This window comes from Orcinus orca, chromosome 18 (assembly GCF_937001465.1).
Source record: "Orcinus orca chromosome 18, mOrcOrc1.1, whole genome shotgun sequence".
Classification (NCBI taxonomy): Eukaryota; Metazoa; Chordata; class Mammalia; order Artiodactyla; family Delphinidae; genus Orcinus; species Orcinus orca.
The window spans coordinates 23,452,106-23,740,463 of NC_064576.1; the positions used below are offsets into that span (position 1 = coordinate 23,452,106).

Sequence of the window (288,358 nt, forward strand, 5' to 3'; positions counted from 1 at the left end):
GAAACTCCAGAAGGAATGCAGTCCTGCCAATGCCTTGATTTTAGGAATCTTACTTCCAGAAGATAAGACAGAACTAAGAAAATAGATTTGTGCTGTTTTAATCCACTAAGTTTATGTAATTTATTACAGCAACAAAAAGAAATTAATGCGATTACTATTTTTAACAAACCAACCCCCAAGTGATTCTCATGCATGTGGTCTACAGAAAATACTAAAAATCACCAGAACAAACAAAAATTCTCATAAGAAAGGAAATCAGAGAAGCAAGAAGAACTATAATCCTGCAGCCTGGGGAACAAAGACTACATTCACAGAAAGACAGACAAGATGAAAAGGCAGACAGCTATGTACCAGATGACGGAACAAGATAAAAGCCCAGAAAAACAACTAAATGAAGTGGAGATAGGCAACCTTCCAGAAAATGAATTCAGAATAATGATAGTGAAGATGATCCAGGACCTCGGGAAAAGACTGGAGGCAAAGATCGAGAAGATGCAAGAAATGTTTAACAAAGACCTAGAAGAATTAAAGAACAAACAACCAGAGATGAACAATACAATAACTGAAAAGAAATCTACACTAGAAGGAATCAATAGCAGAATAACTGAGGCAGAAGAACGGATAAGTGACCTGGAAAACAGAATGTTGGAATTCACTACTGCAGAACACAATAAACAAAAAAGAATGGAAAGAAATGAAGACAGTCTAAGAGGCCTCTGGGACAACATTAAACGCAACAACATTCACATTATAGGGGTCCCAGAAGGAAAAGAGAGAGAGAAAGGACCAGAGAAAATATTTGAAGAGCTTAGAGTCGAAAACTTGCCTAGCATGGAAAAGGAAATAGCCACCCAAGTCCAGGAAGTGCAGAGAGTCCCAAACAGGATAAACCCAAGGAGAAACACACCGAGACATATGGTAATCAAATTGGCAAAGATTAAAGACAAAGAAAAATTATTAAAAGCAGCAAGGAAAAATGACAAGTAACATACAGGGGAACTCCCATAAGGTTAAAGGCTGATTCCTCAGCAGAAATTCTACAAGCCAGAAGGGACTGGCATGATATACTTAAAGTGATGAAACGGAAGAGCCTACAACCAAGATTACTCTACCCGGCAAGGATCTCATTCAGATTCAATGGAGAAATCAAAAGCCTTACAGACAAGCAAAAGCTAAGAGAATTCAGCACCACCAGACCAGCTCTACAACAAATGCTAAAGGAATTTCTCTAAGTGAGAAACACAAGAGAATAAAAGTACCTACAAAAACAAACCCAAAACAATTAAGAAAATGATTAGAGGAACATACATATCGATAATTACCTTAAACGTGAATGGATTAAATGCTCCAACCAAAAGACACAGGCTTGCTGAATGGATACAAAAACAAGACCCATATATGTGCTGTCTACAACAGACCCACTTCAGACCTAGGGACACTTACAGACTGAAAGTGAGGGGATGGAAAAAAATATTCCATGCAAATGGAAATCAAAAGAAAGCTGCAGTAGTAATACTCATAACAGATAAAATAGACTTTAAACTAAAGAATGTTACAAGAGACAAGGAAGGACACTGCATAATGATCAAAGCGTCAATCCAAGAAGAAGATATAACAATTATAAATAAATATGCACCCAACATAGAAGCACCTCAATACATAAGGCAACTGCTAACAGCTATAAAAGAGGAAATCGACAGTAACACAATAATAGTGGGGGACTTTAACACCTCACTTACACCAATGGACAGATCATCCAAAATGAAAATAAATAAAGAAACAGAAGCTTTAAATGACACAACAAACCAGATAGATTTAATTGATATCTATAGGACATTCCATCCAAAAACAGCAGATTACACTTTCTTCTCAAGTGTGCATGGAACATTCTCCAGGATAGATCACATCTTGGATCACAACTGAATTTAAGAAAATTGAAATCATATCAAGTATCTTTTCTGACCACAACACTATGGGATTAGAAATGAATTACAGGTAAAAAGACATAAAAAACACAAACACGTGGAGGCTAAACAATACATTACTAAATAAGCAAGAGATCACTGAAGAAATCAAAGACGAAATCAAAAAATACCTAGAAACAAATGACAATGAAAACACGACGATCCAAAACCTATGGGATGCAGCAAAAGCAGTTTTAAGAAGGAATTTTATAGCTATACAAGCCAACCTCAAGAAACAAGAAAAATGTCAATAAACAACCTAACATTACACCTAAAGGAACTAGAGAAAGAAGAACAAACAAAACCCAAAGTTAGCAGAAGGAAAGAAATCATAAAGATCAGAGCAGAAATAAATGAAATAGAAACAAAGAAAACAATAGCAAAGATCAATAAAACTAAAAGGTGGTTCTTTGAGAACATAAACAAAATTAGTAAATCATTAGCCAGACTCATCAAGAAAAAGAGGGAGAGGACCCAAATCAATAAAATTAGAAATGAAAAAGGAGAAGTTACAACAGACACCACAGAAATACAAAGCATCATAAAAGACTACTACAAGCAAGTCTATGCCAGTAAAATGGACAACCTGGAATAAATGGACAAATTCTTAGAAAGTTATAACCTTCCAAGACTGAACCAGGAAGAAATAGAAAATATGAACAGACCAATCACAAGTAATGAAATGGAAACTGTGATTTAAAATCTTCCAACAAACAGAAGTCCAGGAGCTGATGGCTTCACAGGTGAATTCTATCAAACATTTAGAGAAGAGCTAACACCAATCCTTCTCAAACTCTTCCAAAAAATTGCACAGGAAAGAACACTCCCAAACTCATTCTATGAGGTCACCATCACCCTGATACGAAAACCAGACAAAGATACTACAAAAAAAGAAAATTACAGATCAATATCACTGATGAATATAGATGCAAAAATCCTCAACAAAATACTAGCAAACAGAATCCAACACATTAGAAGGATCATACACCATGATCAAGTGTGATTTATCCCAGGGATGCAAGGATTGTTCAATATACGCAAATCAATGTGATACACCATAGTAACATACTGAAGAATGGAAACCATAGGATCATCTCAATAGATGCAGTAAAAGCTTTTCACAAAATTCAACACCTATTTATGATAAAACCTCTCCAGAAAGTGGGCACAGAGGGAACCTACCTCATGACATGATACTATACATAGAGAATCCTAAAGATGCCTCCAGAAAACTATTAGAGCTAATCAATGAATTTGGTAAAGTTGCAGAATACAAAATTAATGCACAGAAATCTCTTGCATTCCTATACACTAATGATGAAAAATCTGAAAGAGAAATTATGGAAACACTCTCATTTACCATTGCAACAAAAAGAATGAAATACCTAGGAATAAACCTACCTAGGGAGAAAAAATACCTGTATGCAGAACACTATAAGACACTGATGAAAGAAATTAAAGATGATACCAACAGTTGGAGAGATATACCATGTTCTTGGATTGGAAGAATCAATATTGTGAAAATGACTATACTACCCAAAGCAATCTACACATTCAATGCAATCCCTATCAAATTACCAATGGCATTTTTCACAAAGTTAGAACAAAAAATCTTAAAATTTGTACGGAGACACAAAAGACCCCGAATAGAAAAAGCAGTCTTCAGGGAAAGAAACGGAGCTGGAGGAATCAGACTCCCTGACTTCAGACTATACTACAAAGCTACAGTAATCAAGACAATATGGTACTGGCACAAAAACAAAAACATAGATTAATGGAACAAAATAGAAAGCCCAGAGATAAACCCACGCACCTATGGTCAACTAACCTTTGACAAAGGAGGCAAGGATATACAATGGAGAAAAGACAGCCTCTTCAATAAGTGGTGCTGGGGAAACTGGAAAGCTACATGTAAAAGAATGAAATTAGAACACTCCCTAACACCATACACAAAAAATAAACTCAAAATGGATTAGAGATGTAAATGTAAGATAAGACAATATAAAACTGTTAGAGGAAAACATAGGCAGAACACTCTTTGACATAAGTCACAGCAAGATCTTTTTTGATCCACCTCCTAGAGTAATGGAAATAAAAACAAAACTAAACAAATGGGACCTAATGAAACTTCAAAGCTTTTGCACAACAAAGGAAACCATAAACAAGATGAAAAGACAACCCTCAGAATGGGAGAAAATATTTGCAAATGAATCAATGGGCAAAGGATTAATCTCCAATATATATAAACAGCTCATGCAGCTCAATATTAAGAAAAACAAAGAACCCAATCCAAAAATGGGCAGAAGACCTAAATAGACACTTGTCTAAAGAAGATATACAGATGACAGGCAGCACATGAAAAGCTGCTCAACATGACTAATTATTAGAGAAATTCAAATCAAAACTACAATGAGGTGTCACTTCACACTGGTTAGAATGGGCATCATCAGAATATCTACAAACAACAAATGCTGGAGAGGGTGTGGAGAAAAGGGAACCCTCTTGCACTGCTGGTGGGAATGTAAATTGATACAGCCACTATGGAGAACAGTATGGAAGTTCCTTAAAAAACTAAAAATAGAATTACCATATGATCCAGCAATCCCACTATTGGGCATATACCCAGAGAAAACCATAATTCAAAAAGACACATGCACCCCATTTAGCTAATGAGAGCTTTGGCAGAAAAAGGATATACAGAAGAGAAATCAGGATTTTAAAATATGTTTTGTATTTTGGGGGTAAAGGGGTAATTTAATCAGACTGCATAAATGACAAATTTGAAGTGCCTCTTGATATAAACATTTTGGTGTCCAAGTGAAAACTGTAAGTACTAAACCAGAGAAGAAAATTCTGGTGTTAAAGATTTTGGACTTTGGCAAAAGACTGATTGCCTTTTAGTGAGTTTAAAATATGTTTTTATTTCTTATACCTTCATAGTTTCAGATAAACAGACGGTGAGCAGAAATCTGGCAACAGGAAAAATAATGTTGGGAGAAGATTATGTGGGGCATAATTAGTTGGGAATGTGTATACTGTGTAGGTCCATTTCCAAGATTTTTGACTATTTAAATAATTTAATAAAATGCATAGTGGAAGCCAAACCTGTAATGATGGATTGAAATACAAGTATCACCATCTTTACTGCACACTAATTAATTCAACAGTTTAATTAGGAGGCCTTAGGAGGTGCTGGCTAACAATTTATTATTGATCCAGCCGAGGATAAACAGTCACACATCGTTGCCCCAAGCATTTGACATTTATTATCCCTTTACCTTAGTTGACAAAGAGTACTGCTGAATTTTGTAAGGAGTATTTCAGAATCAATCCTATACATTTATCTATATGTTAATTTAATCTTTATTAGCATGACACATACAGACATTGAGGATTAAAGAAAACGCAACATGTTTATACATATTTTAATAGGTCTGAGTGAAGGAACTGAATATAAATAATTGTGTATAACAGCAAGCAGCTGCATTAATTCAAGATAATGTTTATGATTTGCTCTACATTATCAGTGTCTATGCTTGTCAACAGAGCAAATTACTGGCCTGAGGCCAATTCATGCTTATGCATTACTCTCCAAGCTGTTATTAATGCAAAATTCCAGAGTGCACACACTAAAGATTTTGTTATTAATGGAAGAGAACAAAATAAAGATATTTATTATTGTTTATGTGATTATGATTTATTGGATAAATTTATAAATTTATGTTGATGGGATCTACTGAAACTCATAGTAGTCCTGGCTGTGCTCTCACTCAAGCATGAACTACCTGTGGCAGGGATCACATGAGTTTACTCTTCATATTCCTAGTGCCTTGTTCTTATTCTCATAGGTGGTAAGAGCTTAATAAATGCTTGTTTAATGTGTGAATTAATCCTAATTAGTGATTGGACAATATACAACTTTTTATGTCCCAGTGCATTTTCTGAAAAACGGATCCAAATTTGCTTTACTCTTCCTTTCTCCATAACTGATCTCTTTATTTCCCTCTTCCTCAGAAGACTGTTTCCTATATGACTGGGAATAAGAGCTTACTATATTAAGTTCTGACCTTTAAATCCCTGATCTCTACCTCAGAAACACTGCTGCATCAGATAATTAAATGTCCCTCATATATTTTAGGTAATGGGTTAGTCTGATCCAATCTCCACGTGACTTGCCCAGTATTTTTTCTCATCAATTATTTCCACCTTTGCAGACATCTCCTCTTTAATAGTTCAATCAGTGCTACACCAATCTTCTACCAAATTCTCTTGTACTTAATATGATCCGGTGCACTGGCTTTCATTCTCTTTCTCAAAAAAAACAAGCTCAGGGTCATTGTATGTGCAGATTCTCCTCCTACACTTCTGCACAGCTAGTTCCTTTCCCAGCTGAAGTCTCCAGGCAGTGTCACAATTCCAGAGGAATATTTTTTAAACACCTATATAAAAGTAGGATTCTATTCATCCGAGTCTCTTTTTGTCATATTGTTCTTTTCATATGCTTCATATTACATATTAATACCCAAACTATGTTCTTAATTTGTAATTTTAGTACTTTATTTTCTGGCACTCCCTCCTAACTGTGATATAAATTCCATTAAGTCGCGTGTACTCTTCATATTGTTTGCCACTGTATCCAGTTTCTTGAATAGGGTCTGACTCAAAGTAGTTCTATAGTAAGTATTTCTGGAATGAACACATCTCAGGATAATGTTACTGCCTTTGAACTTGCTTCATAGTCACACTTCTACCTTATTTCCTATTGCATAGAATTATACAGTATTAAGGTAAAAATGTCTTGAAGGCCATGTAGTTTAAAAGCCCACCTATGTTTGGATCTCTATTACCTCTATTACTTCCTCATGAGTGGTCATGCAGGGTCAGTGTGGTTAAATCATGTGACTTGGAACTCACACCTCTGTGGAACTGTTGCCTTTATCTCCACCAAACTTCTTTAAATAATAGTGACAATCTACTGTTCACTTCTTAATTATCTTAACTTACAGGAATCTGGTTTCACACCACCCCATAATAGTGGAAAAAATCCAGTGACATGTCCCTCAATATACACATTTTCCTAAGCATTCTTTTTATTTTATATTATTTTTTATTTATTTATTTTTGGCTGTGTTGGGTCTTCGTTTCTATGCGAGGGCTTTCTCTAGTTGCGACGAGCGGGGGCCACTCTTCATCACGGTGTGTGGGCCTCTCACTATCACAGCCTCTCTTGTTGCAGAGCACAGGCTCCAGACGCGCAGGCTCAGTAGTTGTGGCTCACGGGCCACAACAGTTGCTCCACGGCATGTGGGATCTTCCCAGACCAGGGCTCAAACCTGTGTCCCCTGCACTGGCAGGCAGATTCTCAACCACTGCGTCACCAGGGAAGCCCCCTAAGCATTCTTTATGTCATATGTCATAACCACTTTTTACTCCAGGTGCTTCAATCATCATGCTTTTCTGTCTTTCCTTTGATCATAATACTCCTTCTCATTTGCATCCTTTTAAAATTTTCTCCTCAAAACCAGATATTTTCAAAGATTCACTCTTCTCTCCACTTCTCATTTTTCATTCTCTCTCTCTCTCCTTTGTGCATGTGTGAGTGCGCACTCGCATGTGTGTGTGCTTGTGCAGGCCTGCCTATAGCTGTACTTTCCCTGGCAATCTCGTCCACCTCTGCCACTGTCTGTGAAAATGCTTTCATAGCCAATACCGCTTTTGAGTTTTCCTAATGTAACTCTCCTGAGTTTTCTCTTATATAATTGATCTATGGACATTTCAATATGAATATTTTAAGAATACTGTTTAAAATTCTTAGCAAAATAGCTCCAGGATTATTAGACCCAATAAATTGAAGAAGAGCATAGAGTTAACTACTTTCATATTTGGAAAAACCTAGTCAAGAGGATTGACTCTAACACAGCAGATAGAATTCAGTTACATTGGCCAATAATTATTAAGTACTTAGTATGTGCTCTGAACTCTGTCAGTAACTTTATATGAATCATAAAATATAACTCATTAGAAACCCTAACATCAAATTTAATAATCTTTGTAGCTCATACATTAGATATTGAAGTGGAGTAACATAAACAATCAAATGATTTTACCTGTCACAGATTTTCCTTTATATATCTATCAATCTTGAGTTGCCCCTATGTAATTTTAATACAGAAATTAATTCACCAAAATTCCAGGGCCAGGGATTGGAGGTGGAAGTTTCTTCTCATCAGACAAAAAGGTGAGAATTATAAAAGCACTATACTTTCCAAAAGTTACATAGCTTTAAAAGGTTTTTTTCTGTTGTTGTTGTTGTTTTTGGATAAAAGTGATCTGATAACAGTGAAGAAAGAAGGAAGAGCGATCAGAAAAATATGTGCTATCAAACACAGGAGAGAAGATAGGATGCTTAAAGAGGATTTTAAACTATTTTCTTTTGATTTTGATTTCTTCTCTTTTGTTAACTCAAAAACTATTCAAGATTTTTGATGTTGCATGAATGTTTAGAGTTGTTGGTAGAGGAATACACACCCCAAGGGGCCCAGTATTATTCCAGGTACAAAACTGAACTTCTGTGGCCTGTCTATTGCTCCCAGAGACTCAACCTTAGTTCAAGTCCTCATTATCATTGCCTTAATCTCTTGCAGTGAGGCTCCCTGCACCCAGTACCTTTTTTCCCCAATTTATCTTACACACACACACACACACACACACACAATCTTCTTGAAGTGCTACTAATATATTTTATATCCTTGTTTAAACTATTGATTCATTACCTCCATTCTTTTCTTATCTGATTATATACAAATCCTAAGCCACATGCTAAGAACAATGTATAATATGACCTCAGGTTCTTTGCATATTATTTCCTACTATTCCCTTACCTATATGCAATGCACCGGTTAGGTTTCTAATTTCTTCAGCATACAAGAGACTCCCAATATTTTCTATGCATTATTTTTCTTATGCATTCTTTAATTCTATTGAAAACACTACTTCCTTATTACCGCAAGTATATTTTATTTCATATCTTTTGAACATGTAATAGAAAGCTTTTCTGATTTTGTTAATAACTTTCAAAAGGTGCTGTGTCAATTTTATGTATGTATTTCCTTGAATCAGTTGTAAGCTATTTGAGAGCAGTTATTAACTGATGTGCATTCATTCAAAAATATTTATCTAGAATTCAATGGATTCAAAAAACTATGTCATGTTTCAGTAATAATTTCACACAAAAAGCTCCTCCCATCACAGCGTGTATGGACTGGTTCAAGGGCATACAATAAGTGTTTGAATCAGTTGTAGCATCAGACACAATGTCACGAGCACAGTATGTCTCATAGATATATGAATATTTTTGGCTTGAATATATACATCTTAACTAAAAAAATTTTGGATTGCAGGCTTTTTCATGTACATACTTTTTTTTTTTTTTTTTTTTGCGGTACGCAGGCCTCTCACTGTTGTGGCCTCTCCCGCCGTGGAGCACAGGCTCCGGACACGCAGGCCCAGTGGCCATGGCTCACGGGCCCAGCCGCTCCGCGGCATGTGGGATCTTCCAGGACCGGGGCACGAACCAGTGTCCCCTGCATCGGCAGGCGGACTCTCAACCACTGCGCCACCAGGGAAGCCCATGTACATACTTTTATATTCTTCCTTATCTCCGTGTTTATCTGGCTTTTTCCCTCTTTTGTTCACTTTTTCCATATACAATATCGATATTATAGAACACTAGAAAATTATCCAATAAAGCAAAGTTGTATAATTAGTCCCTCCCATTCAGTACTCATATTCATTAAAATTGTTGAATTCAGAATATTTAAAATTTCTTTTTTCTGATTTAGGCTTTAAACCTATTCTTTCTCATGCATGAATTTTATTCATGGCAATTCAGAAGATAACGTTTTTGTCAAACCACAGTATAGGATTTAGGTAGATGTATAAAGTTTAGCAAATGGATTATAACTAGAAGTATCCAGATAGCAAATATTTCTTCTAAAATGGAGATTTACTGAATTTTGTACCATCCTCATATTTTCAATTGGCCCACTACTCTCCTGCCAAGTCACCTGTAATGCAATCTCACGGAGAGTTAAAAGGTAGGAAAAATGGCACTGAGGTGCATGCTAAAAGAAGCTATTTCTCCTTTGGCATTCACTCTATAACACACATGCCAAGCACAGATGGTAAAGATGTTCCTGGCTTCTACCACTATGTCAACAGTCCAAATGCAGTCAGAGACCACTGGAAAAGGGTAAATGCCACACCTCCCAGCTGAGGCAGCAAAACTTCTAGTCTCTCTCTTTTTTTTTTTATTACAGCAGTTTTTCTTTTTCTTTTATTTTTAACTGAAGTATAGTTGATTTACAATCTTATGTTAGTTTCAGATGTACAGCAAAGTGAATCACTTGTGTGTGTATATATATATATATATATATATATTTAGATTCTTTTTTTTTTTTAACCATCTTATTGGAGTATAATTGCTTTACAATGTTGTATTAGTCTCTCATATGAAACAAAGTGAATCAGCTCTCTGTATACATATATCTCCATATCCCCACCCTCCTTACCCCACCACTCTAGGTGGTCACAAAGCACCCAGCTGATCTCCCTATGCTATGCAGCTGCTTCCCACTAGCTATCAATTTTACATTTGGTAGTGTATGTATGTCAATGTCACTCTCTCACTTCATCCCAGCTTACCCTTCCCCCTCCCTGTGTACACAAGTCTATTCTCTACGTCTACGTCTTTATTCCTGTCCTGCCCCTAGGTTCTTCAGAACCTTTTTTTTTTTTTTAGATTCCATACATATGTGTTAGCATACGGTATTTGTTTTTCTCTTTCTGACTTACTTCACTCTGTATGACAGACTCTAGGTCCATCCACCTCACTACAAATAACTCAATTTCGTTTCTTTTTATGGCTGAGTAATATTCCATTGTATATATGTGCCACATCTTTTTTATCCATTCGTCTGTCAATGGACACTTAGGTTGCTTCCATTTCCTGGCTACTGTAAAGAGTGCTGCAATGAACATTGTGGTACATGTCTCTTTTTGAATCATGGTTTTCTCAGGATATATGCCCAGTAGTGGGATTGCTGGGTCATATGGTACTTCTATTTTTAGTTTTTAAGGAACCTCCATACTGTTCTCCATAGTGGCTGTATCAATTTACATTCCCACCAGCAGTGCAAGAGGGTTCCCTTTTCTCCACACCCTCTCCAGCATTTGTTTGTAGATTTTTTGATGATGGCCATTCTGACCGGTGTGAGGTGATACCTCATTGCAGTTTTGATTTGCATTTCTCTAATGATTAGTGATGTTGAGCATCCTTTCATGTGTTTGTTGGTAATCTGTATGTCTTCTTTGGAGAAATGTCTGTTTAGGTCTTCTGCCCATGTTTGTATTAGGTTGTTTGTTTTTCTGATATTGAGCTGCATGAGCTGCTTGTATATTTTGGAGATCAATCCTTTGTCAGTTGCTTCATTTGAAATATTTTCTCCCATTCTGAGGGTTGTCTTTTCATCTTGTTTATGGTTTCCTTTGCTGTGCAAAACCTTTTAAGTTTCACTAGGTCCCATTTTTAATTTTTGATTTTATTTCCATTTCTCTAGGAAGTGGGTCAAAAAGTATCTTTCTGTGATTTATGTCATAGAGTGTTCTGCCTATGTTTTCCTCTAAGAGTTTTAAAGTGTCTGGCCTTACATTTAGGTCTTTAATTCATTTTGAGTTTACTTTTGTGTATGGTGTCAGGAAGTGTTTTAATTTCATTCTTTTACATGTAGCTGTCCAGTTTTCCCAGTCTCTTTTTAAATGCTTTCTTCAGAACATCAGGTTCTTGTTCATTTGATTTTTGTTAACTTGCTGACAGAATAAATTGAAAAGAACTACATGAGTAGGATGAAAAGAAGGTGGAAGAATCATCTCAACACCCTTAGCAGCAATTATTTTATAAAAATCACCATGGTTATCTTGGCACATTTATATAGCTGATGGAATTATTTATTTTGAGTGTATGTTTTATTCATTTCTCTGTCCAGTCTTCAGCAAGGTAGATTGAAAAATAAGTTTCATAAATTAAAGTGCTCTCTTCATACTAAGGAAGCTTAGCTCCTTACAATGGTGAATTATATCCAAATGAAAGGATCCTTCATTGAAGTACTAATGCCACACTAAAAAGGAAACATAAAATGTAACCTCTAATTTACTCACTGCAGGAATTTGTAAGAAAAATATAATTGGTTCTTTTCCCTTAGTTTCAAAATAATAGACCAAAATTTAATCTAAAGTGATTAAATAGGGGAACGGACTTATTGCCTATGAAGAAGTTCTGAAGAAGTAGGGTTAAATTAATTCCTAAACCATAATTTTTTTTAATCAAATAAGAAATCAAAGTATAGCAAATGAAATGAATAGTCTCAATATATTATAGCATATTTGTTGGAAAAAAATGTTTCCCCAAAATCTATACTTGTGTCTCAGTGAAACTTTATTGACTTGGTTCTTGACATAGAAGTCTTAATGCCCACAATATTCTATTCGAATACAACTTTTTCACCTGAATAGGCAATAATATACTTTCTCTGATGTTCCAACTGAGGAAATTTGAAGTAATTTTTGACTCAGTAATTTTTGTTACCTTATGTATTCAAATTGAGTGGTTAATACTTTTGAATCTGGTACCTCTTCATCCCTTTGTACATACTTACAAGTTTTTCTTGTATAAACATACATCTTATTTGCATACTAAAATCCTTTCTGCAAAAATCTCTCTATATAAGCTGGTGAACAAATTGTAAACATACATAATTATCTTCAGAATCCGTTAATTTCATAGCCAGTGACACCACCATTGAATATATGAGCCTAAAAAGGCTCTTCCATGGTACAGAGTTTGTGGAGACAGTGCATTTATTTGTCTTATTCTGATTTGAGAGTCCAAACTATTTTTAATAGGGAAATCTTCTGGGATAGATTATCTTTAGATTAATTAACATTTGGATTTTTACTTTATGGACAAAGTTCAATGTTACTTTTCATAAATCACATTAGAAAGGAAATCTGAAATGCAGCGCTTTATGTGTTCTCAACCCTACACCACAGATCTCTTTTCAATAATTTACATGAACCCAAGAATTATCTCAAATTAATGGTAATAAGTGATGTTTATGGAAATTACATAGAGTACTTATTGCATCAATAAATCAATTACAACAATGTAATTCTTACTGAATCAATCATAAGTTCTCCTCTCAAACCAGTTATTAAAAGTCACATTGCTAATACATGAACATCAAAATCCATTGCTGCTGGGATTTCTAACACGTCTTTGCCCCTGAGGGAGTACTTCTTTAATTCAGACTTATGGAGTGGAGGGAAAAATTAATTCCTGAAGGGTTTAGACTATGGAAATGTGGAGCTGGGGTAAATAAACGGTTGAAGAGGGGGGAAAGATCTTGGCAATATCAATTTCCTCTGACATAGGTTTTCTCACAGCACTGAGAAAGACTGATTACTGAAGAACACAATCTAATTATCTAAATTCTTAGAAGTATTGCTCTTATAGCTTCTTTTCACATGAACTGGGAGACTCCTGACAATTTTTTCAACCTATATCACTCTAGTCTCTTGTTAACATTTGGCACAAAGGATGAATAATAATTCCTTTGAATGAATTATAATGTTTTGGGGAAATAAGTTTATTCCTAAATAGTGCTGAATAAAATGCAGAAGATAATAATATCAACAATATTTTCTCTACACTTCAAGTGCCTTTTTCTCTACATTTATCATTAACATGGCCAATTAACATAATCCAAGATCTATATTAGATCTTGTAATTGTAAACTTCAAGATAAATCTTTATAATGTACAACACTATAATATATTTACAGTACAAAATATTAGATATCTTTTCAATAATTGAGAAGTACATGCAGTCATATGTATAGATTATTAGGCATATTTTGGAAATAAATCAATTTACCAAGTTATGATACCACTCCGTAAAATGATGTTTCCTTTTCTCTTGGAAGATTCAATAAAAACAGGCAAACATATAGATACATACATATAAATACATATAAATAAGTATGGGTAAATATATATAGAGAGAGTAAATATATATGTGTGTGTATATATATATATATAGAGAGAGAGAGAGAGAGAGAGAGAGAGAGAGAAGTACACACACACCTTTATTTTATACACACAAAAGAGATAAAGACTAGTAGTTAAAAGGAGATTAAAATCTTAATTGTAATGTTTTGATATTCTAAAAAGAAAAATGTATTTGTTAATTATTAATGTATGGATGTAACAATTAACTAAATTATTAATTAAAATTATATACAGAATGAAAACAATCGGTGGTTAAGGACTTACAAAATTATATAGAGAATGAAAACAATCGATGGTACCAACCCACTGGGAGGCATATTTGAGAGAAGGGTATGACACAGTCCTTTAAAATATTAAAACCACCTTAAATTTTGTTTCAAATATTTTTCCTTCTAAACACTAAAAATATTAGTTGCACTATATTTTGCATCAGTGGAGTTATTAGAGTAGTATTTTTAATTGAGGCTTCTGTAATTTCAAAAGGCCATTAATACACTAAAGTGCATCCAGATATAAACAGTATTGAAAACACATCATGAAATAATCTGATGAATATTAATATTCACTACTAAACTGGACTGTACCATAGAGAGAGACGAAGAGAAGTGAAGAGAAATATGAAAGAGAAATAAGGTGTAGTCAGCATATTTACAAAATAGTACCTAAGACCAAGTAGGTGTTGCTGAGGTAAACAAACAAAAACTTGAGTGTTTTCTATGATTCTGATGATCCTGTCTCTCTCACATCCAAATAATCAGGTCCTTGGGCAAGTCTCCTAAACATTTCTCAAGAAACTGTGCAATTACTTATTCTTTCTTCCAATACACTCATTCCAGACACTACAGTCTCCCTTCTTAACCATTTTACCAGATTCCAATCTTTCCTCTCTCTTGTTGATTTTCCACACTGCAGTTAAAATGATGTTCTAAACAGTAATTTTCATTATGTCACTGTGTTGCTCAGTGCCCCTTAAAGGTTTAATAGTTCACCTAGAATAAAAGCCAAATTCTTTAACACTGCCCACAAGACCACTCTGAAACACAAATGTTTAATGGTGATCTCTAAAAGGTAAACACTCTGGCTGTTCTGAATATCTTTTACTTCTCATTTAGTTTCATGAGTTGTGTGACCTCTGGCCCTTTGTGGATGTTGTTCCTTTACACAATCCTCACCTGGATAGCTCATATTCATTGCTCACAGATCTGCTTCCCTGAAGCCCACTTTGAAGATTTCTTGGTGAGCTTATGTAACTGAGTGTCCCTGTGTCACCATATATTTCTCTTATCGTGTATATTAAATTGTTTGACATATATTCTTCTTTATTCCCTATTAGGCAAAATTTATACCTATCATGCTCACCATTATATTTCAGACATAAGACAGCTATAGCACGGTGCAAAATAAGGGCTCAGTAATACAGCCTGGTAAAATAAGAACTTAAAAATAAATAACCAATCAATCAAATTAGAAAAACAATTAGGCACAATTTATGAGGAAAAACTTTCCAACAATTATAGATGCAAAATTATTGTCTGTGAAGCAGCAAGTTTTGTGTTATGGTATTCTACTAGAGAGTAGCTTCTGGGCAGTAATTTGGATTAAAAGATCACAAAGAAGTTTCCAGCTCTAAAACTATAAGCTTCTATTATTATAATTTTATATACTGCAAAGGGTTCCTGGACCCAATTCCAATACTTGTATGGAAGCTTCCCCACACAAACAAGCAATTCTCAGACGCCAGCAAACTGTCTGAAAATTCAACTCAATTCTTATACTGTCTACCTGGAGACAGAACCAGATTCCACAGGTAAAGCCTCAATTCCACAAGATTGCTCTCCACTCCAGATGCCAGACGTAAGCCCAAGTACCTGTACTCCTTCCTGATTGACTAGCTATAAATCAGAGGTTTCCACAACCCCCTCTTCAGGTTCCATTAATTTGCTAGAACTGCTCACAGAACTCAGGAGAACTCATTTACTCACTAGATTACCGATTTATTATAAAAGGGTATTAAAGGATATGAATCAACAGCCAGATGAAGAGATTCATCGGGCGAGGTCCTGAACAAAGAAGTTTCTGTCCTCTTTGAGCGTGGGGGTCCAGCAAGGTGGCATGAGAAAGTATGCTGTTTGCTCAATGTGGAAGATCTCTGAAAAAGGGACCAAAGAACTTTCTTCTCTTTTGGGAAATCAGGGGGTGGGGCTGTAAGTTCCAACCCTCTAATCACAAGGTTGGTTCCCCTGGCAACCAGCCCCCACTCCAGGGTGGGATCAAAAAGACAACTTTATTAACATCTTATGCATCAGAAAATTGAAAGGGTTTTGGGAACTGTGAGCCAGAACAGTATGAAGACCAAATATATCTGAGAAATATACTTCAGTCACCTGAATGGCCATATGCATATACCAAGAAATTACTCTTGGTTAACATACTTATATTTTGTGAACTATTTCCAACAGTTTTCAAACTACGTGATCTTTCTTGCCTATGTCGGTTTACTTAGTGTTATACTATCATTTATTATCAAACAAACTGATTCTTTTTTTTAAACATCTTTATTGAGGTATAATTGCCTTACATTGTTGTGTTAGTTGCTGCTGTATAACATAATGAATCAGCTCTATGTATACACATATCCCTATATCCTCACCCTCCCTATCCCACCCCTCTAGGTGGCCACAAAGCACCAAGAGCTGATCTCCCTGTGCTATGCAGCTGCTTCCCACTAGCTATTTTACATTTGGTAGTGTATATATGTCAATGCTACTTTCTCACTTCGTCCCAGCTTACCTTCCCCTTCCCCGTGTCCTCAAGTCCGTTCTCTACGTCTGCATCTTTATTCCTATCCTGTCCCTATGTTCTTCAGAACCTTTTTTTGTTTTTTAGATTCTATATATATGTGTTAGCATACGGTATTTGTTTTTCTCTTTCTGACTTACTTCACTCTGTATGACAGACTCTAGGTCCATCCACCTCACTACAAATAACTCAATTTCATTTCTTTTTATGGTGGAGTAATATTCCATTGTATATATGTGCCACATCTTCTTTATCCATTCATCTGTCGATGGACACTTAGGTTGCTTCCAGGTCCTGGCTATTGTAAATAGTGCTGCAATGAACATTGTGGTATATAACTCTTTTTGAATTATGGTTTTCTCAGTGTATATGCCCAGTAGTGGGATTGCTGGCTCATATGGTAATTCTATTTTTTGATTCTTTTTAATAGTGAGTGCCAACTAGTTTTAAAAATGTTATACACTTAGTTGAGTATGATTATTTTCTATTTAAACCTATAACTCTAATTATTTCATTTGAATATTTTGCCTTATAGTTGTGTCTAGTCATTTGGGATTTGGAATAAGCCCTACATTCTAACATTTTAATAAAAAATACTTGGTCAAAATTAGGTTATTGTTTGGATAAAGAAGGAAGAAGATGCAACAAACAAAAAGTAGGTGTACAGATAATGCACAAATGAGGAAAAGTTTTTGTTACAAGGTGAAAATAGAGAATTAAAAGTAGTATTTGTTATTTTAATGTATTTTAATAAATATATTCTATGCATACTTCACCACAGTCCATGAAAAGTTGTACGGTTTTACAAAACTCTATCTTTAGATGGAGAATATCTATTTGATAAGATTATTTCAAGAGTAATAAATGAATTAGAAGTAACATTCTCCTAATAAGTTTTCAGTAATTTTTAACTATTATTATTTAAAACATGGTGCAAATGATATAGAAAGTGATAATACAGTGGGGTTGCAGCTCATCTGATTGTGCATTGCTGCTACAATTTTGGCTTTTAGTCTAGTGCTGTTATCATTCAAGTAGTATAATTGGAAGTGAGATTTGAGTGAAGGGTGGAATTCTTTTCATTTTTTTTTCTTTTCCTTTGGACGAATTTTCAACCACCCTGCCATCACCTTCATATACCCAAGTCCAACATTTTCCACCTCACAATCTTTTATATGTCCCTAAGAATGTCCTCTATTGGCCTACATTGGCTTTACTGCTTAGAATATTATACTGCCCAACGCATTCGTTTCCTACTGCTGCAACAACAAATTGCCCCAAACATGGCACCAAAAGTAACACAAATTTATTATCTTTACAGTTCTGGAGTTCAGAAGTCTCACATGGATCCCAACAGGCTAAAATCAAGGGATCAGCAGTGTTGTGTTATTTTCTGGAGGCTCTAGAAGAAAGACAAATTCCAGGCTCATTCATGTGTTGGCAAAATTCCTTTATATGTGGTATAGGACTGAGGTCTCTGTTTCCTTGCTGGCTGTCAGTTGGCGACCACCCTTATCCCCTATAGACCTCTCTGCATTCCTTTTACAAAACACCTATATTTCAGAATCGACAACAAAGTATCAAATTCTTTTCATACTGCCACATCTCTGACCCCTTTCCCATTGTTATATCTCTGTGGACGAGAACTAGGGAAAGATTCTCTACTTTTAAGTACTCATGTGATTATATTGGACCCCTTCCCCCATACAATCCATGCTAATCTCCTCATCTCGAAGTCCATAAACTTGATTACACTTTCAGAGTCCTTTGGCCATGTAAAGTAACATATTCACTGGTTCCAGATTATTAGCACATGAACTTCTTTGGTGGCTATGGGGGTGAGAGGAGGATGCATTATTCTACCTACCATGCATGCCCTCTTATGAATTGACTAATGATTTTGCCATGTTGTTTTTATTATTCTGTCAAAAATAATGGAAAATGTTTATCTATTATAGGTATCTAACTTTCCAAACAAATCCTTAAACACTTCCCATCCCCTTTACCTTATCTAATGCTGGCAAAAGCAACTAGAGGGCTTGGAATTTGGTTTAAAATTTGGATTTACATAAGCCATTCAAATGAAATTAGGCTGTCTTCATATTACCATGTGTATGACTGATTTTATGTATACTACTTTGTCTTGCATTGGTTATTCCTTTCAATAAAATATTTAAGAGCAGAAAATATTATTTGAAAATTATTCTTTTAAGAATAGTGTTGTGCATCTCAGCATCTTCCACATATCTAGAAAAACAGGATATGAAGAATATATAATCAGTAATGTTTATCAGCTAAGGAAGTTGCAGAATGATTAAGATCACTGGTTTAGCATCAGAGAGCCTGAGTTCAAAGAACAGTTCTATTCCCAACTGCGTAACTTGGGGCAAGTTATTTAATTCCTCTAAGCCTTAGTTTCTATATCTAATGTAGATATTAATAGTAACATCTAATTCATAGTGTTGTTATGAGGATTAATTAACTCAGTGTATATAAAATATGTGGTAAAAAATTCAATGCGTGTTAGTTTTGAAACTAAATGGCAAAATACATTAACCAAGTTTTCCATTTGTTTTTCTGAATTTATGAACAAGCAAATAATTATAAATTCATATAAATTTTAATTTAAAACTGACATTAAAAGTAATGCATATTATTACCACCTCTTTGAAGTTGTGGCTCTAGTTATAAAAAGACATTTTCAAATTCCCACTGAAAATTTTCTGTTAAAAATCCCATGGGAAAAACTTTTAAAATATTGGAATTGGAGGAGCTTCAAGATGGCGGAAGAGTAAGACACGGAGATCACCTTCCTCTCCACAAATACATCAGAAATACATCTACATGTGGAACAACTCCTACAGAACACCTACTGACGCTGGCAGAAAACGTCAGACCTCCCAAAAGGCAAGAAATCTCCCACGTACCTGGGTAGGGCAAAAGAAACAAGAATAAACAGAGACAAAAGAACAGGGACGGGACCTGCACCAGTGGGAGGGAGCTGTGAAGGAGGAAAGGTTTCCACACACTAGGAGCTCCTTTGCGGGCGGAGACTGCGGGTGGTGAGGGGGAAAGCTTCGAAGCCGCGGAGGAGAGAACAGCAACAGGGGTGCGGCGGGCAAAGCGGAGAGATTCCCGCACAGAGGATCAGGGCCGACCGGCACTCACCGGCCCGAGAGGCTTGTCTGCTCACTCGCCGGGGCGGGCGGGGCTGGGAGCTGAGGCTTGGGCTTCGGTCAGAGCGCCGGGAGAGGACTGGGGTTGGCGGCGTGAACACAGCCTGAAGGGGCTAGTGCGCCACGGCTATCCGGGAGGGAGTCCGGGAAAAAGTCTGGAGCTGCCGAAGAGGCAAGAGACTTTTTCTTGCCTGTTTGTTTGCTGGTGCGCGAGGAGAGGACATTAACAGCACCACTTAAAGGAGTTCCAGAGACGGGCGCGAGCCACGGCTATCAGCGCGGACCCCAGAGACGGGCATGAGATGCTAAGGCTGCTGCTGCCGCCACCAAGAAGCCTGTGTGCAAGCACAGGTCACTATCCACACCTCCCTTCCGGGAGCCTGTGCAGCCCACCACTGCCAGGGTGCCGGGATCCAGGAACAACTTCCCCGGGAGAACGCACGGCGTGCCTCAGGCTGGTGCAACGACACGCCGGCCTTTGCCTCCACAGAGCCCCGCATCCATACCCCTCCCTCCCCCTGGCCTGAGTGAGCCAGAGCCCTCGAAGCAGCTGCTCCTTTAACCCCGTCCTGTCTGAGCAAAGAACAGACGCCCTCAGGAGACCTACATGCAGATGCGGGTCCAAATCCAAAGACAAACCCCGGGAGCTGTGCGAACAAAGAAGAGAAAGGGAAATCTCTCCCAACATCCCCAGGAGCAGCAGATTAAATCTCCACAGTCAACTTGATGTACCCTGCATCTGTGGAATACATGAATAGACAACGAATCATCCCAAATTGAGGAGGTGGACTTTGGCAGCAAAGATATATATTTTTCTTTCCCTTTTTCTCTTTGTGTGAGTGTGTATGTGTATGCTTCTGTGTGTGGTTTTGTCTGTATAGCTTTGCTTTTACCATTTCTCCTAGGGTTCTGCCTGATCGTTTTTTTTGTTTTTTTACTTTTTAAAAAAATTTTTCTTAATAATTATATTTTTTAATAACTTTATTTTATTTTACTTATTTCATTTTATTTTACTTTATCTTCTTTCTTTCTTTTCTCCCTTTTATTCTGAGCCATGTGGATGAAAGGATCTTGGTGCTCCAGCCAGGCGTCAGGGCTGTGCCTCTGAGGTAGGAGAGCCAAGTTCAGGACACTGGTCCACAAGAGACCTCCCAGCTCCACGAAATATGAAACAGCAAAAATCTCCCAGAGATCTCCATCTCAACGCCAAGACCCAGCTTCATTCAATGACCAGAAAGCTACAGTGCTGGACACCCTATGCCAAACAACCAGCAAGACAGGAACACAACCCCATCCATTAGTAGAGAGGCTCTAAAATCATAATAAGGCCAGACACCCCAAAACACACCACCAGACATGGACCTGCCCACCAGAAAAACAAGATCCAGCCTCATCCACCAGAACACAGGGATGAGTCCTCTGCACCAGGAAGCCTACACAACCCACTGAACCAACCTTAGCCACTGGAGACAGACACCAAAAACAATGGGAACTATGAACCTGGAGCCTGGGAAAAGGAGACCCCAAACACAGTAAGTTAAGCAAAATGAGAAGACACAGAAATACACAGCAGATGAAGGAGCAAGGTAAAAACACACCAGACCAAACAAATGAAGAAGAAATAGGCAGTCTACCTGAAAAAGAATTCAGAATAATGACAGTAAAGATGATCCAAAGTCTTGGAAATAGAATAGAGAAAATACAAGAAACGTTTAACAAGGACCTAGAAGAGCTAAAGAGCAAACAAACAGTGATGAAGAACACAATAAACGAAATTAAACATTCTCTAGAAAGGGTCAATAGTAGAATAACTGAGGCAGAAAAAAGGATAAGTGACCTACCTGGAAGATAAAATAGTGGAAATAACTACTGCAGAGCAGAATAAAGAAAAGAGAATGAAAAGAATTGAGGACAGTCTCAGAGACCTCTGGGACAACATTAAATGCACCAACATTCAAATTATAGGGGTCCTAGAAGAAGAAGAGAAAAAGAAAGGGACTGAGAAAATATTTGAAGAGATTATAGTTGAAAATTTCCCTAATATGGGAAAGGAAAGAGTTAAGTCCAGGAAGCACAGAGAGTCCCATACAGGATAAATCCAAGGAGAAGCATGCCAAGACACATATTAATTAAACTATCAAAAATTAAATACAAAGAAAAAATATTAAAAGCAGCAAGGGAAAAACAACAAATAACACACAAGGGAATCCCCATAAGGTTAACAGCTGATCTTTAACCAGAAACTCTGCAAGCCAGAGGGAGTGGCAAGACATATTAAAAGTGATGAAGGAGAAAAACCTACAACCAAGATTACTCTACCCAGCAAGGATCTCATTCAGATTTGATGGAGAAAATAAAACCTTACAGAGAAGCAAAAGCTAAGAGAGTTCAGCACCACCAAACCAGCCATACAACAAATACTAAAGGAACTTCTCTAGGCAGGAAACACAAGAGAAGGAAAAGACTACAATAACAAAACCCAAAACCAATTAAGAAAATGGTAATAGGAACATATATATCAATAATTACCTTGAATGTAAATGGATTAAATGCTCCAACCAAAAGACATAGACTGGCTGAATGGATACGAAAACAGGACCCGTATATATGCTGTCTACAAGAGACCCACATCAGACCTAGGGACACATACAGACTGAAAGTGAGGGGATGGAAAAAGATATTCCATGCAAATGGAAATTAAAAGAAAGCTGGAGTAGCAATTCTCATATCAGACAAAATAGACTTTAAAATAAAGACTATTACAAGAGACAAAGAAGGACAGTACAGAATAATCAAGGGATCAATCCAAGATGAAGATAGAACAATTGTAAATATTTATGCACTCAACATAGGAGCACCTCAATATATAAGGCAAATACTAACAGCCATAAAAGAGGAAATCAACAGTAACACAATCATAGTAGGGGACTTTAACAGCCCACTTTCACCAATGGACAGATGATCCAAAATGAAAATAAATAAGGAAGCACAAGCTTTAAATGATACATTAAACAAGATGGACTTAATTGATATTTATAGAACATTCCATCCAAAAACAATAGAATACACATTCTTCTCAAGTGCACATGGAACATTCTCCAGGATAGATCATATCCTGGGTCACAAATCAAGCCTTGGTAAATTTAAGGAAATTGAAATCGTATCAAGTATCTTTTCCAACAACAACACTATGAGACTAGGTATCAATTACAGGAAAAAGTCTGTAAAACATACAAATACACTGAGGCTAAACAATACACTATTTAATAACCAAGAGATCACTGAAGAAATCGAAGAGGAAATCAAAAAATACCTAGAAAGAAATGACAATGAAAACACAACGACCCAAAACCTATGGGATGCAGCAAAAGCAGTTGTAAGAGGGAAGTTTATAGCAAGACAATCTTACCTTAAGAAACAACTCAAATAAACAACCAAACCTTACACCTAAAGCAATGAGAGAAAGAACAAAAAAACCCCAAAGTTAGCAGAAGGAAAGAAATCATAAAGATCAGATCAGAAATAAATGAAAAAGAAATGAAGGAAATGATAGCAAAGATCAATATAACTAAGAGCTGGTTCTTTGAGAAGAAAAACAAAATTGATAAACCATTAGCCAGACTCATCAAGAAAAAAAGGGAGAAGACTCAAATCGATAGAATCAGAAATGAAAAAGGAGAAGTAACAACTGACACTGCAGAAATACAAAGGATCATGAGAGATTACTACAAGCAACTCTCTGCCAATAAAATGGACAATCTGGAAGAAATGGACAAATTCTTAGAAATGCACAACCTTCTGAGATTGAACCAGGAAGAAACAGAAAATATGAACAGGCCAATTACAAGCACTCACACTGAAACAGTGATTAAAAATCTTCCAACAAGGGCTTTGCTGGTGGCGCAGTGGTTGGGAGTCCGCCTGCCGATGCAGGGGACACAGGTTTGTGCCCCGGTCTGGGAGGATCCCACATGCTGCGGAGCGGCTAGGCCCGTGAGCCATGGCCACTGAGCCTGCGTGTCTGGAGCCAGTGCTCCGCAGTGGGAGAGGCCACAACAGTGAGAGGCCCGCATACCGCAAAAAAAAAAAAAAAAAAAAAATCTTCCAACAAACAAAAGCCCAGGACCAGATGGCTTCACAGGCGAATTCTATCAAACATTTACAGAAGAGCTAACACCTATCCTTCTCAAACTCTTCAAAAATATAGCAGAGGAAGGAACACTCCCAAACTCATTCTACAGGGCCACCATCACCCTGATACCAAAACAAGACAAAGATGTCACAAAGAAAGAAAACTACAGGCCAATATCACTGATGAACATAGATGCAAAAATCCTCAACAAAATACTAGCAAACAGAATCCAGTAGCACATTAAAAGGATCATACACCATGATCAAGTGGGGTTTATCCCAGGAATGCAAGCATTCTTCAATATACACAAATCAATCAATGTGATACACCATATTAACAAAATGAAGGAGAAAAACCATATTACCATCTCAATAGATGGAGAGAAAGCTTTTGACAAAATTCAACACCCATTTATGATAGAAACCCTCCAGAAAGTAGGCATAGAGGGAAATTTCCTCAACATAATAAAGGCCGTATATGACAAACCCACACCCAACATCGTCCTCAATGGTGAAAAACTGAAAGCATTTCCTCTAAGATCAGGATGAAGACAAGGTTGCCCACTCTCACCATTATTATTCAATATAGTTTTGGAAGTTTTAGCCACAGCAACCCGAGAAGACAAAGAAATAAAAGGAATCCAAATTGGAAAAGAAGTAAAGCTGTCACTGTTTACAGATGACATGGTACTATACATAGAGAATCCTAAAGGTGCTACCAGAAAACTACTAGAGCTAATCAATGAATTTGGTAAAGAAGCAGAATACAAAATTAATGCACAGAAATCTCTAGCATTCCTATACACTCATGATGAAAAACCTGAACGTGAAATTAAGGAAACACTCCCATTTACCACTGCAACAAAAAGAATAAAATACCTAGGAATTAACCTACCTAAGGAGACAAAAGACCTCTATGCAGAAAATTATAAGACACTGATGAAAGAAATTAAAGAGGATACAAATAGATGGAGAGATACACCATGCTCTTGGATTGGAAGAATCAACATTGTGAAAATGACTCTACTACCCAAAGCAATCTACAGATTCAATGCAGTCCTTATCAAACTACCACTGGCATTTTTCACAGAAGTAGAACAAAAAATTTCACAATTTGTATGGAAACACAAAAGACCCCGAATAGCCAAAGCAATCTTGAGAAAGAAAAATGGAGCTGGAGGAATCAGGCTCCCAGACTTAGACTATACTAGAAAGCTACAGTAATCAAGACAGTATGGTACTGGCACACAAGAAAAATATAGATCAATGGAACAGGATAGAAAGCCCAGAGATAAACCCACGCACATACGGTCACCTTATCTTTGATAAAGGAGGCAAGAATATACAGTGGAGAAAAGACAGCCTCTTCAATAAGTGGTGCTGGGAAAACTGGACAGGTACATGTAAAAGTATGCAATTAGAACACTCCCTAATACCATACACAAAAATAAAATCAAAATGGATTAAAGACCTAAATATAAGGCCAGACACTATCAAACTGTTAGAGGAAAACATAGGCAGAACACTCCATGACATAAATCACAGAAAGATCCTTTTTGACCCACCTGCTTGAGAAATGGAAATAAAAACAAAAATAAACAAATGGCACCTAATGAAATTTAAAAGCTTTTGCACAGCAAAGGAAACCATAAACTAGACGAAAAGACAACACTCAGAATAGGAGAAAATATTTCAAATGAAGCAACTGACAAAGGATTAATCTCCAAAATTTACAAGCAGCTCATGGAGCTCAATAACAAAAAAACAAACAACCCAATCCAAAAATGGGCAGAAGACCTAAATAGACATTTCTCCAAAGAAGATATACAGACTGCCAACAAACACATGAAAGAATGCTCAACATCCTTAATCATTAGAGAAATGCAAATCAAAACTACAATGAGATATTATCTCACACCGGTCAGAATGGCCATCATCAGAAAATCTAGAAGCAAAAAATGCTGGAAAGGGTGTGGAGAAAAGGGAACCCTCTTGCACTGTTGGTGGGAATGTAAATTGATACAGCCACTATGGAGAACAGTATGGACGTTCCTTAAAAAACTAAAAATAGAAGTACCATACCACCCAGCAATCACACTACTGGGCAAATACCCTGAGAAAACCATAATTCAAAAAGAGTCATGTACCACAATGTTCACTACAGCATTATTTACAATAGCCAGGACATGGAAGCAACCTAAGTGTCCATTGACAGATAAATGGATAAAGAAGATGTGGCACATATATACAATGGAATATTACTCAGCCATAAAAAGAAATGAAATTGAGTTATTTGTAGTGAGGTGGAGATCTTAGAAACTGTCATACAGAGTGAAGTAAGTCAGAAAGAGAAAAACAAATACTGCATGCTAACACATATATATGGAATCTAAAAAAAAAAAAAAAGGTCAGAAGAACCTAGGGGCAAGATGGGAATAAAGACACAGACCTACTAGAGAATGGACTTGAGGATATGGGGAGGGGAAGGGTAAGCTGTGACAAAGTGAGAGAGTGGCATGGACATATATACACTACCAAATGTAAAATAGATAGGTAGTGGGAAGCAGCCACATAGCACAGGGAGATCAGCTCAGTGCTTTGTGACAACCTAGAGGGGTGGGATAAGGAGGGTGGGAAGGAGGAGGACACAAGAGGGAAGAGAGATGGGAACATATGTATACGTATGACTGATTCACTTTGTTATAAAGCAGACTGATTCACTTTGTTATAAAGCAGAAACTAACACACCATTGTAAAGCAATTATACTCCAATAAAAATGTTAAAAAAATACATATATATATATAGGAATTGTCAACTTTATGGCTATTAATTTTTAAAATAACTATTAAGTTTAATTTCTGAAGCAAATTAAATTACACATATTTATTTGTTTTATGTCAGTTCCAGGAACTTTCACTTCTAACTTTCTTTTGCTACAAAAATTATTTTAATTGTACTTTTGTCATCAGGTACGTCCTTTAAGTATAAATTATTTACCTAAAATGGCATGTTTAAGGTAGTAGCATTTGCTTCTTAGAAAAAAAATGAATATGGGTAGCTTTTACGTAGTGGTATAGTTAAAACTGCTTTTGAAAAGACACCAATGTACTTTGTAAATTAACTCTGGGTCTATTTACCCAAAATAATATAAATTTTATTTCTATAAATTAAACAAATGTTCCCTTCATTAACGCATTTAAAATGTCAACAACTAAATCATTAGATCCCTGGAATTTTTTTAAAAGTACACTTTAGGGATAAAAGTATAAACAATATTTAATAACTTGAAGAGCATAACCCTGAATGAGAGTTACTTTTAAAAATCTTTTTAAGTATGACAAACATATAGAAGGATGTACAAATCTTATGTGAAAAGCTCAATGAATTACCAAAAAGTTAATAAAACTATGTACCAACACAAAAATTAATAAAAATATTAATTCCAAGACTATAGAAGCCTATCTTCTCCAAATTAATTAATGTTTAATTGTGCTTCCATGGATTCATTTTCATCCTTTTGAACTTTATGTGCATGGATTAATCTAGTGTTCCTTTTTCTTACTTCTAGCATGTTTTAGTCAATGTTATACTGTTGTATGTAGCAATATTCTACTTATTTCCAATGTTATTTAAAATTATATTTTACAAATATAATGCAGTGCATTTATCCAAATTACTCTTGAAGTATATTTGACTATGTAGTTTGCAGTCATATGGGACCATAATATGACTAATGCATATCTACATATGACTTTTAATATATTTATATACAAATTACTGTTAGGTATATACCTATCAGTGGAGGCTCTTGTGATTAATTATGTGGATTAAAAGTAGTTATACACATTCTTATTCCCATCATCAGAGTTTGTGTATTCTAATTATTTCATATCCTTGCAATTATATTTTTAGCCATTCTAGGTTTTATATAGTGAATTTTTAATGCGATTTTATTTTCACTTCCTTAATAAGTGATACGTTGAGTACTTTTCATATATGTATATTTCATTTTCCCTTTTGTGATGGCTCTGTTAAATTCTTAGGACTCTGTCTTTTTGTCATGTATTTATAGGTATTCTTTGTTTCCTAGATATAAATACCTTGTCAATGATAATAAATGCATATTTCACTTATTCTCTAGAGTCTGCACTTTCATTTCCTAAGCTTTGCAATGAACTGATTCTAAGGTGACTGTCAATGATTATGCTACTTCCTGGTGTCCATGGCTTTGTATGATCCTGCCCATTTGTATATGGGGGCTGTAACTTGCTTTTCACTAACAAATATAGCAAAGCAGAAGGGATATTACTCCTGTGATTAGTTTGCATCACACAGCAATGGAGTTGAGATGTTACTCCCACGATTACGTTGCATTACATAAGACACCATCTTAGTAGTGTGGATAAGTCATTCTTCCTGGCTTCATGAAGTAAGTAGGCATATTGAAGAAGCCCACATTGCAAGAAACTTCAGAAGGCTTTTAGGACTAGATGAAAGCCTTTAGGATGCAGCCGGCAAAGAGTCAGAACCCCAGTCATGCAGCTGCCAAGAAAAATATTTTGACAACAACCAGAATGAGCTTGGGCGCAAATTCTTCAAACTGTGGTAGCCCAACTGCAATCAATGTGTACGTGTGTGTGTGTGTGTGTGTGTGTGTATACATACATACATATATATATATAGTTGTGTCTATATGAGCATGGAAATTGACAAAATGATATTAAAATTTATATAGGCATAAAAACTAAAGAAATAACCAATTTTAGAGAACAGAGTTCACTGTACATTAATTTATAATTACTATAAAGCTACTGCAATTATTCAGGGGGTTATAGGCAGAAGGATAGATAACTAAACCCATGGAATAGATTCAGGATGCTAAAGAGACACAGATATAAATGTATCTTCATACATTGGAAAGGTAGCCCTGCAAAGCAGTGAAAAATGTACAGTCTTTTAAAATCATGGCATTGGATCAATTAAATAGTTACATGAAGAACAGTAAACCATGAATGCTACCATCTACCATACACCAAGCCCACTCTAAATAGATTGCAGAAGGTAAAAGATCACATCTTCTAGAAAATAGCATAGGAAAAAATATCTAGGATCTTGGAACAGCCAGTAATTTCTTAAATAGGACATAGAACATGAACAATAAAAAAATATATAGACATCCTTACCACGAACCTAGTGGCTTAAAACAATGCATATTTATTTTTTCTATTGGTCAGAAGTCCAGGCATGGTTTCGCTAAGTGCTCTGCACAGGGCTTGGGTCAAAAGTCTGGTTTATTCTCAGAATTCTATTGCTAACATTATAGGTAATTAAAAAAAAAGAAAGATATTTCTTCTCTAATATCCAGTTTTTCTTCACAGGCATTGATTTTTCTCTTATGTCTCTTATGTCTCGATCTCCCTGCTTTAATGTATCTTAAAAGTGCTCTAAGGCTCACCAAAGGGGAAAAAAGGAAAAGTTTTATCAAGGGCATTGCCAGTCACTGATGTCAATGAACCAATTTAAAGAGAGTGTTGCAAGGTAGGCATGTTCAATATTTTTTCTGCTGATCATTCTAATATTCTTATACCTGGCAGCACAGCTTTTTTGTTTGAAGTCAGACTGATGCGACAATTAATTTGGTTCTCATGCATGTACAGTCTGTATGACAGTGGGCAGATTACTAACATTCTTTCCATTCATTGTAGGGTCTGTGTACCTCCTCCTTTGAATCTGAGTGGGTTCTAAGACTACTCTGACCAGTAAAACATGAAAGAAGTTATTCTATTGCCCGTTTTCAGGGCCAGGACTTAAGAGAATGGCAACTTATACTTCCTGTGTGTTGAAAACCAGCCTCCATTCTCTGAGAAAGTTTATGCATTTCAGTGATGAGGTCCTTGAATTTCTCAGCTGAGCTCTGAGCTGACAGCCAATTCAAATTTGCTAACCATGTGAGTAAGCCATCTCCAAAGTCAATCCTGCAGCTTTAGTCAACCACCCTAGGTGATGCCACATAGGACAGAAATAAAGTGTCAAATGAAGTCCTTTTTAAGTTTCTGACCCATAATGTGATAAGCAAAATAAAATTGTTGCTTTAAGCCACAGAGTTTTGGTGTAGTTTTCAATACAGCAATAAATAACCAAAACAATCAATGATCTAGAATTTTCTAAATTAGGTAGAGGACATTTATTCTTGCAAAGGAAGGGACTGTTGAGAAAAGAAAAAAATTAAGGTAGAAAACTATATTCTGGGCTGAAGACCATTTGCTACTCTCAGAAACAGCTGAAAATGTTTTCTAGTACATGCTATAAAATATTGATGATATGTATTAATAATTGATAAAAGTAAGCAATAATGATTGTAAATTTATCATATAATGCAACCTTTATAATAGTGGAAGTAATAATTTTAGAATATTTAAGCCTAGATTATAAGAAAAGAATACAAATAATTTGTCTCATTCTTATAAATCTATTAAAAATAAAAATGAATAAATAATAAATGAAAGCAATAAACTACTACTTTTGCATTTCAAGATGATTTTTTTTTTTTTTTTTTTTTGCGGTACGTGGGCCTCTCACTGTTGTGGCCTCTCCCGTTGTGGAGCACAGGCTCCGGACGCGCAGGCCCAGCGGCCATGGCTCACGGGCCCAGCCGCTCCGCGGCATGTGGGATCTTCCCGGACCGGGGCACGAACCCGTGTCCCCTGCATCGGCAGGCGGACTCTCAACCACTGCGCCACCAGGGAAGCCCCCCCAAGATGATTTTTAATAGAATGGCAGAATAATAAATATTATCTTTGGGGAAATGTGGGAAGTTAATTCCAGCAAATCCTCCTATTTTACCACAGGAAAACATTTTAGAAAATAGTCTTTTGTTATTAAAAAGAAACGTACTACTTGAATGGGAGATACATGTAAGGTCAGTTATTACTTAGTTACATTGGTCCTTTAATTTTGAGAACAACAGGTATTAGAAGAAGCCCATCCTTTCCCCTTTTTCTGAAGAGCACATTTAATTTCTTAGATACCTCTTTCCTTAATGGCAATTTTCCTCTCTCTGCCTCTGGAGGAGTGACACTCAGGTTCTTCCATTTTTCTCAAATATGCTTTTTATAGCAAACCCCTGCTTCAAAAGTATTTCTATTCTTCCATAGCTGCATTAACACTAATTGTCATATATTTGTACATCTCATTGTATGTCTTATTGCAAGACCAGGTTCAATGAATATAGAAATTCCTATTAATGCTGCAGTGTATCCTTTACCCCACCCCCAAGCTGTGTCTCTAATAAAACCAAATGTTAATTTGTATACAGTTTCTGCTTTGGTTACACATTTGGGTTTCCTGATATACAGATTATTTTTCTTTGGAAGTTGGTATCTTTGCCAAACCTACAAAATATATAGCACAAACAACTAACTTTATAAAACAACTCTCAAAATTTCCTTGAATCACTCTGAAGACAGTACCTATTCCTTGCAATGATAACAGCATTGGTCCAAATATTTTAGAACTGTCATTTTAGAACATTTTTATTGCACAAAACAAAGAATTTTAAAATATTTTTGCAGTTTAGAGGCCAAACTGGATATTAAAATAATGGCCAAACATGCAGAGTGGATTTTGTTGGTGATTCTGAACACAATATCAAAGGATGGAATTTCATTTATAATCTCTAGAAAAAAATGTTTACTTCATATTGAATATAAGAAAAGAAAAAGAAGATAAATCAATGGATATATAAAGGAGAATGATACAAGATGATCATTTTAAGTATTTGCAATAATAGCAAAATTATATATGCTCAAACCGATGCTTGCTGAAAATTAACTAGAATAGAATACTTATACTCTCCAAGAGAATCAAAGTGAATTTCTGTAATTTTTCTCACCAGATATTTTCTATTAAAATTTGTAGTTTTTAAACTGAATTCAGATGAACACAAGGCACATAGAAACCTGATATTCCTGAGGATTATCAAACCCCAAACGTGATATAAAAAGGCATTTTGAATAGTAGCTTTAACGTTAAGTGTTAGACTCAGATCTCTGATTTGGAAATCCCTTTGGCTCAATCAGAAGGTAGCTGCTGTCATAAGAAATGAGATATTTGAAATGAGATATTTGAAAAGTATATTACAATTCTCCTATATCCATAAGTTCACAAGAAATGTCCCATTGCCTCATGAATATTTTAGAAATGAGTAATATTTTTTGTTTAACTCTCTGTTTATTTTGGGATATAGGGTATGTAATTTTTTAAAATCAAATCTGGCAATATTTGAATGTAATTAAACTTGCTTCTGGTCAGGTTTTAAGTAAAAATAAAAATGACAGTTAAGGAGATGACCTTAAAATATTTTTAGATACATACATCCCATACTTGATATGAAAAATTTAGATACTATAAAATTCAATAGAGTATTTATGATTTTCATATCACTTTCAAAATTAAATCAGAGGTATAATCCAGTGAACAAAATACTCCATAATTTAAACATTCAAGAAGCAAATTTATTATCACACTAATCAAAAAGGTATATGAGATGCTGCGACCAAAACTAAATAATATGCCTTTTATTGTTTGATTCTACACTGAATAAATGAATGCTCAATAAATTCTTGTCCCATGATCAATCCACCAAATTAAATTAACTTTCAGTCACGATTCAAGTATTTAAGAATGGAATTATTATTCTAACTGAGCATATAACCAATGAAAATTATTATGGGTTTAAGAAGAAAACATTAGATTCTAGAGGTAAATGATAACATTTTAACATCAAATATGGTGACATACACAGTTTTCAAATCACTGTTTCTAAATTCTCAATTAATATAATTGAGTGGCTCTCTCCACGAGCCACCCATTCATTTTTTCATTAGATCTATCAGTGAAATGCTGTGAATCATTAGATGAATAATATACTGAACACATAAGATGACTGATATATTGGTCGGCACTTTTGTATGAATTAATAGGCAAGTTTAAGTATTTTTGTGTTTACTTTGGACATAGTTTTGAACCAGAAGCTGCTAGTTATGTAGAACATGGAATATGAGCAATAATGCATGGAACAAAGACCATGGCTGTAAAGAAAATAATCACAAAAGAAATGACATTGAAACATTCTCTGATCAAAGAATATGAACTTTCCAGCCCCCGCATTCTCCCCAAATTAAGAAGTATATACAGGGAAGATGGGACAACATGAGCAATGACACAGGGAAATTAAAAACATTATCTACTCAGTGTCCTGAATGCATCCTGATATGGCAAGAAATATGAACAAGTTGAAGAAATGTCAGGAGCTAATTGCATATTTTAAGAGCCTATTATGAATTAGAATATTTAGGCCTTTCACATAAGTCATTTAATTTAATCCTTATAAAACTTTATTCTGAGATAGGTAGACATAAAAATCTTACACAAAGTAGAACAAACAAAATCACAGACATTGATGACCTGATAATTTCTCAAATATTCCATACGTCTCAAAAGAACACTCATTATTTCTATAATTCAATGCTGCCTCCAAGGAGATGGGCCCGCAAATCCTAGGGCTGAACATAAAATATCTTGCTTGCCAGGCTAAGGAACTAACTTTTTCTTTTACTGTAAGAAGGAAAACAATAAAAATGACAACACTATGATAGTGCTATGAACAAATTGCATTTTAAAAGGGAAGTCTATATTCCTGTCCTACCACTAGGTTTTTCAGAACCATTTTTTTTAGATTCCATATGTATGTGTTAGCATACGGTATTTGTTTTTCTCTTTCTGACTAGAGGGGTGGGATAGGGAGGATGGGAGGGAGACACAAGAGGGAGGAGATATGGGGATATATGTATATGTATAGCTGATTCACTTTGTTATAAAGCAGAAACTAACAAAAAAAAATAAAAGTCAAAAAAAAGGGAAGTCTAGAAGACAAGTTGGGAGTTGAATTCAAAGTGAAAAAATAGACATGTACTGAAAGAAACGAGATAAGAGACAACAAACATTGAATAATGGCAAAGGCAGCAATGTTGGCAAGAAAAATATAGTTTTAGATAATTAAGAGGGAAAAAACCCTTTTCTACTTGTATTTTGAAGATGTAAAAGAATAAAACTAAAGATAATAATCAGATGTTTAGGTTATTCAACAAATAATATAAAAAAACAAGAGAAAACCTAAAGAGATGATTTCTTATAATTTTGAGAAATTTCACATAAGTTGAATGATTCAGGAGGCATTTGGATATCAATCTTGGGTTTTCAAAAGTGATCTAGGTCAGAAATACATATTTATACCTTAGAATTTATATTACAGTTGAACCTGTATTAATTCAAACACATGTAGCATGAGAAGGAAAATAAACCACAGAAGAAAGGCTTGAGAAAACCATTTAAGGGCCAGGAAAGGAAGCTAAAAATGAAAATGTCAAGGGTTTGCCAGTAATGTGGACCTACCAGAACTCTCATACATGGCCAGTGGGCATGTAAAATTGGTACCATCACCTTGGGAAATTATTTAGGGGTAGATACTAACACTGAATGTATGAGTTCTCTATAACCCACCCAATAATTGTTGTCCTAAGCAGACAACCTAGAGAAGAGCATTTAAATATTTAATGAAAGTGTGTACAAGAATGCACACAGCAATTCTAATAAAATAATCAAAAATCAGAAAATATCCAAATACCTATCAACATTAAAATGGATAAATAAACTGACATATTCACACAAAATACTATATAGCAGTGAGAGTGAATGGCTTAATCTACATGCAACAATATGGATAAATCTCCCAAAAATAATGTTGAGTGAAAGAAGCCAAATGTAAATGATTACTAATATACGATTTTCTTTATGTAAAATGTAATAACAGGTAAGACTATTTTGTGACGTTATAAGGTAGTATCGATAGTCTTGAAGGAGTGTTCAGTGGCTGAGATGGAGCAGCAGGACTACAACGTGTTGCTAGTAGAGATCTGTTTATTGATCTGGGTGCTGCTTACACTCGGGTGTTCAGTTTGTGTCAATTTAGTGAACTGAACACTGATTGTTGTAGAATTTACTGTATGCTTGTTAGATGTCAGTACAAAGGTTTAATCAATTCCATGATTAATCATAAAACTATGACGCTATCTAAAGAAAGGAACAAAAAAGAAAAACAAAGACTGTACACTGAAGTAGAAGATGGTATCTATTACCTTTTGCTAAATTCACATCTGTATTTTGGATGTCAGCATTTGACAGAATCTTGTTTAAATAAGAAAACTTGTCACATACTGTATGGTGCTGTGTATCTGAGATATGTACTAAATGTAAACTTGAATTAGACTTCAGTCAAAGAAGTTTATGTCATAACATATCCTTCTGTACAAGACTAGAAGTATATAAAAATGAAAAATTATAATACTTTCTTGAAGATGGTACATAATAAAAATGCTTTTTACTTTACTCAGTCTATTAAAAAAGCTACTTCACAGTGTCAAAAAAAATATTTTTGGTATGAAATGTTAGTAAGATAATACCTTAGGTCCCAGCCATATTTACTTAACTAAGACTGAGTATTATCAGATAATAAAAAGCTGATTTTGTCATCTATGCAATTGATAATAACTTTGCTATTGAATTGATTGTGTAGATATTTAAATAAAATAGAAAATTACAAGGAAAAGCATTTTTTTGTTATATAAAAGGATGTTGCAGAAGCTAGATATAGCATGCAATCTTGGTGTACTCTTTTGAAAACCCTTATTCTTGACCTGCTCTACAAATCATCAGAAAGTTTTTTCCAAACATGTGCTGCTGTAAACTATCTGAAGAAATTAGTTTACAGATCAAATGGAATAAATATAGAAACAGGCAGGAATAATCTGTAAATATGAGCTCTTTCCTGTACCTCATCCTTTCTCTAAATGCTGCCAAGAGAGAAAATAACATGGCTGACTTAATTTTAATGAACCATAAAAATTATCGATGATGCGTCCACCTCTCCCCCCACCCAAATACCCCAAATCAAGAGGTGTCCTCCACTTAACTCTTACTAGAATTGTAAATAAAATCTCTCTTTTTCTTTATGAAAAATTTCTTTCTTGTAAACCGGCATGTCTCTCTCTTATTGATATCCTAATTTCTGCTAGCCTATCTTAAAACAATGTATCTACTTCCATTTTTGCTATTATTCAAAAAGGGGAAAAAATAAGGAAATTTAATCAAGTGACTTTATGTAATTCAATATTGTGTGCATTCAAGCCAGTATTTGCATCTTCTATATTTTCAAATTAGATTTTTACATAGAATTGTCCAATGATTTACTTTTCTAAATTAAAAAAAAATTATTGAAGTATAGTTGATTTACAATGTTGTGTTAGTTTCAGGTGTACAGCAAAGTGATTCAGTTATATATACATATATATGTATATATAACTAAATACATATTTTCTTTTTCAGATTCTTTTCCCATATAGGTTATTACAAAATACTGAGTATAGTTCTCTGTGTTACACAGTAGGTCCTTGTTGGTTATCTATTTTATATATAGTAGTGTGTGTATGTTAATCCCAAGCTCCTAATTTATCCCTCCCCACCTTTCCCCTTTGGTAACCATAAATTTGTTTTCTATGTCTGTGGGTCTATTTCTGTTTCGTATATAAGTTCATTTGTACTTTTTTTTTTTTTTTTTTAGGTTCCATATATAAGCAATATCATATGATATTTGTCTTTCTCTATCTGGCTTACTTCACCTAGCATGATAATCTCTAGGTCCCTCCATGCTACTACAAATGGCATTATTTCATTCTTATATAAAACCAGATACAATGATTTACATTTAATTAGAGGACTATATTCCAAAACTATTGATTGTGAATGATCTAAGAAAGAATTATAAATTCTAAGCCTATCATGTCTTAGACAACGTTAATCTTGAAAAACTAGGTAAAAGAGAGGGGGTAATAAAGTGGTCTGCACCTATATCTTTTTAAATGTTAACTTTCAAACAGCCCTGTTCTACTAACATGGGATTGCCACACCATATATTTATTTTATAAGGATGAGCATTCTTTCAAATATAAGTCTATGGAAGTCAGGGAACAACTCTATGAGAATGCCTTTGTACTTTTATGTTAGTCTGCATGTACACAACTAAAAGATATTTCTTTAATTTGGACTCATGTCTTTAACCTGAATTTGGTTTTAGCAACTATTAGAGAATCAGGCTTCAATCTGAATTGGCCCATATAGCCTGCTATAGATGCCCAACCATCCCAGAGTTACAGAAAAAAAAAAAAAAAAAAAAAAAAAAAAAAAACTAAAAAAGAATCAAAGGTTTGAAATTTATGTAACTCAAGTAATCCAATAGTTTCAAAAGAAATTATATACATATTTTTTTCTATCCCTATACTAGAATACTCATATAGCTAAAGCTTTATAGCTTTATAACTTATCTGGATATTTCCAAAGAGAATCCAATCTTATATTATTAGTCTTCTATACATGGTCCTTACATATCAACATAGATGTTGGAGGACGCTTGCTGATTTCCACAAAAACTTTTAGTTCTTGGCTTAGATTTAATGCCTCTATTAAATAATTGATAGCAATTGATATCTTTACAATATTTAGTGTTAAAACCATGAATATGCTATAACAAATACATTAATTATATCTTCTTTGATACATCTAATAGAATTTTATATTTTCCATAGAACTGCTGTACATCACTGTTTAAATTTATATATAGATATTTTATATTTTATGTTATTCGAAATTGAATCAATCTAAGATATTGTTTATTTCTATTTCTAGAATATCAAAATACAAGTAAATTTTGTATAATAATTTCATATGACTGTCATACTTTTATTAATTTTAATCACTTATATGTTGACATTTATGAATTTTCTAGGTAACAACCACATCTGAAAATAAAGTTTAAAAATATATACATTAAAAATATATTTAATTATTTAATTTAATAACTTATGAATTACTTATAATTTTTAAATGCTTATAATTTATAGGTTCAAATATGTACATTATTAGAATAAAAATATTAATAAAGTTATAAAATAGTTATAATAAATCTACATTATATATAAATATAAAATGATGTATAATTTAATTTTAAAAAGTAACATATTTCAGATTTTTAATTTCTTCTTGAGGTAGTTTGGTGAATTTTATTTTTCTAGAATTTTTTCTACCTCATTTAAGCTTCCAAATTTATCAGATATACTATTTATCATAATATAATCTTATTATTTGTTGCCTTAAGCATCTATAATCCTGTCCCATTTTTATTAATCATGTGTGTTATATGTTTCTTTTCTGTATTTTTTAATCTTGCCACATAATTGCCTGTTACTATGCCTTAAGTTCACTGATACTTTCTGACATTATTCAAATTTCTCCTATGTCTATCAATGAATTTTTCATTTCAGAGAGTCTATTGTTCAGCTTCCACTCATTATAATCATGCTTTTCCTTAAAGGTTGATCTTATTTATAGTGGCTGTTTTATAGCAGTTGTCTGTTAATCTAACATGTTTTTCATTTTTGGACCTGAATTTATTTTTTTTTCCTATTACTTCATCTGTTTCTTTGAATGTCTAGTTTTTTAAATTGGAAATTCAACCATTTGTAATTTATAGGGTTAAATACCTATGTTTAGTTTTCTTCATTCCAAGATTATTACTGTTTGGGAAAGTTAAGTTGTTCATAAGTAAAACTTGAATCTTTTTAGGCTTCTTTTCAAGTTTTGTTTGGTGTATATACAGTAGCCTTTTCTCAAAGGTACTTTAAGATCTACTATATATCCTGATCCTTTAAATGGCTCTACTGAATGCACAGCATGTTGAACTATATCTCAATACTTGGGTGGTGGGTAGTCATATATCTCTCTGCCCCGTGTAATCTCTGAAATTGTTCATCAACTTTTTGTGTTTTCACATATAATTGTGAAATACTGGTTTCCAGCAACAGGCTAAAGCGTAGGCTATGAACATATTTGTAATTTTTTCTTGGCATCTCTCCTCTTTTGTAGTATTTTCCCCTACAAATTACAGCTGCTGCTGCTGTCAAGAATTCTGATTTCTTGATCCTCAACTCACCACAGTCATTGTGTTTTGCTTGGGTTATTCATCTTTATACCATGCTTGGAAAACCTCTTCATGGACACACTTGAGGTTGTATTAGGGCTCACCCTGTTTGTTTCTTTCACTCAGGCATTACAATCTCGTGCTGCCTGTTTCCTAGTATCTAAAATATTTTTCCTTGTATATTTCATTTACTTCCTACTTAAATGTGAAATGAAAAGTCTGGCACCAAACTACTCCAACAAGACTACAAGTGCAAGTTTATACTTGCCTGTTCCGTTGTTTTTGAAAATCTGCTATAGCACTTTTTACAGTTTCCAGTATTTAAAAAATTTTTTCTTTAAACAGATTGAGCATAGATTATTATAAACACCATGTCATATAAATCTATTGTGTGTAGACCATGAATGCCTGGTAAATGTATTTTCAGTTGATTTTCACCCAGGTTCTGCATTTCTTATTCTCTTGTATGCTTTGTAAAATTTCACAGCTTACTGGCCATTGTCTTGAACAATAATTACAGTGTTCTCTGAAGTCAAAGAAAGTTGTCCCTTCCCTCCAGATATCTTTTCCTTCCTTTCTGCTATCATAGGTTTGAGAATGTCTCAAACCAAATTAAAGATGTAAATTCCCCTGATTCACCCAGGCTGAGCATACTATGAATATACAATAGAAGGTTAAGTCTGTGACCATAAACTCTTCAATATTATTTTTTTAAATTTCACTTTTCTCTTCTTTTCCACTTCGTGCTAAGGAAGTCCTCCCTACATTTCTTAGCACTTGTTTGCTTTTACTTTGAAGATTAGTTCTTTAGTTCAAGAAAGGGGAAAATGGCAGGACTCTAGGCTATGATCTGTGTCGTTTTGGTCTGCATCAATGAGGGAACCAATAGAGCTGACTGGAGTATGGGTAAATGCCATGAGGGTAAAAGTATCATTAATAAGTATTTTCCCCTTCCTTCTCTTCTCTTCCTTCCTGCTTTATGTAAAAATGGACATGGGAGTTTCCCACTGTCTTTTTCATATTATTAATGATTTCAAGCATCTGCTTTGCCAACACAGATGTCTACTCTATAGGGCAAAATGTGAATTATAGGATAGTCACACAATCCATATTCCATTAGAAAATATTCCTATTAGAAATATTTATTTTGAGCCTAAGGTGCTTCTTGTACTTTTCTAATTCCTCTGTAAGTCAAATCCTTATAATTACTTCTAAGTATAGTAATACTTAGTTTTATCCACTATCAACATGAACTGAACAAATGTTATGTTTGATATTACATGAGGCACTGCTTTTGGTGAAAAAAGTTGTAAAATACCAGGATTCCATAGACAAAAGGAACTGGAAAGAACTTACTTGAGTTCTTTTAGAAGAAAAAGGTTTTACTGGATTTTAAGACTGTCATCATTCAAATGAATTGAACCATTATAACCACACTTACAAATGCTGGAGGAAGTCACAAAAAAGAAGATCCTTATTATATACTTATGCCAGAAAGTTAGCATTTCCCTAGAGGGAAATTTTTGTCATGCTCCGTGACTTACGATATTGTTAGGAATGTTAAAAGGATTTGTCATGGTAAATCCACATGGTTAGAATTATAGTATGTAGAAATAGCATATCCTAAAAACTATGTTAGAAAAATAAACCGTTTTTAGATTTACAACACCAGATTAACAAGACATAAAACAAGGAGGCAAGTCACACTAAAATTTAAGTTGCCTAAATATCCAAATCCAGATATAAAAGGAAGATTAAATTATTAACTTCTATCACAAAATTAATAGGGAAATGTAAATGTGCTCTGATAAAATAACTAGATTTTCTTTTCTAAAAACAAGAAAGCCTAAACAAATGATAAATGTATTTAATTGAATAAACGTATTCTAAAATTATTTCCTATGTAGTGATATTTAAATCAATTATTTTATACATAGGTGAAATGCCAGAAAATAATTTAAACTAATGTTTGGTTGTCACAAAATATGATTGGTTTATTAAATCTAAAATTCTTTATTTCAATGGGCCACCTTAAATATTATTCAGTTATGGGACTTTCAACCTCTGCCTAATTGTATCCTGAAAAATATCTCAAAATACAATAAAATTCAGTTTCTTTATTTAGATAATCTGACAACGTATTTATCTGGTGAATTATTCAAACCAAATTCTAACTAAGGCTCTAGTCAAAACTTTGTAACAAATTTTATTAATTCTACCATTGGGATATGTTTGTCATTTATTGAGGGGATTGGTTAGAATACTAACACTTATTTCATAACCATAGAACTACTGAAGGGGATTTTTGAGAATGTAGGGCTTAGTCAAATCAAGTTCAGGGTATAGCAGTGAGGAACTGTAATAAATTGCACATATTCTTAACTCATCATTCTGAAGGTTACTAGACAACTTATATTATAAGCAAAACCCACTTTATGCAGATACAATATAGATAAAAAGACAAACAGGCACATATTATATATGAATGGGAAACTGATGCTCAAATATTAATATAAAAATATATTATTTTTTATTAGCTTGTGCATTATTTATTTCCCCTATTCAAATACACACCATCCTGAGAGTGAAGTTTTGAATAGAATTTCATACCTGCTCTTTCCATCCCATTGAGGGAAATGTCTTCCTTAATAAGAGACACAGGGGTGACCTTCAAGATGGCGGAGAATTAAGACATGGAGATCACCTTCTTTCCCACAAATACATCAGAAATACATCTACATGTGCAACAACTCCTACAGAACACCTACTGAACACTGGCAGAAGACCTCAGACTTCCCAAAAGGCAAGAAACTCCCCATGTACCTGAGTAGGGCAAAAGAAAAATGAAAAAACAGAGACAAAAGAATAGGGACAGGACCTGCACCTCTGGAAGGGAGCTGTGGAGGAAAAGTTTCCACACACTAGGAAGCCCCTTCACTGGCAGAGATGGGGGTTGGCAGGGGAGAAGCTTTGGAGCAACAGGGGTTTAGAGGGCAAAGCGGAGAGATTCCTGCAGAGGATCAGTGCCGACCAGCACTCACCAGCCCGAGAGGCTTGTCTGCTCACCCGCCGGGGGGGGTGGGGCCTGGGAGCTGAGGCTCTGGCTTTGGAGTTCAGATTCCAGGGAAAGGACTGGGGTTGGCTGTGTGAACACAGCCTGAAGGGGGCTAGTGAGCCAGAGCTAGCCAGGAGGGAGGCTGGGAAAAATTCTGGAACTGACTAAGAGGCAAGAGACATTGTTTTAGGGTGTGCAAGGAGAGGGGATTCAGAGCACCGTCTAAATGAGCTCCAGAGATGGGCATGAGACGGGGCTATCAGCGCGGACGACAGAGAAGGGCATGAAATGCTAAGGCTACTGCTGTAGCCACCAAGAAGCCTGTGTGCAAGCACAAGTCACTATCCACACCTCCCTCCTAGGAGCCTGTGCAGCCCGCCACTACCAGGGCCCCATGATCCAGGGACAACTTCCCCGGGAGAACACACGGTGTGCTTCAAGCTGCGCAACATCATGCCGACCTCAGCCACCACATGCTCATCTGACATTCTGTACCCCTCCCTCCCACTGGCCTGAGCCAGAGCCCCCTAATCAGCTGCTGCTTTCACCCCATCCTCTCTGGGTGGGAACAGATGCCCCCTGGTGACCTAAGTGAAGAGGCGGGGCCAACCCAAAGCTGAACCCCAGGAGCCGTGCGAACAAAGAAGAGAAAGGGAATTTCTCCCAGCAGCCTCAGGAGCAGCAGATTAAACTTTCATGGTCAACTTGATGTATGCTGCATCTGGGGAATACTTGAATAGACAATGAATCATGCCAAAATTGAGGTGGTGGACTTTGGGAGCAGCTGTAGACTTGGGGTTTGCTCCCTGTGGCTGACAGCATCTTGGTGCTCTGGCCGGGTTTCAGTCCTGTGCCTCTGAGGTGGGAGGGCTAAGGTCAGAACATTGGCCTCACAGCTCCACATAATATCAAATGGCGAACGCTCTCCCAGAGATCTCCATCTCAATGTTAAGACCCAGCTCCACTCAACAACCAGCAAGCTACGGTGCTGGACACCTTATGTCACACAACTAGCAAGACAGGAACACAACCCCATCCATTAGCAGAGAGGCTGCCTAAAATCATAAAAAGGTCACAATACCCCAGTACACACCAATGGATGCGGTCCTGCCCACCAGAAAGACAAGATCCAGCCTCATCTACCAGAACACAGGCACTAGTCCCCTCTACCAGGAAGCTTACACAACCCAATGAACCAACCTTAGCCAATGGGGGCAGACACCAAAAGCAACGGGAACTACGAACCTGCAGCCAGTGTAAAGGAGACACCAAATACAGTAAGTTAAGCAAAATAAGAAGACAGAGAAACACACAGCAGTTGAAGGAGCAAGGTAAAAACCCACAAAACCAAACAAAAGAAGAGAAAATAGGCAGGCTACATGCAAAAGAATTCAGAGTAATGACAGTAACGATGATCCAAAATCTTGGAAATAGAATGGAGAAAATAGAAGAAACATTTAACAAGGGCCTAGAAGAACTAAAGAGCAAACAAATAATGATGAACAACACAATAAATAAAATTTAAAATAATCTAGAAGGAATCAATAGCAGAATAACTGAGGCAGAAGAGCAGATAAGTGACCTGAAAGATAAAATAGTGGAAATCACTACTGCAGAGCAGAATAAAGAAAAAAGAATGAAAAGAATTGAGGACAGTCTTAGAGACCTCTGGGACATTAAATGCACCAACATTCGAATTATAGGGGTCCTAGAGAAAGAAGAGAAAAAGAAAGGGACTGAGAAAATATTTGAAGAGATTACAGTTGAAAACTTCCCTAATATGGGAAAGGAAATAGTCAATCAAGTCCAGGAAGTGCAGAGAGTCCCATACAGGATAAATCCAAAGAGAAACACACGAAGACTCATATTAATCAAACTATCAAAAATTAAACACAAAGAAAGAATATTAAAAGCAGCAAGAGAGGGCTTCCCTGGTGGCGCAGTGGTTGAGAATCTGCCTGCCAGTGCAGGGGACACAGGTTTGAGCCCTGGTCTGGGAAGAGCCCACATGCCATGGAGCAACTAGGCCCGTGAGCCACAACTACTGAGCCTGTGCGCCTGGAGCCTGTGCTCCGCAAGAAGAGAGGCCGCGATAGTGAGAGGCCCACACACCGGGATGAAGAGTGGATCCTGCTTGCCACAACTGGAGAAAGTCCTCGCACAGAAACGAAGACCCAATACAGCCATAAATAAATAAATAAATAAATAAATATTTTTTTAAAAAAAAAGCAGCAAGAGAAAAATAACAAATAACACAAGGAAATCCCCAGAAGGTTAACAGCTGATCTTTCAGCAGAAACTCTGCAAGCCAGAAAGGAGTGGCATGACATATTTAAAGTGATGAAAGGGATTCAGATTTGACGGAGAAATTAAAACCTTTACAGACAAACAAAAGCTGAGAAAATTCAGCACCACCAAACCAGCTTTACAACAAATGCTAAAGGAACTTCTCCAGGCAGGAAACACAAGAGAAGGAAAAGATGTACAATAACAAAACCAAAACAATTAAGAAAATGGTAATAGGAACATACATATCAATAATTACCTTGAATGTAAATGGATTAAATGCTCCCACAAAAAGAAATAGACTGGCTAAATGGATATAAAAACAAGACCTGTATATATGTTGTCTACAAGCGACCCACTTCAGACCTAAGGACACATACAGACTGAAAGTGAGGGGATGGAAAAAGATATTCCATGCAAATGGAAATCAAAATAAACCTGGAGTAGCAATTCTCATATCAGACAAAACAGACTTTAAAATAAAGACTATTACAAGGGACAAAGAAGGACAGTACAGAATGATCAAGGGATCAATCCGCCAAGAAGATATAATAATAATAAATATATATGCACCAACATAGAAGTACCTCAATACATAAGGCAAATGCTAACAGCCATAAAAGGGGAAATCAACAGTAACACAATCATAGTAGGGGACTTTAACAACCCACTTTCACCAATGGACAGATCATCCAAAATGAAAATAAATAAGGAACCACAAGCTATAAATGAAACATTAAACAAAATGGACTTAATTGATATTTTTAGGATATTCCATCCAAAAAAACAGAATGCACTTTCCTCTCAAGGGCTCATGGAGCATTCTCAGGATAGATCGTATCTTGGGTCACAAATCAAGCCTTGGTAAATTTAAGAAAATTGAAGTTGTATCAAGTATCTTTTCCGACCACAATGCTATGGAGACTAGATATGAATTTCAGGAAAAAAAAATATATAAAAAATACAAACACATTGAGGCTAAACAATACACTACTTAATAACCAAGAGATCATTGAAAAAATTGAAGAGGAAATCAAAAAATACCTAGAAACAAATGACAATGAAAACATGATGACCCAAAACCTATGGGATGCAGCAAAGCAGTTCTAAGAGGGAAGTTTACAGCAATACAATCCTACCTCAAGAAGCAAGAAACATCTCAAAAAAACAAACTAATCTTACACCTAAAGCAATTAGAGAAAGAAGAAAAAAAAACGCCAAAGTTAGCAGAAGGAAAGATATCATAAAGATCAGATCAGAAATAAATGAAAAAGAAATGAAGGAAAGGATAGCAAAGATCAATAAAATTAAAAGCTGGTTCTTTGAGAAGAAAAACAAAATTGATAAACCAGTAGCCAGACTCATCAAGAAAAAAAGGGAGAAGACTCAAATCAATAGAAGTAGAAATGAAAAAGGAAAAGTAACAACTGACACTGCAGAAATACAAAGGATCATGAGACGTTTCTACAAGCAACTTTATGCCAATAAAATGGACAACCTGGAAGAAATGGACAATTCTTAGAAAAGCACAACCTTCCAAGACTGAATCAGGAAGAAATAGAAAACATAAACAGACCAATCACAAGCACTGAAATTGAGACTGTGATAAAAAATCTTCCAACAGAAGCCCAGGACCAGATGGCTTCAAAGGCAAATTCTATCAAACATTCAGAGAAGAACTAACACCTATCCTTCTCAAACTCTTCCAAAATATAGCAGAGGGAGGAACACTCCCAAACTCATTCTACGAGGACACCATCACCCTGATACCAAAACCAGACAAGGATGTCACAAAGAAAGAAAACTACAGGCCAATATCACTGATGAACATAGATGCAAAAATCCTCAACAAAATACTAGCAAACAGAATCCAACAGCACATTAAAAGGATCATACACAATGATCAAGTGGGGTTTATCCCAGGAATGCAAGGATTCTTCAATATACACAAATCAATCAATGTGATAAACCATATTAACAAATTGAAGGATAAAACACATATGATCATCTCAATAGATGCAGAAAAAGTTTTCAACAAAATTAAACACCCATTTATGATAAAAACCTTGCAGAAAGTAGGCATAGAGGGAACTTGCCTCAACATAATATAGGCCATTTAAGACAAACCCACAGCCAACATCATCCTCAATGGTGAAAAACTGAAACCATTTCCACTAACATCAGGAACAAGACAAGGTTGCCCACTCTCACCACTATTACTCAACATAGCTTTGGAAGTTTTAGCCACAGCAATCACAGAAGAAAAAGAAATAAGAGGAATCCAAAATTGAAAAGAAGAAGTAAAGCCATCACTGTTTCTTATGACGTGATACTATACATAAGAGAATCCTAAACATGCCACCAGAAAACCACTAGAGCTAATCAAAGTTGGTAAAGTTGCAGGAAAAAAAAATTAATGCACAGAAATCTCTAGCATTCCTATACACTCATGATGAAAAATCTGAAAGAGAAATTAAGGAAACACTCCCATTTACCATTGCAATAAAAAGAATAAAATACCTAGGAATTAACCTACCTAAGGAGACAAAAGACCTGTATGCAGAAAACTATAAGACACTATGAAAGAAATTAAAGATGATGCAAAGAGATGGAGAGATATACCATGTTCTTGGACTAGAAGAATCAACATTGTGAAAAATGAGTATACTATTCAAAGCAATCTACAGATTCAATGCAATCCCCATCAAACTACCACTGGCATTTTTCACAGAAGTAGAACAAAAAATTTCACAATTTGTATGGAAACACAAAAGACCCCGAATAGCCAAAGGAATTTTGAGAAAGAAAAATGGAGCTGGAGGTATCAGGCTCCTGGACTTCAGACTATACTACAAAGCTACAGTAATCAAGACAGTATTGTAGTGGCATTAAAAAAGAGATATAGATCAATGGAACAAGACAGCAAACCCAGAGATATATCCACGCACATATGGTCACCTTATTTTTAATAAAGGAGGCAAGAATCTATAATGGAGAAACGATAGCCTGTTAAATAAGTGGTGCTGGGAAAACTGGACAGGTACATGTAAAAGAATGAAATTAGAACACTCTCTAACACCATACACAAAAATAAACTCAAAATGCATTAAAGACATAAATGTAAGGCCAGACACTATAAAACTCTTAGTAGAAAACATAGGCAGAACACTCTATGTCATAAATCACAGCAGATCCTTTTTGGCCCACCTCCTAGAGAAATGGAAATAAAAACAAAAATAAACAAATGGGACCTAATGAAACTTAAAAGCTTTTGCACAGCAAAGGAAACCATAAACAAGATGAAAAGACAACCCTCAGAATGGGAGAAAATATTTGCAGATGAAGCAACTGACAAAGGATTAATCTCCAAAATTTACAAGCAGCTCATGTGACTCAATATAAAAAAAAACAAAGAACCCAATCCAAAAATGGGCAGAAGACCTAAATAGACATTTCTCCAAAGGAGATATACAGATTGCCAACAAACACATGAAAGGATGCTCAATGTCACTAATCATTAGAGAAATGCAAATCAAAACTACAGTGAGGTATCCCGTCACAGACAGAATGGCCATCATCAAAATACCTACGAACAATAAATGCTGGAGAGCGTGTGGAGAAAAGGGAACCCTCTTGCACTGTTGGTGGGAATGTAAATTGATACAGACACAATGGAGAACAGTATGGAGGTTCCTTAAAAAACTAAAAACAGAACTACCATATGACCCAGCAATCCCACCAACTGGCATATACCCCTAGAAAACCATAATTCAAAAAGAGTCATGTACCACAATGTTCATTGCAGCTCTATTTACAATAGCCAGGACACGGAAGCAACCTAAGTGTCCATTGACAGATGAATGGATAAAAAAGATGTGGCACATATATACAATGGAATATTACTCAGCCATAAAAAGAAACGAAATTAAGTTATTTGTAGTGAGCTGGATGGACCTAGAGAGTGTTATACAGTGTGAAGTAAGTCAGAAAGAGAAAAATAAATACTGTATTCTAACACATATATATGGAAACTTAAAAAAAAAAAAGTTCTGAAGAACCTAAGGGCAGGACAGGAAAAAAGACGCAGACATAGAGAATGGACTTGAGGACACAGGGATGGGGAAGGGTAAGCTGGGATGAAGTGAGAGAGTGGCATTGATATATATACACTACCAAACGTAAAATAGATAGCTAGTGGGAAGCAGCTGCCTAGCACAGGGAGATCAGCTCGGTGCTTTGTGACCTCCTCGAGGGGTGAGATCAGGAGAGTGGGAGGGAGGAGATATGGGGATCAATGTATATGTACAGCTGATTCACTTTGTTATAAAGCAGAAATTAACACATCAGTGTAAAACAGTTCTACTCTAATAAAGATGTTAAAAAATAAAATAAAATAAAATAAATGAAAAGGAAAAAAATAAGAGACACAATATAAACTATGACTATTATGATGGAGATCTGAATAAACAAGGCATTTGATACCCTATCTAACAGGTCTATAGTGCATTTCCAAGGAAGTCATGCACTTGTAATGGAAACTACAGAAGAGGAATAAGTTGATGAGCCAAGTGTGGAGAAAGTACAGTGGAAACACTGCCCAATGTTTACAGAAGCTTTTAGTGGTTTAAATTATCTCCAGGGACACTGGAAATTGACAAGGGAGTAAGAATTCTTTCAGCACCAGTAATAAATGGAAGAGTTCTTTATATAGTTAGATTTTGTGTTCACAGGGAGACAGGAGAGCATGATTTCTACTACCTGAAAATCTGTTATTAGTAAAACAGTCAGACATGTCATAAAATATTGACAAATATTAGCCTATTTACATGAGAATATCACAGAATTGCTCATAGAACACAGATATCATATTATAGCACATGTAATTATTTTCTAGTTAGGAATGTTAAAAATATCATATCCCATAAAATGTACACATAATTATCTAGGATTTAGTGGTGCATTCTATAAAAAAGTGTGCATTCACGCCTTTTATAAGTATATGGCTTTAATTGTTCATCTTCAGGGCTTACTACTTCCCTCATGTCCATATACATCTATATTTATATATCTGCACCTATATATAAATTTATCTTTAGAAGTCTACTCAAAACTATCTATTGATGGACTAAAAAAATTTCAAACTTCATGTAAATAAATATTTGTTGATTACTTCCCCCCCATCTCTTGTCTAAACGGTACCCTCCCTCAGTAAATGCCACTTAAATCCACATTATGCCAATAAAACTGTGTTGTGATTTTTGACTTTGATATTTATCCGTCTTTTACACACATCTGGTACATAAGCAAAACTTCTTTTCTTCTTAATGTATCCGAAATGATCTCACCTGGACTATGATAGTAGTATCCAAAATGGTTATCAGCATTCTCTATTACTGTCTGTTTTCCACATATTTTTGGTAGCATTAGAGTCAAACTTCTGTGACCATAAATCAAAACCCATCATTACCATGCAAACTTTTTGATCACATCAAAACAAAATCCAAATTCTTGCTCTCATTTTAAAAAACAAAACAAAGAATTAACTGTAAGTCTATATATATTAACTTGCCGAAGGCTATTCTGCTAAGTCATTTGCAACCATATTTTTTCCTCTCAGCTCACTACACTTTAGCAAGACTTATATCTTTGCTCTTTGTTATTAACAGCAAATTAGTTATCATAGCAGTAATTTGTTATTGCTGTTCTCTATGCCAGAAATAAGCTGCTGCCTAACTTGTTTCCCACTTAATTCACTGTCTGCTCAAATGCCATTGTCTCCCTGGATTGCTCTTATAAAAATAGCCACATCATCTATCATTCTTTATCTTCGTTTCCTGTCATATTACTGTTTGAAATATTATGGGTTTTTTTTGTTGTTGTTAGTTTATTGACTATCTCTGCCAACTAGAATGTTAGCTCCACTTCAGCAAAGGTTTTTATCAACGTTCCTATCTGCTATGTTCCCAAAAAACTGTGCTTGGGACCCAGAAGATTTTTTTTTTTTTAATTTTGTTAAATGAATGAATGAGTGAATGCAGAGTTAAGTGTATTCTTCTCTGGAGGGTTTATGATCAGTTTTATCCAAAAGCTTACAGCTAACTATTTAGGGAACTAGGGGATATTGGCATACTAATGATTGAAAAGAAAGTTTGAGCTGAAATAAATAATAATTGTAACGTTTAAAATTTGGAAAGAAAAAAGTGTACTTTTAACTGTGCTACCATCTTCATATTTTTCTCTCAGTAGGCAACTTTAGGACAATCATAGTGCTTAATATTTATAATTAGTTTTTCGTTGTTTTACAAAGAAATGTTTTAATGTAATGTAAAAGGTGGAGTGAACCAAAACCTACCCATCCCATCAGTTTACCAAAACTATTTTTCTGGTATTAGCAAACTCTGATTTGCTGTTGGTCCTGTATATAGACAGAAAGAAATAAAGTAGAACTGCCTGCCTTGTAATGGGATAATGCATAATACTTTGTGTTTTGTAAAATACATGGTAAAAGGAAGTTTTATTAAAAGTATTATGAAATACATAGGCCAGGAGTTTAGACTACCAAAAAGCTGATAAAATAGGAAAGACATATAATTAGAAATATCCAGAGAATAAAGATATGTTACAGGAAACTTATGATGGAAACAGTGCATTTCCTGTAATTAAGATAATTTTCTCATAATTTCATTCATAGTAATCCATTTTGAATGACACTTATGATGCACTGTTTGTTGAAAGAAGCAGGCAACAGAACAACATGGACACTTTGATTTTAACCTTGTTACATTAAACATGGCACACTGTCCTTGTCAACCTTACCAATTACTCTATTTAAATTGATTTATTACATTAGTTTGCAACTGTATCTTGGAAACGTGTGCTGACAACTTTTCATTCAATTCATCAGTTCTTGCTTTCAAAAGATCAATTACCTTATTATATTTTCTAGACCATTACCTGGGATTGAAGTAAGTCTCACAAGATAATTACTTAGGTTGTCCTTCTAGTCCTTTAAAGTCTGAGTTTATTAATCTTTCTTAAGCCAAGAGAGAATTTACAAGATATCTAGAGATTTATTAATAACTATTAGTCTAAATGACTTTAGTAAGACTTTTGTATCTTATCAACTATCTCATTATACATAATTTTAGCATGCATTACTATTTTATCTGGAACTTAGCAAATTAAATACATTTTAACATACTTAATCTATAAACATAAAAGTTTTGTTAAAGAAAGATGGAATAGCTCTATAAGTATAGTCTGGAAGCAGAGTACAAATTAGTCCATCATGCTCAACACTCTCTAATAATAGTAAATGTGATGAGAAGTTATTCTGACAACAAGGATATTCTCTCCCTTCTTTCTTTGCAAGATTCCTGTTTATACTGTTTGTAGTACACCAATCCAGTGTTATCTTAAAATGCTAGCCTGTTGACCATACTATATACTAGTATCCAATTTTTCTTTAATGACTTCTGACTAAAGAGTTCTGAAACTCAGATGAGAATTTGATTGCTTTGAGGCCAAAAACATGAATAACTTATGTCCTAATATATAAGAAAAGAAACAAATGTAAAAAGTAAGCCTTTTCTTGTAAGATTAATTAAAGTGTTAAGAGTTTATTTTATATGAAGGACTATAGAGATAATAAATAGAAGTTTGGTGTTTAACACATTATTCTCAGAGATCTAGGCAGTGCAAATAAACTGAATCAAATGCATACACATACTGAAAAAGAAGGAAGAAAAGATAAAATTAGGATTGCCTGAAAATAAAATTTTATAGCTGAAGGCCATGGTCAAAAATTAAAATATTTTTTAAATTATGAAAATGCCATACAAAGGCAAATGACGTAATTAATACAAAATAGGTTTTCGACAACAAAAATAACACAAATAGGAAATATACTTTAAAAACTGACAACAAAATATAAATTATATTAGAGCAAATAAAACAGATATCCAAAATCTATGATAGAATAAAAAATTTACTGAAGGACAAAATTAAAGCTTTATGTAAAATGAGATGTTTTGCTTTTGGAAATGAAATCCATAGCCAGCAGAATCTCATTACTGTTGTTAGAGCATAGTTTTATGCAATTTTTTGGATGTTAGCTTCATATATTATCAAATATAAAATATTTCTTACCTTTGATCAAGCAATTCTACTTCTAAGGATTTGTTGTATACATATAGCTGCAATGTGAAAAAATATTTATGTGAAAATAATTTCTCCAAATCTTTTATTATAATAGTAAAAATTTATATAGCCAAAAAGAGAGGACTAATTATGTAAATATATACAAACCATTGCCTCAGTTAATAAATAACATTAGATAATCTTTAAAATGATTATTTATGCATATATACTACAAATATACACATATATACAAAAAACATTCATATTATCTCAGTCAAAATATCTGTAAAAGTGTATTATGTAAATATATGCATTTAGTGACATCTGGAATAAAGGTCATCAAATGTAAAATGTGATTATTTCTGAAGGTTGAACTTTACAGAATGAGTATGTTCTTCCATGTCTTATACTGTATGATTTAAATAGTGGATACTATGCATCTATCATTCTAAAAAATATCACTTCTTAATTAGAAGGTGAAAATTAAAGTAGAGCTAAGAAAGCATTTTTGTTTATATAACTATTATTTTTCAGTACAGAAATAATTATCAGAACAATATAGTGCTATATGGTTTTAACACTAATAATTAAAGTTATTATTAACTTTAAAAGTTTCTCTCCTGAAATTACATTGCATTAGATGCTATTTAGTGATTCATTACTATTTTATAGAATGTATACTTCTTTAAAAGATACACATAAATGATATAGCTGTATGGGGAACTATCTCCAAATATATGGAAAAAATAAACACTATTGTGAAAAATGCCTGAAAGAGTTGGATGTTAACTCTATTTTTTAATTAAAGTATAATTGATTTACAATATTGTGTTAAATACTGCACACCAGTTTCTGCTCTACAGCAAAGTGATTCATTTATGTGTGTGTGTGAATATATATATATAGATATATCCTTTTTCATATTCTTCTCCATTATAGTTTATTACAGAATATTGAATATAGTTCCCTGTGCTATACAGTAGGACTTTGTTTTATCTATTTTACGTATAGTAGTTTGTATCTGCTGACCCCAAACTCCTAATTTGTCCCTCCCCTACCCCTTTCCCTTTTGGTAACCATAAGTTTGTTTTCTATGTCTGACTCTATTTCTGTTTTACAAGTAAGTTCATTTGTATCATATTTTACATTCCACATATAAATGATATCATCTGTTATTTGTCTATATAACTCTATTTTCTTTACCTTTAACAAAAAGTCTGGATTTGGAAGTGAGCATTATTAGACATGTTTAATTCTTAAAAAAATAGAAATACCTGTTTAATATGAAATTCTGTAGTAAGATGACGTAACATATTTTTCTATTATTTCTGTACATGTTCTTTCCTGTAATTATAAACTAAGTTTGTAGTTTTTATTTTAATGAGGGACTAATCATATTGATAACAGAAACAGAAGACTTCAATTACTCCCCTGGTTTCTTTGTTTTAGTTAAATCTGTGCTCTATAAAAATGACTTTCTCCTTTGCTTTAAATATATAATAATCTTGGTCTCTTAATTGATCAAATATTCATTCATTCAAACATTCAGTGAACATGTATTTTGTACCATCCATATGCCCAACAGTAAACTAGGCACAGTGGCTTATTAAAAACAAATAAAAGAACTAAAAATTCTTAACTCTGAGACAAAATCATAATCCAATAGTTATAATAAAATCTAATAGATATATTAATACCATGAGTACCAAGTATTATTACAGTATAAAGCTCATGATAGGGAGTTTCAAAAATATCTTGCCACAGTAGGAAATATAAATCTTCCTACAGAAAACATCTAAATATTGGTGCTACTATTTAAAGATACAATATTTTCCCCTAATCACAGAAAGTATAAGGCGTAGTTATTATACTAATTTAGGTGGAATTAGTGATTAAACACTTTGTGATTTAAGTGTTTTGGAAGGTAACTTATTTTGAGTTACAAACAGAAGCTTAGTGAAAAAGTTTTGTCTCTTTAAAGTTGTAGCTCTAAACCTGCGACAAAGACTTGAAAACCGCCCTCTGGTGACGTCTGAGGACTTCCTCTGCACCATCTGTGCTTTTGAAATGTCAGCACTATAAGTATCTGATACTGAGAACAAGCTGCAAGGAGCTCACAGAAATAGGACTACTAACTTTTATCAGATTCAGCCCACTACTTGCCATAGATGGCAACAGAAACAATCTGATGTCCTTTACTTGATGAAAATGGTCTTCAGCAGAAACTGTTAAAAATGTAGGGATTCCTAAGAATTTGCTGACACAATATTACAAATTTGGATAAAAATTCAATTTTTTATGGTAAATTAAAATTTTATTATTACTTTTTTTTGGCTGAGACGCTATAAGGAACTTAAGAAAACTGGATATATTCAATGCCCATTAACCTTTGAAATGTTTGTTACTGACCAAAGAAAGATGGTATTTTGCCTGTATTCGAATCAAATAATATTTACAAATGGTTTAATCAACAAAATGACATAATTATGCTCTGTATATTACTAAATAGCTAGTTGATAAGAAAGAAAATCCAACGAATATGCAATCATCTCATCTCAACATTAATTTTACCTGCAATAAAAATTTGAAAAAAATATAAATTTCTGTCTACCATCTTGTGGGATTTTTAAAAAATGATATTTATTCATATAAATATCTATAACTGGGTTTTAAAATCTATCTTACAAATATCTTGAATTAAATTAATATAAGCTAATGTAAGAAGATCAGTGTGGTGGTATTTTATAACAAACCATGTAGAAGTAATTCAACTGTCAACTTAAAATGTTAGGGACTTAAAAACATACTTTTTTCCAGAGTAAAAAACTTTTCATATAACATACACAATGTTTTTCATTAGATACATTATTATATCAAAAAGAAGTTGCATTATTATATCAAAAAGGAGAAGTTGTTTTTGTATACAGTTAATATGATTCCAACTATCAACTTGAAGAGTAGCTGTATAACATAACAATGGGTGCATAATCAAACCATGAGTTACAAACCAGTTACAGTATAAAGAACAGCAGTGATTTCTGAAATAATAAGTGTAAGTGTTCTTTTTCCCTTTTAAAATTGTCAACCATGACTAATGTGCCTTTTTTGGTACATCACCCAATTTGAGAGTTTGTTGGTATATATATATATTTTTAATTGGAGTGTAATTGCTTTACAATGTTGTGTTAGTTTCTGCTGCACAATAAAGTGAATCAGCTATATGTATATGCATATCCCCTCCCTCTTGGACCTCCCTCCCCCATCCATCCCACACGTGTAGGTCATCACAGAGCACTGAGCTGAGCTCCCTGTGCTATACAGCAGGTTCCCACTAGCTATTTTACACGTGACAGTGTATTTATGTCAAACCTAATCTCCCAATTCATCCCACCCTCCCCTTCCTCCCTTGTGTCCACACGTCCGTTCTCTACGTCTGCGTCTCTATTCCTGCTCTGCAAATAGGTTCATCTGTACCATTTTTCTAGATTCCACATATATGCGTTATTAGTAGAGATGTGGATGGACCTAGAGTCTGTTATACAGAGTGAAGTAAGCCAGAAAGAGAAAAACAAATATTGTATATCAACGGATATTTGCTGGTATATTCTTGAACAGCTTTTGCTATTTATATAGCCTTGGGATATGAATTAAAGTTGTATAGTGCATATGAATCCCCCACTGATGAGAATACTCTTTACTTGTTTCTACTCATGAGGACAATAATTATTTATTTTAAAATCAGGAAAATAAATAAAATATATAGATATAAATCTTTGTGCTGTAAAAATGAATCTAAAGAAAGGAAGAACCAATATTGATCATACATAAATGTAATATTATATTTATATTAACAAAATTTAATTTAGTTAAATGATATTTTTTTCATGTAGCCAACAATTTATTTCTCTAATTATATAGAAATGAAATGTCAGTAAGTATTATTTCCTGGAGGACATGACACCGATTCACTGCAGATAACTGCTGTTCAAGCAGTTATAAAATGTTCAGTAATTGTGACTTTAACTAATTTATATTGTTTATTAGTCAAAGTATGAAGAGCTTCATATTCCTATATTTTGGTGCAAAGAAGAGTTGACCCTTGTGAATTGTTAGATTTAAGCATAAAGTCACATAAAATTAAGTAGGTACAGAATTACTTAATGAACTCAGACTGATCATAATTCAAAATCTGAAAGAAATTTAATTTTATGTTGACTATCTTCTAACTCTCTGTTTTATTTTTATTGCAGGAGAGATATTTCTTATAATACCTTAAGAATAGTATGAACTTTTTCTTTCAAAAGTAGGCTATAAATATAGATTTCCTATAGCTCTTATTGAAGTAATTTAAGCCACCACTTTTCAGATGCAGACTTATTTTTTCCTCCTGATTAGGTGACACCAAGCTAATTTACTCTTTTGTATTATAAGCACTTTGCTGGCTTCTTTTTTGCATACTGTTTGTCACAGGACAATGCAAAAAGAAATACATCAATTTTTACTATTGTACAATAGTATCTCAATGAAGAAGACAGTATATGGTATGGCGATGACAACAGTGTACAAATGTAACTGACATTTATCAATAAATGTAAAGACAATGAATTTTAATTATAAAGCTATTTCCAAGTAGGCATGGACATTTTTTTTGTAAATACCAGATTTTCAGTAAAAGGGGTTTCACTTCTTTCAACTGAGGTGCTAAGACAAGAATCTATCAGATTTCAGGGCAAAAACACAATGACAACTCATCAAGAAAATGAAGTAATAAATCTTTCACTGTCAAAGATTATCATATTCAATATGTCGGAGTATCATATTCAATATGATGGACAAACCTCTTTTAGAATAACAATGGTACACTCTTGACAAAATACTTAATACAAAATAAAATAAAAAATGAACTGCATAAAGGCAAGGCCACATTAAACAGGAGTTGAAACCTGGAAGAAGGCAAAGATTAATTTCTGAATTTGGGGGCTTTGGCCTGAGGGAGTGGTATGAGGCAGAGAGAGGTGCTTGGAGGCCGAAGATACAATAAAGACCCCACCATCATTCCGGCTTGAAAACTCAGATGACAGGGCTTCCCTGGTGGCGCAGTGGTTGAGAGTCCGCCTGCCGATGCAGGGGATGCGGGTTCGTGCCCCAGTCCGGGAAGATCCCACATGCCGCGGAGCGGCTGGGCCCGTGAGCCATGGCCACTGAGCCTGCGCGTCCGGAGCCTGTGCTCCGCAATGGGAGAGGCCACAACAGTGAGAGGCCCGCGTACAGCAAAAAAAAAAAGAAAGAAAAAACTCAGATGACAGAGCAAGGGTTAAGCCCTGCAGCAGAAATCTGAGAAAGGAATCCCAGAAAGAGAGAGCTCTAATTTTTCTGTTTAAATTTTGCCAATTCACTGGCTAAACTCTGAACCTCTTATTTATAGCATTCATGCTGCCAAGCTAAAGCTCAAAGAATTGAACTGAGATTTGAACTGCCATCCACCACAAATGAGAAAGAGTTTGCAATTTTTACCTTTCCAATTTAATTTCCCACACAACAAAATTATTACCACTCTCTGGGAGAATACAACAAAATCCACAGTCTACAATATCTAACATCACAAAGTCCAGCACACAATGTAAAACGATTTGACCCATGCAGAACCAGGGAAAACACAACAGAGATAATCCAGGTGTTGGCAACATTAGGCAAGGACTTGAAAGCCGCTATTATATCTATGCACAATGAAGTAAAGAAAAATACCCTTAGAATGAATGAAAATAATATTAGCAGAGAAAAAGAACCTATTTTTAAAAAGAGGTAAATATAGAATTTCTAATTGTAAAATATGATGTCTATAATAAAACCTTCACTGAGGGCTGCTGGTTTCAGCTACAACACCAAAAGGGCTTGGAAGTCATCCCTCCTGTCCTCACAAGAAGCTGGACAAATTAAAAAATCAACAATCTTTCTCGGACCCATTGGAGAAATGAAGTCACAGGACAAACTGCTATGCTGGAATCTGAAGAGAAAGGAGCACCCACAGTGTTAAAGCAGGCAACACCTGTTTACCTGGAATAGAAGCTCCTGGTGCCATAAACTAGCATGAACACTGAAATGGTTGATAAATTTCTGATATTGATAAATTCCTGGAGACTGAGTATGAACTGGTATGAAAGTGAAAACTCCTGAAGGCTGCTTCTGTTGGAGGTCTCGCTCTTTTATGGGTATTCTTTCTAAGAATTTTACCACATTCTTATTATGAAAATCTGTGAAACATTTCCTCATGAATCTGGCAGAGGAAGGGGAGAAGTAACTATTGTAAAACATGCCCAGATCCTTCTCCATAACTAAGACCTACTTTCTTTGCAAGAATGGAATTCTGGAACAACGTATTGGGTGTGCATTAGTCAGTGTTCTCCAGAGACACAAAACCAACAGGAGAAGAATACATACTGTCCTCAATACCTCAAAAGTCCAAAACACTGTTAGATCTAATTTTGATTTTATGAGGCTGAAAACAGTTTTCCTATGCATGCCAGTGAGATTGAATCTTGTGAATAGGCTCAAGTAACTTTATTTCATAAATACAACCCTGAATTTTGTTAGAATTTATCATCCACCCTCCTGGAAGAAATGTGGTAATGTCTCAGTCGGGGACTTTGAAACTGAGGATTTTTGTTTTGAAACAAAACCACCACCAAAGCTTTGAACATCAGAGGGTAAAAACACTTGTTTTAAATCCTGCCCACCTCCTAGTGATAAACAGCAGAGGAGTTTAGGAGTTAAGATACTGCTGTGGAAGACTTCCCTTAGCACTTCTCTACATGGGACTCTGCCTGATAGAATTACCTCTGACCCTCATGGCATGTGGAAGTACAATTATTTAATAAATCACTTACTAATATACATTTAAACATGGAAGCCACAAAAAGTCATTGATTTGCCCAACGGACTCCAAACACAAGGTCACTTTAACTTATTTCCTCTTTGTGAACTTTACTCAGATTTCATCAGCAGACTTTGGGTGGACCCGTCTTCTGTGGGTCTGCATAAAATGGTAACTTGGGTACCTGTATCAACAGACTAATAATAATCCGGATCTCTCGCATACCTGAAGTTTCTCAGATCACTGGACGAGATACATATGACTTTTAATCTCCCTTAGGATAGGAAGAGTTTAACTCTACCCCTAAGAAAGCAGCAGATATGAGAATAGAGGGAGGATATAGCTGGGCTATCCAGCTATTCCTGACGGATGTTTGCATATGCAGCAAACTGAGGTCAAGGAGAGGAATCCGGAGTTAAGAAACTCAAATCTTTTATAGTGAGCAGTAAGCATGATTCAGCTCTGTTCTGGAGGCAGACACTATCTCTATCCTCCCAGGCTCTTCTCTATGCAACCAACCTTGAAAAGATAGTCCTGCAAAAAAGTACAGTCAGTTGCACTGCTCACAAGACATATAGAAATTGGGGAAACTAATAAAAATTTTATCAAGATATTAGAATACAAAGTAAATATACAAAAATCAATAGATGTTTCAGAAAGCAACAAAAATTGGAAAATAAAATTGAAAAATCAATTTACAACAGCATCAAAAACATCACACACATATGAAAAAAATTTAAAAATACACTGAAAACCTGTACAGTGAAAATCATAATACATCACTGAGATAAAAAATCTTCTAAATAAATAGAGAAACAGACCATATTCTTGAGTTGGAAGACTCAAAATTGTGAAGATATCAACTCCCCCCAAATTGATCTACAGATTAAGTACAATTCAAAAAAAGAATACCAGTGGCATTTTGGAGAAATACCCAGGCTACAGATAATATTTTAATGAAAATATAAATGAGGTTGAATAGCTGAATCATTTTTTAAAAGAACTAAGAAGATTTACACTATTTCATTCTACAATTAGTGTAATTACTTTAATACACACAATGTGATATTGGCATAATTACAGACACTATTGATTAATAGAACTGAATAGCTATTCCAGAAATAGAACTGGAATGTATAGTCAAATGATTTTCCACAAATGTTCTAAGGCAATTCATAGATGAAGGGAAACTTTTTTTCAATAATCAGTACTGGAAACAAAGCTAGATATTCATAGGGCAAAACTTCACCCATCCTTCTCATACACTATACACAAAATTAACTCAAAAGGAATTATCTACCATTAGTTAAGTCACTCTCATTGTGAAAAGAAGAAAATAAAGAGAGGCAGAACATGATAGGAACCTTTTTCAGGGCACTTCTGGAAGGTGATATTTAAAGAAAGTTCCCATTGGGTGGTTTGAGGTAAGAACAGCAAGAGGATGGAGACGGTAGCTCCTAGCACAAGGCCTCACATATATTAAACAGTCCCTGTTCAACAACTATTATTATTGTTATGGTTTAGTCAGGATAGAAAATGCTATGCGGTGTAATAAATAAAACGTTGCATTTTCTGTGATTTAATAAAATAAATGTATTTTCTCACCCATATAAGGTTGGTTGTCCTCCTTTTTTGAGCTACCAGCTGTTGGGAACTTGTAGATTTCAAAGCCACTGTGTCTGGGGAGGGAAGACATAAGGTGATTGAAGGGCCAGGAAGGAAAGATGCTTACATTCTTCTGCCCAACTGGCACTGGCAGAGACCCAGTCACATGGCAAATCTAATTTTAAGGGAGGCTGGGAAATACACATGAGCACAGGATCTTTTTAAATAACTTTTGGTTGCTCCTTTATTTTCATTATCACATTTATGAATAGCTCTGTAAATTTAGTGAACCTTTCTAGATGTCTAAAGGTCTACTCCTTTTTTTAAATACTTATCAAGTACAGCGATAGGGAAACTAATATTTGCCTTATGAACTTGTTTTGAAGACAACATAGTGTATCATGCATAGTAGCTACATGGTAGCATTATTATTGTTGTTACTTAAAAAATTTAAAGATATGCACTGCTACGGTGTAAATATAAATACTGTACCTGGCAAAGTATTGCAAAACTTCAGTGATTTTCATGATTATAATAGATAACCCATATATTTTTATTCTTTTGTTTAGAATGTCTCAATATTGTCACCTACTGCAAATATCTGGATTTCACACTACAAGGTTATGATAGTTTTACCAAATAATGGTTCACTTCTATGAAAAAAGTGGTATGGAGAAAGCTTAATATGAAACGTAAAATGTCAGCATTTTCTTTCAAACATGTCTCTCATAATAAAAAAATATTCTTTTCTGAATCTTCACTCAGAAGGGATGAAAACAATTCACTTTTAAAAGTAGTTAAAAAACAACACATTAGAAATGAAAATTAAAAGATTTTTTTAAGGAAAAAATTTTACTGTAATGTAATGGTGTTTTTCCTTTTTAACAAGCAATTAAATTAAATGATATTAAATTACAATACATGAATTTTTTTTTTTTTTTTTTTTTAGCCACACCGTGTGGCATGCGGAATCTTAGTTCCCTGACCAGGTATTGAACCCATGTCCCATGTATTGGGAATGCAGAGTCTTAACCACTGGACAGCCAGGGAGGTCCCATGCAATACATGAATTTATATTAAACATTTAGCATTATTACATAATTATATTTTATATATTAACAAACACAACCATATGGTATGTACAATTAAATTATAATCTGTGTGTAATACAGATACATATTTCAGTAAATCTCATTTGTATATTTTATGTTATTAAATTTCACAAGTATCATTAAGGAGAAAATCAAAATTCTGATGTTTAATATAAAAAGATTTTCTTGTGGGGGTAATTTAGCTTTTAGAAAATCCCTAAATTCAGATATGTAAGGACATGAAGAAATATTTATGATATGGGATCTTCTAAAGAGGTACCCAGTAAGGTAAAGCAGCCTAAAGTCCTATTAATTTTTGAATAGGACTGGTTTGTGAAAGCGTTTTATAATATTTAAAGATTCTTTTGATGGTGGGAGACAAGACTATTACACTCACAGAGATGAAAGGGTTCTCTTTGTTACTTACAGCTCTGAACAAGTAAAGGTTGCTGGGGCTTGCACCCAGGGGAGAAGGTAATAGCAAGCTGGAGCTGTATAGAGTAGCTTATGTGTAGTAGTAGGTGGGGTTAACTAGGTCTTGTGGGTCTCCTATGGATTGGCTAACTTCAATAATCTAATGGGCTCCAGGACATAGGGCTTATCCCTTGTTTTGGCCCAGGGGGAATAAAACTGGTGCATAATGGCCCCATGTATGGGAAATCAATATGTGGACAGGCCAGGGTGTGATCTTAAATCAGCTAGCTACTCAAGAAGCTGACTAGCCTTTAGCCAGGGCCTCAAAACTGAGTGAAGACAGCATTGCAAAAAACAACAACAGCAGCAGCAAAACAAAACAAAAACAGGGTCACACAGAGTGAATATCAGGTTTACATAATACATGAAGAAGTTCAGTTTTGATTTCACTGTTCTTGGTGAAATGTCATCATGATCACTCTACAATCAGTAGAATTTGGCAATTCTTTGCTCCTATTTTTTTTCATGAAAAAGGTCACCAGATTTTAGTTATACATTCTTCACTAAACTCTTGCTGGTCACTCACATATCTGTGTTCCAAAGCAGAAATGATATGAATTCATTTCAGGGGTATTTTCATGAATTGCTGTTATAGTCCATCACTTCCTGTGTACACCATCTACTCCCTCTCCATTCCCAAATTTAATCTCTCTCTCTCCCTTGTTTTAGCATCTACCTTGTTACACATTTTCTAATTGATTGAAAAATATCATGAAAAATATACTAACTCTTATCACTTCAACTTTTCAATAATTCTTTCAATTAAAATTTTTTCTCAGGATTACAAATCTTTCCTTGAATATATTTCCCCTAGCTTGACAAATTCGGTTTTTTTAATGATTATTCTTATATAGAATAAGAGTCATGTGTTTCAGTGAAAAATATAGCTCATGCATTTCAAAAAAATTGTAACTATACAACAAGAAGTATGTCTCCAATCCATCTCAGATCCCAGGTTCCAGGGCACAGGGCTTCTCTACTCCAGGACAATGGAAAACCACTGTGTATAGTTTCTTGTTTCAACTTTTTAAAATGTAACTACATATATAAATGCATATATTCTTTTTAACCTATACTTTCTACAGAGATTGAAATGCTTCTTGCTTTTTATTTGTAATATATTACCGAATGTAGATCAATTTTCTAAAAATTTCTAACTATTTAGAATTTCTCATCTCAGATGTGCCATAACGTAGAGATTGAACCAGATTTATTAACTATTGAAGAGAATTTAGATAGTTTCCAATTTTTTAAATATATTTATTTGCTTCTTTGTTTATATTGACTAATTTAATAGAGAGAGAGAGAGAGAGAAAGAAAAAAAACAGAGAAAGAGAGAGGAAGACTTTGTAGTTATCTGGGTCATCCAACCCTGCCAATATATTAACTTTATTTTTCTTCTAGACCAAATGCCAAATGATATTCAGTTTCAAATTCAGTGTACCTCTTCCCTGTATTCAGTGTAAGCAGCCCTCCTCTTGGAAATCAGTACCTCTATCCAGCAAAGTTTAAGGACTAGAAATATAAATTCTGTGAGAAAAAGGAGACAATTTCCTTCCATCACTTGGGTCTTAGACCAAATATGGTGCATCCTTAATAGGACCATAACACCTTACATCAATGATTCATTCAATATATATACTACTGCTGGAAGAAAGAGCCCTGACCACCATACAAGACATTATTCACATGTTGATATCTGACTGATGCAGTTTATGGTAGAAATATTTCTGTATTGATCCTATCATTCTGCTTTCTCTGTCACTTCTCCTCTGCTCTTTAATAGGTCTAATTTGATGATGTGAAGGACCATATTCCACAAAATAATGTAACCTATGAACATTCAGCTGATGATTTTGTCGGAAGTACAGTGAACAAGGAAGGCCTATCCATATTCAGAGAAGGTGTGAATTCCAGTAATGATAAATTGCTGTCCTCTCACTGGTGGAAGGTTTTAGATGTAGTCAATCTGCTACCAAGTAACCGGCTAGTCTCCTTAAGGCTTACCATACTGAGGGCTAAATATCAGTTTCTGTTAAATGTCAGTCTCTGCTGCTGGAATGTAAGTCCTTCAGCAGCAGTAGTAGATGGAGCAGTCTTGGAAAATGGAGTTCTCTTCTTTCAAACAAATGTACAGCCTCTATCACCGTCACCATAACCGTTGTATGGATGAATTTATTGCAGCAGCCCAGAGTGGTCGAACTAAGACACTAACTGGCATACATAAAAGAAATATTCTTCCATTTGATTGTTTAGTGCCCCACAGCACAAATTTTTTTGCTGTACCTTACCATGAGATCTACAGATCTGCACCCTTTGTGTCTACTCCCATATGTTCATCTACATGCTTTGTCCCCAGACATTTGAACAAGAAATTATGATTTAGTTTCTTTTGGACCAATGACCAACAAACTCAACCATCTTCTATGTCCTAGAATCAAGATGTATATAAAGCTTTGGCCACCTCTCCTTCCATACAAAACAAATGTGTAAGTTCACTCTTTTTTTTTCTTTTTAACATTTTTATTGGAGCATAATGGCTTTATAGTGGTGTGTTAGTTTCTGCTTTATAACAAAGTGAATCAGTTATACAAATACATATATCCCCATATCTCTTCCCTCTTGCGTCTCCCTCCCTCCCACCCTCCCTATTCCCACCCTTCTAGCTGGTCACAATGCATCAAGCTGATCTCCCTGTGCTATGCGACTGCTTCCCACTAGCTATCTATTTTACATTTGGTAGTGTACATATGTCCATATATACACTACCACTCTCTCACTTTGTCCCAGCTTACCCTTCCCCCTCCCCCATGTCCTCAAGTCCATTCTCTAGCAGGTCTCCGTCTTTATTCCCGTCTTGACCATAGGTTCTGCATGACTATTTTTTTTTTGACATTCCATATATATGTGTTGGCATACGGTATTTGTTTTTCTCTTTCTGACTTACTTCACTCTGTATGACAGACTCTAGGTCCATCCAACTCACTACAAATAACTCAATTTCATTTCTTTTTATGGCTGGGTAATATTCCATTGTATATATGTGCCACATCTTCTTTATCCATTCATCTGATGATGGACACTTACATTGCTTCCAGGTCCTGGCTATTGTAATAGAGCTGCAATGAACATTGTGGAACATGACTCTTTTTGAATTATGGTTTTCTCAGGGTATATGCCCAGTAGTGGGATTGCTGGGTCATATGGTAGTTCTGCTTTTAGATTTTTAAGGAACCTCCATACTGTTCTCCATAGTGGCTGTATCAATTTATGTTCCCGCCAACAGTGTATGAGGGTTCCCTTTTCTCCACACCCTCTCCAGCATTTATTGTTTGTAGATTTTTTGATGATGGCCATTCTGACAGGGGTGAGATGATATCGCATTGTAGTTTTGACTTGCATTTGTCTAATGATTAACGATGTTGAGCATTCTTTCATGTGTTTGTTGGCTGTCTGTATATCTTCTTTGGAGAAATGTCTATGTAGGTCTTCTGCCCATTTTTGGATTGGGTTGTTTGTTTTTTTGATATTAAGCTGCATGAGCTCCTTGTAACTTTTGGAGATTAATCCTTTCTCAGTTCTTTCATTTGCAAATATTTTCTCACATTCTGAGGGTTGTCTTTTCATCTTGTTTATGGTTTCCTTTGCTGTGCAAAAGTTTTTAAGTTTCATTAGGTCCCATTTGCTTATTTTTGTTTTTGTGGAACCCAGAAAAATGGTACAGATGAACCAGTTTGCAGGACAGAAGTTGAGACACAGATGTAGAGAACAAATGTATGGACACCAAGGGGGGAAAGTGGCAGAGGGTGGGGGTGGTGGTGTGAAGAATTGGGCGATTGGGATTGACATGTATACACTGATATGTATAAAATTGATGACTAATAAGAACCTGCAGTATAAACAAACAAACAAACAAATTTTGTTTTTGGTTATTTGTATGGAAATATGTTAATATAAATGTTTCAGACATTACATGAAATTTTTAAAAATCTTATATATTCTGGTATGTCATAAGTCATAATTCTAGTTATTACTTTAAAATGTATATCTCAGAAATAAGTAAATTTCCTTATCAATTGCATTATTATGAACTTTCATCAAATCTTTAACCGTGGTCATTTTTAAGTCTTTTGTCAGTTACAGACAGTTCTGGGTGTACTCTGATGCTTTCACAAAAATATTCCTATAAAAGGGTTTCATCTTCAAGGAATGCATGGAAAAGACTCTGACAAGTACAGGTTTATGATAACTGACTATACTGCTGAACTGAATGAATAAGCATTTTTAGAACTCTAATGGAAAACTGATGAATTCATAAAATTGCTAACAAAAGATCAAGATGAAAAAAAATAATTACATGGGACTGAGTGAACTGATGAGGATGATTATAATTTTTGTGACTTTCTGTTTGAATACAAAAAAAATTACAGGACAATATCACTGATGAACATAGATGCAAAAATCCTCAATAAAATATCAGCAAACAGAATCCAGCAGCACATTAAAAGGATCATACACCATGATCAAGTGGGGTTTATCCCAGGGACAAAATTCAACACACATTTATGATAAAAACCCTCCAGAAGGTAGGCTTGAGGGAACTTACCTCAACATAATAAAGGCCATATATGACAAACCCACAGCCAACATCGTTCTCAATGGTGAAAACCTGAAACTATTTCCAGTATCATCAGGAACAAGACAAGGTGGCCCACTCTCACCACTATTATTCAACATAGTTTTGGAAGTTTTAGCCACAGGAATCAGAGAATAAAAAGAAATAAAAGGAATCCAAATTGGAAAAGAAGAAGTAAAACTGTCACTGCTTGCAGATGATGTGATACTATACATAGAGAATCCTAAAGATGCTACCAGAAAACTACTAGAGCTAATCACTGAATTTGGTAAAGTAGCAGGATACAAAATTAATGCACAGAAATCTCTTGCATTCCTAATGATGAAAAATCGGAAAGTGAAATTAAGAAAACACTTCCATTTACCACTGCAACAAAAAGAATAAAATACCTCAGAATAAACCTACCTAAGGAGACAAAAAACCCATATGCAGAAAATTATATGACACGGATGAAAGAAATTAAAGATGACAGGAATAGATGGAGAGATATACCATGTTCTTGGATTGGAAGAATCAACATTGTGAAAATGACTATACTACCCAAAGCAATCTACAGATTCAGTGCAATCCCTATCAAACTACCAATGGCATTTTCACATAATTAGAACAAAAAAATTCACAATTTTTATGGAAACACAAAAGACCCCGAATGGCCAAAGCAATATTGAGAATGGAAAACGGAGCTGGAGGAATCAGGCTCCCAGGTTTCAGACTATACTACAAAGCTACAGTAATCAAGACAGTATTGGTACTGGCACAAAAACAGAAATATAGATTAATGGAACAGGATAGAAAGCCCAGAGATAAACCCACACACATATGGTCACCTTATCTTTGATAAAGGAGGCAAGAATATACGATGGAGAAAAGACAGCCTCTTCAATAAGTGGTGCTGGGAAAACTGGACAGCTACATGTGAAAGAATGAAATTAGAACACTCCCTAACACCATAAACAAAAATAAACTGAAAATGGATTAAAGACCTAAATGTAAGGCCAGACACTCTGAAACTCTTAGAGGAAAACATAGGCAGAACACTCTATGACATAAATCACAGCAAGATCCTTTTTGACCCACCTCCTCCACCTTCTCTGATTGTCATGGCTAGTACTTGCAAAACTATGTTGAGTAAGAGTGGTGAGAGTGGACATCCTTGTCTTGTTCCTGATCTTAGACGAAATGCTTTCAGTTTTTCACCATTGAGAATGATGTTTGCTGTGAGTTTATCGTACATGGCCTTTATTATTTTGAGGTAGGTTCCCTCTATGCCCACTTTCTGGAGTGTTTTTTGTCATAAATAGGTGGTGAATTTTGTCAAAAGCTTTTTCTGCATTTATTGAGATGATCATATGGTTTTTATCCTTCAACTTGTTGATACGGTGTATCACATTGATTGATTTGTGTATATTGAAGAATCCTTGCATCCCTGGGATAATTCCCACTTTATCATGGGGTATGATCCTTTTAATGTGTTGTTGGATTCTGTTTGCTAGTATTTTGTTGAGGATTTTTGCATCTATATTCATCAATGATATTGGTCTGTAATCTTCTTTTTTCGTAGTATCTTTGTCTGGTTTTGGTATCAGGGTGATGGTGGCCTCATAGAATGAGTTTGGGAGTGTTCCCTCCTCTGCAATTTTTTGGAAGAGTTTGAGAAGGATGGGTGTTAGCTCTTCTCTAAACGTTTGACAGAATTCACCTGTGAAGCCATCTGGTCCTAGACTTTTGTTTGTTGGAAGATTTTTAATCACAGTTTCAATTCATTACTTCTGATTGGTTTGTTCATATTTTCTGTTTCTTCCAGGTTCAGTTTTGGAAGGTTATACCTTTCTAAGAATTTAGAATTTCTTCCAGGTTGTCCATTTTATTGGCATAGAGTTGCTTCTAGTAGTCTCTTAGGATGTTTTGTATTTCTGCTGTGTCTGTTGTAACTTCTCCTTTTTCATTTCTAATTTTACTGATTTGAGTCCTCTCCCTCTTTTTCTTGATGAATCTGGCTAATAGCTTTTCAATTTTGTTTATGTTCTCAAAGAAGCAGCTTTTAGTTTTATTGATCTTTGCTGTTGTTTTCTTTTCTTCTATTTCAAGTATTTCTGCTCTGATCTTTATGATTTCTTTCCTTCTGCTAACTTTGCATTTTGTTTGTTCTTCTTTCTCTAGTTCTTTTAGCTGTAAGGTTAGATTGTTTACTTGAGATTTTTCTTGTTTCTTGAGGTAGGCTTGTATAGCTATAAACTTCGCTCTTAGAACTGCTTTAGTATTGTTTAGCCTCTATGTGTTTGTGTTTTTTACTTTTTTTTCCCTGTAATTCATTTCTAATCTCACAGGGCTGTGGTCAGAAAAGATGCGTGATATGATTTCAATTTTCTTAAATTTACTGAGGCTTGATTTGTGACCCAAGATGTGATCTATCCTGGAGAATGTTCCGTGCACACTTGAGAAGAAATTGTAATCTGATGTTTTTGGATGGAATGTCCTATAAATATCAATTAAATCTTTCTGGTCTATTGTGTCATTTAAAGCTTCTGTTTCTTTATTTATTTTCATTTTGGATGATCTGTCCATTGGTGTAAGTGAGGTTTTAAAGTCCCCCACTATTATTGTGTTACTGTCGATTTCCTCTTTTATAGCTGTTTGCAGTTGACTTATGTATTGAGGTGGTCCTATGTTGGGTGCATATATATTTATAATTGTTATACCTTCTTCTTGGATTGATTCCTTCATCATTATGTAGTGTCCTTCCTTGTCTCTTTTAACATTCTTTGTTTTAAAGTCTATTTTATCTGATATGAGTATTGCTACTCCAGCTTTCTTTTGATTTCCATTTCCATGGAATATCTTTTTCCATCTCCTCATTTTCAGTCTGTATGTGTCCCTAGGTCTGAAGTGGGTCTCTTGTAGACAGCACATATATGGGTCCTGTTTTTTTATCCATTCAGCAAGCCTGTGTCTTTTGGTTGGAGCATTTAATCCATTCACGTTTAAGGTAATTATCGATATGTATGTTCCTATGACCATTTTCTAAATTGTTTTGGTTTGTTTTTGTAGATCCTTTTCTTCTCTTGTGTTTCCCACTTAGAGAAGTTCCTTTAGCATTTGTTGTAGAGCCGGTTTGGTGGTGCTGAATTCTCTTAGCTCTTGCTTGTCTGTAAAGCTTTTGATTTCTCCATCGAACCTGAGTGAGATCCTTGCCGGGTAGAGTAATGTTGGTTGTAGGTTCTTCCCTTTCCTCACTTTATCATGCCACTGTTGTGGAGGCATGACCTCTATGCTCTGATAATCTTATTGGACCTTGTCAGGCGCTTTACCCGGCATGCTAGTGTTGTACTGTCACTTCATCGGCTGTATGAGATGGCTCCAGTGGATGGTAGCTTTAACCAGTCTGGAGATTTTGAAGAGTCCTCTTGCTTTAGGACCCACTCAAAATTTGCAGACTTTTGAGTCACTCAACTATTTTGAGCAATATATTCCATCCAGTGTCCTTGGTGTTTCTTCCATCATTTCAAAAAAGTCTCAGAAAACTGTTTTTTTCTTTGTGGTATGGGCTACAACATGCTGAAATGTATTAAGAAAATATCTTGTTCTGCCTCATATGATTATATACGTTAAAAATTCATAAATGTGATAGGTCCCTCATTCTTCATGCCTTTTATCTCTTACCATGAGGCATACTTCTGTTTTACTTTTTCATCTAGAATACCTGCAACTCCCTGCTCACCAGATCCAATTAGCATCATTGATTATGTGAACTTATGTGTGTTTTATGAATGGCAAGATGATCAAGTTTACTTGGGCCATGTTATTATGGTTGACGGCTTATACAACCATAAGACAGTCAATGTGGACAGCTCTCCTTACCACATAAAAGCCAATTGTTTTTGGTCATACTTATTGTTGGAGACTGAAAAAAAAACCAAACCAAACCAAGCCAAACCAAAACAAGGAACACCTAATTTGGCAGATAATGGACTGAAATGCCAAGTGCCAGAGGCTTTGTTGAGTTCTGACAATCAAGATACCTCAAACATCACAGCATCTTGTGTCCTGGCTACCACCTAACTAAATTTAAGATAGTCCACAGACAAATGCCATGATTCATTTCCCCCCCTAAGGATCAAGCAGGTAACTGAGTTAGAGAATAATAGGATCTACTGCCTTCCTTTTAATTTATTTATTTTCTGGAATCCCATTATTTTTTAAACTTTAAAAAAAATTCTATTGAAACATATTGATTACAATGTTGCATTAGTTTCAGGTGTACAGCAAAGTGATTCAGATATATATATCTTTCTATATATATCGATACACACACACACACACACACACACACACACACACAATACACAGGCACATGAAAAGATGCTCCACATCACTAATTATTAGATAAATGCAAATGAAAACTACAGTGAGGTATCACCTCCTGCCTTTTTAAAATTTTGAAGATGGCATCAATCTTTGCAACTTCTACTTGTGATTCACTCTCTTGGCTGGGGCCTGGAACTTCAGGGAATTTCATTTGGCTCTTCCTCCTACTATGACTTTTAACGCCCAAACCGTGTAACTCATGTGAGGGCTTTCTTAGATGTTAAATGTTTGCGTTCTAGTTACATACTCTAAGATTGGGAACATATTAAGTTGCTCTCTCTGGCACAACTAAAGACTCTTAGTGAGTGCATTCTAAATCTGCATTACTAAAGATAAAGCTTTTCCTAAGCAGCAATATAATCTGCATGGCTTTGCCTGTTATAGATTATTGTGCAAAATGTGTTGTTTCCCCTTTTTTTTCTCACTCAGGGCACTAGTTTAGAATAATCTATTTGATAATGCCCACCACTTGGCTATATAAAGATCTAACAGATGTTTGCTTTTTTAAGTTGTATTTTAATTTACTCCCTAGTAATATCTGTATTATATTAATAATAGCTTAATAATAATGTGTGATCATTACAGATCACTTAGAAAACATTAAAAATAATAATAAGAATTCATAATTTTATCCCACAGAGATAATTTAAGAATTTAGCATATTTCCTTCTAATTCTTTTTCAATGACTACGTTTAATGTGTTTCTATTTATGTATGCATGCGTGTGTGTGTGCGTGAGTATGGCCTCTTCCACCACAAATCTGTATGTATAAATAGAAATAAAATTTTTATTTTACAATAGTTTAGATTGACAGAAAAGTTGCAAAGATAGTATAGAATTTCCATATTCCCTGCACCTAGTTCCTGCTATTGTTAATATCATATATTACTATGGTAATTTATCAGAACTACTGAACCAATATTGATACACTATTATTAACTGGCCTACTATTATTAATATCACCTAATTTTTTACTTACTGTATTGTTTGCTGTTCCAGTATCCCATCTAGGAATACTACACTACAGTTACTCATGTCTCTATAGGCTCTTCATCTCAGACCTTCCTCATTTTTAATAGCTTGATCCTTTTCAAAAGTACTAGTCAGGTGTTTTGTAAACTGTTCCCAAATGTGAGTTTGATGGCAAGCATAAAGGGATGGTATTTTTGAAATAATTTTTATTTTATTTTTGTTATTTTAATTATAAATAATTTATATATATATATATATATTTTTTTTTTTTTTTGCGGTACGCGGGCCTCTCACTGTTGTGGCCTCTCCCGTTGCGGAGCACAGGCTCCGGACGCACAGGCTCAGTGGCCACGGCTCACGGGCCTAACCGCTCTGTGGCATGTGGGATCCTCCCGGACCGGGGCACGAACCCGTGTCCCCTGCATCAGCAGGTGGACTCTCAACCACTGCGCCACCAGGGAAGCCCTATACTTTTTTTTAACTTGAATTCTGCCATGATATTTTCTGTTCATGAACTTCATCTCATTTTCTTTATATTGTTGGTTTTTTCCTGTCAATTTTCTGTATACATTCTTTATCATTTTTAAATTTTCTTTTTAAAAATAAACTTAAAAGAATTTTAGAATAATTTAAGAAGGTTTATTGAAAACTTGCAAAAATAATACAGAGATTTTTGGTATTCTCTAAATCACTTTCCCATGCTGCTGACAATGTAACAGGGTACATTAATCAAAAGTAAGGAATGAGCATTAGAATATTCCTATTACCTAACTCTGACTTTATTCAGATTCCACTGGATTTTCCATTAATGTTCTGTTTTGCTTCAAAGATCCACACTAGAATACCACATTGCATTTAGTCATCATATCTCCTTAGCCTTCTCTGGTCTATTACAGTTTCTTAGTTTTTCTCTTGTTTTTTACTTAATGTTATTTCCCAAGTTCTTTGGATCCAATAAATAAGTAGGTAGGTTCCTTATACATGGTGTTTTACCTGAATCTCTCACTATGAGGAAGTATGACATGATGAAACCATTTTTCTTATGTTTAATTAACTTCATATTACATGTTTTTGCCTCTGTTTTAGCAGTTTCAACTAAATAAATTATGCATAGTAAAGTTTTTATTTATCTTTTATCACTGTTTCTATACATGTTATGCCGAATCTCCCTGTCCAACCCCCTACTAGTACCTTAATCAGATTTTGTATCTTGCCAGCCACTTTATCTTTTTCAAGCTAAGTCCAGCCTAAATAAAGTTCAATTCCCACCTTCATTTGAAGCTCATATCCTACTTTCATTCCACTATGAAGACTTGACCTGGGATTCTGAATTTTGGAGTTGGGACCCACAGTGGTATTGTCTGGTTCCAAGTTACCTCCTTTTTACTCCTTCTCTAAAACTTAGATGTCTGAATGTAAAGAGCAAAATAATATGTGGGTCTTCACTAATTGGCCATTTAACGGTGTTCTTCTTTCTTTTGCGTGTTGTTGATTCTCAGGTGAAGAGTGACTGATCCTTAAGGCACTTGGTGTGATTGATGCTCAAATCTTGATCCTTCATGGGGAAACCATGTGTTTTGTAGACAGCTCATTGGAGTTACTCTCTCTAGTTTCCTATACTTTCTGCTTGTCCTTTTACCCCCTTACTCACCTCCTTTATCTGAGGCTCTGACCCAAACACACTTCTTCTTTTGATCCCTTCGAATAGCAGGCAGCTCTTTCGAGTGAATCCAGGTAGGGTAACTCAAGTCCAGAAAATACTGATGGCATCTTCTTAGACATAACAAAACATGGGGATATGGACTGCTTATTTTTGACTCCTGTTTCAGTCTTGTCGTTTCTCCCTATATTTTTGTAGGTGATGGTGGTGGTTGTTTATGATGTTAATGCAGGCACAGATAAATCTAGCCTAAGAAGATGTCCAACTGGGGAATAAGAGGGTACCGCTCCTGTCCTCCTCCTTGTGCCTTTCCTTCTCCTGCCACTCATCCTCTTTTGTTCTTCTCTTTCTGACGTACACTCTGATACCCACAAAAAAACAGCCCTGAGATAAATGTTAGGCTTTTCTAGGTTGGGCTGAACGCCACGCTGAATAACATCAGTGTTCTCTTTGTAAAGAAAGAGATCACGAACATGGAACAAACAAATAGTAGTGCCTATCACAGACGTGAATCTGGCACATATTCATATCTGACTCTCTAGTCCATGATTAGGGGAAATTCAAGGTCACATAATACGTTAAATTCAGCTAGAGGAAACTTGTGATGCTTAGTGAGATAATCTATAGTTAATCATTAGAAAGCATTTAGAATTTACATAGTACAAAATGGTAAAACAAAATCATAGAGATCAGAATCAGAAAAACTATGTTCTGGTCTAAGCCTTATGAATAATTAGCTGTTTCTTCTTAAGCCTACTTAAATTTTTCTTCTTCAATTTTCTCACTTGCCTGTTCACTAGAAGCGTATTAAATCCCATTTCTTACCTGAAACTGCAATGAAGTAACAGTAATGGTAATAATCATTGACATCAATATCATTTATTGAACACTTACATTTGAGCAAGTTCCCATTAAAACAAGTAAATACTACGTGTAAATAAATAACATACATAGTGTGCATATATGTATACAACATTATGAATATTTAGTCATATACTCACTTGTTTTCTAATAATAGCCTTTCCTCTATTTTCCCACTTGCTATATTTTGAAAAACATTGGTTTCTTTTCAATATTGGTACTGTAGAAAATTTAAATTATATTGGCATTATTACAACTCACATTGTAAGATAAGCACTTTAGACCTTTAGGCAGGAAGAAATAAACCAAGCATAATGGCCTTTGAGGCAGCTCTAGATATTTATTACCACTCCCTTACAAAATCACAGTCCAAGATGACAAATAGGCCCCATGCAAAGAAAACAAATATTTAAAATAAACTTTTTAATTGAACTAGTTCATGGTTCCAAATAAACCATTATATTTGAAATACGATCACAATTACCCTAGCACTTAGTTCCTAATATATCATCAGAGTCAACTGAGAGAGTAAGTAGCATGACACTGAAAGTATTTAATTATTTTCATTTAATGATACTTCTATAACGGGACTCTGTGGAATCTAACCCTGTTATCTCTGCCAATTTTTATATTGGTTCAATATGAATACACTGAGAGTGAGAGTATTTGATTTAATTTGCCAGAGGTAGTAGTGAGCCCAACAGCTAAAATTATGGAGATACCCTTTGACATATGTGATCTGAGGACAAGTTGGCTGTGACATCTATTACACAGCTTCAAATGATCTGGCTGGCTGAGTGCCTCTTTTGCAGTCATAACTCTATTTGCTTCTTTCATAAAATGAAGTATTTAATTTGGCATGATCACTTCAGCTAGAAGAGGACCTACTTCTTCAGTTAGAATCTCCAAACAAAAAGTACCCTTTCTGACCTCAGAGAATCTTTACTGTGACTTTTAGGACATTCCTCAAATCAAATTTGAAATGGAATTTTCAGAGACAGCCATTTAATAATACATAATTGGCACTCATTTCATTTTACTCTTCTTTGTGTAGTCAGGTGCCAAAGAAGCTTATATATTTCAAGCATAATGATGATGATAATAATAATAATAATGTTATTTTTAAATGCCTGCATTAGTATTTCTGTCCTCAAATACTATTATGTGCTTTTCCACTTTAACATAATTACAGATATATCCATTAGCCTTCAAAGCAAATGTGAGGAAATGTGTCTCTGTCTGGATTGAACATTAAATTTGGCAAACTTATTGCTGCCATCAAAGTGCCAGAATTAAGCTGCATGCAGTTCAAAGGGCACTGCCTATGTACCTAGAGTTCCCTATTTATGCTAGTCCCCTCTCACCCCAAAACATCTTTAACCTTAGTGTTTCTGATGCTATTAACAGAATCATATGAGCAGGAGTTTTCTTCAAAGCTCTTTGGTACAAGCTCTGACACAAGGCAGAGATAACTAGACCCTCAGGAATAATGGGCATAAGGTCTGTGCCTACTTCTAATTATTGGAAATTCCTCATCACTTGCAAGAAAAATTTTTCTCCTTTTATCTCTAAGTACTAGTTTAATTCCTCCTTTTAGAGTGTATGTGAACAAGCAGACATTCATTTTTTCACAAAATTCCTCAAATATTTGAGTGGAGCAAACTATCAATACGTATTTTTCTTTTAAATTGTCTACAAAATCACAAAAGCATTTATCTCTCATAGTCCCTCCTCTGTTGTTTCAAAATAGCACAGTGGAGACAAGTTACAATTCAAATTTCAAATACAGGAGTTATTTATCCAGAGACATGGAAATGTTTCCTCACTTCAAAACACATAAAGAAAAATGCAATGAGATAATCTCAAGGTCTAAATTTATAGGACCTTTTATTTATAGGTTTCACAGGTTATTGTAAAAGCACACAGAGAAAAATATTTTTTCTATCGTAATTACAATGTATTCAGTTTAAAAATATGAAATATTTGATTCTAGATAGTTCTATTTGTATCAATCACCTATCAAAAGAAAAAACATTTGGGTATTTATTCATACATAAAATGTTAATTTGTGTTTAATTTGATGAAATGACTGAAGTAAATAGGTCATACTTATTTTAAAAGATATTGTCACTGATCACAAGTGATGACTGAGTTTTAGTAAGTGTAGACTAACTTATCACCAATGCAATTTTGTATAAAAAATTTATTAAACAAGATAAAATACAGAATTATTTATGTTCCATATCATATGTAGTTAGATAGATAAAAACTGATTAATAATCACTATGAAGATTTTCTAGAAGAAAGATGTAATAAAGGATAATATCTTCATTATACTGATAGAAAATTATAAACTGATTTTACTCTTCAATTTTAAATGTGAATATTCTGAAATGTTACTGAAAAATGTAACTTTTTTTGTAGTTAAGAAGTTACTGGTACTTCTACTAGTACTACCAGAAAGAGAAATTAAGAAAACAATCCCATTTACAATCACATTCAAAAAGAATAAAATACCTCGGAATAAATCTAACAAAAGAGGTCAAAGACCTGTACTCAGAAAATGGTAAGACACTGATGAAAGAAATTGGTAACCACACAAATAGATGGAAAGATATACCATGCTTCGGATTGAAAGAATTAATATTGTTAAAAGATCCATGCTACCCAAGATAATCTACAGATTCAACACAATCCCTATCAAAATACCAAAGGCATTTTTCACAGAACTAGAACAAATAATTCTAAATTTTATGTGAAAACACAAAATACCCTGAATAAGTAAAACAATCTTGAGAAAGAAGAACGAAGCTGAATGTATCACGTTCCCTGATTTCAAACTATACTACAAAGCTACAGTAATCAAAACAGTATGTTAGTGGCACAAAAACAGGCACATCAACGGGTAAATGGATAAAAGAGATGTGAGATATATATATATATATATATATATATGTGTATAAAATATATAATGGAATATTACTCAGCCATAAAAAAGAATGAAATATTCTCATTTGCAACAACATGGATGGACCTACAGGGTATTATGCTAAGTGAAATAAATCAGACAGAGAAAGACAAAACTGTATGATTTCACTTACATGTGGAATCTAAAAACCAAAACAAATGAACAAACATAACAAAACAGAAACAGAGCCATTTATACAGAGAAGAAACAGGTGGCTGCCAGAGGGGAGGAGTTAGAGGAAGGAGAGAAATAAGTAAGGGAAATTAAGAGGTACAAATTTCTAGTTGCAAAATAAATGAGTCAGGGATATGTACATTGTGGGGAATATAGTCAATAATTATGTAACATCTTTGTATGGTGACAGGTCAATTATACTTCAAAAACAAACAAACCGGGGCTTCCCTGGTGGCGCAGTGGTTGAGAGTCCGCCTGCTGATGCAGGGGACACGGGTTCGTGCCCCGGTCCGGGAGGATCCCACATACCGCGGAGCGGCTGGGCCCGTGAGCCATGGCCGCTGGGCCTGTGCGTCTGGAGCCTGTGCTCCGCAATGGGAGAGGCCACAGCAGTGAGAGGCCCGCGTACCACAAAAAAGAAAAAAAAACAGCAAACTCATAGAAGAAGAAATCAGATTGGTGATTGCCAGAAGCAGGGAGTGGGGGGAGGGGGAATTCAATGAATGCAGTCAGAAAGTACAAACTTCCAGTTATAAGATAAATAAGTACTAGCAATGTAATGTACAACATGATAAACATAATTAACACTGCTGTATGTAATATATGAAAGCGGTTGAGAGTAAATCCTAGGAGTTCTCATCAGAAGGAAAAATGTTTTGTATCTATATGAGATGACAGATATTCATTAAACTTATTGTGCTAATCATTTCATGATGTATGTAAGTAAAAATATTACGTTGTACACGTTAAACTTATACAGTGATGTATACCAATTAATTACATCTCAATAAAACTAGAAGAAAAAAGTTACTAATAGATGATAACACAAAAATGTTCTCTTTATTTACAGTATACTGATATGAGAAGGTAAATTACTGAACTCAAAGGAAGAGACTGTCTTCTTTTGAGTATGGAGGTTCCTTTAAAAACTAAAAATAGAGCTATGATATGATCCAGCAATCCCACTCCTGAACATATATTCAGAAAAGATGAAAACTCTAATTTGAAAAGATACATGTACCCCAATGTTCGTAGCAGCACTAATTTTTTTTTAATTTACTTTATTCAGGTATAGTTGATTTACAATATTGTGTTAACTACTGCTGTACAGTAAAGTGATTCAGTTATACATATATATACATTCTTTTTCATATCCTTTTCCATTATGGTTTATTACAGGACACTGAACAGCAAACCTTGTTGTTTACCCATTCTATATATAATAGTTTGCATCTGCTAATCCCAAACTCCCAATCCATCCCTCCCCCACCCTCTTCCCCCTTGGCAACCACAAGTCTATTGTCTATGTCATAGCAGCACTATTTATAATAGACAAGACATGGAAACAACCCAAGTGTCCATCAATAGATGATTGGTCTAAGAAGATGCGGTGTGTGTATACACACACACACACACAGACACACACACACACACAATGAAATATACTCAGCCATAAAAAAGAATGAAATATTGCCATTTGCAGCAACATGGTTGGATCTAGAAAATGTCATACTAAGTCAGTCAGAGAAAGACAAATACTATATGATACCTCTTGTATGTAGAATCTTAATGAATCTATATACAAAACAGAAACAGATCCACAGATATAGAAAACAAACTTACGGTTACCAAAGAGGAAAGGGAGGGGGGAGGGACAAATTAGGAGTATGGGACTAACAGAGATAAACTACTATACATAAAATAGATAAGCATTGAGGATTTACTGTATAACACAGGGAGCTATATTCAGTATCTTGTAACAACCTATGACAGAAAACAATCTGAACAAATATATATATAATTGAAATACTTTATCAATTTGCTAAACCTGTGAAAATGTACAGCAACTACAGTCTGTACATTTTCACAGGTTTAACAAGTTGACAAAATTACAGTCTCTGCCTTTTTAAAATATAGTTGATTTACTGTATCATGTTAGTTTCAGGTATACAACAGACTAGTTCTTGAACAATCAAATGTCTTGTGTTTCTAGTAATATGTGTCAATTTGGAAAGTATGCTGTGTTGTCTCGATAACTTTTTGATTCAGTCAATTTAAAAGAAAGGCAATTGCAAAAGCAAGATGTATATGTGTATATATATATATATATATATATGCATGTTATGTGTGTGTGCATATAGACAGCAAAATATGTATATACATGTGTGTTTACGTATGTGCATTTGTGTGTGTTGATGTAGGCACAGAGATATAGAAGTCTAGTTGACCTTTGAATAACTCCATGGTCAGGGGTGCTGACCCTCCCAGCAGTCAAAAATGCGGGCTTAACTTCACACTTGGCCCTCTGTATCTATGGTTCAGCATCTGCAAGTTCAACATGTAGTACTGTAGCGTATTTAGTGAAAAAAATCCACCTATAAGTGGACCTGTGCAGGTCAAACCTGTGCTGTTCAAAGGTCAGTTGTAAATACAGATATAAGTATGCTCATTCAAGTTTCCTAAACATTAGCATAATCCTAGTCTAAATACTAAATAACTAAATGAATAATGCTCATCATATGAAATGTACCAATTTCTTTCAAGACAGCTGTACAGCTTTCCTTGGTAGAATAATCACACTTAGATATTTCATTTTTGTAATAAAATTTGCATATCTACCTTTTTAAAAAATTTTCTAACGTGTAATATTACAATTGTAATTATTCTCCAGTGTAAATGAATACTAATTAATCAAATACATTAAAATGTATCTGAAGACATAATATGCTTCTCCAGAGTGTAATTATTGAATTGGTGATCTTCAAACATTGGTACTGTCTTAATTTCTGTAATATATTTGGAGAAAATAAATTAAAAGTATCCATAACCTTCATTTTGTTGGGTGACTTTAGTTATATTTTACCCCTTAAATTATTTTTAAAGGCATATGGCTTTATTCTCTTTTTTCTTTTTCATTTTATGGGTATCAAGAGAACAGTTATTTTTGCTGCCATAATGAGAATAAAATTTTTTCCAAAATTTGACCACATGCTTGGCATATAAAAAGAAGATAAGCCTTAGTGGAAATATACTATAATAATACATATAAATACAGAAAAAATAGTATGTCCAACTATACCCATTTATGAAAATAATATGTATAATGATACAAATATCAATCTAAATTGTTGAATATGAGGAAACTATTCCTGATATGAAACATGAAAGTCACCAAGTTACACATTAAAATAAATGTGAACTTATTGACTAATAGGCCACATAATACTTTATGTTGCAAGCCAGGTTGTAAGTGCTAACTTTTGAAATTTCACAATATGAAAAACAGTATTTGATCTGTTTTGCGAACAGGAAACTGAGGCTCAGAAATGTTATTTAACTTGTCCAATAACTCACAATTAGCAAATGATGAAGGCAAGATTTGCACCTGGGTTCTTTGCTGATTAAGTGTACATATTTTCCAAGATGAAGAGTGTTGTGAAGGTCTTTTGAGAAGCCAATAATTTTTTGAGGTACTACTGAGACTCCTCAAGGCTATCAGAGAATATAAACAAGAGGCAGGGTATGGTGTGAAAGGACTGTTATTTTTATTTTTGAATTTTTTTACAATTCATAATGTTTTTAATATACTGCAATTGTATTTCAGTCGCACAAAGTTAGCGTGTAGGAAATTTAAATGAAACTATGGTAAAAATAGCAGAGAACTAAAAGAATCGAAAAAGGATAGGAATAAAGACACAGGTGTAGAGAATGGACTTGAGGACACAGGGAGGGGGAAGGGTAAGCTGGGACGAAGTGAGAGAGTGGCATGGACATATATACAGTACCAAATGTAAAATAGACAGCTAGTGGGAAGCAGCTGCATATAGCACAGGGAGATCAGCTCTGTGCTTTGTGACCACCTAGAGGGGTGGGATAGGGAGGGTGGGAGGGAGACACAAGAGGGAGATATGGGGATATATGTAAACGTATAGCTGATTCACTTTGTTATACAGCAGCAACTAACACAACAATGTAAAGCAATTATACTCCAATAAAGATGTTTAAAAAAAAAGCTAAATATGTAAATAAATAAATGAGGGAAGTACAATTAAAGCATGAGAATTCAACATTCATTGGTATTTCATCTTCAGTTTTTTCATACTGACACTTGATACTTAAATTTTGAAACAAACTTTGAGATCATGATGACTATTCTGAAGAGATTTCAGCACCAGAACTAAGATTTGTACATTCAGTTGTTTTGCGATTGACTTGTTAGCCATTTGCATAGCGTATAGTACAGATTTGTCACTGGTCAGATCACAGTGTTGAAGGAAAGAAGTACCTTCCTGTAATTAGAAAGGATCCCCTAAACTGCACTCACCTTAAGACATCCAATGTACAAAAGCACAAAAACCATCACAATAATTTGTCTCCAAGGAACATAGTTTTGATAAGGAAAATAACTTAAGCTTCTGTTTCCCATTTTAATTACTGAAATCTCTAACAATGACAGAACTGTCACATAGGACGGTAAACATATACAGAAATTCAATCAAACTTCTTGGAAAGAACACATTTAGCAATCTGGGATAACGCAGAATGACAGGAAATATAACGTGATTCAACACTGGTTCTTTTAGTCATTTTACACAGACATCATGTTAATATTAGACCAAGGCACAAAACATTTAGTGCATAAACCAGTTTCTTTTTTAAGATCTATCATTTTTATCTTGGTCTTTTATCCTACTTTGGACCACCTGTACCCAGTAGTCTATCCTACTGCTCAACTTAATCAACAAAATCAAAAGCGATTTCTGACCAGATTTATGGGGGACATATACATTTATATCATCAAAGTGTTTCCATGACCAAAAGTACAATAATAAAGATGAAAATGCCTCCTACTTCTTTTAGAAAATAGTACTTTATAAGCTTGCTGCATCTTTAATGTCTTTACTATTGGACGACAATGAATAGTTGATAGAAAAAAACTATACTTAATTATGATAGCTCATCCATCACAGATTAACCTAAAAATGAAGTTTCTACAGAAACAGGAACTATTTTAACAAGGAAAAAAAATTCCCTCATTCAAACCTCTTTGAAGTGGTAATGGCTACAAACCTGCAGCATTTAGAAAAGTATGTTATCAACAAGCTCTGTCTTATGAACTTAGATTAAGAAATCTAGAAAGCAGATGGTGGATTATTCCTTCACAATTTTAGTAAAATTACAGATAATCAAAGATTTCAAAGCAAATATGGCACATAACAACCCAAGCATAAATCAAGATGGAGAGCCTGGAGAATTTTTGATTTCCTAAATTTTCAAAAAATTCTATCATTGCAACATACAGGATTTCTCCCCTATTTTAATCTTAGAAGTTTCAAAGGAAAGGGAGTGGATTACATACTCACACGTGAGTGCCCGCACACATGCACGCTCACACACACACACTTGGTGGTAAGTAGAGTATCTAGCTCCTTCTTCCCACCACCTAAGTCTCACTTTATTTATTAAAAGAAAATTATGCAGGACCCCTCGTTGTTTTCCTTTCGTCTAATGATTTCTATGACCTTAATTGCTGCCATCATGGTTACTTTTCTAGTATTTCAACATAAGATTCAAAAGCAGCTTTGTAGTCAGGAACGTGTACCTGAACACCTGTATAACTGCAGGGCACCTAGGTAATAATAACTGACAAATTCAGGGATCGAACTTTTGAGTTCCACAGTAAGATATAATTCATGTGAATTATAAATGGTCTGAATCATGTTTCAGACCATTGAACTTACTGAAGTTAAAATACAAATAGCTGAAGACATGATGTAAAAGATTAAGTACTTGGTTCTGTTAACATATTTACCAATTAAAGTCACAAAATATTCCTCATTATTATTCATGCAGATAATTGAGAAAAAGATAGTGCAGAAATTAAGTTTAAATTAAACATTATTCCTTCCCTTCCTCCCACTTCCCTATACTCTACAAAATGTTTTCCCTGGGACTAGGCCTTGAAAAGGCCACTACATATTAGTTTGACATGCATTACTGTCTGCAATTAAAAAAGCTAATTTTGTGACGGTTGTAATTATATTATAAAAATGTCCACATTCGTCAATCTAAAAAGGTTGAAAACCTACAGTGAATCTAAAATATAGTGTTTTACGTTTGACCACTGTTTTGTGTTATGTAGGAATCATAGATTTGGTAAATCACTAATAATTTAGGAAGGCATCTAAACCTTTAAATTCTGGATGAATTTATGTTCGAATCTACAAAATTGCTTTAAGGCTAAACTCGAGAGACTTCCTATCATTCTAGAATTCCTCACTCTGGGCAAATCATTTTTAGGACACTTTCTTATAAATATCACCCTTTGAAAGCACATACAATTCCAACTGTTCCACATTTTATGATCTTAACCTACATAGGGCTGATCTCAATTATTCATGGGACATCAAATGTGATAGGAAGACAAACCTGAGAGAAACATTTACAATACAATAGCATAACTTGCTAAATTCTTCATCAGCATTCTCTGAAAAAAACTTCTCAAAGTCTTTCTCCTCTTTATTTTAGCAATGGATTGTGGAAAATGTGTGATTTTCCCTTGACATGAAAATATTTCAAGGCACGGTGTCCTTGCCTGACTGGTTTAGTATTTTCTGCATAACTGATACAGGAACTCCTATACAACTCTCTTCCACCCTGTTGTAAAAGTCAGAAAAAAGCATCAAACTGGGAGGGTACTAGCTTATTGCCAGAGTAGTAATGTCTCAAGGCTTTCAAAGTATGTTGTCTTTTCCCTCGTTCTGTTTGTCTCCATTTTCTTTTTACAGCTCACAGAATGTAGGGGTTTTGTTGTTGTTAACAGTTGTTCTTTGCAGGTTTTTTTTTTTTTTTTCTTTCTCCAGATTAAAGTCCTATCTCTTCTTAGTTTGTTTCTCTATGTGGTATTTCACTTGCTCAGTTCCTGCCTGATTGCATCGATGAGCTCTTCTTGTAGCTTAGTTACTTCTTTTCTCATTTCTTCTAAAGTGTTTGGCTTCAGCCTGTCATAGTCCAGTCCTTCTGTCTGGACTCCGTTGGCACTGGAGGGTGCAGATTTTGGTCTATAAATAACAGGTGACTTGCTGCCATTCATTGTATTTGTTCTTTCCCAAGGTTTTCTTGTTGGTTCAGGTGTACTTGTTGAAGAGGCCTTAGAAGTTACAGGCTCTGAATCTTCATTTTCGTCTTCCTTTCGTTCTGTTCCTATTGTTGATCACTTTTCAGCAATTCTCTTCCTCCTGGCCAGCAGGGTGCTCATTTCTTCCATTAACCCACCACCCCTAATGGAAGGGGTCCTTTTCCACTACCTGTATTTTTTAGATGAGGCCAAATTCACACCAGTGATCTCTCCGCTTGGGAAACAGGAATCCTCCATCCGTGACACTTTCCTAAGTTTTGATCCAGAAATTGCAGCTGCAAGTCCAGGTAAAGGGTGACTGTCTTCAGACATGGATCCCCAAAAGATCCAGATGCAGGGAGGGGAGAAGCAGGAGGTGCTGGAGGAGGAGCGGACCTGATTAGGAAAAAGGTGGTAGAGGAGGCGGAGGCCCTGAGGATGGAAGTGGATGGGATGGAGGGAGTCCTGGGGGAGGAGGGAGTGTGGCTGATGCCTGGGCAGGACCTGGTGGGAGTGGAGGAGCGGGTGGAGGTGCCGGTGGTCCCAAGACAATGCAAGCCTGGCTCAGCAGCAGAGGAGACTCCCAGCACAGAGCTTAGAGGAGTCTCCACAGAGGCAGGGGCAGCAGCGTTTGACATTCTTCGCTCTTGCTCGCATTCCAGCTGCTCCCTTTCTAGTTGCTCTTGCCGCTCTCGTTCTTGCCTTTCTCGGTCCAGTCTCTCCAGCCTCTCCGCTCTTGTCTCTCCCGCTCCAGGCAATCCTGAACTTCTCTTTCTTGTCTCTCTCTCTCCAGCTGCTCCTGTTCTAGTCACTCCCTCTCCAGCCCTCCCCTTTCTAACCTCTCCCCCTCCAATCTCTCCCTTTTCATTCTTTCGCCCTTTCCCGCTCCAGCTCCTTTTCTTTGCTGTGCTTGTACTTGCCTTTGAATTTTTTTGTGTGGTACGCGGGCCTCTCACCGCTGTGGCCTCTCCCGCCGCGGAGCACAGGCTCCGGATGCGCAGGCTCAGCAGCCATGGCTCACGGGCCCAGCCGCTCCACGGCACGTGGGATCTTCCCGGACCTGGGCACGAACCCGTGTCCCCTGCATCGGCAGGCGGACTCTCAACCACTGCGCCACCAGGGAAGCCCTATAGTGTATTTTTAACTTTAGTTATTGTAATCTTCAGCTCTTGTTTTATATATATATATATATATATATATATATATATATATAGTTTTATCAAGTTCTCAGTGACTTCTTCAATTCTTCTCCTGAGCTTGGTAAGCAACTTTATTATTATTACCTGAACTCTTTACCAGGTAGATTTCTTATCTCCATTCAGTTTAGTTCTTTTTCTGAGGTTTTGTCTTTTTCTTTCTTTTGGAACATATTCCTTTGTCTTCTCATTTTGCTAATTCTCTGTGTTTATCTCTATGTATTAGGTAGATCAGATATATCTCCTGGTCTTGAAGGAGTGGTCCATTGTAGAAGGTTTCCTGTGAGGCCCAGAAGAGCAATCCCCTATGGTCACCAGAGCTAGGCACTTCATGAGTATTCCTTCTGTGGGCTGTGTGAGTCCTCCTGTTGTGGTGGGGTCATGTTTGCTACTGGTGTACTGATTGGTGGGGCTGTTCCCTGGCCCAGCTGTTTGCAAGGCCTGGTCCTAACTGCTGCCCCAGTGAGGCTGGATTCAGGGCCTGACTGCAACAGCTGTGGGTATGGTGGTTTTATGGGGTTGGTCCCCTGGCACAGGAGGCATTTTGTGGGGGAGGCATGCCAGACCCACCTGAGGCTGCCTGCCAGGTGTGGTGGGGTAGGGCTTGCTTTGGAAAGGCACTGACCAGGGTGGATGGATTGGACAGGGTGGGTCCTCAGGGGACTGCTAGGACAGGGAAGGAAATACTAGCAGGGTAGTTAGCAAATGTCAGAAATAATGCCCACCAGCGCCTGGCCAGCTAGGTAAAAGGAGAATTAGAAAAATGGCATCTACCACTGGTTTGGTACCTTGATAAAGTTCCAGTAGATCCCTGCTCCTTTGCGACTCACCCTAAAGTTTGTCAATGAATCTCCTTCACATATAGCCCAGGCACTTTTCAAACATAGGTCTCTTTGCCGGAACTCAGAGTGAGTGAGTTTGTGCACAATCCATTTAAGAGCAGAGTCTGTTTGCTATAGCCCTCCAGCTCTCCCAGCCATAAGCCTCGGTGGTTTTCAAAGCCAGACATTATATGGGATCATCTTCCAGGTGCAGGTCCCCAGGGCTGGGCTGCCTGATGTAGAGCTCAAACCCTTTGCTCCTTAGGGAGGACCTCTGCGTTTGTGATATCCCCTCCCACTGTGGGTCACTGTGCCAGGGATGTGGGTCCTGACTAGACTGCATCTCTGCCCCTCCTAGCCATCTCAATTTGGATTTTTCTTTATATCTTTAGCTGTAAAAGAGGCATTCTGCTAGTCTTCAGGTTGTTCTTAGAAAAACTTCTATACATAGCATAGTTTTTGTGTGTCTACGGGAGGAGGTGAGCTGAGGTTCTTCCTACTCCACCATCTTGATTCTCTCCTCCTTCTTGAAAGGACTACTCTTGATGAAGATATACAGTGAATTAAAGGCAAGTATTTTGTTTGTAAAGTAGGAGCATCTGTGGCATATATTAGAAATTTAACAGCATTTATATTCTTCCAAACCTGGTTATATGATATTTTCCCCATTAATCACATGGCAAGGTATATATCAGAGTAGTAATGCAGAGAGTTGGCAAGTGTCATATTGCAAAACAACACACAATTTATTTTCCAAAAATACTTATTCTGAAAATTAAATGACACCTTAAACAAAATAAATGTCCAGAATATAACTTAAAATTTGGCTATTTTATCAACAAAGATTATCCACTTCTCTTTGATACTTAATCACTTTTGTGCTATCTTTATACGGACACTATTTTTTAAGCTGAAAATTTTCAGCATTATCAACATTAACATTATCAACATTAGCATTACTTAATCAAAACAACAAACTACTCAGGAAGAATTAAAATTTTGAAAGTGCATAAATATTTCAAATATCTTGATCTTCTACTACTGATGATACTTTCTACTGCTACTAACATTGACTGTTCATTTGTTTCTGTGGAAAACAGATCCACCAAAACATAATTTCCAGAACATAATTTCCAAGAAAGATTAATTTGGAAAGCAGCAGATTTAAAAGTTCATTCAATATCATTTTTAAGCTTCTCTTGAAACCAATGACAAAATTTCTTGGCAAGAGTGAAAACTAGAGTTGCTAGTACTGTACTGACTGTTGTTTTTTAAAAAATGGATTTAACTGGAATGTGGATTTCTTCTTAAAATAATGCAATAAGGAACAAAATTCTGGAAAGTATATTCCTTTTGTACATTATCAAATGTCAGGAAGTATTTTGTATATTATGAAATTACATTCATTTTAGGAAAATACTCGTAAATTATGTAAATGATTTGTGAAATTATTATGGAAAATATGGAATTATTGTGAAAAAATATGGGAATTATCTTCCTGTCTTTAAACATGTACTATATGACAAATACACTTCCTCTGCAGCTTAAATTAGTTTTCTTGTTTACTCTCTACAAAAGTTAAAAAGTTATGTATCTTATTAATACAAGATTATTTATTATAAATTTGCTTTTCTTTTTGCCTACCTTACCTAAAATTTTCATCTCAGAGAAGAGTAAGATAAATTCTAAAAGGAATATGGAGACTGAGATGTATTATCGAGGGATATACATTGAATAGAGAGATAATATTCATGTTCTAATATAAAAAGCATTATACATTGTGGGGAGGATAACTGTGTTAATCAAGATGTTATTATGAGAGAGGATTTTCTAATTTTCTACCAACATTCCCATTAGAATGTCAATAATGCACCTAAAGGAAACACCTAAGTACATTGTCCTGTGTGGCGGAGGGTAAGCATCATCCACAGGTTTCATCATCTCTGATTATGGTAGAATGAGATTGAGTCCTTTTCTGACCTAGTGATATTTGAGGGGTGAGAAGGAAAAAAGTAAAGAGAGAGAGAGAGAGAATCAGATTTGAAAGAGTCCCATTTTCCACCTATATAGTCTTTAACATAAAGAGGGGGATATATGTTATATCAGGCAAGATTCTACAAGGGCAGAGATAGGAGAGATAGTGACTCACCTGGCTCTCTAAATTAGATTGAGGAAAGTGGATATCTAGAAGTCTTCTATATAATAATCTAGTACAGAGATATCACCACAGAACCTTGGTAGTGTGCTTAGGTATGAGTCATGAGCCTTTCAGAACCTGTAGGCTTAGAATTAAGAACTAAAATATAGCTCTGAATAAAAATGCTGAGCAAAAAACACAAGTGGGATTATTGTAGTGAGTCAGATGGAAAATTTTGTGGGATTTAAGGTTTGTTTTCACCAAGAAGAGAAGCTGAGCTATGTATATCAAAGAGTGTCCCAGCCTATGCTGACTGTCTGGATGTGATTATTATTAATAGCAACTCTTTACTGTCAAAGTATTCCATTCTGAACAATAAGTCACATGGTCACTACAGATAGTGTATATTCTCCAAGGGCTTTGCCATTGAAATTATAGAAGTAGAAAGAGGAAAGGGATGCTGAGTAACTAGAAAATTTTATCTAATAGACACCAAACATTATTTAAAAGGACAACAAAAAAATAAGGTACCATACAATTTTCAAACTTTATATAACAGAAAGTTACTTTTCTCCCTCATCCATGCATACATGCTATTGAGTCAGACCAAATTAATTAGAGATTAACTATTATGCTTTCTAGGCACATCAGCATTGTAGTATGAAATAAAATTTCCAATTCCACAGCATTGCACTATTTATAAGATTTAAAGATAATGGAATAAAATTGTATTTTTGTTTTGTCTTTATTTTTGAATTTTATTTAATTTTCTTTATACAGCAGGTTCTTATTAGTCATCAATTTTATACACATCAGTGAATACATGTCAATTCCAATCGCCCAATTCATCACACCCCCACCCCCACCCTCTGCCGCTTTCCCCCCTTGGTGTCCATACATTTGTTCTACACATCTGTGTCTCAACTTCTGCCCTGCAAACTAGTTCACCTATACCATTTTTCTAGGTTCCACATATATGCGTTAATATACGATATTTGTTTTTCTCTTTCTGACTTACTTCACTCTGTATGACAGTCTCTACATCCATCCATGACTCTACAAATGACCAAATTTCATTCTTTTTTATGGTTGAGTAATATTCCATTGTATATAAGTACCACAACCTCTTTATCCATTCGTCTGTTGATGGGCATTTAGGTTGCTTCCATTACCTGGTTATTGTAAATAGTGCTGCAATGAATATTGGTGTGCATGTGTCTTTTTGAATTATGGTTTTCTCTGGGTATATGCCCAGTAGTGGGATTCCTGGATCACATGGTAACTCTATTTTTAGTTCTATAAGGAACCTCCATACTGTTCTCCATAGTGGCTGTATAAATTTACATTCCCACCAACAGTGCAAGAGGGTTCCCTTTTCTCCACACCCTCTCCAGCATTTGTTGTTTGCAGATGTTCTGATGCTGCCCATTCTAACTGGTGTGAGGTGATACCTCATTGTAGTTTTGATTTGCATTTCTCTAATAATTAGTGATGTTGAGCAGCTTTTCATGTGCTGCTTGGCCATCTGTATGTCTTCTTTGGAGAAATGTCTATTTAGGTCTTCGGCCCATTTTTGGATTGGGTTGCTTGTTTTTTTAATATTGAGCTGCATGAGCTGTTTATATATTTTGGAGATTAATCCTTTGTCCATTGATTCATTTGCAAATATTTTCTCCTATTCTGAGAGTTGTCTCTTCATCTTGTTTATGGTTTCCTTTGCTATGCAAAAGCTTTGAAGTTTCATTAGGTCCCATTTGTTTATTTTTGTTTTTACTTCCATTACTCTAGGAGGTGGATGAAAAAAGATCTTGCTGGGCTTCCCTGGTGGCACAGTGGTTGAGAGTCCACCTGTCGATGCAGGGGACGCAGGTTCGTGCCCCGGTCCGGGAAGATCCCACATGCCGCGGAGCGGCTGGGCCCGTGAGCCATGGCCGCTAAGCCTGCGCGTCCGGAGCCTGTGCTCTGCAGTGGGAGAGGCCACAATGATGAGAGGCCCGCGTACTGCCAAAAAAAAAAAAAAAAAAAAAAAAAAGATCTTGCTGTGATTTATGTCAAAGAGCGTTCTTCCAATGTTTTCCTCTAACAGTTTTACAGTGTCCGGTCTTACATTTACATCTCTAATCCATTTTGAGTTTATTTTTGTATATGATGTTAGGGAGTATTCTAATTTCATTCTTTTACACATAGCTGTCCAGTTTTCCCAGCACCAATTATTATTTTTTTTTTTAAAAGATGTGTCTTTTCTTTTTAATTAATTAATTAATTTACTTATTTTTGGATGCGTTGGGTCTTCGTTTCTGTGCGAGGGCTCTCTCTAGTTGCGGCAAGCGGGGGCCACTCTTCATCGCGGTGCGCGGGCCTCTCACTATCGCGGCCTCTCCTGTTGCGGAGCACAGGCTCCAGACGCGCAGGCTCAGTAGTTGTGGCTCACGGGCCCAGTTGCTCCGCGGCATGTGGGATCTTCCCAGACCAGGGCTCAAACCCGTGTCCCCTGCATCGGCAGGCAGATTCTCAACCACTGCGCCACCAGGGAAGCCCCCAGCACCAATTATTGAAGAGACTGTCCTTTCTCCATTGTATATCCTTGCCTCCTTTGTCATATATTAGTTGGCCATAGGTGCGTGGGTTTATCTCTGGGCTTTCTGTCTTGTTCCATTGATCTATGTTTCTGTTTTTGTGCCAGTACCATATTGTCTTGATTACTGTACCTTTGCAGAATAGTCTGAATTCAGGGAGTCTGATTCCTCCAGCTCCGTTTTTTTCCCTCAAGACTGCTTTGGCTATTCGGGGTCCTTGGTGTCTCCATACAAATTTTAAAATTTTTTGTTCTTGTTCCATAAAAAATGCCATTGGTAATTTGATAGGGATTGAACTGAATCGGTAGATTGCTTTGGGTAGTATAGTCACTTTCACAATATTAATTCTTCCAATCCAAGAACATGGTCTATCTCTCCATCTGTTGGTTTCATTTCTTTCATCAGTTTCTTATAGTGTTCTGCATACAGGTCTTTTGTCTCCCTAGGTAGGTTTATTCCTAGGTATTTTATTCTTTTTGTTGCAGAGGTAAATGGGAGTGTTTCCTTAATTTCTCTTTCAGATTTTTCATCATTAGTGTATAGGAATGCAAGAGATTTCTGTGCATTAATTTTGTATCCTGCTACTTTACCAAATTCACTGATTAGCTCTAGTGGTTTTCTGGTGGCATCTTTAGGATTCTCTATGTATAGTATCATGTCATCTGCAAACAGTGACAGCTTTACTTTCTCTTTTCCAATTTGGATTCCTTTTATTTCTTTTTCTTCTCTGATTGTTGTGGCTAAAACTTCCAAAACTATGTTGAATAATAGTGGAGAGAGTGGACATCCTTGTCTTGCTCCTCATCTTAGAGGAAACGCTTTCAATTTTTCACCATTGAGAATGATGTTTGCTGTGGATTTGTAGTATATGCCCTTTATTATGTTGAGGTTAGTACTGTCTATGCCCACTTTCTTGAGAGGTTTTATCAAAAATGGGTGTTGAATTTTGTCAAAAGCTTTTTCTGTATCTCTTGGGATGATCATATGGTTTTTACTCTTCAGTTTGTTAATATGGTGCATCACATTGACTGATTTGCATATACTGAAGAATACCTGCATCCCTGGGATAAATCCCACTTGATCATCATGTATGGTGCTTTTAATGTGTTGTTGGATTCTGTTTACTAGAATTTTGTGGAGGATTTTTGCATGTATATTCATCAGTGATATTGGTCTGTAATTTTCTTTTTTTGTAGTATCTTTGTCTGGTTTTGGTAACAGGGTGATGTTGGCCTCATAGAATGAGTTTGGGAGTGTTCCTTCCTCTGCAAGTTTTTGGATGTGTTTGCGAAGGATGGGTGTTAGCTCTTCTCTAAATGTTTAATAGAATTCACCTGTGAAGCCATCTGGTCCTGGATTTTTGTTTGTTGGAAGATTTTTAATCACAGTTTCAATTTCATTACTTGTGATTGGTCTGTTTATATTTTCTATTTCTTCCTGCTTCAGTCTTGGAAGGTCATACCTTTCTAAGAATTTGTCCATTTCTTCCAGGTTGTCCATTTTATTGGCATAGAGTTGCTTGTTGTAGTCTCTTAGGATGCTTTGCATTTCTGCAGTGTCTGTTGTAACTTCTCCTTTTTTATTTTTAATTTTTACTGATTTGAGTCCTCTCTCTCTTTTTCTTGATGAGTCTGGCTAATGGTTTATCAATTTTGTTTATCTTCTCAAAGAACCAGCTTTTAGCTTTATTGATCTGTGCTATTGCTTTCTTTTTTTCTATTTCAAGTATTTCTCCTCTGATCTTTATGATTTCTTTCCTTCTGCTAACTTTGCGTTTTGTTTGTTCTTCTTCCTCTAGTTCCTTTAGGTGTAAGGTTAGATTGTTTACTTGAGATTTTTCTTGTTTCTTGAGGTAGGTTTGTATAGCTATAAACTTCCCTCTTAAAACTGCTTTTGCTGCATCCCATAGGTTTTGGATCATCATGTTTTCATTGTCATTTGTCTCTAGGTGTTTTTTGATTTCCTCTTTGAATTCTTCAGTGTCTTCTTGGTTATTTAGTAACGTATTGTTTAGCCTTGATTTGTTTGTGTTTTTTATGTTTTTTCCCTTGTAATTCATTTCTAATCTCACAGCGTTGTGGTCAGAAAAGATACTTGATATGATTTCAATTTTCTTAAATTTACTGAGGCTTGATTTGTGACCTAAGATGTGATCTATCCTGGAGAGTGATCTGTGCACACTTGAGAAGAAAGTGTAATCTGCTGTTTTTGGATGGAATGTCCTATAAATATCAATTAAATCTATCTGGTCTATTGTGTCATTTAAAGCTTCTGTTTCCTTATTTATTTTCATTTTGGATGATCTGTCCATTGGTGTAAGTGAGGTGTTAAAGTCCCCCACTATTACTGTGTTACTGTCGATTTCCTCTTTTATAGCTGTTAGTAGTTGCCTTATGTATTGAGGTGCTTCTATGTTGGGTGCATGTATAATTGTTATATCTTCTTCTTGGATTGATCCCTTCATCATTATGTAGTGTCCTTCCTTGTCTCTTGTAACATTCTTTATTTTAAAGTCTATTTTGTCTGATATGGGTATTGCTACTCCAGCTTTCTTTTGGTTTCCATTTGCATGTAATATCTTTTTCCATCCCCTAACTTTCAGTCTGTATGTGTCTCTAGGTCTGAAGTGGGTCTCTTGTAGACAGCATATATATGGGTCTTGTTTTTGTATCCATTCAGTGAGCCTGTGTCTTTTGGTTGGAGCATTTAATCCATTCACATTTAAGGTAATTATCGATATGTATGTTCCTATGACCATTTTCTTAATTGTTTTGGGTTTGTTTTTTTAGGTCCTTTTCTTCTCTTGTGTTTCCCACTTAGAGAATTTCCTTTAGCATTTGTTGTAGAGCTGGTTTAGTGGTGCTGAATTCTCTTAGCTTTTGCCTGTCTGTAAACCTTTTGAGTTCTCCATCGAATCTGAATGAGATCCTTGCCAGGTAGAGTAATCTTGGTTGTAGGTTCTTCCCTTTCATCACTTTAAGTATATCATGCCACTCCCTTCTGGCTTATAGAGTTTCTGCTTTGAAATCAGCTGTTAACCTTATGGGAGTTCCCTTGTATGTTATTTGTCATTTTTCCCTTGCTGCTTTCAATAATTTTTGCCAATTTGTTTACTATGTGTCTCTGCTGTTTCTCCTTGAGTTTATCCTGTATGGGACTCTCTGTGATTCCTGGACTTGGGTGGCTATTTCCTTTCCTATGTTAGGGAAGTTTTTGCCTATAATCTCTTCAAATATTTTCTCGAGTCCTTTCTCTCTCTCTTCTTCTTCTGGGATCCATATAATGCAAATGTTGTAGCATTTAATGTTGTCCCAGAGGTCTCTTAGGCTGTCTTCATTTCTTTTCTTTAGTCTGTTCTGCAGCAGTGAATTCCACCATTCTGTCTTCCAGGTCACTTATCCGTTCTTCTGCCTCAGTTATTCTCCTATTGATTCCTTCTAGTGTAGTTTTCATTTCAGTTATTGTATTGTTCATCTCTGTTTGTTCTTTAATTCTTCTAGGTCTTTGTTAAAACATTTCTTGCCATCTTCTCAATCTTTGCCTCCAATATTTTTCGGAGGTCCTGGATCATCTTCACTATCATTATTCTGAATTCTTTTTCTGGAAGGTTGCCTATCTCCACTTCATTTAGTTATTTTTCTGGGCTTTTATCTTGTTCCTTCATCTGGTACATAGCCCTCTGCCTTTTCATCGTGTCTATCTTTCTGTGAATGTAGTTTGCATCCCACAGGCTGCAGGATTGTAGTTCTTCTTGCTTCTGCTGTCTGCCCTCTGGTGGATGAGGTTATCTTAGAGGTTTGAGCAAGTTTCCTGATGGGAGGGACTGGTGGTGGGGAAAGCTGTTGCTCTGGTGGGCAGAGCTCAGTAAAACTTTAATCCTCTTGACTGTTAATGGGTGGGGCTGTGTTCCCTCTCTGTTGGTTGTGTGGCCTGAGGCAACCCAATACTGGAGACTACCTGGGCTCTTTGGTGGGGCTAATGGCAGACTCTGGGAGGTCTCACGCCAAGGAGTACTTCCCAGAACTTCTGCTGCCAGTGTCCTTATCCCCACGGTGAGCCACAGCCACTCCCCCTGCCTCTGCAGAAGACCCTCCAACGCTAGCAGATAGGTCTGGTTCAGTCTCCTCTGGGGTCACTGCTCCTTCCTCTGGGTCCCGATGCGCACACTACTTTGTGTGTGCCCTCCAAGAGTGGAGTCTCTGTTTCTCCCAGTCCTGTCGAAGCCCTGCAATCAATTCCCACTATGCTTCAAAGTCTTATTCTCTAGGAATTCCTCCTCCCGTTGCTGGACCCCCAGGTTGGGAAGCCTGACGTAGGGCTCAGAACCTTCACTCCAGTGGGTGGACTTCTGTGGTGTAAGTTTTCTCCAGTCTGTGAGTCACCCACCCACCAGTTATGGGATTTGATTTCACTGTGATTGCGCCCCTCCTACCGTCTCACTGTGGTTTCTCCTTTGCCTTTGGATGTGGGGTATCTTTTTTGGTGAGTTCCAGTGTCTTCCTGTCGTCCTTCTACTCCACCGTCTTGGTTCAGGGCCTCCTCTAAAATTGTATTTTTATAGGTTTTGAACTATGTATAGGGAATTGAAAAGCATTACTCACAAAGTAGTTTCAAAGATATTAGCCCCTGCATTGTGAAAAATGGTATCAACATTACTTCCATTTATGTTTATTTTCTCACTCATGTCCCTCATACTGCATTTATGGTTTCTGGAGCTAATACGTGCTTTGTTTTTTGCTATTACTACAAAGCAGTTATATTGCTAAATATAGCTATTTACAAATAAAGCTCACATTTCAACCTCAACAGAAGATGGGGAAATTAATTTTTGTACTCGTTATATTTTTATATATGTTCTTATTTAAACCTGAAGAACAACTTACATAAATTACAGAGAAAACTAAAATATATTAAAAATGTTCCACAATTACTTTAAAGAAAAAAGTTTTTGTTCAAATACAGAAGATAACAAACTTACCTAAATGTGTGATAACCTGAAATATTCTGCAAAGTTGTGTTAAAATTATATTTTTGAAATTATTAAATATATATATTAATGCCTCTAAGGTATAATATTCTTCTAGTGTCATTTTACCAGGCAAAATATGAGAAGACGGAAAGTTCTTTCACTTTTATGTTTAATTTTAACATTTTTATAAGCAAGCGAGAGTCAGAGAAGTCATTTGTTAGGTTAAGATAAATGTTACAGAGACCTTGATAAAATGTCAATGTTAGCAGAAGAAAGTCAACATGTGATACAGTTAAAGTGTGTGTATGTGGGTGTGCGTGTGTATATATGTATATAATCTCTTAACTAGATAAATGCTCCATTTATAATTTTAATCCAACACACATATAAGGCAGGAAAAATGATAAAATATTTTAAAAACAAGTTTACGTTTGACAAGTATCATTTATAATTTTTAAAATTCTATCAAAACTTGACTGTGTTTTGAAATTATTTTAAGTGAATAATGTCTACTCAACTGTAATATGGCTATCAATTTATTATATTTCAAAGGCAAAGGATTTGGGGTGATATTATGGGGGGCGATCATTTTAAAACAGTATCAAATACTGTATATACCACAATACACCTGCAGAACATTCATTTTATTAACACACCCACCCACCCCCAGACACACTTTTAAATGATTTCTTTATAAGGTATGTAGCAGCTGAACTCCACATAGACTCTGTTATGCAAAAGAAGATTAAATAGAGATAAGTGTTATATTTAAACTAAAGACTGGATCAGATTAGATACTTTGCTAAAGATTTATCTTGAAAAATTCTAAATGGAATAGTACTACCTTAGTTAACGAAGGACAAAGAGGATTTTTAGGGCTGTGAAAATACGCTGTATGATACTGTAATGATGTATACATGTCATTGTACATCTTTCCAAACTCATAAAATGTACAACACTAAGAGTGAACACTATGTAAACCATGAACTTTGTGTGATTCTAATGTGGCAATATAGGCTATTCAACTGTAACAACTGCACCACTCTGGGAAGCGGGGGGGGCATGGTTCATAATGGGGGAGGATGTGCATGTGTTTGTCAGGAAGTATATGAGGAATCACTGCACCTTCCTCTCAATTCTGCTGCAAATCAAAAGCTGCTCTAGAAAATAAAGTTTTAAAAAATTAAAATAAAACGATGATTAAGTCACACCTGATTTAAATCCAATGCTTATTTATCATGTTTTGTGGAAATTCAAAGTAAATGTTGCAAGTAACAGTAAGTTGCAAATTGAATTAGTTTTTTTTTAAATCAACCACAATTTATTTTATTTTCAATAATAGTGGGATATTGTGTAAATCATCAACAGATCCATTTCATCTCAGACAACCAGAGAGTCTTGGTAATAATCAATATCTGGCTTTCTTTTTAGTTATTATCATACTTTCAATCCAAACTCCATTCTAAAAAGGATAAATCCCACTCAGTATCTTGAAAACATAATTTTGCAATATGACATTGCTAAAAATTCCACAGATATCTACAACTTTGTTATAATTATATCTGTTTTGCAGAGTAATTTATTAATATGATGTTTTAAAACCCATTATTAAAAGCAGAAAACCAATAGAAAATTAGAGCACATGAACAAAAACTTCCAAGAGTAATATCTAAATAACCAACAAGATTTGAAACACTGGGTAGGATCATTAGCCATTATCAACATGCATATTAAAACATTTAACCCATACCAAATAATGGATTAAAAATATCAGAGACATCAAATTCTGGTGAGTGTTGTACAATCATAATAAAATTATGTTAAAACAAAAAAACTGAATTATGAAAAAACAGTCATCTTAAATTCAAATTTTCACAAGCGCTTCAATTCAATAACTGAAGTAATTTACCTATAAGGTATTTAAACAGCCTTCTATTACAGATAGAATTATAGTTACTTTATACTGGAAGAGTAAGTTTTTTAAGCTAACATATAAGGGCTTTAAATACTGTTTTATTTGTATATAACACATTACAGTGTTTTAATATAAGGCCCTTCCTCCTGATACCCATAACTCTTATTTTTTTGCAGCATTCAGTATATATGGACTATTTATCCCTTAATAAAATGTGCTGAAGGAGTTTCTGAAAGCCATTTCAGTGGAAGTAGTTCCATCATCTATACTGCCTGTTGATAAATTCTATTATTTTACTTTTCAGGTTAACACTTGAAATACCCAAAGTACTATCAGAGATAACCTGAAGGAGCAAGCAGCATGGATTTCATCTGTATAAATTGTTAAGGAAAGATTTGAAAAAAAATATTTCACTATAGTAAAGAACATCTCAACAGATGGAAAAGCTAATCTTGCATTTGTGATGAACATCAGAAATTCCTTTCAGAAATATTATTAGCAAAATTTAGCTCACCGGATATCTGGTAAAAGTCATATTTTGCTAAAAGCTATGCAATTAAGGAATTACTTGACTTTGGTTCAACATTCTAAAATTATAAATAAATTAACAGACGAAACTGCCAAAAATCTTTCCAGCCAGTAGGAGTTCAGGTTAAGGTGGTGATATCTTTTGGGCAAAGAGATCTATTTGATTAGAATACAGAGGTAGGGCAAGAATAGATGTCCAAAATTATGTGTTCTCCTAACTTAGCCCTGGATTTTCTTCAAAGGACAAATCCGGTGAAGTTCCGACCATAATGTCCAGATCCTTATTTCTAAGTTAAAAAAATCTATGTTGCATAGAGACCAATTTATGTTTTGCTTCATTCAAAATTTCTCTTCATTTTTTTTACATTTAGTTATATGGAAATTCTGAGACTTTTTAAATGCTATATTTAACTAAGTTATTTCCTTATATCTGAGGTTAAATTTATCTTGTTATTTCTTTCTACATGATTTCTCAGTGTCCTCCTTATGTACATTCTTTTCTACTGTTGTTTTGGGAGAACTGTCTAACCAAATGTTATTTTTAGGATACATCAGATAAGTTTCTGGGTACTATAGCGTTTAAGAACATAGGCCTGAACCTAGAGTCTGGGATTGTAAGTCTGTCCTGGCCCTTACTAAATGAGTTACCCTTGGTACCCAGAGACAACTATAATTCAAAAAGACACATGCACCCCAATGTTCATTGCAGCACTATTTACAATAGGCAGGCCATGGAAGCAACCTAAATGCCCATCGACAGATGAATGGATAATAAAGATGTGGTACATATATACAATGGAATATTACTCAGCCATGAAAAGGAACGAAATTGGGTCATTTGTAGAAAAATGGTACAGATGAACTGGTTTGCAAGGCAGAAATAGAGGCACAAATGTAGAGAACAAACATATGGACAACAAAGGGGGAAGCGGGGGTGGGAGGGGTGGTGGTAGGATGAATTGGGAGATTGGGATTGACATATATACACTAATATGTATAAAATAGATAACTAATAAGAACCTGCTGTATAAAAATAAATAAATTAAATTAAATTAAAAAAAAAAGATAAATAAATGAGCTGCCTTGGGTAAAGTACTGATTGAACCTCTCTGTTTAGAGACTCCATCTGTAGATGGGGCTGTAGGATAATGATTAAATAAACCAACCCATGAAAATACTAAGAGGAGCGGAGAGCATGTATCAATAAATTCTCAATAAATAATAGATATTATTTTTATATTTGTACATCCTTTTGTCTGTCTTTAAGTACAGTTGGTTGCCTGTCTAACCTATATTTTACAGCCTGTCACTGTGCCAGGCCTCCTGCTTATTTCTCATAAAATGAGAATAACCCTCAAAAAATATCCCTGGATTACTGCAGTAATCTCCCAATTATTGCCTGGTGTCTGATCAATCAGTTGTCCAGTGATGTCAGATTACTGTGTAAAAGAATATTTTCCAAAACATATTCCATTAAACCTTGGTCTTTTTTGGTGTATCATGTGAGAAAAGTAATATGTGGTTTATGTTCAGAAAGCCCATTGTTTTACATGGTCTTTTTGGATCTCCATAGGAATTTTAGCAAAATACAGCTCCTGGGGAGTACTACAGTTAAATTTTGTTTAACTCATAATTTGACAAGTTTATTTCAGCAACTTCGCTCCAACTAAGAAATCGTATTACTATTATTAACTACTGTTCTGAGGAGCATGTTATAAAAACACTACAATTGTTCTATCTTGAATTAATAATTTTTTCTCACAGTGTAAGGCAAGGAATTCTAAGATATTCATGTGATTTGGGGGCAATGGAGTTACTACAAGTATCCACAAATACAGATGAGAATCAAATATTGTCTGTGTGATGGAATAGATAATAGCTGGAATATATGAACTAATTTTCAAATATATATATCCGCCTTTATTACTAATAATATACTCCTATTATTAGTATATACTAATAATATACTTAAACATGCTATTTAATATATAGTAATTTAGTATTACATAAATGTTAAAATACAATTAAAATCATGTAAGACTACATATTATACTTCATTGTTATAAAAAGGGTAAGAACTATATATGAGGAGAAAAGACCTAGTTTTAAAAATCAGCTAAACATGGACTGAATGTCTGTTCCCTCATTAACACAACAGAATCCACTACTTATATGAAACCTCACTTACAAGGCTGTTATGAGCAAAGTTTGTCAACATTGGTAAAAATTTCTTCAGAGTCCATAGCATCAAGTACATAATAAGATGTTACTTCTTTCATTCTTTCCTTTTGCTTCTCAAGTGTAATTTTATCAGGGTATAGACTTGTCTTTTTCATTTCTACATTCATAGTATATATAGCTCACTATATACATTATAATATATATAGTAGCTCTCCAAACAATATTTGCTAAAGTGATTGATTGTAAAATGGGGATGGCAGAGAGTTAAAAAATTATTAATATAGAAATAAAATATGTAGCCAATAATCACATTACTAAAATGCATATTTATGGAATTTTAATTTTTATTCATTAAATAAAGATGAATATTTGTTCTGTTTGTTTTATACAAGTATAACTATTTTTCTACTTCGTTTGTGTACTCACTTATAAATCTACAGCTGCTTATGTTGTCCCAGCTGGCAAGAAATGTAATTTTCACAGCGTTTGTCATAGATATTAGGAACAGATGCAAACCTCACCTGAGCACTCACGCTATTTAAAACCCCAGATTGACTCAGAGCATTAACATTACTTCTTCATACTCTTAGCAGGAATCTGTCTTTACGTTTAGCCTAAGTCTAAGACAAATGAATTTGTCTGAGAAAGTCAACTACATATAGTCAACTCTCTTTGCCTGAGCTGCTAGTAATTTGTTTAATGTAAATTATGTACCCAAAGCAAATCTATGAGTCATTAGAGAACCATACAGTAAACCCCCAAAAGAGCAAATCATCCCAGGTAAGCTCATTTTCCTATTGCAGCATATGGGCTAAAAATTGAAGATTTTTTAAAAGTTTGTAGTTTATTATCATTACCATCAAAAATAACTGTTCTAAGAACAAACATACTGTAACATCAGAGTGGTCATTGTTCAGGATTTCTGGCTGCAAACAATGCAATCATGAGTCACTTAAGCAGAAACAGAATTCATTAATGGATGTTTGCCAGTTTACAGAATCTCTGGTAAGGCCAAAACAAGCAAGAAAAAGGTAGCAACAACATTCCACACACTACAGTGATTTCTCTACCTAAACATCACTGCCACTATCAGTGGCTCCTATCACATTCAAGGACTGGTATCAGAAACTCTACTATTGCCATCCTTGAGGAGCAGGACACCCTGTCTCATAAGTTGCCAAAAGACTGATTTCCTTCTAGGTGTTGACCACTTCTATATCTAAATTTTTTTTTTTTTTTTGGTACGCAGGCCTCTCACTGTTGTGGCCTCTCCCGTTGCGGAGTACAGGCTCCGGACGCGCAGGCTCAGTGGCCATGGCCCACGGGCCCAGCCGCTCCGCGGCATGTGGGACCTTCCCGGACCAGGGCATGAACCCGTGTCCCCTGCATCGGCAGGCAGACTCTTAACCACTGAGTCACCAGGGAAGCTCTATATCTAAATCTTGCTTGGTTGCATTCACTGGAGTAACTGGATTAAATAACTGTTCTCTACTTGAAAGGGATCCTGTGGATGCAGGCTTTCTAATTCTGAGAAGGTAGGACTCATGGTGTCAAAAATTATCAAGATACAGAGAAGGAGTGCAAAACATATTGGATAGCTATAGGTAACAGATGGTCTCAGAGTAGAAAACAATATTGTATAAGGATGGATATGATTTCTAGGAATACATGCTCTTTTACCAAAACAATAAATGTTTATTTAGAACACTGAAAGACTTGCTTTAATCATATATGTAGCTATTAAGTGATCAATTATTTATCAATTGTGACACTGTAATGAGTGTTGGTGGCACAAAGCTACAGATACCATTCTGAACTACTGTCAATATAGCATAGAAAGTAGATATATGGTTGTAAGTTCACAGAAACAAGGCAAATCTGTAATGACGGTATACAGATGGAAAATCAGAGGGGACATTTTGTTTGTCTTCATGGGAATGTCATAATTATCTTCAAAAATAAAATTTTGGGACAGAAGATGTGACACTGAAAAAAGTAAACATTCTAAAGGTGGACAAAGGGACAAAAGGTATGTTTTTCTCAGGAGAAATACAGAGTTGAAACCATCACATTGTGTTGAGAATTTTCTTTGCTCGAAAGTATATTTTATTAGATATTAATACAGCCACTCTTGCTTTCTTATTTTTTATTAATGTTTGCACGGTATATCTGTTTCCATTATTTTATTTCAACCTATCTATGCTATTGAACTTGAATAGAAATTCTTGTAAGCAACATACAGTTTAGTCATGATGTTTTGTTCTGTTTTGACAATCTGTATCTTTAGATTGGCTCCAAACAACAAATGCAGATACTTACAGATCATGATAGAAACAGACACTGGCATGCTTTAACCTCAGAATTCCAGTTTCTAATACCGCAGCACAGTAAGTATTTCTAATTTTGCTTCATGGCTTGAGAATGGCAGGAAATGACACAGAACAGGAATAAATTATACATCCATCAAATCATTGTCAAGTGCCTACCATGTGCCAGGCTGCGATATCTGTTGGAGTTATAGTGATAATCAAAACCGGTACTTGTTGTCAGAAGGCTTTCAATCTAGTAGACTACAGTACCAGAGCAAGTTCTGTAGTGTGACTCATTAAACTGTTCTAAATACACATGTCTATTGTCAAGACTGGTCCTAACGATGAGAGATGGAATTGGGATGGGGTTATCAATGGTCTCAATTGAAGAGAGAAGAGGAATTCAGAAGTTAGACATTAGGAAGATAAAACATAAACTATTCCAGGATATATTTTCTTTTTCTCTCATATTTTGGTTGTTAGTCAAGAGTCAAGATGTTTTTCTACTTCTTAAATAATCTGTAACATTCCAATTGAAAACATTCCCCTGATTTAAGCCATATGAGGTTTTACATTAAATGACTTGAAATTTCAAAATTAAACTCTAATTAAAACAATATCAAATGTGTCAGTTTTATGTTTAACTTAATATATATACACAAGTCAACCTACTTATGAAAAGGTGTGTCCATTTTTAATGTCTGTATATGAGTTCATATTATAAATATACTGAAAATATCATAGGATTAATTCTGATGATATTTACAACAATTAAAATATAAGTTAAAAAAATTTTCCCTACTACTTTAGTACTTAGGAAGGGTTGAATATTTGTTTAAAGAATTAATTATGGTAAAGCACAGGAAATATAATTTTATGATTTCAATCTTCTGCTTCATTTATGATAAGAAGCTCAAGTTCTTTTGCTAATACTTTATTCTGACTATCCTCCATCTAACTTGCTCTGTTTTAATTCCTTGTCCTTGGGGCTATGGGTACAAGTCAAAAGTTTGTGCTGAAGATGGAATATATTTTTATTCATTTAGAGTAAAAAAAATACCTCCCCTTTGTTCTATTTCTGGATATATCCTCAGCACTGGAAAACTGCCTTGTACAGAGTCAGGCAACTGATTAATATTCTTTGAGTTAAATACTTCAGACTTCCAGAACTAAACCTCATGCTACAGGAACAGTTATCAGAAAAGTCTTATATTAGCAGTCACAGGGTATTTTAGCATGGGTAACTAAACTATAGGTTAATTTCCAAAAGATAAACAACCTACTTTCCTTGCATTTATAGCAAAAGGAAGTGATATGGGGCTTCCCTGGTGGCGCAGTGGTTGACAGTCCGCCTGCCCATGCAGGGGACACGGGTTTGTGCCCGGTCCGGGAAGATCCCACATGCCATGGAGCGGCTAGGCCCGTGAGCCATGGCCGATGAGCCTGCGTGTCCGGAGACTGTGCTGCGCAACGGAAGAGGCCACAACAGTGAGAGGCCTGCATACCGCAAAAAAAAAAAAAAAAAAAAGGAAGTGATATGGTTTAGATAACAAAGCTTACCTAACCTCTAACACTGAGTATTAGTTTGGATCCACCTATTGAAGACACTACAGGGATAATCAATATCCAACTGAGATCCATTAATGCATTTTGTATTTTGCTGATCACCCCAAAATATATTTATTTTTGTAGAACAATCTTTGGAAAATATTGCAACTAGTCATCCTTATTCATCAACTTCTGAATATTTATATATAACACTTTATCTGAAAAAATCATTACCCTTTATATGTTCTTTTTTATCCCTAGGCACACTCTATAATCTTGGAAAACGTCAAAGATCAACATAATAAAGAACTGTAGTATAAACCAACTATTCTTATAATGGTACTTATTTCTCTAATAGACTTGCTATTTGTTATAGTTTAGCTTTGAACAACATATAAATTTTGGTAAAAAATATTAGAACAAAATTTATATGGAAGGTATTTTTTGTTAAAACATACTTTGACTATATTAAAGATAAAGCCACTTTCAGAATAAAAAAGTTAAAAAAAAGAAAGTACTAAAGAAGGAGAACATGCTCCCCAGCTGAGCTAATAGCAATGAAGAACATTTTTTGGATTTAGTCATGGCACTGGGAGGTTGAATGATAGTTTGATGGCCTTGGAGACTAGCAGCCTTGACAGAGCCTCTGAGATCTGTCAATCAGGGATGAGTGGACAGGGTTAAGACCTAAGGGCCATGAGAATAAAGGTAATATAATAGAGAGAGCCTTGTCTCAGGAGAAGAACAAAAGTTTCTGAAACACACACATCCCTGAAAGAAGCAGCGATAAGTACAGCAGCTGCCTCAAAATAACGGCAAGAATAACCAACTAGGTTATTAAATGCTCCCAATTTGTAGGAAGTCCATTTACCTCCATAGGAAAAAGTGTTTAAAATTCAGCAAAATGAATTCCTAGGGAGAGAGATGTTTTTATCTCTGTATTTAGAAGTTTTGGGGCTTTTGCATCCATTTCAAAACAGTTGTTATTTTCCATTTTGCCACTTCATATCACTGAAAACAGTGGCTTCAAATGTAATTAAATTACAAAAGAAAAAATGTTATCTCCACAGCCCAAAGCTAAACGAGTTAATCTTTGAAACATGGTCAGTGTTGAAATGAGTATTTCCCAAATGCTCCATTACAGCTAAATACTTGAATTCACCCTTTATTTGAAAGAATGTTTTCTGTTTAAAGTTTTATTAAAACTTCTGGATACATTAGAAATTTAATTTAAGTGCTTATCAAATTATATCAAGTAAAATTGGCCTCAGACATAATAGAGATTAAAACTTGACACAAGCTGGAAGCACTGCCTCTTGGTAAAACTCTTTCACGGAAAAATGTCACACAAATGTGTTCTTAGAAAAATAAAATGTATGGAGAAAAAATTAATTTGTTTTTATTTATTATACTTTTAAGCTCTGAATACAGATGGAGAACTCGAATCTTCTATTAATTAAACCAGTTATGTTTGGATTTATCACTAATTGTTTTAAAAACTTAAAATTAATAAATATATATTTGAAATATTCTAAACTTACAAAGAGTCTGAATAAATTTGAAATATCTATATTAATACAAGTTCTTAAAACTTTAATAAGTACAGTGCTTCATAGGCGACTCAGAAAGTAATGAACATATTAGTATTTTAGCAACTTTAGCTATTTAAAAAATTAATCCACTCACATATAAAAAGAGTAAAATAGTACTGAAATATCATTTTTTTCTATTAATCATTTACGTTAATCTAACTAATATTTTTAAAATGCTGACATGACCCTCTGTCTTAGAATTGACAATTTTTAGCCTTGCTTCCTAACATTCTTGGAAGCCTTATGATGATTGATTTTGTAGTGAATACAAAAAATAAATGATGCAGGTTCTTTATGCTTTCCAAACAAACCAACCTAGTACTTAAACAGCAATTACAACAATAAAATCTATTCAAAGGTTACCCATCAGTTGAAATTACTTTAAAAATTTAATGTTTCTTTTTCCAGTGACCAGAGATTTCTTGCTATTCTTGAGCACATACTACCCTTATTCACTGCACTGACTGCTGTTTCTCCGTTTCTTATTCCTGCTCTTTTAATCTTGGTTACCCATCACTATGGATGATTTCAGGTATCTGTTTTCTTCCATCTTCTCTTCATTTTTTCTCTCTCTATTCCTAGGGGCTTTATGAAACCTCATCTTAATCAACTACACACATACAAGTGTGGTATTTTAATCCAATTCTGACCCTACCTACACCCAGGCTGATCAACAAGGCTGGGAAAACACACAGAATTATTTAAACTATTCTCACTTTAAATTAATGATCACAAGCTTCCAGAGGAATGGACTGATCACAAAACTCCTCCCCAGTCCACACACTTGTGCTGTCCTAAAACACCCTATACTTTGTCCCCAAACTTCACTCTCACCTTACGATATTGATCTTTACCTCACTGGGAAAAATCAATCAAAAGAGAATTTTCAAAATCTCAAACCACCACCCAGGTCTCCCAAGGTCACCAATATTCATTTTTATTAAATTGTATCATCCTCATTCATGGTACTTTTCATAGCATTTTCATCACTTTCTATCATAATGAATAATTTACTTATTTGTGTTGTTTATAGTTTGTCCCCATTTGCTCTATCTCCCAGTGCCTAGAATAGTGCCTAGCTCATACTGACCCTCAATAAATATTTGTTGAAGTACTTATCCATATAAATAACTTCTATATCTGCACTTTAAGACCTTGCTTATGTTCTCATTCTGAAGCCCTGTTATTAATCATCCACCTGCTGGAAATGTAAACTTAAATACTCATCAACTTATGTTATTATTTATATATTATTCATTGAAAGTATTATTTATGATTGTCAATAGCTAGTTATGACAAGTAATTACTGGTTAATAATTGGTATTGATGGTCTTTATTCATCATTTATTTAAATTATTCATAAATCATTTGATGTAGAGCCAAGACTATTTTTAATATGATTTCATTAATTGGAGTCCTATATGAACTTCCTAACTATGTCTAAGATGCGTTATCTATGAGTTTCTCTTTCAGGTTCCTTAAAGAAGACTTAGACCTAGTTCAGTTGCACCATTGGCAGTGTTTTCTGCCACCTATGAAATCATGTTTTTTCAATATTTTCTGAGCCACATTCTCCAACTGCCTATTCCATTCTTTTAGTTACACACTTCTTTTCAACAGTTTTAAACTAAGGTATTTTTTTAAAACATCTGAAACCAGGACTCTTCTAGGTTATTATGAGTTTTGCCTAGTTTTATAGTTGCCCCGCTAATTCCTAAGACAATAGATTTTCCTTCCCTTACACTTATCAAGGCCATCAAAAGCATAAAAACTGCAACTCTCTTTGCATACACATTTTATTGGTTTATGCAGTGCTTAACAAAATAATATAATTAAAGCTATAAAATAAACTGACATTAAAAAGTTTAAAAACCAAGAAAACTGACTGAATTATTTTCCTATTACTGCTGTTTCAAATTACAAGGTCAGCAGGGCAGCATCTTCTCTCATCTCTGACCTTTTTTTTTCTTATCCTTTATCTCTCTCACTTTGGCCCTCTGAATTCCATTTTATAAAGGTCCTGGTGATTAGACTGCACCCATTTGGATAACCCAGGATAAATCCTCTTATCTCGAAATCCTTAAATCTGTGAAGTCCTTTTGCCACGTAATACAATATATTCAAAGGTTCTGGGGAATAGAATATGGACATCTTTGGAGGCATTATTCTGTCTACCATACTGACCATAAATTTCATATCTTAGGAACAAAATTACACCCAGGTATTGCTCAGTAGAGAGTAACCTGCAAGTGTCCAGTGGTAACCATGCTTTAAGCATCAGCAGAAAAGTTTTAAAGAGGGAAAGGAGAGTGTTATTGATCTGCAAAATCTGCTAAATAGAGGTCTATTAAAATATTCTCCTCTGAATGTCTATTATACTTTATCTTTCATGTTTGTCCAATTAACATCATACTATGAATTTTCCATGTTAATAAACAGAGCTGCCATCATATTTTCAATATTAAAAGTGAAACAAAATTTATTTAATCATTTCTGTATTGATAAGATTTTATATTTTCCAGTTTTTTTTTCTTTTTGCAATCAAGGGTACAATAAATATCCCTATACATCTTTCCTTAGTCAAACATGTATATATATTTTTCTGAGACATAGTCTATAGAATTCTACTTTAACTGCAACCAACTGATGAAAAATTAAGCTAATGTTATCACTGGATCCAGACAAATAGTTCTCCCAAATGACTATAGCAGTATACATTTCCACCTCTACCTTAACATGCCTTTGCTACTCACTTAATAAAATTCTATTTTTTTCTCAATTTAATTACTGAAAAATATTTCATTGTTTTAATTCACTTTTCTCTATTAACTAGTGAGGAAGGGAAATTTAGATATTTAAATGCATTTAAATAAGAATTTCTAAGATTTTGAAAGTCAAAGTAACTCAAAATAGCAGTTTATAGCATTGTTGTAGTGCTGCGAGAATCTGTCCTATAGCACCTGCATCTGATGTTCACCAGTAGTAGTAGCCAAGAATGAAAAGTGGATTTCAGTCCAATAACCATGATAGGGCAATGCCATGAGCAGTGATCAGCAGGAGAAGAATGCGTTCAGCAGACTCTGTGGCATCATTTTGGCACAGTTTCCCACAATCTGAATTCCTGTGATTCCTTACTATTTTCTCAGAAAGATTCTCCAGGTAACTTTACAGTTAATTCCAAATTATTCAACTGATTCTATGAGATATCCAATAAATAAATAAATAAATACACACACACACACACACACACACACACACACACACACACGCACACACGCACACACGCACACACGCACACACACATATTAAAGTGACCTAAAGTCAGTTTCAGTTGCTTAGAGGTAAGAAACCTATGTAAATTATTTAGTTTCCTCACATGTAATACAGGGCTCAAATACTAGTAACCTTAAGGGTTCTAGTGAGGATTAAAAGAAAATATATGCAAAGCCCTTAACACAGTGTTTGTCAGTAAAAATTACTAACATATTTTAATATCATTGTTTTAATTCTAACACATACAATTGACACAGGTCATGAGAGGAATAACGTGTCTAGCGACATAGCATAGGACCTAGTATCCATTAAGTTTTTAATAAATAGAAGGCTCTTTACTGTTTCATTCCTTCAACACCTATTTATTGAGGGCTTACTATGTGCCAGAGTCTTTGAGGTACATGGGATGGATTAAGGTGCATGTGAGATCAGAGTTCTGCAGGAGACATATAATTAACAATAACAGAAATAAGTCAATCACACAGTACTGTAGAAGGTTAATGTGCAATTCTACTAGGTTAATGTGTATAGCTTAGCACAGGTTAAGGAAGACACGGAGTGTCAGAAGGGGAAAACAGGGGCTGGTGGCATTTTCAATTTTAAATAATCTTGTTAGCACAGGCCTCAAAGGCAGATGATATTTGAGATTACTGGAAAAAAGTGAGGAATTTTGTCATGGGGATGTCAGAGAGACAAAAATATTCTAAAAAGGATAAAATTAATGCAAAATTGCTAAAATATGCCAGGTATGTTAAGGAACTGTTGCAGACTTTTTCAAGTGCAGTTCAATTTGTGGAAAAACATATCTTAAAAACATTTTATTCATTTATCCATTTATTTTTTGGCTGCATTGGGTCTTCATTGCTGCATGCGGGCTTTCTCTAGTTGCGGTGCTCAGGCTTCTCTTGTTGTGGAGCATGTGCTCTAGGTGCACGGGCTTCAGTAGCTGTGGCTCACAGGCTCTAGAGCACAGGCTCAGTAGTTGTGGCGCGTGGGCTTAGCTGCTCCGCAGCATGTGGAATCTTCCCACACCAGGGATTGAACCTGTGTCCCCTGTACTGACAGGTGGATTCTTAACCACTGCGCCATTAGGGAAGTCCCTAGAAAAATATCTTTATGGCAGCGCAGGTATGACAACTACATCTAACTTATTTCATATTAAATATAATCAAAATGGTTTTCCTAAAGAATAGCCATTAATCATTTAATTTAGATCAGTAAACAAAATTGCTTACAAGCGAGTTTTGCTTCTCATTTACCTAATGTTGGTATGCAAGTCTTATAGATATTGGACATCTTTTGAGACATAAATCAGGACATTGTCTGAAAGCTTTTTTTTTTTCGCTTATTAGGTAATTTGGAATCTGTTAACATCTAAAATCCCCAATAATATATAATGAAAAGAAAGATTCGTTTAGGCTGATTTTTATTCTCTTCTTTCCTTTCCTTTGTTTTCCTTCCTTTCTATTTCTAATATTTCTTGGAACCTTGATTAAATGATGTATCTTAAATTAGTCTGTCAATACTGAAATAGTACAGTGTTTTTAATTCAGAGATGTAAATTAATTACTTTATTGACAATAATCATAATTGGGAATCAAAAACATTTCTTCATATATTATTACATATAGTAATATTTATATTACATAAAATATGTTGATTCTTTTACTTATAACAGCCAAAACCACTGCTTCTCAAACTTTAATGTACCCAAAAACTAATAAGAAGATATTATCAAAAAACACAGATTCTGATTCAGTAGTTCTGAGATAGGACTTGAGATTCTGAATTTTTAGCTCCTTCATAATGCCAGTGGTCCATAGATCATACCATGATAGTAATGGCCTCTCCTATGCATTAAGAGATATTTTGATATATTCGAAATTTATGAATAATTTAGTATACATATAATATACTAATAAAGAATATAATGTTCCATGACAGTTCACATTGATTAAAAAGCGAGTATTTTCAACTCTTAATATATAAAAATGAGATATTCCAATAAACATCATTTAGCTTCACTGCAGAGATAGTGTCTGGAATAAACATGGTAACTGCTGTAAAAATCTAACATCAGAATACAGTAAAATGTATGTACATTTTTATTTTTAGTTGATAATCAATTAATAGAAACCTTGTTAACCGACTATTAACATTGCTATTTTCTAAAGTATGTAAGAAACATGGAAAGGTAATGTCAACAGTGTCTATTTTTGCATCTTAGAAATTCCTTTGTTAAGCCTCAAATTAATTAATTAATGCAATCTACAAAATAACTTCTGATCTCATTGAGGTTTTAACCTAGGCCAAGAAATGATTTTCAGAAGGGAAAAAATTACAAATCATCTATGTAAATGCACATACAGGGTATTCACTCAAGATTAAGGAAAATAAGACAGCTATATCATATATCTTTATTCGTTTAAAATTGAGCTGTAAATGTCCATTTTATACCAAATAGTAGCATTTTATTTTAGGATTTACATTAACAAGATGCAATAATGCAATCAGTTGTTAATTATTTTGAGTAGTGGCTGTGCTTTCCATTCATGGCTTGATATATTTACTGGCAAATTGTTTTAGCAGCATATGTCTGGTTTTAATTATATTTCACTAACTTATGGGGATGAACTGTTATTTAGAAACGCATAAGATCTAGTTCACAGAGTAGTTCATTAGTCCATAAATAACCACAGTTATTTTATTTTGCCTTGACTTTACAATATGACTTTTTATATCTATGTTTTTATTTTTTTAATCCTATGACACTAGACTATAAACTACCTAGTAGGTTATGATTTTTTTGCATGGACTTTCCACATGTATTTTAATATTACCAGGAAAAGTATAATTCTAGAAGACTGAAGTACCTCAATAATAGTCTTCAACTGAATACATCAAATGATGTTAACTTTCACTTTTTTCCCCCTTTATTATACAGTGTTCCATGTCTGTATCTGTCTCCTTTTGGAGAATGCTCCATTTTTCCAAGCCGTTTCCCAAGTTGCTTAATATCTTAATTTCTCAATTACCATGGCATCCCAGACAGTGTGCTATGCAAACTTTCCCTCAGGGCAATGGCATTTCTTCCGCAGAATAAAATGTGTTGTATATCTATCCTTTAAAATATAAAGCCTGCAAAAAGTAAATTATCTTATGAAAAATAATTAATAAAATGATGCTAATGATGAATCATTGGAACCTCTGGTATAGCACAAGGAATTGTTATCTATCTTATTTTTGTCTCCTAGTCCCTGCTTACTCAATCAAAAAAATATGCAAGACAATGGAGTGAATTCCTATGACACTAAGAAGTGAGGGATAAAATGCATTATAACAGATTTCTTTCCAAGTTCACAAGAAATCCTGACTCTATTCTTTGGTCAAGATAAGCGTCCAGGCACTCATTACATTAAAATTATAATATTTACTGCCAAGAACATACTAAGCATCTAATTTTCACCTATATTTTACAAATACATTAACTAAGACAGACTGTGGAAGCGATTTAGTGAATAGTACATTAGCAGTTTTAAAAACAAAGCTAAAATTATATTAAATTTTCCCGACCTCTACTTTTCCCATTACACTTTAGAAGATGGGGGCACAAAATTAAAAGAACACAGATTTTTTTATCCTAGATTTTATTAGCTCTTTGTACACTTGATTAAATGGTTTTCAAACTGTGTCATTCAAAAAAAAATACAGGCCTCTTGTCTAAAATATTTGGGAATCCATTCTGATGTAATTCTTGAGAAGAGAAGAGCACATTTTCTATACCTTGACCATAATGGTTTAACAGTAAATGCTTTTTTCTTTTAATAAGAACACTTCATTGTCCAAAAACTGTAGAGTATTAACAAATTTGAATGAAAATATATGTTGTGTTTGTCCTTTACTGTCAATGGTATACTATTCTTACTTAATGACCACTATAAAAGAGACTGAGGTTTAAATAAAATCAGAAAATGAGTTAATTTTATAGTTTAGCTCAACCAGGAGAATAGTTAGTCTTTGCCTTGTATTAATATTAGATACAATGTATCAATACAAACATTTATCAAAACCTTGAAATAATTATCCAGTACCATCCTAACTCACTTCAACATTAAAAAAAATATTAATGACTTTGTGTTTGAAAACTCATAAATTACAAAAAGGTTTAACCTTTATGAGAAGGTAGGCCTTCTCCTATATGTAACCTTCCAAAAATTCACTTCAGAAAAACAAAATAATTTATTTGCCCTTGACTGAACCTAAATTTTAATTATGGAATATATATAAGGGGAAAATACTGCTTTAACAGAAGGCATGTTTATGCACTTAGAAATAAAACAGGATATAATAAGTGTTATTTTCAGATCTTAGAGGAAATGAACAGAAAATCAAATCACAAATGCAGGTGAAAGATAAAATTCCTGGATAAAAAGACTTCTCAAAGGATTCAACAGCGTACAGAATTCCAACTTGTAGTGTATTTTAAGTTTTTTCTTAGTCATATTTTTTTGTTGTCCGTATCTTGCAATTTTATTTTATTTTAAAGAAATTGCCTAATGAACTGCTTTATCATTTCCGTCCTTCCTGCCTCTTTATTTCTTTCTTATCCTTTGCACATTGTTATTCATTTTAGTTTATTTTTGTTGTAATTTTTGATTTTTGTTTTTCTAAAACAGAAAACATCTACGTTTGAGTTTAGATATGTAATATAGTAATACCTAAAATATCTAAAAACATTTGATTGGGACATATTCATTTTACATGCAAATTTGGAATAAACATTTCTTTAAAAAGTTGATGAAAGAGAAGTTGAGGCTACTTCAACTAATCCAATATTTGAAACTGGGTCATCATTTTATATCAGTCATAGGTCTTAACCCTGTTATTGGTAACACTGAAGAAAAAAAACTGGTTCATCAATACAAGTAGGCAGAAATAATAACATTTTATACTTGCTTTTTTCTGTATCCTTTACAATATTTACTATTATATCTTAAGAACAAAATAAATTGCCATAGTTTATATTTCCTGTTTGGTAGCAAGCAGTCTCTAGCTACGTTTTTTATTAAGATTTCATTTCTTTAGAGAAGTTTTAAGTTCACAGCAAAACTAAAAGGAGGGTACAGAAAACTTTCATATACCCCCCACACACATCCATACCCCTCCCACACCATTATCAACATCCATCAGAGTGATACATTTGTTACAACTATACTGTAATCTACATTGACACATCATCATCAGCCAAAGTCCGTAGTGTATATTACGGTTCACTCTTGGTGCTGTACATTTTATGGGTCTGATCAAATGTATAATGACATGTATCCACAATTATAGTATCATAAAGTATTTTCACTACCCTAAAAATCCTATGTGTTCCATTTATCCATTCCTCCCTCCTGTCAAACTCATGGCAATCACTGATTTTTTTTTTAACTGCTCCATAGTTTTGCCTATTCCAGAATATCACATAGTTAGAATCATGCAGTATGAGCCTTTTTCAGATTGGTATCTTTCACTTAATATGCATTTAAGTTTCCTCCATGTCTTTTCATGGCTAGATAGCCCATTTTTGCAAAAGATATATCTGATAAAAGACTGTTATCCAAGATATAAAAGAACATTTAAAACTTAACAATAAGAAAACAAACACCCCAATTTAAAAATGGGCCAAAGACCTTAGACACCTCACTGAAAAAGATATACAGAGGGCAAATGAACATATGAAAAGATGCTCCACTATACATGCCACCAGGGAAATGGAAATTAAAACAACAATGAGATATCACTACACATCTATTAAAACGGCCAAAATACAGAACACTGACCACACCAAATGCTGACGAAGATACTGAGCAATAGGAACTTTCATTCATTGTTAGGGGAAATGCAAAATACTACACACATTCTGGAAGACGCTTTGGCAGTTTCTCACAAAACATAACATACTCTTACCATAAGACACAGTTGTGTTCCTTGGTATTTACTCAAATGAGCTGAAATCTTATGTCCACACAAAAACCTGCACACAAATGTTTTTGGCAGCTTTACCCATAATTGCCAAAATATGTAGGTAATAACCAAGATGTCTTTCAGAAGGTGAATGGATAAACTGTGGTACATCCAGACAACAGAATATTATTCAGCACTAAAAAGAAATGTGCTATTATGCTTGCTTTTTATTTTAGTAAATTCATTTAAACTCTTGAAAACAAAGGAGCAGAAAATTAATTTTCACAGTTAAATCCATATAAGTACATTGGCATATATCCATTAGTAAATTTAATCTGAAGGTGTAGAAAAATAGATTTCTTACTTTTTTAATATCTATTGTTCAGCAAAAAATCGTTTTTTCACAAAAACTTTTTTCGCATATTTTTGTTAAAGTTTGACACAGAAAAATGTGACTATAAAGCACAATCTTAGATACCACTGCACTTTTACCTGTGAAATAAGTTATTTTTTTAACTGAATTTTGTAGGTGTTGAGTAAACTATTTTCTATGTAATTCAAGTTATTTGCCTTTTCAAGCAGGTTAAAAATGTGAAATATAGAACTGTCAAGTGCGGCTCATTTTGTTTATGAAAATAGCAAGAAAATGTGAGTTACCACATTATATTTTAGAAAATATTTATATATTGGGACTTTTACAAAGATCTGAAAATAAAAGAAAATATGACTCTTTGACATACCTGGAATATTTTTCTGGACTCAGACTACATGTGTCAACATGAGTCAGTTTGTTCCCTATGCTCTTTGCTCAGGAAGATAAAACTGTAAATCTATACTGAACTTTATTTTTTGCTTCAGGAATCTCTTGCAGAGAAATTTATCCGAAACAGTAGCCTGCTCAGCTAGACAAAGCATTCACTTATCACACAATATCGATACCTGCTTCAAGACCATCACCACATGTCATATCTATGGCTAATTACAAATTGGAAGATCTAAATTGGACTTTTTAAACCTAGATCCCAAAATCCTATTATAAAAGCCTCTTCTGACTTCCCCTTTTTGAGACACTGCTAAGTCTCTATCAAGGTAATATTCTCCCTCAGTCCCTCACTGCAATGAGTTCTAGAGAAAGCAACCTCCATGCTGGTAAATGTTTCTATCACATGTTTTTTCTACTCCAAGGCTAAAGAAGACTGTTCCAGGTGAGTAAAATTCAAAGCACTATTGCAGCTGAGACTGAAGACTCAGCCATGTGGCATAAATGTACCTAGCTCTGGGCAGTGAGACTTTTTGAATGCTGGAACCCATAACTTGCTCAGAAAACTGAATGAGCAAATCCTTGCAAAACTGCCCTTGCTAGAGAGAAGGAGTGGCTATGCCTTCTTCTCTTTGTTTCATTTGTCTCTTACCCCATCTCATCCACGTTGAGTCTGTAGACTGCTTTCATTTAAGAAATGGTACTAGACCTGCTCTTTTCTGATTGGGTCAAGTTCTCTGTTACTAGTTGATGTGCTAGTTTGTTAGTTTCTCATTAGTCTTTCCATATCAATTGAAGGGCAAGATGGAAGTCTTGAAAAGAATGTGGAAGAGAACAGATGTAAGAAGCTACCTACATTTAAGCCTGGGTCAAGGCTAGCCTTTGTCTTTGAGCAAATTAGAGAAAGGCGGCAGGTCTGGGATGGTAAATTAGAAATTGCCCCTCCCCTGGGTGTTATGGCTCAGTTGGAACAAAATATTAACCACGAGGCATTTTTGTTTAGAAAAATTGTCCCTTGTCCTTGCAGAGAAGGACACGTGACTTGATGAATGGAATCCCGGCTGCATTTAATTCACCCCTCAGCAGGGCATCTATGTGCCCTGCACAAACTCACCAACCATATGAGAAAACCCTGAATCCAGTTTGCTATATTTAAACCAAAGCCACGATTATAGATACACAATCCCACATTGACATTTATCCGAAGCTGGAGTTTGCATTCCCTACTTGATACATTTAAGGTACAAATTCAGTTTTAGTGTATACATATTAACAAGGTCACAAATAACTTTGAACTTTGTTTCATTTAGAACTTGAAACCCAGACTGCATTTTATTTTCCCATTAAATATATTGTTAATTAGTCTCAAAGTCTATAGCATTTTTTTTCTCTCTTATCAGTTCAGAATTACTCCCTTCAGAATGTTGTAAAAGACTGATGTAAATTTAGGGTTATGATCTAATTTTTCTTATAAGAAATCAATACGAAAATTTGTATGAAGGTCTTGCTCTTAGTAGTTTTTTTTTAATTGAAGATTGAGGAGGATTAAAGGTACATCTAAAAGAATTTTGTTGAAATTGAGAAAAAATATATGTTAGATATGTCCCTTATAGTTTACCATATGAATGAGGCTCCACAATTAGTCCCTGCAGGAGAGTATCTGTATCATATCCTCAGTCCCCCCAGTGAATCTTAAGCCCCACAACTCAACTCCAGTATGCATGCCTTAGGTTCTTCCCAAAGCATTCTAGCTCAGTCTCTTTTCATAATTTACTTCCTTTGCTCTTTTATTTTCCAAAAGGAAACTCCTCAAGGGTAATGAGTAAAACACATGAATTTAAGCTCTGCAGAGTCAAATGATCACTACCCACTTTTTCAATGACTCTATGAAGGATATATAATTTGTGATAAATATAAACTGAGAAAAGAAGAATTTAAACCATTCACTTTTATCGCTAACAGGCTGGACTAGGTTAAGTTTGCATCACCTCTATATGGCTAATTGTTTTGTAGGGAATATTTTTTGGTTCCATCATGGAACAGGAACAGCAATGCAGTGTGGCTAATTCTGTTTGAGGGAAGCCATTTAACTATATGATAATAATTTACCCTTTAACTATATGATAATAATTTACCCTATCTTAAAATAGTTTATTTTATTCTCGTCATTGTCCTTCCTCTTCTGTATAAAATTCAGCCTATGTTAGTATGTGCATAAATCAACATGGAAACATTAAAAATAATTACTTAGTGTTGATTTCACTTACGAAACATCTGCCACATGTCGAGCTCTATGTGAATCATGCTTCTCCTATGTGACACTTCTGAAAAAGCCAAAGTTATCCACCACCTATAGAAAAACCAGAGAAAGCATTTTGAGTGTTAAGTTCTTTGCTGAGTTTAGCTAATTTTACACCTTTATTTTCCTTTTACCCTCATTTACTGACCTAAGAAATTTTTTTTTGCCATAACATGTATTTTTGTATGTCATTTTAAATCCAGCTAAAATATAATCATGTAAAAATAAATAATGCTATGATTTTTTTAATTACTGGCAAACACATTTGTACAGAAACTCCTAAATCACAGAACCTTGAAATGAATTGAGGCAACAACAACATCTGCAGCAGAAAAATAACTATTACTATAAAACCTTAATACCTAGAACCTGTAATTAACCAGCATTCATTAAAGATCTGAATTCACAGAAACGATGTTTACATAAGTAGCCATGCGCATTTAGTTTAGGAGAGTGTTTCTGCAAGACTATTTACTATAAAAAGAAAAATGCACATGGATATAAGCAATTGTAATGGTATTTATATATAACTCAGCACATGGTAAATGTACATAAAGAGTCCAAGTAGTTGAATCATTTTGTTATAATGGAATGACATCTGTGTTATATAAAACATCATATTCATTGTCTGCCAAAATATTTTTTGTTTGTTCTTTTTTCAGTTTTCCTGTTTGTTATTCTGTGACAAAATTATACGACAGCTATAATGGCGTGGCAACCAAAAGCTTAAAGGCTCTCTCAGGAAAAGAAGAGATACTAGTTTGTGATAACAAATGCTTACTCTATTTGTGATTTATCAAGTGAGACTGATGTGAAATTTTTTTCTCAAAGTGACAAATATCTCTAAATTCTCTAAAACTATTCAAAATATGTCAAATACTTATTAAATATTTAGTAACATGTTAAGTAAATTCTGACCATTTTTCAACAGAAATTTAGTGATAGTTTACTCAACATGTCTAGAAACTGACTTAACTCTAATTGGAAGGGGAACAATTGCAGAGTCCATTAATTTCACAACTGAGTGTTATTTGTATGGATTTTGGAGTCATAAAAACTTAAGAAAATTATCCTTTGTGAGACTGTTTGTTGCTTTACCTATTATCTGATGATATTTAATCCATCCTTATAAGGTTTTCACAAATACGGGCACTCTGTATTTTTTAATGACACTATAATAAATGCTTGAGACTGTATAAGATGCTATAAAACTACTTTCTGTTTTTATATTTAGGTAACTTGCAGATTCATCCTGAGTGAACTGAACAGATTTCTCTGTAATTCTCTAGTGGTACTGTATCTGCTCCAAATTACTTGTATAATCATGTGCAGGCCCCAGAGTCATCTATTCATTGATTTGAATTACATTTTCTTGCCTCTATGGGTTGTGGTAGGGAGTTACCCTGTGGAAGTGGAACAAAGAATTTGCCTGTGATATGTCTGACCTGGTCTATACTTTCTGTTCTTAATTGTACACTGTGCTAACCAACTGACATGATTAACTTTACATCAACTTAACTAGGCCACAGTACATAGATATTTGGTCAAAAATGTCTGGATGTTGCTGTGTAGGTATTTATTTAGATGAAATTAACACCTGAATCAGTAGACTTGCAGTAAAGCAGATTAAACTTCATAATGTGGGTGGACCTCATCCAAACTGTTGAAGGCATTAAGAAAAAGACTGACCTTCTCCAAGGAGGAAGGAAATCTTCCAGAAGTTTGCATTTAGGCTTAAACTGCAAGATCACCTCTTCCTTAGGTCTCTAGCCTGCCAACTTACCTTGCAGATTTAGGACTTGCCAGTTTCCATTATCTTATAAACCAATTTCTTAAAATAATCTGCACCCCCCAACACACACAGTCCCTATTGGTTCTGTTTCTCTGGGAAATCCTGACTAAAACACCAACTAAGCTTTGTGCATTTATTTAGAAAATATTTTGGGGGTGAAACATTTGTCATTCTAGTCAACTTCATGTACTACATGCCAGGTACTATGTTAGGTGTGGATGAAAAAAAAAGATAAATAAGACATAAGTTATACTTTGAGATGACTTGAAAATTTTGTAATGAGAAATATTTATAAAAAATATCATTGAAATAAATAGTATATTTAAATACAGAGATAACAGAGTTCAAAATATGGAGAAAAAAGAGTCAATAACAAAGAAAATTCATTAAAGAATGAACTATGAGGCAGAAATTGTCTGCAGATGAGAATGGAAAGAAAAAGCATAGAGGACTATGAATGTCATGAAATTACACTGAATTTTATTCTATAAATTAAGTCATTCATTGAAAGTTTTTAAGCTTAGGAATCAAATGTATAGATTTAGATTTTTGTTTTCATCACTGTGATGATATTATAGGTGATAAATTTGTACAAGGTGGGAACAGAAGGCAAAACTATTGAGGGTATTACTGTATTAAGTTAGGAAATAAATGATAATGACCCAATCTACAGATGGAGTTAAGGGGACATATTTACAAATATGAATGAGACTGATTTGGGGAGTTTCATTAATGGGGTCATTAAAGTGACTTCTATTGAGATTTCTAGCTTGGGTCATTGGGTGATAAGGCTACCTAAATAAGACATGCCAGACAAAAAGAACAGATTCAAAGAACAATATAATGAACTACATGTTGGAAGTGTTGCATTTGAGACACTAGTTAAGTAACTATATGCTGTAAGCTTGTTTACTTTCTCCAATGTAGTCTGATTAGACCTACAATCAGCTGCCACTAGGTAGGTGACTGGTTTTTGCAGTTCAACCAGTGAGACAGAGATCTTTTCTAGCCATAGACAAATGAGACGATTTCCACTTTATTCCTTGGATAAGGAATAACATCCACGTTAGTTTCTTTCCAGTGGTGTTGGAATTAAAATCCTTTTAATTGAAAAAAGAACAACAAAATCCTAGGAAAGAAGTGAAGGAAGAAGCTTCCTAACCTTGCAATACAATTCCCCAATAACCATATGCACAAGAAAGGAGAAGGTTATAGAAAAAAGTATCTGTAAGTTTGTGGATATTTCCTTGGCTTTCTTGGATACTGGGATATTTCTAAGCTATTCCTCGTAAAACAAATTAACTTTCTGATTCATTTATTTCCTGATCCTGAATAACTAATTTCTGCATATGGTTATTTTGGGAATTATATTACAAAGTTAGGAAGGTTCTTCCCTCACTTCTTTCCTAGGATTTTGTTGTTCTAATTTTTCTTTTCCCTTTTGATGAAGAAATATGTATAATATTTTTTAAATATAAGATGACCATTGAACTAGATATCAACAGATTATGTTCAAATTCTTGCTCTATACAGCTCTAAAGTATATGTTACCAGACAGATTACTTAAAAGTGAGGAACAGTTAAATAAATATTTATAGCCTATTTCACACAGTTGTAGGAATAAAGTTTGATATATATGAACACTTCTAGAAGATGGACTTGTACACTGTAAATATTCATTAAAATTTAGTAATTACAGATCTTTAGTTGCAAATAATTTTAAAACTATTACCCCAAATTTCTGATTGTAGAATTCTTGTCCCTATTCTTTAAATTCTTAAGTTTTCATTCTGTAAGTGAACTCAAATTCTTCCGTTTGTAAGAAGAAAAATATACAGATTACCAAAGATTGGGGGGGTTATTTTAAGGGCATATAGGCAAGTTGTTACTGTAGAATATTTATTTAGATTTATCCTATAGATGCCACTCCCCTTCTGATACAGGTTTTCTTTGTCATCACTTCTTGTCTACTCCACCTCTTTTATCAACCTAGACTCTGTCCCTATCCTTGTTTCTCAATTACAGACATCCCAGGAAGCAGGGTTTTTCTGGCTGGATAATCACTATATATAGGCATACATAATCACATATATATAGGCAAACTCTTCAAGCTAAGTGTTCTTCCTCATAAGTGACACTAAGCAGGCTAAGGATGGATGACATTGGAAGGATTCCATCTCTAATTCAACATTGGAAGGGTATCATCTCTAATTCAATCAACTTGGACCAAGTTAGCAGAATCATATGTAATTAAGCTAGAGATCTATCTGAGCAGGACCACCTTTGACTGCTTGCTGAGAAGCTATCTTTGCATATTGAAGACTGCCATTCCCACTAGTAGAAAAGTAGGTCAGACAATACATATTTTACAATTTTATGTAAAATTTTAGTAAAATTTTTAGTAAATTGCATTGCAACTTTTCATGGATTCATGACGATACAGATCTACTTAAATAAATATTGCTATGGAAATAATTTGACAAGAACAAGAAATGATGCCAGAGGGAATAAAGCAGGGATAATACATACAAACTCACAGTAGAGGCAGAAAAGATATTTTGTAAAATTTATTATATGAATCTAAATAGTATTACCATGATGCACAAGCACATTTGCAAAAGGTTTCCCTCAGGAAAACCATATTCTGAACCATAATATGAACCATGCAGAAAGATTCATGGATCAGGAAAAAATCATACAGAAAAAGTTAAAAGATCATTAGATCATTATTTTCCTTAAAATTCAGAAAACTACTGTGCTTTACAACTACTTATAGGTTTCACGTTTTGGTAACAACAATGTGGTAGGCAGAACAATGCCCCCACCACCAATAAAATAAAAAATTAACAGTCTTATTCCTCAAAGTGAATATGCTGGGTAAAATAAGAAGAATTACAGTTGCAGATGGAATTAACGCTGCTAATCAGCTGACCTTAACATGGAGAAATGATCCTGGATATTCCAGGTGAGCCCAATATAAGCACAAAGGTCCTTAAAAATATTGAACACAAGAGGGAGGCAGAAGAAGAGAATCAGAGAAAGAGATGTAAAGATGAAAGGAAGTTGAGTAAGAGTGAAGGGGTATGAGAAGAACTTGACCAACCATTTCTGGCTTTGAACATAGAGGAAAGAGGCCCCAAACCAAAGAATGCAGGCAGTCTCAAGATGCTGAAGAAGGCAAGAAAAGAGATTCTAGCTAGAGGAGATTAAGGTTACAGATGGAATTATGGTTGCTAATAAACTGACCTTAAAATAGGGCCAGTAGCCTGGATTATCTAGGTGGGCAATTGCTAAATAAATATTTTATGTGAAATGAATGAACACAATGTAGGGAAGGGACATTTAAAATTGACTATTGATAAGTTAATACAAAATTGTGGGTGAGGGCTTCCCTGGTGGCGCAGTGGTTGAGAGTCCGCCTGCCAATGCAGGGGACACGGGTTTGTGCCCCAGTCCGGGAAGACTCCACATGCTGTGGAGTGGCTGGGCCCGTGTGCCATGGCCGCTGAGCCTGCGCGTCCGGAGCCTGTGCTCCACAAGGGGAGAGGCCACAACAGTGAGAGGCCCGCGATGTTGGTGACGCAATTCTGAACGAAATCGTTTTCATTTTTCATAGACTTCGCAATTAAAAAAAATTACAAAATACCAAGATGTAATTGAATAGATATGAGTATTAAAATCAAGATTCTAGTGCTTAGAAAGCTCAAAGCCAGATAAGTATAAATGTGTGTTAATATTTAAAGTTTATGTGTGTATTTGTATAGAATAACAGATTTATGGCATGCAAGTCTGAACAAAAACTCATAAGCCTTATTTTAAAAGGTCAAAAACTGTGCTATTCTCCCCTTCAGATTAGGGGAGTACTTTCTTTTTAATCATTTTATGAAATTGCTGTGTATTTCATTTCAGGCCTTAAAAGATATGGCAGTCCCACTAATTGAAAGAATTTTCTTCTTTATCCTGACTAATTAAATCCCTCCCTTCTTTAATATGCACTGGAAATTTATGTCATAGAGGAGTCACCAATAGTTTATTCCCTGGATTACCTTATGGTCCACTCAGCAGTACTCTAATACTCAATTTAAACATACATTAAAAATGTTTCTTTATCATTTAATTGGAAGGAATTTTAGCTCAGTTAATGAATTAAAGCTCATTCATGGCACAGACATGATTGTTCTGCCTCCCTTTAGTTTGTAGACTTTATTGCACATACCACCTGCTTAATACTCACTTTAAGATGTCTAGGAGTTTGGATTGTCAACTGGATTTCAGAAATTAATAACTGTTGACTTGTAATATTTTTTCAGCTTTATTAAGGTATAAATGACAAATAAAATTTTAAGATATTTAAAATGTCCTGGAATTTTGTTTGTTGGGAGCTTATTGATCACTGATTTAATCTCCTTACTAGTAATCAGTCTGTTCGGATTTTCTGTTTCTTTATGATTCAGTGTTGGTAGGTTACATGTTTCTAGCAATTTATCTATTGCTTCTAGGTTGTCCAGTTTGTTGGCATATAGTTGTTCATCCTCATATCTTATGTTCCTTTGTATTTGTGTGTGTGGTAGCAGTTGTAATATCTCATTTTTCATTTATAAATTTATTTATTTGAGTCTTTTCTCTTATATTCTTGATGAATCTAGCTAAAGGTCTGTCTATTTTGTTTTTTTTCAAATTGTGATATTATTAATATATATTTATGATTTCTGAAATAAAGCTTGTAAATTATTAACATTTGGAATGAGCTGAAATAAAGGATTTATGTCTTATCTTTTAAATTGTCTCAGATCAAGCTCTTCCAAGGGCTAATGAACACATAGGAACCATAAAGATTAATACGAACATTCTGATCTCACAAGTAAACACAGATGAAGGTCCCACAAGTCACTCAGTAAGTAAGAATACATAGCAAAAATGATGAAACATTCTGTGCTTTGTTTCTGTTTATTTTTCAAGTGAACTATACGATTTTAAGTCTCTGCAATTCAGTTTGCATTTGTGTGCAATAGGAGAATTGAATATTATGCAAATTATTATTATACCTCCAAAAGTTCTCATACCAACGGCAATAATAGGCATCATCCATGCCATTTAATATTTAGATTAATTTCATGTAATTGATTCTTGGTACTTTTTTTAAAATATAAATTTATTTATTTATTTTTGGCTGCGTTGGGTCTTCGTTGCTGCGTGCGGGCTTTCTCTAGTTGTGGAGAGCAGGGGCTACTCTTCAGTGCGGTGTGAGGGCTTCTCATTGAGATGGCTTCTCTTGCTGTTGAGCACGGGCTCTAGAGCGCAGGCTCAGCAGTTGCGGCACACGGGCTAGGTTGCTCTGTGGCATGTGGGAACTTCCTGGACCAGGGCACTTTTCTGTCCTAGCTCTGTAAAAAAATGTCATTGGTAATTTGATAGAGATGGCATTGAATCTGTAGATTGCCTTGGGTATATGATCATTCTAACAATACTGATTCTTTCAATCCAAGAACATGATATATCTTTCCATCCGTTTGTGTCATCTTTTGGTACTATTACTCAATATATACATTTTCTACTCTCAAATAAAACTTAAACTATGGATTAGTCTCAAGCTAATGTTTTCTTTAAAGTAAATATAACAAGTTTTTGAAAATGTAAAACAAAATTATTTTTAGACAACAATTTTATATTTTTGGAAAGCAAAAATAAATAAAACAACTGATAATGTACAGTGAGCCCCATCACAATGAAATCTCAGTCATAGACAATGCTATCCATCTATTAATATCTCCTCTCTTTTGCGTGGGTTTGTGTGTGTGTATGAAATAAAATTCAAATGTGTAAATAATCATATTTATTCAAAATACATTCATATGAAACTAAGTATCTACACATATGTAAAGGGAAAGAATAATTATATCATCTACTGTGTCAGATGTTTTGAGTTTTATATGATACAGTCATTTAGTTACCCGTCTTTTCATCACACTTCATATTTCCAGAATATTTTTATAGTGTTATCCATCTAAAAGATGAACACATGTTTGTGAATGACTGAATGGTTATTAAGATTGGTGAAGTTAAGCCATTCCCTTTTCAAGAATTTTGTAGACTATGGTTTATGAAAATCTCTCAGAAAAATACAATGTGATGATAAATAAATATATTCAAAAGAAAATAAAATCAGAAGAATTTTAGAAAAATACCCATAATTCAATATTGAAAACATAATTGAAAACCAGAAATGCACATATTTGCCTTATGTTTGCCAATACTTGTAAACCAAAACCTGTTACTTAACAAGCATATGTAGAAAAATGCAAAATTATATCATCCATGAAAGTGAGAATTACAAAAATACATTTACTTTCAATCAGGGAAACAGGAAAGCTTATTTTGGTTTGAAAAAAAAACCAAAACACACAATTTTACATGAGAATTAATATGCCCTGTTCTGACTTTAGGTGCTATTGAGATTTGAATTTTAAAACATGTATGATTCAAGTAGCCACAAGCAACAAAATACACATTAATGTCAATCATTGTTGATAACACTAGATAGTGCCAACCGAATCTGAGAGTAAAATATCTTTCAAGGAACACACCCTCAGTCTCAGGCATCAATGATGTCCATAGGTAAAGCCCCACCAAAAATGAATTGCTAATTCTAAATTATAATGCACAAAAGGAAATAATTTATCATGAGAATAAGCTAAAACAGTAAGTGACAAGGGTAGATTTACAGGAAATTTAATTATGAATATTACATTATAAAATAATATAAGCATGCTTACTATGATTAAATGAACAATATACTTTCAAAGTAGTCTAGACATATTTGAGAAAGATCTAACTAGAAATTCTTGCAATTAGAAGAATAACAATACAACTAAAATATAAGCTCAGTGATGGATATAAAACAAGTTAGCACAGCCACTTAGAGAATTTGTGTACTCGAGTATATATTTTAAGCTACATACATGTGCATATATATTTGTATGGATTTATAGATATAGATAAGAGAACAGGTCAGAGAAAGAAAGATATGGAAAATATGAAGGAGAGAAAGAGACATGGGGAATATATTACAACAACTGAGCATGAGTTATGGAAGATGCAAACAGAAAAGAATGAGGAAAATAATGAAGTAATAATGACCAAGATTTTTTCAGAACCGATGAAAACATGAATTCAGATTTAGGAATTCCAACAAAACCCAAGAGAAGTGTGGAAACATAAACCTAATGACAAATAGAGTATCTTAAAAGAAGTTGGAGGGGCCTCCCTGGTGGCGCAGTGGTTAAGAATTCACCTGCCAATACAGGGGACATGGGTTCAAGCCCTGGTCCAGGAAGATCCCACATGCTGCGGAGCAACTAAGTCCACACGCCAAAACTGCTGTGCCTGCGCTCTAGAGCCCATGAGCCACAACTACTGAGCACACATGCCACAACTACTGAAGCCCATGCACCTAGAGCTAGTGCTCTGCAACACAAGAGAAGGCACCGCAATAAGAAGCCCACGCACCGCAATGAAGAGTAGCCCCCGCTCAACGCAACTAGAGAAAGCCTGCGCACAGCAACAAAGACCCAACACAGTCAAAAATAAAATAAAATAAATAAGTAAATAAATTTATTTAAAAAAAAGAAGTTGGAAAGAAAAGTAATATATAGTAGACTGAAAGATGATGCTTCAACTCTAACAATAAATGCAAAGTAATAGCTTCAAAATGCGGGGAGAAAAATTTGCAGCAGAAACTGTTTTATTCACCTAATCTATGACTCCACACTGAAAAAAGAAATACATTTTTAAGTAAAAATAAATAGATAGATAACTTATAACAAACATGTCCTCAATATAAGAGACTATAAAGTCTGTACTTACAGAAGAAAGAATTTGAACCTAGAAGACTGAGCTGCAAATAGGAATAGTTAAAAAAGATAATGGCAATTATGTAAAAATTCTGAATGCTTAAAACAATGAAAGTAGCAATAATGAAACTGTAAATAAAAATAGAACTGAAATACTGGATAACAGTAATGGAAAGACACAAAGATGTGACCAGAATTAAGGCTTTCACAGAATCTTGGCATACTTGGAAGGAGGAAAGAGACAATGATAACTGTGTATGCTAAAGGGTATGTGATACAATGACAGAAACAGAATGTTTAACTTCCAAATCATACAACTAACTTTCTATATTATGAGGGTAAATAAAAATATTTTAATATAGCTATACTATTTTGATGAACACTTAATGAAGCATTTATAATGCTAAGATGTATCATATGTAGTATCTAAGGAACTAGCACTCTCAGATGTTCAGTGTTAGGGAAAACAAGTACTGAATCTTCTAATGTATGAAAATTGTACCATAATTATAGATGAAATAAATCCCCTGAATCTATGCTAATTATTCTCACATAATTTAAATGTAGAAATTGAATCTGTTTTACTTGCTATGTAGAAGCTATGCAATGCATTTTTGACGACTAGAATATTTTCTATTTCCCCACTTGGTAAGAAATATGGATTGCTTTTCATTTGATTAACCTAATGTTTTTTCTATATTTAATTTTTTTATAGAATATGAAGATTATGCAATCTTATACAGTTTGCTTAACAAAGATAAAAGGAGCTCTTTTAAGTGTCAGAAAACGGCAAAGTCAACAGTTTTCACAGTACTGAATTGCTAGTTAGTGAGTTTTTCTCCTGCATATATAAAAATATCACTTTTAACAAAAGACCTAGGTAAGAAATATTGCCTATAGTAGGAAAGTTCCAAAAGTTTGGTGTCAAATAGACCTAAGTTTTCCAGTCCCGACAAATGTTTAGCTTATAAACAAGTGTAATTAGATCTGATACTTGGCTTCCTCAAAAGAGGTATAAAACGTACAATATTTATCTCATTTTGGAAAAATATATAAAAGTTGTATGTTAAGTCTGTAGCACTGTATCTGACACAAAGTAAGTCCTCATTAAATGATGGCTACTAGAATAAGTTTTCCAACAATTATTTTATAATTTCATAGCTGATTTTTATCACAAGACTCACTTTGACATCATTTTTCCTTTTTTCTGGAAAGTTCTAATTTTTGAGAAAAATATCAATATACCTAAATATTATTAAGGTTGGGAAAAATCATGCTTTGTATACAAACAATTTAAACTTATATTCCTCTGTGTGTGTGTGTGTGTCTGTGTGTGATTAAATTGTCTGTATATTCTCCTAGCTTTTCTCAGATTCTCCATGCTAATTTTCTCTTTATTCACTTGTTTCTAAATCAGATTCCAGTTTCATTTGGTTGTTTGTATGAGTTTAGAAACATTTTTTTTGTGTGTCATATTTGTTTAGGAATTTTTTTTTGCAATAAAATCCCTAAGCTTGCTATAAAGGATTATATAAGATTTATTTTCTAGTAAATAATTTAATAAGTTGACTATGTATGAATCATTATAATAGAAAAAGGAGCAGGGAAATTTTTTGATATGACTCATAAAGGTAGAATAAATACTTTTGAATACCCAAAAAGAAATGGTTATTTGTCAAATCATAACACTTGAAAAAAAATTGCAAGAGTACAAGTGAATCCAGTTAGAATTTTTGCCAAGACATTCCTAACATACATTTAGAAAAAATGAAGAAAACTGACTTAATAATTTGGACAAAGTATATTCATAGAGAAAGTAAAGGAAAAAAACCCAAAAAAACAATTATATCAAAAAAAGGCCCAAATATTTAGGAACATACCAGAATTATTAAGAAAATATTTGTCTAAAGTAACAAACATTTTGATAGCTTTTAAAGGTCATCAGAATTATTACCTTGGACTTTTAATAATCACTGAATATAATTACATGTATATGTTATAATTTAGAAAATATTTAAATATTTTTGAAAGCAAATGTTTGGGAGTGTGACCATAAGTAGCATAATAATATTATGGCATTCATAGTTTGTAATCTCATATTCATTAGTCAGTATCATGCCCATGACACACAGGAAAATGAAGTTTATCATATAAAAGTTGAGAATAAATTCAGTGATCAATAGCAAACGATCTTCATGATATACAATTCAAGGTTTAAAGCCAGTAGAGCCACAGTTGTACTCTGGATCACACTGTGTGCACAGTAACTACAGTATTGCTAAAGATAATGGAGATTGGCTAGTACTTTTCACATACTGGAAAAAACGGAGAATACTGAGAATTTGGCCCTAACCCAACGTCTTCCCTTTCTTCTATCCAGAGATAGAAGAAGCCACATGAAGGCTCCTATCTTCCCAGACCACAAATTCACTAAGGATTCATTAAAAAAAAAACTGCAACACTAGACCTAAGCTTGAAAGCTTGCAAGAACTGAAAGATGGCCCCGCTGACAATGTTACGCTTGGTCTTGTGGCTTCAAGACTCCTTCTGCCAATCAGCGGACAATACATTCTATCTGATGTTTGATGATCAACAAACTTTCTGTGAAAGGCCAGACAGTAAATATTTTAGGCTTTGTGGGCCATATGATCTCTTTCACAACAATTCAAACCTACAGTTGTAGCATAAAGACAGGCATAAAATATATATAGATGAATGTGATTCCATTCTAATAAAATTTTATTGATGGACTTTAAACATTTAATTTAATTTTTGCATTTTATCCCATTGATTAAGAAATGTTTAGAAATATAAAAACTATTTTTTTGTGAACCAAAAAAATAAGAGGCAGGCTAGATTTGGCCGGCTGGCAATAGTTTGCCAACCCCTGATTTAGGTCACCATGATAATCAGATATAGACAGAAAAGGCCTGACAAAAATAAGTAACAATGCATCTAAGCTGTGCTATGAGCTCAGGAGGAAGGTAATCAGAAGGAAAAGGTCCAACATGACTTATCAGCTACAGAAGAAAGTTTACTAAAATTCTAAAAAAAACCAATTACTTATACATGATTAAGAATAGCACAGGTGTTTTCAATGCAAAATAAAAAAGTATCTAGAAGTAAAATGTATTTTTTAAAATGAGATGACTCAGTGGAACACCAAAGTTTCTTGAACTAAAAGGTTTGCTTTCTAGTTAAAAAATCAATAAGTCAATTAAAGGAAAGAACAGCGGCCCCTGAGTCCTAAATTATGGACAAAGTAAAGGAAATATCCTAAAACATAAATGGAATAAAAGGAAAGAGATTAAAAATATGAAAATTATGAGGAAAGAGACAAAAACCCTGGAGTTCAGATATTGAGAATTAATAACTAAATATTAAAAACCCAGGTAAAAAAGAATTGATAGTAAAAATTAAAAAAATAATGACAACAAATAATAGACACTCATTCCTGGGCCAAAGAGAAACCCAAGTCTACTTTCTTGAATGCATTGATTTCTAGCAGACTAATCATGAAAGACACACACATAGACATTTCCTGACAAAAGCCAAACATTCCCACCCATTTTTAGGAACTAGAGCAATAATTTAAAATAAAACTGTGAAATATAATGAAATAAAACATACTTTTTAAAATATAAAATTAATGAAAGAAAACAAAAATTAGCAACTTCTCCAAAAATAATTGTCTGTAGAAAATGATGCCATACATTGAGATTGAAATTTTGAGAAGATACAGGTTTGAAGAAAGATTGGTCATTTTCAAAATGTTGAGTTTCAGATATAGAGAAATAGAAAACAATGTCATGGAATTAGTGATTAAGAAACTATGGGGTAGAAAAAAAATTTGGAACTCAACACTACATAATTCTTGGATAAAACTCTGGGAGTCAATGAAATGGCCCTGAAAAACATAGTGTGGTAAAAGAAGAGACAATACATGAAGATAAAATTTTGGTAACACCACCATTTATGAGTGAGTAAGGAAAAGAAACCAGAAATGAAACTCAAGAAGAACAGGTAGCACAACATGCTAGAGTAGAAATACAGAGATACCACTCTTCTTGAAACAAAAGAATATAAAATTCTGAGGAAAAAACTTTGGGAACAATAATGGTAAATTTTGCCAAAAAGTTCAATTAAGAGAAGTGTTGGGAAAAAAATCAGCTTTCAAAATGTGGAGGGTTTCAATGTAATTAACAAAAGTAATTTCAATGGAGTGCTTTGACAGAAGCTATGTCACTGTCATTTGGAGTGAATAGGTGAAAAGAAAGCAGAAAATATGTAATGTGTATATTTAAGTATTGTGTACTTTAAGATATCAGTATTCTTGGTTTTATGAATAAAGAAACAGTATCTGAAATATCAAGCAACTTTTCACTCATAGCCAAATAACAGGATTCCTGTATTTGGGAATGATTCCATATATTTTAACCTTATATTTATTTATTTTCATTTATATTTATTTTATTTTATATTTATATATTTATTTTAACCATATGTCTAACATTGTAGTGTGTGTGTGTGTGTGCGTATACCTTTAATCCTAGAAAGGTGCTCCATTATTAAAAATATTAGAAGGTCAGTTCAGAAAAATCACAGGAATTCATATTTTTATACTCCAATAACTTCAGCTTGTATATTGTATAAAGATATAAATACTATTTTATTTTTCAACATGTTGGGACTGAAGATCTTTTTTATTCAACAGTACATTTTAGTTCCTTTTCTCTCCACTAAAACTGGTAGAAATTATATCAATATTATTTATTCATTTTTTATTAAGCATAAATATTTGGAGAACATACAAATATGTTCAGATCATTTTAAGGGCATGCCTTCATTAGCAAATGTTTGGAAAGCCAAACAACATGCTTAATAAAATTATGAAAACTTATTTTTACTTTTTCCTCAACAAAATTTCATACTTTAAAATATTTAATGCCTTAAAAAGGAGGCAAGAATATAAAATGGAGAAAAGACAGTCTCTTCAATAAATAGTGCTGGGAAAACTGGACAGCTACATATAAAAGAATGAAATTAGAACACACCCTAACACCATACACAAAAATAAACTCAAAATGGATTAAAGACCTAAATGTAAGACCAGATAGTATAAAACTCTTAGAGGAAAACATGGGTAGAACACTCTCTGACATAAAGCATATAGCAAGATTAATTTGATCCACTTCCTAGAGTAATGAAAATAAAAACAAAAACAAACAAATGGGACCTAATTAAACTTAAAAGCTTTTGCACAGCAAAGGAAGCCATAAACAAAATGAAAAGACAACCCTCAAAATGGGAGAAAATATTTGCAAATGAAGCAATCAATGAGGGATTAATCTCCAAAATATACAAACAGCTCATGCAACTCAATATCAAAAAAAACAAACAACCCAGTCAAAAAATGGGTGGAAGATCTAAATAAACATTGTTCCAAAAAAGATATATAGATGCTTTAAAAGCACATGAAAAGATGCTCAACATCACTAATTATTAGAGAAATGCAAATCAAAACTACAATGAGGTATCAACTCACACTGGTCAGAATGGCCATCGTCAAAAAATCTACAAACAATAAATGCTGGAGAGGGTGTGGAGAAAAGGGAACCCTCTTGCACTGTTGATGGGAATGTAAATTGGTACAGCTACTATGCAGAACAGTATTGAGGTTCCTTAAAAAACTAAAAATAGAATTACCACATGATCCAGCAATCTCACTCCTGGGCATATATCCATATACACACACACACAATGGAATATTACCCATAAATTTGCAGCAACATGATGGACCTAGAGAATATCACACCCAGTGAATTAAGCTAGGCAGAGAAAGACAAATATTATGTGATATCACTTCATCATGCAAATGGATCTACATACAAAACAGAAACAGACTCACAGACATAGAAAAAGAATTTATGGTTAATAAACGGGAGAGGGAAGTGGGGAAGCGACAGATTAGGAGTAGGGTATTAACAGATACAAATTACTATACATAAAATAGAAAAGCAACAAGGATTTACTTTATAGCACAGGGAATTAACACCCAATATTTTGTAATAACCTACAATGGAATATAATCTGCAAAAAAATCCCTCAAATCACTATGCTGTACACATGTGAAACTAACAAAACACTGTATATCAACTGTACTTCAATTAAAAAAAACAAATAAGCAAACAAAAACAACCAGAAAAAGATAACCAGAGTATTTACCCTTTGTTTTCCTAACTTTTAATTGTATCTGCACTTTATTGTTCAAATAAAAAAAATCACATACAAATATGAGACTTTACTTGATCTTCCTGATCTTCTTCACGCCAAGTAGAAATAATACCTCCTTCCTTTGAATTCCTGTAGTATTTTATTTAAGAATGTCTCACAACAGTTATTACTATTTTATTTTGCAGTCATTAATTTTATAATCTCAAACAAAGATTGTAAAACACAATACTTGTTTGAGATTCAAATGTTATTTGTCTCAGAGATTTGAATAATATGAAAAAACACAATAAATATTTATGGAATTAAAGAGCTAATGAATAAATAAACACTATTCATGTGATTTTCCCCACTTTTTTACCTGATTTTCAACAAAGAATTTAGTACTCAACATTAGTTTTCTCAGTGTAGTTTCCTCCACTACATGAGTATGTCAACCTACCTATATTCACACATTTATATGTTTAGCATTTAGAAGTTACAGAATATTATATATGAAAAATAATACAGTTTTAAATCCCTTACCCATACACATATCAAAAAATAAAATACCAAGAAAATAACCTATACTTCTGAAGGAAAGAATATAACGAAAAGAGGAAAAATTATGCTCAGAGCCTTTTGGGCTTTAGGGATAGAATAATTAAAACATGTAATTTCCAAGGAATGCTGCAGAAGTGTAAAAGAGATAATCGAGGTTTATTAAGTCAGTAGGACTACGTCCCATGCGGACACGCGCTTAAGAGTTACAGAGAGAAAAAGAAAATCTGAATACACAGCTTTTAGTTTGTGTGTGTGTGTAATAATGCAATTAGAGTTTAGTGTCAGAGTATATAATTATAATGTGAAGTACAGATCAGAAATTCCAGCATGAATCCTGTCCTGCATAAAGTATTTTCATTATATTAATGTATGCATCTAATTAATCTATACTAATTGAAGCTAAATGTGAAACTCTTTAGGTTACAGTAAATTTTTATGTGTTTTGAAAACTCTAATTCAAGATATATATGATTACATTATAATATGCCCTTCAGATGCTAAATTCATATGGCAATATTCATATATCTAGTACATTTCCTTTGTTTTCTTTAGGTTCTATACTGAGGTGCTGTAATCTGCTAATATATAGTTTATAGAAATAACCCCCCAAAGAGCTACCTTTATATGGTCTGAAAATATTTTATCAACAAATATTGCACTGGGTTTTAGTCTGCAGGAACATTAATATTTGGGTTTAGGCAAATTATATGAATAAAAACAAAGCAGACAATAATAATTAGAGGAAAGAGAAGAAACTGAGAGAAAAAAAGGAAGGAGGAAGAAAAGATTATGGCCTTGGAATCAGAAGAAAAATGAGGAAAATTTAAGACAGAGTAGGAAAAAGAATTGGAATGGGCAGTTGGAAGGGTACCAAGATAAAAGTAAAGACTAGGCATAGAAAGGGAATGAGGTTGGAATGAGAAGGTGCTTTTGGTGCCAGAAGGAGAAAAGATATTGGGTTCTGAGCCAGATCGGTCTGTGAGGGTGCTGGTGTCCCTTACAGGATTGAGTTATGGCTGGAAGGGAGAACAGGATGTGCCTGGCCAGGAGCAGAGATACTGGAACAAAACTGCAGCATATAAAGTGAGAGGAATACGTTCAGAGCTGTTGGAGGTTGTGGTTATTTAATCATAACTTTGTTCCTTCTGGTGCCAGAAGTCTGATGGAACTCCCTCCCACAGAGGTCAAACAAATGATTTTCTCAACTCAGTCAATTACCCACCCTGTGAATAGAAGGTCAGAATGCTGACTAACCACAGTTTAAGACAAATGAGATGCATTAGATGTGCACTTGCTCCCAAGGTTCCTGTGACCTAATCATTTTAGAGATTTAGATACTGCTTTGCTAAGGTCAGACTAACTGAATGATCAGTATGTTAAAATATTTGTTTTGATATTCTTATAATATATCCTTACTAAGGATATTATATAAACCATTAAGAATAAAGTACTAAACAATAACACTTTAAGGAGATAGAATAGTTCATTACTAACATACCTTACTAGAAATAGTTACTAGCTTTTGATTCAGAAAAAAGTGAAATTGAATCCCAAGTCTGTTATTTAACTATTTGAATTGGTAATTTAATGTCTTAGAGCCTCGGTGTTCTACCATTATTATTTAAATAGTAATACGAAACCCACGTGGTTTGTGTAATGATAAACTGGGACTAAATCTTGTTTAGCACAATACCTGGTACACATAATAAATGATACTTACAGAAGATACTTGATAAGATCTCCCTATATGAACCCTTCCTAAAGGCTCTCAAACTTTCCCACTTTTACCAAACACATTTCCTTAAGCCACTCCTAGAACTATTACACTGTCTTAAAAACAATCCCCTTCTCCTGAATATAGCATATCTTTATTCTGCTGTTCAATCAGTCAAGTGCTGCTGTTTATTGGTAAGTGACGATTTCCTTCACAAGAGTTTTCAACTTTGGTTATGGCATTTTCTTACACTGTTCCTCTCTTCTGAACTCATTTGTTCCTATATTCTATAATCTTCTATTTTGAAAGAGCTTTCAAGTGTAAAAACAAATCATTCTTTCTTACCATAACTGATATGTCTTATATTTTAATAGCCCTTTATATTTAACAATACACTGATATGAATTACACAGTGTATCATATCTCATTTTGCCTTGTCTCCCCCAAATATCATATAAAAATCTTAATAGAATGTGCCAAGTCGTATACCTCTTTTAATTCTCCATTGAGAAGAACAGTGCCTTGTCACTGTACAGGGGGCAAAACTTTCACCTCTATACTCTTAAGGTTTTCCTCTGGCCCTGAGAATTAAACTGACATAAATCAGATTAACAGGAGAAAAGCATTCAGATATATAAGTTTTATGTGACATGGAAATCTTCATAAAGAATGAACACCCAAATAAGTGATTAAGTCTATTAGGATGAACGAAGAAAGGCAATAGTGGAAAAATAACTGAATTATGTGTTAAAGCTAAAAGAAAATAAGAATTATTTTAACAAGATCTGTTTGTACAGAATTCTTTTGGTCTCAGCTTTTTGTCCTTGATGATAAGAATGTTACTTTCCTTCTGATACAGGTGTTACCAAACCAAACTTGGGTCTTCTCACCTGTGCACAGTAAAGCCAATCTACTGACACCAGGTTGTGGTGAAGGAAAGTGTAGCCTTTATTGCAGGGCACCAAGCAAGGAGTCCAGGCAGCTAGTGCTCAAAAGACCCAAACTCCCCAGTGGCTTTCAGGGAAAGGTTTTTAAAGCCAGGGTGAGGGAGAAGGGTTGTGGGGTATATGATCAGCTCATGGATACTCTTCTGATTGGCTGGTGGTGAGGTAACTGGGAGTCAACATCATCAACCTTCTGGTTCCAACAAGTCTGGGGTCTACATGCTTGTGGGCAGCATACAGTTAACTTCTTCCACCTGGCAGGGGTTTTAGTATCTGAAAAACAGCTCAAGGATATGGCTCAGAATATTATCTGTAGCCCTTGAGAAGGAACTAAAGGTTCTTAACTTTGTTTAATGGCTAAACTATTACTATTCTGTCTTGCCTGGCTGTTTTCCTTTCTTTCTGCATTTTCTCACTTCTCTGATTAAATTTATTCTTTGGAACTCGGGGAAAACCTAGGAGGCTAAAGATTTTCTACAGATAAGAAGCAGGTGGAGGACATGGTGGGGGGTGGGGGTCTGTTCCCGGATGGCCCCATCGGGTCCTGCTCACATAGGAAGGACATCTTTTGCATGGGCAATTCATATTCTGCTCTTAAGAAAAGGAAGGAAGGTCACAGTGTTTTTCTTGCATTTTCTGTTTTGCAAGTGCCTTTAACTCAAAATAGTCAACGTGCCAGAGCAGCGAATTTGGGGGTGGTATATTCTGCCAGCCTTCACTGGTAAAATAAGTCCAATAAAAATTGAACTGTCACTTAATTTGAGAAGTATATATCAGAGGATTGCAGCACCACATATTCCTTTTCATTTTGAAGTCCTCTGCTGAGTGAAGACAACACTAAATTAATATTAGTCATTTTTATTAGTCGAAGTTTTATCTGTGATATCAGTGCAAGGTTCCTGGGCCAAAGCTAGATTTTAGCAACTCTGCATTCTGAATCTAGATATTGTCAAAAATATATCTACAGAGGTTGACAGGAAGGAAAAAATTCTATGAAAACATATCAACTCTACTTACACTATTACTGACAAATGTCTCAGACCAGGAAACCCAAATCTTTTTGTTTCTTATCTCTTTTTCCTTGAATCTCAGAGAATATTTACATAAATTATTGCAAGAACAAGTAGCTGGAATAAGGAGAAAATGGCAGACAAATAGAATCAGATGAATGGCAAGAAGCAGCATGATAGCTTCCGAGTTTAGCACTAAGGTGGCCAAGGCTACATAGCTTCTATGTGTCCCAGGCCTGTCACTAGACAGGGTGCCATTTGCACAAGAGAGAGATGTGGGTCGGGGGGAGGAGACGGCTGACTATAATGTAAATATCTACCAGAAAGTGGAAAAATAATAACAAGGAATGTCAAGTTGATTTTTAAGATAGTGTTATTATTAATTTTTTAAAAATTAATAAACAGAAACCTTGGTCAAGTAGATGTGGGATACCAGAAGTTAGAGCTCTCACACCCTGCAAAGACAGCAGAGCCCAACAGGAAGAAGAGATTCCTCTTCTTTCCTGTCAAGGACTCAGCCAACAAAAAGCCATGGTCTGTTTGTTTCCGATTCCCTCTAACTTCCTTTTCCCTTTTATGAAAGTGTTCTTGTTGGAACTTCCCTGGTGGTCCAGTGGTAAAGAATCTGCCTTCCAATGCAGGGGAGGCAGGTTCGATCCCTCGTTGGGGAACTAAGATTCCACATACCTTGGGCCAACTAAGCCCGAGCACCACAAATACAGAGCCCACGCGCTCTGAAGCCTGTGTGCCACAACTAGAGAAAACCCGCCCGCCACAACCAGAGAGAAGCCCGAGTGCCGTAAGTGGAGACAAGCTCGTGCGCTGTAACGAAAGATCCTGCCCCAACCAAGACCCGACTCAGCCAAAAAAATAAAGAAAATAAATAAATATTTAAAAATAAATAAAGTGTTCTTCTTTCCTTACCATGTGGTGGCTTGCACATGGCTCGCCATGGCTGCAGACCCCAAACTGCAATTTTCTGCTTATCCCTAATAAACCCATTTTGCTGGAGAACGCGGCAGCTCCAGGGTTGGTGAGAAAACAGGTGAGGTACCCATGATTGAGCCCATTGTGCTCACTGCTTATCTCACAAAACCCTGGAGTTTGAAGGTATTTCTTTTTCTTGGATCTGAGCTTACATGCTCTTTGTGTTTGAAGCTCTTCCGTCTTTACTTAGGATCTTTTTAAAGGTTTCATCTTTCTGGTTAAGGCCTTGTTTTGTATATGAATACTCCTTTGGCACTTTCGTCTGACTGGAGATCAGACTGTTTCACAGAAGCTGGCTAGTCTTCAAACCAGTCCTTCCGGAACAGGGGTTGTTTCTCTGAAACAATGCCAATTTTTTCTGCCTTTGGCCAATTCCTTTGGAAGGGCTATCTTCTGGAGAGTGCCTAAAAAAAAAGCATTTGGCCTGGCTCCTCTGGGACCAAGCTGTCTTAAGACTGGCTAAGATGGCTTGTAAACTGTTCAAATTAAGCCATTTGTGCTGTAAACTTATTTAAGCTGTTTGAAAACTGTTCTTTACTCTAGAAGAAAAACCTCTAGGAAATGGCATCCCAGTATCTAAGTGTCTTGAGGGAGCCTCACTCCCTCCCCCCAGGGAATCTGGCCAATTTTACGTTTAAAAACATGGTCCTTCCTCAGGTACATTTCTAACTGAATGGACAAACCTGACCAAAGGCAATTTAGAAAATCAATTGCCATTATGGGGAACTTCTGAAATACCCAAACTTAATTTACTTAAAACTGTACTGGACTACAATAGCTTGAAAGTTTCCAGAACTGAGTGGAATGCTTATTTCAATTAATATTTTGAAGCTTCCTAGCATTATTAGGAATCTAAAATTGCCTCTGTAAAATAAAGTTTTAAAGATTAACTGAGGCAAACAAATGACTAAAGAAAGATAAAATGGCTCCTGCAGCCTCAGAATCTTCTTCCTTGGCTTCCCCTCAGACTCTGTCACTGGCACTATCTTGTCTCTCTCAGCACCTCCTGGCCAGACTCAGCCTCCAGAGCTATCTTCCTTCTTCCCTTCTACACCATCTCCACCTCCACCATACTCCCAAATTTCCCATACTAATTCTCTTGCCAAACTTCCCGTTTTCTCTGAAACTCTCCCCACTCCCTTTTTCTCTGACTCGTCAGAACCTGTCCCTTTAAAATTAAGCCTTCTGAGGATCCAGAGGCTAAATTTTTAATTTTTCATACTTTCTGGATTAAAGCTGAACTGTGAGACATAGTCAAAGATTTTCCTAAAGTAATCAAAGATCCTCATAGATTTGCTGAGGAATTTAATATAGCCATCCACACTTATCAACCTGGTTTCTCTGACTTACACCACCTAGTTCTTATGCTTGTTGGTAAAGGCCAGGGCCAGCACTGGATGAAAACTGCTAATTGGGTAAGTCTTGAAAAGTCTCTAGAATTAGAACTGGGAGACCGGCCTGCTAACTTACAATCACATTCAGGCAACTGCTAGGCAATTTCATTGAGCAATTCTTAGCGCTATTTGAAAGCCTGTTGATTAGAACAAAACTCAAGTGTGCACACGAACATCTAAAGAACCTATTCATAATTTTTACAGTCAACTTCAGAATGTTTTAAAAGAAAATTCTAGTCTTCCTTCAGATGTTGATTCCACCTGAGTAGCTTTTAACTCTATGCTTATTAATGGGGCTGAACCAGGACCTTTCCCTTCCAGTAAAAAGGACCAGGATGGAATGGGAAACTATGTCCACTCCACATTTAATTAATCTGGCAACCAGCTCTCTTGCACTACAGATGAGTCACTGCTAAGGAAGACCACCAAACTTCTTAATCTTAAACTCCAGCAAATGAAGGCTCCTAAATGAAACCAAACCCCACCTAGTTTCTGCTACTATTGAAAAGAGGCAAAACACTGGAAAGGAGATCTTTACAAATTTAAGCACTTTAGATACCTTCAGCTCACTAGCCAGCCTTTCCAAAGTCCTCCCTAATGATGGGACTACAAGGAACTACTGGGCTTCCTCCCAATCCTCCCTCTTGACTGGCTTGGAGGAACTTGTCTCCATATTAGGGATCAATCTCTTCCAGTCCTAACTGACACTGGAGCCACACTCTTAGTGCTCAGCCCTGCTACTATGAAACAGCTCCTGCTTCGGAGTACTAAAACAGTTCAACTAGTGGGCATCTCTAATGAACCTCAAGGGGTTCCTGTCCCCGAACCTATTCCTTTTTGTTTGGGCCCTTTGAGAGATACTCACCCTTTTCTCCTTAGTTCCTCCACCCCTATACGTTTATTAGGCTGATACTTCTTAGAGAAGCATCATGCTTCTAATTCTAGAAATTGACAGTAGTCATCACAGTAACCAACTAGGTGAATTAAATGACCCTTTGACATTTTTCATTTGTTCCATTTCTGATGGAACTAGAGCAGATTCTGGCAACACTGATCATTTGTCCCTTTTGAATCAGCTACCACTTTCCTTATGGGCAAAATCTCCAACTGATGTTGGCAAAATTCACAGCCACCTCCCAGCAAAATTTAAATAGACCCCTCAAAACCTCTTCCCAAAATTAATCAATATCCTGTAGGTCAAGAAGCCCTGTGAGGCATAACGCCCATAATAGACGTCCCAAGGTTTCATTATCCCCTGCACTAGCCCTGTAACACCTCCATTAAACCAGTGAAAAAAATCTAAGGGCCCAGGGTGGAGGTTTGTCCAGGACCTCACAGCAATAAACAACACTGTTATCCCTTGATACCCTGTTGTTCCTAACCTTCACAGGTTACTAACATCCATTTCCACTGAAAGCAAATTCTCTACTATAAATGATTTATGCAGTATATCCTTAAGTATTCCAGTTGATGAAGATAGCCAATACCTTTTTGCCTTCACTCGGGAAGAAAAACAATTCACCTGAACAGTAATTCCTGAGTGTTATACTGTGAGTCCCTATTTCCTGAAAGTCCTGAAGGCTGATCTGGATGCTTTGTTGCAATGTGGATGATTTGCTTCTTTGCTCTCCTTCTCAAGCTTCCTCACAGGAGGACAGTGTCCAGTTGCTAAAGCTTTTAACCTTAAAGGGACATAAGGACGCCAAGAAAACTGCAGTTTGCCCAAACTCAGGTTCAATATTTAGGGCACTGGATATCAGAACAAGTGCTACACCCACATCCCAATAGATTTCATGGTGTCTTAAAGCCCAAAACTAAGTGCCAACTGTGGGGTTTTCTCAGGCCAGTTGGTTATTGCTGAAATTGGATTCCAAATTTCTCTCTTATGGGCAAACCTCTATATGTTTTACTCAACAATAACAATCCCAATCCAATTTTATGGGAAGAACCAGGTAACACAGCCTTCAAGACCTTAAAGGAGAGTCTGATGAACTCACCTGCCCTCTGGCATCCCAATGATCAGACTCCCTTTTTCCTTCTTGTATATGAAAAGGAAGGGAATGCCCTTGGGGGACCCAACCAAAAACACAGGGACCACTATCAACTGATAGGGTATTATAGGCAGCAACTGGACCCTATGGCATGGGGATATACCCTTGCCTTAGAGCCATTACAGCCACTGCCCTTTTGGTTAAAGCCACAGAGAAAATCATGGGATCTCTTCTAACCATTTTTGTACCTCAAGCAGTACTTCTCATCACAGTCAGCATTTCTCAGCCAGCTGCCTCATCTCTTACGAAGGTCTTTTATTAACTGTTCCTCACATAACTCTTTTACTTTGTAATAACCTTAATCTGGCTACTTCCCTCCACATCACTGATGGAGTCCCTTACGACTGTAACGCTAACAAACTACCTCCTGACTCCTTGTGATGAGTTACAGGAAACTCCCCTGGGTAATGCTGACTTCTCATGGTCCACTGATGGTTCTTATTTAAAAGTGACAATGGTAAATATTGTCCTGGAAATGCTACTACAACTCCTTTGGATGTTGTTGAGGAATCATCTCTACATATTGCTACTTCAGCACAACAGGCTGAGTTATACAGTCTTTTATGAGCTTATATTTTAGTCAAGAACAAAACTGCCAATATTTATACTAATAGTATATATGCTTTTGGAGTAGTTCATGATTTGGGGATAGTGTGGAAGCAACGTATCCTCCTTACTTCCAGTGGTAATACAATTAAAAATGGTCCCTATGTTCAGGAATTATTGGATGCAATACTTTAAATCACTGCTTTAGCTATCATTAAGATTCCAGGGCATTCTAAACTTGATTCTGTGGAAGCTAAGGGTAATCGCACCTTGCTGATATTTCTGCAAGGAATGCTACCCTTTAAGGACTCAACAGCAGCCAAACCTCTGTCATAGTCCAACGGGCTATTTCCCCAAATAATAATTTAGAAAAACTGGCTAAAGAAGCCCAATAATTGGCCTCAGAAAAGGAAAAACAAGATTGGGAATTCAACAATTGTTGGTCTGATAGAAACAGGAAGCTCTGGTTTGGACCAAATAACAACCCAGTCGTACCAGAGACTAAAATTCCCACTCTTCACTACTGTCCATGCATTAAACAATTAGTCTACTGACAAAACGGTAGCCTTCATGAGTCAATATGGTGGGGAAACATTAACAAAGCTGCAAAAAGTGCCTGCCTCACTTGTCCCACTTGTCCGAAGTACAACCCAGGGAAAACTGCTTCCAGTCATTTTAAACGGCCTAGTGGACCACTGAATGTCTGGCAAATGTATTCACACAACTTCCTCTGTTTCATGGATATAAATATGCTTTAGTCATGGTCTGTATGTTTCCACACTGGACTGAAGCCTTCCCTTGCAGATAGTCTACTGCCTCTTCCGTGGCTAAGGTCCTATTGGTAAAGATTATTCCTACCTGGGTAACTCCTCTCAAACTCCATAGATCAAGGAACCCATTTTACTGGCCAGGTGCTCTGACAAGTCTGCACTGTTTGGCTAGTTTTACAGCACTTTCATTGTGCCAACCATTCTCAATCCTTTGCTTTAGTCTAATGCAATAATAGCATTTCTAAGACTCATTTGGCATACTTTGTAGAGGCCCTCCAAATACTTTGGCCAAAATCATTGCTGTTGGTCCTTCTAAATCTCACATCCACCCTTTTGGAACTCATAAACTCTCACCCTTTGAGATAGAGGATACCCACTGCACTTGGCACCCGCTTCTTTTGACCCACACGAATAAAAGGAGAGAGACTTCAATACTGTAAGGACCTAATTGCTTCTATTAAAAATAACCATGTTTTGGTACAGCAGTCTTTTCACAGTGTGTCCTCAGGAGATGAAGGCCTTAAGCTTCATACCTTGCAATCTTGAGATTTTATCTATTGGAAAAACCCCTTCAACCTTGCTGGTTGAAGTACTGCTAACAAACCCTTGTGCCACCCAATTTTAGGAAACAGACTCTTGGATTCACGCGACACACCTAAAGAAAGCACCAAACCTTGACTAGACCTGCATGTCAACTGGTAACCTAAAAGTAAAGATTTCCCAAACTGAAGCAAATGACATCTGATGAGACAGCTTTCCCAAGACTAGCTGGATGTTTGTCACCAAATCTTTGATGATGACAGAATTCAGATGATTTCAAAAGCCTTTGATCTTGAGAACATATGAACTTCAGATAAAAAGTGCCTGAGAGTTCTCTCTCCTGCCCCTCATTGTTACCTGAATGTGACCTTAATAGGTTTCCAATCTGTGAACTTTCTCTCTGATGTGAGACACTAACCCAGGGAAGATCCTTCCCTTTTGAGGGACAGAAAGCAGCTGAAACCTGACACCTAGTCAGCGAGGTTTCCAAGAAAGAACTTGATCAAAAGAAGAAAATGTAAAAAATTAAGAGACCTTGGGGCTTCCCTGGTGGCGCAGTGGTTGAGAGTCCGCCTGCCGATGCAGGGGACACGGGTTTGTGCCCAGGTCCGGGAAGATCTCACATGCCGCGGAGCAGCTGGGCCTGTGAGCCATCGCCGCTGAGCCTGCGCGTCCGGAGCCTGTGCACCGCAACAGCGAGAGGCCCGCGTACCGCAAAAAAAAAAAAAAAAAAATTAAGAGACCTCAATTAATTAGAGTTGAGAGACCAGAAGGGGGAGCTCTCATGCCCTACGATGACAGCAGAGCCCAAAAGGGAAAAGAAAGACTTCTCTTTCCTGACAGAGACTCAGCCAATGAAAAGCCATGAACTCTTTGTTTACTAGCGCTCTCCCAACTTTCTCTCCCTCCCAATAAAAGTGTTCTCTTTTTGTTGCCTTCTGGGGCCTTGCACATGGCTCACCATGGTTGTTGGCCCAAAACTGTCATTCTCTGCCGATCCTGAATAAATCCATCTTTGCTGGAAAAATATCTGGCAGTCTATTTGTTTCAGGTCAAAAATAGTTACCTGTGAAGTAACAGACTGTTCAATGCCCAATCAATTAGAAGGTAACTTCTATTCCAAGACAAAAATCAGATAAGAAAATAGAATTTGGGGTGAGAATATTCTGCTTCATAGGAGAAGGCCAAAGTATTGATAGCTCTGCTTAAAATGCTGTAAATTTTCAGATAATTTCTCTTAGCTGTTTGCACTGAACCTTCACAGTCTTACAGAGTTTTCCCAAACGGAACTCATTATCTACAATGCTCTGAAATGTGCATTCAAAAATACCTTGTTTCATGCTTAGTAGTTTTTATTTTCTTCCTTCCACAAGAACACATTTTCTGCAACAAAAATGTATACTACTGTCTTTTGAAAATAGACTTATCAGTCATTTGAATTGACTCTACTCCTAAAAATTACACATCAAACAGACACATTTGCTTCCTCATGAAGGTCCACACATGAAAGTTAGAAATTATCATCTCTCTCCTGGGAGCATTCCAGTGGCTACATGGTGATAACTGACACAAGAACATTTCTGAACATAAGTGCTGAACACATGTAGGAAATCCATTTTAGGAGCAGTAAATAGAGAATAAATCACAGATTTTGGTGACCTCTGCATCTTCCATTATTTTATATTCCTAAACCTTATTCCATCTTACTTCCTAATTCCATGCTCCCTTTTAAACTATAAATTAATAGATCCTCAAAGCAGTTGGTCTAATCATAGTGTAAAAGTGATTAAGTATATTTTTCTTAGCTCTTCATTTTTAAATGTCATTTTAGCCACTCAAAGGAAACTTAGATATAAATGTAGATTATGTTTATATGATATAATCAAATGTGAGTTTATTTATTGGCTATAACTTGTTATTCAGGTAATTCTAGATAGATAGGTAGATAGATAGGGCCCCTGGCTCAAGGAACTTAACACTGTGAGAAGATCGCACAAAATACTGAGTAAATCAGGAGAAAGAGTGAGTAATCAGGTCTGGAAGATAGCAAGATCAGACAAGTGTATACTCTGTTCTTTTTACCCTCTAGTTATTTCATTAGTATTTCAATAGTAGAGAGTTACTTCTCTCTACTATTTCATTTAAAAAAATACCCAAATGGTGATCTATTTATGTTTAATATCAAATACATTTGATATATTAGCAGCACCGAACATAGTCACTGGTTTAGCTTCCACCTGCCTGCCAGTAAATTAACTGTGATGATTATCATACATTCATTTACCATAATAATTATTAAATAAGTCCCTATTACGTTCCAAACATTGTTGTAAATTTTGTGATTCAGCAGGGAGCGACGCAGAGTATAACACACATTAAACCAGTAAACATATCATACATAATATTTCATATACTGCTGTGCTATGAAGAAAATCATCAGGGTCAAAAAAATAGGAGTAAATGGAATGGGATGGGATTGTTTTGGAAGGGGATTTAGAGAAACTTCTCAAGAAAGAGACATCTGAACAGAGACCAGCTGAATGAGGGGTGCCCCCTATGAAGATACAGGGAGGGAATTCCAGGAAGAAAACAACCTGCAAGCTTAGAGATACTGAGGCAGGAAGGGATCAGAATAGTTGGAGGAAAGAAAGAAGAATGTGGCTGAACTGTAGTTGACAAGGAGGAGAATGGTACTGAATGATACTGTAGAAGTAGATAGCAGGTAGACCGCCAAAAATAAACAGGTTGATAAATAAACAAACATAGGACTTTGGCTTTTTCTGTAGATGTGATTTAAAGCTACTGAGGGATTTTTAAAATGGAAGATACTGCTTTGAACTGCCCTGGGGGAAGGGTAAGGAACAAACACACGGCCTGACTGGCAATAGTGTTTGCAGGCTGACCAGTTAGGATGTTACATTAGTAACACAGATGAAGGATTACGATTCCTTGAAACCAGTGTTTGTTGTGGCGATAACAAGAAGTGTCTGGCTTCTGGATATGATGTGATCATAGATAACTGGTATACAGATAAGGGAGATAATGAGGAAGAGAGAACCTTGGATTACTCTGAAATTGTATCCTTAGATAGTATGTAATTGGTGATTGTATGGGTAGTAAGTCATCTGGATGCCAAATGGATATTTGGGCAAGCCCATTTGCTTTTGTCCTTGGTCACGAACCATTCTCAATGCTTCTTTTCTGTGTACTGAGCCAAGGGGGGCTGACCCAGGAGGGAACCTGACATTTGAGGACAGCCTCCTTTGGGCTCACTTGCCAGTAGAATTCTCACTGGGTTCAGTCAATTGGAGGAGGATTTAAATGATCTCCTAAATGCTATTGATTTATAAATATATTTTTCTAGGGAAAAAAGTTATTCTCCTTTTTGTGTCTATATATGAAACATACCTATCCAATAAATATCTAAACTCAAAATGTTCCATACTGAACATTCTCTGGAAACATGCTTGCCTTCTTGTTTATCTCTTGAATCACACTACAATTCTGTAAATTCCTGAATCTCAAACCAATGAATACATCTGATTTTCTAACTACCAGCATATATTAGTTATTAAAATCATATTAATAAAATCCAAAAATATTTTTACTAAAATTTTCTTTAATTTTTCTCCTTTACTGTCTTTCACAGACACATCCTCTCTTCCTCTGGACTGTTCCCCTAGCCTTCTGTGCATAAATTTGTTCTCCAACTTATTAACTGAATGGCCCTACTAAAATTTAACTACTTTGATGTATGTCATCTATAAAATCTTCAATTGCTTCTCAATAGTCTGGGATAAAATCTAACTGTCTTTTATTTACACATATAACTCATTATTTTTTGGTTTTGTTAACACTTCATGCTCAACCGTCATCATACACAAATCTCCATCCTTAGTGTACACACACATATACACAGGCCACATTGGGATCCAGTGGAAATAGTTATATTCAATTTTAGGCATACACAACATAGTCTGCATCTAACCCTTGCTTTGATCACCCTCTCTCTCTTGCATAGAATACCCTTTGAACACACTTCTTCTTTTCCTTTTTTTTTTTTTTTTTTTTGGCCGCGCAGTGTGGCATGCGGGATCTTAGTTCCCGGACCAGGGATGGAACCCATGCCCCCCTGCATTAGGAGCATGTAGTCTTAACCACTGGACTGCAAGGGAAGTCCCAAACCCACTTCTTCTAAACAACTATAAATATAATTGGCTCAGGCTTCCCTGGTGGCACAGTGGTTGAGAGTCTGCCTGCCGATGCAGGGCACATGGGTTTGTGCCCCGGTCTGGGAGGATACCACATGCCGCGGAGCGGCTGGGCCTGTGAGCCATGGCCGCTGAGCCTGCGCGTCCGGAGCCTGTGCTCCACAATGGGAGAGGCCACAACAGTGAGAGGCCCGCGTACCACACACACACACACACACACACACACACACAAATATATATATATATATATATATATATATATATATATATAATTGGCTCGACTTGCTTCTTATGAAATGTTCTTTGTCCCAGTTAGAATTATCTCACTTATTCTTGATGCCTCAAAAGAATCCACACTTCTATACCTCTAGCATTTCCTTACAAATACTAGTTTTATTTCTATCTCCTCCAATTAAGCAGAAAATAATAGTATCTTTCCCAATACCCTGGTTGTTAAATCTTAGGCTCATTACCTCAGCCAATCAGATGTTCCATTCTGAAACTGTGAAGTTTGATGAAGTAAAAGGAAAAAATGGATAGTTAAATTATTCAGGGCTTTTGTTGTTACAAGTCCCCCAGAGATGGTAGTACTGACACTGCAGCAGCACGGGCTTATAGAGCACTAGCCTCAGCAGCTGGTCACAGTGATAACCTCAGGTGCAATACATTTCATCCACACTCCCCAAACCTAAAGTTTTTTCAGTTACCTCCTAGAATATCTGTTATATCATGCACCTTCAAATACTTACACATCTACTTTATATACATTCATGTATATTTTTAGTTAGTTTAGCTAAATTTTACTAGGAAAAAAAAAGAACCTTGACTGAACTGCCCTTATACTCTCAATACCAAATATATGCTTACATCATTGAAGCTTAATTTATATTTGCAGACTGTATAAATGAATACGTTTCATCCTTAAAGATGAACAACATAACAAATGTTAACATTCATCAAGTGCTTATTTTGGGTGTAGCTCTTTGCAACATGCTTTGCAGAAATGAATTTATTTACTCCTAAACCCATCCCTTGAGGTAGATGTTATTCTTTGCTTTACTGTGCAGGATACTGAGGCATAAGAGTTAGTTATATGGCTCAAAGTCATATCTCATAAATAGGGAAGCTGGGATTTGTACTTGAACATCTGCCTCTGAAACCCACACCCATTCCATTGCCTTTTATTGCCTCTTAAAGCAGGATAAGAGGTATGTTTTCTTTGTTGTTTGTATTTGTTTGTGTATTGAGATCATTACTAGTTTAAGCAAAAATAAATGAGTACTCTTTGAATTTTTAATATTAGATTACATTTTTTCTACTGTCCTTTGCCCAAAATAAATGTGAAAAATAATACAGGTTTATCCAAATTCAGGAGAGAAGTGAAAACGATTTTAATTATCATCTTCTCAGCTGTTTGGTTTGCTTATTATCAGCATGGTCCATATGAATCAGCTGACACTAATAAGAACATCTAAGAGAAGAATATATGCTTTCAATTTAAAAGTCTAGAATCTATCAATCCCAGTTAAATGAGCATCATGTTTTGTAAATTTGAATGTGTTATACTAGAAATGTATAAATATTTAAACATATCTTCTTTATTATATATATATACATATAATATGTACATATTTATGTGTGTGTATATATATATATATATATCATTGTAAATGGATATATGTTTTACTTCCGCATAAATTCGGTTTTTAGATCCTGTGTCTTTATATAGACAAAGTCTAAGCCAAAATAAGAATTAGCTTGGCTTAGTAGATGCAGAATACTGATGAAGAGCTATCTTTTGAATTTCTTCCTAAATGCTCTTACATTAAGCCTTAGAACTGCAGGAACAGAGAGTTCCACAGCCTTGGAAACATGACAAAGACATCCTCCCCTGAATTTTACATCATTTATTTCAGTTAACTACAAAATGTCAGAAATGAAAAGGACACCACCAGAAATTTTCTCAGTAAATTTTCACCTCAATTATGGCCATAAGAATATAGCACAAAAAAATTTAAACAGCACAAAACTAGAAGTAAAAAGAACAATTTCCGACAGACTTGCTTTCAATTGTACCTATTAGATAAAGCATTATCTTCTAAAAATCAATATTGTACAATCATAACTTTTTTCTTGACCTATAAAACGTTGAGGCTACTGAGTTTGTAATTCTGAGAAATAAAGCCCCAGTACTTATCCTAGATGTTGTTGAGTATGCCCCAAGTATGAGCATGCAATGTTTATTTACATATTCTCATCCGTTAATTCATTACAAAAATTTTGTTGAGGCAAAATTGTACCTTGAAGTCTGTGGCCTGCAAAAACTTCAATAATTATGCATATGGATATGTACATATATTACATAAAAAATACATAGTATAGAGTGTCAATGATCTACATTGAAGTTTCTGGTGATCACAGACAAATCATTTCCTAAATGAACCATTAAGATATTTATTAATTCATGTGTATTAGACACTAATAATTTTGAAATAATTTTTACTCACATGTGAAAGAGAAGGAATTTTGTTGGCTCAAAGGGAGAGGCAGGACTCAACTTGGTAGGTTTCATGTTCTTGTTTTTTTTTTAAACCTACCAGGAGGAACTGAAAGCTGGGAAGGGAAGCGTTACTGCATGGGGAAAAATGTAGAGTAAGAACAGTAACAAAATTAACGTCTGAAATAATCTAACCTAAGTTCTTTATCATACTAGTAGTTATACAGAATGCAGTTGCTTTTTGAACACACTATTCTCCTAATTCTCTGGATTCCTGTTCTGATTCGTTCTTTTGCTTTCCAGGCCTACTTCTTCTTTTTTTTTTTTCTTAATTATTATTTTTTTTTTTGTGGTACGCGGGCCTCTCACTGTTGTGGCCTCTCCCGTTGCGGAGAACAGGCTCCGGACGTGCAGGCTCAGTGGCCATGGCTCACGGGCCCAGCCGCTCCGCGGCAGGTGGGATCCTCCCGGACCAGGGCGCAAACCCGTGTCCCCTGCATCAGCAGGCAGACTCTCAACCACTGCGCCACCAGGGAAGCCCCTCCAGGCCTACTCCTTAGCTTTTACTCTCAGACTTCATTTCCTTGTTCTCCTGGATTTGGCATCTGTTTTCTGGAAGCCAGATTTTCCACTACTTTAATTTAAAAACAAAACAAAACAAAAAACCAAACCTGAAGCCTTAAAGAATTCTCCAAGAGGCATCAGAGTATCATACTCATGTAAATCTCTTCAAATCTATAGATATTTATGTCATCCTCATACTTGATATTCTGGCAGAAATATTTGAAGAAATGAAAACTCAGAGTTGCCCAAATTTAATTTTAAAAATATACAAAACATCAGCTTGAAAGGGCACCTATAGTGTCAAACAGAATAAAGAAGAAAAAAGTCCAAATAGAAACTTGGTAGAGTCAGTTTCTAAACCATCAAGAAACAGTTCTGAAGACTTATAGAAATGAAATGCAATTATTAAAAATTAAGAAATGGCCTTCTTCAGAGTAACACTGGATACATGAAATCAATGGATTAATATTTATCATGTTTTGAAGTTAAAAACTTATTATTTTTGATATGGAACACTCACAATAAAATGAACACAAGCTGGACCATAAAAATCCTCAAATTATTAAACAATGAACATCACTTATCTATATTACCTGTCTAGAATAAATTGCAAGTCACAAATAAGTGGAGATATCAAAAAATATCTTACTTCTAAAAACAGTTATAAATATTCCACAAACAAAAGAAAAAAAAGCTTAAAAGAGATTATGGATAACTGAGAACTAAATTACTGTAATAAAACATAGGAAATAGCTAGAGAGAAATATTTAACTTGGAAGTCATTTTTTCAGAAATAAGTTTGAAAACTACGATCTCAGTCTCTAACTCCAAAAGCTAAACTCCCAAAAGATTTAATTCCAAAATATTAATAGAATTCACCTTTCAAAATATGAAATAATAATAAAGATAATGAAAGAAATTAAAAAATGGGGTAAATCCTAAAATTTTAAATTGTTTATCAAATATATATATATATTACTTCTGAAATAGATTTTTATTGTTTAATCAAAATTATCATATTGTTTCATTTAAAACTTTCTTTCGGAAAAATTCCTGAGCTAAAATTTCTCATATAGCATGACTGAATACACTGTAAATTTTACTCAGCAGCAAAATATCTTGGAATTTGTTTAGCTAACAAAATTTACAGTAATCTGAAAAACACTGACCCTTGTCTTATTTCAATAATTTAGCTATTACAATAAAATCTCTCTCTCTCTCCCTCTCTCTCTCTTCTAACCAGTCCAGGAAAACTCTGTCAAATCCTTAAAATGCAAACATAAAGCAAACACCAGACAAATGAGACTTGGTAAGCACTCTGTTTGAAACTAGGTTTTCCACTAGGTTCAAATCTAAATAATAATTTTCCTTGTAATTTTTCCATTTTATAAATCAAATATACTTCAGTGTCCAGTTTACTGTATAGAGTTCTTTTATATCTCAAATCACTTTGTATGGATATTCTCCTCACTAAGTTCTCCCCTTAAGAGAAACAAACACTAATGTATTACCAGAGTCTTCACCACATAAGTTAGTATATACTAGAACAATTTTTTTGTCTCAAACTATTTCATCCACTAATCAGAATGCTGTCCAGATTATTTTGTTCTTAAATCCAAGACAAGCTATTTTCTATATTGCTAAGGAATAATAAAAAGGAGAAAATTCAACTTAACTTCAAAATAAATTTCCAGGAGAATAAAAGAAAATAAATATTAATTTAAAATAAGTAATACATATGTGAGAAATGAATTTGTTATACTGTAATATGAGCATATTTAGACATTTTTATGATTTCCATATTGCTTTTATTTTCATATAGACATTTAAACCATTAGTTTTCATATCTGACTGTAAAATTTCTAGGAAAGATATAGCTATGTTTGAATATACATTATATATAGAATAAAGTATATATAGATTCAAATATATTTATTTAAACAGAGACATATATCATATATGTGATATGCATGTGATATATATGTGAATATATATCTGTGCATATATATAATGCTTCCAGGATGAACCCAACAGAACTTAGAATATGGACTAAAGAAGGGCTTCCCTGGTGGCGCAGGGGTTGAGGGTCCGCCTGCCGATGCAGGGGACATGGGTTAGTGCCCCAGTCTGGGAGGATTCCACATGCCGCGGAGCGGCTGGGCCCATGAGCCATGGCCGCTGAGCCTGCACGTCCGGAGCCTGTGCTCCGCAATGGGAGAGGCCACAGCAGTGAGAGGCCCGCGTACCGCAAAGAAAAAAAAAAAAAATTATGGACTAAAGATATTGTACTAGTACTTATTATTTACTGCATCACTAGCACTTCATCAATCATTCTGAGCAAAATCTGATTCACTTGTCATTCTTACTTGGCAATCAAAAATCTATCTCAGAAACAACGTTTATCCATCACAGCTCCATTTCCACCAACATTAAAATGTGTATTTTTTCCAACATAGTCACAAAAAAGTCCCCAAGTTTTGACCTATAATGAAGATAAGGTTTTTGAGTTTAAGGATGACTTTGTCTTAGTTTAATTTAACCAATTTTTGGAAATAACCAGCTAACTAATGGTTTTGAAATTCTTCATTTGCTTTAACTTGGTTTCAAGCCTCAGTTATTCAGGTCCCCTGAACTTCACCGTCATGGCTCATATGGGGGTAGTGCAAGGTTGCTCAAAATTTGATAGATTAGAACTATTTCTGTCTACCTCAAATATGTTTCTATGGTATATTTTCTTTGTGAGGCCTCTAGTTGGCCTAGGGAACTAAATTCTATTTTTTTTTTTTGATATACATTATTTTCAAGTCTTCCATCAAGAAATGTCTACACTTAAAACCTATACTTCAGTTTACTGACCCTATGTTTTCCTTCCTCCACTAGTTGAGAATAATCTTAACTCCAGCAAGAAGGCTTTAGGATGCCAAATTTTTTTCTTTTGATCTACAATTTTCTAAAATGGCAATACCAATAGTTTTGTCATCAGTTACCACATGCTGCCACGAGTCATTACAATCTAGCGATCAGTATAGAATTCAGAGGATAAAAATCTGGGTCTTAAACTTGGTTACACAACAAGGTCGGCAAGTTGTAAAATGTCTATGTCTCCTTTTCTCCATTTGTTAGAAAAACTAATAAAATCCTATTTGAGATTGTTTTGAGCATTTTGTAGTACCTAATCCTATTTAAAATGGTATTTATTACATTATTATATATAAGTTCACTCACTGATATTAGTACTTGCAAAGATCTACTTGACCTACAAAAGTTTAACACCAAGTCAATGGTGTACTTTGACTCTAAAATACGCATAACAAAGCCAGTAAAACACAATTTTTATATGCACGCCTATTAAACCATTAAGTCCTACAGACCTTGGGAATATTCTGCTATAGAAAGATTAATTTAGTTATAAGAATATTCTGCTATAGAAAGATCAATTTAGAAAAGTGATTTGTTTAGCACAATATAATTTAAAAAATAATCACCACAGCTTTTAAAAGGAGAATAAAGCAATTTTTCAACGGCATACTATTATTGAAACTATTTGAGGGTACATTGAGAAAAACAAATCAAAAAATCACAAGCTTCATACAATGAATTAAGATGTACTTTCTCATTCCACTCAACACAGCTATGACATGAAATTTTCAAAGCTTTGGATATGAGTCACTGTCTACTAACATTCACTTGGAATTCTTTTATTGATTTTTTTTTTTTTTTTTTTTTCCATGGCATGGTGCCCTATGTCTGCTGGTGCTAACGTTTATGTAAGATCAGCATTTTTTCTATAGCATTCTGCTGTGTTTATTTGTTTTTTATTTCCTTACTGCTGTAACACAATTGCCTATAATTTAATTTATTCATATTGTCTTCTTTAAACCACTACAGATTTAACTCTTCATTGTGCAAATAATATCATAGATTTCTTATTAAAGTTTTTAGATTTTATTACTTTTAATAGAAAATCATTTATGTTATCATCAACTTATTTGAAGACACATGAAGTTGAAGAATCCTGGATCTTGTTTTTCAACATAGTTTACTTTTCACTGGATTTTTATGATGCACTTCTGTATATATCTATAATAATAGTGTCAAATAAAAATTACAAAAATGCAATTTATTAAACCATTTTAATACTATAAAGAAATTATGGATAATAATCTGATAATAATCTTCTGATATATTTAGTAAAATATCTTTTTTTACAGCATACTAATACCAACATTGGACATACCTAAATATTAATATTTAAGATAACATATAGTATGCCTGTAAATGCTAAAAAAGACAGTTGGCTACTTCTGTTTTTGCTATCTCTTTTTGCACTTTCCACTGTCATATATAAATATTTTTAAAATATAGAAAGAGGTCCAATAAAGGTTCCAAAAGAATTGTCACAAGATTAAGATTAATCATTAGAAGCACTCATAACATATGTGATGGAACTATGCTTCCATACAGTACTGCAAGGATTTAAAGTGTCTTTCAGTTATACTGCCTCTTCCCAAACATAACCCTCAACAGAAATGTAACTGCGTGGGGGGGGCGGGGGGCATTCTTTGTTACCAAAAGAAACAGATATTAAAATTTCATTAAGTCAGTGCATGCAGTTTATAAGTAATTCTAAGTCAACAGAATTTTGTAATAGTTTTTATCATATCTTTCCTCTAGATTAAATAATATAGTTGTGAGGTCTATTTTTAATACTCTACTCTGCCAAGACTGACAGAAACCTGACAAAGGGATTAGCGTAATACTACCTATTTTTTTATTTTAGAAGTTATTATTGAATTAATACTGTGATAAACAAGTGTTTAAAAAGTGCCTTTAAGGATCTGTACTGATGAAAGTGAATTCACTGTGATTACTGACAAAATCTGTTGAATTAATCTTAATTTCTCTTTGCATTCATCATCTCTTTACTCAGCTAGCAGATATTTATTACATACATTTAAGTGCACAGTGATACTACAGGCATTTAACAATTATTTGCTTATATGCAAATATTTTAAGAATAATATCCTGATTTTTCTTTAAGGTTGCATCCACATTTTCAATATTCTGAAAGAAAAATGATCAGTTTAATTTAAAATTTTTCATCTTAAATATCTATATACCTACCAGCACTGCAGATCTCACCTGCATGTGAAAATAATCTATTACCAATGTAAGACAAAATTTCCTTACAAATTTTTGAATATATGAATTTAAATCTCTTGGAATAATACTGATAGTAAAGGCTTGATAAAAGAAAAAAATACAACCATATATGTCTGCATAAGATGATATTCTATTCTGGTCCTCTCTCCTACAAATTTCAATATTCATTTTAGCCAATCCCAAAGCTATCATCAAGAATTAGTACAGAAACCTCCATCTTAGTTTTCTTTTCAGAATGGCGAGTCTTAAATTTGAACCTCAATGCATTTCAAATAATTAAATATATGTAATTCAATCTTCCTTAATCTTTTGCTTCCCAGTAATTTCCCCAAAACTGAATTCTACAGTTCTTCAGTAAGATAAACACCATATATTCTTACATGAGCTTTCTAGCAGCATTAGACAGCAGAAGGTGAAAAGCCTCACATTTATCATCAGATTCCAGGCTTCATCAAGCCAGACAGTTTATTAGATTTGAAATACAATTTAATGATCACATCTGCCATGACTTATTCTTCAGGATGGCCCTTGACTCTGTTCATCCTCATCTTTGCTGAATTTTACAGACAGTAAAACAATATCATCAATTTTCTACACATCAATTTTCTACAATTTTCTACACATCATATCTTGCCTGAAACAATTCTTAAAAACTTGTATATTTTTTCTCATCATTTAGGAATTTCTTCCAATGGAGGTGATCTATGATTTATATTGTCATAATAATTAATAACATTGAGTTAGGCACCAAATTAATGCTTAATAAATGGCTGAATGAATTTTTTTTTAAAGTAAATCAATTGTTTTGACAAAGAGAACCCTTTTAAGAATCATGTTAGGATTATAATAAAAAATAAAATAACCTATTAATTGGAGTGTATCACAGCCTAAAGTGAAGACAGTAAAATATAAAGTTTACTGTTATGGACTGAATTGTGCCCCCCCTCAAATTCAAATGCTAAAGTTCTAATCCTTAGTACCTCAAATGTCAATGTACTTGGAGATGAGGCCTTTAAAGAGGAAATTAGGTTAAATGAAATCTTAAGGATGGGGCCCTAACCAATAAGACTGGTTTTCTTATAAGTGGAAGAGACAATAGGGACACATATGCACAGAGAAAAGGCTGTATATGAACACAGCAAGAAAACCGCCATCTGCTAGCCAAGAAAAGAGGCCTCAGGAGAAACCAAACCTGCCAACACTTTAATCTTAGACTTTCAGATTCCACAACTGTGAGAAAATAAATTTCTCTTGTTTAAGTCATCCAGTCTGTGGTATTTCATTATGGGAACGCTAGCAAACACATACAACTGTCAAAACACAATATCTTCTATGCAATTTGGCTTCTGTTAACATGAATAATTATTATTTTTTTAATGAAAAAATATAACAAAGTGTGTTATCTAATTACTATCACTTCATGTCATTTTAAAATATGACAAACATTTTCTAATTCCATATTAGAACTACTACAGTGCTTTCCTAATTAATGAAAAATCTCTTATTACTCAATATTATGTTGTGTTATGGAGAAATTAATATAACTTTTTTTTATGAAATTGCTAAATGGAGAAATAAACTCATTTGAATTTAGGTTTTAAGAAATTACAAAATAAGGGAACTTTTAAATAAAAACTGAAGCATGTACCATTTTAAATTTGAGAAGATAAGATCTCAAAATATTAGCAAGGAAAAAACACATTAGCAGTTTTAACTACAATTTTTAAACTCAAATCTCAAAGGGCTCTCACAGTTCTAACTAATGCATATCTTAATAAAATTCATATCCCCTTAAGTGATCATATACCTTTTTTCTTCCTTACTAAATAGTTAAATTGACAGTTACTTGCAGGCCATATAATGTTCATTTTAATTTTGTATTATAAGTTTCAGTTCTATTTTCTGAGTATCTGAAAATATTGATGGCCTCTTAAAATATGTATTTGTTATTTGCAGGATTTTTTTTTCTATTTCAAATTTTCATGTTTAAAGAAATTGTGCTAATAAACATTGTCATCTGCAATCTTGTGAATAGGATATTGGACTAAGAGTCATTAGAGTTGATATCGAGGCCCACCACTTACACTTACTAGCTTTGTAGCTTCGTACAAGTCATTTAACATCTTTGAGATCATTTATTCATCTGTAAATTACCAGTATTCATCTGTAAACTATCCCCCAAAGGATACTTGATTGCATTAGATGTACTAGACAGGGGTCGGTAAACTCTATTATCCAAACAGAAATCATTTTAGAGTGATTAAAATATTTTGGATTATTTAAAATAAAAGTAGCTACAATAAGCATATTATGATTCTATTGATTTGATATTGATTTTTGCATCACTTATTATATTGCCATTATATGTTCCAGGAAAAGAAATTCTTTCTTTGCCTAATGTACCCCAAATTAAAACAATTTAGCTGTTCAGAACAGTCACCATTTAAAAATGATAACAGCATGTCATCATGTGCACTATGTCTAGTACTATACCAGTAGGTCCTTTATTATAACTTGAGTGATAGTAGCACAAACTCTTCATGAGGCTCTTTCTCCAAAAAGTGAGCTTCTTATTCTATTTCATGTGAGATATTAAAAGTTGCAAAGGAAAAAAAAAAACAAAAACCAACACACCTTTAGACCCAAACTGACCTGCTAGATGACCAATTGATTGACTTACAAAGAGAAATGTGGAAAACCGGTTCCGTGACCCTTACTGAAGGTATAGAAGTGTGAAAACTGAGTAAATTGAATAAGATCATTTTTTTCTTTCCATAGCATTTTGTTAAAAATCCTGAGGCTCCCCCGACCGAGTTTTATTGAGATATAATAGACTTATTAGTTTGAGGTGTATAACGCAATGATTTAATATATGTATATATTGTGAAATGATCACAATAAGTCCAGTTAACACCCATCACATTTTTTTTTTTTAGATTCCACATATAAATGAGATTATACAGTATTTGTCTTTCTCTGTCTGACTGATTTCACTGAGTATAATGCCCTCAGTGTTCATTCATGTTGTCACAAATGGTAGGATTTCCTTCTTTTTTATAGATGAATAACATTCCAGAGTGTGTGTGTGTGTGTGTGTGTGTGTGTGTGTGTGTGTATGTGCCACATATTCTTTATCCATTCATCCACTGATGGACATTTAGGTTGTTTCCGTGTATTTTACTGCAAATAATGCTGCAATGAACATGGAAGTGCAGAAGTCTCTTTGATACAGTGATTTCATTTCCTTTGGATATCCACATTGAAGTGGAATTGCTGGATCATATGGAAGTTCTGTATTTAACTTTTTGAGGAACCTCCATACTGTTTTCCATTGTGGTTGCACCAATTTACATTCCTACCAACAGTGCACACCACATCCTCACCAACACTTATTATCTCTTGTCTTTTTGAAGACAGTCATTCTAACAGTTTTGAGAAGATACGTCATTGTGGTTTTGATTTGCATATTCTTGATGATTAGTAATATGGATCACCTTTTCGTGTACCTGTTGGCCATTTGTATGTATTCTTTGTAAAAGTTTCTACTCACTTCCTCTGCCAATTTTTTAATCAAATTTTTTTGCTGTTATTGAATTGTATGAGTTCTTTATACATTTTGGATATTAATATCTTAGATACAGGAATTGCAAATATTTTCTCCCATTCCAGAGGTTGCCTTTTCATTCTGTTTATAGTTTTCTTTCCTGTGCAAAAACTTTTTAGTTTGATGTGGTCCCACTTGTTTATTTTTGCTTTTGTTGCCTTTACTTTTGGTTTCAAATCTAAAAAGAAAAAACAAACAAAACACTGCCAAGACCAATGTCAAGGAGCTTACTCACTATGTTCTCTTCTAGGGGGTTTATGTTTTTAAATATTACTTTGAAGTCTTTAATCCTTTTTTTTTTTTTAACATCTTTATTGGAGTATAATTGCTTTACATTGGTGTGTTGGTTTCTGCTTTATAACAAAGTGAATCAGCTATACATATACATATATCCCCATATATCCTCCCTCTTACGTCACCCTCCCACCCTCCCTATCCCACCCCTCTAGGTGGTCAAAAAGCACCGAGCTGATCTCCCTGTGTGAAGCAGCTGCTTCCCACTAGCTATCTACTTTACATTTGGTAGTATATATAAGTCCATGCCACTCTCTCACTTCGTCCCAGATTACCCTTCCCCCTCCCCATGTCCTCAAGTCCATTCTGTACATCTGCATCTTTATTCCTGTCCTGCCCCTAGGTTCTTCAGAACCATTTTTTTTCTTTTTAGATTACATATATATGTGTTAGCATATGGTATTTGTTTTTCTCTTTCTGACTTACTTCACTCTGTATGACAGACTCTAGGTCCATCCACCTCACAACACATAACTCGATTTCGTTTCTTTTTATGACTGAGTAATATTCCATTGTATATATGTGCCGCATCTTCTTTATCCATTCATCTGTCAATGGACACTTAGGTTGCTTCCATGTCCTGGCTAGTGAAAATAGAGCTGCAATAAACATTGTGGCGCATGACTCTTTTTGAATTATGGTTTTCTCAGGGTATATGCCCAGTAGTGGGATTGCTGGGTCGTATGGTAGTTCTATTTTTAGTTTTTTAAGGAACCTCCATACTGTTCTCCATAGTGGCTGTATCAATTTACATTCCCACCAAGAGTTCAAGAGGGTTCCCTTTTCTCCACATCCTCTCCAATTGTTTGTAGATTTTGTGATGATGGCCATTCTGACTGGTGTGAGGAGATACCTCGTTGTAGTTTTGATTTGCATTTCTCTAATGATTAGTGATGTTGAGCATCCTTTCATGTGTTTGTTGGCAATCTGTATACTTCTTTGGAGAAATGTCTATTTAGGTCTTCTGCCCATTTTTGGATTGGGTTGTTTGTTTTTTTGATATTGAGCTGCATGAGCTGCTTGTAAGTTTTGGAGATTAATCCTTTGTCAGTTGCTTCTTTTGAAAATATTTTCTCCCATTCTGCGGGTTGTCTTTTCATCTTATGGTTTCCTTTGCTGTGCAAAAGCTTTTAACTTTCATTAGGTCCCATTTATTTTTGTTTTTATTTCCATTTCTCTAGAAGGTGGGTCAAAAAGGATCTTGCTGTGACTTATGTCATAGAGTGTTCTGCCTATGTTTCCCTCTAAGAGTTTTATAGTGTCTGGTCTTACATTTAGGTCTTTAATCCACTTTGAGTTTATTTTTGTATGGTGTTAGGAAGTGTTCTAATTTAATTCTTTTACATGTGGCTTTCCAGTTGTCCCAGCACCACTTACTGAGAAGGCTGTCTTTCCTCCATTGTATATTCTTGCCTCCTTTATCAAAAATAAGGTGACCATATGTGTGTGAATTTATCTCTGGGCTTTCTATCCTGTTTCATTGATCTATATTTCTGTTTTTGTGGCAGTACCATACTGTCTTGATTACTGTAGCTTTGTAGTATAGTCTGAAGTCCAGGAGTCTGATTCCTCCAGCTCCGTTTTTCTTTCTCAAGATTGCTTTGGCTATTCAGGGTCTTTTGTGTTTCCCTAGTAGTCGTGAAACTTTTTGTTCTAGTTCTGTGAAAAATGCCAGTGGTAGTTTGATAGGGATTGCACTGAATCTGCAGATTGCTTTGGGTAGTATAGTCACTTTCACAATGTTGATTCTTCCAATCCAAGAACATGGTATATCTCTCCATCTGTTTGCATCATCTTTAATTTCTTTCATAGTGTCTTATAGTTTTCTGCATACAGGTCTTTTGTCTCCTTAGGTAGGTTTATTCCTAGGTATTTTATTCTTTTTGTTGCAATGGTAAATGGGAATGATTCCTTAATTTCTCTTTCAGATTTTTCATCATTAGTGTATAGGAATGCCAGAGATTTCTGTGCATTAATTTTGTATCCTGCTACTTTACCAAATTCATTGATTAGCTCTAGTAGTTTTCTGGTAGCATCTTTAGGATTCTCTATGTATAGTATCATGTCATCTGCAAACAGTGACAGTTTTACTTCTTTTCGGATTTGGATTCCTTTTATTTTTTTCTTCTCTGACTGCTGTGGCTAAAACTTCCAAAACTATGTTGAATAACAGTGGTGAGAGTGGGCAACCTTGCTTGCTCCTGATCTTAGTGGAAATGGTTTCAGTTTTTTACCATTGAGAACGATGTTGGCTGTGGGTTTAATCCATTTTGATTGTTGTGTATGGCCTAAGATAGGGATGCAGTTTCATTCATTTGCATGTGGTTGTCCAGTTTTATCAGCATCATTTATTGAAAAGACTATCCTTCCCCATGGTATACTCTTAGCTCCTGTGTCATAAATTAATTGCCTATGTATGTGTGCATTTATTTTGGGGTTCATTCTTTTTAAGTAACATTGTCACTGTCCTCTAGATCTCCTTACCCCACTTAGATGGGGAAGGTGTAGGGATGTTCTGATTGTTAATTTTATGTATCAACTTGACTGGAGTAAGGGATATCCAGACAACAGATAAAAAATTATTGCTAGAGTGTCTGTGAGGGTGTTTCTGGATAGGATTAGCATTTGGACAGATAGAATGAAGAAGCCTGCCCTCACCAGTGCAGGTGTGCCTCAGCCAATTCTCTGAGGGCCTTAACAGAACAAAAAGGCAAAAGAAGGGAAAATTTGCTCTCTGCTTGAGCTGGGACATCCATTTTCTGCTGCCCTCAGACTTCAGTGCTCCTGGGCCTTTGAACACAGGATAGGACTTACATCATTGGCTTTGCTGGTTCTCAAGCCTTTGAGATTTGGCTGGATTTATACTACCAGTTTTCCTGGCCATCCAGCTTCCAGATAGCATAACATGGGACTTCTCAGCCTCCATAATTGTGAAACCTCATAATAAATCTCCTTCTATAGATCCATTTTTATTTTATTGGTTCTGCTTCTCTGGACAACCCTAATACAGGTGCTTTCTTTTTACTGTCAACCAAATGAGAGGAATTTCAGGGGATCATTGGAAAACTTATGTGAGCCCTGCAATTTTAGTGGGTATTGCCATGAAATTCTACAGGCAAGAGGCTGACTTAAGTGACCTATGAAAGCTTAGAAGGTAAGACTGGAAATGTACCCTCACCTCTGTCTGGGCAAAACGAGGTATCCATAAAAGAATATAACTGAAGTTTCCTTAGACCTTATTAAAATATCAGACAAGAGAGCGTTTGTAACCCTAGCAGAAAGTGGACCACTGGATGTCCAGAGTTGAATGGGAAATCATTAGCTCCCAGCTGGATGAGAGGTACTGCCCCTATCAAATTAGAGTTGGGAGAGCTTAAAGAGAAACATTTGAGAAAACCACACAAGTGTTCTAAGGGATTAAGAATAACTGAAATGCAATTCAGAAGGAATCATCACATATGTCCTTGCACAAAGACATTTGCTACACTTACATCTCTGTTCTTCTTCTTGTTCTATATCTGTATAGGACAGAAGCAGCCTCATGAAGGGAGGGGAGAAATACATAAAGTTAGAGAAAACAGACTGAAACCCTCTATCCAAGCCCAGTTTCTTTCCTCCTACGTCACTCTCCAGTGCAGTCTTTGCAGTTTGAACCTCAAGGAAAACTTTTGATTGGTTATGATTATGACAATGGAGTAGTTATTGTAATTGCTTAAATGAGCATGTGATTGGAGCTCAAATGCCTGGAAGTGGAGATTATGGAACTCCATCTAGTGGCAAGAAAAAACTGGTTCAGAGAGTAACTTTAGAACAAAATTATATTATGTATCAACTTGAGAGTCCCTTTAACAAATGTATTATACTAGGCCATGGTGCTGTAAATTTTCTTTTTTTCTTCCATGTTTTTATTTTGCTTTATTTGATTTTTCGTTTGTTTGTCTTCTGGCTGCTGCACAGAATAAGGAAACTGAACTAAAGAGACATAAGAATATCACTTATATGTGAAATCTAAAAAAAGAAAATGATACAAATGAACTTATTTACAAAACAGAAACAGACTCACAGACTTCGAAAACAAACTTATGTTTACTAAAGGTGAAAGGTTGGGGGGGCAGGATAAATTAAGAGTTTGAGATTAACATACACACACTACATATATAAAATAGATAATCAACAAGAATCTTTTGTATAGCACAGGGAACTCTATATTCTGTAATAAACTATACGGGAAAAGAATCTGAAAAAGAATGGATATATGTATATATATAACTGAATCACTTTGTTGTACACCTGAAACAAACACAACATTGTAAATCAACTATACTCCAATATAAAATAAAAATTATATTAAATTAAAAAGAGAGATAAGGAAGAAAAGTAAGTCAGCATGCAGTACATTTTGCCTCTCTGGGTGCAACCTTAAAATGGAAACTTTCAAATCTGGTAAAGTCTATCCTTTACATACTTTAAGAAGACCCTAGAGATTATTTGGAGAAACCGCTGCTGGTGGAGCTCGGAAAAAAAGTAGACAAATACTTCTTGAGTTTTCCTTCTCATTTTTATAACTGCCTTTTATTGAAATAAATATTACTATGAATTGCAACACAATTAAATGCATCCATTTTAAGAATACACATCAATGAATTTTAACACACATATATAAACTCAAGTAACTATCACCACAATCAAGATACAGAATACAGCCATCTATTACTGTTGGTGGTTCTCTCTCCATCCATGGCACAATGAGCTTTGTGTCCCTATAAATGAGATTTGCCTCTTTAAGTGTTCCATATAAATGGAAAGATACAGTAAATACTCTTTTGTATTTGTGTTTTGTCACTTAGAACAATGATTTTGAGAATCTTTCTTGTAATTTCATGCATCAATAGATCATTCTTTGTATTGGTATTATTACATTATATGGATAGATCGAAAGTTTATCATTCACCTGTTGATATTTTCATTGCTTATAATTTTCAGCTATTATGAGAAAAACGACAATAAAATGTTTGTACAGATATTTGTCAGAATATATACTTTCATTTATCTTAGGTAAATATTCAAGACTCCAATTACTCGGCTTATGGTCAGTATATGTTTAATTGTATAAGGAATTGCCAAAATACTTTTCAAAGTGGTCACACTGTTTTAGATTTCCATCAGCAATGTATGAGTTTAATTTATATGCTTACCAACACTTGGTTTTCTGCCTTTTTAAACTTCTCTATTCTAGCAGTGTGTGGTGGTATCTATTGATAATTGTGATTTTAATTTGCATTTCCCTAATGACTAATTATGGTAGGCAGCATTCCAGTGCTTACTTGCCATTAACACATGTTCTTTGATGTACAAATTCTTTGCCCATTTTTAATTGGGTAGTTTGCCTTCTTATTATAGAGTTATGAGTCCTTATATATTTCAGATCCAAGTCATTTATCAGATATCAGTATTACAAATATTCTCTTCCAGTCTGCGCTTTCCTTTTCCTTTTTAATGGCATTTATGAAAATCAGAAATTTTTAGTTATTTGAAGTCCAATTTATCATTTTTTTTTCCAGTTGCCCATGTGTTTTGCCTGTCTCAGGATCACAAAGATTTTCTTCTATCTTTCAATCCATTAGTATCATAGATTTAGCTTTCACGTTTTAGGTTCCATAAATCATTTAAATTTAATTTTCATTCATATTGTGAGGTAGCCAAGTTTTTTTTTCTCCCATGTGGATATCAAGTTGCTTCATCAGCAAGACTGAAAAAACTAGCCACTCCTTCCACTGAATTACCATGGCAAAAGGGTTGAATATCACTGATACATGATGAGTCCATCTGTGGACTCTAATTTATCCTACTGATCTACATGTATATCCTCAAACCATATCACAGCATCTTAACTACTGCAGATTTATGTTTTAATCACATAGTGTGTACATCCTCCAAATGTGTTCTTCGTTTTCCAAATTGTTTTAGCTATTCCAAGTCCTTTGCAACTGCATATTTATTTTAGAATCAGCTTGTATAATTCTACAAAATAAAAGCCTGATGGGGTTTTAACTAGAATTATGTTGAATTCATTCAGCACTGTGGTGTGAATTAACATCTTAATAGTATCAAATCAGCCAACTCATGAATAACATCTTTCCATATATTAATTTAGGACTTTTAAATGTCTCAAAGCCATGTTTTGCAGTTACCAGTGCAGAGGTCATGCACGTATTTTGTTAAAACTTATCCCTAAATATTTCATACTTTGGGGTGATAATTTGAATGGTATATTTTATTTTGATTCAATTTCCCAATTGTTTCCAACTGTTATTTTCTAGTATATAGTAATACAAATAATTTATAAATGACTACTCTAATCTCAGTTATTATTTTTATTATTTTTTGTATATTATTCAGGATTTTCTTCATCTACAATAATGCCACATGCAAACAAAGAGATGTTTACTTCTTAGTTTTTTGTTCGGTGTATGTTTTACATCTTTGATTGCCTTGTTGGTCTAGGGAGAATCTCTAATACTATGTTAAATAAAAAAGGTGAGAGTGCATCCTTGCCTTATATACAGTTTTTTCGATTTTCCCTCCCTCTCTCCTCCCTTCGTTTCCCCCACCTCCTTTCTTTTTTTCTTTCATCCTCCCTTTATGTATGTATCCTCCCTTCTTTTCTCTCTCTAACCCTCTCCCCCTTTCTCTCTTTCTCTTCCTCTCTTTTTTTTGTGATATTCATTGTTGGATTGAGGAAGCTTCCTTTATTGCTCACTGTTTGAGCATTTTCATCATGAATAAGATAAATTTATTTAAATGCTTCTCTGGTAATCTGTTTAGTAGTGAATTACATTGAGAGTTTTGAATGCTAAAACAGTGATCCATTATTGGAATAAATCCCACATGATGATGATGTCTTAAAATATACTTTAATATGTTTCATTTAAATTATCTTTTAAATATGCACATGCATTTGGATTCCCTTTGTTAATGTGTGGGTACGTATATATATGTACATATATATATATATTTTTTTCATTTTTGAGTCTAGGTTCACATGGCATAGAGTGGTATATAGTTCTGTTTTTTCCACAATGCTCTTATCTGATTTGGTTATCAGGATAATGCTGACCTTATAAAATAAGTGGTAATGCCTTCTTCTCTCTTTTATTTCTAGAAGAGTTTGTGTAGGATTGATATTACTTTTCCCTAAATTTTTGAAAGGGCTTATCAGAGAAGCCATTTGAGTCAGGAGTTTTCTTGTTGGGAAGGGTTTCAAATATAAATTTATTTTCCTTAGTACATATAGTCTACTGAGATATCTTATTTTTTAAGTAAGTTTTAGCATATTTCAAAGAAACTATATTTCATCTCTGAGTTGAATGTATGGCATAAGATTGTTCATATTTTCTTTTTCTCCTAAAATATCTGTGGATCCCTAATAATGTATCCATCTTTATTCTTGACACTGGATATTTGCTTATTCACTCTTTTATTGCATAATCAGTCTAGGTAGATGTTCATCAATTTTATAGGATTTTTAATAAAACAGATTTATGATTAATTGATTTCATCTTTTGCTTATTTTCTACTTTACCGCTTGCTCTTTTTATCTTATTATATCCTTCTCCTACATGTTTTGGATTTAATTTGCACTTCTTTACTAGCATCTTTGGATAGAAACTTAGATCATACATTTTAGACCTTACTATTTTCCAATATAAGCCTTTAAAACTATACATTTCACTCCAAGCATTGTTTTAGCTCTATCTTCCAAATTTTGGTAAGATATATTTTTAATTTTTAAAATTTCACATTTTACTATCTTTTTTAAATCTGAGGGGTATTTAACAGTGTATTTTTTAAACCCAATTCTACTGTGGTCAAAGAACATGATTTATAGGATTTCATCCCTCAAATCTATTCAGACATATTTGAATGTTTCAAATGAACTTGAGAAAACTGATTTTCTACTGTTTTGGAGTGGTTACATTATTTCAATTACCTTACTTTAAGTCTTTTATAGTTTCAAAGATGTTTTGTCTTCTTATACTAACAATTACTGAGAGATTCCTGTTGAAATTCATTTCCACTTCATTTTCTGTCGGTTCTTGCTTTACATATTTTGAAGCTGTATTAATAGATGCATATACATTTACGACTTTTAAAATCTTCTTCAAGAACTGACCGTTTTATAATTATGAGATATCCCTTTATCTCTGGTAACAGTTTTTCTTCTGGCTTTGTTGGGTCTTCATTGCTGCGCGTGGGCTTTCTCTAGTTGTGGCGAGTGGGGGCTACTCTTCATTGCAGTGCGTGGGCTTCTCACTGCAGTGGCTTCCCTTGTTGTGGAGCACGGGCTCTAGGCATGTGGGCTCAGTAGTTGCAGCATGCAGGCTCAGTAGTTGTGTCCTGTGGGCTCTAGAGCGCAGGCTCAGTAGTTGTGGCACACGGGCTTAGTTGCTCCATGGCATATGGGATGTTCCCAGACCAGGGATCGAACCCATGTCTCCTGCATTGACAGGCAAATTCTTAACCACTGCACCACCAGGGAAGCCCTCTGGTAACAGTTCTTTTCCTAAAGTTTAGTTTTATTTTTGTAATACTGCCAATTGGGAATTTATCTGATAAGTGTTTGCATGAATTATTTTTCCATCCTTTTCTTTTAAGTTGTGTGTGTGTGTATATATATATATATATATATATCTTTGTACTTAAGATGTACTTCTTGTATGCAGCATATTGTTGACAATATATGCCTTTTAATTGGTGCATTTGGACAATGTGCTTATAATTGAATTATCTATGTATTTGGGTTTAAACATGCCATCTTGGTAATTGTTTTCTATTTATCAATTTGTTCTTTGTACTTTTTGTATTTTTTCTCTGCTTTGTATTGGGTTAAATATGTTTACCGGCTAAGCCTGCTTGTGTGTGTGCATGTGGGTCTGTGTGTATGCATGGGCAGGTGTGCATGTGTGTGTGAGTGATTGCTTAAGATTTACAATATGCATCTTTACCTTAACATAGTCTGTCTTTAAATAATATTATACCTTCTAATATTAAATATAAAACTCATGTCATTGCACACAAGCATTTCTCCCCTTTCAACAACTGTGATATATCAATATAGATAATCAATATAGATAAATGTTTTACAGGGGTTTAACATATTGATTATATTTTCCCAACCATTGAAAACCATAGTTTTGTCCTATTTTGTATTGTTTGCTTTTTGCTGCTGTTGTTGTTAGTAAAAGTTGGAAATTTTTTTCACAGTTCAAATGTAAATTTATCAGTAAATTTATCAGTCTTTGTTAGGAACTGGTAAATGCAGCTATTCAAAAATTAATTTACATCAACTAAAAAAGAAGTCAAAAGCATCAAGTAAAAGTCATTAAAGAAGTCAAATATATATGTGTGTATATATATATATATATACACACACACACACACACACACACACACATATTTGTCTTTTTTATTTCTCCTGATTTTTGGACCTTATATAGCATTACTTTCCCCTTAAATTTTTAGAAGGTAATGAACATGTACCATATAACAGAAGTGTATTTGAGTTCTCTTCTCCAGGTCCTTACCTTTAATAATAAATGGTAAATTAATTAATAAATTTGAATAATGTTGACAAGTAGTCATGAACTTTTTAAAATCTATTCATTAACTTATTTCATCAGTCATGCCTAGATAAAAATAATTTTCTTACCCTCAAGGCTTTTGACTCAATCTGCTTGTGGACATTGGTTTGTTCAACATTCCAATATGCTTTAAATTGGCATATAATATGCATCTCAGAGTACACAAATTTATTTTAGATGTATTTACTGTATTATAGATGAACATTTTTTCTAAGATATTTTTATGATAGTGCTAAGTTACTAAACATTTATTTAAACAAAAACAGTAAAATATCACAACTGAATAGAAGTGATATGCCAGTGTTGCTATTAATTTAAAATAAAAAGTAAAATTATTTATGAAATACAAAATATATCATTTGCCCAATAATGCAAATTAAAGGTTCTATATGAAACATATTATACACCAATTAAGATTATAAAAGTCTTGGTCATTTAGTGTACTTATAGAGTGATTATGTTAATAAAATGTTATAATAAATTGAACAAACATAAATTAGATAAATTAGTAGTTGATATCATTGTGAAAACACTAAATAACAGAGCTATATGAAAAACAAATATTGTAACAATGGTATAATTAATTTTTGAATCCTTGACAATGAATACTTAGAAAATTCTAATTAGGAAAGAAAATTAACCAGGCTATGTTTTGGTAAAATTGGGTTCCCCGGTAAAGTAAAATTTATACTATATAACACTTGAACTGTGTAATCAAAAAATTAAAGCATTATTTTTAAAATAAGTCCTCTGATGAATTAGTCAAACCCATAGTCTTAGAAAATTTCATTTAAATTTCAAATATGAAGTTAGCAAATTTACAGATTATTTTTTACTAATCTGAAATTGAACACCTTATCTTATATACTATATAATATTTTTACATGTATATAATTATAGGAGAAGAACATTAAGAAGAAATTAGATACTGTAAAATCCTTAAGTGGATTTTGTTTAATTCTACCTCATCTTCTAAAAGAAGTCTAATAGTTTCTTCTAACTTGATTTTGGCATTCATCAAAAGAAGTTATTTAATGCTAGAATAAGAAGATACAATTCTATTTCATGAGTGCTTTTGTGTAACAGTCAATGTATACCTCAGTGCCATCCAAAAATGACAATGCATTTTTTTTTCTACCTAGTCTTTTTTTGGGGGGCATGGAACATTGATTTTATGGAATTGGGTATTTATTTCTAACTATGTAGTAAAAAGAATTGACAATTTAAATTAATATTTCTTTGATAACTAATTTTAAAATAACCTCCTTGATACAGACATGCAATACTCTTCAAATTTTATATTTCTAAATGAAAAGTTGGCTTTAATGCAATGAAATGATTTAAATTTCATCATAAAATTTGGTATCTTTTGGTTCAAACTATATTTGTGTCTTGAGGATAGTAGGTATTCAACATACATTTACTACTGTTATTTATTAATCCTCTGTGACAGTATGTCGGGTCAAAGTCAAAATTATATTGCAGAATTAAATGAAAAGACACAGCTTATATAGATGTTAAAAAAAGACTCAGTTTAATGTTTATAAATGATAAACCACTTATACTGATTATAGTTTCACGTGGTGAAAAAGAAGCCATCTATATTAAAAACTATTTAGATCATGTAACACAACCTTTCCTCTAATAGGCCAAAAAGGTTATATTTCTAGAGCAATGTAATGACATCTTAAAATAATGTGACTACTTATTGAGAAAATTAGCACTTTTAAATTAGACCTCAGATTTTGAAACCAGACCTTTTTTTTTTTTTATAAATTTATTTATTTATTTATTTTTGGCTGTGTTGGGTCTTCGTTGCTGCACATGGGCTTTCTCTAGCTGCGGCGAGCGGGGCCCACTCTTTGTTACAGTGAGCAGGCTTCTCATTGTGATGGCTTCCCCCGTTGCAGAGCATGGGCTCTAGGCGCTCAAGCTTCAACAGTTGTGGCACGTGGGTTCAGCAGTTGTGCCTCCCAGGCTCTAGAGCACAGGCTCAGTAGTTGTGGCACACGGGCTTAGTTGCTCCGCAGCATGTGGGATCCTCCCGGACCAGGGCTCGAACCCGTGTCCCCCGCATTGGCAGGTGGACTCTCAACCATTGCGCCACCAGGGAAGTCCCGAAACCATACCTTCTGAGTTAAAATTCTAGTTCAACCAGCTGCTAATTTTGTGACCATGGGTGTGTAATTTAACTTCACCATACTACAGGCTCCTCATTTGTAAAATAAAAGTAAACTAACATACAAGATTGCTGTAAAAATTAAATGCATAAATGTTAAACTATTGTGACAATACTTGAAACATATTAATTGCTAACTTGTTTTTAATTTTTTTCAAATTAACATATATGCATAAACTATTTTTAAATGATATACTGAACAAAATAATCATTTTTATTGATTAATCAATGCTCTACTTATATGTGAACAATACTAGATTAGACATTTATATGAAAAATGTTTATATATTTGATATTCAAATATATAAAATTCAAGAAGATATGAAAAATAATGTATTAAAAGTCTATATATAAAATGATAAAATATGTATTTTCAAAGCTGAGATTCAGAATTTTGAATTTTAGATATATAGGTTTAAGTATGAAAATGTAAGGCAGAAGAAAAAGAAAAAAGAGAGAAAGAAGGAAGGGAGGGAGGGAGGGAGGGAGGGAAGGAGGGAGGGAGGGGAAGGGAAGGAAAGGGGGAGGGGGAGGGGAGGGGGGAGAGAGAGAGAGAAAGAGAGAGAGAAAGAAAAAAAAGTAAAGGAAAGAAGAAAGAAAAAAGTAAAGGAAGGAAGGAAGAAAACTAAATGATGACTTAACAGTAAACCAGAGAAAAAACACTCCATGTATCTAATGTTTGGGGTTTAAATTATCCCTACAATAAGACGTTTGCTACAGTATTCTTTCTGATGTAATATACTCTTTCAAACTTAATTTTATAATAAAAGCTTTGCACAAAGATGAAATATTTATTTTAGAGTCTATATTATCTGATATTAGTATAGCCATTCCAGCTTTCTTAGGTTTCTGCTTGCAATGACATCTTTTTATATCCTTTTACTTTCAACCTAATTGTATATTTGGATTTAAAGTGTGTCTCCTATAGACAGCCTATATATGGATCCTGTTTGTTTTCTATTCAGCCTGAAACTCTGCCTTAATTAGATTGTTTAATCCATTCAGAATTTAATGATATTAACTGATATAGCTGGATTTGTCTGCCATACATTATGGCAGTTATTATTTTATATAATTGTGTATCACTGACAAAAGTTTATATAGAAAATCGAGAGTAAGTACATATTTATAGAGGTTGTTGTATTAACCTGCTAATATATCATTTTGGTTCTTTTCATTTGTATCTATGGATCTGACTTATCATATGGTATCATTTCCTTACTCCAATACAGCTTTGCTTCTACTTACCTCCTTTATGTTCTTATTGTAAAATATATTACATTTCTATGTACTACGGATCCATATAATTATATACAAATTGTTGCACACGATTCTTTTTAAAAATCAGCTAAGAGAAGAAAGGAGAAACATTATACATTTGTTTGTCTTTTGTGTTACATAATTACCTTCACTGGTGTTCACTGTTTGCTGTGGATTTGAATTTCCCTCTCTGGGTTTATTGCTTTCAGCCTGAAAAGTTTCCTTTAATATTTTTAAGGTGCCTCTAGGACTTGCTAATTTTGCTGTTGTTTACCTGTTCATTTGTTTAATGAACTGGCTGATCTCTTTTCGTGGCACCTGTTTCCTCTGCCTTGTAAATCAGGGGTCCCCGACTCCTGGGCTGTGGACCAGTACCAGCCCATGGCCTGTTAGGAACCCAGCCACACAGCAGGAGGTAAGCGGTGGGTGAGAGAGCGAAACTGATAGCTGATTGTTATAGTTTCTATCAATGCCCTGGAGCATAAGTTAATACACAGTGATCCAACTTCACTTGGGTTCCTTTGCAGAGGTAGTTTCTGAGGCTATCTTGAAAGTTTGAAAGTTTTTTTGTTTCTCCTGGTTCCAGGAGGCTGTCTTTTTACCTTGTTGTCTGTGGTAAACTAACTGATCTAAAGTTTAGCTCATTCTCATGAAGATATTAACCTTTACCTTGGTTGCTTACCATTAAAACCTCTCTTGTTTTTGAAGGGGCCCTAGGCTAAATCTTGCCTACGTGCTCTTCAAAATAAAGTCAGTTCTTTTGGGGAGAACTCTGGTGACCTCTGTTCTTATGGCCTAAACCTTTCACTGGGAAAAAAAATCTGAGCTCTGAAGATGGGGTTGGGAACACTTGCTTGCTTCTCTTATAATGACATGCCTAGGATATAAATGGATGCTAGAAATAGCCTCTGGTCTTCTCAGCTTGACTCTCCCTGTGTGGTACCTCCAACCTGTAAGCCCAAGTGAGGGTAGTTGAAGTACTTTGAGTCTTCCTCCCCTGAATGAGGTACAGTGGCAGGTTTTTGCACTGGGGCAAGGTTTTCCTGGGGTTTGCTTAAGCAACAAGAACCTAGGGTTGTGAGAAAATGCTGGTGATACCACACTTCTGGAGAGATTCCATAGCTCTTAACTAAGATCTGGATGGAAAGAGAGACCTCCCATTTTGGCGACAGCTGCCCAGAATGGAACAGGGGTTCAGCATGGAGGCTGGGAACAGACCATGGCTCAAGTTATACAGTCTCTCTTTTTCTCTTCCTGATATTTAGATTTCCTTTTTTTTTTTTTAAATCAAAATTATTTATTTATTTACTTACTTACTTATTGCCGCCTCAAGCAGCTTGCGGGATCTTAGTTCCCTGACCAGGGACTGAACCCGTGCCCATGGCAGTGAAAGCATTGAGTCCTCTCCACAGGACCACCAGGGAATTCCCTAGTATATTTTCTTGAATAAATATTTATTCATTTGCTTTATATCTTTAGGATAATTCCCAGTGATTTTAATTTCTTTAATATAACTTTCCTCAGTTATATTTGTTCTACTGGGAATTGGTTTCACAGATCTCCTCCTATCACTATTCAGGAAATGGACTCTGTGTATGTATGTATTTAATGTCAGTCATCACACAAAACTGTAACATGAAACATAAAGGCCTGTAAAGAAGTATAGATAATTATAAAGAAATTGGACGGGGGCTTCGCTGGTGGCGCAGTGGTTGAGAGTCCGCCTGCTGATGCAGGGGACGCGGGTTCGTGCCCCGGTCCAGGAGGGTCCCACGTGCCGCGGAGCGGCTGGGCCCGTGAGCCATGGCCGCTGGGCCTGCGCGTCCGGAGCCTGTGCTCCGCGGCGGAAGAGGCCACGGCAGTGAGAGGCCCGCGTACCGCAAAAAAAAAAAAAAAAGAAATTGGAGGGGTTGGGAGTGGGCAAAATAGGTGAAAGGAGTCAACTGTATGGTAATACATGGAAACTAGACTTGGTGGTGGTGATTACTTTGTAGTGTATACAGATGCTGAATTATAATCCTGAAAACTGGAAACTTACATAGTAAAAAATAAAAACTAAAGTTAAAACTAAAACAAAACTTCTTTGTGACATACAAGATACATCACCTGCATAAGTGACAGCACAATTCTGAAAATTATTTTTGTGATTCACAATGGCAGTAAAAGGACTGATATGTTCTTCTCAGGTTTTATTCTCTCCATTTTTCCCTTTACTTATACTACAGACAGCATTTAAAATCTTGTTGCCATAGTTACTGATATTAAAGCACATACAAGAGAATCAAACCTGAAACTCTAAGAAAATATACTTGAAATAAAAGAAAAATCACTACAGTGAAACATACTTATATATAATAATTTCCCACCTGACATTGTATTATTTTTCTTCCCTTAGAAGATATAATGATTGAACTATATAGTGCCCCCAAAAGGTTGCAGGATTTAAAGAACTTTAAAATGTTTCCTTAAAAGAGTCATTTTTAGAAACCAAAAATGGCATGATATTTACAAATACATTGTGTATAAATAAGTGATAACGACATGAGAAATACATTGCATGGTAATGAAAAGTTTATCCCAGACACAAATTATAACATATCCTTTTCTCATTAACATATTAATTTCTCATTAATATGAATATTTCTGTTGGCAATCATTTTTTATCAACTCAATGGCATACAATTGACATTTAGTTCAAGAAGAGTGAAATACAATATATAAACAGCATTTTAAAAGCTAGATTACTGTATGTGACTCCGCACAGTATGGAGCCCATTCCATAAGGTCATTTTGAACTGAATGAAAAGGTAATAGCTGACCTGATATGGGATTTGATGCTATTCTTAACAGTGTGATGCCTCTTATTATATTGCAATAGATGCATCATTTAAAAGGTTTTAAATCGCTTTATTTCTCTTTTTTTGTCAAAAGAGCATACAGGGTAAAAACAGCTTTTCCAAAACAACTTGAGCACTTTTTTTTTTTGAAAACCAATTCCACACCGATAAATCACAGAAAACATAAAGGCTTTGCAGTTGAAGTCAGCCCACTCAAGTTCCTTCATCTGAATTCTATACATTAAATGTGAAAAGCTTGAATTTATCATATTTTCCATACACTGGGATTCACCAATATATTTATAGATAGAAATATATAGATTGCATACTTAGATATACAGATATAGATATATAGATATACGCATAGATATAGATATCACACACCAACACACCAACACACACACACACAAACACACACACACACACATATATAAATTTAGGAGGCCAGACAGAATAACTTCTTTATCTTTGAATCTTACTCCTCTTTTGTTCCTGTTATACATAATATTTATTAGGTAGCTTAAATAAGTATTAACTGATTAATTTGTCAAAGGAATTTGGAAATTTGAGCAAGTTAACATGCTTAATATTAGGATCAAAAATTAATAATTGAAGAAAAAAGAAAAGTACTTTAAATTTTCAAATTATCTGGAACATGCATTGACTTATTTTTTGACATTGCTCAATTTTAAATCTCCTATCCTGCCTGCTCTTCTAAATTCCTCTATCATATATTCAATTATTCACTTACTATGAGCTTCTTTGTTCCCAATAGAAATACAAAGGCAGAGTCCTTAAATCAATTCATGGGACCCTGCTGATTTTCTCCTGCCCATTCCTTCCCCACCCACCCCCACACACATACCTGAAAAACCATCCAAATCTCAGCCAAGAGTACTCTCCACTTAGATATTTGTACCTACAATCTGAGAGTGACTTTCTGTGTGTGTGTATCTGTCTCTCTCCCTCCTCAGAATCAATCACCAACTGTTTGATTCCACTCCTGAAATATTGATCAAATCTCTCTGTTATTCAACTACAGCACCGTGACATTAGTGACAGTCACCATTCTCTTCAGCTTAAACCTCGGCCACTATGGAAAACAATATGAAGAGTCCTCAAAAAATTAAAAATAGAGCTACCATATGATCCAGCAATTTTACTTCTAGGTATATACCCAAAGGAAATAAAAACAGGGTATTGAAGAAATATATGCATTCCCATGTTTACTGCAGTATTATTATTACTCACAATATGGGAAAACCTAAGTGTCCATCAATGGATAAATGGATAAAAAAGATGTTGTATATATACATACAGTGAAATAGTATTCATCAGAAAAAAGGACATCTTGCCATTTGTGACAGCATGGATGGAACTTGAGGACAGATACTATGCTAAGTGAGATAAGCCAGAGATAGACAAATACTGTATGATATGACTTATGTGTGAATTAAAAAAAAAAAAAAACTGAACTCTAAAAACAGAATAAAATGATGGTTACCAGGTGGGGAAATAAGAGAGATGTTGTTTAAGGGTACAAACTTGCAACTAGTAGATACATAAGTCCTGGCGATCTAATGCACAGTATAGTGATTATAGATAATAATATTATAAAAATTAAACTTGATAAGAAACTAGATCTTAATCATTCCCCCACAAAAAAGAAATGACAATTATGTGACCTGATAGAGGTGCTATTTAACACTACAATGGCAATCATACTGCAGTATATAAATCTATCAAATCAACATGTTGTACAACTTAAACTTACACAATGTTATATATCAAATATATTTCAATAAAAGACAACAAAAAAATCCCTGCAGTACCCTGTTAACTCATCTGCTCTGTCCTCTCTTGCAGCCCTTCATTTGGTTCATCACTAAGTATCAGAGAAGTATTTTAAAATATGATTTGGATAAGGGAGATTTCCTGCTTAAAACTACAATGCCTTCTCTTCTAGACTACAAAACCTTGCAGCAACTAGCTATGACTTCATCTCTAAATTTACTTCACTCTTTTCAGTCAGCTACTATCTTTTCCTAACAAATATGATATAGGTTTATTCACATTCTCAGAATTTCAAGTCCTCCTCTGTCAGGCATGCTTTCTCTTCTTCTTTTCATGGGTTAATTTCTCCTCTTAGCTCCTTAAATTTGCTTTCCTAGGAAGTCTTCCATAAACCTCACACTAGGTAAGTCTCCTTGTTATAGCTATAATCTAATGGCACAAATTTTAATATAAATCCTTATTTCCAAATTTTAAAGTATATCTCTTTTATGAGATCCCCAGCTTCTTGAAGCCAAAGACTGTTAATCACTTAATTCCCAGCACCCAGGCTGACTAGCTAGTAATGAGTAAATACTCAATAGTGTTTGTGGAATAAATGAGTCAATCAACCAATCAACAGTAGATTAGTGGGGAGCACAAGTGAGATTATAAATGAAATAAAAATTTTACAAAATGGGAACATATACAGAGTTCTTCCAGGAACCTCCATTATAATTACCATTATTTAAAACTGGATCTTCACTCTGTACTATTTTTCTGAGAGCACTAATGCTGAATACTGGCAACAGGGAATACAAAGCTCTTTTGTTTGATTTCATGAGACACAGATGAACAGATATTAGAACAAACATCTTAAAGCAAGGCATATAACTACCTTTCCAACCAGAATCAGTTTCATTGCTATCTGATTCTGAGGAACCTCTGGACGGTCTGAGATAAAGAAATATTAAGTGGTGTTGACAACTTAATTGGAATTTCAAACAGAGCAAATCAATTCAGTGAGCATTTTATTGAACACCTGGATAGGCAAAGCCCTGTGATAGTATGTGTGGAGGCACAAAGGTGAATAAAGCACACATACTGCTGATTGTCTAGGTGGCTACAGCAGGGTCCTCTGAGTCCATCAACACTTCTCATTATGGCTCTTTTTGGCTATACATTGATTCTCTCAGAACTTCCTCCATCACTGGTATACTTGACCATGTCATTTTAAGTATTCTGATGAGGGGTGATTATGGAATAACAAAAGGACTGCAGCATGGACACAGAGTCTTTTTAGATCTAGGGTTCACACAGGCAATGTTTGCGATTTCTGAATTGAATTTTCTCAATGTGTAAAGTGAAGAATTAATATTACTTATCTTTAAGATCACACATTGACATATCCAAAGCTTTTCTGATGTTGATAGTATTAAGCCACATAAGATCTCTAACTATTTAATCCTTTGACAATATTGTTCCTAAAATTGTGCCTAAAATTTAGACAGCTGAGGGAAGGAAAGCAGAGTACTTTGCAGTGGGCTCTTCTAATCCAGATCCTATGGGTTTGCAACAAACTTGAAATGGTGTGGACACTGGAACTGTGTGAACATCAGATATGGCCTCATAAATAACAGTAAAGGAGACTGTATTTTTATTTTGGGAGACATAACCCTCATCTTCTTACTTTTCATATTTCATTTCTTTAGGCTCCTAAGCCAGACATGTTTCAAAAACTTTGTCATCCTGAATAATGTATTTCCAGTTCCCTGTTATATATATTTTCTTGTGGATGCCTTTTGATGCAACTGATTTCAATTAGGTAACAGAAACAAGATCTTATCTTTTTTATTCTCAGAAATTTTACTACCTTACCTCCAAATTTATGGAATTATCTATACAGTATATATTTCATCCTTCCAGGTTTCTCTCTAGTTTCTATAAGTATTATTTTTACTTTATAATATTTGTTTGTTCTATTTTTCTCAGAGGTAGTTAACCCAGTGTTACTCCTCTGCTCTTTAAAATAATAATAATGCTAATTATGGAAATACTGCTTATTTATTAAGAGAATAGAATTATAGAATCATTCCAGTATAACACCGTGTTCTTTGCATGCATAAACTTGTTAAATATTCACAACGAATTTTTGCATTAAGTACAAATTCCTGCTTTACAAAGGAACAAAATCAGACTCAGAAAAATTAGGCTACTTGTCTAAGTTCATAGAGCTAGTAAGTGGTAATGGGTTAAAGCCAAGAATATCTAATTCCAGAGACTGAGGTCTGAATTATTATGCCATAAATACATTATCACTGTTGCTTGGAGAAATTGTTCTTTTGATTTTTAGTGAAAATAGTCTTCTTAGATGATGTACTCAGTTACATATGTGAAGTTACAGTAATGTAATTTCAACCAAAATGCAATTAAAGTGATTTGTTAGCCTACGAAATGATTTTCTTAAGAAAGCAACCAGCTTAAGTGATGAGGGCAAACCACAGGACAATTCAAATTAAGAGGCTTGATTAGAACATTTTCCCACCTTCATTCCAACGTTCTCCTGAGTTCATACAACACATTCTCTCGTAATACTTTTTTGACTGCTCACTACTCCTTGGAGACACTTGGACTCTCTGAGAAGTCACCTCTGTCAGAATCTCTCCTTTCAGTATCCCCTTTTTTTTTTTTTTTTTTTTTGCGGTACGCGGGCCTCCCACTGCTGCGGCCTCTCCCGTTGCAGAGCACAGGCTCCGGACGCGCAGGCTCAGCGGCCATGGCTTATGGGCCCAGCCACTCTGTGACATGTGGGATCCTCCCGGATTGGGCACGAACCCGCATCCCCTGCATCGGCAGGCAGACTCTCAACCACTGCGCCACCAGGGAAGCCCCTATCCCCATTTTTATAACTTGTTCTCAGCTTAGAACCACATTAGACGATAAAATGATGACTAAAACACGTGTGTTAACGGCAGGCACCAGTTCGCTGAATTTTGTTAATTTTTAACAAAATATGCTTTCTTTAAAGTAAGAAATTATAATTTAAGGCAATGTTACATAGTGTGTGGTCAGTAAATGTTTAATAACTGATTAGTTTATGACAGAAATTCAAAGATTGGCAGTTGAAAATACAGATATATTTTTGGCCAAGCCCTACCTCTAACCCCATCTCTCACCATGCATTCACACGATACAGTCAACTGCATTTTTGGTTTGCCTTCCTGTTCATGGTGTCTCTCATACTTCATCAAACCTGCAAGTAGAGACGCTGCAAAGTAGAGACACTGACAACATTTATTTTTTCTTCCTGGATTACTTCTAAGGGTGTTGCATAGTGAACAGCTTTGGAAGATAGAGATGATGAGGGCAGAACTGTTTGCTATTCAGTTTAATAAAGATAAGCTCTCCCTCTGGGTAATAGTTTGGATAGATTTGCTTGCAGTTCATTATAAAAGACTGAGGTTTTATAATCTTGGGGTTTCCATCTGCGACACAAGCCCACTGCTGCACCCAGCTCTACCCACCAGCATTATGTGCTCGGGAAGTGGATTGGGGACGGGGAGAGAAACTGATATAATTATGAAGTTTATGCTTCTTGCTGTATCTGAGAAACAAAGTCCTTTTTCTCTGTTATGGGTGTCTCATGTTTTCTGTCAGCAAACATAAAACCATGGCAGGCTTATTTGCTAGTTTGCAAATCAGGTAAATCTCAGGCCGTTTACCATACTTGACACCATCCAGTTTAGAAATCAACCACATGATTATCACAAAATAAATCTAGGAAGATGGATACACCTGCAGCTTCCACCTGTGTGTTTCCTCTACTTTAGCTTTCCGAATATGTAAAACTCCATCCAGCATGAAAAGTTGGCTATTTTCTTCCTGATTGTTACATTTTAAAAGGAATTTAATTAGCAATGGTGGAAAATTAATGGCAGTTGATAATTCATAAATTTATAGACAACATTGTCAAATTTAAACTTAGAAGTTGATATTGTACAATTTGTGTATTTCTTTTCGTATTTTGAATGCAAACATTTTTCAAATAAATTAGTATAATCTATATTAATGATTTTAAAATGATCTTCTATATTTGTCAGAGTAGGTACCTTGGTGATATGTAAAGGTATAGTAGACAAAATGTAAATCTAAGCAGAGTAGAGGTGACAAATTAATATCCACCTATATATCATTCACCCTATTTCCATTAAAATAGAAGATAATTTGGTGGTAAAAATATTTTGCTCTTACATTCCAAAAGCCCTCAAAATTTCTTCTCACTGGATTTATACAAAAAGATACTGAAGGGAAGCATAAAGATCTATCTCCATGGCTCTTTTTGACTGTGCAATGTATCATAAAGGTAGATGGAGAATGTGGCAGAACCTCACTCCACTCCAGACTTTGGCATAATGGTGCAGGAAAGCTAATCCAGTGAGTGAGTTATTGATTTTTTTTCCCTCTGCCAAGCAATAGCATTTGCAAACACCAGTGGAGTACTGAGATCTCAGGATTTTCTCTTAGCAGTGGTGGCCACATGATGTTCAACTCATGAAGTAAGCTGATACACACAGTTACCTGGAGAGACTGTCATATACTAGAATACACAGTTTGACCTGGGGCCAGTTGCCTGAAGCACATGGTCAGATATTGACTCATCCTCAATGTTAACGTTTGTTAAATGTTCTTACTATGTACTCTCTTGTTTTAACTCCCTTCTTGTTGTTTTTTCATTTATGTGTCTCTCCACCCTCTTGCATTCATGTGTCTTACTAATGCATCTGGAATGCTTATTCTTCTAGCTCACCAGGTTCAATTACAGTGAAATATCAGTGTAGTGAACCAGTGTGATTATCTATAGAATATTTTTCTGAATGTCAAAGACATGAAATTAATAGCAAAGTTGGGACTAAAATTCACACATTTCTGTCTTTACAAGTCAATGTGTTTAATAGAGTGTTTCTTAACATAATCCTAATATTAAGAAGGCTATAATGTGCAATACTATGTTTAATCATTTGTTCATTCTTTCATGAATTTATTGAAAGAAATAGAATTATGCCTGAGGATAAAGAAATAAATAATATAGAAAATTGTGACAGTTTCAAAGAGCTTATGTCAGACTGAACTGAAAAACTGACACTTAACCACAAGAAGCATGTCTAATTACATAAGATTATTTGTGTGATTCACTCAGTTTTATGGTTCATTCCTTGATTATGACATTCTGAAGGCAACAGCATTTTGCTATAATATAATCATAGCAAAAATTGCCCAGCATAACATTAATTAACAAATATATTCTTAAGTATATTTTTAAAAATTCAGTTTACAGTTTAACAGCTTACTGACTTCTCAGTATTATTATGATATTTTGAAATGATCTCTTAAATTTCTTCACAGATAGTTCACTGTTACAGTATTTGAAACGCAAAGCATTTTTCCATGTTGATTGTTTTTCCTGAAACTTTACTGAATTCATTTGTTAGTTCTAGCAGTTTGTGTGTGTGTGTGTGTGTGTGTGTGTGTGTGTGTGTGTGTGTGTGTGTGTGTGTAGTCTTCAGGGTTTTCTATATATAAGATCATGCTATATGCAAACAGACAAAATTCTACTTTTCCTTTCCAATTTGTACGCCTTATTTTTCTTACTCTACCTAGGACATCCAGTACTATGTTGATTAGAAGCTGTAGAGTGTGCATCCATGAGTTGCTCCAGATCTTAGAGGAAAAGATTTCAAATTTTCAAAGATATTTCACGGCTGAATATTCTGTTAGCTGTGGACCTGTTATACGTGACTCAATTATGTTGAGATAAATTCCTTCTACACCTAATTTATTGAGAGTTTTTATCATGAATTGATACTGAATTTTGTCAAATGCTTTTTCTGCATCTATTGAGATGACTGTGTAATTTTTATCCTTCAGTCTGTTAATGTGGTTATCATATTGAATCTATAGGTTCAATGCTATAGCCATCAAAATCCCAATGACATTTTTTATAGAAATAGAAAAACAATTCTAAAATTCATACAGAACCACAAAAGACCTCAAATAGCCAAAGAAATCTTGGGAAAGAAGAGCAAAGCTAGAGGTATCACATTTCCTGATTTCAAAATATATTACAGTGCTACAGTAATTTTAAAAGTATGGTACTGGCATAAAGACAGACATAGAGGCCAACAGAATAGAATACAGACCCCAGAAATAAAACCATATACACAGTCAACTGATCCTCAAAAAGGGTGCCAGGAATACACAATGGGAAAAGGGCAGTCTTTCAACAAATAGTGTTGGGAAAACTGGGTATAGACATGCAAAAAAAAAAAAAAAAAAAAAAATTGGAACCTTATTTTACACCACACACAAAAATCAGTTCAATTTGCGTTACAGACTTGCATGTAAGATCTGAAACTGTAAAATTCCTAGAAGGAAACAGGGGAAAAGCTTTTGGACACTGGTCTTGGCAATAATTTCTTGGATATGACACCAACAGCACAGGCAACAAAAGCAAAAATTAATAAGTGGGACTGCATCAACTAAAAAGCTTCTGCAGCATCAAGGAAACAATCAACAGAATGAAAAAGCAACCTATGGAATGGAAGATAGTATTTGCTAACCATATTATCTCATAAGCGATTTATATCAAAAAAATGTATAAAACTTAGACAACTCAATAGCAAACAAACAAAAAAAAACAAATAAACTGATTGAAAAATGGGTAAAGGACCTGAACAGATATTTCACCAAAGAAGACACACAAATGGCCAACAGGTATATGAAAAGGTATTCAACATCAGTAATCATCAGGGAAATGCAAATTAAAACCAAAATGAGCTATCACCTCACACCTATCAGGATGGCTATTATCAAAAAGACAAAATATAAGAAGTATTGACAAGGATATGGAGAAACTGGAACTCTTGGAGGGAATGTAAATTGGTGCAGTTGCTATGGTGCATAGAGGTCCCTCAAAAAAAAAATAAAAATAGAATCACCATTCGATCCACAAATCACATTTCTGACTACATATCCAAAATAATTGAAATTAGGATTTGAGGAGATATCTGCACTCCATGTTCACTGGAGCATTAGTCACGAGAGCCAAATTTAGGAAACAACCTAAATGTCCATTGATGGATGAACGGATAAAGCACACGTGGCATATATGTATAATGGAGTGTTATTCATCCTTAAAAGAGAAGGAAACCCTGCCATTTGAGACAACATGGATGAACTTGGCATTATGTTAAGTGAAATAAGCCAGTAATAGAAGGAAGCACAAGCGCTGCATGATTCCATGTATATGAGGAATCTAAAGTAACCAAACTCATAGAAGCATAGAGTAGAATGCTGGTTGCCAGGGGCTGGGGTAGGGAGAACAAGGAGTTGCTGTTAAATGGGTATAAAGTTTCAATTATGTAAATGAATGATTCTGGAGATCTACTGTACAATGTAGTGCCTACAGTTAATGGTAATCTATTGTGGGCCTGAAAAATTTGTCAGTAGGGTAGATCTCATAGTAGGTATTCTTAATACACACACACACACACACACACACACACACAGGGCAAGAGGAAACAGTTGGAGGTGTTGGATATACTTATTACCTTGATTGTAATGATTGTCACAAGGGTGTATGCATGTGTCCAAACTCATCAAATTGCATGCACTAAATATGTACATTTTTTGGTGTATCGATTAGACCTCAATAAAAAAATTCTTTTTACAGTAATGATCCCTTACCAAAATTTTGGTGGTACACAGGAAAATTTATAAACCTAAAATAATACTTTTTCTGTATAATATAGTTCTAAAGATTCCAAATACAAATAATTTAAAGACAATCATCATTAACACTTGGTACCTAGATAAATATAAAATTTTTGATTATCATCTTAATAAATGTTTTACAAAATCTATTGTATATTAGGTAAAGTAATAAACATAAAAATTACTCTATATTTTAGGAGGTGGAGCTTTTTCAAGGCTATGTTCAAATGCATACTTTTTAAATATAAACATACCTTAAAGGGTATAAAACATAAAATGATTAGTTCCATATTGACTGTAGATGAAAAACTGGTTTTTAGGAAATTGCCGTTAAAGATTTGTTCCCATACTTTTCCAATAATTTTTATATTTCCTGTATAAAATGAGGTTGATCAAATAAGATATAACAACATAAATAAAAACCATGTGGCAAGATGCTTTTAGAAAACAAACTAAATGTAATAAATATAATAGAAATTTATGCTAAAAATAGAACCGATAAATCAACACAGCAGCATAAAGCAAATATAAAATATACAGGCACCATCTGAGATCCCTTTTATATAATTAACTGAAAATACACTGTGCACCGCAGCGAAGAGTAGCACCCACTCACCACAACTAGAGAAAGCCCACGCACAGCAATGAAGACCCCATGCAGCCAAAAACAATTAAATGAAATAAATGAATTAAAGAATTAAACAAATACATTCAATAACTATATCTGTGATTAGTCAAATTCATAGAAGATTTGAGAAGGGTAGAAACTTAGGCTAATAGGCACACTCGGAATAAAACAACTATGGAAACAGCAAATTTATTCTAAAGTTTACTTCATTTTAGTAATTCTAAAGTACTCAAAACAATTCAAGTATAAGGGAAGTTATATGTTGGTTATTCCTGTAAAATGTGTTTCTTTAGAATAATTAACCTAAGATGTGTAAAATGTGTTTCTTTAGAATAATTAACCTAAGATGTGGTATTATTTCACTAAAATTTCAACTAAATTTTAAAGGGTAATATGCATTCTGGAGAGTGTTTTGGTTATATAATACACAGTCACTCTTGCATGCTTGAAGACATAAGAAAAGCATAAAATTGGCCTCAATAATTACTGAATCTAAAATTAATTTTGAAAATATTCAACCAGTTATATACAAAATATTTGTGACAGGCTAGTAGGATGGTTCTACTTATGAATTAAAAAATACTGGGGTTCCCTGGTGGTGCAGTGGTTGAGAGTCCGCCTGCCGATGCAGGGGACGTGGGTTCGTGCCCCGGTCCAGGAAGATCCCACATGCCGCCGAGTAGCTGGGCCCGTGAGCCATGGCCGCTGAGCCTGCGCATCTGGAGCCTGTGCTCCGCAACGGGAGAGGCCACAACAGTGAGAGGCCCGCGTACGGCCAAAAAAAATAATAAAAAATACTGAAAGACTTAAACTATCTGTAGTTCTTCAGTGACCAGTCCAGACAGTTTAGGTCTTGCCACTTGCTTGTGTTGTGCTGACATCAGCATCTCTTTGCCTAGAGGCATTCTCCAATCTTAGGTCCTCTGCCCATGTGCACTGCAGACTGGTGGTAGTTAAGAAATTAACACCTCCAAGATCATCTCTCAACTAATGTCTGATAGGAGTTTTTATGTACATACAACATCTCTCTTAAGATGGTATAATTTTGAGGAATGTGTTTTACACCATTTTCCAGAATTTCCCCCTTGAAATTAAGTTTCAGACAGGCATAATGGTTAACAGGATGGATAGTGCACCTATCACTAACTGTAGCTCCTCTCCTTACTAATGTCACCTGCACCCCCCCCCCCAATAAACTACTTTCACACATTTTCTTTTCTCTGGATCTGGTTCTAGGAAAAGCCAAATCAAGACACAAATAATACAAGGATGCCTGTCCTTAGTCACATAATTTTCAATAATAAGAAATCTACATTAAACACCTGGGTTTATATGAATGTGCTTTACAGGAATGTGTTATGACAAAAGGAAAAGTTTAAGTGAGACTAGTGCATATCACATAACTATATAGAATAGTGCCAATATTAAAAAAAAATAGAAGCCATAAGATAAAACTACCTTCAGTTCCCATGAATAATGAGACATTCCTCACTCTATGATAAAATCAATCTTTACTCATACTGTGGAGCCTACTTCCCTTCCCCTCTCCAGAGTCTCCACGTCCACTTTATTCCATTCATTCTCTCTGATGTATCTCATTCATTTCTATAGCATCGATGCTCACTTCCGGGCTTTCAAATGTCTATCTCCAGCTCCAAGGTCTCACACAATCTTCCACTTCATATAGCAAATTTCTTACTGGACGAGTCCAGTTAGATGTTCCACAGGCACCTCAAACTCATAATGTCCACTATTCCAATCACTACTCGCAATCCACACCTCTTGCCCTGTTTCTTCTCCTCTTTATAACATCATTTTCCAAACAAGAAATTTAAGTTTTATTCTTGATCTTGCTCTCTTCCTTACCTCCAAATCAAATTAATTTAAAAGTATGTAATTCTATTTCCTGAACATTGTTATATGTGCAATTTCCACCTTACCATACCTCCCTGAGTGTCAACCCCCATCATCTGTCATGCAGATTACTGTCACATCTCCCAACTGGCCTATCTGCCTCAGTCTTTTCCCTTCCAATCCCTTCTGCCCAAATTAATACCGATGATTATTTCAGCCTTGCCTCTTGCCTGTTGCCTCCATCCTTAGCTTTACATTCAGTACTCCAGTTACTCAATATTGTTCAGTTGATTCAAAGTACATTTTCTAGAATGTCTGGCTATGGGCTCAAGTTTTTTGTCTGCCTGAAATTCATTCCACCCTTTTTTCCACCTCAGGTTAATTTATACTCATTTTCCAAATTTTAGATTATATATATTGATTCATCTGTTCAACAAACTTGTTTTGAGGGCCAACCCTGTATCAAGATTTATCGCAGAAACTAAGAATAAATACATCAACAAATAATACAGATAGAGTTCATGCTCTATTGGGTCTCACACAAAAGCATACAAAGGAGTAAGTGACATCATGTGTAATGAAGAAAAATATATTAGGGTAAGGTGAGTAAAAAATCATGAAGAGTTAAGGGTGGCCGGCAAAAGCACTCTGATGAGATGAATATCTCAGCAGAGGCCTGCATGAACTAAAGGAGTGAATTATGCAATTATTTAGGGGAAGCAGTTTCCAAGGTGATAGAACAACCAGAGTAAGGATGCCCTTAGGTAAAAGTAGGTTGTAGGGATCTAGGAAAAGCAGAGATCAATGTGCTATATATCCTGACATCTTTGGTCTGTTTTATATATGGCTGTCCACTGAGCTTTCAGAGCATACTATTTCCCCAGCCTACAAACGGATACACTTTATGTAATCACCTGCTTGCTGACTGTTTTTTCAACTCTCACGCAAGCATTCAAAAGACAGAGTCCTTGCCTGACGTTTTCACTTGGTACACGGTGCCCATGACAAAAAGGCTCAATATATATTTTATCAAAAATGAAAGTATAAGGAGACATTCATACATAAACACATACATATGTATGTGCATGTATATATATATATGTTTTTCTCCCCCCCCATTTTTTTTTTTTATTCTTGCATTACATTTGTGTTTCCAACTGTGCGGAAAAGAATGCTTAGAGAGTTGTTACAACACAGCGTGAAGTGACACGAGGCGCGCGTGGCCCCCAGACCCGTCACTTCCCATCGACCCCCTCTCCCAGTTAGACCGGCCTGGCGCCGGGTCGGCTCGGCCTACCTGGGCTCCGAGGGCTTTGCACTCTCTGGATCTGGCAGGGCTCGGCTGGGGCCCTCAGCTCCTGCCCCGGGAGTGGCCACGTCAGGCAGAGGGCTGGTGCTGGGGCCAGACGCGCTGTCCCGCCTGCTGCTGAGGCGCGTTCACAGCCGTCTCCTCGCGTGCCCGGAGCCGGGGTCCGGGCCGACCGCGTGACGTCGCCCGCGTGGCGTAGCGTCTGCGTCTCCGCCGCTCGTGAAGCGTCGGCTGCCGTCGCCCGCGTGGCGTAGCGTCTGCGTCTCCGCCGCTCGTGAAGCGTCGGCTGCTGTCGCGCGAGCCTCACGGTCCACCAGCCCGTGCAAGTCGTCTGTAAAGATGCGGCTCTTAACTGTTATATATATGTTTATAATATATATTTTATATACTTTATAACATTTAATATATGTAACATGTATATACTGCTTGAATATATAAAAGGTAAACATTTAAAGTTGCATAATTGAATATATAAATAGGTATCAAACACGTGCACACACAGAGACATACCCTTCTGTTTCTCGCTCTAGAACCCTGGTGACACATATTTTGATACTGAGAGTGGTTCTGGAGAACAGAATCTTAAGGATGAGTGTTCTAAATTGGTTCTAAGATTTCCGGAATTGGTTCTCTACTCTGATGAGTTTTAAAGGCATTCATGATTCTATTTCCAGTGGTAAAGAAGGCACTGAGAGTCCATAATGTGAAGCAGCAACAGAGGCAGGCAAAATATCATCACTGACTTGTCTCTCTCTCTTTTTTTTTTCTCCAAAAATACGATTTGAATAAGGTATTCTTCAAAATCTTCCCTTTTTTCTATTGGTTAAATACATGCAAATGTAATCTTGATTGTTTTCACCGAACTATCTTTTAAAGCGTTAAGGACCTATTTTCCATCGTTAGCATGATTATTTTCATTTAACTTTTTAAGTTGAAGTACAAGACACATCCAGAAAAAGATAAAAGGCACGTATGTATATAGCTCATTGAATTATCAAAAAGTGAGCACACTTATGTAAATATTACCTAGGCCAAGCATGTTAGAGTATGTCAGACACCTCCTTCTGTGCCCGCCCTGATAACTACTACCTTCCCCATCCCCCAAAGTAATCATTGTCATCACTGCTAATGCATGTTTTGAATTATATACAAAAGGAATCATGCAGGATGTACTTTTTACACCTGGCTTCTTGGGTTAACATTATGCTTGTGAAAGGTTTTCACGTTGTTATGTATAGGTATAATTGATTTATTTTCATTGCTTTACAACATTTCTTTGTATAAATATATCCCAATTTGTTTATCCATTCTACAAATGGACATGAGAGATGTCTTTTGGGACTATTCTGAATAATATTTCAAAAACATTCACGTGCATGTCTTTTGTAGAGAGTGACGGCTTTTCTGATGGACACATTCTCAGGGTGAATAAGCTGGCTCATAAAATAAATGCATGTTTATCTTTAGCAGAATATGTAAAAGACTTTTTATGGAGATTGTACTAATTTACACTCTCAAGAGCAGTGTATGAAAATTCCATCCTTTACAATATTTCGTATTGTCAGTTTTCTTTCGTTTAAGCTTTTTACTGCTTCTCTCAATTTTAGGCATTCTGGCTGTGCAGAACTCTCTCACTGTGGTTTTAATTTGCAATACCCCTATGACTATTTGGGTTGAGCACCACTTCATAGATTTGTTAGTCATTTAGATGTTTCTTATTGTCCCTATTTTTCTTACTGCTTTGTAGTTCTCTATATATTTTGAATACTAATGTACTGAAAAATAGATTCTTCCTATTTCTGTGGTTTCTGTTCCCAGCATTTTAACAGTGTCTATAAATGAACAGTTCTTAAAATTAATGTAGTCTGGTTTATCAGTCTTTCCTCTTATGGGTAGTTCCTTTGTGTCATTGGGAGACTGCACCACAGTCCTGAAGCTATTTAGCTATGCTGTCTTCTAATAGCTTTATTGTTTTGCCTTTCACATCTAGGTCTACAGTCTTACTGGAATTCGTTTATACATATGATTTAAGGCAGTGATCAAACACTCATCTCAGATTTTTTCTTTTATCTTTTTTGTCCAGTGTGGATATTCAATTGACCCAGCATTATGTATTTAAAAGAGAGTTTTTGTGGTGTGTGTGTGTGTGTATGTGTGTGTGTTTTCTGTTTTGTGTTGTATCATCATTGAATACTCTTAATTAAATATCAATACTTATGAAAGTGAGGTTCTGGTTGATATATCTGATATCTTAGAACAAGTTGTCAAACTAGTATAATGAGATTGGCTGGTTGCTCATAACTGTACGGGGATAAGTTGGGAAAGAAAAGAATGAACTCAAGGTTTAAAATTCCCAGTTCAATCTCAACATATATGACCTGAAAGGTTTTATATCTGTCCCGAAAGAAACCTTTATCTCCTGTAGCCACAGAGCTGAAGTTTCTCAAAACCAAATCTAGAGTCTCATCATTCAAGTGACTGAATTACAATCTAATTTGAATCTCCCAACCATACAGGGTATCTTCTGTTAAGTTGAGGGCATTGATTGGGAAGAAATGGGATCCTGAAAGTCAGAATAGAGACATGGGCAGATTCTGATGAAGCTGGGGCCATCGGACCCCTAAATTCTGCTGCGTCTCCTTTGCCAGTAGAAACAGCTCTTTCAACCCTGTTTGTTAACTCACTTTTGCCTGAATAATCTGTAATGACCTTCCCTGAGGTAGCTGCCTAACAAGACACTGCAGATTTTCTTCAGGACCAGCTCTCACCACCCTTCTGTGCTTCTACCTGTAAGGAGACTCAAGCCCAAGCAGGTCTCGAAAAGTGAACTATAAACATTGACTCATGAAGAGGTGCCCATAATCCAAAATAACTGCATGATTTTTCTAATTTATGCAGACATTTAGCTGTGGAATATGTGTGAGAATGGATATTAAGAGAGAGATAATGGCAGAAGGACATAAAGGTTTATCAGGCTGAGTTTATTCATATGGCCCAGTAAGTTGTCTTTTTATAATACAAATTGAGTAATATCACCCACTTCCTTAAGCCCTCAGAAAGGTTCCTGTTGCAGTTAGAAGAAAATTTGACCATTTTTTCATTGCTTAGATGACTTTGTTCAGCCTTGTTTTTTACTGCCACCTGGTCTCTGTGTTCCTTACTCATATGGTCCATGTTCAGTTTCTTGTACATATCAAGCTTTCCCCTGACTCAAGGCTTTAAATTTGCATAAGATCAAAGTTTCTGTATAACTGCTTTCTGTTGTCCTTGTCTCAGCATCACATTTAGAATAAATACACATTCCCTCCACTCTTTATTACTTCTTACTGATTTATTTTCTTTTAAATAGTTATGATGATCGTAAATGGAAATGCATTCATAAATTCATTATCTGTATTTCTCCCACAAAACCCCAATATCCAAATCTAATGTCCACAAGACAAATAAAATAGTGCTTCACACAAGTACCTGCTCAATAAATATCTGTTTAAAGAATGAATATAAATTACACATGTAAGAATAACACTAATATACTCTACAAATATTTTATAAGTTTCTAAAAATTCTATACATTTAAATGTTTTAAAACTCTAGATAGTTACAACATTCTAAACAAAATACTATGAAAATGTTCACATTCACAAAGGGCATATCTATGTTATGTAATCAATACATACAAATTCCTTGTGATGTAGAGGGTAATATATATTTCAATGGGATTAAAATTATTTCTTCAAGTCACAACATTGGTAACTGTTTCACAAACCCAACATTGGCAACTATAACACATACACACAAACTTGCAAAGCTCAGCTGTTTAAAAATACTTTCCTTAGAAGAAAATATTGATTTTTCTATGTCAATAAGTGGATTTAATAGTCCCTTTTTTGATCTTCCATATAATTTTAACCACCTCGTAGCATAGAATCAGGTGTCTGTCTTCCCCAAGACCCTGACAGCTCCTTAAAGCCTTGATAATTATATATTTGACAGAATAAAGTATAATATAAAAATTGGACTAAGGGAGTTTTAGAAATAATTATATTTATTTTTAAAAGGGTGCCTGTTAAAAACAAACAACAACAAAAAATAGAAACAACAGAACCAACCAAGGGTTCATGGATAGTAAAGCCAGAAACTAATGCCAGACAGCAACTTTCTTCACTAAGCTATAATAAAAAAGCCCATGCAGTTCACCACATTTGAATGGTCTGATGATGGCAAGAGCCAAAGCACAGGGCTTGAGGGGTCACTGGGTACTAAGCTGGGTTGGGCCAAGGATGTGAACAAAGGAAAGAAGTTTTATATCTGTATGAGTTCATTTCTTTGGTAACCACATTATGTGAAGCCTACAAGTTTGAGAGCTGTTGCTTCTCTTACTTCGATCAAGTCAGTGTAGGTAGGAAACCAGGTAATTGGCTATAATTATCGCTGTGTATGTTCTAAACACATGCTAGAAAATATGAACTGGGGACATGCGAAAAGCTCACTCACCTTGTTTCGTGCTTCACTGTTGAAGGATAGCTTGAGACAGACAGAAGCTTAAAAAGTACTTTTTTAAAAATTAAAATTTCCAGTTTTTTTCTGAAACATTGACACTCCTGTGTTTAACATTACACTGATTGATGAAGAGAAAAACTTCCAAAATAAGATACATATTTATTAAAGTATAAGACATGTTTAAGGTTTTATTGAAGATTAGAAACTAAGTCTAACTTATCTATTGTCATCACATTTTCAATTCTGAATCAGTTGCCTTAGGAATTGAAAATATATTCACTTTTATTACTTTGTTTCTGTTCATTAGGACCTCCAAGACAAGGTGTAAATACTTGAGGTCTAGGACAACAAATAATGCTTCCCTAGTGCCATCTAGAGCACCCATAAGAGGTAGTTATGGAGCAGTACTTTAAAAATAAAATAATCAAATGACCAAACGTTTTTGATTGATTTACAAACTATTGAATGATTGACTTGTGAACTTACTGTTGAAATACTGCCTATCATGTTTGGTGGGTACTGGTTACAAAGAAACTTATTTCAGATTTATTTAACCAGTGGCTTATTAACATTAGGATTAAGTTAAAGAGTGTATAAACAATATATATATATATATATATATATATATGTGTGTGTGTGTGTGTGTGTGTGTGTGTGTATAATATTTTTATATACATGTAAAACGTAGATAATGTGAAACTTTAAAAGAATTAGTCCATCACAGTAATACAGTAGTTCTCATATATCATAAGTACTCTAATTGCAACAGTGCCAAATGCAGCACAAACAAATGCTTTGTTGATATATTGATTTGGATCAGTATTTTTTGTTACAGAACATATTGATTTCATTATCAGTTATCTTGTTTGTAGCAGTATTATCTACTTAGGTATTGACTCAGTAAGTCGGGTCATCTTGTAGCCCTGGGCTTCTGATGCATACCGAATTTTAGTGCCAATTATGGCATCATTAACCATGGTTGGTTTACTTCAACCTTTAGTGAGATGCCAAACTTAGCCTCAATTTTTTTCTTCTTGGCCAGGATAAGAACTTGAATAAAATGAATCACTTACGTAGATTTTTTAATGATAAAAAAAAAATTCCTCAGAAGTAAATGAGATTCATCACAGCAGTGCATAGATGCAGTCTGTTATTAAACTAAACATTTTTTCTAATTTTCACTTTAAAAAATTAGCCTCATCTGGAAGAATCCACTGAAAGAGTCAACAAATTTACATTATATGAGTTTGTGTGCAGAAATACTTAAATCTAATAGGAACAATAGTGCTATAACATCTGAACTAAAATGGGGTGCTATAACATCAGATGTTATAGTGCTATAACATCTGAACTAAAATGGGGTGTGATGAGAAAAAATTAAATTAACTTAAAAGGTGTTTTGATTACTGCTTGTCTACAGCATGTACATAAAAAATAGAAGACCTTGTTATTTTGAGTGTGACATTTTCCTGTGATGGGAGATGTCAGTAGAATCATAACTGTAATAATTCAGAACTCTGGCAAGATCACGCACCTTTAAAAGTGGTCTTCAAATAGTAATGGGAAAGAAGGAGGTTTTTTTTTTTTTATTGAAGTATCATTGATTTACAATGTTGTGTTAATTTCTGCTGTACAGCAAAGTGACTCAGTCATACATATATATACATTCTTTTTCATATTCTTTTCCACTGTGGTTTATCACAGGATAGTAAATATAGTCCCCTGTGCTATACAGTAGGACCTTGTTGTTTATTCATCCTATATATAATAGTTTGCATCTGCTAACCCCAGACTCCCAATCCATCCCTCCCCCATACCTCCCCCTTTTGGCAACTATAAGTCTGTTCTCTATGTCTGTGAGTCTGTTTCTGTTTCATAGATAGGTTCATTTGTGTCATATTTTAGATTCCACCTATAAGTGATACCATGTGGTATTTGTCTTTCTCTGTCTGACGTACTTCACTTAGTATGATAATCTCTAAGTCCATCCATATTGCTGCAAATGGCATTATTTCATTCTTTTTTATGGCTAAGTAAATTGTTAAAGAGTATACACTTGAGCTTTCAGTGGGGTCAGGGTATACCAATTATTCCTCCTATGTAAATAATCAGATAAATTGCATTCCTTCTGAAAACCAACCAGCTAATCAACAACAATGAAGAGGATGAATATAATAACACCACAACCCTGATTAACTAAAAGAATTATTCCAAGGAGGGGACAGCAATTGCCTTCAAAAGAAAAGGACATAAAATTGCTTTTTAGAAAGTAAAATTCTTTTTTGTTTTTAATATTTACTGCCTCTGAATATAGATACCTCCCCTTCCGAAAGAGTCAGACTTAGTAAAGATAAAAAAGAGAGGAAATTTCTCATTTTAAAATGTCTCAGTTAAATATCAAAAGTAAACATATGTCTTTTGATATTCCTGATTGCATTTATTTTGAGGGACTAACTAAGAATAAAGTTGAAGCAAGGGACATCGATTTTAAAACAAACTTCATTTATTCAGTACTCGATAAAGAGAAAAAAAATAATTTGTTTCACCTTTCAGTATGATTTAATTCAGCAGGCAATCATTGATTTTCTATGCTGTACAAAGCTTCGTCCTTGGTGTTATGAGAGGTACAAAAATGAATAATTGTAGTCCCTACTTTTAATAAGCTCATTGTCTATTGAATAAAACAGATTCATAAACTGCCATACAAAATATCAGGTAGTAATTTTATAAAAAAAGGAAAAAGGCTGTCAAACTTTAACAAGCATTGGAATTATCTGGAGGAACTGTTCAAATTAGATTGATTGGCCCCACCCTCAGAGTTCTCAATTTGAGTTTCTAACATGGTCTCAAGTTATGCTTATGCTGTGGATCTTGGTATGATACTTTAAAAATTACTGCTTTAAGGATTTGATGGAGTTATTTATTTTTATTTGGTCAACAAAGGAAGAATTCCCAAGAGACATGGACTTGCTATTTGATCATTCATTTGCATTTGACAGGAAGATGAGGAATTAGGCAATCATATGGAAAGAAAATAAATCAATCAAAGACATAATAAAACCAAATATTGAAATCATGTATAGAATGTGTGGTTGGACCATGAATGAATGTATTTGGCTAGTATAGCACAGGGAACTATATTTAATATCCTGTGATAAACCAGGATATAGCTATAAGAACTATATTTAATATCCTGTGGTAAACCAGGATATAGCTATAAGACACATGGCAGCTTCCTAGTTCAAAACCAGTAAGAGAAAGAAAGAGAAAGAGGGAGATAGGAAGCAAGTGAAAGAGAGAAAGGGAGAGAGAGAAAGAGAGAGAGAGATGCTAACCAGATGGGTACCACAATCCTAGTAATCATCTGTAATCGTGTAAATGTAATCATATGCATCTTATCACCTTTGCCATTGGTTAAAGCAAGTCATATGTCTTCCCACACTCAAGGGGAAGATTTATACAGTAGTGTGAAGACCAGGAGACAGGGACCATGTGGATCACCTTGAAGTTTGTCCTCCATAGTAGAGAAAGCAAAAGTTGTTCGGGATTTGTGAATCTTTAGTGTGTCTCTGTCAAGAATGCAGTAGAAAAAAAACAAAAAAAACAAAGAATGCAGTAGAAAATGCAGCATGATTTATGATTATTTAAGGCTACCAATATAAAATATATAAATGGCATTTTAATACCTGTTTACACTTTCTATTAAATTTCTGGAATATAAAAGAAAACAGAACTTGATGTCAATCTCTCTATTTTGGAAAAATATAAGTTGATTTTCCAGTATGATGCAAGTAAGGAGAGAAATTTTCCCATTTAGATCAGTTGGGACTGTGGAGTTTTAAAAATACTTTTCAGGAAACATGACTAGAGACATTTTTAAATTGCAAAGATACGTACTAACATAAAACAAGAGCAAGGAAGCAAAGAGAGATGTCAGTTCTGAACCAATGGATTCACTGAACATATTTTCTCTTCCTGAGTCCAGGGATAAGATGACCATTATCACAATGCTCATAATCAGTTTCGTCAGTCATTTCTCTAGCACTCTGTCTTAAATCCCTAGAATGAATCTGTGGATAAAAGGTGACCACTTGGCTGAAGATTAACGAGGTTGAAATATAATACTTAGGCAGGAACTTAGCAAACTCTCTGACAGGTTTCATGATAAGAGGAAAGAAACTGTCGGGCCACACAATTTGTGGGAATTTGGTGAGGATCTTTTGGTAATGTTGATAGTGATTTACTAAATGCAGAAGGTAAAGACAAAATAGCAGGTTTTCTTATGGAATTATAGTATTCTAGCTATGTGAATAAAGCAACTCCTGGCAGATTCTTTAAGAGGTAGTGAATATGAGGAAAAACGGTGCAATAGAGAAGATAATCATAGAAGACATATTAGAAAATACTTAATGACCATTTAAGAATGAACTCAGTTAAAGTAGAGATAAAAACCTGGTGAAGATTTTTTAAAGCAACAGTTCTAGTAATTGCAAGTATAATTTAACTCACTTTGGGTTGAAACCGTCATTGACTTGGGAATATAAGATTACAGATAAACTATCTCTGAATTTATAGGAGAGGTTTTAAGCAGATTAGTATAGAAGTAACATCTTTGGTTACATAAGAAGTTGAGGAATATGAAGCAGTAACAGCAGAGAGAACAGGAGCCAATGTTGGGGCAGAGAGCAGCTACACTATTCCATTAATTCAGGATGGAGAGGAGTTGCTATTGGAAGTGGAATTGTGTTAGCTAACATGTATTTCCCAGCCCAGGGGCTTCCTGAAATTTAAACAGAATTTCAGTTGTCTATGTATAGGTTCATTTTTCAGAGAATAATTTTTAGAGCTTACATAAAATTCTCATCAACATATATGACCCCAAATAAGTATAAGATCTAAAACCTGTTGAAACTAAATTATGCTTTTTTAGAGACTCTCTCTCCCTTTAAGAGCAAAGAGGACCAAGGACATCTGAATGGGGCTTTTGTGCTGAGAACTGACAGAAGTCTAGCCCTTGTCATAAATTTGCCAAGGAGGGAGCCCAAGACAGTTATTACATGTGGAACGATATTTCAGAATACAAGTGCTGACTATACTGTAGATGTCTTTTGTTGTTGTTCTGGTCAGAGAATAAAACCAAGGAATGACTGGCAAGGGCTGATGAAAATAAAATGTTTAAATGAAAAAAATGTTCCTAATAATTACTAATTGCCTAGGCAATTAGGAAAGCCCCAAATTATCACACTCAAATATAGTCTAACTAGACCATTCCTGAAGTTAAGGTTTTATAGAAATAGACTCCTCACAGATTATTATACAAGCAGATTTTAGACAAAGACTTGTTAAAGAAAAATTTCACTGCATGGAGTTAAACAGGCAGTGAAGAATTTATTTGATACTGTGGCAGTAGGGCAGAGGGATTGAACTCAACTCCACTAACACAAAAGGCAGGAGGATTTTTACACTGGGATGAGCTCATGGAAAAGTACAGGAGGATGTTAGGGGAGAGGGAGGTTGGTCACTGTGCTTATGCCGTCTGTGTTCGCTAACTGGTACTTATCTAAATTTGACTCCTACCCTCCCTTAGAAACTGGGTGATGGACGGGCTTTCTTGATGATTAGATTTCAAAGAGATCGTTCCCAAATCCTTGAGAAAGATATGCCTGGGTTTATAAATCTGGCAAGAGGATGTGAGAAGATTTACACCTATAAAGAGTGGACAAATAATTTACAATTGCAAGTTTTCTAAAATGTATGCTCTAAGAAAGGAAGGTCGGGGGACTATAGTCAGGAAGAAACCTATCCAAAGTTTAGACAAGCTGAGGGACACATAAGGCTTTCTTAGACTCATCTGTGGTTCAGTAATTTCCTTATATGACAACTATACACTCAACTGAAATAGCTCCAGTCCTTATATGGAACCATGAAATTAGTAGTGCTTTCCTTTAGCAAATGCTGTGGAAGCTTAGACTTGGAGCTGCCATACTACATACCATTACTGCAAAACAGAAGCACTGTGTTTCTACTTGCCACTTTCAATTTATTAAACCATTCAATTTTCTCTGAAGGAAAAAAATGGATATGCACAAATATTTGAAGATCTTATTTTAACACATATGCAGCCTGTAAAAATGTTTCCACTAGAGTTTCAAGGCTTTTGCTGAATTGGCTGAATTTTGTATATTGTAGTAAAGCTAACTATTCTTTTGCTTACACTGCTGTAAATTTTGCTTATTGTTATGTATAATGTATGAAGAAGTACAAATGTACAGTGTATATTTTGCAGGAAGATTATGAACTAAATCAAAAGTATTTCCAATATAAATAATAAAATAGAAAATACAATTTAAAATAGAGCCAGAAAAGCTTAGACTCAGAAATAAAATTTTCACAGCTACTTTGGAAAACAAATCATTCAAGGCACATTGTGGGCACAAGGCTTAGTTATTTGTTAGAACTCACTGGAGATATTTTTCAGTTCACATGTGGAACTTAATGCTGAAGCCTACTTTAATTTCTGATGAAAGTTAATCACTCAATTTTTTTGGCTTCACACTAATACTTAATATCAGATAGAGGAGAATAAAAAGAAGTTAAAGTATTATCCACAAAAGAAAGGAAAGGATATTTGCAAACAAGAAGAGTTTTCTAAAACCTTATATGTAACACTAAATACTCAAAAAAAGAGAGAAAGCTATTCAAAGATGACTCTTGGAGAGTTCCTTCTTAGACACTGAATAAGGTCAATATGACTTCAAGATTTATGGAAAATAACAATGGAACAAATGCCCCAAATAGGACAGACTTTTAACATAACTTCCCTCAATTTAATATTGAAGTAAACTTGAAATATAACCAATTCTGAACTGAAATAAGCATTATTTCTCATTTTGGTAACATTGTTGGCCATGTAACCTGGACAACAGATATTTAAGGGTCAATCCAGACTGTTCTTTTGCATTTACTAAACGGTGGATGTTGTCCAGATCTCTCTTGGCTAGTATGGATTAGAAATATTAAAAATACACTTAATGGTCTCTCAGAAAGGGATGTTTTGGTTATGAATCTAAATGGTACTCTTTCAAATTTAGTATACATAGACCAGTTTTCCTTGAGAAGATCAATCTGGGTAACAGCCAAATTAAAATTTTATGGAAGAAATAGACCATTATCAAGCTACTGTTTTTGGCATACTGTACTGTACTAAGAAAGTGAAAGAGGTGTGTGTGTGTGTGTGTGTGTGTGTGTATGTGTGTGTGTGTGTCTCTGTGTATATGTATATATACATAGGGTGCTTTTAATTTTCCTTTTCACATATACTGGAATTGTTCACTCTGAAAGTATGCATTTAAATTCTAGTTTCATTATTATCATTTCATTGTATTGCCTCTATTCTTTGTTACTTATTTTATGGTCACTGAATGTTTGAGCCTGCAACACAGATAACCTCAGTGTTTCTTGAATATCTTGACTTCAGCCTAAATTCCACTCTTGTTGGAAAATATATATCTACTGCATATCAAAATCTCTGAGAATGTTTACATTTAATCTGTCACATCTAGCTCTAATTTGCTCTTTTCATTAAATTACCAATCTCTAGTTGAAGTCTTTTACAGCTGCTTTCATCTTCCAGAGCCACGAAGATACTCAGTTTCTCCATTTCCCTAAACAAATCACATCAGCAAAAATCTTCTCAAATCACATCAGCAAAAATCTTCTATGTCATATTTGTCTCAAGATGTTGAGTATGGAGGAGAAATACATGGTATGATAAGACTTTCAGCAAAATAAAGTTAAGACTTTGTTGATGGTCATACCTCTTTGGTCTCAGATTACCACTAAATACTGCTTTTTTTTCACCATATATTTGTAGGTACTTCATTTTCTTTCTGAATTCATAAGTGCCTCAGTAAGTCAAACTTCATTATCATTATGTGGAAAAATTCACCTCCATTTAGTTACTCATGGCAGTGAGACTTATCAACCATCTTGGCTTTATCAGAAAGGGGCATCAAAATATATTTTCCTCAATAATTAGATTATATACTTGGATACAATTACACTACTTTGGAAAAAGGAAAAAAACAATGGCATTTAGATTTTTGTATAGAAGAGCATCTTGACACTATTTTTATATTTTACATTATTATTTTCCTTAAAATATTCTTATGAATCAATACCCATATATTTTATTATTTATTAACATGTATTATTAATTTTCTTTTGGATTTCTTTGGACATTGTTTTGTCCAATAGGAAACATAATCACAATTATAAATTAATAGAAACTTTATAATATACCTCTAAAGGAGTTACCATTTTATTTAAAGCATTTATTGATATTGATGTTACCAGTAGAATAAAGTTGAAATTATTTTCATGAAGTTTACAATATATATGTTTGGCATAAAGCCTGTATCGTTAAGGAAAAACAAAGGAAAACCAAAGACCATTAAACTAAGCAGGATATATGCTACCAGATTTTTGGACTTTTGTCCATCTTTTCAATGTTCCTGAGCATTCAATTCCTTTTATTGCCTGGATTATGCTTCTTGGTAATTTTAATTGTACATGACATTTTGAAAACAATGGGTTGTACTAGGTTAAAGGGAGGAAAAACTTAGATATTCAGCTGAGAGAAATGCAGCAGAAGAAATTTGCAGGAAGAAAAATCCTTGAAAAAAAAGCATTAAAAAAGAATAATAACAAAAGATCAAAGTTAATGTGTTACAAAAGCAGTCTGAATAATCTGTCCTGGGAACTGTCAGATCTTAATGGTTGAATTCTGTATTCATCAATGCCACAAATTTTATTATGAGTAAGAAAATGAGTAGAGTTATATATAATTTTGACATGTGATTGGAAATTAGACAAAGAGAATATCATTTTATTGTGCCACCGAAACTAAGTTTGCCATCATTTTCTTGATGTTCTTTCATTTTTGATTGTAAATTTTCGGGAATACTTTGAACCACTGAACAACTAGCATTACTCATTATTACTATGTTTATTAACAAAACACTTTAACTTTTTTAGTCATGGAATAAAAATTAGTTTAACATGATGTGTATACAAGACATTTTGCTAAGTATTAATCTGTGATTAAATTGTGAAATGTATTTTTTTAAGTAAAAATTTCATCTGTAAATTACTCTAAAAGCCACTTAGACTGTGAAAGTCTTTCTGATAAAACCAGTGGACATATTCTTTCTAATTACATGATTTAAGACCACCATATATTATTTGTATCCATTTGGAGAGTAAAAAGTAAATATGATATTATTATAATTACATACAATTATAATATAAATTTAATTATATAATCCAATATATCTTAAAATCATAATTGGGAGGCAATATGCTAAATAATTTATTTAACAATGGGTAAATAAATTGTGCTTCCATTTTATTTACTGTTTTTCTGATTCTAAACTATTATGTGATAATTGTAGAGAATTTGTAAAATTCTGAAAATGAAAAGAAAATATGAAAAAATACAAAACAAAAACATTATAATGCACTACTCATGCAGTTAAACATTTAAGACTCTGCAACTTGACGCATATTTTGTGTTGTTTACTATAATCAGATGAAGATGCACAAGTATGTCTATATATGTATAAATTGGAGAATAATATTGAATTGGTACCAGAGCATGAATTATTACCCCTTAAGCTTATTCTCCGCCCAGGAAGTGAGACACAGAAGCATTAGAGTTTTCTACCTGGCAGAAGTTTAGTAGCCATGGTATGAAGTCATTTCTTCCCATGCCATAAGCAAAGGAATGGTATATCCAGCATGCTACGCCCAAACCCTTTTCCTTGCCTAAGTTAAATGAAATGGTCTCCAGAGATCTGAGTGAGGTCGAAGATGCCTGCAAGATGGGAAAAGACCATTCAGACCCTGATAGGATGATGGCTGAAATAGTGAATGACTAGGCTGTTCCTCCTGCTACCCCAGCAGTAGACAGATAGAGAGATGGATAGGCAGATAGATGGATAGATTTAGAGAGAGGTACAAATGTGGCAGCCTGAATTTCTGTTTTCAAGTCCAGTGCATATTTTCTGTGAGTTTATTTTGGGTCAAGAAGAAAATGCTAGCAAGACCTGAACTGTTTTGTAGTTACCCTACCAAAAAGGGCTCCTAATTTGGAGGAAACCTTAGCAGCTATGGAAGAATTTGAGCCAGAAGGGAAATCTCACTTCCTGGAGCCTTGCAGCAAAAGAGCCACAGAAGAGATCGTGAAGGACTCACACCTAGAACCACATAAGTCAGCAGTGCCTGGACAGAGTTTAATTTTAACAGGAAGGAGCTACAGGGATAAAAAGGAATCGATTATTTTGCTCTCCACACTCCAAGTCCCTGAAGCCACAAGTTTAGACAATGATGATGGAAATGGTAAGTATCTTAGTTCAGGCAGCTGTAACAAATTACCACAGACTGGGTAGCTTAAACAAGAAATATTTATTTCTCACAGTTTTAAGAGGCTAGAAATCCAAGATCTGGCCACTGTGGTCAGGTTCTTGGTGAGGGCCCTCTTCCTGGTTTATAGATGGCAGCCTTCTCTCTGTGTCCTCATATGGCAGAGAGTTAGCACGCTATCTGGCCTCTTCTTATAAGAGTATCTATATCTTATTTTGTCACTTTCAGTAATATGCAACTTCCAAGTAACTTTTTCATTTCATGTAATTGGTGTTATTTATAATGACCCCTTTTTATTATCTTAATATCTGAAAGATCTTGAGTAGTATACCCTCTATAATTGCTAGTAATGGCGATTTGTCACCTGTCTCTTTTTTCTTTCTTTCTTTTTTTTTTTTTTTGCGGTATGCGGGCCTGTCACTGCCGCGGCCTCTCGCGTGACGGAGCACCGGCTCCAGACGCACAGGCTCAGCGGCCATGGCTCACGGGCCCAGCCGCCCAGCGGCATGTGGGATCCTCCCAGACTGGGGCACGAACCCGTGTCCCCTGCATCAGCAGGCAGACTCTCAACCACTGCGCCACCAGGGAAGCCCCTGTCTCCTTTTTTCTTGATCAATAGATTATGAGGTTTATCAATTTTATTGATTTTTTTTCAAAAAACACTTTTAGTGTTATTGATTTTTATGTTAAGTTTATCAGATTTAACAAATAAAAATACAAGAACCCAATTAAATTTGAAATCAGATAATGAATATTTTGCATGCATAATTATGTTCCATGTAATATTTGTGACATACTTAAAAATGTACTTTATCTGAAATCCAAATTTAACTGAGTGTTCTGAATTATATGGGGCAGCTCTATATTCTGTATTTTTGCCTGTTTTCTATTTTGTTGGTTTCTGCTCTTTATCTTTACAATACCCTTTCTTCTACTTAGGATATTTTTTGTTTGCTGTTCTTTTACTACTCTCCTATGGTTGTAGGTTTACAGCGTTGATTTCAGACATTTCTTCTTTTCTGATATTTACATTTAACATAAAAATTTCCCTTTAAACATTTCTTTAGCAGTTTCACATATAGTTTGATATGCTAGCCTTATAATATCATTTGACTCAAAATACTGTGTAATTCCGTTTTGTGTTATATGTTGATACATGTGCTGTTTAGAAATGAGCTATCTAATATGTATATATTTGGGGCTCTTCTATGTGTATTTTTTTATTTCTAGTTTGTGTTCTGATCAGGGAACATAGTTTGAAAGAAACCCTTTTTTAATATCTATTGAGATTTGTTTTATGAATCAATATGTGGTCTGTTTTTGGGAACACTCCATATGTGCTGGAAATAATGTTTAACCTGTAGTTGTTAAGTATAATGTCTCACATATATCAATTAGGTTATGATGCTGACATTGTCATTCATATCTTGCATATCATTTTTTTTGGTCTAGTCACCCTATAAATTAATATGAGGTATAAGAGAACCTGGAAAAGAATAGATACATGTATATGTATAACTGAATCACTTTGCTGTACACCTGAAACTAACACAACATTGTAAATCAACTATACTCCAATATAAAATAATTTTTTAAATATGAGGTATATATTAAATATTGAATTCTATGTAGATTTGGCAATTTTGTTAGAAGCTCCAATTTCTGTCTTATTTAGATATTGTATGGTGTATTTAATTATTTTTCATATTGTATTCAGTTTTTATAATTGCTGTCTGTAGGAAGGGAAGGTTTGTACAACTTCATTGCTTTCTTGCCATTATGTGTATGATGTTAAATTAAATTGGTTTAATAAGTGTTAAGGTTTGGATCAAAGGCAGTTGTTATAGTTAGTGCTTGATAAATGTTTCGATTCAATACGTTTTAAAATGGGATTCTCATTATATATGTATACATAAAGTCATATATTTTAATATAGATTAGATCTTGAAATGAGTACTCTGGGTGAAAAATGTGTTAATTTATTATAATGTTATGTTTAAGGCACTAGAACTATCAATTTTGACTTGTTCATTTATGACTTATAGAACATATTCATGACATCATTGTTCTATTTAATGTTTCCCAGTTGAATCCTAGCCTCCCAGCACATATTACTGTGATTTTGTACTAGTGTTCACTTCTGGGGCTTTAGTAATGTGGAGGAAATTGAGGTGGTATTCTGATGAGAATTTTCTGCTTACTGACTGACATGAGCTACTACAGCCACTATATTAATCTTCTTCCAATCCCTTCACCAGTATAAAAGAGAACCATATAATTTATTTATTTACATGATTTCTCTGATCTTCTTAGGTTATATAAATTATTCAAGGCACACTGTTGAGAAGATATAGGTTCTGTTGATAGTCAAGACCATACAATTCAATGCCTGTATGTGTATATGCTTTATATACTCAGCAGCAAAGACAGAATTTTTTATTGGATTCAAAAAATAAATATATTTTGAATGTTTAATGGATAACTTAACATGTATCTTAGATAGCATTTGGGCTTTCCAATTTTTTGGAGATGAATATAACTTTGTATTACACCCAAAATTCTGGGGATTATGAAAGTCAAGACTGTCTTCAATGATTTTTTTCTTAAATATTCACAGGAACTTAATTTCTCATGTTCCCCAATAGTACTGTCATTGGTGAGTTATGTGACTATTTCTTCTTGACCTACTATCATAATCCTCACTTTCTTTAAAATCAAACAAGAAGCTTAGCTAATTCCTTGACCACTATATAGAGAACACATATCTGCCATTTATCTTGCCAGTACCTTGGTCTCTCTTGGCTTCTCAGGTTAGTTCCATTGTGAATCCTTGTTTAATTTCCCTCTTGGGGTTTCAGATTTTATTCTTTCATTCTGTAGAGAAATTCAACTTCCTTTATTCCTTCCCCATATTTCATGACAAATCATTGATATTGCATTAGCAACTTTTTCTTGATACCTATAGATAAATAACAATGTTTATATATGTTTCAGAAAAGCCATCATTTAAATAAAACTTTGAAGATAATATGCAGGAATTATTTTTAAAAGTGATATTTCTTTTCTTTTTCACATGACATGGTATATTAAAAATATCAATCTGAATATGGTAATATTTATTTTATACAAGATTTTAATAACTATGTACTGTACTTGATGAGTATTTAAATAATTTATTTGTCATTATGTTAGTCAGCTCTGATTGCCATAAAAAATACCATAGATTAGATGGCTTAATCAATAGAAATTTATTTTTTCTCAGTTACAGAGGCTGTTAAGTCTGAGATCTAGGGTCAGCATGGCTGGGTTCTGGTTCGGGCTCTTTTCCTGGTTTGCAGAAGGCTAACTTTTCACTGTGGCCTCCCATGGCACAGGGAGGGAGAGATGGCTCTTGTTCTCTTCTTATAAGAGGACACACTCCTATCAGATTAGGGTTCCCTCTTATTACCTCATTTTACCTTATGTAATTACCTCCTAAAAGTCATACCTCTAGATATAGTCACATGGGTGGAGAGGTAGGACTTCAACATATGAATATGAGGAGATACAATTCAGTTCATAGTAGTTATTATTGAGTAGTTACTACCTAAATAATAATATATTGGCCCTTACTGTGTGTTTACTCTATATGGAGTTTACATTTATTGTTACTGTTTTTTCATTCTTTGTTTTGAATATTTGAAATTTTTATAACTGTGTCATTTGGAAATGACTTAATACCTTCTTATCAATTTGTGTCAAAAAATTATATAACTAAAGTCTCATATCTAAATAACAAAAAATGATTTGAATTAATTGTTTTTAAATCTTTAATCTTAAACTGTTTGGATTTATACTTTATTTTAAGTACATTTGCTAATATTTTTAGTTTGTACATAAAATTATGAGGTCCCAAGCAGTCTTATTTTTAAATATTAATCAGTTTCTCTCCATCTATTTACTTCTTCTGAAGCATCTATTAGTATTAACCCAGGCTGTGAAAAGAGTGACTGAAAGAAAGAAGAATGTTAGGCAGTGCTAGGATTTAAGTCATTTGTGACTCAACAAAGAACATTTGCTAAACCAAATGTGCACATCAACTGCAAAGGGAGCTTTTTTCAGACATTCCCTAGATAAGGCCCATTCTTTCCAGATTTCAAAACAGCCAATGCCTACAAAGTCTGATTAATAAAAAAGGATTTGATATTTATATTTAGGACTGAATTACAATCATAAAGAGAAATTCAGTGCTTCTGGATTTTTACAAGCTTCAAACTATTTGATTTTACTAAGGCAAGTACATATACCTTTTTGAAGAAAATATGGAAACATTCAAGTTAAGAAAAAAAAATTAACACTCAGATAATCATTTTGTAGAGAGATTTCCTTATAGAAATTATTCAGATATCAGAGCATCACATGGAAGAAAAAGTCTGTTATTTTCTAGGAAAGAGAACTAGAAGCATTATTTAGTCAGTAGTCCTAACTTGTAGAGTTTTCTGTTTTCTGATGCTTTCAAGATACACCAATTAGCTTTTTGTTGCAGAAGTCTATATTCATGTGCCAACATTCCATTTCCTTATCTTCTTTTGAAAGCAAGTTTAAGCATTTGCTCTACTAATTTCTCCAAAACAGGGATTTACCTTGCAATCAATCTTTTAATTTACTGTATTTCTATCTTCCTTCTTTTTTAAACAGAAATAGCTGCTGGTTATTATGGAATTGCTTTTAAAATGCTGATAATATGAAGTCTCTATAGATTTTTTTCATGACATGAAGGTTTTTGTATTTCACAAAAGTGTGTTATCAAATGCCCAGGAGGGAGCCTGCCACTACTGGGAAAATGAATAAATAGCAATCTTAAAAATTAAAAATTTCTTATTTTTATTGAGGAAGGAAAAGAGATTCATGGATTCATTAGTCATTATAGTTGAAGATAAATGAAATGTGAGTTTTTATAAGTGGTATAATAAATTGAGTGATGCTGTTTTAGACTGGCATTATTTAAGTGTCGTTTGTGGAGGAAATAGAATATTAAATTTATGTTTCAAACAAGTAGACAAGTAACATATGAGATAAATTCAAGCCATACAAAGTAGTTGTGAGAATTACATGAGATTACAGTATTCATCTCAATACAGTATTGAGATGAACTTGAATTAAGTAGAACATTTAATTTGGGGGGGCTGTGTGTGAATTGAAAGGTTATCCATCCAAGGATTAACCCTGTATGTTATAATAAACATTTATTGATCTAACGAAAAGCATATTACTCAATACTTATATGACCCTGTTTCCTTATCTGCCTTACCAATTTTATCTACTATAATCATCCCAATGTGTAATATGTGAGAATCATAGAATCATATTTAACATCATTTTAAAATAAATGATAAACATCAAGATGAGAAGATTTACTAAGAGAAGTATTAAAGCTTGTTAAATTGTCAGAACAAGAAGTTTTAGACAACTATGTTACCATGGTGTCTGCTTAATGCATTCAACATTTTATAAAGAAAAAAAACTGAAGAGAATACACACACACAGCTTTCATTAGATGCATTGAGAGTGTCAGAATTCTTTAAAAACATGGAGAAATCCTGAACTCCTGCAGGAAAAAAGAAAAGAAATATATAGAAAATATATTAAAAAGGTTAAAAAAAAAAGGAGGGAAGACAATGTTGCTCTAGTTGTTTCATCATCAAAAATCATTATAGGAGTCAAAATGAAGAAATAAGATAAGAAAATGTTTACGGAAAAAATTTTTTTCTAGGACCACATATCCCAAAGATGAATTCAGGTATCATGCCAATACCTAAATTACTGGGACTTAGATTGTCACTGAAAATTGAATGTACCTGAGGGATGTGTTTGTCCTAAGTTAAACTCAGTAAATATGGGGTTTGATGTGATCTTCCAAAGAGAGAGGAATTCCTCACTTTACTGAATACACTTTATAGTATCCTGAATATTAACATGAAGCAGAAAATTTTGACCCACTTAATCACAGTGAAAAATCTTCTAAAATAGTAGCTATTATTCACTGATAACCTACTGTGTTGAAACACAGTAATATGCCTATGCATTCGTTATCTAAATAATGCCTTCTCAATTAAGGTGTCATAGAAAGTTCTAGGTATTCTATGTTAATGTTATTTTCAGCCTTTGAGTTAACAGGTAGGAACCTGAAGGAGCCTGAGCAGGCTTCTGTGTTTTACCCATTGGGACATAAACATATTATCATCTTCTCTGTGTGCAGTAAAGGTTAGGAAGCAATGACATAATTCTTACAATGGCCTTATTAAATAGTTACTGTTATTATCCTCACTTTACATAAATTTAAGCTGAAAGAAGTTTAGTAATTCTATTTAAAGAAGTTAAGTAACATTCTCTAGATCCCATGGCTAGAGAATCTTGTGCACTCTAAATCTGTCTGATTAATCTTGAGCTTTCAAGTACTTTACAAGTACACATGATAGAGTCTCTCTACTTCCAAGTCATCTGTATACTCTCCTTCCTCCTTTCTGCCCCTTCTTGGATGAAGGTATTCATGCATTTGTTAATTCCATCCCCATTATTATACTTGCAAATCTTAGTTTACAAATGAAATGCAGTAGAAAGGGTACAGACCTTGGAATCAATGAAACCTGGGTTGTAGCCCAAATTCTAAATGATAGCTACAGTAATACTTTTAGGTGGGTTAAATTAGTGAACTCCAAACTCTCTAGGATTCTAGTTTAGCTTAATGAATGTAAATATATATGGAGAATTCACCTAAATTAATGGAATGTGTAGCATCTCTCATTAAGCTGGTTTATGGTGGGTAATCCAGTTTCAGTAGACTATGTCAGTGAAGGTGGGCCAGAGCAGAGTATCAGACAGAAGCCCCTGCTAATACCTTCAGTTGCTATCCATTGTCCGTGATCATCTCAGGCACTGGTTGACCATCTGCTCTTTAACCACTGCGATCTGAAAAAACTGATGTTTTGGTTCCATGACCAAATAATGACTTTCCCTCATGTATCTCCTCCCATCAATTAGCCCCAGTTAGTGTATACTTTATCTTATTCAATAATATGAAAGAGCATATTTGCTAGTTATTATTGAACTTCTCCAGACAATCAGATGGGGGGAAATATACTCTGATGTCTGGGAAAGGTGTAGAGGTAAAAATATATATTATCTACAGGGAGCACAGAAGAGTTTCTAATGGATCAAAATTTCTCCAAATTATGGCAAACCAAAAGCAATGTCTTGTTGGATAAGAATGGTCTACACCTAGATGTGCAGCTGCTGGGACACAATTCTAAATAAAATTAAACAATACTCTTGAATCTTACATAGCTCATTGGTTTAGACAGAAGTCTTTCTGATTTCAGATTTAAAAAAGCAGTAAACTCAGAAGGTTTTTGTTTTTTTGGTTAAGGAGTGATTCGTAGTAGCTTTCCTTCCAGATATCTATATGATAATAGAGTTTCCAAGTCTAGTTAATATTAACACCTTAGGAGTTTATCTCCTCACTATAAAGTGTATAGTAGTTCCTCTTGTCACACAATGTTATTTTCTTCTCCTCCTTCTCCTCCTCCTTTACCACCACCACCACTATCACTATACTTAACACAAAAAGAGGAGGAAAACTATGTAATTTTGGTTTATTACTGATCTCTCAACAACACTGGACACAGTTCCTGCTATATATTTGGTATTCAGTAACAATCTGGTATGTTACAGGAAATTCTAGAGAGGATAAAGGACCTCAAGGGAGAAGATGATGTATCATTTAGGGTCCAATCATGAAATAAAAACCACATAATAATTTGAGCACTGAAAGTTTAATCTAAATATGTATTATCTACTTTAAAACAGGTTTACTATTAAGAAATAAAGAAGCTCTTAAATATACAAGAGTAGTAGTCATTGAGAAAAAACACTGTCTCCATGACTGAGGATGAGTACAAAGGAAGGAACAAATTTGGAAGACCTCTACCCCCAAGTCCGAAATTTGGATCTCATAAGAGAATAGGAGAACATCTTTTACTGGATGGCAAAGAAGTTATCTATAATGTTGTAGGCCAGGAGCTGGCAAGTAGTAAATAAGCACATAATGTCAAAAACACTTACTGAAAAGCTGGCTGAGGTGAGAGTTGGAACTCACTGGGAAACCAGCATGGGGGTGCTGTGGAAACTTGCTGGAAAGCCTCCTTCTGGAGCTCTTGAAAAACCGACTTGAAAGCTTCCTATGCAACAAGCTGCTAAAAGGTGGTTAGACTAAATAATAAATATTTATTTTTTATTATTTGTAATTTATTATTTATTAAAAATTGTAATTTATTACACATTTATAATAAATTTGTAATTTATTATTTGTTTATTATTGTAATAAACAAATAAAGTAAAACAAATTATGACAAAGCTCGAGCAGGTCCAGAAGTTACAAGTTGCACGAGCACATAACTCAGACATTTTCAATACCAATTGCTGTTGTATAGTCTCCTCTCCCACAATCCATGTCTGTGGCTTCCTGGAGTGTTTCTTATGACTAATTGACTAAGGATTAAAAAGACCCTCAAGCCTGGTTTACATATATGTTTGCCTGACCTGTTGGTACTGCCTAAATGTGTACAGCTCCAGCACTGCATCCTCAGTCAGGGTCACCCTTTGTCAGTATTTTTCATATGGACGCTGGCACAATGTTAATATTGTCGGTAGAGGGTACTGGAAGGACACTGGAGGGGAAAAAGGCTTTTCTTGTCTGCTCTCCATTTTGTCTCAGTTGCCAGTCTCCTCAAGGGCAAAGCTTCCTCCAATGCTAGAATCCACCATAGTACAGTTCATTCTGTGCTAAGCTCCTGCTTGTGGATGTTTCTTCAGTTATGGGCTAAGGTACGGTGTGACTTCTTCCAGTCCCAGCTGTTGACAGCAGATAGATTTGCCAGCTCCTAGTTCCAAAAGCAGTTGATTTTCTGCAGTCCCCCCAACACCTTCTTTAATGGCTTCACAAAAGATTGCCACAAGTGAGGCTCCTCACCTGGCTCTCAGGTGACTGTTGTGCATTCCGAGGTGACAGTCCTCTCTGTGGATGGCTTCCCCCAACACCACAGAGAATATATTTTCAGAAACATCTTAGTACCATTTTTCACCATACGGTGATCCATAAACGTGCCTTCCCGTCCCTCCGCCCCATGCCACCTTTGGTAAGGGGGGGAAGAGAGGCTCTTTAGGTAGCTGTTGCAGCTCTATGAGTAACAGATATGATAACATGTATATACCTACATACACGTACACACAGAATTCTTAGTACATTATCTCACACAGCCTGAAATGTGTGTATTCAGTTCTCTTTCTTCATTTCACACTTATGACTTAAGTTATGCAGTCTGAGGAACTAGAGAATTGGGAGGCATGCCACTAAAAGTCCTTATTCTTTCTTCATTCCTCATCCAATTTGTTACCAATTTGGGTCATTTCTTGCTCCCTTTGTATTTATAAACTTACGTGAATCATTTCTACTTCTTTGTTCAGGACCTCATAATTTCTGTCATGGTTAATTAATATTTTTCTCAATTTATTTTCTATCTTGATTTGATCCTTTTGAACCTATTTTTCATAGAGTTACTAGGGTGATTTTTATTAAAATTCAGATATGATTATGGTGTCCCTTTGAAGTAGTTCAATGTTAAAATACTTCGGGGATAATAATCAAGCTCATTACTGAGAAATTAAGAACATTTCTATTCTAGGCTGTAACTACTTTTCAGTCACTTATCATTTCATCTCCTAAACCCTATGTGCTCTTCATACTTAAGCAGAACTATTCTCCAAATAGTGTTTAAATTTAATTGAGAGGTACAAACTACTGTGCATAAAATGGACAGGCTACAGGGGGAGGAGTACAGTGAAATATAGCCATTATTTTGTGGTGATTTTAAATGGAGGATAAGCTATAAAAATGTTGAGTAGCTATGTTGTACACCTGAAACTAACATGATGTTTTAAATCAACTATACTTCAATAAAAAATTTTAAAAAAGAAAGTTAAACTTCAGTAGTTCTGAACTGCTTGCATAACTCATTTTATTCTATCTACTCAGCACCTAGCACTGTGAGTGGTCAATGAATGATTGTTAGACAAACAAGTAAATATATGAATAAAGTGGGTTAGAGAAGCATGGATGAAGGAGCAAATAGACCAACAGTTTCTTGTCATTCAGTTGTGTGAAAAAACTCATACTTGATATTTGGAGATGACTAATTTCTTACAGTATTGTAGAGTAAAATATGCATCAAAGATGTATTCAGTATGGAACATGATACTGATGTAAATATAATTTTATATAAGTTTAGTGTAAAATATGCCTATGTAAATATCCAAAAGTACTCATTAAGATAGTAGCACAATGAGAATGCTTTAAACACCTAAAAATATGAGAAAATAAACAGTTCAGTAGGAAAAAATTAACCAACTAAGCACAAAGAGCTTGATAAAAGCCCAGGAGAGGTAGGACTATAGATTGCTATAGAAAGAAGTGGAAAGAAAATATGTAAAGACAGTCGATTTAATAATGTGGTGGAAAGCTAGATAACTAGCTGGAGAATGGACAGAAAGATCACCCTCTTGCAGAGAAATTAAAATAGGTGATTTTTTTTTTTAAGGAGAGAAGGAAAACAAGAATAAAAATATAGTGGAGCCCCTTAAATTATAAATCAATAAGAAGGCATTTTAGTTAAGATGAATATGACTAGAATCTCAAAGCCGAGAATTCTCATTCACAAATCTGGCATGGTCAGACTTCTACCAGTTGCTATGGATGGAATGTTTCTGTTCCCCCCAAATCCATGTTAATTCCTAAACCCAGTGTGATGGTATTAGAAGGTGGGGACTTTGGGAAGTGATAGGTCATGAGGGTAGAACTCTTAAGAGTGAAATTAGTGCCCTTATAAAAGAGATCACAGAGAGCTCCCTTGTCCCTTCCTCAGTGTGAAGATATAGTGAAAAGAGAGCAGTCTGTGAACCAGGAAGTGGGCTCCCACCAAACAGTAGATCTGCCAGTGCCTTGATCTTGGACTTCCAGGCTCTAGAACTGTGAGAAATAAATTTCTGTTATTTATAAGCCACCAAGTCTATAGAGTTTTATCATACCATCCTGAACAGACAAACATACCAGTTTAAGCTTCTGAGGTTATTTGCATTATTCGTTATGAGAAAAAAAAAAAAAATCAGTGAATGGATGCTATTTATACTGAGCTTGCAGTTTGATCCTAATCTCTTACCAGTGTCTTTTGAGATAATGTAGAATGTCAAGAAGTTTGAAAAACATATTTTGCCTATTATAGAATCATGCTAACTGACCTTCCTAGTAGTTCCTTCATCTCCTGTTCCATCCTGCTAACATTGAGTCTTCACAAGTAGGAGAGGAAACTACTTTTTTTTTTTCTTTTGCGTTACACAGGCCTCTCACTGTTGTGGCCTCTCCCGTTGCGGAGCACAGGCTCCGGACGCGCAGGCTCAGCGGCCATGGCTCACGGGCCCAGCCACTCCGCGGCATGTGGGATCTTCCCGGACTGGGGCACGAACCCGTGTCCCCTGCATCGGCAGGCGGACTCTCAACCACTGCGCCACCAGGGAAGCCCGAGGAAACTACTTTTGATGGATAAGATTCCATTTTCTTGAAAGCTTTTCAGAGCAAAGAGAGAAAAGAATTTTTAGAAAGGGAGAAAGTCATCTAGCAATACTCACAGGGGTTTTAGGAGTCCCATTAACAAAAAGTTTTCTCTCCTTAGCCCTTTTGTTTAAAAGCTTCAATTAACATTACCATGCAGAAATTTTCTGTCTTGATTCCTATCTGGCTTTCTCCCTGCAAGTAGAGCAAGTGAGGAGAGACAAAGAGGATGGGATCTCTGAGATATCATTAAAGGTTAGTCACTTGTTTTTTTCATTCACTCAAAGTTTGATACCCAGACCACCTACATAAATACCACCTGTGGTGCTTTTTAGACGTGCAGTCTGCAGGCAACACTCAGACTTACTAAAACAGGTTCTAAAATATGCCTTAAAATACTCTGAGACAATTCTTATGTAAAACAAACACTCTGACCACTGCTATAATGTCTGTTCTACAAGTGTATTTGGAAACTTAACTCCAAACTAAGGTGGAATACAGAAAAACAGAATAGCTTAGGATATAAAATAGAGCACAATAGTATGATTACTTTGTTCAATGAAATGTTAACAGAAGTGACATGTGTCATTTCCACTGGAATTTTTCAAAGCCTGAAAATAAATTATATTCTTTTTCTTCTGCCAAGGTGATCTTGAAAGCGAATATTAAGATGAAGCTATATCAGCTGGGATCCCAGAATCACCATAATGAGCTAAACATGCTGCCAACATGATAATACTCCTAGTCTGAGTGAGAAATAAACTTTTGCAGTGCTAAGCCATGAGATTTTAAGATTGTTACTATGGCATACCCTGGGGCGGACTACTATGGCCAGTTACTCTATTGCACTAACATAGGATTGAGATATGTTATCAATACCAACAACCCACCTTTTCTTCTTGCTCATGTTTATTTATCTTCGGGGGTGGGGGGATCCTAGTGCTTTCCATGTGTTGCCCTTTGAGCATTTTTCTTCCATGTGGGCTTCTCTTTCCCTGTTTTATTAGTGTGTTTTTATTCTCATCTTGTCTTTTCTTGCTTATATCAAAAATTTTCCACAAATGACTGAGTATGCAAATGGCAAAAGGCTCTGCAATGTGGATCTTGTTAGACTTTTTTACTATTTTTATTGTTGCATTGAATATTTAAAATTGGCTTTTGGAATGAGGCAAGTGTTATCTAAGTTCAGTTTGCTATTTGGATCACAGTCTGTAGTGGGGCTTTTTGAAGAACGTTTATCTTCTATGTCTTACATGTTCAACTGGCATTTTTTGAAGTCGAATACATTTTTCATAGACTGTTGTTTTTGATTATCTGTTGATATATTTTTGAATGATTAGAGATATGTTTTATCTTGTGAACATCTACAGATTGCTTTTGCTTCCCCACATTTTCTAACTGTTTAATATTAATTCCTCCTTTTAAACCGTAAGCTGTAGGACATTGATGTACACAAACTTTTTCTTAAATTTGAATATTTACTAATATACATCTGTAGCTGTGCAAGTCTCTGTAAGGATCTTTGATCCTGATGCATGGTCTTCTTACATGGAAGCATGTAGTTTATTTTAAATATTCTAATGGTATTTGTGGTTTTCTCTCTCCTGAGAATGAACAAAATATAATAACCTTCAGAGTATACTGAGTTTATTAACTTTCTTGTAATATGTGCACCTATTCATTTATGTAGACCCACTGCTTTCCACTTCTGTCTCCCACCATATCATGTCATAGGTAGTAATAATCTATAGTGAATGTACAGTAGGAAACAGCTATGGAATAAAGATGGAGGTAAAGTGATTCTAGCTATTTTAGAAAGAAACTCAGGACTAAAAGCATGAAGGTAGAGTGATAGCAAGGTAGCAACCTCCCCTGACCCTTCTCAGAAGATATTCAATTCATAAATATGGTCTATCGTGTGTGAATTCTGATTATAATCACCTTAGAAATAAAGGGAAAGCAATCACATAATGGAAAATTTCCTACACAATATTATTAATATAATTATGATTAATACTTCTCAGAAAATAAAGTCAACTATAGTACAAGTACTAAGTATGTTTTGGTTTAACATATAAAAGAGATTATTCAATAATATATTTTGTATCAGTTGATATGGACATGACTAAGCTCTAGCAAGGATATGAAAATGTTGGGAAAATGCATATTTCCTGCATGTATGGTCTTTTGTTGTCCAATTCTATTACAATAACTGCCCACCTAAGAATAAAAAACTGAAAACAGATATCAAGCAAGGATTATTGACTAAATTGGTCACTGCCATCTTATCTGTCACTAGCCAAACCTGTCCAGAGGGAAAATCTCTGGTTGTAAATGCATTGTAATATAGAGTAGGTAGCCAGCTGATGATGCAAGCACTTCCTCTTTTGCCTTCTAAGTTCATGACATCTGATGAATACATCTCTTTTTAAAGAAAAAGCATTATTTTTAAAGTACCTCGTTATGAGTGCTCAATTCAGTAAGAGCAATAGGTTACAGGTAGAGAGACAAGGGAGTATATTGAGAAACAATTGTTTAAATTCCTTAAGAAGTTTAAAGGATACTTGAAAACTTCTTAAGGAATTTAAACAATTGTTTAAACAATTGTTTAAATTGAGGAAACAATTGTTTAAATTGAGCAAAATTCAAAGGAGTGACTAGATGTTAATCTACTGTCTTTCCCACTGTGGTCCAATGTTTTACCAGAGAATTTGCTGTAATGTAAGAAAGGTAGAAATTTCTCAGTGTTTCTGATCATATTCCAAATTCCCTACAATTATTTGAATTTTACACCCCTTTTGACTGTTCATTAATATTTACTTGGAAAGTTGAAGAATATTAATCAGGTAACAGTATATTTCAGTGATCATAACCACTCACCATATTTTTATTGGAAGAATAAATGGTTGAGGTGGTATTAACAACAACCTTATAAAAAATACAATTAAAATTACATGAGACATCATTCATTCCGTTAGAAGGCACAGTTTTTAAGAAGTAGATCTTGTTCAGTGTTCTCCAGAGAAACAGAACCAAAAGTATATGGCCATTGGGGCAGAATTCACTGTTACTGGGGGGGAGGGTCAGGGGACTATCCTATTCTGGCCTTCACCTGATTGAATGAGGCCCATCCACATTAAAGAGAGCAATCTGTTTTACTCAGTCTACCTATTTAAACATTAATCACATCCCAAAACACAGAATAACAAACCCCTGAATAATATTTGACCAAACATCTGGGCACCGCATGGTCCAGTGAAGTTGCTGCATTAAATTAACTATCACCAAGTGTAATCACTTTATCACTAGCTTTCTATTTGTTACTTGGAAAATATACGTCAGCTTCTCTCTTGAATCTGTAAGTCAAATTATGTGTCAAATAATACTGGTTTTCCATTACTTCAAAGAGATAATGCAAGATTAATGTGCTAGTTTCATAATACACATTGAGTTCCTCATAAGAAATAAAGAATTGACATGTTAATCTTATCAATATGTTATAGTATTTTAATATATTCAGCAAAGACCATCATTCACTATATGACATGAATAATGAAAAACATCTAAGGAAAAGAAGAAAGTTTGTAAAATCTTTTGAGGAATTCATGAATAGATGTGTATATAACTTGTGTTCTATAATGTATACTAGGTACAGTATTATGGGATATGATAAAGGAAGAAAACTGATATAATCTAATTAGATTTTATTTTAAAGTTTGTACTGTCAGGGTAGCCTTGAAGTGTTTTTCAGTATACTTTATCAATGGATATCATACTAAAGATCATTCATTAGATTTACCTTCTAATCCAGGAACTTTGACCGACACCATGGTCAAATCAGTTTGATTTTAAGATATTCATTTGTAAAATTGTTAGAAGAAAGACATGATCTCTAACAAAACATCCTGTTTTAAGATTCTGTATTTTATATGGTAGGTCGCAAACCAGTAGCCTATAGGTTTAAAAAAAAGAAAACAGGAACATATCATTTACAAAACAGAAAATTTTACATAAAAATTAAATGGCTGTACTTCTCTAAAAAAATAAGATCTGGCAACTCTCCCCTAAATTTGCATATGGTATCAGTTTGTACCAAGGGTATAATCTTTCCATTTTATTTCTCATCCACTATTTAAACAAATATGTTTTGAGTATCAGAGACTCAACATTCCTACCTTAGCCAGTGCTTTGGCTTTTCCACCTTTGGTAAACAGTTTTAATTGCAATTCATGTTCTGAAAAAGACAAAAAAAACTTAACTGATTTTTGTTTTGTTTTGCCTAACGAAATTGATGAATTAGTCCATGAAGTCATATGAATATCATATTAAAAGTTTATTAAGTCCTGGGATGTTACCAAATAGTAAAGTCTCATCTCTTTTAAGAATAATGTGACTGGTTATTGCTTTCTTCTTTCATTTGCTATCCAGATTGACCCCAAATGACTCAATTTTATGTGAAGGGAAAAGAAGAAAATAGTCTCAATTTGCTCATAATGAAAATGAGTACTGATACTACTTTTTACTGAATAAATAAGTGTTTACCAAAATACGTCAACGCAAGGAAAGATATTCACAAGTGAGTCTAAATTCTTGATTTATCTCTAGAGAACTGACTTAAATCTGATGTCATCAACTATGAGTACATAAAACAATGAAAATGTATTACTTTTAAAATTTTTAATCATTTAAACAGCCCTTATCTTGCTACTATACCTCTTACCAAGAGGTGGCAGTACCATATTTTCAACCTTCAAGCGATGAGAAATATTTATATTGACTTAATGTTATCATTTTTTCCTTTTCTGAAAATTAGTAATACAAGTCAGTATTTAAGTGTATTCTCATATAAATCAACTAATGTGTGATAATTACAGCATATTCTTTGTAGGCCATCATGAATCTTCTTTATAGATATTATCTAGAGCTTTCTTTGTATTATAGCCAGTGTTCTCTAATGATTGCCAGCACATACACACCAGACTGCCTTACCCCAATATTCAGTTCTTAATGTGCTTAAGGAATGATAAGTATAAAAGTAACTTAAGTAAAAATACAATCTATTGTAATTTAGTGATATATATGGGGGTTGGCCCAAAAAATGTTATAATGTTTATGTAAAGCAAAGGAATTTTGATTTAAATGATAAAGACCCTTGTTTCTCTCAGTGTGGTCAACATTAGTACCCTGAGAGCTCATTATATGTAGAATCTCAGTACCCACCCAGACTTACTTAATCTAAATGTACATTTTATCAGGATCCCCAAGTGATTTGAATGCATATTAAATGGTGAGAAGCACTCATCTGAACTAATGATTACAAAAATCATCATCGATAATCACAACTGGCCTTAGAACAGTGTTTTATAAATTGTGTTCCACCAAATCCTGTAAGTGTGAAGTACTGCTTCTCTGACTACTGTGAGAGAAAGAAGTGTCCTAGAGAAGGACAGTTACACTCTCATCTGTTTGTTTTTTTTTTTAATTTTAGTGAAAACACTTAACATGAAATCTACTGCCTTAACAAATGTTTAAGTGTACAATACAGTATTGTTGATGACAGGTATAATGTTGTACAGCAGATCTCTAGAATTTATTCATCTTATTTAACTGAAACTTTCTACTCATTGACTAGTAACTCCTCATTTCCTCCTTCCTCTAACCCCTGGCAACCGCTCTAACATTCTTTGATTCTATGAATTTGACTATTTAAGATACCTCATATATGTGGAATCATGCAGTTTTTTGTCTTTCTGTGTCTAATTTATTTCACTTAGCATAATGTCTTCAAGTTTCATCCATGTTGTCATGTATCTCAGAAGTTCCTTTGTTTTTAAAGCTGAATAATATTCCATTGTGTTTGTGTGTGTATGTGTGTGTTCATATATATATAGATACACACATACATACACATTATATTTTCTTTATCCATTCATCTACTAATGGACATTCACGTTCCTTTCTTACCTTGGCAATTATGAATAGTGCTGCAGTGAACATGGGAGTACTAGTATCTCCTTGAGAACCTGATTTAAATTACCCAGAGGTGTGATTACTGGATCATATAGTAGTTCTGTTTCTAATTTTTTTTTTTTTTTTTTTTTTGCGTTACGCGGGCCTCTCACTGTTGTGGCCCCTCCCATTGCGGAATACAGGCTCCGGACGCGCAGGCTCAGCGGCCATGGCTCACGGGCCCAGCCGCTCCGCGGCATGTGGGATCCTCCCTGGCCAGGGCACGAACCGCGTCCCCTGCATCGGCAGGCGGACTCTCAACCACTGCGCCACCAGGGAAGCCCTATGTTTCTAATTTTTTGAGAAATTTTTAAAAATGTTTTCTGTAGAAGCTCTACCATTTTGCAGTCATACCAATGGCGCATGTACTGGTTGTTCCAGCACTTTGGGTAAAAAGACTGTCTTTGCTCCATTGTATTTGTCATTGCCCCTCTGTCAAAGATCAGTTGACTATATTTACATGAGTCTATTTCTGAGTTCTCTATTATGTTCCACTGATCTATTCTCTTACCAAACTACACTGTTCTGATTACTGTAGCTTTATAGTAAGTCATGAAGAAGTCAGCTAGTGTCAGTCCTCCAACTTTGTTCTTCTCCTTCAATATTATGTTAGCTATTCTGGGGTTTTTTGCCTCTCCACTTCAATGTAAGAAACAATTTGTTTCTATCCACAAATAACTTATTGGGATTTTGATTTTAATTGTATTAAATCTATAGATCAAGTTAGGAAGAACTGATATTTTGACAATATTGACATGAATCTTAACTATTCATGAGCATGGAATTTCTCTCCACTTATTTAGTTCTTCTTCGACTCCTTTCATCCCAGTTTTATAGTTTTCCTCATATACATCTTGTATATATTTTGCTAGATTTTTACCTAAGTATTTCATTTTTGCAGGTGCTACTATAAATGGTATTGCATTTTTAATTTTAAATTTCACTTGTTCATTATTGGTACATAGGAAAGTGACAAACTTTGTATATTAACCGTGTATACTGCAACTACTATAATTTCTTATTAGTTCTAGGATGTTTTTGTCAATTCTTTTGCATTTTTTGCATAGACAAAGAAGACACTTTTATGTCTTCCTTCCCAATCGCTATACATTTTATTTCTTTTTCTTGTCTTATTGGATTAGCTTGAACTTCCTATATGATGTTGAAAGGGGGTGGTGAGAGGAGACTTTCTTTTCTTGTACCTGCTCTTAATAGGAAAGCTTCAAGTTTCTCATAATTAAGTATGATGCTAGGTAATAAGTGTTTTTGTTGATATTTTTCATTAAGTTGAGGAAATTTCTCTCTATTGCTATTTTACCAGAAGTTTTTGTCACATTTAGTGGCGGATTTTGTCAAATGCTGTTTCTGCATCTATTGATATGATCATATGATTTTTCTTTTCAGTGTGTTGATGTGAAACATTACATTAGTTGTATTTTGAATATTGAGCCAGTCTTGCATACCTGGTATAAATCCCACAATGTCTTGGTGTATAATTATTTTTATACACTGTTGGTGTTTTCTTCTTGTAGTTATACAGTTTCGGGTCTACATTTAAGTCTTTAATCCATTTTGTATTGTTTTGTGTGTGTGTGTGTGTTTGTGTGTGTGTGTGAGTGTGGTGTAAGATAATGGTCCAGTCCCATTGTTTTATGTACCTGTTTTCATGCCAGTGCTAATACTGTTTTGATTACTGTAGACTATACTTTGAAATCAGGTAGCATGATGCCTCCAGCATTAAAACTGTAGTTGTCTTTGGGCAGTATTGATATTTTAACAATAGTAAGTCTTCTAGTCCATGAATATAAATATTTTTCCATTTTTATGTGTCTTTAATTTCTTTTATCAATATTTTATAGCTTTTGGTATACAAGTCTTTTGCTTTCTTAGTTAAGTTTATTCCTCATCTGTTGTATATACAATTGAGTTGCCTATTATGTGTTGAAATGTAAAATCAGCACTAACAGTGAAAATCATTTAAATTTTCCTTTAGAATTCTTAGGAAAAAATACACTGCATTCAGAACATCTCTAAAGTATTTTAAGGCAAGCAATTTTTAATTAATTTATGAAATAGATCACCTTTTTGGCCTGATTACTGCTGCCTTTTTGATGGACTACATTATAAATATATGTCTTTATACACTGAAGTAATAATTGGTTCTGTACGAAAGTTAAAAGAGAGTGGCTTTTGACAAAACAAACAAGCAAAAAACTTTAAGTTCACATCTCTCACATAACTTATTTTCAAGAAAATCTGTCCTTGACTACAATGGACAGAGTTGTATGACAGTGATCATTCTCTCTCTTTCTCCTTCACTTTTCCTCTTAATCTAACATTTGTTAATATAATTAAAGTAGTAACATGATAGAATTCTACCTTAAGTTTCTCTTTAAGCTCTCTACTAAAATATGAGAGGTTGAGTGTATTATATGAAGTAGTGTAGTATTATAAGTATAGTATAGTAGTAAGTATAGTAAGTAAGTATAGTATAGTGTAGTATTATAAGTATTATAAGTATAGTGTAGTATTATAAGTATTATAAGTATTATATGTATAAGTATAGTATAGTAGTAAGTATAGTAAGTATAGTATAGTGTAGTATTATAAGTATTATATGAAGTAGTGTATTATATGAAGTATGCAATGGGTATAAAGTTACAATTATACAAGAGCCCATTAGGTACTAGAGAAGGAAGGCACTCATGACACTCTATCTTAGAGAAACACTCCTATATCTTTTCTCTCAAAACAAAATTATGTGTCACAGTTCTCCAAAAGTTTTGCAAGAACCTTACATTTAAATATACGGTTTGTCATCTACCATGAGTCAGTTTAGACCATGATGTGATTTTCCTTTTATATAACCTTAATGATAACTCTATTAAAAACAATAGGAGATGGCCCTCCCTAGCCCCTGTGCCTCTCATGGAAAACACGTGTGAAAGCTTCTAGATATCCTCCCACAACCACCCCCATAGTTATCACTCAGCAATTCCATGACATGGATGAATGGATAATTGCTGTCTGAAATGGGTTAGAACCTTCTGGCTACTCAGAATGGAAATAAATACAACTTCCTACAATAGGGCAGACCTGAGGCCAGATTAGCAAGAACTAATCTCAGAGAAGTGTTACCAACAATTAGGACACCATTTGGTCACCTGTCTTTGAACCTATTATCAGGTATACAGCATGCAGTACTATCCCAAATTCTTCCCCATTAACCAGATAGAGCAGAAGATCATTTATTACCCAGTAGATCATAACATTTTGGACAACATGTTCACTATCCATTCCCATGAAATGTCTTCACATCCCATTAATCAATATACAGAAAGCCTATATTCTTCCTTTTCCAGAAGTAAATCTATGTCAGCATGCTATCCTCATTCTAAAATTGTCAAGAACTATGAGAGATCTGTGACTTTGCTCTACTTAAAAGCTGGCACATAATTTGCCACAATTTTAGAAATGCTGGCAGAATACAGGAGACATGAGTCATAGAACTTTATGGCTAATGGCAATATAAGCAGCATGAACATCAGAGTATTTCCTCAGTCCACTTTGCAACTAAGGCTCATGGGAATAACCCAAATAGGTCCAAATAGATGTCTGAGAATGCAATAGTTTGCATTTTATGAAAGGCATCCTGACTTTAGGAAACTGAACTCTTTTATAAGGGAGGTAAGCATGCCTGCTACAAAGGGAGACATTGTTTCTGTCTTCTTAGGCTGATTGCTAAACAAATACCTTTGAAAATAGTCTGGAACAAAGGTAGTCAAAGTCTCTGCAAAATGTCAGGAAACCTCAGGTACCCATAAAGAATTGTCTCTCAGTATTGGCTTCCTCAGCTTTACCTACTTTTCTTCTTTCTCTCTCTCCCTCTCTACTCCTTCCTTCCTTTCCCTTTATTTCTCTCTCTCTCTCTCTCTCTCATTCTTTCTTTCTTTCCTTTTTTATTTCTTCTATTCTTGGCTTTAATGGTCTTCACAAAGATAAGACTAAAATAGTAGTAAATAAATATTTTCAGGTACAATGATACATAAAGAGGAAATAGTCCTGATTTCTTTTGTTGTGGAATTAGTTTAATTTTCTCCTTCAGATTTTATTTTCATACATCATATATATGTTTCTATGTGAGTATGTGCATGTTGCAGGGGGGGCAACACTTAAAATGTTATAAGTTAGAGTTTGTATCAAATTTGCTTAATGTAAGTTTGTATGGTCAGATTTTCAGACTATTCCTGTGGAAATTATATTCAATAGGCCTAAGATGGTATCCAGAGTTTATATTTTTAGGATAGAGCAAACGAAATCTTAAATGAAGCAATTTGAGGAAAACAGGCATGGAACATTTTTTTAAAAGAGAAAGAAATGGACATATCTTTACTAAACACATTTTTTACAATGACAAGATAACTTCAAATGGTCAAACCTTTTTTTCTTTGTGTGTTAATGAGGTAAACACATTTTTGCTTTGTTCATAACTAATGTTTTCTTTAAGTGTATCAACAAAGAACAAATTAACTGCAATTTTTATTGTAGCATGTAGATGTAATTTGATATAGCAGCTTTATGCAAATTAATTTAGTGCCACAGAAAAACACATCTGTAACACTTAACAAATGAGAAAACAAGTAGAACAAAAGAAATATGAATTGTAAAATTTCATTTAGCTCATAACATCTTGCATCATACTGAGAGAAAAAAATTAAATCCTGAAAATCCTAAATGCATGAATACTGTATCAAAAATGAAAACAAATAATTGATATTCTTTAAAATATTTTTATTTGATAATGTTAAAATATTTTAAATGTCAATGTACAATAAGAAGCTATAAAATAGATCATTTAAAGTATCTTTTCACATACAGTATTTGGGCAAATAGGAGAGTCTATCCTGACTTGTATAGTCTTCAAAATTAAATTAATGCCTAATTTAAATTGTAAAATATCTCTATAATTCTCACAGTTTTATATGTTTCATGAAATTCTACTAGTCTTTATGTATACATACATTACATATCACATAATAGTTGGCCAGAATGACCAGAAATATCAACATTTTCTCATGTCTGGACCTTTTTTTCCCCTTCTGTTTCATATATCTTGGGATATATCTTAATGAATCAAATTCTGGTGTCTTAATACAAAAACTAAAAAAGACCACTGCTTTCTCTTAATCAGCTTCAGGGTAAGCAAAGTGCAGACACACTAAAAATCAGTGGAGACTAGCTCCCAACACTGAGCTGACAGCTAGAATTTGCTCTGCCATCTCTACACTCTATCATCCTTCCCATTTGTTTTGTTGTTGATGTTATTAAGATAGGCAGGTCCAAGGAATTCCTGAAATTGTTTTACTCTTGGATTTTGTAGTTGTCATTCACGAAAGTATTCTCCTACCTGCCTGAAATTAGAACCTCAGAATTCTGAAACAGGAAAGAATGTTTGGATTTAAGGATTTAATGAAGAATTGTTGAATAGAATGCTCTAAACCAGAACTTTGGAGGTAGATACCAGTTGAGAAAAGAGAAGAGAAGATGGAGCTTTGAAATTCCTTTGTGGGTGGAATTAACAGGGAGAGATACTGGAGAGGTCAGGCAACACTTGCTCAAATAAAAACAAAAGTTATTTTAATTGTAGTTGATAGAGTTGTGAACTGTCAAACAATTTCAAATGTAGTCACTTAAAAAACATCGTGTGATACTTATATAATTATGTGAATTTGAACAGTTTATGAAAATACATATTTTTCTCAGTACTAGAACAAATCTATTGTTTTAGGTACTATTACAATGTGCAATGTAAAAAAATGAAACAATTAAAGAATACTATAGTGTTTCCCAAAGCTTTTAAAAGCTGTGTCATATTTATTGACTATATAATGCTCTAGTACATCAGGGGACAAAACACATTTCCTTCCCTACCAACAAAATAATGGATTGTTCTTATTTCAAATAAAATTTTGTATACTATAATTTTATTGAAAGAAAATCCTAAAATATGGAGCTTTGGAACTCAGTATATTAATGATTAAGAATAATAAATTAATCTAGGCCAAAGGATAATCTACTTCAAATTTTGAGGATAATCTACTTCAAATTTTAAGGATAATCTACTTCAAATTTTAAATTCTTAATGATTAAGAATAATAAATTAATCTAGGCCAAAGGATAATCTACTTCAAATTTAATTTAATAATCTACTTCAAATAGATTAATTTTAATAAATTAATCTAGGCCAAAGGATAATCTACTTCAAATTCCATATATATATATATATATATATATACATATATATATATATGGAATCATACACTTGCAGCCTTTTCATATTGGCCTCTTTCACTTGGTAAATGCTTTTAAGTTTCCGCATGTCCTTTCGTGGTTTGGTAGCTCAATTCATTTAAGTGCTAAATAATATTCCATTGTCTAGATGTGCCACTATTTATCCATTTACTGACTGAAGGACATCTTGGTTGCTTCCAAGTTTTGGCAATTATGAATAAAGCTGCAATAAACATCTATGTGCAGGTTTTTGTTTAGACAGAAGTTTTTAACACTGTTGGATAAATACCAAGGTGCATGATTGCTGATTCGTATGATAAGAGTATGTTTAGCTTTATAAGAAACTACCAAACTGTCTTTCAAAGGGGATGTACCATTTTGTGTTCCCACCAGCAATAAATGAGAGTTCCTGTTGCTTCAATCCTCCTCAGCATTTGGTGTTGTCAGTGTTCTGGATTTTAGCCATTCTTATAGGTATGTAGTGGTATCTCTTTGATATTTGCATTTTCTGATTTTATTGATCCCTAATTTGTATTGGTTGGTTTGGGCTGAGCAGTATTTTGAGCTAATACCTGCAATTCCACTGCCCAGTGATGTGCTATAACTACTATTGTATTCATTCAGAAATTAATTCATTTAGTATTCAATGACTATTTGTTGAGCTTTTTTTTTTTTCTCTTATGTTCTAGACACTTCCTCTAGTACTAGGATTATAGTAATGAACTATAAAGACACGTTCACTGCCCTCCTGGAACTTAAATTTTTATGCTGGAGACAGACACCGAACAAAAAAAAAATTATGAAAACAGTGAAGTGATAACATTTTCCTCAGTGCATCATGAAGAACTTGAGATATTCAACAAGAGGAGCTTAGCTAGTCAGAAAGGTCAAAACTGTAAATTAAAACTCTGAACCTAGTATGCTGCCTTCAAGTTATTTATACCAAAATGAAACCACCTACTCATTCAAATATTTTTCTTCTATGATTATAGTCCTTTCCCTTCCTCCCAGGTTTAGCTCTTTAATACAAAGAAGAGATTTTGCCCTTCTTGAATTTGCATTTTCTTCTGATTATCATGCCTAATGTTAAAAATGATTAAAGAAGACAATTTAGGTTATACAAACAAACTTTAATTACTTTATGAAGTGGAGAGTGTCTTTTCAGAGAACAGTAAATGGCACAAAGCAGGAAGCTTTTATAGAATAAAGAATAAAAAGCAAGAAAGAGACAAATAGAAAATAGTTGATTGGCTGGGGCTACATAGCCAGCCTTGTTTGGGATGAGAAGGCCCAGAGCTGGCTTGGAGTTTAGGGATTCGCTGACTGGATATACAGTGTTTCTGGACAAGCAGAGCATTTATAGGGATAGGAAAGATATCCAACTTTCAGTTTGGTGATGTGGCATCCTGGGCAGGAGTGGCTCTTTTGGGGATCTAGAAATCTATTTCAAATGTCCCCCCTTTGATCATCCTCTTGACTATTCAAGATGCTTGATCAAAGATACCTGGTCTTAGTTACCATTGCCTCTTTGGGTCTCAGCATTGTATCCACAAGAGACAATGTCAGGCTCATATTCTTGGAGCAGGTTACATTTTTCTGTTTTCTTTTGTCGTCCCAGTTGGAGATAGACCATTTGTCAGCTGGTCAATGACTGCCCACATGCATTTATAACTTTTAAGAGAATACAGTGTATTAGGGAGACAATTATTAACAACAAAACAACACTCATGGGCTTCCCTGGTGGCGCAGTGGTTGAGAGTCTGCCTGCCGATGCAGGGGACACGGGTTCGTGCCACGGTCCAGGAAGATCCCACATGCCGCGGGGCGCCTAGGCCCATGAGCCATGGCCGCTGAGCCTGCGCGTCCGGAGCCTGTGCTCCGCAACAGGAGAGTCCACAACAATGAGAGGCCCGCGTACCGCAAAAATAAATAAATAAATAAAAAATAACAAAACACTCATGGTTTGGGGAGCACTCCTGAGCCAAGAGACCCCGTGACCCAAACCAGTTAGAATCAAATAAGTCAAGAAATGTTCCTCTTTAAGCCAGTAGGCCTGTCTATGTATTTCATGTACCTGTGTCTCTACTTCCCCAGAAGTGTTTATCCAGTGAGCCTGCTCAAGAGAAACTGAGGTATTAGAAATCAGAGAGAAGTCTGTGATGGGCAGAAAGAACTGCAGGATCACCAACATCATCACAAATCCAACAGTTAACTAGCTTTATGTATTTGGACTCATTCAATTTTCAGCCCTTTTTTCATGCCTAAGTACAAATATTTCTGTCTTATTATATTATGTGGACTTATATGTATAGAAATAAAATTTTTATTTATTTATTTTGGCTGCACCGTGTGGCATGTGGGATCTAGTCCCCAACGAGGGATCAAACCCATGCCCCCTGCAGTGGAAGTGTGGAGTCTTAACCACTGGACCTCCCAGGAAGTCCCTAAAAATAAACTTTAAATAGTCACAAAAAGGGATTAGCATCAGGACCAAGTGTGAATACTAGGTATTTCTAAGTTTGAATTCAGGTAAACATTGCATCTATTTAGGAATAAGAAATATTCAAAAGAAAACATAGCCCATCTTTTTGCAATTTCCTGTTTTAATAGAAAGAGGATGAGAAGAATGAGAATTGTTAAATTGAAGTTGAGACCTACTGCGTGGTAAGATATTGCATCACAAACCTCAGCGTTATTTTGCATAACTCCTTGATTTTGACAACGTATTTCTGAAGTTTTCTTAAAAGATTCTATTTCCCTTATTTTGCATTCTAATTTACTTACTGTAAATTTCATTGAAGCAATAGTTTTCATTTTGCTAGCTACTATGCAAATTAAATGATGAAAACAACAGAATAATCTCTTAGCTCTTAGGAAGTGCTATTTTCTTTGTTTTCCAGATTCATTATTTTAAAATTTTTATTGTAATGGTAAGTGTGCATTTGCTGGTCTACAAACAAAAGCAAATTGTCTAATCTAAATTGTTATCAATTTCATAGAGGGCAACAAAATGGTCAAACCTCCTCCAGCTTTATTTGAATTGCATTTTATAGACTGAAATCAAAGTTACAAATGCACGTTTACCAATTCAATGCATATACATTTATTCACTCCACATATCTTTATCAAAGCCCTTGTCTTTACTAAGGAAATAGTATTATAAGCAGTTCCCAACTCAAATATGGAGTTTGTTTCCAAAGACTCCTTGCAAATGTGGACTAACAAAAAAACACTTATTTGAAATTCAAAATACCTCCTAAGCTGATACACATAATGGGCTTTGCAAAGCTCTCTCATTTTAAAAAATCAGTTAACTTATAAGGACATATCCTGAAACAAAATCAGGTTCAGCATGGCACACTTAGTGTTCAAAGTTGTGATGCCCTGATCTCTAAAGTGCAGACTCTGCATTCACACCAAATTAGCATTCTTTGTTTTTTAGCCATTTATCTTATTCTCTAGCCTACTGGGATGACAAGAGAAGGAAAGCATTTGAGGAAAAAAAAAAAAAAAACCCACAAGGGAAAGTGGAGGCTGCAGTTGAGTGCTGCCTGGATAACACTTAAGCTTGAGGCTAATAAAAGCTGGAGTGTTTTTAAAACTAGTGCTAAAGTCGTAGCTTTATATGTAGCTTCTCCTCATGAGGTGCCTTCTTTTATAAGAAGGGTACATCATTTCTTTGTCAAACTTTAGATTTCTTTTCCTCTTAGAGTAGTCTTCATCCTATACAATAGAACAAAAGGCAATTGTTCCCACTTCCATGATTAAACCCACCCAAAGACCAGTTTCCAAATGGAAGGCTATGGCGTTGTACATCTTGGATAGCAGCACTGTGACGTGGCATTGTCTACAGCCAGTTGAGTCCAGCTTTGCATTCTTATAAGCAGGACATTTCTCCTCCACTCTACTTAGCCCGTGATCACCACCTACAGTGCACAGATTGTATGGATAGTGCTTTCTACCCCTCGTCTTACTTGGCTCTTCTGTTGCAAAAATTCAAGTTAATATAGTATTAATATCAGATTCTGACTTCTTTAAATATAATTAAAGTATTTTTGGGGTCCTGGAAACATGTTTATAAGTAAAGTAAGTACAAGAAAATTAAATTTGGATAATGTTTTAAAATACACCTTAAGTTTCAGAAAGGAGGCAAGGACTGGCCAAATTATCACATCCACAGATTGTTTATATATATTTTTAACAGTTAATGACTTTCAATCACTTCATTTTTTCAAACTTATACTCAGGAAATGTTATGTCTAGGGCCATTCTAGCCATAGAATTTTAGTATCTAGTGTGATGATTTTATGTTTTCATTATTAAAAGACCCATTTTTTTTTATAATGGTATACACCAGGGCAGTAAAAATTGGATTCTTGTTTTAGAATATTTTTTGGATTGAAATGTGTGTAAGCATTGTATAACTTAAACAGTATAACTGAATATTTATGGTGTTGCTACGGGTTTTACCTCCTTTAATTTTTCCAGGTAAAAATTCATTGTGTGTGTGTTTTAAGTATCTTTAAATGTTTTAAAACTTGGAAGTTACTACCTGTAGATAATATTACTTGGAACAAATTTTTTTGAAACTTCGATAATTTTATTTTGAGTGAAAAACTGGTTTATGTTCAATGTGTACTTCACGAATTCCATCTGTGTTCTTAATGAGAATCCTTATCTAGTGCATGTTTTATTCCAAGTATTCCTGGATGATCCCATAGACACTTTGACTTCATGGTCTGTAGACCATTACATCTATGCCATAAAGATGGCTCAGGGAAGATAACTAATGATTTTACAATAGTCATTATCTAGAAAGTATTACTATCCAGAAACACATAGATGTTGGAGGGCTGACACACAAACAGGTTCAGAACCATTTAAGGTTCATATTTCTTCTTTAGTTTCAACTAATTTTTGCATCCCAACTTTCCACAAATAGAAATTGTGAAACCATATGACAATGGCAGCACTTTCCATTGGTTCTTAAGATTTTTTTTCCTGTTACAGCTTTCTGAAATACATCTTTTAAAGTTTTCTGCCCTACAATATTACTCTTTTCTCTCATCTTGACCTATCTCTTTTTAATTCAAGGATCTGAAAGTTAATTACATTTATACTATGAGCACCTTCTTTTGAGAGATGTACCCCATAAGATCTATGTCATGGATCCATGGATTTCTCATCTATGCCTCATACTACTAATATCCCCCCTTACACACACACACACACACACACACACACACACACACACCACATACTTATTCACTCTTTGTTAAATTCCTTTTTCACAGCTACTCCAGATATGATGATTGTTTAATGTCGACAGAAAAATGACACTATACACTGAAAAGCAGAAACATCTTGCAAGACCAAGGCAAGACAGATACCTGAAAAAGTATCTTATACTCCTGTGGTGAGCATTTTTTTTCTTTGGTGTGTGCCCACTGGAAAACAAAGTAACTGTGTTTAGGAACTTAACTGAATAGCAAATATTACTGAACAGTAGTCTACTTAAAAAAATAAGCTTTATTTATGAAAACAGCTTTAGACTTTAGAAATATTGTGAAGATTTTACAGGGAGTTCCCATATATATCATTTCCCCTGTAATAAATATCTTAATATAGTATGGGACATTTGTTACAATTAGTACAATTAGTAAACCATATTGATATTGATTATTATTAAAGCATTTCATACTTTATTCAGATTTCCTTCAGTTTTATCTGATGTCCTTTTTCTGCCCCAGGATATTAACCAGGATACCACATTACATCTGTTCTAGTATCTCCTTACATTCCGCTTGGTTATGACAGCTTTTCAGACATTCCTTTTTCCATGATGTGGACAATTTTGAGGAGTTTTTGTCAAGCATTTTGTAGGATGCTCTCTAGTGGAATTTGATATTATTCTCATTATTAGACTGGAATTATGTGTTGTGAGTGAGATTATGTATCTTGAGAGAGGGAGAGTGACAGAAAGATTGAAATTTTTTAAAACATTAGTTTTCCCCACTTGACGTAAGGACAGGGATTTTATTCAGTGCGTGTTTTAGTCTGTTTGGGTTGCCACAACAAAATGCCATAGACTGGGTGGCTTAAACAGCAGAAATTTATTTCTCACAGTTCTAGGATTCAATTCCTAGTAAAGGAAGACTCTTTTCCTGGCTTGTAATGACCACCTTCTTATTATTCTATTCATGTGGCATTTCCTCTTTTTTTTTTTGTGGTATGTGGGCCTCTCACTGTTGTGGCCTCTCCCGTTGCGGAGCACAGGCTCCGGACGCGCAGGCTCAGCGGCCATGGCTCACAGGCCCAGCCGCTCCGCGGCATGTAGGATCTTCCCAGACCGGGGCACGAACCCGTGTCCCCTGAATCGGCAGGCGGACTCTCAACCACTGCGCCACCAGGGAAGCCCCAGCATTTCCTTTTTGCGTGCTGGAAGAGTGGGGGGAATCTCTCTTTCTTCCTGTTCCTTTAAGACCACCAATCCTATTGGATTAGGGGCCATTTTTTTTAATCTCACTTAATCTTTACCTTCCAAAAGTCCAATCTCCAACTACAATCACAATGGAGGTTAGGGCTTTAAATATATGACTTTAGGGAGGGACACAATTCAATCCATAGCATCCCTTATTTATTTATTCAATAATATGTTACACCTATATGGACATATAAATATTTAGTTCCACTTTACCTTACAATCCAATACTACTTTATTTACTTAGTTGTTTCAGATTTGGCCATTGGGAGCTCATTTCTTGGCTTATGTATAACTATCGTTACCTAATATTAATATTAATTTCAATCACTCCTAACTGAAGATTTGGTAAAAATGATTAACCATGTAAAAGTAATACAACAGTATCTCATCTAGTATGGTAGGTTTTCCAGATAATGTTACATTTTGTCCCAAGCTTTCCTAGCCTGATTTCAGTCTCTGCAGTATGGTTTCTCTATTTATACGTGGTTGTTTCTTGTTGTTATCGTTGTTGTTCATCCTCTCCTCTTCCCACTCCTCCTGCTTTTTTGTCTTGTTCTTTCCATATTTTTCTAGGCTCTCTTTCTTTACTGTTACCTGACAGATGAGTTTCCTGGTTTCTTTTAATTCTATTTCTTCCTGTTTAATACAGGAACATAGTTGTATTTCAATAATTATTTGATGTGTCTAATTTCGTAAAAAATTTTTAAAATAGCTCTTGAATTATCATCCACTTTTTTTAGACAACAGGGTTTTGTAGCTTTGTGTGTTTTGATATAATGACTTACCATTACATCAAAACACTAAAAGAAAAAAGCGTATCAAAACCATATTCAACACCTATTGGGAAACAGAGAACATTTAATTCATGTATGTATTTCATGCAGAAAGGGTGAAGATTTGGCATCTTTAGAACAATTCAATATGTTGGGCAAATATGCTTAACATTTTAAACTCTTGGAGCTTGTATTTAGGTTTTATTTGACCCTAAAATAGATTTTGTGCTTAAATTTTGTATTTTCATGCAGTTTTAATGCGAGATAACCATAAAAAGCAAAAATCTATGAAACACTGACAAATTGGGAAAAATGAAAAAAAAATAATTATGAAAACCTCCACAACGTTACATTATGTAAAAAATTAAATCACACAGCACCAGTTATTGTTTATCCCTACATACAATTATTTCAGAATTTTAAAACTTATACATAATTTTCTATCTTTGAAAATTGTGTATCTTGAATTGGAATGAAGTCCATCATAATTTTTCTCAAAATCATTAATGGAATGAGGGGAGTTTTGATAACCAATGGTAATCTGAAGGTTTCTTCAAAAAAAGAAAAAAAACTTTAAAAGAAAGATAAATAAAGATGCACACACACACACAAATGCCCACAATAAAGACAGATGACAGAGATGGTTGCAAATTTCAAAATACTTATATTTAAATATTCCAGAAAACCAAGTACAGCAGAGTCACCTGTCATTACACTTTTAAGGAGATTATGAGAAATCTAGAAAAAAAAATGTGAAATAAAGAAAATAGGAATTAGCAGGGAGCCTAAGATTGTTCTAAAATCACTTTTAGAGAGAAATGTCAATACTAAGTTTGAAAACATTTAAAAAGAATTTGGGCATATCAGAGCAGAGACTACAGGGAGAGAAGTTAAAATGTGTGACTTGAGGTGGCAGCTTTTCAAGACATTGCTCTGGGGAAAAAGAATGTGAAAAGGAAGGGACAGGTACTCTTTAGATATAGGGTGATATAACAAAATAAAGCAAGCGTTGCAAATTTATGTTGTGCAAAACAAAAAAGGACAACAGCAAAAGACACTGAAGCCACATAATCCTTCTCCTAAACCCCCAGAAGAATAAAGGCATCCATTAAAGAAATTATTCTTTACTACACTGGCAGAAAAAGCATTCTTGAACTAGGAATTCACTCCAAATTTGTGAAATAAATACATATGAAATAAATAGAAAAAAGCAGCCTAATTTTTTTTTTTTTGGCCACACCATGCGGCATGTGGGATCTTAGTTCCCCGACCAGAGATAAACCATGCCCCCTGCAGTGGAAGCATGGAGACTTAACCACTGGACCGCAAGGGAAATCCCAGTCTAAATATTTTAAAATTTTCTATTAGAAAGAGAAACCAAACAAACAAACAGAAAATGAGAATAAAAACATGGCTTAATGAAATGCTCTTCCCCCCACCCAAATAAAATGCACCAGAAAGTACAAAGAAGAAAATTAATAAAAACGTTCCTGATTATTTTCTACAAAACATTTAGAATTATGTAAAACCATCTTGAATCACAAATCCAAAACCAGAAAACACAAATGTTCAAAATAAAAGAGGAGAAAAAGAAGATTATTGAATTGAGGAAAGAAATGGAAGAAGTAAAAACCATCACAGAAATTAACATTTAATTGCAAGATACACAAGGTGCATTAATATCAAATGGAAATTTAACAATGATTACTGAAGAAAGTTAGTCAAACCAACAATAGAATAAAAAATAGACTATAAAGAAGTAAAAAAGGTGCTAGAAAAAATGGTTGAGGTGTCTGTAAGGCAAAGGACATCTAGTGTGTATATATATATATATATAATTGGAGGCTCTGAAGGAAAAACAAAAACTGAACTAAACTAGTATATAAAATTACAAGAAAAGAAGTCCAAATGTAAAAACAACCTGAATCTTAATATTGAAGGATTTTTAGGATATCTAAGAAAATTGGTTTAGAAAGCAATTTCAAGATATATCTGCATATAGAATAACATTTAGAAAAACAAAGTCCATAGGGCCTCATGTAAAGAAAAAACAAGTTACTTGCAAATACCTGAAAATTGGACTTGCATCAAACATCTCTAGAGCCACATACATAGTGAAACAAAAGTGTATGGGCAGCTTCAAGAAAATCAAGGAATTAAATTATGAACAAAGAATTTTTTGCCTATATAAGCTGCTCTTCCAGTATCAAGGCCAGAGAAAAAGTTTTTTAACATGCAAGATAGCAGCCAATACTGTACTTTTTGAAGATTCTAGAAATGGTGAGCTTTATTAAAGAATGATAAAATTTTAGGAAAATGAACAATGAATAGAATTTAAAATATTTAATTGTAAATCCAAGTTGTAATTGAAGGTGGGAATGAGGATAGAATAATAACCATTTACAAGTTATATTTACTAACAAAGTAGAAATAATGTAACTCAAATATGAGAAGATAAGTGATGAAAGAGGAAAGAACACTAGTTTATTGATTCTAATATAGACAAAATATAAGGCAAAGTATGTAAATAAAAAACTGAGAAACAAGCTAATAAAAAGATTAATAAGAAACAGGTGACTTACAGATGTTAAAATGGCATACATTCAAAGTCAACTGATATACTTAACATACAAGCATTCATAAACTTAAAGGAAATTTTAACAAAGGAAGAAAATCATATCTTGTGAAGAAGAAAACACAGGAAATATAGAATTTGGAAACATAGTATTATATTGAGGAGTAATTTGACAGATGTGAAATCAAATGTATCAGTTTTGTGAATAAACATGAGGGTCAAATCACCTATTTAAAAAATTCAAATTGCCTTACAGAGAAAGAACATACTAAATGCTGTTTCCCAGGGACTCACTTAAAACAAAGTGTTTTTAAAAATGAATAAATAAAAAAACACAAGTAAAAACAAGGAGAAAAATAGGCATTGCTATTAGAATATCAGGCAAAATATAATAAATAGGATTAACTAATCTGTGTGTTTTTGAATGCTAAAAGCCACAATCCACAATATAGTACCACACATATGAATACATATGCACCAAATAATACTGCAATAAACTTACTAGAGCAGAAAGAGGGGACAAAAGAGACAGAAGCATAAAAATATCAGAAGGGTTAACACACTACTCTCAGTAAAAGTGAGGTAAAAAAAATGGACCAAAAAACTTAGAAATAGGGACTTCCCTGGTGGTCCAGAGGTTAAGACTCGAAGCTCCCAATGCAGGGGGCCTGGGTTCAATCCCTGGTCAGGGAATTGGATCCCATATGCCACAACTGAAGATCTCACATGCTGCAACTAAAAAAGACCTTGCACACAGAAACGAAGATCCCTTGTGCCACAACTAAGACCCAGCACAGCCAAATAAATAAATAAATATTTTTTAAAAAGAAGAATATAGAAAAGATGCTAGAGTGTAATCAATTTTTAGATCATATGGAAACAGGTAAAACTTTGCCACATGGTAATAGAGAATACACTTTTTTCTACAGTGGAATTAGAGTTTTGAAATTTTGGTATGAAAAAAATGTAAGAAGAAAAGTCAAAAGAAAAATGACAAACAGTAAATACACACTTGCAACTTTAATACAAATAAAGAGTCAATGTCAATAATAGCATACTTGTATAAATATGTATAAATAGAACAACACAAAACTTTACAGAAAAAATAGAAAGACATAAACAAATAATTATTTTAAAAGGTGTGAAAATTGCCTGTAAACTTTGAAAAGATTTTCAACCTCACACATCATAAATAAAATAAAAATTAAAAGAATCCTGAGCAACTATTTCTCATCAGTTATAATGACCAAAAATAAAAGCTTGATAATATGTTAAGTTTGGAACCAAGCACTCTCATTCATTGCTTTGGAAATGCAAAATGTTTTAACCTCATGAATATGAATTTGACTACATCTAACAAAATTGTACATGCTTCAACATTCAATCCAATAATCTCCAACAACTGAAAAATACATCTGCGCAAGGTTATTTTTTGCAACATTATTTGTAAAAGAGTGCAAGAAAAGAGCATAGTGTCCTGCATTTTATGTTAAAAGAAAAGTGAAATAAGAAAACATTCATTTATCTTCATGTTTTTGCAAAAAGAAATACAGGAAGGATAAACCAGAAACTTATTAAATTGGTTACCTCCAGGGTAAGTGGGAAGAGAGTTGAAAAGATTGAGGGTGAGGTACATCCTTAAAAATATTTTTAATATATAATTTTAAAATTCTGGAATCATGTTAATATCTTAACACAAAAAAGTAATATAAAATAAAATCCTCACATAGATAATTACTATGTTTAAAAATAGTTTTGTTCTAGTATGCACTCTCCAAGTAAAACTTATCGCTACAAGATGCTGACTTTCAATTTCAAGGTTTGGTATTTCTTGTTGTATAACTCTTCCTAAATCTAAATCCCGAGGTTTAAATTGTCTAAATCCCGAGGTACTGGCTATTGTTATAATAGCAAAGTCTATGATGGCTCAATTTAATAGAAACCTGGAAGTATATGACTCACCAGTACCATTATTAAACAGACTATTCTGATCATGCTGACTAAAAGTAACATTTGGCATGTTTCATTGAAACTCCTTTCAAGTACACAAACATGGCACAGTATAACAATAGGTTTCATAGCTCTATTAAACATATCCTGTAAAATAATTGGCTTATCACTTTTTAGGCAATGACTCCTTAAAACTTTAAAGTTTGACTTCTGATTCTAAAAATACACACAAACTTTTATTATTATATTTTCCAATTGCCTATCTGTGTAAATGTGTACTGTTCTCATTTTTTCCACTGCAAGGATAGCAGATGCATAAATTCTTTTCTATTTGCAAATCTCAAGTCAGCATTAAAAATAATAAACAATATTTCTGTATTTGAAAATGGCCTTGTTGAGGCTGAGAAAGAACCGGAGGCAATTAAATACCTTTTTTTTGTCAGTGCTTAATATAAGGCTTTATTTTTCCATCTCTGTGTTTAATATGGGAATAAAAACAAAATGAGATGAACTAATATTAATGAAACCCTTAAGTGAGTAATGGAGGTGAAAAGTTCAACAAGCAATAGAAAACTCAATATTGAGGAAAAGGGATTATTTGACAATGAATGGTTATCCACATATTAGCTTGGATGGATAAAGTACATCATTTATAATTCTGAGAGCTTGTGTTCAGTTTTCACATGAGTTTTACTTTATATAATACCAAGAAGCTCAGCTGCATCATTTTGGATCTTTCAAATATGTATGATTTTTTAAAAATCAGGTAGGTGAGTGATTGTTTGAGGGCCAATTTGCATTTATTTGAACACCTATCAAACTCAACATTCTCTTCTCAGTGGCTGGATGAAGCAGGGGAGTAATGATATGAAATATCATTTTTCAGTCTGCACAAGTCATAAGACAGCATGAGTAAAACACCAAGTTGCCAGAGCTAAGGAGAATGTTTTAGACCCATAATTCAGGAAATGCTCAGCAGAGGTTTATTTTCAGCTCAGCTACAATCTAGAAGTGATTCTTTCTGCCCAAATATACACCTGTATACACCTGTCCATTACTTAATGCCTTTAATTTGTGTAAACTGTCTCTGAAAAATCTTCCACTCAATAAAAATTATTAAATAAACATTGATTTCATTATTTTTTATCTTAGTATGTTTTCATAATTATAGACAAATTGCAGAATAGAACACAGAACTCCTGTTACCCACACTCACATTTTGGTCATTTGTTTATCTATATCACCCTCCCCAAACACACACACATTTTTTTGGTTTTTAATCATGTAATAGAAATTTGCAGGTATTATATACCACAATCTATTTATAAATACTTCAGTATATTTTATACTTATATTTAAAGTACTCACAGGCCAGTCTAGAATTAATTTGAGAAGGGACCACATAAGAGTGCTAATATTAGGAGGCCTGTTTCATGGTCACCAAAGCAAGTCAACCACATTAATGTAACAATTTTCACATAAGGCTGGTCACTTTGAAAGGTAACAGTGACACATAGTAACATTTCTTTCCCTTCAAGATATTTCTGGTGTGTAACAAAACTTAATGGTTCTGTAAATTAAAATAGCCCTGAGAACTTCACAAGACTGTAGATAACTCCTAATTCTGTCTCCATTATAGCATTATTAAAACAGAAATATCTTAATTCATATCTGTAGTGCACTTATATTTTGACCCAATGTTATGTTTTCAGGTCTGAGGAAGCAGCTAACTCACCCTATGTAATTTCTTGTACTCCAGGTACTCAGACAATCAGCCATATTACTGAAGCAGAGTTCACTTATTCATATTGCGATGGACTCATAGATTCCTTTTGTATTTAGTGAGTTTTAATCCATTCGCATTATTATTTTGATGCTCAAAGTGCCCCATATTTGTCCATGAAAATTCTTTAAGCTGGCTTTTGTGATTTTTATCATGTCCCAATCATTCTTTGAGTTCTTACTGTCTGGTACAAAACATATGCCAGTCTCACCTTGTACTTTCCCTCCCCTAGCACAGAAACCTGTAATTTCCTCAAGGAATCCTCGTTTCTAGACAACCGTGGAGGATTATATTTGGAAACAAAGATCTAGACCTTGATGTTTTCATTGTTATTTGAATGTTGCTGCACCCATGCCCTGACAGTGGACGGAGCAAGCTTCCCACACATGTATAAGTGCATGTGCGCACATGTGCGTGCACACACACACAGAGCTATCTATCTACCTATCTATCATCTATCATCTGTCTATCTCTCTACCTCTATTATCTATCAAAATCAATGAGCACACTGATTTCTCAAATTCCATGTTTGTAAGTATTTCCCTTTTCAGACAAGGAGTAACCAGTCTCCTGCTTTTCTCAGTGTGTTTACTTATTTGATTAGTTTCTCAGTATGTAAGCAAGCGCTGGCAGTGTGTGTGGACACCCTGATCAATGTATCTGGGTTCTTGTTGGGATTCTGCCACTCCACCACCACTATGTAAACACCTGGCTCTCCTTGAACTGTGACATCCCACAACAAGTCACGTCTTCTACCATGCAAATTCTCTCCTCATCAACTCCAGCTTGGAAAATGCATGGAAGCCTCCTTCTTCAAACAAACTGGACACTAACACCCCATTGCTGAACTTGTACCCCTAACTTCCTATGTGGAATCACCAGTTCAGCAATAACCCCAGGCCAGTTTGCACCCCTGCACTGATTCACTTCTCTCCCCCTCACACTTCACACTGCAGTCACTGCCACTTATCTCTGCATGGATGCCCTACTAACTCCACTCAAACCCAACACCCATTCTGCTTAAATAATTATTAAAGCATGTGCTTTAGTTTCAGAAATTACATTTCCTCGAAAATTGATTGATGACTTAGTTAAACATTCTTCACATTAAGATACTTCAGATTTTCTTAAAAACTTTTAATTTTTAAACACTGAAGATAAAAACAAAGCTACTATTAAAAACCTGATTAGTACTCTGAGACTGCATTTGTTACAAATGTTCTAACACAAATGGGTATACTTTTTTTTTAAACATAGTTACATAGAATTAGAATTATTGCAATCTTTTAAATTCTTGCATGGTCTTTTTATATTTATTTTCTCACATTGGTTATCTTGTTTTCATTAGTTAATAAATGCCAGTAAATCTACTGGGAAATTTGACCTGTTTGCTCCATGGGCACCATTATCCCCCAGCATTTCATCTGAGAAACCATCCTGAATCTCACAATCATTGTTACACAGTTTTAAAGCGTCTATTGTGTTATTAAAAACAACATATGCACACACACACACAGATACACACCCACACTCACACATTATTATTTTTTTTAACTTAGAAAGTGGATATCACTCTTTATGCACATTCCTGGGTCATTTGTTTTTCCAGTTACTATTACATTTCTATGATTTATCTATATTATTGTGTTTACCCTAATTCAATCATTTTCAGCCACATAATATTCTGTCTTGCTCATACATACATTTTCCCACCAGTGAAATCAAGTTTGTTTTCTGAAATTTGTTATGAAAAGTAGTGCTCTGAGCATTCTTGGAAATGTATCCCAGAGTACATATGGCAAAGTTTCCCCTTGGTATATACTGGCAAACAGAATTTCTGGGTTGTAGGGTATGTGGCATTTTCAACCTTCAGAAATAGAAGCCACTTAAAATCCTACCAGTTATGTAGCATCTGGAGTCAGATTCTAACACTTAATTCTGTCAGATTTTATTATTTATATTAATTAATGGGTGTGCAATATTTTGTATAATTTTATTCATAACTTGAAGTTCATAATTCTTAGTTTCCCCCACTGCAGGTATGATTTTACCATAAGACATAGAGAGCTAGGGTTTTCATATTAAATCAGCTGAGACTTCAGATATGTTTAATGAACCATAGCACCAAAGCCAAAAATTTCACGTCTTTCTTGGCAATTTTATTTTTTTTACATCTTTATTGGAGTATAATTAATTTACAATGTTGTGTTAGTTTCTGCCGTAGAACAAAGTGAATCAGCTATATGTATACATATATCCCCATATCCCCTCCCTCTTGAGCCTCCCTCCCAAACTCCCTATTCCACCCCTCTAGGTCATCACAAAGCATCGAGCTGATCTCCCTGTGCTATGCAGCAGCTTCCCACTAGCCATCAATTTTGCATTTGGTAAATGTAAAATTTATCAAATGCTACTCTCTCACTTCATCTCAGCTTCCCTTTCCCCTCCTTGGCAATTTTTATATCCATCATCCAGGTGGACAAGTCCCCTTCTTATGTACTTCAGTTTTGGAATCTTAATTGTTTCCCCAGAAGATGTCTGTATTGAGTGTTGTATCTTTCTATTATATACTGTTGCTATTTAAAATTTTCAATTTTGCCTTCTGTATTTTCTCATCTTATAGTAGATACAAGCCTAGTATAAAACTGCTTATTCTGAGTGTGGGTGGATGTGGTTTGATTTAACCTAAACATTTTGTTGTCAATTACAATTTCTTAAATTATCGTTATCACTGGTCAACATTATTGTTATTCTACCACGATTAGTAATCCACACATTATCTTTACCCATTTAAAAATTCTTAGCATATTGTAATGGTTTTGTGGTATAAACAGCTATTTTACAAGTCTACCCAACTTAACATCATATAGACTAGTTCTGATATAGACATATACATCAGTATAAGAGAATATAAAGCTCAGAAATAAATTCACTAATATTGTTACATGGTCATGAAAGACCTTTGACTCAATCTGCACTGACAGTATATATATAATACTGATTTTTTTACTCTATTTCTTAATTTGATATTTTATAGCAGAATATGTTTACATATGATTATATCTCATACTAATATTTTAGCATTAAACTTATGTGAATTAATTAAAATATAACTTTAATACATAACTTATGATTTACTGTAACACTCTTTTTTTTAACATCTTTATTGGAGTATAGTTGCTTTACAATGGTGTGTTAGTTTCTGCTTTATAACAAAGTGAATCAGGCATACATATACATATATCCCCATATCTCCTCCCTCTTGTATCTCCCTCCCTCCCACCCTCCCTATCCCACCCCTCTAGGTGGTCACAAATCACCGAGCTGATCTCCCTGTGCTATGTGGCTGCATCCCAATAGCTTTCAATTTTACATTTGGTAGTGTATATATATGTCCATGCCACTCTCTCACTTTGTCCCAGCTTACTCTTCCCCCTTCCTGTGTCCTCAAGTCCATTCTCTATGTCTGTGTATTTATTCCTGTCCTGCCCCTAGGTTCTTCAGAACCATTTTTTTTTTTTTTTTTTTAGATTCCATATATATGTGTTAGCATATGGTAATTGTTTTTCTCTTTCTGACTTACTTCACTCTGTATGACAGACTCTAGGTCCATCCACTTCACTACAAATAACTCAATTTCATTTCTTTTTTATGGCTGAGTAATATTCGACTGTATATATGTGCCACATCTTCTTTATCCATTCATCTGTCAATGGACACTTAGGTTTGCTTCCACGTCCTCGCTATTGTAAATAGAGCTGCAGTGAACACTGTGGTACATAACTCTTTTTGAATTATGGTTTTCTCAGGGTATATGCCCAGTAGTGGGATTGCTGGGTCGTATGGTAGTTCTATTTTTAGTTTTTTAAGGAACCTCCATACAGTTCTCCATAGTGGCTTATCAATTTACATTCCCACCAACAGTGCAAGAGGGTTCCCTTTTCTCCACACCCTCTCCAGCATTTATTGTTTGTAGATTTCAGATGATGGCCATTCTGATTGGTGTGAGGTGATACCTCATTGTAGTTTTGATTTGCATTTCTCTAATAATTAGTGATGTTGAGCATTCTTTCATGTGTTTGTGGGCAATCTGTATATCTTCTTTGGAGAAATGTCTGTTTAGGTTTTCTGCCCATTTTTGGATTGGGTTGTTTGGTTTTTTGATATTGAGCTCCATGAGCTGCTTGTAAATTTTGGAGATGAATGCTTTGTCATTTGCTTCATTTGCAAATATTTTCTCCCATTCTGAGGGTTGTCTTCTCATCTTGTTTATGGTTTCCTTTGCTGTGCAAAAGCTTTTAAGTTTCATTAGGTCCCATTTTTTAATTTTTGTTTTTATTTCCATTTCTCTAGGAGCTGAGTCAAAAAGGATCTTGCTGTGATTTATGTCATAGAGTGTTCTGCCTATGTTTTCCTCTCAGAGTTTTATAGTGTCTGACCTTACATTTAGGTCTTTTATCCATTTTGAGTTTATTTTTGTGTATGGTCCTAGAGGGTGTTCTAATTTCATTCTTTTACATGTAGCTGTCCAGTTTTCCCAGCACCACTTATTGAAAAGGCTGTCTTTTGTCCATTGTATATCCTTGCCTCCTTTGTCATAGATTAGTTGACCATAGGTGCATGGGTTTATCTCTGGGCTTTCTATCCTGTTCCACTGATCTATATTTCTGTTTTTGTGCCACTACCATAATGTCTTGATTAATGTAGCTTTGTAGTATAGTCTGAAGTCCGGGAGCCTGACTCCTCCAGCTCCGTTTTTCTTTCTCAAGATTGCTTTGGTTATTCGGGGTCTTTTGTGTTTCCATACAAATTGTGAAATCTTTTGTTCTAGTTCTGTGAAAAATGCTATTGGTAAAAAATATGGAACGCTTCACGAATTTGCATGTCATCCTCACGCAGGGGCCGTGCTAGTGCCAATCTTCTCTGTATCGTTCCAATTTTAGTATATGTGCTGCTGAAGCGAGCACTACTGTAACACTCTTTAAATTTCTTATATCAAACAACAATTTGAGTTTTTAATCTTATGACCCAAGAAACTTATTTAAGATAACAATAAACATTTAACCCAATAATATGAACATGTAATGAGTTTAAAATAGATACTTTTTTAGGATACCATTCTTCAAAATGTTCAATAGTCATAGACAGTATGTCACAGAGTTTGTGCTATGTACAAGAGTTTGTTTTTGTGAGGTTTGAAATTTGGCTTATTCTGGGATTTTGTTATTCTAACATGTGATGCAACATATTGAAATAAACTGTAGTTATTCTTCCTTTTCCACACCTATTTCCCTTCCTGTTTACTCCAGTCACAAACAGTAGGTGGGGATGAGCAAGACAGGTGCTTATGTGTGTGTGTGTTGTGTTGATAAGGGATCAAGGTGCTCCACAATCCAGAGTCAGAGGCTAAGTAAGTAGAGTGAGGATGGTGTTCAAAGGAAACAGACAGCCCAGCAAGGGCTATTGGTACCAGAACAGGATTAGAACTCAATCTTGGGCAGGGGGGCAGAGGTGACAGCAGTTGCCCAGGCTAGAGTATTGGATTTAGAGCAGTGTAAGAAGGGTATCTTCTTGGGGAGGCTGAAGCCTGGCTTAGTATATAATACCTAAGTATGAGAAGGGCATGCAAGAGGAGACTGCGTAGAAATGGAGAAAATGAAAATCAACCCTATGTTATTGGATTTAAATTAGAGATATTGTAAACTCAGAGATTTTAACCTATTGAAATGGATATAGAAACAAATGTGTGTGTGTGTGTGTGTGTGTGTGTGTGTGTATGTGTGTGTGTGTGTGTGTGTGTGTGTATTTCTGGCTCTATCTACTACAATGGTCCTATGAGAAGTGACATACCAATAACAATGAACACACCTAGCACTAAAATCTTTTCTGTACTCTATTCTCCATTAAAATAACCTAGAATTCCATTGAGAAATGACTCATTTTAGTAGTGGGGTGAGGAAAATACAAAATGAGATCCCAATGGGGTATTTTCTAGGCCAGAAAATAAAGAAGAGTTCAAAGAATGATGAGTGCATGCCAAAGGATATGTAAGTCCATTTAAAGAGATCCTCACTGTAAAAAACTTAAATGTCAAAATGATGATATTAATGGATTACACCTGATTAACTAAAATAAGAACTCATGAGTCTACACTAATATAAATTAGTGAATAGATGTTTGATGAAGTCTCAGACTATCTCCATCCCAGTACTTATATATATATAAAGAAAGGGGAAAAAAAATAAAAGAGAGAAAAAAAAGAGAAACTTTAGAATGGATAACACTAGTATGTGTCATCTTAATCAAGTGCTCAAAGTCAAAATAAGTAAACGAGTAATGAGACAAATTAAAATGGTGTGCCATTACAGGATTGGATGGGAAGGACACGGCATCACTTCTTTGTTAAACCTGCCCAAAATACTTAATCTGAATTGAATTATGATGAGATATTTGAGACTCCCAAATAGAAGGGCATTATCAAAAACAACTGGTTTTTAATATGCCCATGTGTCAAGGTCATGAAAGTCAAGGAAAAACTGAGAACTGTTCCAAATGAATAAAATCAAAATGACGTAGAAAATAAATGCATGTGTGTAATTCTGGACTTTACCCCTTTATTTTAATGGATATTACTAGAATAACTGGAGAAATTTGAATGGTCTCAGGAGTAGATGGTAGCAATATATTAATATCAATTCCTGATCTTCATGTTTACATTGTGGTTTTCTAGAACATGATTGGAAGAAATATACACAAAAATTTTTTGTGAGTGATTGGGCATCATGTCAGCAGCTTACTCTTAGATGATTCAGAAAAAAGTTATTTGTGATGTACTTGCCACACTTATTAACTTTGAGATTGTTTCAAAAAATTTTTAAATATAAAAATATAATTGTTACATACACACACAAATTGCCCACATTGTTTTTGTATTATTGTGCATAATTTTATTTATTTTGCTACTGCAAGATAGGGGAAAATGTCCCTCCAGGTTCACTTTACAAGATGGGTATAAAAAAACATTTTTCCCCAAACATATATAAGTCTTTAAATATTTTTATTATGATTACTTAATGCTTGATTATATAGAAGATAATTCATTGAGGCAAGGTCCAGCTGGATACATTTTCCCATCTTCCAATGTTCACAAGGATTAAGGAAACTTGTAGTCTTATCAAAGGCTATTAAAAATTGTTGATTCAGGATTTAATCAAAACCATGAAATGGCATAAAGCCATGTAATAGTTAAAATAATATCAAATAAAAAAGCATTTTATAAGTTAATGCCTTTGTAAATTAGACTTTTAACATGTTATATTTCCTTATAGAAGAAACTTTTAGTATAACTTTAAGGGAAAAACTGAATGTTGGTCATTTATTTTCCACGACCAGAAAGACATCATTCATTAAAATAATCAATAGTTGGTACAGATTATTAGCAGTATTAATTACAACATCATCATTTCTCCTACACATAAATGAATTTCAGAAAATCACACTCTTAGTTTCTCACCACTGATTAGTGGCAGAAGCAGAACTAATGATAACAATAATGGTTTTAGTTAGTGATGTTATTTTATGGCACACAGTGTATTCTCATTCATTTACTCAAGGAACCACAATCACCCTATATGATGGATTATATCCTCCTTTTATACATAAAGATAAAATTCTCACAATGTGTTGAAAAAGTTGCCCAAGTTTCACACAGCAAAGTGGAGGATCCTGCAATTTGGTATCTAACTGGTCTAGACTTCAAAAACCATAAATTACTTCAAACTACTTCCACCTAGTGTAGTGTATTTATTTCCCCATGCCACATTGTGAAAGGTATTTTTGTGTTGATGTATCTTTAAGGGCTATTTCTAGTAGTCATTTAATTGATTATTTATGATCCTCTCCCTCCCTTTTGAACTTGGATTGAATTATGGGAATTGGTCTTAAATCTTTAAAGAATCAGCCTCCATTGATCACATACCTCTATAACTTGTGTCACATGACCATTGAAAATACAACTTGGGAAGATCTTTGGGTTATTGAGGAAAGAGAAGTTATAGCCTATATTTTGTAAACATTAGTATGACTATATATCAAAACAGAGGGTGTAAACAGCCTATTAGTACAGCATCTTCACCATGACGCTCATCCCTTTCAATCACTTCTCCATAAGAATATTCCTGCTTGAATATAATGGAACATTATATACCCTTTCCCTTCTGCCTATTCAGTTTTTACATGTCAGTCAAATATCTTCCCCAGTATAACTGATTATTTTTGTTTTTCCAATCAAGAAGTACCCATATCAAAAATGGCTGGAGTAATTGTTTTGAGACATGAAATATAGTATTTTAGTTAGGATCATTTGTCTTTCAGTATAATTTTCTAAGAAGTGAAAGAAGAGGTTTGATTGAAATAATTGTGTTTTTTCTCCATGATGGCAATCTGGAGATTAAGAATGATTTCTGAATCATTATAAAATTCCTCTGTAGTAGTTATCTATTGTGACATAACAATATTAACACAGACTTAGTGTTTATGCCAACACATTATTATTATTATTATATCATAGTGTCTAAAGCTTTAAGAGTTTGGGCATGACTTAGTTAATTCAAATTCTCATAAGGATGCAATTACTGTGTTGGCTGACGCTGTGGTCTCATCTGACACTTTACTCTGAAATGATCCACTTCTAAGCTTTCATGTGGGCAGGATTCAGTTACTTAGAAGGCTGTGGAACTAAAAAACCCATTTTCTTGCTGGGTGTTCCTTGGAAGCCACTTTTAGCAACTTGCCATGCAACTCACACACAACATGGCAGCTTCCTTCTGCAAAGCCAGGAAGGAAGAGAAATTATTGTAGCAACACAGTTTACAGCCTTACATAACCCATCATCTTGCCTTATTCTACTTGTTACCAGCAAGTCATAGGCCCTGTCCACACTCAGAAGAGGATCACACAAGGATGTGAACACCAAGAGCTAGAGATCATGTGTGCAACCCTAGCATCTGTTCCCCACAGATCACCCTCTGGACTCTAGTTGTTTATATCCTTCCCACATGCAAAATACATTGATTCTCCTTCTAATGAGACATTCATGAGACACTGATCCCATTAAAGATTTTGCTCTAAGTCTATAATCTTATCACCTAACAAGATTGGATCTAGATATGGATGAGGCTCTTTGTGTGTAGTTCTCTGTAATGAAAGAAACCAGTTAACTGTAAAATATAGAGACAAGTTTTCCAGCCCCTCCCCAACAAATCAACATGCAGCAGTTGAACAGTCACGTGGGAACATCTACAGGCATTCCCATTAAAACGGGGGGAAATGGAGAGAAGTAGTCATTGATCCTAAAATTCTGAAATCCAGTCCTGTGAATGTTGGAATTTCTTGATTATGTATGTATAAAAGTCACTATTTAACCATAAAAATTACTCATTTAAATTAGTTAATAAAAAATATAAAACCTAACAAGTATCAGATATTTGTTCTACATATTTGCACAGAAAGATGTGCTTCATTTCATTAAGAAGCTAATGTCACACTAGAGGAAAGATACATAATTTATTGGAATTTTGTGAATAATGAAATGCATATTAGATTACCTCTGAATGTATTCACATCCTCTTACAATAAGATATCATTTGAAAGGGCAAGAAAGATAACTTCTGTTCATTTTATTTTTTATATATTTGAACCCTAATACTAATTTTGTCATTTTTAGCTATATCCAAATCTGTGGCATAGAAATAAATAAAATACAAATATATATATATATATATATATATATATCACTCTCAATATATTCTGTGATAGGAAGAATTTTCTAAGTACATTATAATGTGTTTTGAACTGTGGGCATTCATTGTAGTATAACAACAGCCTGAAGAAATTTTAGTGTGTAAGCTCTTCAGTAGTTTAATCAGTATACATCTCCATTTTCAGTTTGGCATATAGGCAGAAATAAAACTGTAGCTATATGTTTGTCACTTTGGGATTTACCTTAAATCCTTTAGGTTGTCTTTCTATTTTGATAATCCTTTGCCAAATTACTTTTTAAAAAAAATTGAGTTAAAATTGGTATATAACCTTATATTAGTTTCAGGTGTATAATATTATAATTTGATATTTGGATACACCTCAAATTGATCACCACCAAAAGTCTACTAGTTATCATCCATCACCATACAACTGACTTCCTATGCTTTTGCTACACCTCAACCTCCTCCTTTGGTAACCACCAGTCCGTTCTCTCTATCTATGAGTTTGTTTTTGATTTGTTTCGTCTGTTTGTTTTCAGATTCCACATATAAGTGAAAACATATGGTATTTGTCTTTCTCCGTCTGAGTTATTTCACATTGTATAATACCCTCAAAGTCCTTCCATTTTGTTGCAAATGACAAGACTTCCTTCTTTTTATGGTTGTGTAGTATTCCATTACATGTATATGTGTGTGTGTGTGTATATATATATATATATATATATATATATATATATATATATATGGCTCACATCTTTTTTATCTATGCATACATTTATGAACATTTAGCTTGTTTCCTTATCTTGGTTATTGTAAATAATGCTGCAATGAACATGGATGTATATATTTTTTCAAATTAGTGTTTTCACATTTTCCAGGTAAATATCCAGAAATGGAAAAGCTTGATCATATGGTAGTTCTATTTTTAAATTTTGAGAAATTTCCGAATCATTTTCAATGGTGGCTATACAAGTTTACATTCCAACAAATAGTATATGAGATTTCTCTATTTTCCACATCCTCTTCAACATTTGTTATTTCTTATCTTTTTGATAACAGCCATTCTAACAGGTGTGAGATGTTATCTCATTGTGGTTTTGATTTGTATTTCCCTGGTATTTAGTGATGTTGAACATCTTTTCATGTGCCTGTTGGCCATTTGTATGTATTCTTTGAAAAAATTTCTATTTAGATCCTCTGCCCATATTTTCAGCGGGCTGTTTCTTTTTTTGTTGTTGAGATGTCTGTTTTGTTTTCTTAAATATATTTTGGATATTAACCCCTTATCAAGGTTATGATTTGCAATTATTTTCTTCCATTCAGTGGGTTGCCTTTTCAATTTGTTGATGATTTCCTTCAAGGTACAGAAGCCCTTTAGTTTGATGTAGCAGCTTATGTTTATTTTTGTTTCCCTTGCCTTTAGATTCATACCTCCCAAAATAATCACTAAGACCAATGTCAAGGAATTTACCACATAAGTTTTCTTCTAAGAATTTATGGTTTCAGGTCTTATATTCAAGTATTCAATCCTTTTTAAGTTAATTTTTCTGTAGGGTGTAAGAAAGTAGTCTAGATTCATTCTTTTGCATGTCAAGTTTTCCCAACACCATTTATTGAAGAGACTGTCCTTTCCCCATTGTCCATGTCTGGATCCTTTGTTGGAAATTAACTGTCAATATATGTCTGGGCTCTTTGTTCTGTTCCACTGATCTGTGTTTCTGTTGTCATGCCAATACCGTACTTTTGATTACTATAACTTTGTAGTATAGTTTGAAATCAGGAACTTGATACCTCATCTTTGTTCTTCTTTCTCAAGATTGTTTTGGCTATTTGGGATCTTTTATAAACCACACAAATTTTAGAATTATTTGTTCTAGTTCTGTGAAATATGCCATTGGAATTTTGATAGGGAGTACACTGAATCTGTAGATTGTTTTGGGTAGTTTGAACATTTTAATAATTCTTCCAATCCATGGAACATCTTTCCACTTATTTGTTACTTCTTTAGTTTCTTTCATCAATGTCTTATAGTTTTCAGTGCAGTTTTTAACCTTGATTAAATTTATTCCTAGGTATTTTCTTCTTTTTTACGTAGTTGTAAATGAAATAATTTTCTTAATTTCTCTTTCTGATAATTCATTACTAGTGTATAAAAATGCCATAGATTTCTGTATATTGATTTTGTATCCTGCAAATGTATTGAGTTCACTTATTAGTTCTAACAGATTTTTGGTGGAGTCTTTAGGGTTTTCTATCCACAAATGGTAACAGTTGTACTTCTTTCTTTCTTATTTGGATAACTTTAATTACTTTTTCTTGCCTAATTGCTCTGGCTAGGACTTCCAATACTCTGTTGAATAAAAGTGGTGAGAGTGGTATCCTTGTCTTGTTACTGACCATAGAAGAAAAACTTTGTTTTTCCTTGTTGAGTATAATGTTAGCTGTGGGTTTGTCATATATGGCCTTTATTATGTTGAAGTACATTCCTTCTGTAACCAGTTGGTTGAGAGTTTATATCATGAAAGGATGTTGAATTTTGTCAATTTTTTTTCTGAATCTACTGGAATGATCATACAATTTTTATCCTTCATTTTGTTAACATGGTGTATCATATTGATTGATTTGCAGATGTTGAGCCATCCGTGCATCTCTGGAATAAATCCCACTTGATCATGGTGTATGTTCTTTTTAATATATTTTTGAATTCAGTTTGCTAATATTTTCTTGAGGATTTTTCCATCTTTGTTCATCAGAGATATTGGCCTGTAATTTTCATTTTTTGTGATATCCTTGTCTGGTTTGGTATCAGGGTAATGCAGGCCTCCATTAAATGAGTTTGGAAATATTCTCTCCAGTTTAATTTTTTGGAATAGTGTAACACTGGGGCAAGGCAAGCAGCCTTAGCAAGGTAGAGAGAGACTATCAATAAATAGCACCTGCCAGCCTCAAGCTAGCAGAGTAGGAGATTGAAAAAACATGGCAACTGCAAGCAATTACATCCCCAGAAAGAGTTTCAAGAGACATCTGTCCCTCTGACAGACACTTTAGGTTAGTTAATGAATCTTCTTCATGTATGGTCTAGGTGATTTCCAAATTGCTGCTTTTGAGCTGGGTTCCAGGGTGAGTCTGTGAAGAGCCCTTTAAAAGTGGAGTCTCGGTTTCCTATAGCCTTTTGAGTCTCCTGGATATAAGCCCCATTGTTTTTCAAAGCCAATTATTTTGGGGGTTCATCTTTCCAGCGCAGTTCCCAAGGGTTGGGGTACCTGATGTGAGACTCAAACGCCTCATTCTTCAGGAAGAAGCTCCTTTTTTGTGATATTTTGTGATATCCCTCCTGCTTGTGGGTCGCTACTCTACTGGTAGGGGCCCTGTGGAGACTGCCTCTCTGCCTCTCCTAACTTACTCAATGTGGCCTTTTTATTGTTTGTTGTGGAAGAGCTGTTCTGCTGATCCTCTGATTATCTTCAGAGAGAATTATTCCACAGGTAGCTGTAACTTTGGTGTGTCCCTGGGAATAGGTGAGACCTGTGTCTTCCTAAGTCCCATCTTCAACCAATTCCCCAAATTACTCTTCCCTTTAGCATTTTTAGACAGTCAAAATATCCCTCATCCAGTGTTTTCAGGATGAACTTATTGAACATTTTAATAAAATAACTAATGTAATTAAAGAAAAAGTGACACTGTGACATTTCCACATATATTAAACAATGAGGAACATAAGTTAGTTCTCAAAAATTATCCATCAGTCTTGTGTCATTAATGGTCTCCCCAGAACCATAGTAAATCTATATTGTAATACAATAGCATTGTTCAAGATAGCATGGTTTAAAATTCTATGTCTATATCAATTATCATCAGTAGTTATCTTTCATTCCAAGAATATATTCTCTTTTCACTCCAAGTAACTGATAAATTGATATATAAATTATCTATGGACCACAGACATACTGATTTTGGTTTGAAATTGACACTGTAACATACTGACCATTACCTAAAGGAGAAAATTCAAATACATCAGAAAGTTTCCCTTGTTGAAAACTTGCAGGCATTGTGTAGAAAATATGCAGGCATTGACAAAAGATTGTGATTTACTTTATTAAATGTTGCATAGAGTTGTGTTTTTAATTTTACTGAACATATGTAAATATGAACAATCTACCTTAAGTCATTTCAAGTATGTAACAAAAAAAAATTATGCAAGACTGGTTCAATGCAACAGCAGGCATCAAGGCCATAAATAATTCTATGAGTAATATTTAAATAAAAATTAAAATGTTATTTATTAATTATAATATACATATACAGTGTGTGTAAAGAGAGAGAGAAAGAGGATTGCAATGTTGAGCCAGACCACTAACTTATAATTTATTACCTTTGGAAAATTTAATATATAGAATTTGGAAAAAAATATGTAGAATTTTTTAAATATAAGAAACAAAATATTAGGAAAAATAAGATCAATAAATCCAAAATGAATCAAAGTATTGATGTTAAATTATACAAACAGGGACGTTTAAAAATTCAGAGTTATTTTTCAAATTTCCAAATAAATCATCTATATATTAGAATACAACTTTTCTTCCAGCTGCCCAAGACACCAAAGGGATAGAAGGCCACGGGGAAGAAAGTGGCCCTGGTGCCTGCTGTCGTGAAGAAGCAGGAGGCCAAGAAGGTGGTAAATCCCCTGTTTGAGAAAAGACCCGATAATTTGGCATTTGACAGGACATCTAGGCCCTCACCTGCTTTGTAAAATGCCCCTGCTCCATCCAGTTGTGGTGACAAAGGGCTATCCACCATAAGCAGCTAAAAGTGCCTCCCATGATTAACCAGTTCACCCAGGCCTTGTGCCACCAAATAGCTTCTCAACTGCTTGGGCTGGCCGATAAATACATATCAGAGATAAAGCAAGAGAAGGAGCAGAGACTGTTTGCCAAGGCTGAGAAGAAAACTGCAAGCAAAGGGAATTTTCCCTCTCAGTGGCCACCTGTTTTTCGAGCAGAGGTTAACAGTGCTACCATTTTGGTGGAGAACAAGAAGACTCAGAAGGTACTGATTGCACATGACATGGATCCCATGGAGCTGGCTGTCTACCTGCCTTCCATGTGTCATAGGATAGAGTTACTGACTGCATTATCAAGGGGAAGGCCAGTTGGGAAGTCTAGTCCACAGGAATACCTATACCACTATCACCTTCACACAGGTAGGTACAAAAAGTTAATTTGCAGTTTTAAATTTCTTACCAGAAATCATCTATACCAAATTCACAAGTTTGTCAGGTATTGACACATTCTATATCTCTTCGAACTGCTCCACCAATTCATAATATTTTCCTCTTTCTTCAACGTCCAAAATAATTTCCTCTCTGCCTAACTAGTTTTGACTGAAAGTCTCCTGCCTGTAGTTCTGGCCACCAGCAAAGGTAACAAAACTAATGGTACATAATAGGCCTAGTCTTGAGAGGTCCAGATTATCCCTTCAGCACTGCACTTCAAAGGAAGTCACAAGGCCAACCAAGGTTTAAGAGGAGGAGAAAGACTACCTTTTGGTGTGAACAGTGGCATGCATATAGAGAAAAAATGAATTATTGGAAACCTTACTTAGAGACTATCACATGGGAATAGAAACAGTTTTTATGAGAATGTTTTCAAAGAAAGAAACCATAATGTAATATATAAGTAATTTTAAGAAGACTAGCATTTTAATGATCTGATATATTTAATAACACCATAAAGCAAAACATGAGGCAGATAAAAATTAGAGAAAGGTTTTTTTTAGTGTAAGATAAAGAAATAATATTCAACCTAAGTAATACACTATAACAAATAAATGCTATGAAATATACATTAAATTGTGCAAATGACATGATTATGATTGGACAATTCACAAAGAAGAAATATGTATAAAATAATGTTTATCCTATTTAAATGATTATCTGATATTAAATTGTTTTGGGACATATAAATCATCATAATTGTAGAAAATCCTAAAGATTACACACACACACACACACACACACACACAAACACTATTAGAATTAATAAGTGAATTCAGTAAAGTTGCAGTACACAACATCAACATACAAAAATCAGTTGCACTTCTATACACTGAAAACAAATGATCCAAAAAGGAAATTGAGAAGACAATCCTATTTACAAATCATAGATGAAAGAAATTAAAGAAGAAGCAAATAATTGGAAAAACATCTCATGTTCATGGGTTAGAAGACTTAATATTGTTAAAATGTCCATACTACCCAAATGATCTACAGATTTAATGCAATACTTATTAAAATCCCAATGGTACTTTTTACAGAAGTAAAAGAAAATAATCCTAAAATTCATATGGAACCCCAAAAGACTTCTCTTAGCCAAAGCAACCCTGAGAAAGAAGAACAAAACTGAGAGGGATCACCATTCCTGATTTCAAATTATATTACAAAGATACAGTAATTGAAAAGTATGATACTGGCATAAAGACAGACGTATAGACCAATGTAACATAATAAAGACCTCAGATATAATCGCATGCATATACAGTCAAATGATCTTCAACAAGGGTGCCAAAAATACACAATGGAGAAAGTACAGTCTCTTCAATAAATGATGCTGGGAAAACTGGATATCTACAGGCAAAAAATGAAATTGGAACCTGATCTTACACCATACACAAAAATCAACTCCAAATGTTTTAAAGATTTAAACATAGAACCTGAAACTCTAAAACCCCTAGAAGACAATTAGGGAAAATCTTCATGATGTTGGTTGTGGCAATGATTTCTTGGATATGACACCAAAATCAAAGGCAACAACAGCGACAACAAAAATTAGACAAGTAAGACTATACCAAACTGAAAAGATTCTGCAGAGCAAAGGAAACAATCAACAGACTGAAAAGGCAACCAAAGGAATGGAAGAAAACATTTGCAAAATATATATCTGATAAGGGGCTAATATACAAAATATGTAAGGAACTCCTACAACTCAATTGCAAAATAAGAAATAATCCAATTAAAAAATGAGCAAAGGACTTGAATAAACATTTCTGCAAAAAAGATATACAAATGGCCAACAGGTATATGAAAAGATATTTAACATTACTAATCATCACAGGAACACAAATCAAAACCACAGTGAGATATCATTTCACACTTGTTAGGATAGCTATTATCAAAAAAAACAAGAGATAAGTGTTGGTGAGGATGTGGAGAAATGAGAATCCTGTGCGTTGTTGGTAGGAATGTAAAATGTTGTGGCTACTATGGAAAACAGTATGGAAGTTCCTAAAATAATTAAAAATACAATTGCCATATAATCCAGCAATCCCATTTCTGGGTATACATTTAAAAGAACTGAAATCAGGGACTTGAAGAGATATATGCACTCCTATGTTTACTGCAGCATTTTCACATGATTCAACATATGGAAACATGTCTGTAGATGGATAAATGGATAAAGAAACTGTAGTATATAGAAAAAAATAAAATATTATTCAGCCTTAAAATGGAAAGAAATCCTGCTATATGCAACAGCATCGATGAACTGGTAGGACATTATGCTAAGTGAAATAAACTAGTCACAGGAGGACAAATATTGCATGATTTCAATTATATGAGGTATCTAAAATAGTCACACTAATAGAAACAGAGAGTAAGATGGTGGTTGCCTGGCATTGGGGGAAGGCGGAAACAAGAAATTGCTGTTCAATAAGTTTCAGTTGTGCAAGGTGAATAACTTCTAGAGATCTGCTGTACAATGAATACAGGATTATAGGTACATTGTGACTACAGATAACAATACTGTTTGATACACTTAAAAATTAAGAGGGCAGATCTTATGTTACGTGTTTTTAACCACAAAAGCAAACAAAATAGAGGTACATAAAAAGAAAACCCCACATCATATACTCACATAAAGTTTGAGAAATAACATGTAATGAAGATACTGGACATACTCTTGCCTCACAAGATTGTTTCAACAAATTAAAAATAAATGCACTGCAACCATAAAATTTGGAAGAAAAAACTTTCTTTTTTAAAGTTTTCCCCTAATAATCTATGTTCTTAAAAAAATTATGAACTTCTGATAATTTTGCTCAATGGGAAATGTAAATTTTATATGGTATACCAACTTTGGCACTTGCATATTTTTCCAGTCACAGAAGTACGAACTGAAAATATACAACACATTCATGTACTGGATAAGATGAAAAAAAAGTAAAAAAGATATAAATAATTGACACATTTGCAAGTAAACAGATAGCGCTGATGTCCATAACTTTACTCAGATTTAAAATAATCTGTGTTTTCAACCCTAAGTTACATTCATTCATTTTTCAGACCTCTGTTCCATCTTTGAAAGAACATTCAGCTTAAAGTTTTGGAGTTCTCCTAATCTTGAATTTAATTTAAAAAAAAATCACATTTGTAATTATATTAGTATATATGCTAGGCATTCACTGGAGTCCTTTCCTCCACTGCAAGGTCTATTAGATTAAAAACTTTACTACATAAGCTATGTATTTTTTATTATATTGCAGATAATGAATGCAATGGCAGTCAGGTAGAGAAGATTTAAAGATATAAGCATGGATTTACAAAAAAGTTGCAGAGATAGGTAAAATATAAACCATTGATTTGAGAGGAGACAGAAAATATTTAAAAGAATTTTCTAAATTCTTAAATACTATACATGATATAAAATGTTAGTATAGTACATTTTGATAACATATTCATTTGACTATTTCTTTTCACTGCAATGTAATGAAACATTATGCTACAGTTATGTGGATCATGGAATAAAAGAAAAAAAAAGAAAGATGAAAATATTACATGCATGCACTTATACATATACACATACTTAAAGTGAACATCATGTAAAACTTGAAAAATAATAATCACATTGTATTTGGAAGAGTGTTCAAGAAATAACAGAAAATAAAATAAAATATTTTATCTAAATATTATCTGAAGTAATTTCTAACCATTTTATAGCAGTAGAATTTGTTTTATTACTTGTATGTGGAAATTTAATATTTGCAAAATGATAAAAGAGAATGCTCTTCAGAAATTAATTAGATTAATTAACTATAGCTACACATAAGACAATTCATCTTTTGTGTTTTTTCCTATTGTAAATTTAATGCAGTTTCTTACAAACAAAACAGTAAATGTTTTAGAAAATATAATTCCTTTACATTATTACCACACTACAATCCCAAAGGGATATAACCACCTCATTAGTTGTGTGTCCATCCCACCAGATAACTCCCATATAACTATGTTGATAATAAAGATGGTAATAATACTTATTTTATATAGATATCTGATCACACTTGGCTTATTCTTTAACAGTACTCTCTTACAGAAAGGAAAACACATGGGTCATCTTCCCTATCAGTCATATTTTGATTTAATCATTATGCATGCATATGTAGTTTTTCTCTTTTTTTTTCAGGAAGAAGTAGGTGAACAAAATAAGTCTTAATATAATTTACAGCTTTGGGATATTTTTGTTTAATTTTTCATCTACTTTAGTAAGAGGCTTTAAGTCAAATGGTTGCATTATAGAGACATAAAAATAATGAAAAATTCACACAGTTGAAGAAAGCAGTTTTCTTTGAATAATATAGATTTTAAAAGTAATATTATACAAGTAGAAAATGTCTTGATTTGTATTTTTATTAAACAAATATGTGGTATATTTAAATTTATTCCATCAATTTTGCTCTGTAACAAACTACACAACAATGATCTAATAATGTTCTGGATACATTATGAAAGTAACTTAATCCAATTTTGCATAACTTTATATTCTGTATATTTGGGTTGTATATTATTTCTAAGCTGGAATTTCATTTTTAAATTAAATTTTGAATACATGAAGAAATATTATCATATTGCTCTACAGATGACTATCTTGAAAACTAAATTCTTACTATTGGTTGAAAGACAATATTTTGGTCATAATTGTCAAATATTATCTGGTATTGACATTATTTTTGGGAAGGAGGGGAAATTACATATTTTGAGGCAAAACATAAACTTCTAGTTTTTAAGAAAATATGTATGAGTGACCTAATAGACATTAAGGATTCTTTTTTTCCACATGTTTAAAAACTTTATTTGGTAGTGTCATACTGAATTTTATTTACTACTAGTAGTTTAGTAACCAGACAGGAACAATTAAACCTAGTTATTTTATACATTATATTAAAGTTTCTGAGAGAAAGAATGTTTGTACACACACAAAAAGTAGAGGTGGACCATGAAAAATATGGATTAAAGAAGGCAAGGAATATTAGAGGCAGAGATAATATGTTGAATGCACACTTAGAGTATTTTCTTACTTTTCCCAAAACTGGTGTGTCACTGTGGATCAATCTTCCAGTTTTATCACACCAGGTCATAGTATTCCTACAATAAAATATAGTGTAATGAACTAGTTTGGAATTAAGGAATTGTGTGAGTGGTATTAGGCAGAAGTATTTCATGTCTTCTGGGTTTTTAACTTCTGTTTTCTTTCATTGATTTACAGCATCAATTCCCTGTATGATCTGATCATTTCGAATTCTGAAGGGTTTGAAAACAGCAAGAAACCTTGTAAGAGTGATTAAAAACCTTCAAAAGTTCCTACTTTTATTTCTCATAAATGTCAAAACTTCACAAGCTACATGGGGTCTTCACAAAGGGAACAATCCTACATCTTTATTTTGCTCTAATGGCAAACATTTCTCATCTCTGTCAGATTTGAGTGCATAACTGTATCAGAAAACTATGTCTATTGGTCATAGGAATATTTATCACTTGACATATGAATCACAATGTCTGTAGCAAAGTTGAAGATCAGCAGTGACAATTCACTTTAGGTCCCTGAAGGGAAACAGTCTTGGTGTTAGAAGTCTACAGTAAGTTCAGAAGACAGGGAAATAATTATATTTGAATATTACCATGGGTATGAATGAAAATTAAACAAGTCACATATAAAACACTGAACCTTTGTTTCTTAAAAAAAAAACTAAGTTAAGGTCACACCTCAGCAGTATTTTCTAATTAAATACAGTTTCTCTTTTAATATTTATTTATTTATTTGGCTGCACCAGGTCTTAGTTTTGGCATGCGGGATCTTTAGTTGTGGCATATGGGATATAGTTCCCTGACCAGGGATCGAACCCAGGCTCCCTGCATTGGGAGTGCGGAGTCTTAGCCACTGGACCATCAGGGAAGCCCCAGTTTCTCTTTTGATGTAATATTTTTTCTTTCTATGGTAAATAGAACATTACACAGAAAAGACAATGAGTAAAACAGGGACAAGAGATACACTGATATACTGTAATGATTTATTGGCAACTAGAAGTCTAAAGAAAAGTGAGATGAATTTTAGTATTCATAAATTTCTTGAAACATCATTTAGTGATTTAGAAAAGGCAAATAAGAACTTTTATTATCTCTTTTTATTCCTTAAAAATATTTTCCTATGGAAAAGTTGGTTATAGGCAGAAAATATTTACTCAAAGTGTTTTATTTTTTCCTGTTGCATAAGAAATATTTTAAACAAAGTTTAGCTTCTTTACAATTTTATTTGCTAAGATAATACAAATCATACCTTTATAAATTTAAGCTCACAACTGAGCAATTTTTAATTGGGGGATTATTTCACCTGTAAAGGAAAATCTGCTTATGGAATTAATTTTCAGAATACAGGCTGAAATGAATGTGTACAAAATGATTTATTATAATTTAGTTTTAAACTTTAAGACATCAGATTTTATAGATCAATATAGGAAAGCACAAGATGAGACTGACTTGCCAATAATTCTGCCATGATACTAACATTTTTGTAACATCATTAATTCAGAAATTGCCAAAATTCTGCCATTCATTTAGTCAGCAGCAGGTTTTAAAACTTGTTTGATTAAAGCATATACATTTTTAATTTTTATTTTATTTATTTTAATTTTTTTTTTTGCGGTACGTGGACCTCTCACTGTTGTGGTCTCTCCCGTTGCGGAGCACAGTCTCCGGACGCGCAGGCTCAGCGGCCATGGCTCACGGGCCTAGTCGCTCCGCGGCATGTGGGATCCTCCCGGATTGGGCACGAACCCGTGTCCCCTGCATCGGCAGGCGGACTCTCAACCACTGCGCCACCAGGGATTCCCCATATACATTTTTTAAATTTATAATTTAAAAAAATATTGATATTTGGACAACTGCCTTTCTCTCTTAGGAATTTGGGCTTTTGAACAAGAAAGGCAATCTTTGGCAAATCTTTTTCACTTTATGTTTTTTATGGAAAAATATAATTCCATTTAAAACAAGAAGAAGACATTAGCGTATTGCTGACCAAGCTAAAGAAACTAAAAGAATGTTGACATATCCTGATTTGTAAACTAATGAGACAGAGAAAGGGAAGAGATCTTGACAGAGAGGAAGACATGCATCTGAATCACTTGGAAAGCCTATTAAAATACAGATTGCTTGACCCAACTTAGAGTTTCTGATTCCATAGGTCTGGGGTGAGACATTACTAAACAGTTCTTAGTTGACGGCAATGTTGCTAACAGTTCTTAGTTGATGGCATGTTGCTAACTAACCACACTTTGAGAACCACTTCATCAGGGCTATATATTATTCCACTATTGCTTTGATAATTATGAAGATGCTTTTCCTAGATCAATTTGTGCTAAAAATTGCAAACTTTATTCTTGATTGAAAAGAAAATATGCATCTGAAAATTGTGTATTGACCTTCAACACATTAAGACAATATCATATTATAAATTGAGGAAGTTCAGTTTAAAAAATAAGAGAGAAGTTTGATCCATGCTGGGAGGAAAACTTTGCCTCTACCCCATTAGATTTGACTGATTAGGGGCCTGGGAGTTAACAAACAAAAGTCTGATTAAAGGTGATTAAAGGAGTTAAGTGTATTCATATGCAGGTGTATTTGAAGGTGCACAAAAGAACTGGCTCTCTGAGTAACTAGAGAAATGGGGTTTATATCCCCACTTAGCTAGGAGAAAGGGAGAGGGGAGAAAAGACTTACATGGGAAGAACAAATGGGCTTATTGTGTGGTGCAGGGGAAGCCAATGAGCTTTTGGATAAACAAATGTAAGTTATGAAGTTTGTGATAATGTTTGCTCATGCAATATCTCCTCAGATCTTTCTTCTTTCTAGTGGTGAAACTCCCCCAGAAAGGGGATTTACAGCAATTACACTCTCTAGGAGTGAAGCTGCCTTGAAGGGGAGATTATAGTTGCCTCCCCTCAGAAGGTTCTGCCTTTAATCAAGTAAGGGAAGCTTGCAAAAGACTTCTTTCTACATCTTTTGAATCTCAAATGTCTCAGCTTAAAATAATCTTCATGCCAAAACTGCTGTTCACTCACCAATGAAAAATTCTATATAAAAAATTAAATCCTTATACACTGGAAGACATTCTCAATTTTATAAGGAAATTTAGTCAAAATGACTATAACTAGTTTTGAGAACATATTTACAATTTATTGCTTAATTTGTTCTTATTTTTCATAGTAAGGCTGAAAAATCATAATCTACTAAAATTTAATAAAATAACTAATTTGATATAAGAAAGTTTGAACCTCAGAATTTTTGAAACAAAATAATTGACCCATTCTATACCCTAACTGTACATTAGCTATTGTATAAACATTATTTTCAGTTATCTTTTTCTAAATATTTTCCACCCAGTCAGTAGAAAGTTTTCTCTTTAACAATATTTGTCAACAATTGTCTTTAATTTTTTCTCTTGTCCTTATGTTAATAGACAGTAAGCCAGCATTTCAGACATTTAATGGCTGATCTATTTTTGTAGCAAGAAGAGAGTCTTAATGGATTGAGAAAAGCAGTCATTGAACAAGGATGCCATTTACTTAAACTGTACTTAAATATAAATTTATAATCTTCAGTTATATACACTTGTTTCTTTTCGTGCTTCTTCTATTCTACTAATAAAGGGTTTTACTGAATTCACATTCATCAGATTTTCTGTACTGTACAGAAGTTGACCTTTTAAATTTTGAGCAACTGAAAAACTCTAAATTTTATTTCTAATGTGGCACACATATCTTCCACTTTAAGGTTTACTATGTGGGAGTCCATTAAATGGAAATTTGGTCAGTTGAAAGTAATGATCAATTACATAAAAAAGATTCAGTTATCTAATTGCAGCTCTTACAGTGTTGACTATACAAGAGATATAACAATAAAACAAAGAAAATATTTAGAACAAGTAAGACTTTTCTTACTATCAAAGCACAAGTCAAAAATAAAAAGGAGAGGCACTGCAATGTGTCAGAGGGTTGATAGAGAGGATATTGATGGAGAAAGAAATCAGCCTGACTTCCAGGTGCCATGGTAAATTTTCAGAAGAAAAACTGACATCTTCTGAAGATTTAGTTCTTCAATAAACAGAATAACTATTTTATTACATTATAGATGCTTTAGGATCAGGGATCACATTTCATTCATCTGTTTGTCTGCATTGTTTATAACATTTCATACCACCACATACACTAACCAAACTGGTTTTTCCAACAAATACTGGATTATTTTGTAATGAGCTTATTGAAGCTATCAAGCTTGACCAACCCTCAGAGACTGGTAGGTTTTTCCTTACTGGATATGTATGACTCTAATAACAACTAACCAAAAAAATGTGTTCATAAACCTATGGCAAGGAATGAACTTCTACCCCCCATGGATTAAAGTATAATCAGCTTCCTCCTATTCTGGAACCAGAAATGTTTGGGTCCATATTGAAAGTTGTAAAAGGGCTGTAAAATCACAGTGAAGATGTGATGTAACAACAGCTATATATTTGGTCTCTGTCCCAGGGTCCTGACATGATATCCAGAAACCCTTAGAATCTCAAGTCATAAGAATGCCTTTTGTATGCTAATGAATGACTGGTGGCTCTGGGCCCCTAGATAGCATCAGGATGGGTGAGGGTCACCAGAAAGACTAAGCCATGATTAAAGGCGTGGAACTTCACTCCCATACACATTCTCCCAACTCCAAGGAAAGGAGAGAGGCTGGGAAAAGAGTTCAATCACCAATGGACAAGGATTTAATGAAGCAAGCATAAGTAAAGAAACTTCCATAAAAACCTCTAAACAATGAAGTTCGGAGAGCTTCCAGGTTGGTGAATACAAGGGAGTGCTTGGAGGGTATTGTGCCCTGGAGAGAGCATGGCAGCTCTGTGCCTCTCCCTCCAGAACTTGTGCTATGTATCTCTTCCACTTAGCTGTTCTGGGTTGCATCCTTTATAATAAACCAGGAATATTAAGTAAAGCACTTTCCCAAATTCTGTGAGTCTTTCTAGTCAATTATTGAACCTGAGAAGTGGGTTGTGGGAACCCTGAATTTGTAGCCCAGTCAGACAGAAGTGCAGGTAGCCTGGGCACCCCATTGCCGCTGGCACCTCAAGTATGGGCAGTCTTGTGGGTCTGAGCCCTTACCTGTGGAGATGATGTTAATGCTAGGTAGTTAGTGTCAGAACTGAATTTAATTAATGGACACCCAGTTGGTGTCAGGGAATTGGAGAATTGGTGTTGGAAAAGATACAGCCACGTATTTGGTGTTAGGATGGGAAAAAACACATGGTGGTGGTGGGAGAGATAAATTATTACCCTTGATCACAAGAAGCAAAGTGATGGAAGGGGGAACTTAGATGTAAGAGAATTCTAACTTCTCTAAAATGCTGTGAACAGTCAAATTAATCATCTAAAATTATAAATCCTTGTTTGCATTTCAGTTAAAATTTATAAGATACATTTTTGCAAAATTAATTAGATTGACATATAAAAGACCTTGAAGGGACATCTGTTAAGAATTTGTACAGGTAGATATGTATATAACCTCAAAAAACCTGAAATTTCTGCACCTAAAGACTGTATTAGACATTTTTAATTAATAAACCTATATATTTCAAAATATACATTATAGAAACTTTTAAATGATAAATTATTGTAATAATAAAATATTACATTCATTACAAAGAAAATATGAATAATTAATGAGAGGAGAAACAGTGGGGAAATTAAACTGGGAGTCAGGATATGCCAAAAAATTCCATTTAATTGCATGCATTTCTCTATAACATTTAATGAATTTCACAACTGTGACTAATTATCTAATACTAAGTTATTGTCCTGCCTTGTATGATAATTGATTAAATCAATGCTCCTTTTTTTTCTCCATAGGATTTATTTGTAATATTAGCTCTTATTTCATTAAAAGAGTACTTTGACAAAGTCATGTCTGCCAGCATAGTCTCTTTTAAATGAGCAACAATGTGATATAAACAGTGTAAACATTCCCTAATAGAATACTTACGCATGTTCTAGATCAGATGTGCAACACAAGATGGGAGCAAGTTACTTGAATGCTCGTCTTTACGGAGTCAAAGTAAAATTTTTAGTTTCTTATAGATCTAATGTGCTATGAAACAAACACTAAAATTATCTGAAAACAAACAACTATTTTTTTCTTTTACAACGATTATTAAATATAATATCTACAGACATATGCCCTCTCTCCTAAACAAGAGCTACATATCGTGCCTTACCACTTTTTAATGAAATGAAGAGAGGAATAATCCATTAGTTTTCTATTGTTCCTATAACAAATTACCTCAAATTTAGTGACTTAAACAACACAAATGTATTGTCTTATAGTTCTGGAGGTCAGAAGGTCTGACATGGCTCTCACTGGGCTAACATCAAGGTGTTGCCAGATCTGTGTTCCTTTCTGGAGGCACAGCAGGAGCTTCTGGAGACCCTCATGCATTCCTTGGCTCTTGTCCCTCTTACTCAATTTTCAAAGTCAACAATGTTGCATCTTTCTGACTCTCTTCCTTCATCACATCTCTCTCTCTCTGACCTCAGCGAGCAAAGCATCTCAGCTTTAATGTCTCATATGATTTGACTGGGTTTACTTGAGTAAAGGAGAATAATCTCCCCACCTCAAGATGTGTAATCATCTCTGCACATACTTTTTACCTTATGTTGGTCAGGTAACATAGTCACGGGTTCATGAACATTAGAATATGGGTATCTTGTGTTGTGAGGGATTATTATGCCAGAGAGAGAGAGAGAGAGAGAGAGAAGGAGGAGGAAGAAGGGAAGGGAAAGTGTTTCCATAAAAATAAATGTATCTAAAAGTCATGTTTGAAATGATAGAATTCATAATAAATTGCTTAAAATGGAAGTTTAATTAGCTTTTCTTCAGATTCTATTCAGTGGCCAATGGCATCTATAAGGGACTGAAAATAGTTGAGGCATAATCTGTTAAATACATGAAACACGTTTGTGCTAATTTAGTAATATTTTCTTGAGACATACATACATACAAATAATAGTTGAAATACTTTTTCTAGATATTTAATGCACGTAATCCTTTGATTAAAATGACTTATTTTACTTTGTGTCTTACATCACTTAAAAAGATCAATATTTGGTTAATTTATAAACTGAAATCAAAACATAATAAAAACATTCTTCAAGAAACTCCTTAATTGAAAAGTGCTATAAATGGCTTTTTTTAAACCTACACTGGACAGCATGATTATTATCCTTCACAATGAAATGCTTGGAACAGAGCAAGCAATTAGTAAATGATTTTGTAATAAAGGTAAGGCTAAATAAGGAATACTTCCCCAATTTACTTATCTGCCAGAATATAATCCTAGATTTTCCAACATATGCTTTCCTTTTACCAAAAAGTATTGATCCTACAATACATGACCATTAAAGATCTGTATCACTCTACATGTTTTAAATCAAGGTTTAAGGAAATAATTACAAATGTTGGTAATTTACTTTTTTTTATCAATTTTTAATTCCTAAGTCCAGTCTGTTTCAGAAATATTGCAATCAGAATCCTTAAATATGTCCTTCTTGTTTCACCATCATTATTAAATAGATACTCCTGCATCATTTATTATACTCTTTGGCCACTGGCAAAGTCTAGTGTTACTATCTACTACCACCTAAATTGCCTACCATCATTCCCATTTTTAAGCTGAACTGGCATTTTTCCATTGCTTGAATGATAACACTTTTGCAAAATATTCTTTATTTCCTGACAGACAGTGCTTCATCTCAGTCCGAAGCAAAATTAAGAGCTTATTTTTGTCAAATTTTTACAGCATAGGTTGCAAGCTCAAATATCTAGAGAGAGAGTCCTCTACAGCATTAAAGAGAAGAGATCTCACTTTATTTTGATTTGCAAGACAGTGTAGGACATTCTGTTTATCTTTTGAATAGAATAATTCACTATAAGTACTTCTTAGAAACACCTCCAGCAGGGCTCTGCTGCTATCTACAAGTATAGCGTTCACCTGCCCAGTCAGATAGAGTTTCTATGGACTGATATTCCCTTTCCATACACAGTGCTTGAGGTGCCTGGTGTAGTGGCAGACTTATTGCTAAAGTGACACTCTTAGCTTCTAAAGCTCTCTATGAATGAGCTTTCAGCAACATTTTTTTTTTCTTTTTCTTACTTAATGGAATACATTTAGGCTTTCATTTTGTTTTCTTCCTGCTAGCTGCTCTTATATTTTAATTAAACATAAATATATATAAATAAATGTGCCATTGGCTTTAGTTAATTTATAATGTTTCAGACATACGACAAAGTGATTCAGTTATACCTATATGTATGTGTATATATATATATACTTCTTCATATTCTTTTCCATTATAAGTTATTATAAGGTATTGAATATAGTTCCCTGTGCTATACAGTAGGTCCTTGTTGTTTATCTATTTTATATATAGTGGTACGTCTCTGTTAATCCCAAGTTCCTAATTTATCCCTTCCCCGCAATTAAACATATATTTTAAAAAAAATTTTCAACTATATCTTGATTCACATTTTTTGAACTAAATACCTCTAACATTATTTTCTATGCTTTGCTTCCCACATGTCAGTGACACGCTAGAATATATCATATCAAAATATTGATATGAAATATACAAAAACGAAACCATTGAATTCTGTATCTTCTTGTATTGGACTCTTATTGAAATGTTCAATGAATAATAATTCTAATTCTCAACATGTGTTTTCTGCTATTTTAATGTGAAGTCAGCAAGATATGTTTCGTAACATGGCCTTTCAACTAGCACATGGAATCTTCATAGAAATAATTTGAGTCATGCTTAAAAAACATATATTCCTTCATGTTTAATAATTACATATTCTCTAAGAGAGGAATGAAGAAATTCCTATTTTCAGTACAGTGAATCCTTTAGCAAACTGTGTCTTTGTGAATTCTTAGCAAACATTTGTTCTCTCTTTGTGTATGTCCCAAGGATTGAGCTCACATTCAGCAACAGGAGAGAACCAATATCCTTTAACCAGTGTCCTGCAATTGCCATCACTTTTGTGCCATTATCTTTCATTTCTTGCACAATTGGCTACTATCTCTGACATTGCTATGCCCTGAAACTAATTTCCAGTTGCATAGCTATTCACACATCTGAAAATGCAAAAACACATGCATATGGTGTAATGCAGAGGATTTTTGCTTTGGAAATAAAAGACCTAAGTTTCCAAGCCACATTTAATCACATAAAATCTACGTATTTTAAACCTATTTTTTCTCATTTAACATCATGTGAGCTAGCTAATAAACAGAGAAAAACTTAGCTCTGATAATTAGGAGTTATATGACCTTGAGTAATTAATTAACATCTTCAAATATTCAGTTTTTTTGTCTATAAAGTGGAAATACAAGTACATATCTAATAAGACTTTTGAAAGTATGTTTTTATAATTGTGTATATGCATGACCCTGGAACAGTTCATGATATAATTTCATACCATAGTACATTAGCTCAATAAATGATAGCTTCCCTCTGCAATTGGAAGAAGATAAATATACCACAATCTATATTTTGTTATTGGAATAATCACATTTATGATAATATAATATTTGATGAAATAAAAGGATATATTAAAGTATGTACCAGGGTGCAGAAGGAAGAATTTTTAGTTATCCTAGAAAGTCACATAAGATAAAGCCTCAAAGCCAAGCAAAATAAATTAAAAAACACCATCATAGTCTCAATATTGATGCAAGTAGCACCCTTAGACTCCTTAGTATAGGACTGGTCACACAGCTATTTGACAGTAAATACTCATTACACTCACCAGTTGCATATAAACCGCCTAGAGATTTATATGAAAAAATATTTTTAGGGAAAATTGTGGTATTGAGAATACTGCATTAATGTCCTCCATTTTCTATGGGAAACCTCATACTCCCCCCTAACCAAATGAAAGTATTCTTGTCTTGTGTCCCCAGAAGTCTGAGGTACAGAGGCATTTTCATGATTCTTGTCTTGAGAGTCTTAAGGCATAACTCTTAGAACCTCTCTTCTGTACAAAAGGACCTCTAACATTATAAAAACAAGACAAAAAAATTTAAGATCTTAGTATTTTCACAGAACACCTCGTCTGTCACTTCAATGAACAGAATAACTGTCTCAGAAAGGATTGCAGGTGTGGCTTTTGACTACTGAAATAAAGTATAATTTAAGGAAGAGGAAGCTATGACATTTTTAAAGGTATTATAACATCTTGAACCAAAAGACAGAAAGGCAGCACAATATAAAAAGAAGCCTTTGGCCCTATCATGTACTGCAAGCAGAAGCAGATCCAAATATACTCACCTGTAAACATAAGCTATCTCTCATGGAAAAATAAAGGGTGACTCATGAGGCAGAAACAAGGTTCAGAGGGTGGAGCCAAGATCTGCAGAGAATCTTTTTCTGGGAAGAGAAGTAAGCCTTAAACAAGGAATTGACAACACATGCCCAGCTGGATTTCAGCATTGCAATCCACCAACGAGTACTATTTGCCTAAACTCCCTCAGCCCCAATGACTTGCTAATAGAAGTGTCTATTACAATTATCCTATGACTGACTCACCATTGTATGTTGGGTATGCAAAAGATAAATAACTTGTTTCTTGATTGAATTCACAAGTTTTTAGATTGAGAGAAACTATACATGTGGAACTACACTGAAGGAACCTCATCCACACTTGGATTTGATTTAGATGTAATGTCCTGAAACAGGAGAATATAATAATACTAAGAGGAGACTTCGTAGGTCATGAAAGGGGGGTGAAACATGTAAAGCATTTGTGACCTGCCAGCAGGCTATAGCTAGATTTAAAATGACCACAAATTCTTCAACATTCTCTTATTGAACTGTTGTCTAATCCACCCCTCCCCTTCCATCATCTGCTGGCCTGTGAGTTGTTCTACCGTTAGTATGGAAAAGTGATATTATGACAGTTTCTGGCTGTGTCTCTAGGAAAGATGCCGACTTCTGCATTAGTCGTTTTTGGAGCTTTTAGTTGCTGTGTAAGAATCCCACCCACCCACCTGGAGAAGCCACAATGAGAAACTCGGACTACATGGAGGGAGAGAAAGGACCAGCCATTTCCAGCCTTTCAACCTTCTTGGCACAGTCCATGCGTGTGAGTGAAGCCATTAAGAATACTTCAAGCCAGCTCAGCTTTCAGCTGAATATCACCAATTTACAACTGTCCAGCTGAGCTCTGCCTGGACTCCAGCCTTGCCCTATCTACTGATCCACAAAATTGTGAGATATTATCAAATGCGTGTTGTTTTAAGTCACTAAATTTGGGAGAAGTTCACTATGCAACAATATATAACTGGATATCTGTTAAATATCTTAAGGAGGTAAAGTACCAATCATCTTTTAGGCTCTCAAGAAATCTTTTTTGAATGAATACAATTTAATCCTTATAACTTCATTTTCAATTCACACTTGAAGAATTTGAAGCTTTGAGACAGAGGTCAGCAAACTAAAGCCTCCGAATCAATATTCTATCCCTTCATTTTCTCCACACGAGAATACTTCCTCTGAAGTATGAAATGAATGGTTATATCCAGTTTAATTGTATGACAACTTATCAGAGGTTTTTGGGTGTAAATTGCCTAAAGCTTAACCTAATTATTCAGAAAACATGGTCAATGTGATATTCCTTAGTGGCAATATGACTTAAATTTTAGGCCTTTGGAAAAGAGGAGTAAATAGAATAAGATAGAATCTAAAGAGCTAAAGACGAAGTATCAAGAAAGGTCATAGTAGTTGTGTTCAAGTTTAAAAGTAAAAAAAAAAAAAAACACTTTATGAACCTAAAAATTGCTTCTTATAGATTTTCTGGCTTTGTAAGAAGTTACAAGTCATCTGTATTGCAATGTCATAGGAATTAGAATAATAGTAGTGAATGTTTTAAAGTCCAAATAATTAGAAATGGACTTAGGTCTTTCAGATCAAATTACATGAAATATACCATTTTCCATGCTTACTGTTCAAAACGTATTAAAACTAAGACATAGAGCACCTTTTTTATACCTTATTATGTACACCCTAATAATTAATGCTATTTCATTGAATTATTCCCTTATTCTTTCCTGCTCTCTCCTCAGTTGCTAAACCAGATGTTCTACCTCTAACAGCCAAAATATTTCATTCTTCATAATCTCTCTTTATAAACTGCTTCTATGGTTAGTGATGGTGTAAATTTAGAATCTGTAATCACCCTGCAGGGTCATCACCAAGTGATTTATACATATATAACATATATACCTCATATATATGATATATATATATATGATTTATATATAATATATAAATACAATACATAACTGATATCTATATCTCCTATATATGTATTTGTCATGGAACCTATTGGTTCTGTTCCTCTGTTCTCTCTCTCTATAAGTACACATGCACACATATATAAATGTTTAAAAACAGAGATGACCCTCCATAATATGGGTAGGATTCATCCAATCAGTTGAAGTCTTTAAGAGCAAAAACTGCATTTTCCTTTAGAAGAAAGAAATTCTGCCTCAAGACTATAAAAATCCTGCCTGAATTTCCATACTGCTGCTTTGACCTACAAGAGTTCAGACAATCATGTGAGTCAATTCCTCAACATAAATCTCTTGCTAATATATATATTAGAAATCTCTCTAATATACTATATATAATATATATATAACATCTATAGATTATAAATATTAATCACACCTACAAAATACCTTCACAGCAACATCTAGACTACTGTTTGACCAAATAACTGGGTACCATAACCTAGCCAAGCTGAAACATAACATTAACCATTGACAAGAATCAAGATTATTACTTATCAACCTCTTTAAGAATATGTACCTGAATACAATCCTATGCAGAACAAATTTTCCTGTATTTTGTACCTTATAGTTGTATTATAATTAAATTTATGTCCTTATCATCTGCACTCTACAAAAATACCAACTCCTTGATAGTAGGTGCTTAATATTTTCATTTTTTTATCCACAGTGCATAACATAGGACCAAATACCTACTTAATCCACAAAAATTCATTTAGAAAATGATACAATTTTTAAGTCATGATATGTTTGTACTGAAAGTGCATTAGTTTCTTATAAATGGAATCCGTGAAAGAACAAAATTATACAAGATTTAAAGAGAAAAGATGCTAATATTAAACATAATTTTCAACTGAAATATTTATAATGTTCAATAGTGAAATTTCCAAGATTTAAGAGCCATCCTGCATATGTGTTTAGTATGTCAGTAATAATGATCTACTACTTAGAGTATTGCTTACTATAAGCATCTCCTAGTTGTAATTTTATATGACAGTGGCAGATTCTACCACATTAATACTAACAGATGGTAATTACGAAATGAATGAAACAGATTGTTAGTACACCACCACGTAGACTGCACATAACTGTTATAAAAATTAATCATCTAATGACTCAGATGAATTGCATCTACATTAGCAATTAGATATTTGAATCAACATTTTGGAACAAAAACAATTGTACAGTTGGAAATGCTTGATTAGTTAGACATGGACTCACTTCAGTAGTTTCAGACACAAAATATTTACCACAGCAAGCTAACATCTGGTAAGGGAAACTAGGCAAACCTTACCCAGGTCAAAAACAGAGTAACCACAAGTTTTATTATAAGCCAGACTGAAAAGTGGTCAGTTTGTCCTTGTGTGTGTGTGTGTGTGTGTGTGTGTGTGTGTGTGTGTGTGTGTGTGTATGAGTGTAATTCTTACACCAATTTGTTATAATGGTTCAATTCATAAAACCAAATTATTCATAATTTTGTGTTAACTATTAGGGAAAAATGTATATATTTAAAAAATCACCAGATTTTATTTTACATCATTCATAAATATTAAAGATCAGATGAGAAAATTAACTCCTTTGCATTCTGTTTTACTACCCTCTTTTATTACTAAAGTTAAAGGGGTATAAAAATATTTGTCATGGGCTTACCTGGTGGCGCAGTGGTTGAGAATCCGCCTGCCAATGCAGGGGACACGGGTTCGAGCCCTGGTCCGGGAAGATCCCACATGCCGCAGAGCAACTAAGCCCGTGTGCTACAACTACTGAAGTCCGCGTGCCTAGAGCCCGTGCTCTGCAACAAGAGAAGTCACTGCAGTGAGAAGCCTGCACATCGCAACTAAGACACAACTCAGCCAAAAATAAATAAATAAATTTATTAAAAAAAAGAAAAAATATGTATTTGTCATGTTGTGTTTGAGACATAGCATTTTAAAATCAAATCCTTTATATACCTAGTGGTTTTCTTTCAGGTGGACATATTCAGTGTGAATGCACTTTCAAAAATAAGAATTTACAAATGTGGGAGATATAAAAATATATGTGATTTGGATGTAGAAAAGCCTATGGATGAGTAATGCGTATGAACTGTACCAAAGTTTTACAGTCCCTTATATCACATTCACTGTTCATCTTTTAATAGCTCCGTTCTTCTCCTGCGATGTTATTAGTGAGTAAGAAATAAACAATGGGCGGGGTATAATTTAGTGGAACATATGTCTGTTTATTGATACAAGTGAGACAGTTTCAAACCCCTAAGATCAGCCCCTGTTGCTATTTCTATGCACAATTGTATATTACCACATTTAGCTACATATTAAAAGCTAGAACATTTAATTTTTGCTTTTTAGGTATACTTTCTTAATACATGAGACTTTTTTTTTAAGCTCCATAATAATTACATTGTGTTTTATTGCAGTAAGTATTTCCCAAAATCTAGCAACAAGTTTAATACAATAGAAGAATTGATATTTTCTCAAATAAATGCCTTTTAAATTAAGTTCAAACAAACTGAAATCTAGACATGTGCTTGCAGAATATCAATGATCCAAAATTATTGATCAGGTAACATTACTGAATGTCTCATACTTTAATTTTTGAAAAATAGAGTCTGTCCTAATTATTTTCTGATTGATCTTGAAATCTTATTTATAAAATTGTATAATTTGCAATACTTGTAAACATAGAACCCCTGAGCTCAATATTCCTTTATTTTAAAATTTGCAAAAACTCAGCTCTCTGTGAGTACATGCAGCATTTAAACTTGAACAAACAAACCCTATTTTCTGATATGTGATAACTGTGCCTTTTCAACATCATAATCATTAGTTTCAACGCTCTCCAGAGCATGAAGAATTTGATCACAGTACTAAACTTTTCATCTCATCTCAAATAGAGATATCCATTTGAAGTGAAGATGTTAATTCAGAATAGTAAAACAACATCTTCACCTGCAGTTAAAGAAAATGTTTAGTTACATCAACAATTCTTATGAATTTCTGGAGCCAAATTTCTCTATTAGTCTCATCTATCATATGTTTCTTTACAGTAAAGCTAAAACTCCTTTCTACTGAAATAGTTTAGCAGAAAAAGTCAAGCTTAAAATGCAGTTTCAATAGTGCAAGAATGCCAAGACTAATTGTCTGATAAAGAAAGCAACCATAATTGTGGGTCTGAAAATTAATAATGGTTGCAAACAAGAAATATACAGGTCCTTTAAAAGTGCCATCACAATCACACGAAGGGGAATCAGGAATAGGAGAAAACAGAATCAAGTCTGTTTCAGCAAGATTAGGAATCTGACATATCCATGGGGTAGGGTAGAGCTTTATCATTCACATTGGCTGGAGAAGAAAAAAGCCCACAGATTAAACCACCCCCTCTGAGGAGATGAACTGAAGGTCCTGTATACTTAAATGGCTCTGCCATGGTCCTCTGCGATCCCTTGTGTCACTAGCTTTCAGAATAACCCCTGGATTATCAGACTACTTCCTTTCCCTATAGTCAGCTCACATGGGCACTATGATTACATAATGCACACATCAGGAAATGCTCTCTCTTCCTGTCAATATCCTGACAACTTCTGGAGTCTTCAGATAAAGAGCAAAAATGTAATTGCTTGAATAAAGCAGAGTGTTCAGTGCTTCACTATGACTAAGCTTGAATTTTTATGTTGTATCTGGCATCTTCCTTTCAAAATAGTTATGTATATAAATAGGAGGATGAATACTTCTAAAATATATATAAAATACTTATACACAAACTTTACATGAGATACTTTTTAATAGATATAGTAATAAATGCATTTAGTAAAAACAAGTATGGGTCATTAATAGAGTGCTATGGAAAATACTAGGTGATTATTCATCAATAAGAACCACATCTTCCCTAGAACACTATTAGACTGTATTTTCTCACCCTATTGCATCTATTTGGAGTCATGTACCTGGTTTTCACCAGGGGAAAACGAGTACAAATGATGCATGTTCCCCCCACTGACTGAAATGGTTAACAGTGTGTGTGCCTTCTTCACAGGTTCTCTCTTGCTGTCAGATACAGCTCCCAAATCTCCAATATTTAAGCACTAGAATTGATAGAAAATTTTCCCTCTGAAACACAGTTTGGAGCAAAGATCCTTAGTTCCTTTTCCATTTGCCCCACCTGGAAGGCGATTTGAGGGAAAAATAATCATTATTCTGTAAAAGCCCCTAAGATTTTGAATTTGATTGTTACAGCATTTACCTTAACAAATATAATACATAAAACTGGGTGTTACCAAACAAAAACCAAAATACCCCAAAATATATACTGTTCACTTAGTAGTTGTTTAGCATTTGGAGAGGAAGCTGACATCAGAGGCTGGAAAGCAGCAGCTTTGTGTTATTGAGAGAGCTGCTTTTGTTGTGCTGCTGGCAATGTTTCCTTCCAGCCAGTGAGAAAGTCCACGATAGCCTGCTGGGTGATGGGACACATTTAGACATTGCTCCAATTGACACAGCTATTCAGAGGATACTGCAATAATGTTTTCCACCTACACCACCAGCCTGCTATCCCCCAGAGAGTGGAGTGAGACCACTTGAGACTGGCCAGACCCAGATGAGACTGCCCAAATCAGAAAATCTGTCTTGTCAACCCATAGCACTGTAAGAATTAATACCAAATTCTTGTCTTAAGCTAGTACATTTTGAGATGATTTGCCATTCAGCAAGAAAAAACTGGCACAAAATTTGATGTGAAGAGAGAGGTTCTGCCTTAACAAAAATATAAACTATTTGGCATTGGCTAGAACTGTGTCGAGGCTGGAAATATGGAAAGAAAACAGAAAAGGGTGGAAACATGATGCTCTAATTTTTAATAGTCCTGGATAAACAGTGATTTTTTTGGCCAGGTTGGAGAAACTAGAACTACTGGAGTAGTGGCAGAACAATTAGCAAAATGGTGGTCTGCAGTAATGTCGAAAATAGAAAATACATTTAAAGTACTTGAGCATCTGACTAATGTAATCAGGCAAGATGTTATAAATGTCAGTTGGTTGGACCTAGAGTCTGTGATAAGAGAGATGACGTAATGAAAAAAAAATTTAGTTTGTAAGTAGCCTTTAAAGGAATTAGAGAAGATCCAGCTCTTGCTAAATACTGTTCTCATCTTTAGTCTCCTCTGCTGATGAAGATTCATAAAGTGAAATGAGATCTGGTATCAAAAATCAAATCAGTGCTTTAGCTCTAAGAATCCCTATTAAGACCTCTGAAGGATTTAAAGAAGTCCCTAGTAGTCATTCTCAGCTTGATAAAAAGGGCTTCTAAGAATTTTAAGGTTGTTGTCTCTCAGTAGCCTGACATAAAGACCAAAGTAGAGAGATATATTATGGATGTGGCTTTTGACACATGGAGTGGACTCACATCAGATGTACAAGAAACCCATAAACTTTTAATAAAGTTGTACTGACAAAAGTACTACTGGCTTCGAGCTAAAAGAAGACAATTAAACATTAAAAAAAAACAAACAAAAGGAAAAACAAGAAAAAAGAACTTTGCATTTCTAACTTTCTATTGTTCAGAAGCAGACTGAGAAATCAAATATGGGCAAGTTCTTATTAAAAAAAGGAATTGTATCTCAGTGGAAAGAACTTGGATCAAGGAAAACTTAAAGTACAATATATAATGATGAACTTGGGAGCCACTTTCATGAAACAAAACTAAGTGCTCATCAAGGAATATTTTCTCTCCTAAGAGGAGGAAGAACTGACAACAATTTGTTTGCCTGAGATTCAGAATTACCATGGACCGCTGATTTTCATGTTCTTTCTGTTCTTCCAAACCCTTCTGAATGGCATTGTCATTGCAATAATCCTATTCCTATTTCAATGTTGTTGGTTGTGTAACTTTGTGGGATGAATTACTTGATTATATACTCCACCATTATCTGTCAAGAGAAAGCCACATTTGCCAGTATTGGTAAGCTTATTGAGCAATTTCCATTTACTTCCTATGTATACACTGCTGCAAAATCTCCAAGTTTCTTTTGCCACCAATTTATTTCAAGATTCTTCTAGTCAGAAAGAAATTCAACTTTTTTTTTAAATGGTGTGAAGAGAGTGAATTTGAGTCAATGTCTGGAAATAGTGGTTCAGTCCCCTTTGGTTTAAACTAACAAGTGACACTTCAATATCTGTAACTTTCCCAAACTGAATGGTGTTGTCTTATCATGTAATAAGATCTTCATTCCTGGAAGTGTTCAAGCAGAATCAGGATGATGTCCTCAGAGGTATATGGGACAGAGAAAGAACTGGATGAAATATAGAATGAAAAATAGAGTTCATCTTAACTTCTAAGCACAATTCGTTGAGAGTGCTGCACACTGGGAAGCCAAGACCATGATGTTCACAGCAGGAATGCTATGACCCGTAGCCAATAATTTTCTTGGGAAAGAAAAAAGTAGTGAGTGACAGCACATTTAAATGGCCTTTAGATCTAATTCAAATTCTATAATTATAGTAAGTAATCTCTTATATACAACTTAAAAATATTCAAAATGCTGATTCATCACGGGAATGAGTTATTACAAGTTATTTGTAATATTATTGCTCATTGAATATATCACTATTTAAATAAGAGCAATATACCTGAACACAGACTTGAAAAGCTGTCAGGAGTTACTGCAAAAGTAATTAAACTTTCTTGTTGACTCTAAATTGATCTACATACTATATTTCAAAACTGGTTATTACACCAAGATGAAAACATAGAGATTATATTTAAAGCATGCAATGTTGTATTTGAAACAAAGAATGATAACTTTAGTGCTAAATCACATTTTTAGGTATATAAGTGTATCTGAATTGATAGCATTATTTTAGAAGTTCTTCACTATGATTTACAAATATGTTTGACTTTCTCTTTTAAGTAGTAAATTTCATTTGGAATGTGGAGCTTTTCAAGAGAAAGTAAAAAACTTGCTAATAGGAATGTTCTTCAGGCAATAAATACCCTTGGGACTTCCTTAATGGGAAAAGGCTGCTGAAAAACTCTATTGACTTTCAAGAGAAGTTGATAATTAACCTCTTGGCAGTTTCCTCCAAGCTATTCTGTTAGTCTCAGCACAATGATAGTAACATAATTCTACAGAGATTAAATAGGCTTTGGACCAAGATACTTTGAAATAATAAACTTAGGATTCCATGTTTATTAAATGTAGCTATTAGGACTGACATAAAATGAGATTTTATTCTCCTGTTCTTATATTTTACAGTACTGGATTTGTTGGTTGAAAAATTTGGAAAACAATGCTTTCATCTTATATACTGAATGTACTATATAAGAATTATTGAAAGACAAAAGTTCTTGTAGACTCCCCTTGACATTTAATATATTACAAATAACCTACTGTTCATATCATAATATTAAATTGAAAATCAGATTACAGAACACTAGATAGTATGATCCAAAATTATAAAACACATATTATAGATTGTACTTAGACAATTTAATTAAGACATAATTTTGAGAAAGACATTGCACTAAGAATAAAAATTATCAATATTAATCCTATGAGGTAAAAAATATTATTTAAATTATGCAAATAAAATGAAGCACGGAGCAGCTGAGTAAACTTCCCAACCTCACAATTTAGGTAGAGAAAGAGACTAAGACTGAAGGATAGTCAGGTTAGCTCCAGAACTTATGCTAATATCTACTGTAGGCAGTTGGCTGTTTATACATGGAAACCTGCAGAGCACTGTAGTTTTTTGGAAGCTTTCCTTACTTTCTGGCACTGAAAGATTTTTCAGGTTCATCTTGTATATTCCCCACCACTGTTCTAGAATAAGTCATATCTTCAAGAAGTCCTTGCTTCTTAGCTATCTATTTATATTAAAAGTTAGTTTCTCATACACAACACACAGTGGGTCTTGGTTTTGTATCCACTCTTACAATTTCTATGTTTAATTAGTATATTTAGACCATTCACATTTAAGGTGATTACTTACATAGTTGCATTAGTATCACCACAATTGCAACTGTTTTTTATTTGTTACATTTGATTATCTTCCACTTTTCCTGCCTTCTCTGGTTTTAATTGTTTTATATGCTTCAATTTTGTATTCTCTCTTGACATACGTATTACAATTTTCTTTTTAGTTGTGCACGTGTGTGTGTGGTTGCCCTAGGATTATAACCTAATAACATAGTATTCTCAATTCCTTCCTCCAGCCCCTTTGATGTTGCTCTAATTCATTTCAATTATTCATAAGCTATAATCACTCAATGCATTGTTACTCTTCTTATTCTAAAAAAGATTTAACCTTTAAATCAATTAAGAATAAGAAAGATAAAAGATTTATCTTAATTTCTTTTATTCTTTTTTTTATCCTCTTTCTTTTTGTATGTTAGAACCAGGTGTCTGACTTATATCATTGGTCTGCTATAGGATGGATTTATTTTAATATTTCTTCCAGCACAGGTCTGCCGGCAGTGTCTTGAATGTGTTTCTTTCTCTTTTTTTTTTTTTAATTTAAAAAAAAAATTTATTTTTGGCTGCATTTGGTCTTCTTTGCTGCATGCAGGCTTTCTCTACTTGTGGTGAGCGGGGGCTACTCTTCGTTGCGGTGCACGGGCTTCTCATTGCGGTGTCTTCTCTTGTGGAGCTTGGGCTCTAGGCGTGTGGGCTTCAGTAGTTGTGGCATGCAGTCTTAGTAGTTGTGGCTCGCAGGCTCAGTAGTTGTGGCTTGCTGGCTCTAGAGTGCAGGCTCAGTAGCTGTGGCACACAGGCTTAGCTGTTCCACGGCGTGTGGGATCTTCCCGGACCAGGGCTTGAACCCGTGTCCCCTGCATTGGCAGGCAGATTCTTAACCACTGTGCCACCAGGGAAGGCCCCTCTCCTTTGTTCATGAATGGAACTTCTGCTGGATATAGAATTCTAGTTTGGTGTTCTTTTTTCTTTCAACTCTTTAAATACTCCACTACATATTCCACTACACTTCTTTTTACGTACATGGTTTGTGATTAAATGTTTCCTGTGATTCATATCCTTGTTCTTCTATTGTCAAGGTGTTTTGCCTTCGTGTTTTTTCTCTAGTTTCTTTCAAGATTTTCTCTTTGTCATTGTTTTTATGCAGTTTGACTATAATATTCTTAGATGTAGTTTTTAGTATTTATCCTCAAAAATGTTCTTTCATTTTTTCTAAATCTCTGGTTGGTGTTTGTCCTTAATTTGGAAAAGTTCTTGGCCATTGTTACTTCAAACATTCCTTCCAGTCCATTCCATCTTTCTTCTCCTTCTGATATTCCAATCATGCCCATGTTGCACCATTTGAAATGGGATAACAGTTTTGGATATTCTGATATTTTCTTATCATATTTTTTTTCTCTTTGCAATTTAGTTTGGAAATTTTTATTGGCCTATTTTCAACTTCATTGATTTTTTTTCCTGGCTGTGTCTAACCCATTAATGAGTCCACTGATAGCATTCTTCATTTATATTACTGAGTATTCCATTTTTATCATAACCTTTTGATTCTTAATTTTTTTTTTTTTTTGCTTACTTTACCCATCTATTCTTGCATGTTGTCCACTTCATCCACTAGAGCCCTTAGCATATTATTTATAGTAATTTTAAATTCCCTGTCTGATAATTGCATATGGGTCAAATATGAGTCTGGTTCTAATGCTTGCTTTGTCTCTTCAGACAGCATTTTACTTGTATTTTAGCATGCTTTGCAATTTTTAATTGAAGCCAAACATGAAGTATCTGATAATAGAAACAATGGTAAATAGGTCTTTAACAATAGGTTTCCTGTTAATCTAGCTAGGAGTTGGGTTGTGTTTAAGGTCTGCTGCAACAATGAGTGCCAAAGTGCCAAACAATGAGTGTCAAATTCCTCTAATGTCATTGTTTTTGTCTCTTCTTTTCCTTTGTTCTTCTGTAAAAACTCTTCAACTATTATACTCCAATATAATTAAAAAGCAAGCAAACAAACAAACAAAAAACTCCTCTTCAGATAGTGTCTGTCTTGAAATTCTCTCACCTTCAATGCACTGTTACTCTATTGGAGCAGTGTTGCTGTGGTGGTAAGGTGTGGGAAGGGGAAGCAGTCTGTAATCTTATGATTAAATCTCAGTTTTTTATTGGGCCTGTCTCCCTGGGCTGTGACATTCATAGTGCTTCTAAGCTTTTTCCCCCTCCTTAAGTAAAACAGAAAAGTGTAACAGAGAATGATTTGGGAATATTTGTCAATGATTACTCTTTATGCACCCTGTTAGAACCATGGGAGAATCTTTCTTGGCTCTTCACCTGTGGAACCTGGTGATGCTCTTGGATACACATCCCATGAGACTATGCTCCCGTAACACTGCAGCGCCCAGGTCCTCCTCACTCTTGTGGTAGTCCACACTCATCTTCCAGCAATTCATCAAAATTACTGTTTAGTGTGGCTGCAAGTTTATGACTCTAGGAGCTTTGTTTCATATAAGCGTATCTTAGCTGTGACTCTCTGGATTCACCTGTATCTCCAGATTTCATGGTAGTGGTTGACACTCTGACCTTACTTCCCTGATGGATCCAAGGAAAATCATTCATTTTCAGTTTGTTCAAAACCTTTTTTCTTGCTGTAGTAGGGGCATGAGTGACAACTTTCCTTTATATGTCATAGCTGAAACCTGAGAGATTTTTTTTTTAATTTAGAGAAAAATGAAAATAAATAAAACACAATAAATATTTAATTAAATATTCTCTGTTTCCATGGGTGAGAAGTATTAATATTTATCAAGTCAAGTTGAGGTATAGGATGTCTAAGGATTTTGTGATGACCTAGTCACAAATCTTACTAATTTCTTTCCCCTTTCTACTATATCACAAATTCTTAAATTCCTATGAACATAAACCTCCCATAGATATGTAAAAAATATAAATACACTTACTCCTTGTGTACTTGGACTCACTGTCTTCAACTTTATTCGATAGCAAATGAATAGATGAAGATCTGACTTCCACTTTGGAAATAATGCTGAATCCAGTTTCTCTATATCGTGTTCTCAAACCACATATAATCTGTTCAGATTGCAGCATTGCTGACTTTAAAACAACAGTCTTTTACAAACAAGAGTAAATAGTTGTACCTTCCAAAATAAGATACGTATATATACACATATCTATATTTATTTGCCTTCTTAACTCTGAATATTTAAGACTATGATGATATGATGATCAGGTCCCTAAGCATATTATAGTTTATAAAGCTTCCTTTCTCCCAGTATGGAGAAGAAGCATTTTTATTTTCTGAAAAAGCAAACCTCATTTTCACTGGTATAAATTTTAATTTTTTACCACTGACCCTCCAAATACAGCACTGCTAGATGAGTATGAAATGTTTGGACTCTTTTATAGGAAAAAAAAAATTGGAGAGAACATTGAGTCAGTAATGAAAATAAGAACATAGGAAAATGGCTAATGACGATTAGGAATACAGATAAAGTGATGATTTCTCCTACCTCAATTGACCCCTCACCCCAATCCATTCAAAATACTAAATCTTCCTTTGAACGCTTAACAATATATGAAAGCAACTGACAAAATTACTAACTACTTAGATATATTAATTTGTTTCAAGGCCTTACAATGTATTAAAATTAAACAATGAAACATAATTATGATTTTTTTATGTACCCTGTAGACAATTATAGGAACATAGTCTCTGTACTGATATTTTCATAATGTGAAACATCAGCTGATTCTCTAAATGAAGAAGAAAACATTTTTTTAGTTTCTTCTAAGATTTTGAGGCAAATAACTTGGTAAAGTGTAGGAAAGTCAGAGAGAAAAACATTTATGTTGAATGTGGTTTAAATCAAATTTTAAAGAGTGGATAAATTTGAGATTAATTAAAAAGAACAAGTCTTTAGTCT

At 34.5% G+C, this 288,358-nt stretch overlaps 3 pseudogenes; 1 reads left to right on the forward strand and 2 right to left on the reverse strand.

The window, feature by feature from the left end:
- Positions 1-85,335: 85,335 nt before the first annotated feature.
- Positions 85,336-194,740, reverse strand: LOC101285461 (protein enabled homolog; annotated as a pseudogene).
- A 54,105-nt stretch (positions 194,741-248,845) lies between these two features.
- On the reverse strand, positions 248,846-248,958 carry LOC117195472 (uncharacterized; annotated as a pseudogene).
- A 9,265-nt stretch (positions 248,959-258,223) lies between these two features.
- Positions 258,224-258,970, forward strand: LOC101285719 (60S ribosomal protein L7a-like; annotated as a pseudogene).
- The last annotated feature ends 29,388 nt before the right edge of the window (positions 258,971-288,358 follow it).